General features: G+C 46.5%; 3 protein-coding genes across 5 annotated transcripts; 1 reads left to right on the top strand and 2 right to left on the bottom strand.

Annotated features, from left to right (window-relative positions):
• Positions 1-3,358: 3,358 nt before the first annotated feature.
• On the bottom strand, positions 3,359-9,607 carry LOC112992676 (vertebrate ancient opsin-like). The gene is made up of 5 exons (XM_026115879.2): positions 9,247-9,607; positions 7,282-7,492; positions 6,679-6,796; positions 4,673-4,912; positions 3,359-3,568 (listed from the first exon to the last, which is right to left on the bottom strand). The coding sequence occupies exons 1-5, from the start codon at positions 9,605-9,607 to the stop codon at positions 3,359-3,361; spliced, it is 1,140 nt and encodes a 379-aa protein (XP_025971664.2).
• A 29,577-nt stretch (positions 9,608-39,184) lies between these two features.
• Positions 39,185-43,119, top strand: NKX6-2 (NK6 homeobox 2). Of its 3 annotated transcripts, XM_064514434.1 has the most exons (4): positions 39,185-40,037; positions 40,236-40,408; positions 40,980-41,267; positions 42,322-43,119. In XM_064514434.1, the coding sequence occupies exons 1-3, from the start codon at positions 39,641-39,643 to the stop codon at positions 41,226-41,228; spliced, it is 819 nt and encodes a 272-aa protein (XP_064370504.1). In that variant the 5' UTR covers positions 39,185-39,640; the 3' UTR covers positions 41,229-41,267; positions 42,322-43,119. The 3 variants fall into 3 exon arrangements, with proteins under 3 accessions (XP_064370504.1, XP_064370505.1, XP_064370503.1); XM_064514435.1 differs by lacking the exon at positions 42,322-43,119 and having other exon boundaries at positions 40,992-41,762; XM_064514433.1 differs by lacking the exon at positions 42,322-43,119 and having other exon boundaries at positions 40,980-41,762.
• Positions 43,120-43,156: 37 nt separating this feature from the next.
• On the bottom strand, positions 43,157-278,479 carry INPP5A (inositol polyphosphate-5-phosphatase A). Its single transcript, XM_064514432.1, is given in 17 exon segments — positions 43,157-44,574; positions 44,577-44,679; positions 44,681-44,743; positions 46,229-46,297; positions 51,060-51,171; positions 66,414-66,487; positions 79,326-79,400; positions 79,728-79,823; positions 114,211-114,295; positions 128,761-128,880; positions 135,539-135,591; positions 146,854-146,957; positions 153,119-153,182; positions 202,483-202,570; positions 204,891-204,991; positions 218,169-218,210; positions 278,242-278,479. Coding segments are annotated over 17 exon segments (1,371 nt in total). The 5' UTR covers positions 278,317-278,479; the 3' UTR covers positions 43,157-44,527.
• Positions 278,480-280,038: the final 1,559 nt, after the last annotated feature.

Below are 280,038 nucleotides of genomic sequence, written 5' to 3'. Positions count from 1 at the left end.
TCACCTGTGACTACCATCCCCGGAAATGTTTTGCATGCAGCAATTTGAAGTGTGACCTGAGACTGTCCCCCTGCAATGCACGATGGCAACGTGCCCTGCGAGCACCCCTGCACTGGCTACGAGTGTACTAAAGGGGTGTAATTTTTTTTTTTTTTTTTTTTTTTAAGTGGAGACACTTTATTTGGCTATCTTTACAAATTGGTATCTGCAGAGTTAACTTAAAGATGCAACCCAATGATGCTTTGGTAAAATAGTCTAGAAGACACCCCCCCCCCCCCTCCAAGTACCTCTCAGAGGCCGTATAATGATGCCTTGGTTACTTTACAAAGCAGGGCTGAGATTAAATGTCTGCTTAAGCCTGAACCTCACCCATCATGCTATCATGATACATGAAGGCAAAAAGAAATTAAATTTCAGGATGTAAAATAGGCTAATACTTATTAAAATTGAATTACTAACACAGTAGAAAAGACCTTCTGAAATGATCACTTCAGGATGAGTGGCTTGGATGGAGGATGATATAGCCAGTTATTAAATGGTGAAACTTATTTTAACTTGATATTTTCTAAGATTTTTCCATGCATTCTTTACATGGTGGTTTTCTTTGATGGTACTTAAATTTTGATGGCTTTATTTTGAAATGCAGTGATGTACTCTACATATCCTTGGATTCTTAGGAGATATAATACTTCTGTTGCTTTTAATTAAATACTAACACTTCTGCCAATTTCTCATGATTTACTGCATCTATTACCATTAACATGTGATTAACCTAGGTCAACACATGCATGAAAGAAAGTCTGAGTCTTAAATGCAAGCATTTTTTGCTTTCAAATCATACCTCACTTTTTCAATAGACTAATAGGCAAGAGTTGTACATTACTAAAAATAATAATCAAACTCCTTATCCTTCCTATCTCACTATTTCCAAAGCATTTGATTTCAAAGAGTATACTTGCATATACATTTATTCACTTTTCTGAGTCAGATCCCACAGGATTAATGGTAAAGAACAGGAATCTGTGAAAGGAAGGATGAGGATCTCAGAATGAGGGTCACAGTTCGGGTTTAAGATGGAGCACTGCAAAAGTTCAAGCTCACTGAGGCCAAATTCATACTGTAAAAGGCAATCACTTCCTTAAATTCTGAGAGATGCATTAAAAAAAGCCTTAGATGATCCCTTGCAGTGAATTCTCAGGTGTGCAGCTCATGATGCTGTTTGTAGCGAAACTTGTCTCTTCAGATACAATCAGAGATTAAATTCAGGCATTTGAATCTGAACAATCCTTCTACTCAGAAAATATGAAAAGGATAAAATTTGGATTGCCTTTGGGTCCAGGATGAGTTAAGAGGGAGAGCACAGTGTATAAAAATTACTTAATACAAATATTATTTTATATATATATATATTTTTAAATGCTATGAGTTATTTTCACTAACCAGCGACCTCCTCCTGCTCCTCTGGGCTTCACAGAGCTGCAGCAAAGCACGGGCACGAAGCCGTGGCGCTGAGTTATTCTGCACATCCTTCACGCAGGATCAGCAGCCCAGGAGGTGTGTGCGTCACGCAGCCGAGTTACCTTTCCCTGCTCCGCTGGCAGAAACGGCTTTCGGCACCGGGCTGCTGCTCCGGCACCAGGCAAGAGCCCAGGCGCAGCAGGCAGCTTGGGGCGCCTTGTCGGGGTAGCACCGCTTCTCAAACTGACTTAATAAAATAAAACAAGAAGAAGAATCTGATATAAGCAAAATGTCTTTATTCTGAGTAAAGGAATTTTAATCTTTTTTGAAGTAAAACCAGACTTGAACACCGGTGGTTGATTCTGCCTCACGTGTCTGTTGCTGAGGCCCGAGCGGTACGTAGCTAGTGCAGATGCTCTCCACCGCCACAGAAACAACCGTTGTTTCTGCCGGCACTGCATTAACTACCTTATCTAGAAATAAGAAATGCTTTAATATGGAAAACCATTAATACAAGCACAGTCAGCCACTCCTTTTCTTCTAGAACGCGTTTGGTTAAGTATAGGACTAAAGCAGGATACAAAATCGATTATGCCAGACCTCAGTAGCATTTCACATGGTCACCAAAGATTGTCTAAGTAGCACTTACTACGCACACAGCCTCGTTTAGTTTTGCGTGTGTCTAAGGGATGTTCAGCTGAAGCTAAGTTTATTGCTGCATGTTGTTGTGTATATTAAGCATGTGCGATGCAATACATATATTAAAGCTGGCAAGTTCTGTTCTTGCTCACTGTTTATGGAAAATGTATTCATGTTGCATGCCCTGCTGCTGATGTCCAAGGTGAAATAACATGATAACGGTTTGTCCCAGGATCAGTATCTCCATTAAAAGTGGTGAGGACAAGACTTAGAAACAGGAATATAAGGACCGAAGGGATAGAGACATAACTGCGTGGAGGAGGAGAGCAGCAACGTGGTGCCATCCGCTGCTGCAAGTCGCCTGCTGGGCCTGGGTGTTGCTTATGCTGAGGCAGAGGCACGTGCCGGCTCAGAAGTGAGAGAAAAGCAAAAATGAGTACAGAGGGAAGCACAGACATCCAGCAGGCTCCAACATAATCTGTATTCTCTAGCTAGGCATTTCAGAAATTATCTTTGCTGAGAAACAGGAATAACAGTGATCTCCTGGAGCTACATGATCTCAAGAACATGACAGCTCTGTGCAGAGCAAGCACGTACGGGGAAAAGCCTCTGTCCTGCGACGCTCAGCTTCACAGCCCTGAGCGGTACTGCGGGCCCTTTCTCCAGCGTCCCTGCACAGTTGTACTGTGCTATTCTGTACAACCTTTTCTTCTAAAATTGAGTTAATTTACACCAAAGGTCGTGGCGAGCACAGAAGATTTCCTTGACAAAGAGGGAATGCAGAGGGAGGGTATGAATGGGTTTTGATAGGGCTTATTTTAGTAAAATAATGCTTGGGAGTCTGGGTGGCTTGTCCAAGGTGCTGGAGATTTTAATGCCCCAGATGAGATTCGCATCAAGGACAGATGTGCAGAAGCATCCAGGCTTCCTCTTCTTTTCTAATAAAAAAAAGCAAACCAAGAAGCACTCAGGCCCATCCCTCCCTGAACCTCCATGCGGCTGAACTTGGATCAGCTGTGTGCTGAACGCTATTTATTTGCCACTAGGGCATCGAAGCCACAGGCCGCTTTGTGCTCTTGTCCAAGTGGCTAAGGAGCAGTCAGGGTGCAGGACTCGCCCGTGCTCTGACCACGGTACGCGCCAGCACGGCGACGCGGGCTCCTCCGGCGTCACTTCCAGGCGCTAGCGGGCTGGGACTGGGAAAAGGACGACAGTGGGCAGGACTCATGCGGTAGCACTGCGTTAGCGATCATATCCCCCTCTACACGGGACAGATCTTGCTTTCTGAAGCTGTATTCCTGTATTCGTCTCCAGCTTTCCTGCTGGAAGCGGCGGTGCCCGCTGCCGCGGCGGACGTCCCGCTGCCCCGCTTGTCCCGGGCCAGCGCTGCCCGCTCCGAAGGGGGGATCGCGCCGGGCTCTGCCGCCGCTGGGCTGCTGCAGCCGAACATCTGGATCAGACACTTCCTGAACTGGGAAGTGGGGACGAAGGAGATCAGTCAAAACACACGGGGAATTTTATAACGTCCCTGCGAGGCAGCCTGTGAAACCCTCCTGGAAATTCCCACGAGTCAGTTGGGAACATGCAGGAATAGCCCCATAAAACGGGTGGCCTGCACCACCACCATGAGGAGCTCCCAAACTGAGGAATAATAATGCTCTAAAAAGACCCAGGCTACTGGAAAGCCTTACTCAAAAGCCAAAAAAAAAAAAAAAAAAAAGGTTTTCCTCTTATGCTTATCACTAGCCACACCTAACAATTGCAGGACAGAATTGGCTTTCAGGTTAGCTGCTTATTTCTCCAGATTCATAACTTGCCTTCATACGCTAACACCCAAATATTCAAAAGTGGTTTATTTCTATCTTGTTCGTATCCAGGAGCAGGCTGAGACCGACACGCACCCGCCCTGCGCGGGGAGGCCGGGGCACGGCCCATGGGACGTGAGGTCAACGGCTGCTCTCTCTGCAAGACCGAATGAGTAAGTGTATTCATTGCTCTTCGTTCAGCATTTTTCCTCTTTCCATTTACACCCCTACGCTCTGCTTGATGCTGCCGCTCCTAGTAGCTGCATTTATCAGTCCCAGAGACGCGCAACGTCTCAACCCTCCCTGCGCACGCGACGGCCAATGCAGCATTTCCCTGACAACTCCAAACTACGGACACCTTCCTCCCCGCCTCAACACCCATCTACTGCCGACGCCTGCCTAAATAACTCTAGAAATGTAACGGGACAGTCTGGAAAATGGCGTTTTCATGCAGAAACCAGAAGAGATGTTCAGTAAGGGCTGATTTTCCTTGCTAATATCTGAACATAATGATTATTAGGATTCATATTTTAATAGTGCTCAGCAGCTTATGCTGCATCCCAGTAAGTAGCTATATGGTGATTTTTCAACTCTACATGCTGTGTATTGCAAGGCTACTTAACTATCGCGTAGTTAAGGTAGATAGATAATAATAATACTAGGCAGATAGAAATAATTAATTAAATCACAAGATAATAGAAATAGCTAATTAAATCGCAAGACAAATAGCAACATGAGCGTTAAAGACACATTTTGAGAGTGTGCAGTACCTGCTTGTTCATAAAGACGTAAATAATCGGATTATAAACCGTGGCTGTTTTGGAGAAGAAGGCCGGAACGGCCGCCAGCCGAGGGTCCAGCTCGACGGAGGGGCACGCGGCGACCAGGACGGAGAAGGCGGCGTACGGCGCCCAGCAGACGAGGAACGCGACGACCATCACCACCACCATCCTCGTCACCTGCCTCTCGGGCTTCCGGGCGGCTCCCAGCCCGCCGCGCGCGTCCGGCCCCTGGAAGGAAAAGGCAGAAGGGTCCCGCAGACCAGCAGCGGGGCGGTTCAGCAGAGCCGCACCGCCGTTCGCAGCAGCTACGGGCAGCTGGTGAATAAAAACGTTGTGTCTGAAAATGGAGAGGGATGGTTAAACCAGCAGTTAGTGATCCCGCACTGATTTCTATAGTTAGAGCTGAAGGCATTCCCCTTGCCCTGCACTCAGATAAGCTAACCTATTTATTACTTAATGATGGATAGAGGCATCCCCCCCCGGGGGGGAGGGTCAGAAGCCGCCTCTTTACCTGCATAGAAAGTTGTGCATCTTTTTTTTTTTTTTTTAATTAACAGATTGTTTGGCTGAATTTGCTCTTTAACATGAAGGGTTTTGTTGGTTTAACTATCAAAACGAAACAAATCACTGAACATCTGAAATGGTAGTGCCTGAAATGAATAAATACCTCATAATCCACTTACAGTAATATGGTTCTCTCATTAAATGTGCTTTGTGACTCCAAACTAAACCTTGAGGTTGAAAAAAATCTCGTAATAAACTCAGAATTCTGAAATAATGAGGATGGGAAATATGATCACGTCTGTGATAGAAGTGTGTGTGTGGGGGGGTGTCTCTGCAGGCAGCTATAGAAACCAATGGCAATGAAAATACCATTTTAAGAAGTAACAACAATAATAATAATGAACTGTGGTAGTACCCACAAGTTCTTAGGCATCAGCGAAGGCTTTTAGATGCTGAGCAAACGCAAAACTTCCCCTGCCAGAAAGGGAGCAGCTGTGGAAACCTCACCCGCCGTTTTGCTGCTTTATCTGAAGGGATGTTGGTGAGCAGGGCGCGTTAAGGGGCTGCTCGCAGGAGTGTGACCCGGCGCGCGTGGGACCAGAGACGCAGCCACCCACGCTACCAGGAGCTTTGATGTCTACCCAGGAGCAAAGACAGGCACGAAAAGGCTGATTGAAGTTCAGACGCCCGTGACAGGGCAGCCCGGGTCCCTGGGCGCGTGTTCAGCCTGGGAGTGCGAAACAGGATGCTTTTAAAACACCAGAAAATTGAAGCAATTTACTGGATTTATTACTGAAGCACTATGGCAATGCAGCACTGCAGCAAATAGAAATAACAATATTGTCCCAAATTAGTATAACAATTAGCTTATTAACCTGCTAAAAGTAGAGGATGTTCTCCTGTTCTAGTGCCATTTTCTTTTTTGCTTTTTGCAGATTCTGTTTTGTAGCAGGCCAGCATAATTATTAAATTCAAAAGCATTTCTTAAGTCTTTTGAATGGTCCTGAAGAAGCTAGTATTTTATCCACTGGACACCATTATGTTATTTGCAGGTGCTACCTTTTATTCTGCACGTAAGCATCACACAGCATTAGCCAGCCGTCCTAAAATTTACGAATGCCGTGATTTTAAGCTAGGTTAAATCTTAAGCAGCATCACTGAGCTGAACTACAGTTGTGAATAGACTAATACTGGCTCATTCAGTTTCTTTATTTGTGACACGGCCGTGTTCTTTCATTTCTTTGATGTTTGGCTAACAAGATGCACTGATAAATGGTCCAAACGGCAGAGTTTGAAAGATCATTCCTAACCGTATCACGAATTTCTGTGTGTGAGAATGATTACTTGACGAGGCAGAACAACTGGGTGCATTTGCTGCCTGGAAACATCAACTGCTTATGCCCGATCTCTCTAGAAAATAAAGCATGACCATTCCAAGCGCTTGCATACGTATGTCTTTTCAAAATTTATTAACAAATGCTTCTTCTTACCTTTCTTAGCTTCTGCATCAATTTTCCATAGGATACCAAAATCACCAGTAACGGCACTATAAAACAGGTGGTGAAGAATGTAATAATGTAGGTATGATCAGTATAAGCTCGAGAGTACCTGAATAAAACACAGAATACATTTTATACGTATTATTCATATGCGTTCTTATGGTTTCCTTGAAAGATTCATTTTGCTCTTCAAAGATATCACTAGTATTTTTTGTCAGCTGCTTTTAAACAACACAGGTGAGGGCTGACAGGCACCTGGCCAAAGCAAGGCCAACTCTGGGGTCAGAACAGGTTGCTCAGGATTTATCTGGTCTTATGAAAACCTGCTTCTTTGTCTTTGTTAAATTCCGACTAAAACACAGGGTGTGGGACAGTTATTTTCATTAGTGATGGAAGCTGCTCCTCTTATTATGACATTCTTTTCTTTAAACCTGCTCTTTTCTTGACAAATTTTCTTCAGCTCTGTTTCAACTTTCTCTACGTCTGTCCTTGCAGAAGTGTTTCATCTTTAAGCGCTGTCTTTAAACCCCTGCCCCGAGAATTTCTGAGTCGCCAATTTTATTCCTCTACCATTTGCTGCACGAACGGCCTTACCAGTTGGGCTCGCAAGTGGTCCCGATCTTGCTGGTGGTGTAGCTGCTCCAGCCCACGGTCGGCGGCACGGTCCAGGCCAAGGAGAAGCTCCACACGAAGGCGATGCCGAGGGCCGCGTGCTTCCCCCCGAGGCGCGCGTTGCCCCGCGGGCGGCAGATGACGACGTACCGCTCGAAGGCCAGGAGGGCGAGGGACCACAGGGCGACGATGCCTGCAGCGGAGGAAGCACGGCCAGCGGGAAAAGTCAGGCAGGTTTGCTGAAGAGCAAACTCCGTCCTGCACCAGGAGCCTTTTCCATCAGCCTAAGCTGTGACAGCATGTACGATTCATGTGCACTTCTTTCAACATTTTAAGAGCACAGACTTTCCGTACTTGCCTTGTTTGACACTCTACAGTACAGTAACTACAAAAGCAAGTAGCTAAGGGACCATTTAACTGATGATGACTTCTGCTTTCACTCAGTTCTACTCTGAGAAGCTGCAAATCATGCGTAGCTTGCAAATTATTAAATTAAGACATGTCTTGAAGATGCTAGCTGTGCAAGAAATGTTGTATTTCAAGCTCTGACCTACTGACAGCTGCCCACAACCTCAAGTTGCAAGTTTATTAGTCAGGTACTACCTAGCTGGTCACCAAAATGCTCGGAGAGCCTGATCTTTTCCATGGGACAGGCCCCACACGCAGGCACAAACCGATTAAGTGGCTTTGCCCCTCGCAGGTATCTCCTCTAGAGATGTAGCTAAACCAGGTGTAGCTAAACCAGCCTGAGAGCAGTGGTGGGACTGCTTTCCAGGCTAAGGATCAAGCTCAGAAATTCATTAAGATTGCTCCTAAAATCCCTCTAATGCCACGAGCTCCTGATCTAGGCATTTAGGGACGAGCTTTTGAAGGAGGAGCGGAAAGGGCAGTGCCCATATCTCCCGGCACAAGTGCACAGCTGAAACTGAAACTGCATTTATATGCCAATGACTCTGCCCTTTTTTTTGTCATCTCACACAAGATCTTTCTGGGGGGGAAGGGTAAGATCTGATGAATTAGTGTTCACAAAGTACTTCTGAGAATAAAAGTTTTACAGATGTGTTAAACAATACCATAGCAAGCACATGGGTGGTCACGAGATGGAGAGTGACTTCACCAATAAAGTTCTGAGGGGAAAAAATTAAACCTCCATCATTTAAGAAATGAATCCTCTGATGATCCATTAACAATATTCTGAAGTACTTAATAATTACCATCTTCACCACGATGCTTTGGAAACAGCACCAAGAAGCCCTGTGGGAGGCAGGAACAAATTTCTAGCTCGGAGCAAGTCACACTCATCTCCCATTGGGTCTAGGGAGGTGTATGAGCACAGGAGACTCTCTGGTGAAGACTATCTGTTCTTGAGCAGTCTTAACACGCCTCGTGCAGTCAGGAATTAAAGCCCAGAGACAGGATCGCGAGAGCCGCGGGTGTAAAGGGTTACCGCTACGGCTGCGTCCTCACCGCCACCGGCACGAGGTAACGTAAGGCGTTTGGCTGCCCTAACACTTTCCACGGTTTAAGAGCAGTCACTCGCTCTTTTGCTCTGTCTCACATTTCTACATATACGCCCACGCTGATACATAAACCTTGAAAGGAGTTACACATAGCGAAATTTTTTCTGACATTGTTTTGCCGCAAAAAAACTGTTAAAGGTATTCTGTTAGCAAGCTTTTCCTCATTATATTAAACACATGCAGTGACCAGCCTACACATAGGAAGCCACTGATGTATGACAGCAATAACAGTTTATGTTATCCGTATAACATGTTATAATGTTATCCAATACATGTTATGTGTAAACTCGGTACTGTGGGAGCTGCAGGGTCGCTGGTAGAATAATTTGCCTTTTGGGTCCAAGCACATACGTGATCTTGAAGGAAACTTCTCTAAGGCATCAGCTGCGGGAAGAGAACATGCAGGGACAAACAGAGCCAAACTTACCGAAGAAGGTGACAGCAAACCCTTCCAGCACGCAAGCCCAGCGCCCCATATAGAAGTAGCCTCTTAGGTTGGCCAAGAAGCTGATGGTGCCGCCGGTCAGGGAGACCAGGAGGTCGGCCACGGACAAGTTGACTATCACGTAGTTGAGGGGTTGTCTCAGCGTCTTGAACTTGGAGGTGACCAGGATGACGGCCAGGTTCTCGGCCAGCGACAGGGACGTCACCACCAGCATCACCGCCGCCAGCAGCCTGAAGTGCCAGGGCGGGACGGAGGCCAGGGGGTGGCGGAAGGGGTCCCAGGGGGCCGGGGCGGAGGGACCGGGCGGCCCCGACTCGTTCGCAGGCGCTGGGGATGCATCCATTTCTTCCTCTCGCGCTAGAGAAGGTGGTATCGTGTAATACTGGAGGTTACAAATAACGTTCAGGATTAAAAGGAGAAATTTGCTGATTGCAGTAGGAGCGTGAACAAACTCTCCATGCTTCTGCTTTGCGGTGACATCCCAGGAAACGGAGAGCTGATCAGAGGCAAGTTCAGTGCCGGCAGCGAAGGCGGGAGGAGGTGAGCGGCAGCTCCGAGGGACCGCAGCCTCCTGCCATCCTCCGGCTCCGCTGAGACCGGGTCTGCTGCAGCGAAACCCAGCTCGGTGGGCAGCAGGTTCCTCCTCCTGCGGCAGCTCAAACATCCCTCAGATGCCCCCGGTCTGCATGGAGAATCGAGGCGTTTGCTCAGATCCCGCCCCGTGAGACGGAGCGGTCCGGTCCGCGTGCGGGCGGCGAGGGGGGGTCATCTCTCCCGGGCTGCCCCAGGTCGCTGCGTGCAGGGAGACCCCGGAGCAGCGCGGCAGCGGCGAACGCGCAGCGAGACCCCGGTGTGAACCCCCTCCACGTCTGAGCCGCACCGACTTACAGCCCCAAAAAGACACTACCCGTTAAATCAGCTTTCAGTGTTACGCAGTGGAGCTTCAGTTAGTTTCTGTCGCAGACAGTACAGATGATATCCCTGACAAAGGCATAATAATTATTATAACCACACCTTTAATACTCAAAACTCAAAGATGCACCACTATCTTAAAATGGTAAATGCACAAAAAGAAACAAATCACTGCATTGTGACAACAAACAGCATGTAGATATGTGATTTGCTATTAATTTTCCTGTTTCTGAGAAAAACAACTGGCTCTGTCTGAACTCTTCAGTAATCACAAGCACATGGGGTTACCCCTGCTCGCTTGCCAAGCTAAGGCACCCCGTCATCTCTGCGCCCCGAAGAGACGCTCCCTGCGACGGGTATCGCAGTGCTCCCGTCTACGGGGTGGCCAGCGCTGCCCCACCGAGCACACGGGGCCCCCCGCGAACGCGGGAATCCTTTAGAGGTGCCTCCACCGAGGTAAATCTTGGGGATTTCAATTATTGATCAGAGCCCTGGAGTATTAGGCAAAGTCAAAAAAAAGCAAACCAGTTTCCAGCTTGCACGGTCTGTGTCTGTGTCCTGCAAAACACGAATGAACAACAGGGGCGAGCGAGAACGAGAGCGAGCGGCACTGCCTGGGTTTGTATTTGCTCTGGTCTGTGCAGGAGGCACCTCGTTAGCGTGGGTTAAAATCCTGTTGTAGACACGAATAGAATTAAAAGGCGTTCTGGATATACACATGGGAGAATTTCAGAATATTTCTAATGCAAAAAAGTTAACTCCTACTTATCATAACCAAAATAATGATGATATTTTAAAACTGTTTGTTAGTATATATGCAACTGAAATGGAAGAGAAAGCTTAAGCAGGTCAAATTCAGTAATAAAGCCATAAAATTATACTTTAACAGGAATATTAAAAAAAGAAGTCAGGCATCATAAATAAAAGAAAGACGGTATCACAGCAACGTTCAACTGCCAGCAGCAGATCTCTGTAAGGTGCGATTCCGCGTAGCTCCGTTGCCTGTAGACGACAGCAGAAGAGCCACACCACACGTTTGAGATCAATTTTGAAAACTGTGTCATTTGAAATGATGCATGATTTAAACTCTCCCGAGTGTCAGAATGAAACCGGAGCTCTGGTCTCGAGTTCCTCGGTCCTTCACTCGCTGCCCATCCCTCAGGCCGAGCGGCGCAGGGTCCCCGAGGTACCGCGTGGCGCAGGTCTCCGTGTGCGGTGGGGAGGCGGCATCCACGCTCCTCTGCGGGGCAAATCCACCGACTGTGCGCTGACACCTCTTCAAAGACTGGAAAAACTTGTTTCCCGTTATTTTGTTGCTGTTTTGTGCTTTCTCGTTGTTCAACTTGTTTGTATGAGTAATGACTTCTGTTTGCAGCTTAAATACCTTCTCTGTCTTCATTTTGTGCTTCCTCTATGTTTAAAATCCTTTAACACTCTCATATTGTCTTGGTTACCTGTTTTCTTGCCTCGTTTTGCTTCTTCAGCAGGCCAATTTTATGACTGAAAGTGATTCTCTGTGTCGTGCTCCTGTTACAAGTTATAGCAATTACACTACTTACAGCACAGAGGGCTGCTCATCTCCGCATTTGCTACTGTTCTTGCACTGCAGGCTATTTTTTTGTCCAAGCAATACATTATTTTTTGCAATTTTGTTGCAAGACATTTTGAAATCAATGCAAGTTCGATGTAGGAAGACAAAGCCTTGCCTTGTGACCGGGGAGAGAAGAGGAGCAGCTCGGGCTCCAGCACCTCCGTTTAGAGCAACGGCTGCTGCCCAGCATTGCAACACAAGACCTAGGTAGCAACCTGGATGTCGTGATGTCAGCTATCTTCTATTTGATCAACGCATTAACGCACAAATTCCTCCTCCTGGACTTCCGCACACAGAGCTTGTTGATGAACTCGGAGCACAGGCAAGCCGAGGAGTTCGTCGTGCCCCGTTCCCCTGAGCCGTGGCTGCTCCGCTGCGCGGCCAGAGCTCCGGACCGCTATGGAGCAGGGCCTCGGCCGCAGGCTGAGGAGGCACCGCACCGCCAGCGGGGCCAGGACGTGCGGCGGCAGCGCTTGCTCAGCACGTCTGCGGTAACGCCAGCTGCGAGACGAGATGGGGACGACGAGAACCGCGGCGAGATCAGAGCGGTGCCCGGAATCGCCTGTGGCAGCCGGCGAACTAGTCCCGCCTTCACCAGTGCCACGAGGCAGGGACGGGAGAGAGCTGCCAAGTCACTGGTGCTGCGGCTGCTGTCCTGGAATTACCTCACCCGGATGCCCCAGGGCACGCGAAAGCCTCCCACGATCCCCCTTCCCAGCAGCAGCGGCCTTCGCTCCTGAACGCGGCTGCGGAGGATCCGCTTAGTCCCCAGGAAGGATCTGGTTTAGTCGAGTGTCAGTCAGAACAGGCGGAGGGGCCTGCAATAGTACAGGCAGACTTTTGCCTGTTCTCACAACTGGTGCTACCTGGTCTTGTCCTGACCTGCGCCGGTATCGGACTCCTGACGTCCAGGTGGGCAGGACGACTGGACCAAAACATCATACAGCTCCCAAACACAACACTGCGCAGGGTTAATGCCGCGACCTTGCAATGGCAGGGAATTAAATCAGAATTAAACATAGGGTCTGGAGGTCTTCTGACCTGATTTTCCATCATCTTACAGACACGTGGAATAAGCATTTGCACTTTTTTTCCTGAAATAGCTTCCTTAAACTTTGAGCAGGTAAAAATAACTGCTCAGCTCAAATCATTGTTTGCCTGTCCCAGGGGCAAAGTGTTTCTGGGGGTTTAATAGAGCATTAAAAATGATTATATACAAGTCCATGTCTTAGGCAAATTTGGAAATACTGGATAGCAGTATTTTAAAGTTATTGCCAGAGGATTTGTAATTTAAATTTGTCTGAAAAAAACAAACAGGACAGCGATCTTCTGCAGTGTGTTGAATTTTTGCTGATGCCTAAAAGCTGCTCTAAATCGCCCCTTGACCACAAGTACCTGCAAATTGGTGGGCTTGAGCAGTATAGAGCTGGTATGACATTACAGAAGATTTTCTTTGCTCAAGGGATTGTATAGCTGTCATTATAATGTAGATTTATAGTGGTTTTGAATAGCTAGACCAGGAACCAAAAGATTGAGCCATGAAGATTCGAATAAATGGAAAGGTCCTCAAAATGGTAATATCTACTCAAAAACCTGCTTATCATAGTATCTTATTAAAGAAGATTTAAATCCTTCCATCTGAGATCTTCATAAAGTAAGAGCTCTAGGGAAATGGAATTTAAAAAATACCATTTAACACACAGGGCCACTTTCTGACAAATAGACTATATACACATATCACCTGTCCCTGGCTTTTTGCCCCTTTTTCCTGAACAAATATGATACCAAACTCAGCAAGAACAAAACACGACCTATAGGCTTCTACTATTTATGGAAAATTGCTATTGCATTTCTTTGAGGACAGCATTAGATTTTAGCCACTACACCAGGTCGTTACCACGCAGAAGGAATCAAAGTAACAGAAATGTTGTAAATTACTTCAACAGAAGAAATCATAGCATAGGAACGCTTGTCTGTAGTATATGTAGGATATCTATGTATGTGTATATTTAGTATATAGACCATATATATGATGAGAGGACTGAGTTGCTACTCACGTGCAGTACCATACAATTACAAAGACATTGTAAAGTACTTCCATACAACACAATTTCTAAAATTCTGGATGACCATGGGAAGACAGTTTGTCTAAATAAACAGTCTGAACATCCAAGAGCCAATGCAAAAGTCATCATCAATAAAGTGACTTTCATTTTTTTTTCCAATTAATCAGGTTGTGCCACCAAAACACTTGTTTCTAGGTGATCACTTTGCTTATTTTGTGCTTGTGTCTGTGCAGAGACTCCAAATGTCAGCAACTTTTTTTTTTAAAACTGATTTCCTCTTGCCTTTCTTCTTCAGCTGCATTTTAATTTTCTCACAACCGCTGAAAGACAGCACTTACACATTGGAAATCCTCTCAGAAAACACAAAACTATAATAATAGAAACATTTTGGCCTGCTCTTGGTCTTTTGAGTGACAGACAGGAATTATTTTGTTCTCCTGCTTATTAAAAGAACTTAAGTGGAGGTTTTGTTTGTAAAAGGATAAGAAATGTGTACAAAAGAGGTGTTCTTCACTGAACAAGGTATCAGCATAGTTACAGGAATTTTAATAACCAGCAATATATAACAAAGCTGGTAGCTAAACAAAACATTCTATTAACTATGAATAAGGATATAACTCAAATAAATTGCATATTGAGCATCAGGAAAGGAAATCATTTGTGAGCAAGCACTCAGGCTATATTTACTTAAGGCATTAACAATAACTTGCAGCTTGGGGCCTCCTCCGAGCAGGTAAGGCTGTTTAATTTACGATAGCACGACGCTTTGCAAAGCACGGTTAAGCCCAGGACCTCGGGCACCGTATAAAAGCAGTGGAGGCTTGGGGGGAGCGGAGCCCAACGGAGACCCTCCCCAGCAAGTCTCCTGCCCATCCCTGGGGCGGCAGCACTGGGGTCCTCCTGCGCCCGGGGAGCTGGAGCTGGTGCCACACTGGACAACTCACCCAAGAGCAACCGGAGCAAGACTCTGCAAAACTAACTAAATAAAACATGTCTCTTACAATCATCACAACCTTTATGCAACATGCAACTTTAAATTTAAACTGATTTTTATAACAAAGTCTAGTTTTTAATCACGCTTCGACTTCAAACAGCAGCAAGTCGCCAGGTGAGTTCTGCTCTCCTTGCAGCGGACAGCCAGCGCTTTCCCCAGTCTACGGCTGCAGAATCCCGGTAAAGACAAGACATTCATTTCATTTTGTTACTGCTTGTGCAAAGAAAACAATAGAAGATACGTGGTTTTAAATTCATTTTCATGAAGATTAACGTGAGCGCTACAGTCAGTTCTGCGTTACGCAGAGACCTGCCCGGCACGTCCCTGCGGGCTCAGAAACGTTCAGCTCACAAGTTCACTGGTCAGTCAGGTGTGCAATAGAAAAATATGCAAAAATCTCAGAAACAAACCAATAACTAAGTATCTTCCATTCACTCACTCAAGTTTAAATATTGAAAAGACCCAGTTATGGCCGAGTCCCTGTGAACTTCAGTCTGCTCCATTTGCCAAACTAGACAGAGCCACACGGAGCCCAGACAGAAACCAACCGTCTCACACGGCCGTGGAGGGGAGGAACCTGAAAAAGAAGGCTCAGAGCATCGGGGACATCCGTGGTTACACTGTGCACCAGGCCAGACCACCAGGAAGCTGGTCTGTTTTTAATTCATTTCAAACTAGGAGCATGCCATGATATTTGACTCCAGGTCCAAATATCCCTGAAAGCTGAAGTTCCTTGGAAGAGAGACTGGCTCAAATTCATCTCTGCTGCCCATATTAACAGCTACTTCCAAATAAAATTGGAACAGGATGAAGTCTTGGATCCAGGATGCCAAGTACACTTGGCTGCAGCTCAGAAATTCTGAGCTTGTGCTAAGCATGTGACTTATTTGGTGGCAGTTATTTTAATCATTATTTTTCTAAGTCTCAGAACCTGAATCATAAGCGTATGCTGCCCTAAAAATTGGATCTGAACAGGGGACAGTCTTGTGCAAGTGTCATGCACGGTTATAAGTAATGGTTGCAAGTCCCAAGGCCCAGGACCCGGGTGTGGGAACAACGGGCTGGGACAGCCCAGCGCTCCGTGCTCCTCGGGGGCCGAAGGCTACGAGCACGAGGACCTCACCCGCGAGCCTGCTGCCAGGCGCAGAGACCGGAGCCACCGTGCAGCTGTGAATAACTGCACCGAGTTCAGGGCACTGGTTTCTTCCCCGCAGCAGTCAGAGCTGCTCCTGGAGACGGCTGGAAGAAAGGGACGCGAGTCCCGAGTGAGCGGAGACCTGGTGCAGCCCTGCGCTGTGCCGCAGCTCCCTTGGGGAGCCTGACGTCCTGCTTGGAAGTGTGGTACCGAAGCGAGGGAAACATGCTGGTTATTTACGCACCTGTGTCCTAAAAATCTAGACTTACTCTGAAGCAATACGCGCATCACCGGCTTATGTATTTGGTTATGTCCATTTCTTTAGCTGGATGTTCACGACTGGCTTTGGATGAGAAGCAGTGGCCACCTCTTGCTTTCTAATCAAAACCTAAGTTTGAGCACTTATGCCTGTTAGTGAATTCCAGACGCAGGTCTGAGCCTCAGGACTTCAGACAGTCTCCTGCTGCTCGGGCAGTTTTTCAAAGCAGTTCTCCCCTGGAGAGAAAGGAGGAGACACAGGGGAGGGGAGGGAAAAAAATAAATAAAATCAAAAAAAATCAGTAAAATCAGCTGTCTGGCCCATGGCATCTCATTAGTGTGGTATAAATCAAACAGAGCATGACTTTCTTTCTACTTGAGATTTATACATACTTGTTTGGGACCAGCTCTGTTATTCTTTGATGGCTAGAGTTCATCATGAGATTGATGGCATTATAAGTGGTAGCATCTACTCCAGAGATTCCTGAGGAAAAAGGAAAAATGTTAAATTCCCATCTTCCCTTTGACCACACATCACATCAATGTATTGATCATGGAGCATCTTCGGTTGGGGAAGTCTTACTGGATTTACCTGCAGGAATAAAAGGTTCCTCACATTTCTCTGGGTTTCTCCTTTAATATAAACATAACGCCCATTCTTAGTTTGCTGGAAATACCCGTTTTGCTCAGGTACCTCTGCGAGACATAGCCCACTTCCCGGGGAGATTCTCAGTAACTGAATGTATTTTGGAGAAAGCTACGAGGAAGAGAAAGTCCTAATAGCTCTGGTGTGGTGAACATACAGACTGTTCCGCATCTGGGTGTGCAACAGCTCAGTACTGCTATTTACAATGCTCATTGATATCCTGACCCAGCTCAAACAGGCAAATCGTGGTTGTCCCCTGCTAAAGGCATCTCCATGTTCAACGAGAAAGCGTGTTTCACAGACCTGAAGCTAACATCATGTTATTTCATTCAACACAAGTCATTTTTATCAAATCCTTTTATAACCAAGGTTTTGTCCAGTCAGACAGGTAATAAAATCATAGCACTAAACCAGTAATGAGTTTCTGCTATGTTCTCCTCCATACAAACTGGAAATAAGAGCTTTTTTCCCCCACAAAGCAGAAGAGTGAGTAGGAGAAAATTCTGACAGTTGATCAGAGAATCGTATAACTCAAGTTCAAAGCAAAGAGGAAAATTAAGTCCTGATTTGACAACTGAATGGTAACGGAAGGTGCTGATTATATTATAGGAACTATGTCCCTGGTATAACGACATTGCTTCCTAAAACACAATGAAAATGAAAGGTTTTAATGTTTAATCAAACAGTTTTGATTCTGTAGCATAAAGCCACCCTTGTCCCAGTTTGCTAATTTTTCCTTTGGTTGTGATTAGTGATCCGATCCATTCCCAGACACTATCTGCAGAAACGTGCGGATCTCCGGAAACATTCGCCACTTCAGTGGCAAAGGAGGAACTTGATGTCTGTTTTGATAGCACGTTACGTTCAGCACGCTATATTTATGAATTTGCTGCCAGTGAAAGACCTTTTATTTTGCCATTTGTTACTCATTTTTCTTATCTAACTTGACACACACGGCTAACACTGTGCTATCAGTTGCAGAAACAGTCTAGCGCTTTTGGAAGCAGGAACAATCCAGCCCAGCTATCTCGAGATGGAAATGTAAACCTGGTTTGTGCATAACGTACTTATTGCACACTGTAGTGAGCTGCACAGTGCGTATTCAGACTCTCTCTATGGCTTATAGAATTAAGTATTAATCACCACTCAATAAACAAGTAAAAAACGCTAAAAAGTTAACTAGCCCAAATGGAAACTGAGTGCTTTGGAAAATTTTGGCCCAAGGACTGCTAGCACCAAACAGCTGTTGTGTGTCCTATATAAAGTGAGATGGTATCTCCATGCGTTTCTTTGTGAAAGGGTGTCACACTACAGAGCAGCATCACTAACGTCAGTCTTTGAAAGAATGACAAGGAGTGACACGACTTTAGCCGTGAGAAGGGAAGTGCCCCAGGCCGGGGAGAAGTCTCCTGGTGAACGTGCACTGCCCAGTCGCCTGCGTTATTCCCCTGATACGCCGATTCTGCATCTCTCCCAGTTCTTCTGCACTAGAACAGTGAATAAGCTTTAGGTAGAGATGTCCACTGTAATGGCATATTTATAGATGGTCAGAGCTGTTCCTTATCACAGGCGACTACTGCAGAGGCTATAACCAAGGAAAAAAGAGAATAGGTTCAGCAGCCTGGCAGAGTCTCAGACTATGTTCTTGCCGAACAAGTGCCAGGGAAAGCAGGTCACCAGCCCCACGTCTTTGCATCACGTGGACCTGGCAGCAGCACCACCTCCCTCCTCCGCGCTGCGGCACGAGTGGGCGCTGGAGCCATTCGGGTGCTCGAGCACCATCAGAATTCCTGCAACTTCTTCTGGCCAGCTGGAAGGAAACACCCCAGAAACATCCCAGAAACATGCAACAGCCAGAGAGGGTCCACTGGGAACAGCTGGACCGTCCCAGTCTGTACGACATGCACTAGCCCAGAGCAATAACACCTCCCAGATATTAACTCCTTCACATTGAAGCTTGTAACTGTGCTCCTAACAAGTCCTTTGTGAAGCCTGAATGCAAGAAAATTGATGAGCTCCACAGACAGTTTGCGCATAAAAGTTTTAGTGAGGCTCAGTATCTGCTAGTTTAAATGCTCATCGTAACACCATGCTGTAAACACTCCAGTTCATTTTACGCCTTTTTTAAATTGACTTTTAGATTGATCACTTAAAGGAATTTACTGCTTGAGCATACACTGCAGAACTTCCCTATAGGCAAGACACAAAGCTACGGGAATTTCTGGTCAAAACTAATCAGAGGACACAGTAAGGCTGGGACCCACCTGCAAGGCAGGAGGGTTGCCTGGTGCTTCCCGGGCTCGACCCCTCTCCGAGGACCAGCCTGGCACAGCATCTCCTGCAGCCCCTCTGGGGCAGCGGTCCGAAGCTGGGCCACGCTGACCCAACTGCATTTAATCAGACTACAGAGCTGCACCCCAAGGTCTAATGAGACTTGTTGGATGCATAGGAAGTGTGCCACATCTAAAATATTGTCCTTTGTAATAAAGATTTTTCGCTTACTCTACCTGATTATGCATTTCTAGATATCCTTAGGCATGAGCCAATCACTTGATTTAACCACTAGCTGAGGGTTTTGTGTATTTATGGCAAGGCATTAAAGTGAAGCCTTACAGCATTTGAACGAAGGACTTCGGCAGGTATCAAAACCTATCAAAAATACAGTCACTTAATATAGTAGAGCTACAAAAGTGTTTTCTTCCTAAGTAACAGTCACTTTTAGCTCTAACTATCCAATAAGACATGTTGAAAGTCTCGTCCCCCCAAACCATTGCTAACTCCCACCACAGTGACACCGGCGCTTTTACAAGGTCGTCCTGACGCAGCCTGCGCAGCACGCCTCGTTACCGTGAAAGCAGCATTTTCTTCAGAGAAACAGGCAAACACAGCGGCTACAATACAGTGAATCAGCACAGGTCTTAGGGTGGAAAGAACAGGGAAAAAAACAGGATGCTCCCTCAAAAAGAGGCCGTACTGGTTAACTGCTGGTAGCTGATAAGCAATCATTCCTTTTCTGAAGATATCAGGACATTACGGCTCAAGTCGCAGGGACACGAGAGGAGTCACCACCCTTTTGTCACAGTCTCCTTCCCCTCTCCAATTAACAGAGGCACCAGGGAGAAGAACTGCCGTTGAAACGAGCTGCTTGCAAAGCATCCAGATTTGTGCAAATCTCCTTACCAGGGTTTCCAGCACCCAGACGGCTTCCGCGAAGCCGGCAGACCCGGCCGGGGCCGATGCTCCCTCCGGCTGCCAGGGCGGCTCAAGAGCATCCCAGGAGCTGAAGTGGCACCGCCACTCGGGAGAAGCAGATGCGGGTGGTGTAAGTCACATCAGCGATCTCTGCTGCCGCTATGGTGCATTTAAACTATGCTCAGCACGAAGGAACGAGAAGGTAATCAACTGACATTAACCTCCTGCAGCATGCAACACACTGTGGATCAGTCAAGTGTTGTATTTAGACTTAAAGCCATTTATTACTACACGGTATCATTTTCTGATCCAGTTCAACTAGATGTTTCTACTCAGTCTTTTCAAAAATACATATTTTAATAGGGCCATATTCCCTTGTAAAAGCCATCTCACATTATTTTCTTTTGGAAGATGCTGAGCATAAACACCCTTTTAGGCACTGAAAAGGTTTATGAGTGCCACAGACCGGGTCCTACCCTGCAAGCAGACCCCCGCACTGGCACTGCACGGTAACGAAAGCAATCCCTGTCCCCAGAATCACTCGCATAAGGAATCCACCGGGACCTGCCCTTTCCAGCAGGTGTTTACAGCTCCCTGAAACTTGCTGTAAATCTTCCCTTCTGGATGAGAACGCACCGGTCTGATCCTGCAAACGCTCAGGCAAGCGCTTATACTGATTATAGCGAATAGGCCCCAAATTCAGTGCGACTAGTGCAAGCTGCGCACGTGAACAAGGGGATGCAGGTTGGCTGCGCACAATATGCGGGTTTTATCTCCTGGTTAATGAGTCATGTGAAACTCCGATTTACCTCTCAAAGAAGTCCCTCCCTCCTGCATGCTTTCAGTAAAAAAAAGGATAACTACTGTGAAGTAAAGGAACACCATGAGCAGCCGCCGGCTTTCAATATACAATTCAAGTTTAGAAACTGCTTCCATGTGCCAGTATTTGCAAAACCGAGGATGACAGACAAAACGAGTAAAACCTCAGGCTTGGACTCCGCGGGGCAGCAGGACAGGGCACGTCCGAGGTCTCCCTGGAGATGCTCCCTGCTTTCCGCTCTTGGCAGCTGCAGCAGGAGTTGGACCCCGGGAGCTCTTTAAAGGCCGTGTCCATCCCCAAGCATAGCCCCCGCAGCGTTAGGAAAACATTCTTCTTTTCATACCGCATGAAGTAGTTGGGAGCTTCTTGAGGTATTTAAGATAGGATTATGGCAGGGGGAAGCCAGCCATGTGAAAAGAAATGTTCTGCTTGCCCGGTTTTATCTGATTATCTTTGCAATAGGACGTGGTGGTATGCGTTCTGCTGCAGTCAGATCTCGCAAGCCAGACAGCAAAGCTGCACAAGTGTCTCTTGTCCTGTTCTTGAATCCTGTACCTTTTTTCAGTTTTAAGTAGAAAGGCACCGAACAGCACTGACAGTTTTTAGTTCTAAGAAATTACCATCTCGCACATGCGCCTCCAGAAACATCCCGGTAGGCTAAACCTATTAATGCAAAACCAGCGAGGCCAGTCTCATGCCTCCCACTGCGTGACGATTTCAGAAGTCAAAGTATAACCACACGTGCCACTGAACTTTAAGGGAAATAAAGACTTGGATTTGCAAGAGTGAAAACAAAGCTTATTAATTTTGGAAAGGAAGGGTACACAAGAGAAGCTGCTTGTGATCTTCACTGCTGACTTAAAAAAAGAAACTTCTCATAACACCAATTATGTCAGTTGTATCATTGTAACTATTCTCTCTAAAAATATCCTCTTAGTGGGAGATGATTTTATGGGAAAATGCCAAAGGGGCTGTCAGGCACCTCAGGTCTGTGTGCGTGAACGCAGATGCTGCTGAGCACTGGGGCATCTCTTGACACCAGCGCTGTCTTTAGCTCTACTTTAGCTCTACTTCAGGTATTCTGTGCTTATTCTTCCCTGCACAAGATCTTCATGATTCACTCTAAACGCTGGAAAGAAGTGAGGATATTATTAAAGTAGTCCACACTCGCAAGCCATTTCTGATCACACCTCCCGACAAGGTTGTGGCTGCCAGCACTGGGCTTTTATAGAGCACTTCATTGCATATAGTGAATTTAAAATTTCACATTTTTAACAATCAAAGTAGATAAATTTCCTCAGATGAGGATTAAAGACTTGGTATGAGTCAGTATTTCTGACTTGACCTAGACAAGACTGTTCTGAAAAAGGAACAAGGAAAACATTCCCTTAACCTTACCCCCTCAAATATATATATATATATCTAAGTGCATTCAGATAGTTGGCTGATACTATATTTTCCAAGTTAGAGTAAAAACCAAAAGAAAGTCTACTATTGTTACTATCATTAGTTTTTATTATGTGAGGGGCTCAAAATGGTATACGTTATATTTTAGCAAACTTTAGCTGAGTTCTGTTGCTAACCTCTAACCCCAGAATGCATTATCATTTTTAGCTCTTAACTTTTTGGAAGTAATTCTGTGCAAGTTAACTGAAGACTGAAAATTGTTCTGAAAGTTTATTAAACATCAACAGAAAAGAAGTCAAACATTTTGCTTCATGTCAACAGCTGGATTTACCTTTTTCCAGAATCATTCCTGTATACTCCAGGTAGCCAGTGAAAAGACTCACTGAGATAAGTGAAATCTCTCACTGAGATTTTGCTGAGATTAAGTCCTGTATCATTATGCTGGCAGAATTTGTAAATTCATTGCTTTAACACCTCATCAGACCTCTGCAATTAAATTGATGGGATTTAACAGAATAAGAACTGAAGCATTACTGAAAGTTAACTGTAAAACTAAAAGCTAAGCCATGTAGGATCAGGTCAGGGTTAATATGTGGTTCTGCTCTAAGCAGCAATATTGGAGATCATTATGGGTATTCTAGAGTCTACATAGAACATTTCTATTCCTTCCTGCCAGCTCTGCAAAAAATCAATCCGAAAAGCAAAAAAATCAAGGTGGTTTTTCTGTTTCCCCTGTGCTGTCATCAGCAAAGGTTCGGTCGCAATCTCTCTCTCAGACAGCTGCAAAGCGTCACTGGCTTGGCGAGGTTCCCCCAGTTAGGGCAGACACGAGCCCTGCGCTGCAGCCGAACGCGTGCTTCGGGGCTCGGCGAAGCCTCGGCAGCACGTCCCGAGCAAAGCGTCGCCTTTGAGATGCACCGGCAGGAACAAACGCCAGCCAGCGCATCGCCTCTTCTATGGCAAAACTGCGGCAGAGACAGAAAGAGAAAAGCTTGTTTGAGTATCAGGGTCGGGATGAACTCTAGGATCAGCTCTACTGAGAAACAGCCACTCCTCACGCTGAAAGCGCACCAGCGCTTACAAACCCTCTTTAACACTGTGAATGCGCTATTGAGGTAACTAACGAGAATGTGTTTGAGCATAGCAGCAATCCAGAAATAAAATAATTACTAAATTCAGCTCTACCAACTTCTGGAATTTTATCCCAAGCCTTGCAGTTTCGCTATGGTTCTTAGCAAGTGAGACCCAGCAGAAGAACAACATTTCTCGCCCTGGTGATTACAGAGAGAAACATGGGCTTTTTGGATTTTTTTTTTAATACAAAAACTAACTTTGCCCAAATTTGGTCAGCTTCCCTTGGAAACAGCTCAAGGCAGACATCCTATAGCTAAAGAAACTATACATGCAAGTATGATAAGCGTCATTAAGTTCTAAAGCTTCTTGCTGAAAGAGTTATAACACTGTTTATACACACACAAATATATCTTCCTTAAAGTCAGAGTGGCATTGCTTTAGTAGTAACAGTTAAATAAACAAAAAGAAAAAAAGAAAGGCGGCGAGAGACACCTGGCATGACTCTACCATTCTGAGCAATTAAGCAATTGAAGTTAGGCACTTATAACAGCAAGAACAGAGCAACTTTAAACGTTGGCTGCTAGTTTCTATCAATAATACTATGATATTAGTTTTATTATTATATACATAAAATAGCTCCATATAGATGGAGTCATGAAAATAGACTGCAGTCACACAGAGGAATGGGACTTATCCCTATATCTTGATCATTTTATTATTTGAAGTCACTGACCTATGCAGTGTATTACATTTAAGCTGAACCACCTATTTCCAAAGAATTAGTAAATCACGATTTATTTTCCCATCTTCCATCTAGCTTATAATTGCCCGTGACTGGAGTTTTGTGATGGCATAGCATCTTTTATGTACTCTTCTCCATCTGAACTAGGTTTTGGCTAATAAATCTTGTTTTTGCAGTTGCACTGGAACAGAAAGAGCATTTATTAGTGGAAACTTGGGGGAAGAGCATGAGGTGCTCTGATACAATTTTAAGAGAAAACCATAGCCTGCATTGCTGAGTTCAGGGCACTGTATAAACCAGTCTCATACGTATGTGGAGCTGGGTGAAAAGACATCACTTCTCAGTTCAATGACTTTTTCCAGCATAAACACACCTCCCCAGACGTATGTGCCCATGGGCACCGGGTTGGTTAGGGTTAATTTCTTAAAACAACGGGATTTACTGCAACCCTAAAGCAGCTCCAGTCTCCCGCAGCCCACGGGGAGGAAGGCTTAGACTGACCCAAGCCCCGCTAAGCTTGCGCCAGAGCCGGGTCCTGGTGGGTCGGGGCTCCAGCCAGCAGGGACAGACCAGGACGGAGGGACCGAACCCCCGAGCAGTTCCTCGTGTCCCGGAGCGGGAGCGCTGCAAGGGAGCCTCAGAATCCGTGCAGAGAGCCTGCAGACAAGCTTGGGCTATTTCTAAGTAGAAACATGTCGCCCGTGACACGCTGTGCGTGAAGAGCCGTCCATCGTACCTCTGCTAGTGCAGGGCCGGGGAAGAAGAGTACAGCATACGCGCGGTGAGAGCCAAGACTAGGCTTTTCTGCAAGAACGCAGGGTGAACTAAGAGAATCTGCCTTAGTGAGAGGCTGTGCACGAAGGTACTGCCCTTATCCAGTGACTCTCCCATCAGAGGTGAGGCGCTGGGGCACGAGACCCAAGTGTGAGCACAGACTCGTGTCGCCCAGAGCAGCCAGGGGACGCGACCGCGACCCGGCGCGCACCGAGCTCCTCAGCTCGTGGGAGGAATCACCGCACTGCGCAGGCTGACGCACACCCAGCAAGCGCATTTCACTCGTGATTTAGCGCTAACGGGGTTCGGGGACTTCTAGCCTGGGCCCGGGTGCCCGGCAGGCGCGCGGGCAGCCCCTCTCCTGCCTTACGCTGGGGACACGCACGCTCACCGAGGCATTTCACTCCCCGCGCTAATCACGCTAATTAGGCATGTGGTAAGCAGGGAGGCTGACTGCAACCTTCCACTTCGTAATAGTCTCAGAATAATTTAGGAGATTATCTTACATATTCAGAGCAGTATATTCCTTTATTGAAAAGAACATCTAAAAATAGATTCTCTTTCTAAATGCATTAAGTTTTTTTGCCTCCTCCTTATTAATTAGGAGGACAAATCAGACATCTGTTACCTTTTCTACTGAAGCAGCCCTTCCTAAGTGTTTTGGGGGAGGAAAAAAGGGAAAAACAACAAAAACAGTTGTTCACAACTTCTCCTTTGGGAAGGTCCTTCAGAACCACGCTTTGCATGGCCTCTTGTAGCTACTGCTTCTTAGTCTTAACCCCTGCTCTTTTTTGTTTGTCAGCACTTTGTTCTTTCCAAACTCAAGCTCATATGGAGTTTTTCTATACCATCAACTATTAAAGAGATTTATGTTCTGTCTAAGCAGTTGCAAGTCACATTTAATACCTGCAGCTCAGCTGATCCAGGCTTAACTGAATGTTATACTATCCAGCATCATTTTAGTATTAGTAACGCCAGTCTTTCATCTTTACAGAACACAAAATCAGGAAGGGGGCAGGGAATTGTCCTCCCCCCCGCCCAAAAAACCCCACTGAATACATAAACTGGAAGCAGTGATTTGAAGCAACAGTAGAGAAGCAACAGTAGAGAAGAAAGGATTACTGTCATCATTTGTTTGGCAAATTGGATGTCAAATAAGCAAAAACTAATGTCAGTAAGGAAAAATGAGGTACTGGTCATTTGGCATGATAGAGGATAAAAAGAGCACATTAGATTGTGCCCAAGCAAAGCCAAACCTTCTGGTTTACATACGGAGAACACGTTAAAAAAGTTGTGATATTATCAGAATGGAAAACAAGACAAGTGTTTAATATCACATATGGAAAAACGTGCTAGGGATAAAGTTGCATTAACAGTTACTTCATTCAATAAATACTTGCTGTGGAACATGGAGCATTCGCTCCCCAAAAAGCTCTTTTGGACCTGAGAAATAAGACTTCAGGATACAAGACCCTTATGTTTCTGCATCTCCACCCTCCTATTTCCTGTTCTCAGCTGCTGTTCTTGAGTTTTGTGAGCAGGTTTGGGTCTCATTCATATGAGGGAAGATGTCTCTCTACAAATGTCTGCTTAAGCAAGGCTGAGGTTGTATTTTCTGTAAGCGTGGAAGAAATCTCTGGCTATCGTCTTGCTGTTATAAAGACCTAAACCTCAACTCTGCCCTGTTTGTGATCATCTTCCCATGCGACTTACTGCCAAGTGCATCCTGGGCTTATACCTTATTTCTGTACTTCATGCCATAAAGGATAAGGTAATGTGATTTCCAGCAACACCGAGGCAAGTTCCTCAAATAAAGCCACTGAACTACTAGCTAAGCCTATAGAAAGCAAGTTCTCCCTTGTGAGCTCCATCCCAGGTCCCCAGCATAAAATGCACAACTTCTCCCATGTCAGAGGTGCTCAGAACACCCTCATTCAGCTTTGCCTCAGCCTCGTGGCATTTTAAGTTCCCCAGGGGCCAGTATTTCGGGTGAGAAATGGGGGGTGTCAGGCAACCGCACCCCAGGCCGGGCATCCCTGCCCAGCGGCATATTTATCTTGTGACGCCGCGTCCACGGGACTTGCAGAGCAGGAGCTCCTTCCCTCCCGCCCCACGGCACGCGTTGCACAGCATACCAAGCGTCTCTCACTCCTGCAAAAACAAAGCTCCTGCTTGGATTTCAGGAACGTAATATACACTTCATGCTGACGACCTTAACCTGAGGAAAGGGCGCGTTGGCCTGGTCCCCATCGATGGGGGAAGCCCCGCGGCAGCTGGGCAACACGAACCCCCAGCCCGTGCTGGACTCGGCCCAGGAGGAACAGCGGTCTCCTCCTCCAGCCCTCCCGCCCCGAGCAGAGCTTCACGCTGAGATGCCAGTCTAAAAACCTCCATGAGAGCCAATGCGTTTCTTCATGTAAATACGGGGTCTGCACACAGCAAGAGGAGAAAAGAAAGGAAGGAAAGCAAGCTGGTCCAACCCAACACCAGGGACCTGGCCCCACTCACCACGAAGCTTAAGGACAGGTATCTCCCCACCTCACTCAAATGAGAAAGGGAAGTTCTCTCTTTTCCTAACGCTCCGAGACTCCGTCTTTAGTCAGTCGTCTTTGCCACGAGTTTCTCCTCTAAATTGTCACGGGCCAATCTTCCAAGTTCTGGGGGAACTCCTGCCAGAGGGGTTCCTGGGGCTATAGCCCCTGTTTGATCAAGTTGGGAGTTGCTAAATTAACAAGGACTGACTAAAGATATGATTTTTCATAGTTGAAGTTTTGCTTTACCAGTAACTATTTTTTAAGAATCCTATAATAAAAATGTGTGTGCTTGGATTTCCATGCTCCTATATTTTATTTGTCAATAAAAGTCTTAATTTATGAATATAGCGGTGTCTCACTGGGAGAATGGACCTCAGTGAGAGACCTCAAATGTGCCATCACCATTTGACCCAATTTCCCCAGATTGGTTTCATTTCTGCACTCTTAAGTGTACATGTGGCTCTTAGTCACATACAAAAGCCCCACACAATTTAACCTCATCTTACCATTTTAGCGAGGTACTTCTATTCAAACATAAAACTTTAAACATATGAACCAGTGGAACTAGTTATATGAAGTATTCTAGTATTTTTCCAATTCACAGCCTGCAGAGACTCATGAGGACTAGCCAGTAGGCTAACGACTCTTTGCAGAGTTTTAAAAAACTGGATACCACCTTGCTTGACTCAGTTGTATGCTTCCTTCCCTCCAAAAGGAGCGACGTCCCCTCTAGCCTCCTTCGCACGTAAGTGGCAGTTTGACAATAAGGTGCCTTGACCCTGGGATGGGATTAAAAACACCGCCACAAGAAGATCCCCCCTCACCCACTTTCCTGACCTTCTTGGAAGTCACTGCCATTTTGTCACAGGGGTTTTACCAAACATTTCTATTTTGCCCTTTACAAAACCTGTCATACAGTGACTGACCGTGCAACAGAGTCTGCAAGGCGGTTCACTGGAAGAGCTTGGATTTAATAAATGATAACTATTTGTGATATATCTGTATCTATTCTTGTCCCTAATATAAGGCTTACATCATGACCTTTAAAGATAGTTCTGTTTACACATGCAGCTTTCTAACTTGTTTAATTCCTTTCTTGTTCATTTTTCTTTACTACAGGATAATTCCTGAACATGAGTCACTGATACATTTCTAAAAACTACTTCATCTGACATGATTTTTTTTATTTTTCATTAGTGCATCCAAGAAATCCTATTATGGAAAACAAGCTGAACTCATTCATTCTGGCCTCAAACACCAGAGAAACAGGAGTGCTCTTGCCAAGCCCATTAGGGTACACAAGTTAAAATAATTAGAGTCATTCTAGTTGGCTTTTATTCATAAGAGACTAAGCCATCCCTAGAACTGTTCCTAGTTATCCATCCCTGGAACTGTTCCTAGTTATAGTCCTGGGTCACTAAAACAATCACGAAAATAAAAAATAAAAAAAAAAAAAAAATCAGTGATTGCCAGTGTCATGGGATTATGTTAACAGCTTTTCGCTGTCCCTAAAAGAATATAACTGCGTGTTCATTTCAGTGCAAGTCAAAGTAGCAGTGTTCAACAAGTTAGAGCTGCTACACACTAAATCTTAAAAATCTAAATACACAAAAATCAAACCAGAATTTTATACCGTGGAGTCACATGCATGCTTTGGAGACGCACTGTATGGCCTTTTTCCTCATAACACATGTGTGGAAACCTACTGCATTCGTTCAGAAACGGACCGTTTCGAGCTGTGCTGGCGGGACCACACTTGCTTTTGCACCAAGCCAGAAGCGCCGTGCCGGCACGCGGTGCGGGTTTCACCGCGCCTGGAGCTGCACGGGCAGAACGAGGCCTCTGCTGCGGCAGACACCCCGGGGGGATGAGGAACAGCGGATCTGCTTCGGGAGAAAGCAGGTGCACGTTAAAGAGAACTCAAAGCTGCAAAAGCCTAGTCTTGGCGCTTGTTTAACCCGACCCCTCCAGAACTGGGTTTGCTGATCCAGCTGCCAGTCCCCAGCTTTACTCTGTCCTTCCAGAAGCAAAGCCAGCGTGACCATCCGTATTTCCGCATTTCCCATTTGTGGCGGGGATCGGGTTTACGAAACCCAGCCAGCGGGCGGGCTGGGCCAGGAGGGGAGAGCTGCTGCGGGACCCAAGGCGCAGGAAGGGCGAGGATGCAAAGTCCCTCCCGGCCGTCCCCACCGCACGCGCGGCCGCACCAGCGTCCAGCCCTCTCCACGCTGCTCAGGCCCCCCGTGCCCACGGCGCAGGCAGGGTAGCGACGTCCAGAGATGATGGAGAGGCGAGGACCACCATCTGCACTTCAGTTTATCGAGAGCCGTCCCACACTGAGGGAAGTGCTGCTTGGACCGGTGTCCCGGGACTGGCCAGCAAAATGCGGCTGGTCTCCAGCGACTTGTTTCCCACTCCCGACTTTTGCTGGATTGAGAGAAAGCAGCCAGAGGAAGGAGGAAAGCTGCCGCCGAAACAGGCTGGCCGCACCGCTGCAGGAAGCAGCATGGGGGGGGGGGGTGCATGCACTGGGGCGGGGGTACAGCCTTATTTAGGGGCGATGGCTCCATTTGGGCAGCGGCTTGGTTCTCCCACGCGTCTGGGGGACTCTGACCACATCCTCCCCTGTATTCCCCCCTTTCATCGTATCTCGGAGCTCCCCAGCAAGACCAGCAGGCCCCAGGAGGCCCTTTCCAGCGGGCATCGACGGGAGACCCGCACACGGTGCTGCGGGAAGGAGGGGAGGCACCAGCCAGCTCGCGGCTGCTCCAGCAGCAAGCCCACCTCCTCCGACGGGAACACGTCCCGCGGGTCTCCTCATCTGAGGGACACACGCGGCATCCCCTCCCATGCACCGGGGACGGGGGAACAACGGCACTCGGATCAAGAGGCCGAAGAGGAGCTGAGAAAGAAGAACAGGGCAGAAGGAAAAGGGACAGCGGCAAAGGCAGCTGTGGGAGGCAGGAGGAACCTGCGCGGCTGGGACAGAACAGGCCAGGAACAGCCGCCCTGCGAGGTGGCTTTTTACCGCTCCCTTTCCTCACCTCATGCGTCACCGGTGCCTTTGCAGCACCCTGCACTTCCCTGGGCGCAGGCCAGACCGCGCAAGCGTGAGCTGCTGCAGCGCTGCCAGGGGCACCGCACGGACTGCCACACTAGTGATGTATCACTTAAAACACTAGCATAGCGTTTAGAACTAGTGTCCCTGCAGCAAGCACAAGGAAAACACCAGCAACAGGAGGGAAGGATGACCTTGTTTCCGTAACTCCTACCTATGAAAACATCTCTTCTGAAGTTATTTTTTCGTTCTGGCAGCACACTTACTCAAGGTTAATATTTGGTAGCCCATACGAGGTAGAAAGTGGGGACCATTACAAACCCTGCTTTTGCATTTCTTTAAACTGCAGTGGAATAGCATTGCAGTGCCCTCAGGCGGTGCAAACTCAGTTCTGCCCTGTCTTTTCTGGAAAAGAGACAGCTCTGTAAGTAATACTAACTTTAGCAAGTCAGATGAGTGTGGAAGAAATGCACATTGCACAGGAAGACAGAGCACAATGCAAGTAACTGCTTACAACACTCTTGAGTGTTTTGCTAACTCCCAGTTTTTAAAAATTATTCTTTGTTCATGTTTTAAGTGTCTATAAAAAACTGACCAACATCCCAAAAATTGACATATGAAATAGTGGCATCACTGATACTGTGGGAACAGAGATTGCTAGAAGGAAAAAGAACCAGAGAAGTTAAAACCAGAAGGGAGAAAAGGTAATGAATTCTGTAAGAGTTTTTCAAAACAAAAGCCAAGAGATATGTTTAAAGAAAAAAACAGATAGTGTATCATTTCTTAAATAAGTTCACCTGTAACACAGCTTACTATTAAGGAGAAATGCATAAATAAAACAGTAGGTAATAAATTCACCATATATCCTGAAACTTCCTGAACTTGTGCTGTCATTTGTACCTGAGCCGTCCAAAGGCTGTCACTGCTAAAAATATATTCTTGGTGTTCAGTCCCTGGTGGCGAATGGCATTCCCACCTCTACAGAGTGAATTTAGTCTGAAGTAATCAGTTTTCTGAAGTAGTAGATGAAAATGCAGTGTAATTTTTTTGTTAAAAAAATCAGAAAGCGCCCAAAATATATAGCCACATAAAATGAATTTCATTTACCTGCTTTACTTCTTATCCAGGGAAATTCCAATATCATGTATCATAACTACACTGTTGCTGTATGCCCAACATGTAGCACTGTTATGTCTTCTTTAAGTAGAAGAGAGGAAGATCAGTGTATCCTCAGGAGAATCCTCCATAATTAGCTGTAATTAAAAGGTCCTGCCAAAGATTCTGCAATATTATAATCACTTATGCTACTGAGATGCTCTTAAAGCAATGGACTGGCTGCTTACAGGTTTCGATCACATCGTTGACCACACGCACAGAAGATGATGGGAATCACATCACTGGTGATGGTTTCCGCAGAGAACACCATCGCAGCTTGGCTCCAAGGTGGAGCAACATCACGGTTGTGGCGGCACTCGACCTGACCGCTCCTCTGCACTTGCAGCCCCTTCGGAGGGGCTCCACTGCCTGGTCCTCTCCAAGCCAGCTCAGATGCTTCTGCCCCCAGACTGGCTCCTAACACCCCCCTCTGCTCGTGGGAGGGATTTTAGTAGTTGCATCGACTTTAAAGAGAAAGTCATGCCGTTGCCCTGGTCAAGTCACGTTTCGCTTGCTCATTGAACCCGTGTAGATGCTGAGCACGTCTCAAACAGCAGAGCACCCGTCCACAGCGCTTCAGCGACCGGCGAGGAGCGTTCCCCCCGGCGAGGGAGCCAGAACCGAGCACAGCAGCGCGGGGAAGGAGACACCAGAAGCGCTGCTGAGGGGCAGGGTGAATATTCAAAGCAGGGCAGCTCCAGCTGGGGCGTTTCAGCAGCAGTTCGCGTTACATGGCCTTCATGCACACACAAGCAGCTGGAGCTGACACAGATGCCCTTAAAACCTAGGGCACACTTGTGGGGTTCGGCAGGACCGCAAAGAGATGTTGCAGTCAGAAAATTGCTTCCTCTGACTTCTATGTACGTGTTCCTATTTGCAGGAAACTTACACCAAGATTACAAAAAAGACATAAGGCAACAACTGGAAGAGGAGGCATTTCTCTGCTGATGTCTTCCAAGGCGAGGGTGGAAGCGTGCGGTGGCTCTGTGCCAAAGCCAAGCTCATTCCCTGCAGAGGGTCAGGGCAGGGAGCGGAGAACACCAGAGCCTTCCCCCCCCAGCCCAGAGTCATTCCTGCACTGCCCCAAAACCCAGACGGGACAACGAGAGCTTGAACCCAGCCAGTCCGCCGGCTCCTGGGGAAACGACGCCGCTTCCTTTCACGGGAATTTGGGCAACTCTCCCGCTACCCTGAAGTTATTCCATTAAAGGAGACGCCGCGCTCACCCTTCGGTGCCCCCAGGACGTCGGATGGTGGCCAGGAGACCCACGGCTGCGTTTTCAGCAGCCATCTCTACAAACCATGGCCGGAGGGAGGGGAGGAGGAGGAGAGGAGGAAGAAACCCACCAGAGTAAGGTCTCACCCAAGGGGTCCTTCCCCCCCCCTTCAGGAATCGCTGTTAAACCAACCTCACTTGGACATTCAGGAAGAGTTTTACTAACAAAACACCTTTCTGTGGCTTAGTGGGAATCGATAGTGCTTACAAGCACACTGTTTATTTATTGGCAATTTACCCCGGCTTCTCCCGTGCAGCCCATCACGAGGAAGGCAATCTCTTTGCAGCACTAACGACCTGCAGGAAAGTATATACATCTGCTTAATACAAACAAGGGCAAACGATTTCCCAGTCTTGGTGAGACAAGATAGAGCTCACAGGGGCTTATCCCACTTAAAAAGAGTAACTCGGAGCCTTCTTGCATTAGCAGGATAAGCTATTAGGATGGGGACGAGTAGAAAAAAAACACCGGAGGGATGAGTGAAGGTTGTGGGGGTGGGTGGACACCCAGGTGTGCCTTGACAGGCAAATGCTCTTCATACGGGCAGTAACCCAAGCCACTGGCAGAAGAAAAACAGGGAAGACGGTTTGCAGCCAGAAACATCACCCCCGGCGTGGGAACGGCACCAGCGAGCTGCAGGGGCAACTCGGCCAGCCGCAACCACAGCCACAGCCACAGCCACAGCCAGCTCCGACGCGGCCCCAGCACCCCGGGGAGGGCAGGGCAGCTGGTCGTGCTGCCAACACGCCCGTTTGCTCCAAAAAAGACGCTGAGCCAAGAAAAACCTGCCCACCTCGGGGTCAAGGACGCCTCTTGAGAGGCAAAGGACAGAGCAAAGCGAGTGCCGATAACTGCATGTCTTCCTCTTTCACAAGTTCCACACTAAATTCAAATTAGGTTTAATAAGAAGTATTTCCCAGAGCTTCGAAATCTTTGTGTTTAAAATCCAGAGCAGAAAGATGAATTCACACAGGAGTATTGAAAACTTCCTGATGACACCTCCAATATCACACTCCAGTTTTCACTAGACACAGAAATAAGTTCTCCTGAAGGGCTTTACCTATGGAGCTCCCCTCAGTAGTTCTTCAAAATGAGATTAAAGCCTTAAAAAGGGAGCACATACCGCATTCAGTGTACAGAAAGCTGGCACTTCAGACTATCTGATAATGGAAGTGTTTTGTACTTCACACGGCTGCTGGTTCAAACGGCAGCTGGACATCCACAGTCCGGCGAAGGCAGAAGGCAGGAACGTGCACCAAGCCTCCTGCCCTTTCCGGGGAGCACCAAAACGCAGCCTCGCTTACGGGGTCGATGAGTGAAGTTACCTGGCTTCCTAGGACAGCATGGGCTGGGAGCAGAAAAGCTGGACCCAACGTTTAGGCCAAAACACACCTATAGATGCTTAAAGGCACTGTCATGCTAGACAGGTCTATATTGAGCTTTTTTTTAATCTTTAACTCCAGAGAGCTGGCTAAGCTCCCTACAGCCCAGCTCCTGCTCCCCGCACCGACGCGCGGGACCCACCGCAGCAGCGAGCTCCCCGCCGGCCTCACCGCCCCGCGGTCCAGCACGACCAGCCGGGGCCGCAGCACCAGGGCTGGTCCGCGGGGAGGGACGTGCTGGGAGCCGGGGGGGCCACGACGGAGGCAACCTCCGCACCGAGGGGCACGGACCCAGGGCACCCCACGGGCAGGGCGGTCACAGCAATCAGCGGGTGAAGGCGAGTTCCTAAGTCAGGTCTGAGGCCAACCTAGGACACCCAAATAACTCAGGAACAGGGCTGGGATTGGGGGCAGCCCCAGCATAGCTCAGGCTGGGAGTGAAGGCCCAGGGCTGGGCTTAAATAGGGCTCCTGGGCCCCGGGCTCGGGAGCGTGGCAGGTCCCAGGTGCGGCTGCTCAGGGCCATTAGGGCCTTCGGTGCACCTGGCCGCATCGCAGAAACAGCAGCAACACACCTGCGGTGCGGAGAGTGCCTTCCAGGTCTGCAGCGGTTTAGAAGGGTGGTAATAAAAAATATAAACCTTTATTTCAAAATGCTTTTTCGGTTTTATGGCGCAGGACAGAGGCTGAGGTCTGTGGAGGGGGATCTGCATCCCCCAGCTGCCGCCAGTTCCAAACTGTGCTTCTTGATGCACCCTAATTCCCTCTCAGATACCACTGACCAAGGACCCAAGGCTACACGGTTTCCAGCTAGGACTTCCGAGCTTGAGCTTCTCTGAGGATCCCTGGATTTTGGCTCTGCGACTCTATAGCGATCGTTGTTGAGCAGCAGACGATGCAGGATTTAGGAGAAGCGTTTCTTCCAGCCTTACAAACAGCCTCAGAACAAGCTGACGTCTAGTCTGCAAGTGTTCAGCAGTCTTTGTTTTTATAACCTCGTAACACACTACTCTAGTTTAAGGACATAATTAGGGGCACGGTGCTAGGAGGCTATAAACACAAGCACAGACTGCCGCAGAGCTGTTAAGGGAAGGAGACGCTCAGCGCCGCGGGCAGGGACCCGCGCGGCCGCCGCAGACCCTCCAGCGAGGACCCGCCGCCGCCGCCGCTTTTCTCTCCAGGCCCTTTGGGAGCAAATGCATTTTTCTACCCAGCCATGGAAAGTTGCTTTATTTCTTAAACATGTTTTGCCTGTGCAAACAGGGTGACTCAGCAGGCGCAGACGAGAGCAAACATCCTCCTCTCCTCCGCAAACCTTGTCCCCCCCGTAATGGCCAACTACAATACCCATAAATTTACCCTCGGCTGGCGTTTTGCTATGTGTCCCTGCTCCCCGCGGCACACAGGGACCCGCTGACCGCGAGCGTGTCTGCGTTGGGCATTTTGGGGTTTTTTTCCTCTGCCTCCACGGCCGCCCTCGCCTGCAGTCCCGGGTGGACGGAGGAGCAGCGTCCCGCCGACCAGGACGCGACCAGCGCGGAAGTTTTGCTCTCTGCGATCAGAAGCCGATGGGCAACATTTCTGCACTCGCTGTCCTAAACGGCAGAGCCTGAATCCCCGGCCGCGACACGGACGCGCTGCTTGCTGCTTTGCCCTCGGCACAGCGCGATGCTGCTGCTTACCACGCTGCACGGCCATGCCTCGCGTTTTGCGTTTTTGTGTTTCCTCACGTTTCTGCCACGCCGCTCCCAAGGTCATCCAGCTCTTTGTGCGCTTTCCTCGCGAGCTGCTGATGACTTTCAGCTCCGCCATCAGCATAGTCCCACTGCTTGTGCCAAGGGCCATAATGAAAAATATTAAATGCAGCCAGTCCCAGATCACACGTCACCCTGCGAAGACGCCTCGACAGAGAGCACCCACCCCAAAACGGCTTTGTTTTCTAGTGATCGCGTCACCAGATGCCCCGGCTGCGAAGCGGGGGGGTCGCGTGCGGCCGTGCCATGCTGGGGCAGCACCCACGCCGTGCGGGGCAGCAGGGCAGCAGGGCCCACGGCAGCGTCCTGCTCCGCCACGGCTGCTCCAGCAGCTCCAGCGGAATTCCCACCATGTGAGGGAGGGAGCGCACGCGTTTCCCCCCCCGCCCCAGGTCCAAAATGCAGGTTATTCGTCTTTGCTTGCAGCCCGTGTCCTCGCAGACCTTCTCAGCTGCACGGAGGCTGCAGTGTGCACCTACGACAAGAAGCGTTAACCAAGCGTTAACCAAACGTTAGCTCGAACGCAGTTCGTCCCGCTGTAGCACTTAACGCTGGATGATGCAAAACAGCACTGCAGCCTGCGCACGGCCGGATGCATCGGCGTCGCAGGAGTCCGGCGTTGCTTCAGCAGCATCTCGTCGGGAAGGTCACTCACGTCAGGGGCAAAGCGCTCGTTAATTTTAATAGGTGGAAATTAATCACCTGCCCGATACGGAAACACATCGAAATGTAATGATAAAATGCTGCCGGTATGGTCAGGAGCAGCCCGGCAGAAATGTTAGTGATTCGCCCCCAAACCGGGCGGGGACAGCGCCGCGGCACCTGCCCGAGCCCCCCCCCGTCCACCCGCCGGAGACCGCGGCTCGCCCCGACGGCGGCCCGAACCGCCCCGCCGCGGCCGCCAGGGGGCGCCGCCGCCACACCGCGGCCCGACGGGGCGGCGGGGCCGGGGCGGGAGGGGGGAGCGGCGGGGCCGGGGTGGGAGGGGGGAGCGGCGGCGGGGGGGGGGCCCGGCGCTGGCGGGGCCCGGACGGGGCGGGCGGCCTCTGCCCTGCGCGGCCAGGAGCGCGTCCTCCGCGTTACCGCTCGCCGCTGCCGAAATCACCCCCCGGGACGAATAAGCAGACGCGCCGGTACCGGAGCTCCGCCGGGGGGGGGGGGGGGGGGGGGGGGGGCTCGGCCGGCTGGTGGCTCCGGCCCGGGGCGACGGGTCGCGAACCGAGACAGGTCCCTGCTGCCGCCTGTGGCACCCGGCGGCCAGAGGACACCAAACGCCGCAAAAGCAGCTTCGCCACGGCACGGCGTCTTCGGAGATTTATGTATATAAAATATATATATATATATATGTAATTGCTTTATATATGTATATGTAGTTATTTTATATATATATATGTGCAGTTATTTTATATATATATATGTAGTTATTTTATATATATATGTAGCTATTTTATATATATGTGTAGTTATTTTTTATATATATATGTAGTTATTTTATACATATATATGTAGTTATTATACATATATATAGTTATTATATATATAAAACATATTATATTTGTGGGATTTTTAAATATATATATAAATATACATTATACATATATTATACATATATATATATATGCGTATATTCCTGGCTGGAAAACTGGGCTATTAGACCGCAGGAAAGCCAATAAACCGGACAACCGTGCCCTGACTGAGTGACAAGTGTCGCCGCGGACAGGTACCAGTCACCGGGCGGCCTCCAGGCGCTGCTGCCGCGCGACCGTCCCGTCCGCGCTGCCGGGCACCGCTCTCCCCGCAGCCGCCGGACGAGGCCCCGCGCCCCCGGCCCTGTCCTGCCCTGTCCTGCCGGCGGCACCGGGCTGCCCTGGCCGCGGTGCCCGGGCTCTGCCCGACGGCTCGGGGCGGCGTTTGGCCGCTGCTGCGCCGCGGGATGACGGGGCTCCGTCGGGACACCGCGAAACCCCCCCCGCTGCCTGCTCTGCTCGTGTCCTTTCTGTATTGTGTTTATGGTCACAGTACGGGGAGGGGAAAAAAAAAAACCCCCAATAAAATCGTTTTTTCAAGCCTTCTTTAGGGCATCGTCGTTTTTAATCGCGTGTTTACGCGTTAAACGGTGTCCGGGGCTGGGCACCAGGCAGAGGGATTTGCATCATTTCTAGCTTCAGCGGCCGCAAATAAAGATGAGCAATCGAGCCCAGCAATTTAGTTCCCAAACTCAAAGTTTCGAATTAAACGAAACCATTTTCACCTACTAAAGGTTCTGACACGAATATACATAAACGTAGCCAAAGGACCGCGCGGTTTTGTAACAATTATTATTACAGGACGGAGTCCGTGAGCGTTTGCTTTGCAAACACCGGGAAAGGCTTTGGTTCCGCGCTTGCTGCAGTGGATGTTTTCCTCGGTCCGGGGCACACGCGGGAGTGGCGGCCGCACGGCGAAGGGCGCCTGCGGTTCCCGGCGCCGCTTTCTGCAGCAGCCGCAAATCCGGATCCTTATTTTCGCGGCGAGCGAGCGCATTTTCGACGGAGACGAAAACCCGCGGCGATTCCGCTCGTGCAGACGCGCTTCGCCTTGCAGCGACGTCGGAGCCACCTTCCCCTCGGAGGCGGCGGTTTCGCCCAGCCGTCGGTGCCGGGAGGCTGCGCCGATGGAAACCGGACGACACGGCTCGAGCGGAGCCGCCTCGGGAGCTTCCGCTGCTTTCCGCGGCCGCGTACCGAAGACCCGGGTCGCCGGCGCCGGCAGCGATTAGCACGCGGGTCAACGCGGACCGCATTAACCATTAACCAGAAGCCGGGCGCCGAGCAGCCGCCGCCGGCCGCGAGCACCCGCGGCGCCGGGAGCCCGGGAGGAGCCGGCATGGAGGGCGGTGCCGGGAGGGAGGGCGGTGCCGGGAGCCCGGGAGGAGCCGGGAGGGAGGGAGGTGCCGGGAGCCCCGCGCGGCCGCGCAGCGGGAGGGGCGGGGCGGGGCGGGGCGGGGCGGGGCGGGGCGGGGCTGGAGGGGGCGGCGCGCGGGGGCCCCGTCGGCGGCGCGCGGCCACGTGCGGCCCCGCGCGCTCCCACCGGCCCCGCCGTGACGTGTCGGGGTGGGGGCGCCCGGCGGCCGCCGATTGGGCGGCGGCGGCGGCGCGGGGAGGCGGCCGCCCAATGGGCGCGGCGCTGGCAGGTGCCCGCGCGGTTATCTGCGCCCCGGGGCGCGGCGCGCACGGTCCCACGGTCCCGCGGTCCCGCCGCCGCCCCGGGCCGCGCAGCGCCGCCGCCGCCGCCGCCCCGCCGCGGGCGCGTGAGCACCGGGCGCGGAGCCCGAGCCGGAGCCGGAGCCCGCCGGGAGGTTCGGCCGGCGGAGCCGCGTTTCCCCGGACGCCCCTCGCCCGCCGCTTCCTGCGCTGCGTCGCCGGTGCCGCGCCCGTCGCGGGGGCGGGCGGAGCGGCGGGGCGCTGCCCCGCTGGAGCGGGCGCCGCCGCCGCCGCCGCCCCGGAGCTGGCAGCGGGAGCGAGCGCGCCGGCCCGCGGCTGCCGCCCCGCGCGGGGGCCGGAGCGGCGGCGCTGCGCTGGAGCGGGGCCCGCGCCGCGGTGACGGCGGCTGCTAGCGGCGGGGCCGATGGACGGTACCCGGCAGAGCGCGTTCGTGCTGGGCAGCGCGCCGCTGGCCGCGCTGCACAACATGGCCGAGATGAAGACCTCGCTCTTCCCCTACGCGCTGCAGAACCCGCCCGGCTTCAAGGCGCCGGCGCTGGGCGGCCTCAACGCGCAGCTGCCCCTGGGGACGCCGCACGGCATCAGCGACATCCTGGGGCGGCCCGTGGGCCCCGCCGGCGGCCTGCTGGGCGGGCTGCCGCGCCTCGGCGGGCTGGCGGCCTCCGCCGGCGTCTACTTCGGCCCCGCCGCCGTGTCCCGCTACCCGAAGCCGCTGGCGGAGCTGCCGGGGCGGCCGCCCATCTTCTGGCCGGGGGTGGTGCAGGGCTCGGCCTGGCGGGACCCGCGGCTCGCCTGTCCCGGTAAGTGCGGCCGCGGCGGCGGGGCGAGGGAGCGCGGCCGCGGGGCTCCGGGGCGGCGCCCGACGGGGCGGCCCGACGGCAGGGCAGGGCGAGCCGAGCCGAACCGGGCCGGTGCCGCCGCGGCGGTGCCCCGAGCAGAGCGCAGCGCGACCCGCGGAGCAGCCGCCGCTGACGGGGCCGCGTCTCCTCCGCTTGCAGCTCAGGCGGGCATGGTGCTGGACAAGGACGGCAAGAAGAAGCACTCGCGGCCGACCTTCTCCGGGCAGCAGATTTTTGCTCTGGAGAAAACCTTTGAGCAGACGAAATACCTGGCGGGGCCGGAGCGAGCGCGCCTCGCCTACTCCCTGGGCATGACCGAGAGCCAGGTGAAGGTAGGTCCCCGCCGGGCCGGGCGCTGCCGAGGCGACGGTCCCCGGCAGCCGCTGAAACCCGCGCGAGCGCGGAAGGGACTTTTTTTTAGGTCCATTGCAATTTAAACGAGGGCTTTTGGACGTTGCATAGCTCGCAGGCTGCTTGGTGCTTAACCGGTTTTGTCCTTAGAGCTCTTTCTGCTGCAAGGGGTTAGAGAAGCGCAGCGGCCTCCCCCGGGGCCCGGCGGGCAGGGCGGTTTGCAGCGGGGCCGCGCCCGGTAGCCGCCACCGCTCCGCTCGGTGCAGCCGCGGCGACTTGTTACAGTTACCTCGGCAGCCGGGACCGGGCGCACGGGCCCCTCGTTTCGTTTTCCGCCGGTCGTTGCTCCGCGCAGCTGCGGCGGGCGCCGCGGTCGGAACCGACCCCGCTTCCCCGCAGGGGCCGGTGCCGGTGCCGGGCTCGACGGCGCGGCCGCGGCTCCCGCTTCCCGGCGGCGCGGGGCTGCGCGGGGCGGCGCGGGGCGGAGCGGAGCGGCGGGCGCTGAGCGTGTCGGTGCCGGCGCGGCGCGGCCGGTGCCGGTGCCGGTGCCAGGTCTGGTTCCAGAACAGACGGACCAAGTGGCGCAAGCGGCACGCGGCGGAGATGGCCTCGGCCAAGAAGAAGCACGACTCGGAGACGGAGAAGCTGAAGGAGAGCTCGGACAACGAGGAGGACGACGAGTACAACAAGCCCCTGGACCCCAACTCGGACGACGAGAAGATCACGAGGCTCCTGAAAAAGCACAAATCCGCCAACCTGGCGCTCGTCAGCCCCTGCAGCACCAGCTCGGAGCCCTTGTGAGGCCCGGGGGCCGCGGCGGCGTCTTGTACAGCCCGAGATGTATGTGAAATGTATATATTTTTTACAGAATAAGTTATGAAATTATTTTCCTTCTCATCGATGTAAATTTCGGAGGAATCTTTCCGACTTTTTGGGTTTCGTTTCGTGTCCTTTCAAGGCTCGCCCTCCTTTCTTTTAGCCCCCCTGCCGATTCCCTGCCCCTAACGATCAGATTTTGTCACCGTTTTTTTGTATGGATCGCCAAACGCCAGCTCAGCCACTTTGTATATAGGAAATCTCAGATTTTGTGATGTATATTTCTAGTGTAAAACGGCTGTTTTCTTTCACCCCCCCCCCCCCGCCCCGACTCAGTGTTTTGGCGGTTTGGTTTCTCCTGCCTCTGGCTTTTATGCTTAATAATATCAAAAAAAGAACCAAAAAAAAGCGCAAGAGAAAAATGGACACTTGATTTTAAATTGGATTAATTAAAATACTGTTGTTTCCACGCCGGTTGGAAAGACTTTGTATAAATCAATAAATTATTTAACAAGCTGCTGCTTTAGCGCATTCCCCCCCCCCCCCCCGTGTTGTTCTGCGGGGCGGCGGGGGGCGCCGGGCGGGGACCCCCCCCCGGGGCGGCGGCACCGTCGGGGCTCGGGGTCGCCGCGCGTGGGAGCCGCCGGCGGCAACACGGGGCTGGACGGGGCTGCTTTAACCTGCCGCGTGCGGGGCCGGGGCGGGGGGACACGGCTGTACCGCGGGGACGAGCGTCCGGGCTGGCGGTGCGGAGCTGCGGGCACCGCGACGGGGCCCCGGGAACGGAGCAGCCGTCGAAGCCGCGACCGCTCCCCGGGCAGCTTCGGCCCCCGAGACGCGGCTGCGGCGCAGCGAGGCCCCCAAATCGCCCCCGCATCCCGCAGCCGTCGGGGCCGCCCCCCCCCCCCCCCCCGGGGCGCCCAGGTGCCGCCGCTCGACGCCGCGATGGACCGCGCGCAGCCCCGGGCCGTTCTGCCGGGCGGCTCCTTCCTCGGGGGGCGGCGGGGGGGGCCGCGAATTCCGCCCGCGGGAGGCAGCGGGCTGGCGGGACCTCACTCGGGCCGCTCCGTGTTCGCAGGCGAAGTAAATCACGCCCAGGAATTAATCTTCGCCCCGGCTTTGAGCGCAGCGAGACGGGACGCCGGGGCCGCGGCGCAGACCCGGGGCCGGTTTCGCGGCTGCCGGGGGGCGAACGGCAGATGAAACCCCCCGCGCTTGAAAGCCGGATTCCTCCCACCTGCTGCTCGCCGTGGTTTTGGAAATTCAATGTGCCCCGAGGCCCTCGGAGATCCGTCCTGTGCGGCCGGTCTCTCTTTGCAGAGCTGCCGGCCGAGCCCCGACGGCGGCCGGACCCCCCCGCCGCGCCGCGACCCGCCCCCGCGCCCGGGCGCCGCTTTTCCCAACACGCCGAAGCGGCTTTTTACGCATTTCTGCGGGTTGAATCTGAGGCTCTTTCGGCTCAACGACTTACCCGGCGGGTCGCCCGCGGTGCTACGCGCTCCCGCCGCTGCATCGGGGCAATTCACGGCCTCGCAGTTTATAGCTCTGCTGCGTTTACCCACAAACGAGGCCTCGGCCCGGGTTTAAAAAAAGGCAGTAGCTTCTCTGCAAGCGGGGACGATGGCGGAGGAGCTGACGGTGGCGTTTATGGCGCTGCTGGGGACCGGCAGCCCGCGAGCGGCTGTGCCAGCCCACGACCGCCGGTGCATGGACACTCGGGGACTCGGGCACAGGCCCGGTCCCGCTCTGCCCTGTGCGCGGGGACGAGCGCTCACGGCCGCGTTCTGCTATCCCGGCTTTCGTGCAAAAAAATCATCCTGTTAACTGGCAGGGGATTATTTATTATTAATTATATTATTATTAATTTCCCCGTAGTCCCCAAAGCCCGAACGAAAGGCACAGACACAGGCGCGTTCACCACGATCAGTTTTATTGCTTGAGAACCAGAGTACTCGTTTCTAAAGGCCTTCGAAGTTACCAGGAGCCGAGTTCGCTTAAGTAGAGTTACGGCGTGGTTATAACGTCGTGGTTATAAGGGTTATAACCGCCGACGCCCTTCGGACAGCGGTGCCGAACGCGGACCCGGACCCAGGCACCGCCGAGAAACGTCCCGCGAGCGGACGCCGGACCCTCCGCGGCGGCAGTGATTCCCACCCCGACCAAGCATCCACCTAATGCCATCGCACAGTCCGTGCACTCTGTAGTGTTCTAAATTAAATCAATAAAACATACATTTGTGTTTCATCAACAGACTCGCTAATCGCCTTTTAATGTTGTATTTAGTGGCGGGAGAAAAATGTCCGTAACGAGATTGTACTGCGGGTTGCGCTGAGCTGCTGACGGGGAAAAGCTACAGAGCTCCGTCTCCTTTAACGCTGCACAAACACAGCCGGTGCCCAGCGCGGATGCTGCCCGGAGCAGACTCGTATTTTCTTCTCCCATGTTGTTATTGTTTTAATATAGAATACTTGGCACCATAAAACAGTAACAAAAGACAGACAAAAACAGTTTACAAAATCCTTGAAAGTTACACCCAAACCTATCTAAGAGCTTCACATTCAAACCTTAATATTACATAGAAAGAAGGGATTATAGGAGTAACAAAGTGAAACCGCTAATATATGTGCTATATAGGAGGCTATATATATATATCTGTATCCGGAATGGCACTGCTATATATTATTTTTAATATATAAATGTTGGTTGCTGATGTACGCTGAACTAAACCGGCTAAGACCCCGACACTAACTGCGGATATGGCACTCTCAAGCATTCGTATTGGAAAGTATATTTAGCGTAAGTTTTGGTCAGGTTTATAAATTATTTATATATCTGTGTATATATACACATACATACATATATATACACACACATATATATGTATGTATAGAAAGCAGCTGCTGTGTGATTCAAAAACCATGTAACATGGCAGTATAGTAAATAACATGAGAAAAAAAATCTATAAAAATGAAAAACAAAATACTAAAACTAAAACACAAACCATAAGCCTTGGTCAACAAAGAAAATACCATTTAAAACCATCGATATCTCTATCTATACAGTCCAATGTACAAAACCCCAAAGTGGTAAAGATATATAATGTTCGGCATGACACCTTTAAAAGTTTATAATATGCTGAAGTAGCTTTTCCACATCGACAAACACTTATTAAAAGTTGAAAGTCGTGAAATCTAAAATACATAACATCTCTGCCGTCTATTTAGAGTTTTGGCAACAGAATCGTGACATATATATAAAAAATAATTCCACGTTTCTACTTGATGTCACATGAACATACAAGACAGTGAGGTATGTGAGGCTTTTCTCAGAGTCCAGATGCTGAAGCATAGTGTAGGACCAGCAGTCTAAAAATGCGGCACTCGGGGCTGGGTTTACCAACACGGCTGTTGCGGCGATGCGTCTCGACGCTGCGGATTCCTCCCCTCCCTGCTACAGCGCGGTGTCACGGAAAAGCTTCTCGCTCCGCAGGCATCTTCTTCCTGTCGCAGAATTGGCATTTTTTAAAAGGGAAAAATAAACACAGGGGAAACGATGTAGAAAACGCAAGCGGAAAGGAAAGAAGATGATATTTACCACCACATCACTGCACGACACAACACTTGTGCACATTTGCAATAGGTTTACCTGCCCCAGCGGCTATTCGAAAGGACAGGAACACGGGCTGCAGCGATCGGGGAAAAACACACGTTACACACTGGAAATACAAGCGCTTCTCACAGTCAGCAATAAACAGAACAAAAATTTATCTATAACTGCAGACAGAACCAGGCAACGGTGTGCGCTTCGGGGATTAACCTAATTGCAAAATCCGGGAGCGAAGCACGGCAGCTCCGCGCGGCTCCGCGGCTTTGCACTGAGACCCAGGGGAAAACCTGCCGCCGATCCTGCGGGAAGGGGACGGCTTCCCGCCGGCTCCCGGCCCTTCCGCCGGCGCACGGGAGAGGCCGAGCTACAGCGGCCTCCTTACGCGCCGGGGACAAAAGCAGCCAAAACGGCCCTTTCCGACCTGCCCGTCAGTCAGCCCCCGACCCGCCGGACGGGGTTTTGCCGCCCAAGTTGGCACTTTCTCTGCTTGCTGCATTTTAAATCTGAATTGGATGATTCTGGGCCAAATATCTTAAGTGCGTCCTTCCTTAGAAAAATCATACTGTGTCTCGCAAGAACGCTGACTGTGAAGGTAAATACAGGCATATATGTGCTAATTTTGATTTATGCGTATATACGCATATATACATGTATTTAAATACACATTATCCCTCACTGAACTGTCATTCAAGAGCCTCCGCACTGGCTCTGGGATGGACACAACCCAACTGCTGTGCAGTTGGCGACTTTCTGCAAGTTTCTGGTCGAGTTTTTGTATAGGTACAATCGTAAAATTTTACAGATGCTGCCAGATGCCACCTCCTGCTCCTTCGCTGGGTTTTTCAAAGAAAGCAAATACTCAGTTTTGCTTAATTTCTAACTTAGACTTCAGTCCGATACCTTCAGCATAGGAGACCATTTGTAAAACTCACGTCTTTTTCTTCACTATTTATATAATTCAGTATTCTTTTTCTCACCTGCCACTTAAATATGGAACTGGCAATGTATCGCTTTCCTAATAGTTAGATAGGCACCAAATTGATTTAAATTAAATTTTGGAAGCAATTTTGATAACCCAATGAAAGTCCCTGCGTTTCCTGGGAATACAATCGTAAGGGCACGCACAGTTGTTCCTATTCATTTCGGTTTGTATCGTTTCTCCCTGCTAGCACACGTCAGCCTGTTCTTTACCTGGTATCATACAATATCTAGTCTAACACATTTTACTGATTTCAGCAGAATTCAACAGTTTCAAACATTTTCAAAGCTGTAAATTAAAACTAGGAATAGTTCACCTAAATAAAAAATTAGCAGAAACTAGTGCATACATTCTCCTTCCTAAGCAAATTTAGTAAATATATAACATTTATTTTAATTACCTTGTGATCCCCCATGCAGACATTTGGCCCAATGTGGTCATATATTACTATCTTCTCATCATTTTCTGACTAATTAAAAGAAAAAAAAAAGAGGAGACTAGTCAGAGTTCAAGTATTCTCCAGGTTACAGAAACAGAAAGAAATACAGAAATATTTTATGCAAATAGCTGGAAATGTCTTCTAAATGGGGGCATATTAAGACCTTTGCCTGGCCTCTCCAGGGGAAAACCACACAGAACGAATTTTTACGTCCAATACTGCTTTCGATAATTTGTGCTATTTGTTCACGTAAAATAGCTCATGAAATCGCTGCAGCTACCACTTGCTTCTGGGACCTTAACAACTTCTAGTGACCAGCGTTTGGACAGATTCATCGGCTATGGTTGCATTCAAAGCCTCTGTAGCGATCGGCTTTGGCACAATCCTTTCTTAAGAACAACACAGAATTTTTACCAAATTACATGGGATGCGTGTTGTTCTTTGAATAAAACACACTCTGCGTTGCCTCATAAGATTATTTTATTTCCTCATATAGGTTATGTTAAATGTTCAGGGATACGAATGAATTATTCACAGTTCGTGGCTACAATCCTTTATCATTCCTGTGAGAGGCATTCCTTCATCCGAAAAGAGCATTAAGGATTTTAAGAAAATCAGCATCAAATGAAAGATGACATTCCTCCAGCCTCCAATATGAATTGCTTTCATTTTGTTCCACGCTGAACTTTATCCTCAAAACACTGACTTCTTTAGCATTTGTAGCTTAATGAATAATAAAAGGTACTCATCTTTCTGACATTTGCAATAAATACGTGATTTTTGCAGTCTGTTTTGTTTCGCTAGCACAACACTCCAGGAATAAACACAAACACTTTGACACACAAGGCAGTTTCTTATTATGCTAAACAATTCCTATAGGCTAATTAAATCGGGAATCTGCACACTGCCAGGTCTCTAACACAATCATAGCTGTGCTTCAAACTAGTTTGCAACACTAATTTATTTTGTAGGAAACAGTCGAGACTTTCTCATCTGTAATCAGTCAGGTTTGACTGGGCAATAACTTTATATAAACAGCAGCATTTAGGACTATAAAGTTAAAACTGAATTATCTTTAATGCAGTAAGGAAGCTTAAGGTCAGATTTACTTTATAGCACGGTTGTCTGCCAAAAATATAAAAACATAACCTTCTGCATCGTATGCATGAGCACTTTCCAATATTTCAAGATCATAATGCCACGAGCTTTGGAAGTGGGGATACATTCATCAAAAGCGACTTGATAATTTACAAAGGCAGCATAAAATTGTGGATTTTCAACTGCATAATCTTTAGACAGATAAACAAATTACAGCGGGGCACAAGCAGAAACAATATACACTTGGCTGAGCATTCATTACTTCATGCTATCAGGCGTCAACGCGGCTCCCTAGCAGTGGGCAACCTTTGGTGTTTTAGGGCTCAGGAAGCATAAAATAACATGATGGTGAGGTAACCGACCATGGCATGATAGATGATGTTGCATGAAAGCTGTTTACAGCCCCATGTCTGTACAATCTGTAATGCCTAGTGTGTAGCTCAACGCGCTGTGCAGCGCGGCAATTTGTGCGTACCGCCCTTTCTTTACGCGGGATTAAAAATGCAGACTTACTGCATTTTTTCTTTGAAATAAAATACAGACTTCCTAAGACAGAAAAATAAATTATTCAGCTGCCCGTAAAAAGGATGGATACAGCAAAATAATTACATGCATAACAGTTTTCAATAGCTAGTTACACCAGAAATGCTTTCAAAAATTGATAGGCATTTAAACTTTAAGGATTTGTTATACTGTAATCAGTTAATTAAGATGTGCTTCTGGTTTCTTACCAATTTCTTTCAAAGGTTCAAAGCACAAACCTCTGTAACAGAATAAGTTTTCGAAGGCAAGGCAAATACGGCTTACTGTATAAGAATCACAAAAACTAGTGAGGTCATTTTGCCCTTTCCTCCATCAGTTCGGCATTTTTTTCTGCTGAATATTTTTGTTCAGTTTTATGGGCCAGAATCTCAGTTTATTTTCAAGCTGGATAACAGGACCTAACTCCTTCATCGGGATAAACGCGCTGAGTTAAACAACCGTGCCAATTTGGCCTCATTTGCATCTGCAATTTTGCATGCACGGTTCTGGAGATGTCCCAAACGGCAGGGGCGAAATTATAGGCAATTTTTAAACGTAAGCTCTGACTGATCCAAGCGCCTGGGCTTCCCTTCCGTGGAGACTAAGAATTGGGCTAACTGACCTCAGAGTTAGAAATTTCTTTAATGCGCTACCTTTGTTTTGCTTTGTTTAATTTTCTCCCATTATATCCAAGTTATACCCCCTTAGATAATCTGAAAGAATTCCTTTCCCTCTGCACTGTTTACACTTTTCAAGCCTTTGTGTACACTTCTATCTCCTTATTCATAGCTGCTAAAAAAAATCTTCCCCCATTGGTCACTCTGCCCCTGGTTTCAATCCTTTGTTCCTCAGGAATTCCTCGGGTGCCAAGGACTATCTGTGATATTTTGGGCAGAGTCTCGCTTTTGCTTGTGCTATTTCTGCTACGCGAGATCAAATAACATTGATTTTGACGTTACTGTTCTCGCTAAGGGGCTGTATTCCTCTTGGCTTCGCCACGTTTTTTCATTAAACGGCACAATACACGCATTGTTTGGCCGTGTTACACAACCTAATTGTTGTATATTAATCAGCATAATGTTTCCTTTACCTTCCCCTCACAACGATTAAAAAACCAAACAAAATGGCAGTCATTTAATTAAAAAGCCACTGCACAAACACAAGGCCCTCCGAGCCACTGCAGACCTCCGGCAGCACAGGGAGCCCTGGGCAGAGAGCTCCCGAGCACCCTCCGCGCCTGGGGCCTCACCAAGGGCACCTCTGCTTTACTCCCAAAGACGCAGAACCTCCAGACTATCCTATATAATATATATATTTTATATATATATAATATATATACATATTTTGGACCAGAAGTGCTTGAAATGCTGTTCCAAGGTTGCACCTCGAGAGGTCAACAAGCAGCCTGCACCACAGTTCAGAGGTGATTTTCCTCCTTCTGTCTTCACAGACTTCCCCGAACACAACCAAGGTTCAAACTTTGTGTCCTAAGGGGCCAGCTCGTCCCACCCAAAATTTTGGCCGAAACGTCAAGATACCATGCAGACACTGATTATGCATTAAAATGTGGGAGGAAGTACGTTGGACTGAAACTTGAGTAGCTATGGAAAAAATGTTCTCAGCCTTTCAGCGAGTCACATACTGCAAAGCAAACAGTCTAATCATGAGATAAATAACCCTGATGAGAGAGAGAGAAAGAGAAAAGGTTACAAACTCCGGGAAAACAAGTTTCAAGGGTTTTGTTATGTTAAACAGACAAAAAAAAATGCCACGAAAGCTGTAGAATACGGATTTATTTGCAAAGGTTACTATTTGCTGCAATTCGCCCACGTTAAATGGTATTAGTTATATAGGAAAATCCAGATAGACACAGGTCAGAGGCACTTGGGGCAATTTTGGAGAAGAACACAGTTCTTGGGATCGGGGAGGCTGTTGTGTGCGAGACTGTCACACAACCTGGCGAGGAAGATGATAACCTCGGTGCGACAGTGTCGAAAAGTCACCGCACGTTCATTCCCGCTGGGCGCTCACGGCCACGGCCCGCGCAGCAGGGACAACCGAGCGTGGAGCAGGAGGGCATGGGCGAGACCTCGCGTCACACACTGACCGCCTGACACGTTCCTGGTCCTCTAGGGACAACTGGCAGCCGGTGCAAATGGGACAGGTCTCCAGCTGCCACCGCTACGCAGAAGCGGTGCAAGTCAGTCTGTGTAACTGGTTCATCCCTCCCGTGTTTCTAAGGAGAGCAGAAGAAGTTGAGGAGGAGGAGAGAGGAAAAGAAAACTGGAAGGCTCTTGAACTGTATTTACGTCGTTTCAGCTTGGATACAGCACTGCCAAGCTAACCTTACCTGCAGGCACTAAGATCCCAAGAGGAACCACATGTTCCAAAAGGGTTGCAAAATACCTAAAAGCTGTAATGGAATGTCAAAATTCGGGCTCTGAACTGATGCGCCAGAGTTAGGAGCCTGCTGCAGAGAGACTCCCTGTTCAGCCGCTGGTGGGAGACAGGTCACTGCGGAGGAGATTTGGCCCATCCAGGACCTAAAGCATCCTCGGGAAAGGCACAGCTCTTGCCACCAAAACCGGAGGGAACCCAAATCCGCCATGCTCCCAAGTCGGGTGCCTGGCGCTGCTGCTTCCCAGGCTCGGCTCCCGGCAGCACCGCGGCCCAGCCCGCGCCCAGCGCAGCGGCTTGCGTCTGCCTCTGCGCTCGACCCTTGGTCACAGCAGTGCCATTACCTGCCTCACTGCACAGGGAACCGGACTGGGGACTGAGGCTGGCTATAAGCAACCGTTTTATTTATTTAGTTAGTGCTGTTCTCCCAGTCCTGTTCACGCACATCTCAGCGCAGCAGCGACGAGCGCAGAGGCAGCGCAGGAGCCTCCAAGAGCAGCCGGCATCGGCAGCGCAAACGCCAAACGAAGTGTTTGTGAATCCCTGTGCTCAGGTGACTTCCAGAGGGTTAACTGGGACAAAGTCACGCTCTCGGAGGGAAAGCACCGCAGACACAACCTCTGCTACCGCTGCGGCATGCTGTCTCCAGCCTGGCTGCTGCCTGCTACGGCCAACTGAAAATCCAGGGACAAGCAGGGCGGTATCAGCCCTACCTACCTTTGCCGAAGATAAAAGCGGCACCGGGGAAGCGGAGAGGTTGCAGGGCTGCACTTACTTTTAGGATCAGCTCCTTGGCGGAGTGTGACATTAAAATCCTGTCGCACCACGCTGGACATCTGGTGTTCATGTACTGCTTTCCCTGGCTGGAGTCCTCGCTGTACGGGTAGCTGCGAACGGATCGGAAACACGTTCGTTAGCAACTCTCTGCAAAGCAGCCCAAACGCCCCTCGCTCAAATGACAACACGAATTTAAAGACTGAATTAGCAAAAAGCAGCTCTTTTAAGTACCTCTTTCATACCTCCTTCCCTTTCTCTTCTTCTCCCTTCTGTCTCGTGAACTCTTCTATCCCTATTTCTCTTATCTACAATCCTACTTCAAAATAACATGTTAAGACACCTACATGTTTCAAAACTCACCTCCTGCCTCACATTTTTGGGTGCATAAGTGTGCAAAGACAACAAATATTTATATATATGGAAATACGAAAACCAGTTCAACACAACTCAAGCGCACAGCAGGTTGCTGGATAAGACTACGGCAAATGCCCAGGTGGAAGATGAAGTGGGAAAGCTGGGTAACAACCGCTCTTCTCCCGGGATTTCTTTGAGATGCCCTCCTCAGAGCACCAGGATCTCTGCAGCTGCACACAAAACCGACCTGCGCGGGGTGTCCGCGGCTGACAGCAAGCAAGGCCCGACAAGAAGACAGGTTTTTTCCAAGGGAAGCGATGGCCACGGATTTCATCGGAGCCAAGGAATTAGCAAGGTGGGTTGAGGAAAATGAGGTGGAGGAAGCAAAACCAGTGATGGTGAATACATACGAGTCTACGGCTTCATACGAGATTACATTAACAGGAGGTGTTTTGTAAAGACATTTGGAAGGAAAGGTGATAAAATGGAAGTGATGTTCTGGAGTCGTTATAAACGTGCTATGGGATCTCCAGGGCCTTCTAACTTCACTTTAAAATGCCACAGAAAGCGTTTTACTGCAACCTGCGGAACAGCCTGAAATCAGGGAAGTGTGGCTGTCGCAGGGAACATACCTGCGCGGGACCCAGGCCAGGGCATTCCAGACGGATGCCTTTTTATTCAGACCTTCTTGCCACTTCAACTGGACAGACCCTCCAATGTGGTGACCGCCGAGGATGCTCTAAGGCCACTGTTTTCCCAGACCGTTTCCAAAGCGGAATGGGTAGGCGGCCAGAGAGCAGTCTTGGAGGAATCCAGGGGGGCTGCGAAAGGCTCAATGTCCTGAATATCGGGCCTAAATTCATTATGAATATGGCCTTGATAAGTGCATTTAAACTCCTCTGGACAAAGCACGAGGTTGGTACATACTCTATATATGGATGTATGATAGGTGTGCGTGTGTGTGTGTATTTAAACTAAGGACATTTGCATTTTATTCTGCTCATTGCTGAATTCACACAGGAAAGACTGAGTTTGTTTTCAAGATACGTGTGTTAAAATAAGATTTCTGGGATTGTAACAAAAGGGCTTTCATGCCTGAAGAGAAACTTATTTACCACCCTACTCGGTGTGATATTCTGCAACAGAGATGTATAGCTTTCGACCAAATGGGTTTACAAGCTACACTGCCATTAGAAAGATTAGCCGTGGCGCACAGCCAAGAAAAGCGCGCTGGCACAAACCAGCGATCTCAGTACCTTTTCCACCTCATCAAACCTAACAAGACTCATTTTCAAAACATATTATGAGAATTCAATTTGCTGCTTCACTGACATACAGAAGTACAGCTTATTTCTGACTGTCCGCGAGACGTTTTGATGGTGTAACACGACTGGCAGCAGGAGCTCTTTGTCTGCAATTTAAGGGTTGACTTTTTCTGGTAACCTCTTCCTTTAGTTGCTCGAGGACCCCGTATAACAGAGGCTACTTTTGATGACGGAAGCCATCAGAATCGATCCCATTTCACCTAATCCCTCCTTTGCAGCATCAGCTGCACGGCTCTCAAAGTGCGACGCTCTGTATCTGGACCGATGCGTTACGGCTACGTTAGAGCATTTATCCAAGAGGCTATATTCTGTGAAACGGTATTTATCAATTTGCGTTATCGATCCTAATGTTTTCACGGGGCGAGAACTTCTGCTAATTTTTCAAGGTCTTTAGTGCTGATCACCCAGCCAAGAAGCTACTGTAGCTTACACAAACCTTTGACAAATCAGCTTTCTAATGGCTGAGATAGAGAGGAAAATAGATGTTGCAAAAGTTAGCCAGACATAACGATCAGCAGTTAGTAATTTAATACACTGGTAGTGGGCCAGACCCTCATTTTTGCCCCCGGCATCCCTCCCTCGGGCGAGGAGACCCTAACGCGTCCCCCCTGCCCATCGCCGCGCCGCTGCCTCCCGCCAGTCCCGCTCCGTGCGCGATGCCGAGACGGATGCAACGGAAAACGTCTGCTAAGTGGACGGGGGGGAGGTTCTTGCTCTCCGTCCTTCCTCCCCGGCAGGGCCACGGGCACGTTGGAGGAGCAGACCGCAGCCCAGCGCGACTCCCGGATGGCCAGGACGCTCTCCGCCTCCCACCAGGCTTGAGGCACAGCTTGGCTCCCAAACGGCGCGGCAAATCTTTCAGGCTTCATTACATGCCGCTGATCTCCAATAGATTTTTGCAAATAAAAGCCCTATGAGAAGCTTCTGGAGTAAGGCCGTCACTGAAGCAATCTGCATGAAACACATCACTGAACGCATACTATTTCGGACGAAAATTTTCCAAGCACCGCGTTCCAGCACCGTCTCCGCCAGCCCGTTCCGCTCCGTGGGCAGCAGCGGCACCACGGCAGCCCGACTGCGCCCCGAGCGGCCCCTTCCTGCGAATGCCGAAGCTTCGCCCTCGTCTGGGGCGTTTTTAAGGGTTTTCTCCCATACGGACACCCCGGACGCTACAAACACAGGTCTCCTGGAAGAGCACAGCTGGCACGTCTGGGCCCACGGCCGCCAAGGCTGCGGGAATATCCAACAGGAAAACTAACAGTAGTGCAGATATTTCATAAAAAACCATATAATATAAAGTCACAACACTGGTTTTACTTCTTCCAGCATGACAACAGCCCAGATAGCACAGGCTGAAGATGGTATTCAAGAAACTGGAAGATATCTCCACGGACTCCAGTGGGATTACGAAGACTGAGCGTGCTAATACACGCTTCTGCCGGACTCTCAACTTCTCCTCCTCTCTGGAGCGGCTTCACAATTTACCTCCTCCTTCCCTCTCATTCAAGCCCACTTCTCACCTGCTTCTTTGAAACAAAGCATAAATATAGTTTGTTTTAAAGGATAATCTAAATTTAAATTTGTGCACACACAGAAAGCAGAGCTATTCTTTTAAAACATCTCTCCCAAAAGGCAATAAATACGGGGTTGTCTCATACCAAGTGCATTAATACAGCTCTGCTTTCCTGACGTCTCCAGCCCCTTTTAACAGACTCGTTCCAGCAAGGAAGGAACTCACAGGTCTTAATTCAAAGCTCAGTTATTAATATTAGTTAAGAGATTTTCCGTTTGCTTAATGATCCATGAATTGTACAAACAACTGCAGATTTGCTAAAAATAATTTTATGGATTCGACACCAAACACTCTAAGAAATCCAGCATTAACGTCCCAAGGGGAAGCATCACGCCGCCATCGTGGACCGTCAGAGCGGTGGCTGTGGCAGAGGAGGAGGGAGCACCAGCTCTCCCAGCCCTGCAGCTGGAGAGGGAAGAACAGCTCTTCCTCCCGGCAGCCTTCTGCCTCAGTCACCATCTATCCTCTGCAATGCACGGAAAGCAGCGATCTAAAGAAAGAATAGCTGGTATTCATATAGTCACAAAATGGGACGTAACAGGTTACAGCCTCTAGGCACCACTGAAGTATAAATGATAAATAGATATAATGCTAACACATATATGTGTGCTACAGATAAGCTAAGGCTGCACCCAGAACCTTAATTCAAGCAGTTCCTAACCTGAATACTCAGTGTGGCTGCTGACTTTTTATTTTGCATGTGCTATACTAAATACATAAAAATACAGTCCAAGAAATCAGAAACTGGAGGAACTGTTAACTAACTTTGTTAACAAGGAGCAGGCTTTTGCGTGAACACCGGTATTGCAGTTAATAAGGGCGAGAGCTACTTGGCGACTGCTTGGGGAAAACGAGGCACGAGGAGCGCTGGTACCGTCACTTCACTGCTGTTGGCAGGCGTTGCCAGACCCGCCAGGACACCTTCGCAAAAACACTCGCCGCAGGGGGAAAGGTCTTCCGACGTCGCCGACCATCCTGCCGACTGCGCCTCAGCTCCAAACACGAGCCGACGATGCAGCGCGCACCAACATCTCCTTAACCGGCATTTCCAGGCAGGAAAAACGCCCCCAATGACCCCTTCTCTCGTGCAGGGAAGGACAGAAGTGCTGCCGAGAGGGTCTTGTGCGGTTTTGCACAGAGCGAACATGGAAATCATGGATTTTGGTGTTGCTTCCCGGGTTCTGCCTTCCGTGGTGGAGACGTTTCTAGCAGGGTTGGACAAAGCGCGACAACACCCACCAGAAACAGGAGGGGAAAAATTAAACTGTGCTGCAATGCTTTACCTTTCGTACAATAAAAGCCATTCTGAAAAATGTGCATATTACGTCTAGATTCACAGGCAGGGGCTTAGGCAAATTTCATCATGTTTCAGGGACTTGAGAATACCTCCTGTCCCAAGACCACGCACCGCCCTCGTCTACTCCTCCGCCTGCTGCCGTTCTCACCTATCAGCTGCCCCCCGTTTTCCCTCACTGAATTGTTTGTAAAATAAAATATTTGAGATGGGATGGAACTACAGAGCACCAGGTACTATTTCAATATTTTGAAAGAAAATGTTGGACTGATCTGCACCCAACTGACACGTTTTTTAGATTGCCTAAGATGCTTTTGCAAGGAGAAAGGACGGCGAACCTTGGCTGCTCGCTCGAGCTTTGCTGCTTTGAAAGCTGCAAGGACAAAGATACAGATGAAAGTATTTTGATATTTTTAATTGACGAGGTCCCGGCTCGGCGTTAACGTGAGTTGGTCCATCAGCGTGACCTCAGTCACATGTCCTTCGGCCAAAGTATGACTTCTGAGAAGCAGCGTACACCAGGGCGGGGTTTTGTCAGCTTTCAGGTCATTAGCTCCTTCCTCCAAACGGATTTACCATTTTCTATTTCCCTGCACCTAAAAGGGAGGTTTGGGTCCCGCAGCTCTCCTCCCAACAAATGACCCGCGCGATTTATCTCCGTGTGCTCCTCTCGGGCAGCAGGTAGTCGCAGCTCAGCCTCAGGACGCGCTGCTGTTCATGTGCATCTCGCTTAAGCCGGATCAGGAGGGCAAACACAGCCCTGCAAACACGGCCCCAACGCACAACGTGTCAAGCAGCTGCGACCTGCAAACGCTGCACTAACACCATGGTGACGGCACCGGGAGCGGGGCTGGAGGGGACCACGGTGAGGGGACCACGGCGAGGGGTCACCCGGCAGCCCAGCGCAGAGGGCAGGGAGGGCAAACTGGGCTCGAGCGTGACTCCGGGCAGAACACAAAGCACGAGGGCTGGCGACAGGACGCTCCTCTTCCAAGTCTTTTTACGGAGTCACGTCGGGCGTATTGCTTTTTGGCTTAACAACCTTGTTTGTGCAGTCACTGTAATACACGCCTGCAGTAGGCTTCAGGGTTAACACTTGTGTATCCTCCGTGGCTACCTCTGTGGACTTTTTCCAGCAGAAAAGAAACAAATCCAGCGCTCCTTTTTTTCCAGTGAGTAATAACCGGCCGCTTTTTTCCACCTATCGCGTTCCCCGCAGAGGAAATCCCCCTTATCGGCTGAGGCCTATCCCGCCGCTCGCCCGGGGCGACAACAGGAACCTGAGTAAGTCCCCGCACCATTAATGCCGGCCTTATCAGCACCCCTTTGTACGGCGTCGGGCCTGCGGGGAGCGAGAGCCGGCCCGGCCAGCAAAAACGGGTTATTCAGCGATGCCAAAGCCTCGGCAAACGGGCAGCGAGCGGCGTGCCCCACTGCTTTAATAACAATAGTGTTGTACTGCGCTAATGTATGTAATGCCGCTGCTATTACAAGCGGGTAAACGATGATTAACGTCGGCCCGTTGGGAACGACCCAACGCCGGCTCGTTTCAGCGAAAGCTGCTGTTGCTGCGCGCGGCTTCGACAGAGCTCAAGGTCCCTTCTGGGAACGCGCCCGACTCAGGGCAGGTTACTTCTGGCTGTAATTTCACAAATTAATTTGGAAGAAAGAAATTACTGCGAAGCTGAGCCGGCAGGTGGGAAAGGACTCTGGTTCCACACGGGGCCTTTCAGCAGCATCTCCAGACCCTACTTAGCAGGACACACCTGCGGTAGCAAGAACACCATCAAGGGTATTCCTGCTCAGCACCAGAAATCACCGCCCTCGGAGAGCTTTAGCTTTAGCTCGTGGCGTGGTCTGTAGTCCTCGCCTTGCACATGCACTGGTTTAATCCGAGAAGGAGAACGGGGCCAGGAGGGTTTCCGCCCCGCGCGGACGCCGGCGGAGCCCCGGGGCTGCAGCTCCCGCGGGAGCTCCTTCCCCCGGCGCCGAGCCATCCTCCGACGACCGCAGATAACGCACTGATAACCAGAAAGTGCCCTGCAGTGCAGGGATGAAGCACTTCTATCTGGCTGAAAACGCACAAATCCATCTTAATTTTGGGGGGAAAACAATGTGTTGTAATGGTAATTGATAAAACAAGGATAAAAAACCTCTGGGTGATACTTAATCTGCTTGGGTGCATGAATCCCCCCCGGGGACAAGAGGCCCCACGAGCACCGCCGAGGCGATGCTTCAGGTCTGGGGAAAGGGGTGCGTCACGGCAGCAGGTGAATCCTGCCTGCTTCGTGGGTGCCGTCTTACCAGTGCTGGTAGTAGATGACTTCCGCACCCCCAAAACATGGGGGTGATTTGGTGGGGACGCTGACGAGCAAGAGCAGCCCACCAAGAGATTAAACCATCATCTCGTCTTCCAGTTTCACGCAAACGGGCAACTTTTGAAATACATACAGTGGCACCGACGGGGTTTAGTACAAAAGGCAAAACTCTTTTTCTTTGAATGCCTCTGCGGAAGGGAAAGAATAAATGCGAGTATTTAAAGACGACCTTGCTTCATGCAGAACAGACTAGTTCACTCTCTGTAGCGCAAGTTACACCAGAAAAATATATGTATCGTTGTGCAACCTATTCGAATAAAAAAAGGTCATGGGACAAACACAAGGGTAGCGAATAAATAAAGATTATAGGCTAAACATGATTCTGCGGGCATAAAGGAGCAGGGGTGGAGAGAGGTCCAAGGGAGGGACACTCTTCCAGGAGCAAACGAGATCCAACCCGTCTCTCTCGGTGAGAGGTGTCAAAGCTGAGGCGTTATCGGCGCAGGGGGTCTGCTCGAGGGGAAAATCACACAGAGGATATCTAAGGCGCAAACATATGTCTAACCAGTAAATTACATGACAGCCTAATGCAACCACAAACAAGGACAGGTCACTTTAAGAGAATGATTAATGCAGGCGATTGCTGTGCATGCAGACTTATCTCAAAGCAAACCTTGTAGCTGGGTGTGAACCCTTGCTCAAGTCAGCTCCTATCTCTGCTGCGCTGCAGCTACAAGAATAATTATAATAATTGATGGAGAGCAGCGATAAAGCTAACAATTGCCCACCTGTACGTCGGCTGACCGCAATGTCGTTGCTTCTGTTTTCACAGCTAGCCCCCGCGCAGCGACTGCGGACGCACCGGCTCCTTCCCGGCCGCGCGGAGCTCGCGGCTTGCTCGCGCCGGCTGCTCGGACGGAGCCCACGCGCGAAGATTCAGCGTCGCGCTCCGTCTCCAGGGGCCGAGGCTGCTACGGGCCACGTTAGATTACGAAGGGTAACGAGAGGAAAACATGAATATTCACTAAATTAGGTAAAAGGGCTCAAAATATAGGAGAAATGGGTGATTTCTGAAAAATGCTAGGAGGACTCTTTACTTTCCACGTAAGGACAGCGAGCTTGTAACGCGCCCCACGACTGCTGTGAGCCCCTTCCCTGCTTGCCTTCGCTTTCGGGAGCTCCAGGAGGACTCCCAGGACGCGGGTCCCCACTCCTAATTTCTCTTTTTTGCATTTGCTTCCTGCGAAATAACCCGGAGGAACCGCCCCGAGAGCAACCCGGCTGCCTCCGCTTGCAGGCGCGCGGCTGCCCGAGGGGACACCATCGCCCACGCCTGCGCCACGGCTGCTCGTCCCCGCGCCCAGAACGGGTAACCCAGAGCAGACAGGCTACACGGCTACGAAAACCCCCTGCAACAGCTCGACGGGGTGCTCTTCTCCCAAAATCGGGTCCTCAACCAGGAGGTTTAAACACTTTACTCCTCTTTTTAAGACCTCTTATGTCAAGTTTCAACCCACAATAAATTCTAATGGCTTGTTATAAACTTGCGAACCCCTGGAAAATAGCCTTTTTCGGTATAAAATGGAAACCCAGCCGGTCCTTCTCCCCGAGGACCAGGCGCTTTGCCGCCTGCTCGCTTGCGTCCCGCCGCGCGTCCCGTCCCGTCCCGTCCCGTCCCCGCGCCGCCGCCCTCCCGCGCTCCCGGGTCCCGGCACGCCTGGCTGACTGCAGGGCCGCTGCTCGCAGGGCAAAGCCAAATTCATCACGGTGCGCGGCGGGCAGGCCTGTCGCCCGGCCCTGACGGGTGCGGCTTGAGCAGAGCGGTGCGAATTTAGGGCTTGCGCTGCGCTCCCCGAACGAGCCGCGAGAGCATCGCTCCTCCGCCGCCCGAGCTGCATCCCCAGCTGCCACGGCTTTCGAAACGGAGTATGAAGATTTCAGACAAAACTTGCACATAAGCCAGTTCATCTAAAGAGAAAAGTATAGGCATTTCCTTTAAAAAAAAACCTTTAGTATAAAAATATATGCCTAGGTAACTGTCACTGCTCCTCCTGAAGTTAAGGAGTAGGGATGGAGAAATTAATTGTAGAAGATGCAGACGTACTAATATCTCATACAATTAACACATACAAAAATGTCCTTTCCATTATGGCTATTACAACAGAAGACTCATTTCAATTTTTAATGAAAACTGAGAATATGCTAGAATCCGATTTGGTAGTTCCTTAGTTTGTAACTCTAAGTGCTTTGGCACTTCTGAGGACACCTGAACTACTAAATACTTTCTAGAACAGTAATACAGTTTACCCTAATTTTCATAACCGGAAACTTGAATTTAAAATTAAATTCTGAATTTAAAATTAAATTCAATATATATTGAATATATTATATTGAATATATTATATTGAATATACTTCCATAGTCATACCTGAAAAAAAGTACTATTAAAGATAAACACTTCTGGCCACTCTCTTTATACGGAAGACTGTTCAAGGGAAGAGGCTGGAGGAGATCTCGAAGAGGAGATGCGCGCAGGGCGTGCACACGTGCTGGTGCCGCTGCGGTGAACGCGAACGGGGACAAACTCGGTTCCTTGCTGGAGGTTCCCAGGGAAAGTGCTGGTCACCACTAACGGCACCCCAAAGCTCCTCTCTTGCAAAGATGCTCTCCTTCACGGGGTGCCCTTCACCATAATACGGGCACCACGGAAACGGACTGTTTTCTGGCTTCCTATTATTTTAACTGGGATGTTATTCATTTGTTTTTTTTTAAAAAAAGGAAGTTTTTGCTCAAGGCGAAGCCTTCTCCTGAAGCTCGGGGCCGGTCCTGGATGGACGCAGGCGGGGAAGGCTGCCGTCTGCGGTGGCCACTGACTTCAAAGCAGCAAAGCTCTCAACTCCCGGCCAGCTATCGTAGTGCATCAATATGATCTCGAGATGATATCCAGAGAATAAACAGTTTATGCTTATAAAAAATGAATTTATAAGTAACTCAGTCTGTTGCAACTCCAAGGGATGTGACCTTTCCCATCCATCTCAAGAGCACATTGACTCCCAAGCACAACGCTAGCTTTTTGAGGGAAAAAATTCTCAGCCAGGAATGAAACTGTAGGACTCCATGTGCAAATCAGGCTATTAATTACATGCACAAATGATGAAGCAAATGAAAGACAAAAGAAAGTTGTCCTAACTGGCCTTTTATTTTTTGAGAGATGTGGAATCCCTATTAAGTGTATTCAACGACATTTTAACTGAGAAACTCTGCCCTCGATCCCTGGCCAGCATCTCGTGATGCAAGACCATAGCACTATGGATATGGACAGCAATCCATAGGCTGAATCGATGGGCCGTAATTAAAATACCATGTACTCTCTCATGGTTTGCATCTTCTATTAAAATAAGAGGCTAGTACAACTTTGCCTTAGCAGGGTAAAACTTTGGTCTTTGGTTTGAATGTATGAAATGAAGTTAAAAAAAAAAGCCCATCTAACATTGATAAAATTGTATTTATATGTATTGTATGAAAAAAGAACATAGTATAAATTGGTTATTAATTATAACAGCTTATAACTTAGATTTGCCCAAACATACTGAAGCTCAGGCAATTAATGCTTGCATTAAGAAATGCTGTGTAAGCAAACTATCATTGGATTTGAAGAGAAAGGCAAAATGCAAAGAGAATAATAAAAGTGGAATTTTGGTCTAACAAGTTTTTCCTCAACTTCGCAAAGCCGAGGCTTTTATATTTAAGTATTGGCTGCTGTAAAAGTTCACCCGAATTCACTAACAGATCTGAAACACTTCTTTAAGGCTATCATTACAATCTCTTACAACTTCCTTTTAAAGTCAAACGCTCACTTATTAAGCCCATAAGCCTGACACAAAAAGTGACTTTAGACCTTTCTCGGTCTCTCCCTCAGTGAAAAAGGCTTTGTTTGTTAAATCTGCAGCACAGACCGGGGTACCAGCCGCTCTGCAGCGAAGAGCACCGACGTGCGCAAAGAAGTAGCTCCTAAATGCGCAGGGCCGATCCTATTCTCTCTCCTTTAGCCAGAAATACAAAATCGAGTATGACTGGATACATGACAAATATTGCTTACATTAATCTTATGTTTACAAAAAGTACAGCAAAGTGGCCAAGCCATGATAAACTACAGATTTCTTTTCCAGGGGAGAAGGAAAAACAAGAGGAAAATGGAGAAAAAAATGCCAGTAAATTAAATCAAAACAGGCCACATTTTTCATTTCTTTCTTGGTTAAGTGAAAAGGCTCTAAGTAAAAAAAAAAACAAAAAAAGCAAAAAACCTTACATTAAAAACATTGCTTTTTGCCTATTTAAAAAATCTGCTTTTACAGTTAATAGCACATTGTCGCCACTACTGCAAGAGAAACAAAAATAAATCACACTATTTCTTCCAGGAAAATCAGGGCGCTTAGTTTCACAGACAGAAGCAGGACATTTTGACCTGCAGTAAGTCCAACAATTAGTTAATCACTGCTCTTTAGGCAAAGCTTCCCCCGGCTCAGCGACTGCGAAGGACTCCGGCACTGGCAGTAGAGTCCCTCGTCAACGGAGTCGGAATAAAATTAGGGTGGATGGGTGAAAAAACCCACCTGTTTTGCTCTTGTCTATGCATGTGTTTAGGTTGTTTGCTGTACATCTTCTGTTTTTATCGATATTCTCAATGCTCTGCTTGAATTCTAAGAAATTCTGCGTTACACGAAGCCAGCGTCAGCATCTCTTCCCCGCCACGGAGGAGGTGCCAGCTCTCAGTGCATAAACATTTTTGCCTCCTCAGTCATGTTAGAGGTAAATTTCTTACTGTTTTTAGTTTTCAGCAGGCAAAGGAGCGTGCTCGTCCCTTCCGAGCTGCCCTGCGATGGGAATTGGAAGGAGCCGCAGGGCCGGGGCTCGGTGGCCCTCGGAGGCGGAGAGGGCACCAGCGCTGCACAGCGGTTTGGGGCAGAAAGTGAGGAATATCGTTATATCCAACTAAAGTAACAGCGCAGTTTAGGGAGCTGGGCTCTAATTACCCAGACTTTGGCCAAAACATCTATCTGGACCTCTTCATTCTTGCAACGGTGCTATGGGATCCTCCATGGCAAGAAGTGGTCAGGAGCTGGGTTTTTCACCCGATTTCAGACAAGAGGTCCGAGAACAACGCGACGGCCGACGACGGCAGGGACGGGCCCGGCAGCGGGGAGCTGTGCCGAGACGCCCGCCCGAGCTGGCCCCGCGCGCGGCAGGGGCCTCCCGCCACCCCGGGCTCCGAGCCCGGGACCAGCCTGGCTCTGGGACCGCAGCGGGACCTGAGCCCACCGCAACGGGACCGCACATCAGAAGGCGCCGGGGGCTTGGCCACCCGGACTCGGATCTTGCAAACCAGAGGAAACTGCCGCTAACGAAACACTTTACCTCCAGTATTGGTGGTGTGTAGGAAACAAAACAAGGACATGAGCCCAACCTGGCTTTGGTTTTGCAAGGAAACAAAAACAAGCAATAAAACCAACAGTGAAGGACGTGGCAGCAGACAAGCTGCCACCAGTTATGAGGCTGGTGACTGCTCTCCTGGGGGACAGTCCTAGGGCTCTAAAGAGCAGTTTCCTGCAATGCCACCAAAGCCGGCGTGCATGCGGGCAGGGAGCGGAGGGAAGGCAAAGCTCACGTTACAGGAGATTTCGTTCATTTGTTTCATTACATCAAGAAGACAACGTCAACATCTGGGTTACATCCATGGCCTGAACTATCACAGGGATTTTGGGGACGCAACGTCTTCACCTGGTCTCGCAGTTCTTACCACGGGTCCATCTCCAGCGTAGCACTTTATTTCCTACTTTTCTTCCAGGTGATAATAGACTCCGGCAGTAGATGCAGTAGCTTAAAATGTTAATGGGTTCAAAATACACCACTTGGATGTTAATGCTCCGTGTCAGGGATACCAGGACAGCAGAGAGTACAAACGCAGGTGACTGATATTTTAATTCAGCTCCTCTCGCTCCTGTTAATTTGGTCCATTCCCCCGAAGCACACATTAACTTCAGCTGCTGTTTTAATAGCAGCGTCGGCGGCTCTCAGTTACGGCTCTGACAAGCTCTCTTATTTACTCCCAATTTAACTTCTAATTCTTTTGTCTAACATCTTCCACTTTCCCCCAGGGCTTCTTTAGTTCCTCATCCAGTCTCACATCAAGCCACCTCCAAGCTCCCTTTTGGCCACACGGGAAACGGCGCATCGCAGCCTGCCAGCGACGCCTATGTGCTTCGGCTTCTGACGTCTGAAACAGCAAAGTAAGGTCCCCTACGCACACAACACTTCTTTTTTTTGTCCCCAGAGCAAACCCCTTATGATCTGTGATCATAATTTTCATCAGCCTTTCCCCCAACAGTCTAGATTAAAGAAAACCACCCTGAAGCTCTCCAGAAACGCCATCGGGGCACGTATGCACGGCGGCCACCACCCAGGCTGGTACCTGCACATCACCCCCCGATGTCCATCGGAGGAGCTAACGGGAGGTGACGGCAGCAGTTTATCGCCCTCTTCGTGGATCAGTGTCAGACTGAAACACGGCAAACCTCCTTCCCAGTCACCCGCTTCAACCAGGGGAGCTGAGACCCTTCCTTGTCCTGCTCCAGGGGAAGGTCCTGTGCCCATCTCGCTCTTCCCATAGCTTTTCACTGCTCTCCCCCGGCCCTTAGTAGCTGCAAGGAAAGTCCTGGGTTGTGTCCATTCTACGGCAAACTGCAAGAAACTTGGCCACTAAAATAATAACAGAAACCTCCACGGGGATTTGCACGCCTTTGTGACTTGGCCAAAAGCTCTCACTATTTCACAGATAGGGCAAAAGTACAAACTTAGACCCGACGACTACTCACGCTAAATTTCAAATCCTTGCTCTAGAGCAAAGAATCTGCAAACATCCACGGAACAACGGATTTTTCTGCATTATTCTGGATGCAAGGTTTGCTGGGACTCGTACTTTGTTTGCAAACTGAAGCGCTGTTCTGGATGATTTTTTCTAAGAATTTTCATTCTTAAGCAGAAAATCTAAGCCCATATGGTTAAGGCTGGCAAAGCTATAAATAAGCTAAAAAACAGGACAAGAAGTGGCAAAAACAAGCACAAAGTGACAGAGAGATTTAAGAGGTGTTCCCAGTCTTGCCCACGCTATTTACACCCAAAATGTGCCACGCTATTTGCTTTGGGAAGCCGAGACCTTCGTCTGGGACCTGCTACAACTGGAGTCTGAGCCGCACATTCACTTACCTGTCCTGAGAACATGCTTGTGTTTTATCACACATCATTACAGAAACTCATTTTAGATGGACAGTTTTCACTGAAAATTAAGGGAATTAATGTTTACTTTAGAAGAAGCACTAAACTTGGCGAAATCCAATGGCAGAGTCTCTCTGGCAAAAAAATTCACATCCATTTCCCCTCACTCACCTCCTTTCCCCCCGACCAGGTATGCAACTAATGAAATACACTCAAAGAAGTACACGCTGCTGGTCCTCTGTTATCATGCTCAATCAATAAGAACAATTTAGAGCAGCGGTAGCCTCTCCGTGCGTACTCCCTTCGTCCCGAGGGAGCAATATAATCAGCACCGCAGCTGGCGGGTGAGACATAATGAGATTACGATAACAAAAAGGCAAGCTTTCCAAATTTTTTCCCGGTGTATGCCAAAACATCATACTTTTCTTTCTGTTCCTAAAGGACAAAATACCACGATTCAAGAATACTGTATCCGATTTAACAGATATCCATATATATGCATCTATGTAGAGAGATATATATATAACATACATAAAAAGCAGTCTCTTACCTATGGCTTCTTGTAACTTTACATTAGCTTTCTTTGTGAACACAGTATTCCTTTCCCTCAAAGCAACTGTGAGATGTGACTTCTCCCTTCTTGGAAGGTGGACATATGTATTTAAAAATCTGTCAAATTTTCCTTAGATTTCCCCTGGACAGACTACCATCTACAAACTCTTGGTTTTGTTGGGTAATGGTATCTGTCTATTCATGGCTAAAATTCACGTAAGGGGATATGTCAGATTAAAATCATATACGTGCATTAAAAAAGGCAAATTATCCTAACAGTCTTACTAGCTTTAGGTTTACTAGGCTTACTAGGTTTACTAATGCCAAAAAAAAGCAGAACCTACATTCTGGTCCCCTTTCTTGATATTTCTCTTGGATCCACCTCGAGCAATGGCACTAGACTCCCCAATTCCACCTCTTCAAGCCTTGTTCTAGTGAGTGTCACCTGCTCGGCAGTTTTCAACAGCTCGAGGCCAAGACTGTCTTTGTGGTCGCAATAAAGCATTTTAACAGGGTTTAGTGCATAGACGTAACTATACATCTCTTAGTGAGGTCACGATCATTCCTGCAACACGCATGCGAACACCCAGATTTCGCCTACAGTGCTAGTAAGGATTATGCTTTAGCGAGATAGTTAAATAAACAGCTTTTACATGAATCTTACCTGGGAGGAAACGAGATGTCCAGTTCATACAATCTGTCTTTAAAGACCGACAGCTCTCTGTCAAATTCTAAAAGCTATAAAAAACAGAAATAAATGCATTCACTCTTTAATGTTGAACTGAAGCATTTTAAAAATATTAAATTATTAAAAACAAAATAAACAAAGACTTTGATTGCATAGCTTGAGGCGTATCCTTCATTCAAGGATTTTTAGAGCATAGTGCAAAACACAATACTATTCTGATAAATAAGCAGCTCATTAAGAAGAGCGTTGCAATCATTCCTTTTCACCCCACTGAAACAGGTAACACGGGCTCTTCACATCAGTGACCTATATGTACACTTACTATTTCAAGATGGCTAAATTTTTTCAAATTTTATTAGCAATCTCTTCAGAGATAAAGCAGAAGTACAGCAAATTGATACGCTAATCAGCCCACAAAAAAGTCAGCAGAAGTATCGTATTACTTCGTATTATCTTCAGCCCAGATAAGGAGGTACAATAAACACAGGGATGTGCAAATCATTCTTCCTGAGCAAAGACAAGCAGTATTTTCGCACACCTACTCGGGGTGGTGCACGTCAGATAGCAGAAAAGGAGATAGGTGACGATAGGCGAAACGTGCTCACGGGCAGCGCCAAGACACAGCACTGCAAGCAGACACCGAGCAGAGATGTTCGCAGGTCTACATTAATGTCCTGTATAAATATTAGTCCTTGCCACGTTTGTTTTCCCCTAGACCTCCGCAGAGAGGACAAATATCAGTAGCTTTTTGTTCATAACCAAAACCCGTTGAGGACAAGTCCGTGGCAACGGCCCGCATTAAACCAAGGACCGTCCTGACGGACACGATCGACCCCGTTTCAGAACGGCGGTGGGTTCGGGTCCGACGCCCAAGCGAGTCGGCGAGCAGAGGGAAGCTCGTAACCCGCACGGCTGCCGGCCGCCCTCCCCAGTGCCGCTGTCTATCCGCGGCAGCGCGGCCCCGAACGGGTCCCCGCCGCGGCAGCGCGTTCACCCGCCGCTCATCAATCACGTCCCGCCGCACAGCTGTGCCGACACCGCCGCGCGGACGGCAGAGCTGCCCAGAGCGACGAGATCGTGTCCCTCTCCCCCCTCCGCCCCCTCATCAATCACTCCTGAAACGTGCAATTAGCAGCTGCTCGTACACATTAATTAGCTGTGTGAAAAGCAGCTACCTGAACCACCTGCACTGCCGATCAGCCGCCTCTCCGCGGCCCGCCCGGGCTCGCGGCCGGCCTCGCTCCGCGCAACGCGCAGGCGGGTGCGACCCCCCGGCAGCCCTCCCTGCCCCGGGGCACCTCGCGCCAAACGCTGCGCTGGAGACGACTTCGCAGCACAAGCAGTCGCAGACACTCTGCACGTGTCTTCACACCTGAGCAGATCTTCACATGTTTAATACAAGACTTTTGCAGAAGTATCTATAAATATCTGTGCGGAAACTTAAGGTATTTATCCAATAATATGGTGCTCAATGCTAAAAAGAAATGTGGGGTCAGTTCAGCCATTATTCTTGTATAAGTAATCTTCGTGATACACACTTCACGAAAAGATGATCCATTACACTTACGTTTTCCAGCTGTGACTCTACATTTAAGCGTGCACAGACAGATGTGCAGACTTCATACGTACATACGAACTGGCTATGAAAACGAATGTCACCACCCTTTTCCAAGTACCTCCACCATTAAAGGTGCTAGCTGCTCACCATGGACCTAGCAGAGGACAGAGGTCTACCATCCCAATAAATTTTTTCTTTGAAATAGATATCTTTTAATAAAACTCCTGTTTTTCTACTACCGAGCAGAAAGATCACTCCAGGCAAGTGGAGGATCAGAAAAAGAGGGTTATTTCTGACCGGGCGACTGCGAGGACGGGGCAGAACAATGCTGCACAGAACACAATGGCGTGAGCGGCTCACGCCAAGCCCGGGGCGGGAGATGCTCAATAGCCGCGTTGTCCCCTCGCGCTGCCTCGGCGCTCCGGACCGCGCTCCCTCCAGCCCTGCTCGCTAGGAAGTCTGCAAACTGAAGGCAGGCTGCGGTGTAGAGGACTAAGCGCTCCGACGCGCAGGTTGCCGTCTCCGCTGTCGCTCAGTGAAGGTTTCTGGCGTTTTTATCTGAGCTGATGGCTCAGCTGTGTCCCCTGCTGTGCAGAGGAGCTGCTGGCGCTGGTGACGGAGGTGGCAGAGAGCGCGAACGAGGCTGGGACCCCCACGTCCTCCCAGGCAGAGGGGGATCCTCCAGCCTGTGATGGAAAGGCTAAAAACTCACGACAACTCAATTGCATCCGAAAGCCCAACTAGGTGCCTGAAAGAAATATTTAGGAAACGCTAATTGCAGCTGAAGAAAACTCATGCTCATGTGAAAAAGAGTGAAATATGTTGACTTGAGCAGATTATTTGCAGAGATTTTAATTTCTTGCTATGCTTCTACTATATGAAACATTTTCTTTCCTCAATATGAAGCGACAGAGAAAATTCGTATTTGCCTTCTTGTTGCAGTATCTGTAGCCTTCTGCTCAAAGGTGCCCCAAAACTACGCAACGCAAGCAGGTGTCTCGCGCGCTGTTATGCACAGAACTGATGACTTCTTCATGCGTTTCGCCCGTGCAGTGGGAACCTATCTAGAGCTTTTCTTTATCTACCTGATACCGTTGCAGACAGAGGGATGATGAGGGTGAGGAATGATGAAGTTCTGAATTGTATGTTGAGAAAACGCCAGTCAACTTTTCAGTAGAAAATCTGTTTTAACTATTGCCTTTTCAGTGTTAGTTTTTTTTTTTTTTTTTTTTTTAAATAAAAGTCCTCATTCAAGCCTGTTATCTCAAAATGCAAACTTATTAGTGAAAAGCTGAGGAGTTCACTGGGCCTTGTCATAACCCACTGCGGATGCTGCTGTCCCTCGACCCAAGTCAGCAGGAGCCGGGGTGGGACATGGGCAGGTACCACTGCATTTCATCCTCTCTATTTGCTTTATGGCAGCTACAGGGCTGTCTGGATTTCCTTGGCACTGGAGCTAATTAATAAAAATTAATATAGATCCATTCAATGCCAAGGACTACAGGGTAACGTCTTTATTTTTAAAGGACATACCATTGTTTTTTAATAGGAAAACTTAAATATATTCTATTCATGCCAATTTTCAGGACAAACCTCTCAGTTATTTACATATTTAGATTAAACAGCATCGTGAATAACATCATTGCTGTAACAGTAATCATGAATGCGTCTGCTCACTCTAAATGATGTGGAAATGACAAAGAAATTCATTTCAAAGCCTAAAAATCAATACATTGTTCCATTTAATTTACTCATTATATGATCACCCTCAAGAACCAAACCCTTAAGGTGTGACACGATGCACCGGGCTAATTTCAGCAACTGCACAGAGATTTTAAAATACTGTAGCTGGCAGTTAATTCAAGAACTCTGTGTCACAGGCAGTTCAGAGGAGGGTTTCCTTTTCCAAACTCAGTTTCACCAGTGCATTTATAGGTAAACGACAACAAGGATGAGGTAGGGGCTATGTTTTATCTGGTGAAGCTTCTCTGAGTTGCTGGTATCATGCCAAGATATTTGGCCTACAGCGTCCAGCGACCAGCCCAACAGGAACGCTTGACCAGCACCTTCCAGAGGAAAACGCCAGCCATAAATACGAGTAACGTATCTACACCGACACAGTGCGCAGCGAGCCATAGGGGCAACGTGCCAAACGCATGGCTACAAAAGCATGCGCTGCGCGTCCACGGATGTGCGATTAGTATTGAAAACAAGTTAAATTAATTGATGGGAAGGTACGTATTTCCATTGAGCAACCTTCTAGAGCCAGACGTTTCCAACAGTTTGCACGCCAAGCTCCTGTGGCCTGAGCAGGAATTTGCTGGTTATCACTGAAGTTCTTTGCCCGGAGCTAAGGAATGACGGCGTTGGCACGGAGGGATGTCCCAGGGTCGCTGCGTGGGTCAGCTGCAGTGCCCACCATCTCCCGGGGCGCTTCTTCAAACCGGTGTTGCTCCAGCTGCCCGCAAAAGCTGCAGAAAAGGGGTTTTTCTCTTCCTTTTTCTTTTCAGCCCAAACTATCACGGAACATCTATTCACACAAAAAGGTGAAGGTAAAAGGAATACGTGATTCCAGCGTGCAGCGCCCGTATGCCACTGAGCAAGAGGAATGGGAGCAGGACCGGAGCGATGGTTTCGGTACCGAGCAGAGCTTTCCCACGGGGACTGCAGGGAGGTCTCAGCCCCGGGGCCGGGCAGCGGCTGCAGACCGCGGTCCCTAGAGCTGCTGGGGCTGCACAGGGTAGGCAGCGTGCGTCGTGGCCAAAGGCAGCACTTCACCGGAATACCGAATTTGGCCGCTATTTAGCTTGACAGTAATCAAAGGACTATAGCACAGTTTGGACAGCTGCAGAAATCAAGGCAATTTTGCTCGCCTCGGTTTAAAGCAGAGGCACGCTGGGAAGGTCACTGTCCATCAGCGCGCTGCAACGAGCCGCCTCGGCTAAAATCACAGAGGTATGAACCCTCTAAAACAGGGCAACTTAATCCAGTCACTGGAGTAGAACAACGGCAATTACTCATCAAGACCTACAGACCAAAGTCGGAGCACTGTCAGAGCAGGAGGTGACATTAGCAGCATTCATCAAACCCATCTGCAGGACCCACCAGAGAATTCACAGCTGCGAAAGGGAAATGAAGTTTCGGACCAAAAAAGGAGATGAGCACACAGAAATGACCTTAGAGAATTAAAGTATGTGGGCACTGGTCAGCGTGGCCTCCTTTGCCAGTCTTGTACAGCACACGGTTTTTTCAAAAGACTTTGGAAATACAGTAATTTTATCCAGCTTTCTGGTCAAAGAAAAAATATTCAGGAACTGATTCAGCAGTCTACTGCCTTCAAAAAAGGTCTGTGGAAATGCTGCTCCCTCCCACTTCTCCACCAAAATGTCACACACAACTCTGCTCCGACCTTACTTTAAAGCTACTGTTTTTTCTAGCTAAGATTTTGTAAAATTATCCATTACCATGTACATCTGAACCTTTATTTTCTTTCCCTCACAGAGCCATTCTTTAGAATCAACAGTTTCACAGGAAAAAGCAAACATTATTAAATACAAATTTACCATTTACACTACTTTTGTAATTATTATTTTTCTGCATATTTCTGAGAATTCACCCTGAATGATGGTGTTGTCAAATCATCAATCTCCATGTAAACGTAGATACATGGCACTGCACCAAAAACAGCATTCTTAGCACTAAAAGGGTTAAACACAGGCAGTTTAAGATCGCTGGCACTGAAGACTTCATGTACCTGCACTAATCCAGAAAATCCCTGGCTCAACGGGAAGCTTCCCCAGGAAAACACTGTGGTGGTGTTTTTTTTTTTTTGGCGAATATGCCTATCCCTCTTGGGAGACACTCCAGCAGTTTAAGGGCATGAACATTTTCAGATAAGCAATCTATCTTTGTTTCCCACAAAACTGCCCTGGAAAATGCAGTTAAAAATAATATTTCTGTTTGAGAAATATGCAGGCTGCTTAAAATATAAAGAATATCTAGAATATACAGTCTATAAAGAATATATAGTCTATAAAGAACAGCAGTTTCTTGTACAGCCTATTGATTATAGCGCAGTTAGGAGAGACTACGCCTGGCCCTGTCTCACTACCGTTCCCTTTCGTGACTCCTTGGCTGCCTTCTCCCATCCCGCCCTCCTGGCGCCGGCTGGGCCAGGAGACCCGCGCCCGTGCCGAGGAGGACGCATGCCCGCGGTGCTTCCCCGGGGCCTTCGTGATGCGCCAGGCGCAGTAACGCTAAAGGATACCGACTTTGCAAGGGGGGATGTGTCCATGGCTTGGTAAGGCACGGTTTTGGTGAGCATCCAGCACGCTACGGGGGAACGTGCTTCGGATGCACCGCTGGGACCTGAACTCAGAAACACCCCTCGGTTTTGACTATCTCTAAACCGGTCAAGTGTCTTCTCCAATAGTGGCCGATGGACAGACTCCTGCACGCCGTGAACCAAGCGCTGAAAGGCACGAGGAACGATATATATATGGTGCGGCCAGAGCTGGAGCGTTTCTAAAGGTTCCTGCGATGCAAAACTCCTCTTTCTGACGGATGCTCGGTGCCTCGTGATGGCTGCTGGCCTTGTGATACACCCCAAAATCGTATAAAACGGTGAGTTCAAACTTCTCCAACGTACACATCCCTGCGTTCTCGGATCTTCTCATTATTTTAAACGATTTCCCCCAGAATCTTGTAGTTTAATTAGTACTCAATAAGGAAACTAAAGGTGAGTACAGGTAAAGGACGTGCTGGTTAGGTAAAAGTAGGGGATCAGGCGGGAGCACATCACCGCTCGCGGCCCCCGCCGAGGCACCACGGCTCCCGTCGCAGAGGGCTTCCCGGCCAGCACCGCTTTGCGGTGACTTCACCAGCCGGGCAGAGTCTCAACGCGCCTCCGCTGTTTCCCGATGGCAAAACCACACGTATATCCCGGACTCTGCCCGGACAGATCCCCGAGCCTGCACCGACTGCAGAAATCGGGCGCTGCAAAACTGCACCGAGGCACAACCGCCTTTCCAAAGCGTTTACAAGAACAGACGCTCTAACACTACTGTGATTCTTCTAAAAGGAATTATAACACATCGTGTTACATATATGCATTACAAACTGCGCACAACAGCCGATAATGAGCTCATTCAAAATGGCTGGAAAGGCTGAGTGGATGCTAACTTCAAAAATAAAAGATTTTAATTAGGAACATCCCACTTGTAAATGTGACAGATTTACTGGATTAGTTTATGAAGCTTTAGATGTCCGTCACTACGAAGCACAACATGAGTTTGTACCATTGGGAAATTAATATTGTAGGATGTATTGTACTGTCAAATTGTCAGTCCGTGGGCTGCAATTTGACAAAAGTGTAGAAATATGAATAACACATTTTTAACATTACTTGTACAGTGATAAAACCAGACCTTTCTTGAAGAAAAACGATGATCCGTATTTCTTACTTGGGCAAGGTTCTCCTTGCGGACTGCAAAACTTCCCCTGAGCGAGGCCCATGGGGCAGATTTGGGGACAAAGGAGATTTTTAGCAAATCGGTGGGACCCCAGTGGCACCTGAACACCGGGTGGTCGTCCCCAGGTGGGGATCCGGGGGGCACGGTCCCCCCCCAAGCACAGGCAGGTATCTGGAAGGCCATCCAACAACTCCATATGTAACGTAAAACACACGAACAGCCCTAAGACAGAGGATGAGAACCGAGTTCTCCACTCTCATCTCTAGCCTTTTTTTTTTTTTTTTTGGTATGAAAGTGCTTAAGTCTTAGTCTTAGAAAGAGCCTTAAGTGCTGTGCTCCGTGTTAAATTCACTGTTTGCTGGTCTGCACGTCACCCGCACGCACGCAGGTGTCCGCGTGGGGCTGTGAGCGGGGCCGGAGGATGCAGCAGCATCAGGCTGATGCGGGGCGCTGGGCGGAAAACCGGGCTCCCTCCGTCTTTATTCGGGTTGCCGCGGACCTCAGGCGAGGCATGCGAGGAAGCCTGGGCAGGACCCTCTTGTATGTTCAGAGATTAACTGCAAGGGACGGCAGCGAGCTCCATGGTCTCCTGAGGACCAGGAGGGAGGTGCAAGCGCAGCCTCTCCGCACGCCGCCTTGCACGCCGTAAAGGTTAAAGACGGGGTCCCCTGGCCGCGGCGTGTTAGCAGATCACACCGGCTACGGGCTCGACTGCAGAGTGCAAACACAGACGAGGAATTCCTCTTTGGACTATACTTAAACAAGGACAAATGGCGAAAAAGATAAATACAGCATAGTCCCGAATGAGACTCAGAACTTAAATTAGCTGTGTAGGACAGGGGTAAAACGGTCATGAAATAGTGCTTGTAACTTTGTGATGGGGCAAAGGCAGCACAAGACAATAATTAACCTACGTGGAACACAGCTGGCAGCAACTGCTAACCCAGCACATCTGGACTGACTTCTGATTGCAAGCCGGCCTTACGTCTCTGTTTGCCAGCGAGAAGAATTTATTGATAGTATTTCCTATCTCTGCCATTACTCATTTTGCAGTCTACCCAGTGTCGTACCAGCTCACTAAAGCAAACACAACTCCAAGCACAGGAACACTGCTCTGGGTAAAGGAGGAGAGCACCAAGCCGTTTTCCTACCTGTACTTTATGGAAATCAGCTCGCTGAGATGACCACCTTAAATTAAAGAGGCAATTTCTGGGTGCCTAGGATTTCCTCGTGCCCAGCCCGAGGTAACGATGATCCCAAGCAATCAATTCCCTTCCTCTATCTTAATTTGCCCTTATACATCATATTCGGGATTCTGTCTGGACAGGGGCTGGGTGGCTCAGTGGATAAACCTCTGCCTTTTCACCCCTGGGATCACGGTTCAAGTCAAACCCTGATGAAATGCACTTGATCGTCCTAATCTAGTTCTTAGTGGACAGTATTCCCATTATCTCTAAAAGGGTCAGAGCCAAGGCCGTCGGGAAGAGTGCATTGTGCTATATCTTGTCTGTTGATTAATACATTTTCAGTGATGCCGGATCCTTAACCTCCACGAGCGCACGCATTCGCACAAAAAGCTTAATAAAGGTCCCTCATGAATTAAGCCCTTCTCCTCAATCCCCACATCCGCTCAGGATTGCCTGGGAATATTAAAATAAATAAATAATCGGGAATACATTACTGATCATTTAAACATACATTTACCTGAACTGGTTTTAATAACAGCTCTAAGTTAATTAGCATAATAACAGATTACTTTAAATCATTACTTCGCATAGGGAGAACAAGACCTTTATAACTCAGTCCATTTTTATAGCACGTTCTAATTTTTCTTCTCATATCACATTAGTCAAAGCTAAACGGATGCCCAGGATAAAGGGAATCAAGCCTTGAAGACTTATAAAATCTGAAACAGAAATTGAATAAACTGCTGGAGGAATTTACTGTTTGCTCTTTGCAATAGGAGGATTACTGAAAGGTATCTGACAACTGAAAGCAACATGAAGCTCATTGCTTTCTTGCTTTTATTACTCTTTTACATAAAAAAAAGGAGAGCAAGAACATGGAACCACTTTCATCTCATGGTGAGTACAGGCTGGAGACCATTGGGCTTTCCTGCATAATTACCGTGAATTTGCTTTAAAATTACCGCTGAAAAGGACAGTTCCTCTGAGCTACGTGGCCAGCTGGGCAGGGCTGCCAGCCGCGGTGTCCCCGCTCCTGCCGCGGCACGGGAGCGGGACGCCGGCACCGTGCAAGAGCAGGAGGACGGGCAGCGTCCACGCGCCGGCGGGGAGACCGGGGTGAGGACAGCCAAAAAACCAGTCCCAGCTTCCACAAACACCAACGGACATTAAGATTTTAGTGAAAATGACGTCAGGCCTAACTCTTAAGATAACCACTAACTGATGGCTTTTCCTGGACGGTAATGGTCGAACTCTGGAGGACAACGCGTCAGCTTCCATGTGGACCGATCCATCAATACGGTTCCTGTGATAGGAACGCATGAGCCATTTCTCGTTTCTGACCGTGGTTAAAGATTATAACATGATTCTCAATGATTTAACCATTCTCCTGCAGTTGTTACAGCTTTTTTACATTCTTACTATATATTTGACTATCGAAAAAATAGCGTTTAACTCGTGGTTCTTTTGTAGAAATCAATAACATGATTACAATTTTTTTTATTAAATAACCATCTCCGACTTTTGATTGAATATTTTGAAATTAAAGGGAACTCCAATATAGAAGATATTTTGAAACAAATAGTTACAGCCTGATTTATCATAAACTATTAAAGAAATTGAGGGAGAAAAAAAAAGGAAGAACGTGGTGCTCCCACCAGCACCCGCAGCGGTTCCAAGCTTTTCTGCTTCAAAAGCAACAACTTAAACTGGACTCGGTGCAACCCTATATGCTATATAACCCCATACGCTGCACCTCCTCCTGCCCCACCTTTCTTACCCCCTTTCTGTAACATCCTTCCCCAAACCCTCTAGGCACCGCAGTGCTATTGCACTTAACGGAGTTGCACCCTGCTTCATCTGACGCAGCACAACCTCGACGCACAATCCACAATATATGTATTAAATATTAAGGTAGTTTTACACTACTGTTAGAGCTTGAAAACAGAGCTTCTCTTTTCCTGCCGCTACACACATGAATAAAGCTGTTCTTTTTTTGAAATAAAAGAATGGCCATTGCACCTTGAGGGAAAAAAAATACAGATAATTGCTGAAGTTGGGAAAAAAATGAGACTTGACAGAATACCGCATGCATTTCAAAACGAATTTCTGTTGAACTGATAGTTTGTATCTATGTCATATTTTTCATAAAAGATATCCATTTCTATACGTATCTTAAGATTCTTTTTGTTGATTACAATGTAAAAAAGGAGGAATAACTGTGCATGGACAATGATAAAGTAGCCTGTTGATAATAAATATTTGTCAGGTCTTGTCACATCTGTACACATTCCAGCGTTACTGAAGAGACACCACACTGATAAAAAAAAAAAAAAACCCTCAGAAAAATCAATGGATTTTGAGCTAAAGCAGTTGCTAAACACACAGAAAACATCTTTATCCAACAGCCATAGTGCTGCGGAAATTCCCAAGCCTTGCATTGGTACAGCTAAGGAAAATTTAATCTTCCCAAATACTCATCAGGGCACTCCATCCTGCAGACCTGACAGCCCCACTTATAATTAATTATACAATTTCGATGGGAATATCGACTAAACAAAGCTATAAATCATAGAAAAAGTCAATAGGCATGGACACATTCAATCATGTCCCGACCAATGATTACTACTCTTAAAATACAATAATTATTTTCAGGAGCCAGCTTGAATTAAATTTCTGTCAGGCCGGTACAAGACCGGTGGTTGATGAAGGATGCGATGGATTTTTTGGGTTGAATTCGGCACAGAGACATTCATCCTTCTAGATAGGTAGTTTGTTTTTAGTGATCATGGTGCTGCGTGTTTAACTAGACCATGAAGATTAGATTATCTCCAATGGCTCATTATATCGTTTATCTTTTTCTTCCATGTTTGATCTGGAAGATTTCCTGCTTCTTGGTGCATGAATGAAACCACTGATCATTTTGAAACAGCAGGTGCTTAAGTGCGATTCCGCCCGTGCCCGCGCACGGCATTTCCACGGACGCAAAGTCAACCGCAGTCGCCCAAAACACCGCTGGGATGGGGCGAACGGCAGCAACCAGAGCGACTTTGCTCAGCTTCAAAAATGCGCCAAAATAGAAATCAAAACGACAAACATTTGTTTTAAAAAACGCCCCCAAAGGGTAAATTCACCTGCAGAAGCTGGAATTGGGATTAGTGTTATCACTTGGTATTAAAGGTCCCCAAAACCGAAAAAACATCAGTGAAAAGACAATTGTTATAGGCAATTGTTAATTGTTGTAGATTTTTTTCACTTTGTAAATTAAAAAAGAAATACACTTATCTCAGAGAAGCTATGTTTTTAGGATACACTGCCTGTATGGGTATTCCTCGTGGTGAGGACACATGCCACGCGTGGACGACCCGACCCGCGTGAGCAGGGACAGCCGTCGCAACGGATGGCAGAGACATGGGCAAATACTTAATGGGGGAAGGTATCTCTGCTTTCCTCACGCGATTGACTCATCAAGGTCTTCCAACTTGGAGGAATGAGAGAGAGTCTCGGACTCCCCATGGGATCAACCTCAACTCATGAAGAGCGAGGGCAAGCGAGAGGGCATTGGGTGTCCTCCTGGCCGGGGCATCCTTGCAGCAGCCCCCGAACGGCCCAACTTGACCAACGGCTGGAAGATACTGCAAAACCGCGAGCGGGGATCAACCCCGGGGCAAAGGGACCCTACGAGAGGTGGGAAGCTGCATTTCGCCTTCTCTCCCTCGGGGTGTTGGGACGGAGATGAAACCCAGGTGCCCCCAGGGCGGGATGGACGGAGGAGCGGGATCTCGGACCAGCCCGCCCAAACTGCTCCAGACAGAGGGTCTCTGCAGAACGCGGTTTTCCGGAGGGTTGTTTGCCCACCAACTACGTAGCCCAGAACGGGAACAGAGCAGAGGTGCCGGCCAGCGAAACCCGCATCACGGCTCCCGCATCCAGAACGCACGTTCCCGATTTTCACCTGTTTGCTTCTTTATTTTAGACGCTTAACACTTTTCCTTCGGTTACGTAATTCCTAGGAACTTCAGACGAAACAGAGAAAACCACAGGCAGCGGTATAAAGATTTTCCAAAATGAAGCGGCTAAATTTTGAAATGAAATCACGTTAGAGTAGGCAGACAGCCATTCCCTACAGCAAAACCGCAATCCTAGCTACAAATCAAAACGTCAGTGTTTCCTATCTGCTTTCTCTTCTTACGAAACCCTATATTGTTGCCCAAACAGCACCAGTCTGCTGCAGGGTTTGGGCTCACTATTCCTTTCTCTCGTGCTTTTCTATTACTCTTTGCACACTCAGAAGATGCAGATATTTTGAGAGCAGTTTTTCAATAAGGGCTTTTCCTAAGTTACTGCGTTGCACGACCAAGAGCGAGAAAGCAAACAGGGCGCTTGAAGAAACGCAGGCTAGAGGACAGAGAAGAAGGGTGAATTGGGGAGAATATTTCATTTACGTTTTTTTTCTTTGAAAAAGAAGGTAAACAAAAAGATGCCAGACTTAAGAAGCTGTGCACAAAATAACCGGGTGAGTGAGGGGAAGGGTTGGAGGTTATCATGTCAGATGAATTAACTCTTCTCATTCTGTCTACAGAAGGACTGATAAGGATAAAGGGCTGACAGAGAAATGCAATTTGTATGTCACTTCCCATCTTATCGCTTCGGTAGCGTTTAGGCACGAACTTACCGCAGTGCCGTTGTTATCTCTAAAAACATCTTGATTAAAATAGTCGAAGAGCTTCTTTTCTAGCTGTAGCATAACCTAAAAAAAATAAAGAAGAAAGGTCAGCCAAGCTCCCGACTGGGACACCCGACCCACGGCTGCTGCAAGGGGCCCTTCCAGACATGCGACCCTTTACAACTACACGTTTCTGGATGCCTAAAGCCCCGTCAGTTTGCCCGTTTCGTTGACTGGCAATCAGTTAAAAAGATCCAATTAAGTGAGCATTAGGTGTGACAACCTATATCCCTTCCCTCCCTCCAAATTATCAGTTTTAAACAACTGTATTCCCGCTCTGCAGAAAAGAAAGTGAACATTCAACAAAGTTGCTGTTTGCACACGGTTTACAGAGGGCATTAAGTTATTTACCTTTCGGTCATTATCAGATTCACGAAATATTAGCTTGACTACTTCATTGGTGTCAGCTGCCCGGATGGTCTGCATGGTGGCCTTCGCACATAGCGTCTGATAAAAACACGGAGGGAGAAAGCGAAATTAGTTTATACGACAGACGGGGCCACGTTTTATTGGACCTTATCGGTCTGTGCATCTGCAAGGCCTGATCCCGCGCCCGTAGGAAGCATGACTTGCTGTAGACCAAAATGCAAAACGTTGCTAATTTAACTGATTTCTGCTCCTGACAAATCTAAGACCATAAACTGAATTACTGCTTGGAGAGAAACAGACAATATTAAGAAGGTATCAAGTGAATAAGGCAAATACTCACTTAACTCATTACCGCACACACAGTCTCTTTCGGATTTTATAATCCAACAACAGGTTTCGAAGCTCATTCTTAACAGCAAAACTACCCATGCAACCGCCCTTTTAAGTAAGGGACAACCTCACATCTTTAGATATTTTGAGCGTTGGGTGTCTAAAATGTATTATATATTATCACTTTATTGGGCTCAGAGATACGAATTTCAGAGGCAGTGTCCGGCCTTGATTCATTTGCCCAGTTTTGCCAGTTGTGGCCCAATTTTAACGATGAAGAAAGCTGACCTGGGGAGTGGCACAGGGCTGGTGACTGGTGAGGGGCTTGCTCTGCTGCACTGCGACACACGGAAACCTTGAACATTCAGCAAAGCAGGTGAGTATTCGTGCAACCTCAAAAACAGACTTTAGATTCACTGAACCGGTACTTCTGGCGTAACTTTAAGTATGTTAAGCACCAGACAACAGATTTTTGTTTTGTATACTATTTACTTAAAAAAATAAATATGCTCTGTGGTAATAGGGAATTTCATAACCCACTACATGTTTCTGTCTTTCCCGAATACAGATACGTCTATGGGGATTTATTTCAGGAGCGCAGTGGCTGTCAGACCCAACGCTACGAAGCTGCAGCTTTACTCCTCTGCTCTCCATCCCTCCCCTTTCTGAAGTTATTGTGAAGGAGACGCCAAACACGTACTCAAAAGGAAAAAAAAGCTGCTTGCAAATATTCTAGATCTCGGGGGGGTTATCAGAGCGCAAACAACCCCTCCAAGGGCTTTTTTCCCATTTGACAGAAAAACATTTAAGAACGGTCCTCGACGAAGGGCCCTGCGTGCCGCCACAGCACACGCGGGAAGCAGCAGCGCGGCAATTCCACCTTTAAAGAGCAATAACTTGGGTGTGATGCAGGAAAGATAAAACATGGTTTGAGTTTTTTCCCTTTAATTCCATGCACTGAGCAGGCGCCGGTTCCTCATCTTGCCAAATTATGTTGTCTCAAGTGTTTCCTCCCCAAATAAGCAGCGGCACGTCTATGGGTTGCAAACATCTAGTGCTGAGCTTTATCAGCAAGAACTCGGCAAAACGGTGGTGCAAACAGGCTATACGAGAAATCGCAGTTTCCACCTGGGGAAAGGAAACCTTCGGGACCGTTATTCAGGCCCGCTCGCCTCCGAGCGCCGCGGCGGATCAGAACGAGCCGGACAAACCAAAGCGGAAAACCCGCCGCTCCCTAAAGCCGCTCTCTAAAGCCCTGACAAACGGCTCCATCTTTCACTCATTTAAACTTCCCAACGAGGGTCAATGCGGTCCCCAGCATCCAAATGCTAATGCGCTTAAGTGCGCTTAAGCGGCTTTCCAGAGTGAATGGGCCAGAGAAGGGCTCGAAAAGACACGGCAGAGCTACTGTCACTGTCAAAAAGTCATTGTAGCCACCCCGGAGTGGGGGCGATTCAAGAAATTCATGATTTCTGCCTGCTAAAGGCATCTGCTTGAGAACACTGTTTCTCTGAGCTGCTTTATCTCTCCACTCCAGGCCCGCTCCAAAGGGGGAAAAACCCCATCGGCTCCTGAGAAAGGACCCACATACCTTACCGCTTTCGGATTTCACACGCACAGAAAGTCACCTTATCCACAGACAAAAAGCGACCGGGCAAAGGTTCCTTTCTTATACAAGCCGCCGCGCTGCTTTTCTCCCCCGCCTTTCAGCGCCGCCGAGTCGCGGTCACCCAAGCAGAAAACCGCCGGGAACTTGTGCCTTTTGAGGCAAGCCTGCTCATGAAGGGATTTGTTGTTGCCGGTAAAGAAAACCGGAATGCTATGAAAACGCACGGGTTCTTTTCTGGTGCTCCGTCAAAGGTGCCTTTTACAAAGCTAGAGATACCAGAGATCCAGATACCCAAACCCTCCGCCACCGTCATCTTTCGCTTTTATCCTCCTTCTTTTGCAAACGGGTTTTGCGCGGAGCTTGCAGGAGAGCCGTGCTCAGCGCCGGGAGGGCAGCGGTGCTCAGTGCTTCCCAGAGTCTTTCACAGTAATTTATCTGCACTGGATTGCCAAAAACAGCAGCAACTCGTCCGATAACCACCTCGGAGCTTAATAAAAATCTAGCATTGTGCAAAGTCAGGAGCGGAAGTTTTTGATCCTACTTACCTACAATAAAGCACAAAAACCTCATAGCATACCTGCAAACGCACCGGTGCTGCGAACCGCGCTATTGCTCCTTCTCGGCAGGGCTCTGCTGGAAGCACGGTTGGTTTCCCCCCGACTCTGCCCTCCTGCTTCCCCAGCACCCTCCAGAAACCCGGGCTCAGCTCCTCACGCGCGAGCCGAGGCACCGCACGCCTGCAACTACCGCAACAAATTTTTTTGGAGAAAAAAGCTGCATCCGAGCATGCACAGATTCAGACTTCCCTACTGCCTCTGCCTACCCAATCTAAAAACGTGCATTATTTTCCCCAATGATTTGAATGATCTCATCACTTTTCACTACTTGGAATTTCCTACCAACATAAGCGTAGAATACATCCCTTCCTCCTTCATAGCGAGAAAAGTTTTAGCAATAGTTGCAATTGCAATTTTCACTAAGCCGCACAGATTAAAACTGAAGTGTTTCCTGTTAAAATCAGCCAGGAGAGACGTGCGGAGGCTGAACGCTAAGAGGCACCAACTGAAACCGTAAGGCCTTGAACACACGAGCCACCAAATAAAATAAATTTAAGATAATCCAGTTACGCATTCTGGGGATTCTGGCAGGATGAAAAAGACACGTACCATCCAGTTGTGAAAGTGAGATATTTCTTCTGAACTGCTGCTCAAAACCCCAAGTTAATCTGACACTAAATCAGAAAAAAACAAATGCTTTTTTGTTATTATCTGGATGCAAATTGTATTTGAAACAACCAGAGAAGTAAAAGATTTGCCACTTTGGGAATAACAGGAGCATTTGTCCTGTTCAGGCTGCTCCTCATCTCCAAGGTATCGATATGATTTCCCAGATATTGGGGATACACTAACAGTAAATTCAATAATTCCTGTCATGCAAGAGAAATCAAATTCACAAGTCTGAGAAAACCAGAGTAAAATACAACTTTCTGAGTCAATGAAATATATGCATTTAGCTACAGGACAATTAAAATTTCTAGTGTTTTTTAAAATACTTCTGTATTGCCATTAAAATGGAGACTTGTTCTAGCTAACTTTACACAGCTGTTGCAAACAGGGCAAGAACAGAGCTAAACTCCCCAATGCAAGGCAATAAAAACCCATCTGAGAGCACAAACCTTTTTTTAATCTAAGAAAAGTATCAATATATGAAATGACCGTTTTACTATTCGACTACTCTCTGCAGAGCAAGTTCAAGAGAAGCAGGGGCACCGCGTGGGCTGGGTGGGCTGCAGGGTGAAGGCTCCTGCACCCCTCTCCTCTTCCCTCTCAGCACACCATTTATGTAATATTCATGGCATGCATCTTTCGATGGCAAATCAATGCAAACCACACTATATTGCTGCTTGTATTCATTTTTTCCTCCATAGGCAGTTTGCAGCGGCAGCTGTTGCATCACCTGCGAAAGCCTGGTCCAGAAGCTGCTCAAGACCTACAGAAGTACTCTGGCACCAGAGAGCAAAGGGATATTTCAGGTTTAAAGTATGTCTTTGGGAAGCATCTGTGACAAAAAAGCTCAACACCAAGCCCCTAACTTTATACTCCCAAAGATTTCCGGTGCCAGTAAACTAAGTGATCCCTTTTGGTCAAAACTTGCATTTCTCTGGGCTCATCTTCCAATTAGCAGCTAATTAGTTCATTATTAAATGCATTTTATTGTCCAAAAACTCAGATCATACATGAGAATGTGATCGAGATACTACAGTAGGCAGTGCAAAACCATTTCCATTTTTCTTCAGGCGCTGCACTAAATAAACTAGGAGACCACAGTTTAACGGCAGAGTCCGTCCCGCTGCACGCTCTCCTGCCATTGCCAGCTCCAGTTACAAACCTCCGAAGCTAAAGTTTGACGTTCTTGATTTTTGGCTGTGCAACTCCTAAATACTGTTTTCTTCTTCAGGTGGTTCAGTCAGATATTACCTTGTACGTGATGGTTTAATTGTAATGTTTCCATCAGCATCCACTATCCCACAGTGGAATCCTGATTATTACTTTCTCACCTACACAGATCCAAAGAAAAAGAATAAGGGAGAATAGCTTCTTACGCTCCTAGATTTTTCCCAGTGGAGTCTTCCCCCACTCCAGTTCTTCAAACTGGGAATGAAGCTTTTGTTAGACGCTTTGTGGTGCTCTGTCCTAAGCAGCTTTGCAAATATAACAATCCCTCATTTTGGAACTGTTTTTACAATACTAATGTTAAATGAACATGTTTTTCTTAAGGTTTGCACTACAATTCATTTGTTTTTTTTTTTTTTCCCCCCAGTCAGGTATCTCTCTTTCTAAGAATTTAAAAATCAGGAAAGAACTCCCTTTTCCATCACAAATACTCCCCTGCATGGTGATTAGCTTCTGGTTTTCTCCAACTCCTTCTTCTGGTCAGATTCGACATCTTTTTGCCTTCTCTTGTCTCATTTCCCTGACCGTGACTGCAAGCCTGAGTTCAGCTAATCACCTGCTGGCATCAGGAGCACAGGTCCTCTGCAAGCTAAGGTGAAGCTTTTCCCCCTCCTCTATTTAAGCTCTCAGCTTAAATTGACTCATTGACATGGACAACTAGTTTCAAGCAAGACTTTGATCAGATATGGAACTTTCTGCTGCAAAAACCTCTCCCCTCCCTTGTCACTTAGCACCATCACCTGATGTCAAGCAGGGTCCTGGGGGCAGTTCTCAGAGACGACGACGTGCTTTTCCTTCATCACGGGGGCTGGAACAACCCCGCTGTCCCTACGGAAATCTTTTTTATCTATATGTCCTTGCCCCATAATCTGCGAACCTCCTGGGAGTTCTTCAGTAATTCCTCTATTACTTTTCTTCCATTAGTTTTTCCTGCCTTGGTCAGGCAGGAATACCAGCTTCAAATCTTCTCTGGGAAGCACTCACTCTTTTCTGCTCCAGCTGACTCAGTAGAGGACCGGAGGCATTTTCTCTTAAACGGGATGTGAGGAAGCATAGGATGTGTGATGTAAACTGGTTTCTGCAGAGAAATGCGAAATCCCCCGTTTCCCTGAATTCAGGAGGAATGAAATAAGAGGCAGCTTCTTTCCTCATAGCTAAGCTGCCTTTATCCAACCTTCAGACTGAGAACTCTCCATTTCTTTTCATTTTAACAGCAAACCAGCCTGTGAGGCCCATCTGCTCCCGCGTGCCTTGCAATCGCCTTTGTTTTGAGCGGAGACATTTGCCTCCGTTTGGGCTGCGGGTGCTGCTGTTTCTGCTGCTTCCACGCTGACGGTTCCTTGCAACCGTAAGCACTGACACGTGGGAGCGATAGCAAGAAAAACCTTAAGCCAACACCTAACAAAGTTCCCCGGTGCTTCCCGACGCGCTTTCGGAAAACCCGGTGGCTGCAGGGCTCCAGACACCTGCAGACCGCCGGCTTTGCTCCTCCCCGCCGCGCGGGACCGAGGGGCGCGCGGTAGACTTACGTAAGCAGGTATCGTATATGCAATGTATGATGTACGCACTGGTTCAACAGCCTTTTCATGATTGATTTTTCTTATATCTATCCTCAGAAATGAAAGCTGGAACTGAATTTTGAAACCTGAAGTGTTGGGTGATTCCAAAATCAAACCACAAATCTGCCTAGAATGTATATATTTATATGTCCTTCTGAGTTAATGCCACCACCCAGCAAACTCAACAGGAAAAGACATGTCCAGGTTGCTGTACCCCGTTTTCTGACCCAAGCAAGTTTTCCAAATGGGAAGTGAAACTGAGTTAATAGTTGGAACCAACGATTTTGCAAAGGACTTCCCTGATCTTGCAGGACAGAACCACTGCTCTTCTAACTTGAGCCTTAAATGCCTCATTTTCAAGACATGAACCGTAAGACTATCACTTTTCCACTCTGTGGCATCAGCAACATCTAACTAATCCTGTTTCTTCAATTTCCACTATGTCACCGTTTCTGGCACTGGAGATGACGTCGTATCTGCGCACCTGACAATTTAGTGCAAGTCTCTGCCGTATCTGCCCTCGCTTCATTAAGAAAGGAAAACCTTCTGCAGGCGTGACCACAGCCAACGTCCCTTGATAGACGGATAATGAAAGAGTTGGCAACATCCACACTGTGGCACAATTCTCAAAATCACCAAGAAAGGAAAACTTGGGAGCTGACCAACGATGTTTGACAAAAGAACACTTTGTCCACACACCTCCTGGGAGATGTCCACTCCTAAAACCTTATTTAAAAAGCACACATGGAGACTAAGGTACGCTTTTAGACAAAATTGATGTAAAAATCGCTATCAAATAATATTCAACTGTTCTTCCCACAAACATGCCTTCATTTTAATGTGGTTAACAGTGATATAATAATTTCTTGTTAAAGAATAAAATAACTGCCATAAACAATTCTGTTACTTTTTCTGATGCTGAGAGGCCTGTTGAGAAGGTTTTCTGCTCTGCCTACACCATTATATCTAAATTGCATGATTTATAACAAGCATCTTAAAAATCATTTCTGCAAAAAATCGTATGATGAAGAATGTCACGTGAAGGAGAGCTTGTGTACGAGGACCACAGTGACCAGCTCCCCTTACAGCATGCATGGATTTGTCTTGGGCGTATCTTAAGTGCAGCTATTCAATGTGATAAGTGACTATTACTCTTCTGTTAACTGGGGATGAACCCAAAGATGTGAGAAAGATGAGAACCAGGTATCCATGAACTAAACATGACCATGTTAAGATATACATGAATAGTGAAGTTAGAGCAGGCACATGGGGAAATCTCTTATAGATACATTGGTAAATTTATGTTACCATCTGTACATCAGCTCTGTTCATTTACTTAACTTTTTGGTTCATTTCTAATACAATTGACAGAGTTTAAAGATGTCTGTGTGTCTACCTGTGTCTTTCATGTTGCTACTCAAAAGGAGTTCTTAATCCAGCCACAAATTTCTACAACCACTATCCCACAGTATTTTTAATCTTACAAATTTACGGCAACTTCAGATGCCAAGTAACATCTCAAAGGTGAAGCTAATTCCACTTCAGATGCCAAGTAACATCTTAAAAGTGAAGCTAATTCCACTGACATACGAACAACAAGGTATGACATTTTTCCAAACCCACTGGCATCAGCAGGAACACTTCAAGGTAAGTGAAGAACCATTACCAGCAGAAAATATATTTCATGAATAGCTTTGGATATGTGTTCTGATCATCAAAGACAGTCTTATTTTTCACATTGCAGGAGCTTTGGAATTTATGCCCACCTGTATTACTTGTCATGGTGGTATTTGCATTAACATAGGTATTCTGCATACTCTAAATAGTTTTTTCTCTCAACTGTAGTTGACATTTTATTTTGTTTTTCCCCAGAAGACAAAATTTTATCGTGCTTGCCACTAACACGTTCTTCTGAAGCTTTCCTCACTCGTTAAAAATACACAGATTTCAGGGGATTGGTGTGCAGGGAGTAAGTGAAACCATCTACTACTGCACGCTTGATTTTGAAGCAAGCTGCTGCAAGACTGAAACACTTCCAAGACAATTTTGTGAACTTCAGAGCTTTGGGAACTCTGGTTTTGCAAAGTATCTTTCATTGCCCTCACTTCCAGGAGATCTAAAGGGAAAACAGGATTTCCTTCCAGCTGAAGAAGAAGTGCTGTACAGCGGTATGGTGAGACAAGGCTTGACCGACCAGGGGATGCCTTGCTGACGCAGCATGAGGACAATTTCCTTAAATCTTCTTTCCCCGTTCCTCTGTTTGCCCAGCCTCCCCGACTCGATTATGTGCGCTCTGCCACATCTCCTGCACTTCCCACCGTGCCACACCACTTGCTCCTCCATTCACTTTCGAAATGCAGTATGAATCCAGCAGCCTACGAGCTCAAATAACGCTTTTGTAGCCAGTCATGTTCACGTGGTCCAGAGGAAGGTGACACGGGGCTGACGATCCCTGCTGGAATTCTCCTGCTCCCCAGTAACTGCTGCCACGTGGCCCCAAGCAGCATGCGACTTCGTGAGGTTTGCGAGGCTCTCCCTCATACGAGGCAAGATGTCAGGACGTGTGTGGTGCGTACACCACGCGAACAAAAAGACGGACATCCCCCAAAACACCCGTGGGGTAAAATAACCATGGTGGAGAGCAGAAGCAGGGTGGCACGTCCTCCTTGTTGCGTCTCTTCGCTGCTTCCACGTGGCTTTGTCTCCTCTTCTGCGCGTTGCTGATGGTCTAAGAAGGATGGGTTTGGGCGCTGCACCAACACCGGTGACTCCCTCCCCCGAACGGGTCCAGCGCTGGCCAACCACAACCACCAGCACGGCCGGACCCGCTGCGGAGGCACGGCTGGTCGGAGGCAGAGGAGGGTCCGGAGGAAGGGCGACGTCGCGCCGCCGGCGGGGGACGCGCAGGACTCGGCCCAACCAGGACCGCGGATCCCGGCTCGCGCAACGCCTCCGGGCTCGGCAGAGCCCCGATCCATCCCGAGGGGACGGACGTGGGGCCCCCACCCGGGAAGCGCTACTCTGCAGAATCCCTGAAACGCAGAGAAAACAGCTTTGCACCGAAGCAAACGAGGACTCCGACATGGTGAGGAACACACGGGGCTCCCAGCTGCAGGGCGAGAGGGGATAACGCACGCTCAGCAGCGCTCCTGCAGCCTAACTTGGTAATTTTAGAGCTAGCAGCTGTGGCCGGGTCAGCGAAGCGCTGTCCTTCCCGCCGCACCCTCAAGCGCCGTTCAATTCCCTCCTCCCTCGACGGCACGCCAAGGGGCTGCACATCTCGGCGGCACCTCTCGCCGCGGCTGGCGATGGGTTTCCGCGCCGCCGTCTCTGTCCGCGGCCGCGCGCCGCTTTGGCCCCTCCGCCTCCCCGTCCTCCGCGGGCCCGAGGACAAATGGCCGCCGCGGGCCCTTTCAGAGGCAGCGCAGCGCGCAGGGAATCGCCGCTGAGCAGAAACACAAGGAACAGGCGCATAAAAATTCATTGCTTTGCCCTCGCGACCTCCCGCCGCCGGGCTTGGCAAGCCCCGTCTCCGAAAGCAGCACCGAGGGAGGACGGAGCGGGCCGGCTGAGCAAAACTGCGGACAAAACCCGAAGCCGGGCGCCGGAGAAGGCCACCAGATGCTTCATTGTGCGGCGGCGGCGCGGCCATCGCCACATGGCACCTCGCCGCAGCGAGCGGCGGCGGCTTTGTCCCTGTCACCGCCCTGACTGCAGCACAAAGAGGCGCAAAGCCAGATTTAATCCCGACTTTTTAGCCAGCAGATTAAAACCAATCGCGCCAGATGTCCGCAAGACTGTTTAACATACAGAAAGCTTTTTCATGCTCTGCAAGAAGAGTGAAAGCTGTAATAACTTCTTCTTTATTTCCTCCAGAGAGGCCTTTTCCACTCACTCTTCGCCAGAAAAAAGGGAGATGTTGTAATGGATTTTAAGATGTGCTATTAATTTTTACTCCAGCCTTCGCTCTTTTCCCTTTTGAGACAAAGCCAGAATAAATTCTTTTACCCATCTAAAATCGGACAGGTACGCCAAAAAAACTGCTGGCCAAGAAATCCTGTGATTTCGAAGATGGGAAAGGGGAGTCAGCAGCAGAAAAAAGCATGTCTTGAAGTGAGTGTTCACACCAGAAGTCAAAATTCCTCCCCAAAATACTTAATGCAGGGTGAAATATTGAAGTGTGCTTTTCAGCATACCCATGGAGCAGAACGATGCTCCCGGGCACCGGGACGGTGCTGGCGTCACCTTCTGCACGTGCCGGCCCCGGGATGCGCGGGCGATGCCTCCCCCCCGCACGCGGGCACGCACCGGGTTGCAGCCTGGGATACCCGTGCGGCTCCTCCAGCAACTCATCACGCCCAGCAAACCCTCCCGGGGACGACGGCCCGGTCCGGCAGCGCCAGGCGGGACGTCCCGCCGGCACTGGGAGCCGTGCACACCCGGCGGGCTCCATCCCCGCTTTTGTACTTACAATTTCACCTCTAAAAAATTATGCAAAGCATAAAAATCCAGCAAATTGCTGTACTTTTAAAACAGCTTTAGTAATTTTTTTCTGCTGTATTACAGACGTGCAAAGGATCTGCATATCAATGTTCCCCTCTGAATTTTCATAGCCAAAAATCTTGCTTAATTCAACGAAAATTAAATCGTACATTTAGTTTCTCTCGTATTAAATTGCAAATCATTTCTGCATGTAAGAAAAATAATTGACCTAATCTTTGAAAAGAAGCTTTAGAGAAAAATACATTCCAGTATATCCCAGAAGTTCCAGTATTAGATTCATTTGTATCACGTACGTCATTTGCTAACGTGGAAAATTTATGGCAGTAAGATAATGCCTTCCTTCATGTCCCTTACCTATCAGCTGGCTGTGGAAAAAAATACAACTTACATATCTTGCCTTCTTGTTACGCACTTAGACAAAATCCTCATTATGAGGTCTTAAAATAAGAGCAACCATCTCACTGAATCACTGATACAAAACAGTACTATTAAAAGCATTTTTTGCATTTTACTTCCAGTGAATACCTAAACTACTGTGAACACTAAATTACTATGAAAACAGTTAAGGTCCTAGGATATAGGAACCTACTAAGACATTGCCTCAGTTATACTGATACTACATAAGGACAGAGAGAACTTTTCCCTGGCTTTTTAGTACTTTCTGAGAAATAAGTGTAGCTTCTTACTACTATGTTAAAGCACAGTTGTGAGAGAACGCCCTATTAAATAAGCTCTAAATCAGACGTATTTGTAACCGCAGATGCTCTTCCCTCTTGCCACTAATGAATTAATTCTAAATCCTTTTAAAGCAGGGTGCCACTCTTAGGATTCACATGACACAAAAGGATAAGTGTGTTTTTGCTAATTGTATCATCAGCATTGTAAACCATAACCACAGTTACAAGCGTGGTGTCTTGCTCCCTTCCCTGAAAATATATTCCATTAAGCTAATTAAGCGGCACTGTTCCTCTTTTCCCTTTCCTATTACCACCCTCCTTATCGTACGCCTTGGCGGTCCGGTACCGCGCTGGTAGTTCAGGATAGTCAGACACCTTTCACTGATGCGTGGGTTTTCCCTGCTGTATTAGGATGACTGAAGGGCCTAACGCACTCGCGTTAAATCTTCTGCATTTAATTCTCACGCTGAAAAGATGCAGGCAGGCACCACAATGAAGACGACGGCATTTTCCTTCTCAGGGAGCCCAACTGGAGACTCTCAAGCTACCCAAGAGGAAAAAGTCAACTAAGCATAAATCCGCCCAAGAGATTTCTTCCAGTTAAAACCTCGTTTCGTCACTCTTTTTCCCACTTCGGAATTTGCACGCTTTAAAAATCGTAACTGTGTTCCCTATTTCTAAATTTCTTCCAGCGACAGTCTTGTGGGTGGGCTTCGAGATACATTTTACCAATTTTTCATGCCCATCCCTCTAAATGTGACCCTGCTCCCGCGCTTTTATCTCTCTGACAACTTCACACAGGAAAACATGCAGCCCCTCTGATAGCATGAAATCGGAAACAATGGCCCCGGGAGACAAAAGGGAGGGAGGCAGCATCCCGGCCAGGTCCTGCCTGACTTCGGGCACAAACAGATGTTCGTAGGACCTGATTCCTGAGCAAGCTGAAAGGAAGAGCTTGTAAAAGAAATGGACCTGAAAAACAATGTATTGAGGAGTTTTCAATAAAGGCAAAGGGAAAGCAATATGGCTTTCGATGATAAATCTCGGCGAAGAAAACCACACTGGCACCGGGAATTTCAATGGTGCATTTTTCTTCCTTCAATGAACTCTGCAGCTCATTTGGAAACCTGCAAATTACTCAAATCTCCATTTAGTTTACAAACTCCCATAAGCACGACAAGGGTACGATATATATACTTGTAGCTTCTTGTAACTAATAACCGCAGCTTATGGGAACACTCAGCGAAGGCCTGAAGTATGAGCTAATACTATTATTTTAAAAGCTGCTTAAAGCTTGACAAAAAAGAATACGCTGAAAGAATCCCGATCGGAAAAAATCTTAGACTAGCTGTTGGAACAAATTACGTTCAATCTCCTCTTTTCATGTGCGCTATTTCAGCCTCAGAAAGCGCCAAGGAAAGAATCCACGAAGCGCTATCGTGAATCGGACCCGGGCGCTGCTTCACAAAAGCCAATACGCACCATTTACAAACGAAACAAAGTGCAGAATCACTTCTCCCACTGAAGTTTCTGCCTTTGTGATTAAAACTCTCTTCCTCTTTCTTGAAGAGCCTGCCATCCAAAAGGGCTTGTGCCATGCTCCAATGCACAAAATACATGTATTCATTACAGGAAAAAAAACCCTGGAAAATTTGGCACAAAGGAGGGTGCATAGCTTAAGTCCTGTTTAGGATAGCCCTCACTTGAACTCTGCACATTTGCATAAATTTTTACCTACTGATTGTCTCCATCAAAAATACAGTGGATAACTAAAATAAATGTTTCACCAGCTATTTGTGGTCAGATACAGATTTAACTTGCAATTACTAGCATCAATAAGGCCTACGTGGTAAAGAAATAAAGTAGTGGTGCCTTCACCAGCATGAAAATTTGTAAAAATAATTTTAGGGAGAAGCAGATCTGCCACAGACGATACCTAAGTCTGCTTCTCAAGTTTAAAGAAATTAGCACTCACGACTCAGGCCAAAAGCGACCACGCATTCACCTAGTCTAATCCTACGTATCACTGACCATTATGTTTTGCCAATTTTCTCCTGAACTGAAGCAAATGGCACCTCTTTGACTAAAACAAATCTTCCAAAAGCCATCGACTCCTGGTAAGATACGGGGCACCCACCAGCTCCTCCGCAGGCTCTTTCGAGAAAGGCACCTTCGATTAATCACTCTCATGGCTAATATCTCATGCATGATTTTTCATCTGAAACTGTCTGTTAGCAGCTTCTAAACATTATTTAGACGTGAAAGAAATGGGACCAACGCTAGAAATGTAGTAAAACGCGGAGATCACACTCTTTTAACTATTAACTCCTGGGAAAACCTCTCCGAATTACCAGCCAGGGCTCTTCAAGTTAAATTTAACAGAGCTCTGATGAAGCCGGGTCCTGCAGCCCTGATGGCACTGTGAAAGCAACTCCTCCTTGGCAGGAGCAGGGCCCCCTTCTCTCCTCCCGTGCCACGTAATGCTTTTTAAAATACAGGGAATGAGGATGTTTGATGGACTTCAACGTACCAGCTCCGCATCCACATGAAAACCAACTTCATAATTAGTGTTACTTCTTTTGAATACCTAGAGACGCATCAATAACATATGCCACGGCAGAGCCGTGGGAGCTCGGGTCGAGCTGTTTGCCTTCAGTGACTCCTAACGTCCTCACTGCTGCCGACTCCTCAACGCTCCCACGCACGTAAACATCGCCAAATGCAAAGTTAAACAACGCTACCCTGCCAGCGAACTTGTTCTGCAGTATGAGGACTTGGTATCTTAACCCAAAGCTCAGATTATGGACGAAGATATCGAATGCTTTTGGCCTAGAACTAATTCTTGAAGAAACCTACCAGAATCATCATGATTCAGAGACCATTCCCCAGTAAAAGCTGCTCTTTGGGGCCTGGCCGCTTATCCAATCTTTTATTGCATCTAACATGTGCAGAGACCTGTTTTCTTTTAAAAGAACAGAATTTCAGATGGTATTGTGTTGAATGGTTAAGCACAGCACCAATATTTTACATACATGCACTTACCATTTTCAGCTAAGGTGCTATCTCATTGCAAACTGCCTTGGTCGGGCGTATTTACTGACTGCATTAGATCTTTTACTGCTTTTATCACTAGCAACTTTTCCATTCATTTGTCTGAAATGAATGTCAAGCCAATGAGCTTATGGCTAATGAGTGCGTCCCTCATCTCTTCCCCCTTAACCACAGGCACAATTCCACCCCTCTTTCAGCATTCGGCAGTGTCCCGGTATCCCGATTTATTCTAAATCCGCGTTAGCCAGGCAGACAAGCATTGCACTAGACTGTTTGCTAAAATGGACAATTAAAATCACCCAGTCCTACTTGTTAAAATCCTCCTGGGTTATGAACATACTAGGGTATGCTTCATAATCTTCATGTGATGACCCTATTCTACTGCTTCAAGTGTAGAGCAGAAATGCACATAATACCCTTTCGCTATTTCCGAATCATCATTTTCAGCTTTCTCATATATATGCAATAACAGGCATAATTTTTTGTCCTACTTCCTAAATGGAGAGCTGGTTAGACACAGTAAAATACCGATCTGTTGTAAATCTCCAGAAGGAGCGAGCAATGAGCACAGAGTGCCGCGGTCGCAGCCACGGCGCAGGCAGACGGCGCGCAGGGGACAGAGCCTTTCTCCTTTTCAAAACCATACAGAAAGGTGTCAACTGAAAGAGCTTTTTAGCACATTCAAAGAAAATGTTAACTTTGAGTTTTCTGCTAACAGAGCTCTGAAACATTTCACTTGGGTCCAATACTGACATTTGCATGAAACTTGGCACCTGTTAAAACTGCACACATGAAATACAGAAATGACAAATAACTCCTGCTGGCTTATTCAACGCCATTTACAAGTGAAGTAATACCTGAAAGTGTTATATTTGATATGCCTTTGACACCTAGCGAAAAGAAATTCTCCTTTTTGTACAGAAAATACTTAAATTCATTATGTAGACTTTTCGACTATCCTAAAATATTTCAGAGTGAGAAAATCAAAATGGACCAGGTTATAGGTGGTTTTTAAAAGACGTTTTTCCTTGATTAATGTTAATAGTTTGGTATTACTTGTTCTATGCAGTACTGAACTACCTGTAACAATTTGATTTCAGAACCATATCAGTTAAGAAAGCGGCATGGCCTGCATTAACGACACCACGTTCTTCTGCACGAGAGACACCCTTTGACTTCTTGGAGCTACACTCGCTGTGCAGGAAATTCACCTCCTGGCATGAAGGGATTTTAAAATTACCATTACAAAACCACACTAACGTAGCACACAGAGTTGCTCGGCTTAAATACTGTAACATTACAGGTTTCAGCATAACTTTTATTTTAGTTTTGGGGGAACTACCAAAGGCAGGAACAAAGTTGATGGTGCCAGTCCATGTGCACCCTCCTCTGTCTCCCCAGCGCACACTCATGGCTGAAAAAACATCTGCACCAGTTAATGTTTGAAAATCTGTATAGAAACTGTACAGAATTCATTGGAAAAAGCCTTTCGTTTCAACGGTGACAGGTTTTCAACCAGAAGCGCTGACAGCAAGGGGTGAACTCAGGCTACCTGCTGCAGCACACGCGGCGTGCAATACCCGACAGCTGTCTGAGGCGTCTGTAGAGCCCAGCTACTACAGAATTACAGCCTTAGTTTTGTCTATCCCTGCTTTTATTGTTTTTCATTGTTTCTTAGAGTTACTCTGCTGTCAATATTTGAAGAAGAGAATCCTGTGTTGGTATTGATTTCCTAAAGACTTTGAATCACTGTCTTCATAATGCATATATTTCCAGGCAAGCGCATGCAAAAGGTGGAGGTGAAGCTGCTTATTGAATTAAATCAATACAAAACACCAGACTGGCAATTATGATCTGGAATTCATTTTATATAATGTAAAACACATGGTAAACAGAAAAGAAAAACAAATTTCCACTCCACTTTGGCGGTCTGTAACTCAAACGTCTTGTATACTCCGGACCTTTCGCTTGCTTAAGTTCAGTTGTCGTCCCCCTCAGGCATGTACTACGTAGCTGACTTTATGCTAAAGCTAATAAAGATAGGGATGTATACTGCTGCTTGCTAGGATACACGCACGGCTCGCGCCGGAGAGCGGAGAACGAAGAGCTGCGGCAGCTGCAGCATCCGGAGAGGTTCCTCCAAGGGGAGCTCAGCGGCAGTGCCGCCGGCAGGTCCTGAACGGAAGGGAACACGCTGCGGCAAGGCAGAAATAATTCACACGAAAGCCCAACTCCGTCTAGCTTAAGTCTGTGCTTCTGCAAGCTCAATGACAGCACTACGCAGTCACACTGTATTCAGCCGAAAATATATCAAGAACTATAAATATGTTTTTATTTTCAGGGAAACGTTAGAGCTGTATCAATAAAAGTAATCTAGAAATAGCATCATACAAACACAAAGCGATTTCCATAAAGACCCAATCCAGTTATGCATTTCTTGCCTGCCGCTCTGGAACCAAGACGATCTCAGTGCCACGCTAAAGGCTTGCTGGGAGGATGACAGGAGTTTAACGCAACTAGCAGCCAATCTATACCAGAATTTTAATAAGAGAAAGCCTTTTAGAGAGGCTGGAGAATAAACTAACACGTTTTGCTGTCTGAGGGCTATGCCCTAGCGTCACGGCACGGTACGCGGTTTGGGTGTAGCAGAGAGCTTGACGGCGGACGATGGAAATCACCATATAGCTGCTGAGCAGCATCACTCTGTGCCTACGCGGCAGGGATGAAGACCGTGGGCTCCGTCTGCCTTCGTGCAGCGGTAGGTACCTGCTAACGTTTATTCACCCCGCCGGCCCCTGGCATTGCACAAGCGTGCATTCGGACAGCCAGCAGCGGAGAAGCGGTCCTCCCTCTAACTAACGGTGTGCAAAAAAAATCCAAGCAAACACCAAATGCAGAAGTCAGAAGAAAGATCCTAATTGTCTCTCCAGACATGTCCCCTCAGGTAATTCACTCTGTGCTTCCAGAGGAAGACACCAGAAAGGAGCACGGAAATTTTCAAGGATTTTATTGGCATACTCCTTACTCACTAAAGGAAAAAAAAACCCTATTATATGATTGTTGAGAATAACATCAGACTGTATAGGTCAAAAATTGACTGACATCACTCTGGACAAGCATTATTGAGACACACAAAGAAGCTGTTGTGCCTTTAAGCTTATGGTACATTGCAATGCACTAAATGAAAAGCCACTATTATGAGGAGATGTTTATGTCAGTATCTGAAACAAATCTTCTTTTTACTAGAATAATAGTGTCTTAAATTGTTAACTGTTGATCAGATAAACAACATGTGATAAAGATCCTATAATCTCTTTTCATAAAATTCATTTTAACCCATTAATGGCTTTACATATTAAATTATTACACAGCTCAATATTATCGAGCCACATGAAAGTTTATAACAGTTCTAAATCATATCCTATCAGAGCTCTTACGGAGGCAGTAATGCAAAGATCGGGATTAGATTTTAAACAACACAGAGATCGGAGACTAAAATTTTCACAAGGGATAACGTGTCAGTCGCTACCAGGAACTCGAGTCCCCCCCGTTCCCATTCTTCACCAAGAAAGCCTATTTGTAGGGCTTTGTGTGAGAAGGAACTGATTTGATTTCTGTGGTCAGACTGCAGATTTAAGAGATGTTTTATGCCGTACAGAATATAGAGAACCCCTCTGGCACTGCATGGCCAAGGCGAAGGCGATGCTGTTGAAGAGATGCAGCACGCACAACGTGTTTTCTTGGGGTCCTTCCAACGTGAGGCAGGATGAGCGCGAAGCAGGAGGAAGGTCCCACCACCACTCCACCCCTTCCACCCTTCCAGCAGAGAGCTGAAACAAGGGGCCTTTGCACATGGGGAACATCTGAAATAACGCTACCCGTGTCCTCTCCTAAGCCTCAGAGGGAATGGGTTTGAAACAAAGCAATCTACTACAGCCTGACTACCTTTAAGTGAAAAGACGACGCCGGCTACGTTTACGAAGTTGGTACAACACGATCACACAGTGTACTCAACACCTTTATCTCGACCTTTAACCACTTCACAGCAAAGACCTCATTAAGAACCAAATTCAGGAAAACCCATATTCTCCTCTGCAAGGGACAATTCGATAACTTGCTGATAAGTAAATATGTAACTGTGGAAATACGTAATTTAAAATGTGTATTTTGTAATTCTTATCTACGCCTGAGTGGGGTAGAATCAAACAGGACTAATCTCAAACTGGATTTATAGAGTGATAAATACATATTCAAAAACAAAAATGCATTAAAAAAAGGAGAGACAGATGGCACAGACAGGCGGGGAAACGAGGGCTACAAAGTCTACTGAGGCTTGTGGGAGTTTCTCTGCTGAGTTAGTGGAATTTGGTTCAATCACCTAGTACAGCTGAAAAATTCAGCCTGGGAAGAGACTTTGTTCTGATATGCACTTTTTTTAACCCAAACCAGAGGATTTCTTTGACTACAGACTGCATATTTTATTTACTCTTTTGTCAAGCTTAAGTGCTTTTCTATTAAACGTTACTAATATCTGCTTTTATTTAAAGTAACTTGACCTGGATCTTGAAAAGCAAGAATGCAGAAAGTAATGTTTGTGACAAGTTCAGAAGCGAACCTGCTGAGATGCTCCACCCCAGTATCACAGCAGATAACAGTAGTGTCTTTTTGCTATACGCTGTACCATCTAGGCCTGATGGGGTCCTAGAGGGCATCAGTCACTGCTGAAGTAGCAGTGCCCATCTACCTAGTAGTGGAGCCAATAAATACCTTTTTGACCGTAAAGCTCTGGAGGAAAGCTCTTCCTCGCCACCAGGAAAGCCGAACATTAGGTATGAATTTCTGGCTGAGCTGAGCAAAGCTGAACGGCTTTCCGGACCCGGCGCGGGCACAAAGCCGCGTCAAGGCGCGATGACGGATGCTGAGCGATGCTGTGTCTCGCCGCTCCCGCAGGTCCGCTCGTCCCAGGGGGAGATGCTGCACTAGCCCGACCTCCAGAAAAGCAGACGTGCCAGCTATCTTCAACTCAAAGCTCTTCTACCGCTGCTACATAAAAAAATGGGCCATACAAAATGGTATAAAGATTTTTATCTGCCGCTGCACGACAGTTTAGACAAGGCGTCCTTAACTGCAACGGAAACTGGACTGGTCAAGATCAGAGTTACACACCGAGTGATTTAAGATACCAGGAAACTGATGTCTGTATGGAAAGGTATTTGCTGCATGCCTCATACAAATGGCCTAGCATTAATAAGCTTTATATATGTGGAACACTGCAATTTGTCCATTCTCCATAAGCACCACTCCATTTATCACTATTCAGCGGTAAAGAAGTGCCATGGTAAACTTATGTGTTCCCACTATACAATTAATACTGCTTTTTTCCCCTAACGCTAATGGTATGTCCAAATCTAAATACAATTCAGTTTTTGTTTCACAAGTGATTGAACTTTTTTCCCCTGTGTACTTTTCTCCCACTTTTGAGAATGGCTATTTTCACATACAAATTGGTGCTAAATGTGTTTTTAAAATGTTTTTACATAGCTGCACAAGCGTCCAGAGATTCTGCGCATTCAGTTCATCAACTGTGACTGTATTTCTGACCACAACGCGAGGACAAAATATGCCACTGTGAAGAGAGCTCCTGTGGACAGGACAGTTAGATATCATCCTGTTCCTCGATTTTCAGTCAGATATCCAATTCTTCTTTCCATACTCAGTTTTACTTTCTTTTCAATGTGCAAGAAAGGATCATCCTATGTTAGAGGCTACAATTTTGAACAATCTCCTTCCGGGCTTCCATTTATGGGAAGGGAATTGTGTGTATGAGCACTTTTGAGGCACTGCTGCATATGCCCACAGTGCAAGTTGGAATTTTTTTTTATACCATAAGTGGGTGCAGTCCAAATACTAGTACATAATTATCCATAGATGTTAATATTTTGTACCATGGTAACAACCAGCAATAAACCCAAGTTTACAAAGAATATATTCTTCCAGGTACACCTGACTTCTCTGAAATTACATATTTTTGGTTAAAGAAGAAAATGTTTGATGGCATCTCTCCGGATGATATTTTGCCTCAGCTGCGAGAATGGAGTTTCATACTAGATTTAAGCAATGAAATAGTTTCATGGGAGGTTTTAGTTAAATATTTGTTGCAGAGTCTGGCTATGCATTACGATTCTCCATTTAATTACTCAAATTACACCTGCTTTTATAAGAATACTAACTTCAGAGTGGGGGTATAATCAATGTTTTTATAGTTATACGTACGTTTTCCTAGCTCCAGTCCCCGCAATACGAGGAGCACTCTGGCCTTCGCTGAGAGCAGCCACCGGCTGCTAACGCGCCTGAAGCCAAGCTTACAACGAGTACTTCCCGTGTTCCCACTCAAACACTCCGCCTGTCACAGACGTGAGGCCTCGGGCACTGCCGAAAGGTTTGGCAGACCAATCTCAGGATTTATTTCTTAATTAGCAAGTCATCGAGCAGAAACCCACTTGCAGCCCTCCTAGACAAGCACGTTGCACCGGGAGAGCTTGCAATGAATACCTGGGCTCCGGCGTTGGCATCTCGCTAACGATAAGCTGTTGTCAAGACAGTTTTTCTGCATGTATTTGAATGAAGTCAAGTTCTCGGGCTGCCCAAGTGGCCGACCCGAGCTAAGCCGCGAGGAACCCCTCTGCAGGCCGCAGGCCGCTGGGTCGGGAGCACCGCTGCTCGCGCGAGCAGGCATCTGCAAGGCCAGGGCGAAACAGGCACCGTCCCCAGGACCTTCCTTTGCCCCGCTCCGCCTCTCCCTGGGATTCAGCACACATCCATGAACTCGGAGCCGTGCAGAAGCGCAACCCGTCCCGAGGAGCTCCCACTCCCCCAGAACGGACCTGGACGGGTCTCTGGTGGCATCGGGCCACCAGCGAGAAAGGAGGCCCGTCCAACCCGGGCTGCCAGCTAGGGGATGGATGGCAGGTGCGGCACCGGCCGTCCCATCCCATCCCGTCCCGTCCCGTCCCGTCCCATCCCATCCCGCGAGGCGACAGGCACTGCCGGTACCGCCGTGGCCCCGGGGCCAGCTGAGGCTCCCAGCTGCCGGCCGCGGCGCCCCGCTTCCCCACGGCGTTATTAATTAGTTTAACGACGCTCAGCCCTATTAGAAAGCGGGAGATAATTGCATTTAATTTGTGTACGTTTTAATTACGGCCCACGCAGTGCCAAATTTGATCAACGTACCATCTTTTCTGTTTGTATTAATTTGCGCCGAGGCGGGAGGAGCTGCTGAGCCCTTCGGGGAACTTCGGCTTCTGCACAGCGTCAGCCCTCTCGTCGCGCTGCCGCGCGAGACCTCTGCCTGCCCACAGCAGTGCCATCCGCTCCGTGGGCGCAAATTAAAAGTGGGTTTACGACCACATGCTGCTACCCCGGAGCGGCAGCCGGGAACAGTCCGCCGCAGCCCTCCCCTCCTCCGCGGGGCGAGCGCGAACAATCGCATCCTCTAATTTACTACTGCAACGAGGACATGGCTCATTGGCCCCTCGTTGTTTTGAAGATGGATTTAATTAACCTCCAATGAATCTTGCCAGTAAGCGTGGCAGCATCAGTGCGGAGCCGGAGATGTCAAAACACCGGCGGCAGGGACGGGCAGTCCGTGCTTCCCGAGCCGGCTCTGCTGCGAGGGCTTGGGGCTGCAACGCACTGAGCTCGCGCACTGCTGCCTTGCCTCTGGGAACCTGGGCCGGGCTTGACTCAGACTGCCGAGAAAAACAGAGGTAATTGAATAATTCCTAATAGCCACATATATCTTTAATGCAGAAGCCGTTTACGATCGCTGGAAAATAAATAATTGCAATTAACTGCACTGTTAAGTAAATATACAGTCCCTCGGGGAAGCAATCTGCATGCTTTTATAAGTCTGGCTACAATATGAAACTCATCACAACGTCTAAGAGAGTAATTTATAATGAACATTTAGCAGGTGCCTCAGATGGGTTGCTGCAATTTACCTTCATTAATAAAACTGTCCCTATTAGACCTGAAGTTTTATGCATTTTAATTTAATAAACCTTTATTACATTTTCATTTTACACATTGTTTCCAACATGTCCTAGAGTCAGTTTAGCTTGTAATGAAATTTTAAATCCTTATGAGACAAAGTTATTTACAACGACCTACTTGAGAAGACAAAACCCGTCCAGCATCTCAAGCACGTTTCTGGCTGGAATGAAAACACGGTCTAAAGCTGTAAGTTATTAGGAAAAACCTACTCCATGAAATGCAGGCTTATCATAAGAATAAAGCGATGCCGTTTCTCTTTTGTAAGGATGGCTTAGTACCACTTAGCGGAAGGGAGAGGGTAACCCGGCCGCAGCGCAAACTGCCAGCCACGGCGGAGCAAAGACCACATGGACCGAGGAGCACGGGAAAGAAAGGAACACTTCATTTCGTGCGGCTAGAAGAGCACATGCCGAGAATGAATGATGAGGGCTCTTCCGCACAGCTCGCAGCACTTTATTAGCAGCTCCTCTTACCTATTTAAAGATTTAATAGGACATAACCAAGTCTGGAGGGTCCTGGTTGAGCCAAGATTTAGTCCAGCTTTCCCTAATTTGCTGCTTTTGCAGGAAGGGCTCTGCCCTGGCAGCATTTGCATACTTACGCCTCCACATTTCGCCCTGCTGTAAAAGCTACGGGGCCAGTCTGCCTGTTCTCATTTACCACAATTAACCGCTCTGCAATGTAGCAACCAGCCAAAAGGCACCTGCCTCGCTTCAGAAGTACACGAGAGGGATTTTTCTGCATGTGAGCCAGATTTTGAGCAATTTAAGGGTATAACTGCAATGTCTTCTTGAGTGTGAAATGACACTTTTGTTGATCTTTAAAAAGATGCATAAATCAAACAGTTTCAGCTCTTGCAGAAGAGGAGAGACGAAACAAAAGATTAGACTTAAAACATGGCTATAGCCTAGAGTAGGCAGAAATAGGTTTCTCAGCTATTGCCAATTTTCAATGTATCGGTTTTCACCCTCCCAACCATATTCAACAGTTCATCACTCTGGAGCAATAAAGTTGAGATCAGCATCAAAAGCTGCACAAAAAGCCTGAAAATGAGTATTTATTGCTATGCACATATTCATTATCTACTCTGCCATCACACAACGGACTAAGAAATCTGTACAGGAGGTGAGTTTCACACAACAGATTCTGCAGATATAGGGAGAATAAAAGCATGTAATTATATGCACAAACACCAAAGACTGGTACATAGGTGTTATGTAACGCTTCATAATCTAAGCTATCAATAATTTTACATCACCAGTCTTTGACGACCTTCCCTCTCATACTTCATCATTTAGAAGAAAACACAATGTTCCATGCACTTTATTTTACTGTTTTAACATCTAATTTTAGTATTTGTGAAATAAGAACAGGAGGAAAGAAGAGAAGAGACATCTCTGTTCTCCAGATCCCAGCCAGCAAATGGAGAAATGTGCTGGAAATGGGGAACGGGGCACAGAACTGCTGGAGAGATGGAGAAAAAGGGAACAAGCAAGCTAGAAATCAGGTTGTGAGAACACGGCCCTGGGGAGATCTCAGAGGGAAACAGGGGTGTCTAGAGAGGGTGGAGTATAAGAAGACCAAGGACAAGGGAGGGGGTGCAGGCAGGAGAGCAGAAATATCTGCATGTAGGGATGATATCTAGACTAACCTCCGCAGGACCCTAGCTCTACAGGAGATGATGAAGGACCTACGTAAACTCTTTAGAACTACCAAGTACAAGAGGCGAGTGCCTCTTAAAAATTCAGGCTCCAAATCCCCTAACTATTCCCCTTGTTAGATACAAAGAAAAGAATTTTTATGGTTTCCCTGAGGAATTTATGGAGAAAATGGAGTCAAAGCAAACATGATGAATCACAAGGAGTTTTCGATCTCTCTCTTGACTATATTTTAAATTTATAGCGCTATGGGGATCTCCGATGCAAATATTATACTGATTGGACAAAGAACTCCAATTGCTGATTGTCACCAGAACCTGGGTTTCCTTCTCGCTAATGTAGCCTGGGGTAAGAACATGCTTTTTCTCAGCTAGTTTACGAAGCAAGTTTATAACTCTAACTAGTATATAAAAAAATTATAAAGTCAGTCAAGGAAAAACTAAAACTGCAGGGACTGAAAATCGTACGCCACAGGACTCCACACGTGCCAGTACTTAGTATCTGCTACCTTTACACAATTCTAAGAGATAACCTGTAAATATGATATGACCCAACTCAAATGTGAACAAGGGAAAGGATCCTTTTGCATGCATGTAAGTGACTGGTAGTTTCACGGGAGCAGCCACTGCCCTGATGCTCCATTTCAGCACAGACCCTGTATCCCAAAACCATTATTTTTCCCCAGGGACAGAAAAAAGATACCAATACAGGACCGGGACACAAACTGATGGTTGAGGGCTGACATAGGGGATCCTTAACCAGGCAGCCGACCCAACACACAGACTATGTCTGCAGGCTCCTGCACTTACCAGCTGTGAGCGTCTGACCCAATTGCTGGAAAAACTCACCGTGAAGGTGGTTGGAAAAAACACTGGAACAGGTTGCCCAGAGAAGTTGTGGAGTCTGCACCCTTGGAGATATTCAAAATATGACCGGACACGGTCCTGGGCAGCCTGCTCCAGCTGCCCTGCTTGAGCAGGGCTTGGACCAGAGCATCTCCAGAGGTCCTGCCGGCCTTGACCCTTCTGTGGTCTGCGCAGATTCCTTCCTTCTTCAACTACCTCAGCCCCCGTGGTTTCTCAAGACCGTGATGCGTTGACATGCTTGGATGTCCCATTAGCCCTCCTTCTTAAAACACACTTCTGCTCTCTGTTTTGAGACTGCCCATTCCATATTTGAGCCAATACTCTTGCAAATTCAGCACCAAATCACTACGTGGTTATTCACTTTCTCACTCTGCGCCATGTACAGTTGGGAGAAAGCAGATTTAAAGCAGGAAAAAGAAACACTTCTAACTTTTTGCATACTGCAAAGCCAAGGATTTCTCAGGTAAGAGGGCTTCTTCACGCCTGTAGTTCTGTTACTCACACCTAGCACCGGATAACTGTGATGCCAATTGCGTATTTAAGACTTTTTGTTTCACCAGTGAAAAAAAGATCCAGCTGAAAAGTTTTGAGCAGTCTCAGCTGTTCACGTAAAACAGATGTGCGGTTAATACAAGGGGTGATGCCCTGCTATTTTAAGAAAAGATTTGGGATTAGATCTGTTTGAAGATCCGAAACAGCAAGTAAGGCCTGTACCAGCACTGGCAGTCAGGTAGGTAGCTATTCAGAAGAGTGGGACCAACTTAGTGACTTCCAACCCTAATTCAAGGCCCATGAACTTGAAGAGCACATGTCCTAAGCAAGGCTTCCAACACAGATTCTCTTACATCTCTGCAAATGCTTTCCATTTCCCCAGTTACAGATCTGGAATATCAGTTACTTTGAAAATACTGTGGCCAAGCAATAATCTGCATGTGATCTTTGTGATCAGCTGATGCTATATTTCATGTTTCCTTTAGAAGTGTTTCTGTATAATTTAAGTATGTTACTATGCTGAAATGGTTTTAGAGAACACAACTAGCATAATCTCCACGTTAAGCATGTATTTTCCAACTGAAACCACATTTTCTGCTATACTAAATGATATCTGTGGTCTCAAAACCCAAAAGTGCCAGATTATTTGAAATCATTAAAATAGATCATGTTTGTAAGGAAATAAACATTAAAATTGTAGCTATGGAAATTATAAAATGCTTAAACACTAAGGATCATCATGTGGATTTGCTAAAGGAAACTTTCTTAATTTTTGTTTGAATTTATTAAATGGCTGAAGATAATATACAATCAAGAGTCATTGCTGGGTGAAACAGGACACATACAAGTTTGTTTTCTGAAAATATTCTGAAAATAAATTGTATTAAAGAGAACAACACTCCAAAGATACAGAAAATGATCTAACGATACTTCAGTGCTTCAGAAGTCATTTCACGCTGTCCAGAACTGCTGCCACCCTGCAGATGACTGACCTGTTCTGCACTGAGCAGGACCTGCAAGAGGAACCGAGCAGGACCTACAAGAGCTTATCACTAGACTTTGAAGTCAATGGACGCACCTGAGATCCTGAATGTGTATTTATAGACACCTGCATGTCACCACCGCCTAAAAAGATGAAGATATATACTATGGGTTTAGATAGGAAAGGAAAAACGTGCACGTGTGTGACTGTAACTGGATATTGTATATGCTTATTTCTTTATGCTATGTCAATGTTTTAATACAATTAAACATCACTAATTTCTACTAAATGCCCCCCTCTTAAAGCAAAAAAATTCAGGAGCATTTAAAAAGGAATGACTACTTTGCTTGGAACAGTAAGAAGAACGTGCAAATCCTACAGGTGCTTTTCCTGATATATTCAGAGCATCTTCTGCCAATAACACTTAGTTAAAAAAATACACATATAACATATATATATATATTTATATATACAAACACACATATATATTTAAATTTGATGAGACAGCCAGACAGTAAGTGCCGAAACCAATACTGCAAGAAGACAGCAAGAGCCTCATGCCTCCAGGTGACCTGTCCCTGTCCTGGGGAGAACGCCTTGAGGACGAGAAGGCAACCAAGTCCCACATCCACTCCTGGCCTGACTGTCTCCGTGAGAGTCGGAGTGACAACAATCAGCACTGATTGGCTCATTAGCCATTAATTGTTTTGATGACAACTAATAACGGGTCATTTGTTGGCTGGGGTTTGCAAAGGTCCTGGTTTTTGCACAAAAAAGACGACTCTGTAATGAACAAGTGCAATTTAAGATATTTCTTCTGATTGGAGTAAGATCTAATCAGTTACTTAGAAGTGAAAAGCTGATAATCATTTGTTTGTTCGAGATGGAGAGGTGTCTCAGAGGAGGAGGCCCACGCCTCGCAGCTGGACGCACCGCAGCAGACGCCGGTGGTGCTCCACGGCCTCCTGAAGCTCCGCTGGCACAAGGACACTTGATAAAGAGATAGGATGCCACGATTGTCTGAAACAGTCTTTTCCAAAAGGAAAGCTGTATGGTGCCAAGACTGTACGATCAAATGAAAATTATGTGATTTGTTATAGTATTAGCAATATGGTATGAGTTAAAAAGTCATGCTCGAATGAAGTCTTTTCTGTTTTACTAGATAATACGACGTCAAGCGGTCAGAGGTGGCAGAGAGGCACGATGCCAGCGAACGATGGAGTTAGACGTGCAACTTCTTTATGAGTAATTATTACCTTTTAAAAAAGCATTTAATCAGCCATTTCAGTTTTACAGCTTACCAAACGACCACTTGGCAGAAGTCTAGCGAGGAAATATTTTGGTTGGACGCAACCCACTAAGCAGGCTTACAAGCATGAACTCTTAGTTTTAAGGTGAGGACTTGGCTTCTTATTCTGCAGAAAGAGCTTGAAAGATTTTGTAGGCCAGAATGCCTGGAATTCCCAACCAGCTTTTACGTTGCTATCTTGGTAAATTTCATGTGTGATATAAACACACTCTATCCCTCTCCATCTTACTAGGTTACCATCACTCCTGCCACCCCTGACTATCACCCCTAACATAATGTCTTTTACTGAGGGAAAAGTGAAAACCATGTTATTTCTGGAAACAAGCGGTGGTTATGGTTCACCTTGAGGAAAGGTATTTGTGATTAATGTGATGTTCTCCTAAAGACCTAGGCTTGCATACCGAACTTGAGCTGTAATTCTTGGAACTGGGAAGCCCACAATTATCCTTCTTTTCTTCTTGGAAATACGAGGAACTTTTAGAGACTTCTGAATTAGAAATCTCAGCCAGAAACAGGTTTTAATTCCGAAACGGTCAAAATAAACACAGTTTATTAAGTCAGACTGTGCTGTTGTAAACTCGACAAATAGGATTAGAAAAGTTTATCGATAAGAATCTCAGTGGATAGCTAATTTAAAAAAAAATATGAATCTCAAAGATTAATGCAGACTGTTGCTGTGGCCGGCTGACTGTTCAAACAGACAGAAACAGCCTTCCTAGGCGCAGACCCACCTACCGCGTGCGCGGTACCGCACAGGGAACAGGATGGTGCAAACGAAGCTGCGCCGGTGAACTGGCTCCCCGACTCCGACGGGGCAGGAGGAGGAATATTCTCCTGCTGACCACGGACGAAGCCGCGAGCTGAGACGCTCCTGCTGCTGCGGGAAACGGCCAGATCCTGCCCCGTGCGACACCCGCGTGTTGGACACGGCCAGGGCCCCCCACCAGCCCTCCCGCAGGTCCACACGAGCGCGGGGGCAAGGACGGACTTATGGGAACAGTTCCGCTTCCCTGTTTCTTTTGGGAAGTGTTTTGGGAACTTACAGAAAATACTAGATGCTAAGTAGTTATTTCAATTAACGAGCCCTGCGTGGTCTCCAACACCGCAGCGCAGTGACTTCATTCCTTTAATTTCTCACATCAGACAAAAAGAAGCCATTCTCCTCAGCGCTTTGCAATGAAATCCTTCATTTAAACTAGTTCCTTTCTTACCCTTAATAGGCTTTAGAGATTTTACTATCCTAGTTTTATTACTAAGCTGATGGCCAACTATTGTGTATTTTGAGGAACAAAATGTTAACCCATAACCATTTCTAAATTTCTAGCAAAATCTTCAACTTCAATCCACAATATACCTCGTAGCTGCTGCAGATCTCTTTGAAGTCAAACCTCATCAAATCTCTTCCTAATTCAATTTTAGAAGATAATTTCCCCGAAAAACTGCCGTTATTACATATTTATTGACACGCTACTACAAATTTGAAACATATTTCTGATAACCTTAAAGATCACGATGACCTATCTGTATCATCTTTAAAAAATACGGAGAGCAGAACTTCTGGAAAAATTACAGCAGAACCATCATCACCTACTTACAAGAAACATCACAAATTCATGTTTCTATTAAATGCTGCGACAATACATGTATTAGAATCACTGCAGACAAAATGAGACAAATGAGAACTCACAGTCAAACTGATGTAAAAGGTTAATAAAATTTTATATACGTTGTAAACATATCCACGACATGCTGGGAAGAGAAGTGCTGGAAGACACCTGGAAGCAGTGGGCGCATCATGAGAATGCTGGATCTCCCCCAAACCAGTTAGCAAAACTTAAAAAAAACAAAAACAAAAAACCCATCAAGTAAATCTTAGAACTTAAACAGAAATAAAGTACTATAATTAGTGACCTTTGCAAATGTAAGATTAACTGAATTTAGGTGACCATCAGAAAAGAACTAAGATCTTAGAGCATATCTTAAAATGATCAAAACTTGGGGAAATGTAACTCTCCCTTTTGTACCTCTTGCCTTACTAAATACGTATCCCACTGTACAAAGCTTATTTCTGGAAACGCTTTTAGCATGAAGGATGATGAACTGAAGATGTTCAGCACTAAATGAGTGCAATGACAAGAAGACACACCAGAACTACAGCGGAGCTTCAAAAAGGCGGTGCTTCCTAGCAGGGTGGATGGCCAAAAAAAGACTTGTTGGATGTTTTAAACGCACAAAGTCAGCAGCATCTATCAGCTCCATCCGCCCTCGTGCAGGGGATTTTCACCACTCCGCTCTGCAGGACCATGAGGAAGGGCAGGACCAGGCCCCCAGATGTGACCACCAGAAAACACCAGGAACTCATTCAGCGTATTTATCAGGAAGATTCACCTACACCGCCTCAGCACAAGCGCTGATGGTTAAAAATCTGCCCTTGCTTTAGCTCAGAAGGCGTACTGCTCCGGATGGCCCAGGGTTAAAGAAGTCCCTGAGCGGCGAGGCAGGTGTTTGCAAGCTAAATACAACCAGCAGTCCCCGTTTCTCGCCATCCCGCTCCCCGCCCGCTCCGAGATTCCTGGGAAACCTATCGGAAACCCTGGGACTCGTTAAAACCACGCGTTGACGGGAAGGAGGACGGTCGGGGCGCCCGGCCTGGAGCAGGACTCGAGCACCTGGACGCAGCCTGCGCCGCTGGGGCAAACACAGCTGGGACAGCGTGATTAAAGCAGTAACGAGCTGAGGGCTCACCTTCATTATCTCAGCGGTGACAGAGTAGACAGCAATTAACAGGAGCCGGTGGATCTAGCAATTGATTAGGTGCGCGGGTAGCACAACGAGGCGGTGTTTATCCTTCAGCCTGCCAATGCAGCGAGGCAGAGCGGGGATCCAGGGCTTTGGTCAAGCAACAAGCTTTTGAGGCTGATCATCACAGCAATACTGACCCTTTATAATTAAACACCAGGTAGCACCTACACTTCATTATAGCTCTTTTCAGGGAAAGGGTAATGGGAAGGTTTAATCCAAGGAGCGCGGTGGCACAAAGCAGGCTTTATGGGGTCTCCTCGCAGCCAAAGTCCTGAGCCAACACTTGGACCCCATCTGCATCCACTGCTGCCTGACGACAGCACCAATTAAAGACGCAGCACCGTGCACCCGTCGCTCAGCTGCGGCTGTGCGGAGGACCTTGAGCGGCAGCGCGCTCCTGGGCACCTCGTGCACGGGGGGACACCTTGTCCTCCTTGTCCCCCCGCGTGGGTGAAAAGCACCGGGACATCACGTATGCCTACAAACACCCCGGACTTCAGAAATACAACCAGCTTCTGCGGTTTCCAAAATACCTAGACTAAAGTGGACGCCTATCGTCAGCCCGTTTCAGGACAAAGACTTCTTTAAAATGCTTTAGATGCTTGAGCTGTAGGCACTTCTCTGGACATCCTAATGCCAAGCTACAGATTATGCTCAAGCCATAATTCAGATCTACCATAAAACAATTTTACCTCTTCAGTATTTGCTACGCTTGCTGTGCCACCGACACCCCAGTTCTTTCCTGCCAGTTTACACCTCTGGACAAGACACCTGTTAATGCACATACGGATCCCAGAATCACCAGAAGCCTTTACCTGCTTTATTGATCTCCCCTGGATTACTCCAACAACAGCAAAGCAGATTTTCCTAGCACGGAAATCAATATGACTTTAGATTAAGGTTCCCATAAAATGTTTAATAAATTATATATTAATGATCTATTGTCTATTAATTATGAATTAATAAGGGCAACTTTTTTGGCGTTTGATTTAGCATATGGCACTTCAGTGTCTGGATTCAACATCTGAAACCACTCTCAGCTTCTCTCTTTCAGTGGCTTGATTGAAAAATCCTTTATAAATATACTTCAGTCTTTGTGTTTGGTTGGGAACGTCTACATTTCCACAACACACCTATTGCTTGTAGCACCTTACGGCATCCAGGTGTTCAGCACTTTTTGGCCCCAAAAGAGAATTCAAAAGGTCAACAGGAAAACCAGAGATAAATTTAGTAATATATACAAGGATGACAGCTCAATGGATTAACCCCTAAATTTCTAGCAGTTAAGATCCTGCCAGACGGTCAAATGAACGTTCAGTATCAGCCAGCAGCTTGCGTAGTCACGCGTTCAAAATGCCAGAAGGGACGAGGATATATTTTGGAGTGTAAGGTCCACCCAAGAGCACAGACTAACCCTTTGATTTGGTCTGAGCATTAGGTAAGCAACCAACTTTGGTCATTTTTGACTCCTGTTCTGCCAGTGCCGGCAGTGCCTGTCCTTGGTCAAGTCACTTCACTCCCCATCGACTTTGCAAAATGGCACAGATGGGAAGTACCAGGTATAAAACAGTTTATAAAGTGATTTGGGATTGAATCTTCTCAGACGAAAAGCAGAAAACACAATCAAACCATTAGGTCCGGTCTCGAATAATTTCTATTAGAGTTGGTAAGGAACACCACCCTCCCAAATTTTACTTTAGAAAATGATCTATCTCCTAACAGCCTAGACCTCATTCCTAAAACAGAGTGCTATATACTTGCTACTGATTCATTTATGAATGTCCAGGTGTTGAGACGCTGCTGGAGACATACTGACTGTACTGTCACCTCTGTGCAGTGAACTGCATGGGACAACCATTTCTTACATCTTTTGGACCTTCTGACATACTAGTGTATAAAACGTATCAAAGGCAAAAGACCATAAAACATGCTGAATAGGACTTTGACTGCACATACGTAAATTCCAAGTGAAAATTTCTAGACTAACTTGAATTACACTTAATTAATGTTGTAATTGGTTTCTCATTACTGGACCACGCAGCTGGGTCAAGTTCTGGTTAATGTGGTATGCTGTTTGTCAAATAAAGCAACAGGGAAGAATATGTATTATTCCAGTGCTTCTTCCACTCGCGCATACACGTGCCTCCTCCAGGAAGAATGGGAAAATGAGTTTGATTCATCTTCAAATCACAGCTTTTACCTAACCTTGTAAGCTCACATGTAACAACATGACCTGATGCTGGCAAAGCACTCGTAAGATGAAAAGTACTGTCGGTACCAGAATCACCTGCACTGTTACTACCTGCTGTGCAATCCACACAGTGTGCATCGTTTACGGTTAATGAGGTTGTTTCATTAGGAGCTAATCGCTTTGAAACTTATCGACATAAATGTAGCAATCTTAATTAAAGTAATCAGTAATAAAGGCAGCATTCCCTGCAGATTCAGCCCTGCAAACTGTCAGGCAGTTAGAAAGTTCAGAAAAAACTTACAGTGCTCTGCGTCAATACCGGGTGGAAAAGATAATGCTGCGGGCGCGTGACTGAGACGTTCTCGGACAGAAGCAGTCTCCGTAATACTACTGCAACACCAGTGAATAAAAAACCAAGCATAATATTTCAAAAGCAAGTAATCTATAAGCGCGGACGGTACTATGGTAACAGCAGTGTAGCAGAGCAGGATTTAGTCCTTAACAGACACAGCATGAAGCAGCGCATTCTGCTCAGTGACTTCACTTTCACTTCAGTCATGCTTCAGGTTTGTCAGTTATATGATCGCAATGAATAAAGGATTCTGGGAAGGGAGTTACCAGCTACCTACCCTGTGCCACCATGCCAAACCCCTATTTTCCAACACACGAAGGACCGACCATCCCGCAGCAACGAGCACTGCACCGCGTCTATACGGGGGGAACCCAGCCTTGGACACGCTGGCCGCTCGATTTACGAAATAAAAGCTTTGGGTCTGGAGGACACACGTCCTCAAGGACACCAAAAAGACACTACAGCATCTCCGAGAATTAAAGCGGGAAAATGGAGAGATTAAATTGGTTTTCAACCCTGGATATTATTTCTGACCCCACGTTACCTGGAGCAGAGCTTTAGCAGTAAAGTCAAGGTAATCTCGACTCCTGATGAAAAGGGTTTGCTGTATCCTCTTAGGCTTTACACAAATCTCCCAGCCACCCTTCCACACCGAGATGCTGCAGTCGCAACGGCCTGCGCAAATCCCTGTTGTTTATATTCTAAAGTATGGAAAACTATCACAGAAATGTAGGAAATTTTCCATTTTTTCACTGGTTACAAACACAACCCAACACACAGCTTTTGAATACAAGATCGTGAGACCCTCTGTGAGCTATGAGCAAACGATGAAAGTCACAAGCAAGGAAGACAGCGCGGTACCCTGCGCTGAAGCTCGGAGAGGTTTCAGACGAGGAACCTAAGCCACCGCTGAAGGGAGAGACTCCTCCGCGTGTCCTGAAGGCCCTGGGTCTCCTCACGCCCCACCGCTCCCACCCGACCGCTCCCAGACCTACGCGCATTTTCCCTTCCCGTCAGCAGGACAGGAGCAGGCAGCACTCACTCTGCGGTGCGCGGGATATCACATTACGCACTACCGATCAGGAAAAACGCCCCGTTTCAGCTGCGGGGAGCAGGCACACGCAGACAAATTGCCACGTCTGAGAGAGGCAGGGAGACTCCTTCCCCGGGGGAATCACTGCGTCGCAAATGAACATCCAACAGGCAGTAAACTAGTCCTTAGTGCAGAAAAACCATAACCATTTCTGTCTTTCCTCACAAAAATGATCTGCTTTTTCACAACGAAGGCGCAAGTGTCAACACTGTCATCAGGCAACTAATTTTGGGGGTGGACGGAGACAGTGAGCTGCGAGTGCCTCCCCCCTCGTCCGTGCGAGGTTTCTTGACGGCTTCAGCAGATTCCCAGCGCAGCGGTCTGTACCTACCTGCCAGAGGCTCCTGTCGACGGTATCCTGAGCCAAGCTGGATGTCAATATTAAGATTAGTTTGTTAAGTCACTTCTAACTTCTCCACAGGAAACATATTTGAGAAATAAAAACTGTCTGGCAGGGTCTGGAACCGAAGAAGGGGACTGTCCTACCTCCACTACTGCTTTGGCATCCAGTCTGAAGTTGAAATCTCCAAAGACAAAATACGAAACTTTCTCAAACCGCTGATCTATGATTCTGGAAAAAAAGAAAAACCAACAAGATTGTCATTCAGCTTTGCATAGACGCAAACAGGCACATGCACACATCTCTTACGTCACTGTAGAGAAAACGTCAACTGACATATATTCCCCAAAACATTTTATTTCCAAGCACAATCTCTGAAATAACTGTGGAACAACCAAAAGTACCAGTTTATTCTGGAACCACCTTCTCAATGCATTAACCGTGCGTTTGGGCTGTGCTTCCCTGCGCAGGCGATTCCGTCTCCAGCCCCAGTAAAACACTGCATTTACCTTCCCCCGGCTGGCAGAAAGAGCAATTTGGAGGAGGGCAAATTAGCAGCAGTTCAGCCCAAACGACACTGAACCAGCCTGTGGACACGACAGAAATCCTGAGGGGAATTTGGAGGTACCCCACACCTTTGAAAAGTTAAGTGTATACCTATGTGCTTTGGGTTGGGCAACCAAGAATCAAGGACCCCAGTTCAGAGCACATCCACCTCCAGTTCTGTGTTGAGTGAGTTCATCTATACGCAAGACTCTGATCGTAGCTTTACCAACGCTCATTAGTACTCTGAAGAGTAAAGCCATAGGAAAAGGGATGTGTTAGTGGTAAACACTGTTCATATTGAGGACTGATACCATCTATGAGGCTCTTCTGGGGTAAAGTACGGCTCTCTGAAAGACAACCTCTTTCCTGGTGAAATCAGATGTTTGGTGAGACCGAGGGCATCCCAGACACAGAGTGGAGACTGACGCTTTTCTCCAGCCTTTGCTCAGTACTAAAGAGGGAGGTGAAGCAGCACTGTTTATCTTGCAAATTTTGCATTATTAAAAATTGTTATTATATTATTAGTCTATCTATCATTAACAACAATTAGTTGGTGCTCCCAACAATGTGCAATTTTACATGCTTCCAGAGCTCTTGGCATTTGGAAATCCACCGAGATAACCCTTAATTTCTAAACAGGAATCACTACAATTAATTAATTAATTAATGAGTAGCTGATGAGGGTACAAAATAACTGAAATGTGACTGTTATAGCTGGAAAGCTAATACACAGAACATTCACAAAAAATGGATAGTATACTAAGTGCACAATATATAAGAAATAAGGGACAACTGCAAGGCAACACATTGTGTGCCTTCTAGGAACATACAAATATTTAAGCTTATGATACCCCAAATCCCAGCTAGGCCAGGGGCAGGGGCTCGTACAGACAGGTGAAGGATTATAGAGCAATGCACAGTTAGGCAGGTCTTCTGGAACAATATTGCCCAGCTAGCAGGCATTCATTTTAAATGGCTTTAAAAGTTTTAATACATTACATCCATTCAGACATTTCAAAGCTATAAAGAAAGGAAGAACTCTGGATTTACAGTGAGGTGGTACTACTCCTCTTAAAAAAATCTCCTCACATTTTCAGTCCACAGTAATCATTACATAAGGAATATTATTCTATTGAAAAATTAATGTGCATTGGACCTACAGCAGTGATCGTCTGAAGCAAATTCTCTTGCAAAGAGTTATCCTTTTCTGGTAGGAAAATCTCCAAATCCTACACTCAGCTGACAAATTATTGTTAATAAATACTGTCTGCTGTCAGCTACTACTGAGCACCCAGAAAACCTGCCACTCTTGACCTGTACGTAACGCTAGTTTGATTAGTGCCCTCATGGCACTTTAAAGGAAAATGAGAACTTAAAAGTTAAACCATTTACATTACCACAATTTGCTAACGCTGTAATTGCAAAATCTGATACACAACTTGCACACAAGAAAAATTCATTTTGCTTTGCCAACTTTAATGATTCATATCCTAGTTTTGGCTTCACTCAGTGCCATTTACTGCTGACAAAAACCGAGAGCTATTGCAGGAATGACATCAAGGTCTAGCGGAGGCCTCTTAAAACAAATTGATATTATGAGGATGATATCTGTGATTGTATTATGCAAAGATGGATTTTTCAAATAAACAGACTGTTCCAAAAATAGCCAGTTAAAATGTCTCTTAACTAAATTAACTTGAAAAAACTCAAACAGTTACTGATGAACAAAACACTTGATTAGTTCTGCTTCTGATCAATTAATTAGAAATCAGTCATTTCATAGTCTTGCACATTACCTGATTTAAACACGATTTGCATACGAATCAATGCCAGCTTTAAAATTGATAATTTTAACCAGTTGCTTCCCTTGTAGTTTCTTTTATTGTGCATTTTAGAAAGAGAGTCTCGTGATAGATTGAAGTAAAACAGCATAAACGCTACTTCTCACGAATGATGCTTTAAGCAGCTTCTGACATATCTCCTTTTCACAGGCAGAGAAATTTATATATACAGTAAAACTACCAAAGCCGATACAGCAAGCGATCCACGTGGAACTGCCCTTATTAAATAATCCAGGAGGCCTCACAATAAAATACACTTTAAATGGGTCAACCCTATATATATATGTATGTATATATAAATATGTGTGTGTAACCTACTGTCCTGGCCTTTATTTACAATAAAGGTGTTAGGGATGGAGCAGAACTGAAAAAAATGTTCTTTTCCTCTTGTTTCTGCCTTTTAAGCCACAAATATGTAAAGCTGACCAAGTGAACAAGTAAATGCAGAAGTGGGAAGACTTTTATTTATTTATTTTTTTAACAAGGAGGGCTTGCAAACGAAGCAGGAGGGCTTTACAATCTGCTTTATTTTACTTGCTATTTGCCGTTACACCTATACCCTTCCTTTAACCATGAATCACATAATCCTTTAAAAACGTTGCCATGAATCAGCCAATGGAGTGATAAATCTGAATCATAAAAAAGAAAGCAGCCAACCCATGTCACCGACATTAATTTAATGTTTTTAGTGGGAGGACCGAGTGCTATTTCTTGCAACTTGTATGTGCTGTCCATCAGGTTATCCAGAAAGGCTTCAACGTGCTCTAAGGGTCTCTTCCTTCCTGCACAGCTTTTTTAAATAGCTAGCGACAAAACAGGTGACTCTCAAGTAAAAATTTCATCACTGTAAAGACGACTACAAATATTTCACTTCTGGAATTTTATATGAAAGACCAAACGAAAGACCATCAGCGTCCTGTGCTGTTTGCTGTGACCTACACGGGGCCGTCACTAGACTATATGCAACAAGAGCACAGTCAGTGTTTGGACGTAAAGGGTAGAGAAAACCTTCCCAGCAGATCGCAGCCACTGCCTTCCAGACGGGATCTTTCCTTTGCAGGGGCTGGAAGAGCACTTTTACTGCTGTAATCCCTCGTTCCTGCCCCAGAAGGTATCAGTCAGGAGGAAGGAGTTTATTTGCGGTTAGAACCCACCAAAAACGTATCTTTTACTTCTGTGCCTTTTGGAAACGAAAATAAATTCAGTATGGCAAATAGGGACCACTGAGGCTGCATTTCCCGATGGCCCCGTTAAGTTCAACGCGCCCGAGCCCCACTGCCACAGACGACAATATTTCCTTCCATTAGTTCCAAAAACGCAGAGCTCCTAATTGCACAAGCAGCCCTTAATAACGGGATTAGGTGCCGCAAAGAATGGAGGAACTGAGAGGTTCTCCACAGCTCAAACACGCTTTCTTAATTATTTTACCAGTTTCAACCAATTCTGCATTTTTAACTGATGACTACGCTGAAAATCTTTTGGACTACCGGGATTGTTCTTTGCTGCTTTCCATTCCCTGCTGTATTCTGTCAGGAGATAAAAGGACTGCAAACAGTTTTAAAAATAGGGTTTATAGCTTTTTAAATAAAACTGTTTATTATAGTGTCATACTATTCCACTTTTACATTTCTACTTTTTTTCACTTTTGTCTAATCTCTAATGAGAAATTCTCTAATCATTTCAGTCGGTGCTTTAAAAAATAGAAATAACTATCATTTATGGCATGACGGTAGAACAGTAAAACATTCAAGGAAAAGTAACTTTTAAGTGAAGTTTACAGTCAGCTAAAGTCGGTCATATATTTAAACGTTTTAGTGAGTCAGACCCTCGGTTCACACTGTTTTTGTGAACATTTCATTGGTAAGGATTCAAACTAATATTAAATTACCGTAGCAGTGTCTTTCTTACATAACAAACAGGTTTAATTAGTCTTTTGGTCTAATAACGGCAGGTCACCTCGCACTGGGTGCGAGCAGCTGCGTGACAAAGGCAGAAGGAAGGGGAGCATCTACACCGGGAACGCGTCCCGCCCATCGCGTTGGTAGGACTTCTGGGAAACCTCCTACAGCCGAGCGGATCTGAGCACCGCGGCCCCAAAGACCTTGGACAAACCCTGCCCGTGATCCCGGGGCCATCAGGGGAATCGAGAGGAACCCGTGAAACCCTCCGCGGCACGAGGACGCGCGGCTTGGCCCGCTCGTGACCACAGCGTCGCCCAGCTCGGAGCAGCGGTGGGAAGGGCCCACGGGACGGGCAAACCCAGGGAGAAATCAAACTAATTCCACGGGAAAAGCAGACTCAGCGTCTGGTCTTGCAACCCAGGAAAGGTCAAATTACTTATACGTAAAGACAAACCTCTAAGTGTGGATGGTATCAGCTAAGAGGACTTTCAAAGCAGCTTCAGTGGTCTGGACACCATACCCATATTAAGACTAAAAGAAATAGGAGGCAGCAGTCCCTCTTCTCCCCCAAACTCCTGGAAATCTCAGTCTCGTTACTGATTTTGGTCCATGCATGGAGCACCGAAAGGAGAACCTTATTCAGATCTTAATGTGAGCAATTCAGCATCACTGAAATCAGCGGAGTCCTTTCGTAATTCCCTTTCGCCACTTAAAGTACTCATTGCACCTCATTACGGTCAACGACACTTCTCCCCCTCGCGTACCGCCTCGGAAAGGGAAGGGGACGGGGAAGCAGCTGAGTATCAGCAATCCGGTGGCGGAGGGAAGCAGACGAGCATGATTCAGTGTGACAAGAGGCACAGCGATTCGGCTCAACCATTTCCCAGGCACTTTGTAAGGAGGATCAGCAGCATTATTCTTTTAATAGCCATGTCTAATGCAATAACCGGCCGGGTTTTGTCCCAAACCAAGGTATCAGCACCAGGTCAGAAGGTAACATTCTGTTTACACGATTATTTCCTAAAGCACTTATCTTCCCTTCGGTGTGAAAGTTGACTTTTCTGTTTGTAAGGGGGCCTAAAGAATTGAGGGAATGGGAAAAATTAGCTACACTGAGCTGGAGCTGAATGGGCTGAAGTGGGAGGTCTGAGAAAGGCCGCGGCGGCGCTCAGCGGGACGCCGTCTTAGCCGCGTCACCGCAGTTCATTCAGGCCAACCGTACCAGTGTCACCGCCGTTCCCACACAAAGACAAAGTTCTTCACACAGTCTATAAACACGCTTCCCCGGCCAATTCATCCCAACCTGACACCGCCGAGAAGAGCGACTTGGGGTTTTTTTTTAAAAAAACACAACGATAATATAACAAAACGAAATGCTTGCGGCCCCGCCGAGCAGGGTGGATGGAGGGGAAGGAGGGACACTGCCACGTTGCCGGGGAAGAAACAATCCAAAGGTCAAACCATATTTTATTCAGCGAGCACATTTTATAACTGCACATGCTTAAGCTAAATGCTAAGTAATATGAGTGCTTCCCTATCACTTGTGCCAATTTGGGGTGAGCAATTTGCACAATCTCTATTTTTGTGCATCATCCATGCAAAGGAATTAAAAGCACAAAAGCTGCTTTTGCACCGAAAATGTGACAGCGCCTAACGCAAGGAGTCTGAAAATCCGACATAACCACGTGGAGAAGACATGACAGCTCGGTCTAGGCGCGACCATCATTTCCCCGTTAATCTCGTTAACCTAAGCGGAGCTTCACACCCTACACAGAGCAGCTTCACAGTTCAAGCCTGCGTTCTGCAAAGGGCACGTTCAACCCGTATTCTGCACGAGAGAGGATCCTACCCCGAAGAGCGACGCTTGCAAAGGCAGGAGGTGCCTTGGCCTTGGCCATCCTGCCGGCGGAGGTGAAGAGTGCGCGAGAGCAGCGGGTGGACTGCGGATAACTGGGAACGCGACACGCGCTTGCTCCTCTTCCGGAGAGCCACGACGCCTGGAGTAATAACAACTCCTGCAGTGACTTCTGGTGGAAGGTCAAGGAACAACTACGGCGAAACCCGTCTCCTACAACCGCAGCCACGTGAAGACACTGAAGATCAAGACACTAAAAACGTCAAGTTTTGGCTTAGAAGCAGTAGACACAGGATTGCTGTGCAGCCTCTTGGATTTCTGTCATTCCCGCCCTCACGACCGCCTAGTCTTAGCCAAAAAGATCATCTCGGACACCTAAAACTTCAGGACAGCTCAGTGGGACCCACAGTAAATAACCTCAAGCTCTCCACCAGCGGTTACAGATGGCTTCCAACGACGGCACATTGCCACCTCTTCGGAGTAGTCCTCCCCTTCTGCAGAAGGGCCAGAGCTTGGCTGTGCAGGATTTTCCATTCTCTCGTATACGTGTAGAGACAGATTTCAGAAAAAAGCATTAATTTTGAAGAAAAGCTACCTGGTGCCACTCTAAGTGTGCCTAAAAAGACATGATGCAAGTGCTTTCACCGGCATGCCTAAAGCGTTGTAACACTGTCATTAAAAAGATAGAATTTATCATATTTTTGTGTCCTGTTCCTTCTGACATAATAGCTAAAACCTATTAATAACACCAAAACATCTCGAAAGGTCAAGCGGTGCACAGCAAGATGAAGGGAATTGTCAAGACGCTCAGGCAATCATCTTAGCACTGCAGACACTCGCCAGGGCTGTTTAACTAATATGTAATGCTCGCTTTTAATTTCAATATAGTGCCATTTGGGCAAAAATGTTGTATTTTTTAATTAATTATAATGTCAGCAGCTATTAAGATTAAAAGAAAGACCACATCAATAATAAATACTTAATCCAAAGAAAGGATTACAAGAAGAGCAATAAAAATCAATTTTTAGAGCTGGAAAACTGTGACTTTTTCCTCACCTGACTGGTGTTTTCATTATATTGACAAAACCATGATCTTACCCGACACTGACATTCGCCTAATGAAATAGCAGCCATGTATAATGATGTAAGTACTTGTCAATTTTGCTACAGGAGAATACAATACGATTGCACTGGCGTTACGTTACAAAGAAATTTTCTTGCTCTTCATCCGATGTAAAAGAAAACAAGAAGAAACTGGGGAAATTGCATACCTTTTTGAATCTTTCTTTATTCTATCATGGAAGATTAAAATTCTTCCACATAATTTCTGAAACCCCTCAATGCCGGTAACACCCGGGCATCAGTGGACAGCGGGTAACGACCACGTCTCAGTCTGCATGAAGACCGAGACGCAGCAATCCTCGCTTGCCTTTCTGCAAAGGTGGGATGTGGTGGGGCAAAACAAAAGCCCGGGACCACTTAGCGTTAGAAATGCAAATAGCAAGCCACAAAATGAGGGGGATGCACTGCAGTGGGACGCTGGTCCATTAACCCGTTAAAGCCGGGAGAAGGATTTCTTGTGGCAGTTCTAGACACGCTCCAAACAGGGACACTGTAGGGCCTCAACAGTTCGGCAATGGGAGCAGGGGCAGAGCGATTAGGAAATCTGGGGCAGCAAAGCAGATGTGCACCAGAAGCCTCCCCGCCTCAAACCACCTGCAGCAGTACGTGGCAAAGGGGACACCAGCAAGTGACAGGGTGCTAGCCATGCCACCCCACCGTGCCCTGCTAGAACGGGCTCGCCTGAGGGACCAGACTTTGAATAAAACACAAAAAAAAGCCACTTTCAGAAAAAGGTAATGCAAATTATTAGAGACACAGAAAGGCTTCGCCGACAGACGGTTCAAGAAGATGAGCTGCTTGGCATTAAGAAAAGCCAACCAACAGCAAGTTTTACATACTACTTGTTAGCGTGCGCATTTATCCCTTTGAAAAGGGGACCAGAGTGGACTATTTAGCTAAGAGAGGAAACAAAGGGCGAAAAGACAGAAATGTTTGAAATGCTAAAGAGAAGAAGAAAAAAGCTCTCCTTCAAAAGAGCACACCAATTAAAATATTAAAGCTGCCAATATTATGTTTGGACAAAGAAAGTGCTGGTGGCCTCGCGTGGACAGTGTGACAACATTTCTTTGCAGCAGTGAGAAACTCGGTCATCTCGGCTGCATCTTAAACCATACCCTGAGCCTGGAGGAAATATAAAGAAGTTTTCCAAAAGGTGAAGTAGTCACAGCTAGTTACCCATCCGTCCATGAAGACCTTCTGCAAAGTCCATCTACGACTGCTTTACCACCTATACAGACACACAGACACGTGGGCAAAAATGCTGCAACTTGCACTATTTATCTGTTGGGTAGAGTGGGTGTCTTTGCAGGACACAGAATACAAGACTAAAAGACAAAACCGCTCTCCTATAGGGACACTATCTGCCTTTGGGAGCAAAAACACTGAAAGATGGTCATTCACTTAGTGCCCATAGACTCAAATGGAAGCAGAATGGAGCTCTTGCAACCATTTCTCCATTTTATAACTATCAGCTCATAGCATCGTTTTACAGCAAGCATTAAGTGGCTTGTAAATAAAATCACAATAGCAATTTATTTTCATTTCTCTGCAAATGAATAAAAATTGGATCAACAGCCCATATGGATTCTTTTTAATTGAATCATAGCTATCTTGGAAGATTATATGGCTATACAGTATAACATTTCAAAAGACACAAACCACAATGAATGCTGATGTGAGTGTCACCTTTAGCTGGACACTAATGACTGTTGTTTATCTAGCCCCTAAATCTCTAAGGGACAAATTACAGTAAAAAGAGAAACATAACTCAATGTGAGTGTGGGGCACTCTGCCACATTCTTACATGAAGGCATTTCCAGAGCAAAATCAAGTGGGCAACAAGTTATTTGCAGCCATTATTTTAGATTTTTTTTTTTTTTTTTAAGAGCCCTTCCCCCTTTTCTTCAATTGTCTGTGTTTAATTACACAAATTCCCTTGGGAGCGCTATCTTTTACCGCTGCATCCAATCTAGCCTGTAGTTACAACCTCAGTTAAATTCGATTAGAAAAACACCGCATAGCCAACGTAGGCGGCTCCAGGAGCACTGATTATTGGAAAATGGATAAAAACGAGTAAAATCATTCCACAGGACGAGGAAGACGCCCAGGGTCCCACCAAGAGCGGCCCCAGGCCACGAGCAGACCTCGGGAGTCCCCGTGCTGTGATCCGCGTGTACGATCGCGAGCCGGCCTTTGGGGGAAAAAAGGGCAAAACCTCTCTGGAAAACCTTGCAGCTTCTCTTTTTACCATCTCTTCTGAAAAAGCCACGATTCTGCTCACATCAGTCAGGCAACGTGAGGAGTAATTTCGTGTATCCACACTATCGAAGTGGCATTTATTTTTTTTTAAAGCAACTGAAAGTTGTTAAAGTTCTGGATTTTCGATTGCCTCTTCCCCAATTAGATATTTGCTTGCGAGCCCGCTTGTGTTTGTAGAGATTTGTCTTTGAATCGAGAGCAAATTTATTTATAACACAAATAATAAATGCTGCAAAGGATTGCCATAATAGTCCTTCTATTAATCTAAATGCCAGAACCTGCTCAGTTATTAATAGAGGGGAAAAAAAAAGCCTGAAACACTGAAAATAACAGAATGAGGGCCAAATCACTGACTAGGGCCATCAGCGATAGCCATCATTCATTATACAATTACATTTATTGTCCTTAAAATTATAAACATGCATGTTTTCCATTACAATATACAGAATTACAAAATTATTATTCTGCTGGAGATATCAACTAAATTAAATGAAAAATATGTTTGTTTCAAGGGGAATGACATAGGAGTTAAATTTTTCAGAACAGTGTCCAACTTGCAAAAGCCTGAGCCGGGAGCAAGGAAAAGGCGTCTTCGACTTCATCTGACAGCTTGAAAGTAACAAGATAATTTTGCTGGATTTACTCTTTAAAGAGCATATTATACAAACACACTAATTTTGAGAGCACTTAACCTTAGTTTAAGGGGGGGGGCATGACTGAATATTAATGAGCTGAGCCGCAGGGCGTTCCATGAAAAGCTGCCTTTTTGAATGCGATCTAGAGTTTCAAACCTTTGTGAGAAGACGTTTGGACAGGAGGTTTGTTTGCCCTGGGAGTGCATGCTGTTCGAACACGTACAAATTTCATTAAACGCTCAAAGATGCATGATTGCAGGCAGAGTTTTCACTTATGTTAAAATTAGCATTGCCAAAAATGTATTAAAAAAAACCCAAACAAACAGGAAAAAAAAGTGGGCTACTCCTAGAATTTTTCTCAAACGACCCAGATCTTTAGAGCGAAGTTTTTCTTTGCCTAGAAACTAAGTGGCTTTTCTTTTGCTCATTCAGCTGCTAGTTCTGGGAAAAGCCCAAAGAGAAACATTTAGATTGGAGGGGTCTTTGAGAAGAGGTGACAGTTGACTGATGAGCATCCATAAAATGACAAAGAATAGTTGTGTGGAGCCGGTGCATCACATCGCCTCTCCCTGGGAAACTAATTGCTCTGAATTGTTAATAGTAACATTATTTTTCTGGCAATCATTTCTTTTGAATACCCAAAATGAGCATGAAACAGCTCCTTTGACCGGACATAAAAGTTAAATGTCCCAATGTTGATCAAATTAACTTCAGCTATGTGACAATGGACTATATTTGTGAGAAAATAATGAAGGGTACAAAGGGGAGCTTTATGCCAAGATTTCACAGTTGTAATGTAAAAATGTTTCTGTTGAACTAGGCCAGGGAACGTTTCAATAGGAAAACAGAAGAGCACTGTCACTTTCTTTAAAGAAAGGAAAAAAAGGAAAAAAAAAACAACGTTCATTTTACGGATCTGAAGGCTCTAGATAATTTCAGGAAGCTGCAGCAGTTGGCACACCAAGAACCACGGTATCGGGCTAATATCTGGCATGCCGGCTCTTAGCAGACGCTCTTCTAACACTTTTACAGGCCCCAATCCCGTAGTCCTTACCCAAACCCTGGCCAGGGCATTAAATTCAGGAGACACTTCTCCCCAGCAAGGGCCTGAAGTACAGGGCTGATGTGCCAGTATGACACTAATTAATAAGACATATGCACAAGCACTAATTACAGCAGAGTAACGGCATCTCCTGTCTTAATGCCATACATGACTTGAACCCTGCAACTTTAGAAATTGCAAAGATGCAGGTGCTGTCCGAAAGGGGCCTGGGAGAAATTTTTTCCCCACAAAATATAAAGCAGATCTTCTTACTCTGATTTATTAAACAAGTTCAGTTTTGACTTTATTTGCGTCTATCTGGAATAATGTAGATGGCGCCTAGGAATTTAGTTTGGATTCACATTAGTGTTGAACACTGTTATTACCTACACCACTTTTATATGTATGCATTTGATATGCATTTGTAAATATACAAACAAGCATTTGCTTAAAGCCAGCGTAATTCCAACTCTCGCAGTCTTCAAAGGGTCTGCATAACACCACGTTTCCTTCACGGTTGCTGAAGGGCAAATGTTAAAAGCAACCCGGCTCCGCACATACCCCCGTCTGTCTTGAAAAGCATCCGCTTGACTGTATTCTTCATTCTTGCATTTTATTACAGCTAAATCACTTCGTGATGCCATTATAAGAATAAACCTTTGCACTCCCCAAGTATCTCTGATTGTTAATACTATCACCTAGAAAAAACTTTTAAAGGTAACTTTAAATCATTATTCACTTGACTTTTTTTCCCTTTCTTTTCTTTTTTTAACACTCCCCCAACCCCTTTCCCAGTAATTTAGGGAATTTGAGCAGCTTCATGCCTGTGTGTTAAAACCTTGGAATACAATAATTTTGGCAAGCCGACTTCTCTGATGAATGTAATAGTTACATTTACTACTTTGAGCTTTACTTGTAAACGCTCTATTATTCTGTATTTCAGGCTCCCGCGATGGCTTGTACCCTGCGTGAAAAGGCTGCGCCTAATCCATGTTTACGAAGATGCGGAGGGAACAGAACTGCGCTTTCACTTACTCCCGCAGCGACCTAAATCGACTGTGAGAAGGGGTTTCTGCCTCGTTCGTGGAGGTTGAGCTCATTAAACTGTTTTCCTTCTCGGCATTGTTCGCGCGGTCTGAACTGCATTGCTGTTAAATGCTCTTTAGCAGTTTAAAGGCTTTAAAGGAAAAGACTTATCAGTCTCTGTTTTTAACAGCACTAAATCTGCATTATTAGTTCATGCAGATAAGGGGATTTAAAAGCTCAGCTTGAAACCTCTCTCTCCTGTATTTATATGACACTGCATAGTTCCAGTAGCTCAGCTGGAAACGTAGATCTACGAAGCCTTAAAGGGAGATTAAAGCCAAGAAAAGAAGTGCTTTCCCCCCCGGCTGCTCTCACTTTCCCTTTCCCTGCTGTCTGCAGGCGACGGCGCACAATGGTCAAAGATGGTTCCCAAAAGCCGCTGAATGGGGACACTGTTGGTGGCAGCGTCCATTCAAAGCCGGCTCCAGCGCATTGTCCTCCCCGACCAGCCGACCAGAATAGAGTGTGCTGGTGGCTGCCAAAAGGTTAGCGGTGCCGCAGAAAGGGGCTTCCCATTATTCACTGCTCCCGCACAACCCCGCTTTGTGCCCGGCAGCCCGTCGCCGCGCCGCGGAGGTCCGGATCTGCGGCTGGCTGCTCCCTCCGAATGAGCCGTCCGCGTGAATGCGGGCCCGCGGCTCGGCGCGCCACCTCGGACGGAAGGGTCCCCTTTCTGAGGACAGGGCAGTCGCGGCGGTTTTTGGCGGTGTCACGTTTTAATGATATACCGTCGTGACACCTCTGACCCGCAGCTGACACCGACACTACAGTCTGATTACCTTACCCTTGCCAGGGCATCGTGGGAGGTCCAAAGCCAAAATGAGCTAATGAAGCACACTGCATGCTGTAAACAAGTACGCAATAAATAATGCAGAAGGCTTACGCAGGTTCGCCAAAATCCCCTCATGCAAAGCGTAAGGAAAGGAGAGGAGACCGACGGAGCAAAGTAAAAATAAAGCACAAACAGAGCCTTCCCGCGCTGCGGGATGTGACAAAACACACAAATCTGCCTACAACTACACTGAGAGCTGGTCCGGACCTCACCACAGCTCTGCGCACCGAGCAAGGGAACGTTTATAAGCCGTTGCATCCCACCCGTTTACAAAGCTTCCAAATGCCACAGTGTTCTCTGGTGCTCCGAATAGCTTTTAGAAGGGAAATGAGAGAAAAAATACTGGATTTTTGCTCTTCGTCCACGTACCATTCCCCAAAGTTGTTTTTTTTTTTTTTTTTTTTTTTTTTTAAAAAGCCTATTTTGGAGAAATTCCTTCTCAGCCCTCTGCTGGGGTGCACGAGAAAGGCACTTATTAATACACAGTGGGAAAAGCAGCATCTTTTGCTGAAATACCTGCCTGTCTTACCAATGCATATATGCCCAGGCAAAAATCATTTTTCCTTGCTCCAGGAAAAGCTGTCTTTTTTCTGACTTTGTAAGTGCTAATTAGGAGAGCCGTAAATTGTTGGTATTTGGGGGAGCGCTGAATACAGCATCCTTCGCATTGTGCCACCCATCAGATGAATCAGCTCCGTAACGCCGTTATAGACCGTGATGTTATTAATAACAGCGATGACTGCATACAAATGCTGTGCCGTGGCTTTAAAAAGATTAGCTGCCTAGTGCACTCAGCTAGTATCGAGATTAAAACACCACGGGTTTGATGTTTGGGGCTGGAGCTCATGACTTATGAGGGGAGCTGAAAGAGCTGGATTTATTCAGTCTGCAGCCAAGACGGCCACGGGAGGATTTTACTGCTGCCTTTGTCTAACGGGTGGTTACGGAAAAGACGGAGCCAGGCTTGCAGCAGTGCACGCCGAAAGGTGAGGGGCAACGGACACAAGCTGCACGCAGGGAAATTCCAACTGCATTTTAGGAGGAAAAACCTCACGAAGAGGGTGGTCAAACATGGGCATGGGCTGCCCGTTGCAAACTCTGTTCTTGGAGCCATCCCCGCTCGGCTGGACGTGGCCTCGAGCAACTGAGCCGACGTTGAAGTCGGCCTGCGCGGAGCAGGGGATGGACAAGAGACCTCCAGAGGTCCCTCCCAACCCCAATTACTCTATTATTCTATAATTGAAAACATACTGGAATTGCAGCTTTTTGACTCCATGCAGATTCAAAAGACGTTAGCTAACGCATTTTTAAACATACACCTGCTTTCTACTCATCAAGTTTTGACGACTTCAGAGAGATTCTCCGTCTCATTAATTTATCTCAAAGGAGCAAGTGTCATTCACCAATCTGCAATCAGCACCATCCAGGAAACTCTAATGAAAACTATGTTGTGCATGACCATTTTCAGATCACAGAGTAAAAATCTCCACATTTTTGAGTGTGCCTCTTGAAACATCTGTTATAAACTGCTTAGGAACACAGAAGAATGAGAGAGGCTAATAAAGGCTAATACATACCTATCAAGTACATAGCCAAGAGCCTTATGCCGTATTCCTGAGTAAACCGATGGGCTTGTTTCCCAAGCAATTAAATTGGAAGCATCATGGAAAAGATGAATGTTTACCAAGTCAAAGGCACTATGACAAAAAAGGAAAAAAAATAAAATGACTCAGGATAAAAGAAAAGAACATTTTTTGCATTTAGCAAAGCATTCAACATGACAACACTTGATACATTCTCTCTTATGTTACCTTTATATTTACCCACATAGACTGTGCAAATTAAGCTATCATCATCAGAAAATTATCAGAGTACCATCAAATTCATGCTAATGGAGCCACAGACAGGGATGCACCTAGGCTTTTGCTTAAAAATATCCATTATATGAAAACGAAAGGCTTTTCGCCAGTTATAGTTCATAGAAATCAAGCAGTACCCTCTCACTAAAATGTTTAAAGCCAACAAAACTGAACGTGTAAAAAACCAGCTTTTTTTTTGTTCTTGTTGTAGGGTTGTGCTGCCATTCAGGGGGACCTCGAGAGGCTGCAGAGATGGGCAGAGAGGACACACGTGTGGTCCTGGGCCGCCTGGTCCAGCTGACCCTGGCAGAGCAGGGGGCTGGGACCAGACCATCTCCAGGTCCTGCCAGCCTCAGCCATTCTGCAATCAATTCTAATTTCATGAGCAAATATAAGGAGTGAGCTGAAATTCATATTTTAAGTTTATAAGCTGTAGCTAACTATCTAGCAGAACTGTGGTTTTGTAATAAAGAAAACGAAAAGCCGTTGAGAGCAGAATTGTTCTGACATTGGAGGCTAAATCACAGCACTGCAACTCCTGTGTGGAGGATGCCAAGATCACGGTGGCCAATCCGTACACTACTTCCAGTTGGGAAGACGACACAAAGATTTTTGAAAAGAAGGATATTGCTTCCATGAAAAGTTTACGGATTTTGGTTTGCATGGATGGAAAAGAGAAATGGGGATATTCTGGAAGTTCATTCTTAATCGGAATGAAGCCACTATGAAAACACTGGAATCCTCTGTAAAATAGAAACACCTTCCCTTGCCCCCTGCTTTCCATGACTTTCTATGGTCACTGTCTGTCCATCCATTTCCTTATCCATCTGTCGTGACAGCTATTCATAACTACATTACATTCAGTATCAGAGTGTAAGTTCTTTGAGAAAGGGACTGGAATTTGGTACGAGACAGCACAGCACTTAGCTGATCTTGGTCAGTACAGTATTTTTAACAATAATAATACTGCTGGCCTTACCTGTACGGAACTATACTCTACACGACATCCTTGTAACTTAAATCACCTCTTATATTCCCACTTGCACTGTGACAGAAAATCTTCACATAGGAGGAATTTGCTGTTGCAATGATGCCCACCTGTGTTAATCACACACTAGTGTCACCTCCAGCGAGCCAGGAGACACTTGGAAGGCGAGCTGTCTCTCTGAGCTCTGGTTTACCACTGCTCACACATAGGACACATCTTAACTGCGGTAATTAAGCTAACAGAAGGCTATCCAGCTGTTAATCTGGCATTTTATACCTGCTCTGCTTGCAGCCCTTTGCTTCCTAGAGGTCCAGCCTGCGTTCTTAGAAGCTACATCTTCTCCCTGTTCTGCTATTAAGCTCTTCTGGTGATGGGACATGGTGAGTCAGAACGAAACCAGAAAACTTGGAATACACTTTCCCTACAGACACAAAACAAAAACCACCAGCAAAAAGACACCCACCCACCCGTGCGTGCGGGAACTCCTGCATCCTGCGCTGAGATGGAAGGAAGGTGCTTCCTACCAGCTTCAAAACCCCTCTGGGGGTGGTATCGACCATGGCACGCTTTGGAAAGGAGGTGCCTGCAGCAGTGCAAAGTAGCATGCCTCATCAACTCCTACATGCGCAATACTGTTCTGCGCTGCAGAACAGCTGCTGAACTTATTTTGAGGGTTAGTCTCTCAAAAAATATATTTTTGGTAGGTCCCTGGAACATTGATGGTAATTAAACCGCATGATATTTCCCAATCGAGATACTTTCAAAACTTTAAACTCTGGAAAACGATAAACAAATACAAGTTACATACCAGAATAAAGATAGGTCCATCCTAGAGGATTCCTTTGTTAGGAGAAACTAGGCTTTTTAAAACACTTTACTCTCATACTTAGAAAAAATGCAGGGAAATTTGGTTGTGGCTGATCAAAGGTAGCTAGCACTTAGTGATAAAAAAGTTATGGGAAGAGTAAAGGCAAAATGAGACTGTGACAGCTCTAAGGAAAGCCCATGCCTTCCTGACATTTTAGGGCAGTCTGGGGTTTATCACGGCAGAGCTGCTCTGTGCTCTCGGACCAGGTCCTCAGGGCTGCTCCTGTCCTCGGCGGCTTTGGACGAGGGACCTCCGCCAGCCGCCCTGCACGGACACGAGACTTCTTCGTCTTGCTCTCTGAGGCCCCCTTAAACAACGCTGATGCCACAGCATCGCTGTTAGTTAGGCTCTGCTTTTCCAGGAGCTGTGTTCTGCGGATATACCAGCTTTCAGCAGCTCACGCCGCCAGCGTAAGCGCGGAAGCACGCGGATGAATCCTGCAGAGAGCTCCCAACCCAACCGCCCTTTACCTGCGGACAAGCTGAACGCAGAGGTACCGCCACAGAAAGCAGTGAAAGACACGCTCTCCTTTTTCTGCTTCGGCTTCTTCACGGCTGACGAACACCTTCTGGGCTCACCCCAGCGTCCTCTGCGGATTTCAGGCCTCTTCCTTCCACAAATATCCACCGAATCTCCTCGGTGTCCTCCCTCCCCCTCGGCCTTACTGCTAGCGAAAGTCCTATTTATCCAGTCTTCGGGCCCCGCTGCGAGGTCAACCACAGCTCAGCCCCACCGCACAACTGAGCTACCTCGCCTAGGATTTCTGGTTTGAAAAACACTTTTCTCCGCTACGGTAGCGGAAGTATTTTGCATTTGAACAAACTGCCTAACTATGCTGACTTTGCACTGCTAGCCCCACGCACAAACACTTCCCCCACGAGAGCTCAGCACGGGTGTGAAGGACAACAGGAGTTTGCGGTCTGTCACAAAAAACGGGGGAATAGATTTTGTCAGATACCAATATCAGGCAAAAATCACAAGCTGTGCACAGGAAGATTCCCCAAATCATGACAGAGTGAGGGAACGGACTTGGATGCAGCAAATAAGGGCAGCCAAAAACAACGAACGTATGATGAAGATACGTGGGTCACCAAGCAGCTAGCATGAAGGCCTCTTCCAAAAAAATATATATTCCAAAAATATATATTCAAAAAAAAAAATTTGGCTAAAGGCAATAGCATAAATGCACTCACAGTAATGATAAAGTAGCCCTACTAACTATTAAGACATTAGATACTAAGTATTAAGGTATATAATTAGTACACAACTGCAAAACATAATTTGGAGATGATGGCTTGAGATTTCCATTCCTGTCTGCCTGAAGGATGGACAGAAAGAATTCCTGAAGAACTGATAACGCGGGACTGGGAGACCTCATGTCACAATGTCACTCATGTCTCAGTGTAGGTATCTATAATCCACTCCTATGTGCTTAAAAACTGCCTGTTTTTAAAACTTGCTAATGAAGGACCTTCCATTTAAAATCTTATCTGTCCTTAAATTAAAACTTTCATCATTTCATCTGTTGTCCTGCAAATAAAAATGATCTCCTTCCGCCATGTGCTCAGGGGAGATGGAGCGCAACTCGTCAGCACCCGTTTCCCAAACTCCCTCGATATATCTGAAACTGCTGTCGGGTCCCAGCGGTGGCAAGCCCAGTCCTTTCAGCTGGGATTCAAATATTGCTGTCGTTCCTGATTCTCCTTGTCCTTTCTCCAACTTGTCTTGCACAGCACTCAAAACAGGAGAGAGCAATCTATCAAAGGTCTCGCCAGCCCCGAATGGAATAATTACCATGCCTCCCCCTTCATGTCCTTCACATGATGGATCTATTAACGCATCTTGGTAAGATAATAATGAACCATATTCAATTTCGGCTCCCGTGATTCATTTCTGCAGTGTGGGTAATGAGTCAGTTGCTCCCAATGTTGTATCCGTGCTTTTGAGATCTCCTTTGGAAGCACAACACTTGGCACTTCCCTGAGTTTCACCTTGCGATCCGACTTTCTCTAAAGCATCAAAACATTGCTGATTCTGATCTCTGACATACCTGCACATGTTCCCAGACTGGGACCATATCTATGTTCTGCAAGTGTATTCTCTACTCTGTCATCTACAGCAAATATAATCTATGCGTGTATATTGTACTTAGTTATCTCTTCAGGGCACTACCTTGCACCTATTAACACAAGAACTATGGGAATAAAAATAAATAAAAAAATCATTATATTCAAAATAGTAAAAAAAGATATGCAATTCTCTTTAGTTTTTCTTAAAATGAAATTTCAGAGTGCCCCAGGAGGGTAAAAAGAGGACAATCCTCTGAAATCCTGTTAGCTCATTTCTTTCTTGTTTTTGGGAAGCCCTCTGTTTTTGGCATGGGACACATCCTACAACAGTGTTTTCCTAGGCAGGGAAAAGGTTAGTAGCTCCCTTACAGGATTTACACAGAAGTGTTAACAACAGCTCTCCTGGATATATTTTTACTGAAGTATTAGCACGTAGAAACGTACAGATCAGGAGCCATCACTACAAAAACTGCCAGAATTGCGTTCACTGCAAATAAAACTGAAAAACCCACTTTGGGATATAAATCCTACATAAGTCATTGTCAAAACTACTGGGTTTAAATGACCTATTTCTTTTTACATATATATATATATAAATATATATACATATATATATACACACACACATATATAAAAACACACACATAAATATGTATATGTACATAGGATTAAACACTTACCGTATCATGAGCAGACACATTATGCACTTTGATCTAACTAGGTGCATTTTCCACACCCTTGTATTTTCTGTAAGAACTCGCTCTCATTGTCTAGAAATTGTTCACAGTAACTCGACTCCTCAACCCTTCTGAGAAGCATCTGAGACACTGCTGGACCATCCGGATCATAGTCATGCACCATTCCCGGTACAAAACCACCACCACAGGCTCCTCTCTACAGACCAGGAGATGCCGTGAGCCTCCTCACTTTTCTCGGCATACCCTCACGAAACGTCAGCACGATGTATTAACTGATGAGAACATCTAGCTGCAGACTGCTCCTTCCAGGAACCACCCCTTCTAATGCCCACCTGCAAGAACACATCTCCTCTAGATCTATCCTTGAAAAATACTTTTTTTCCTTGGAAGGGCATAAAATCAAATCCAAATTATTTTTTTCTGCAAATAGGAAAACCAAGAGGATAGGAGAGCTCTCATGATATGAGAGGGCAGATTAGCAACTAATTTTTGGTGCTCAGTACCCACTTCTGCAGACCTGTCCTGCTGGAATGACATGCCACGTCATACGGATCTGGAAAGGCTAACAAGAATCTAAATTAACCTACAGCTGCCTGCCTGACTTCAAAATGAAGCCTGTAAAAGGAGAAAACCTGCTGCTCGTTTATTAGTCACAAAATTCTTTGCTTAATAGAATAAATGTGCTTATGCAAACGAGCAAGAACGCTGTACTGCACTCAAAAGGGAGCCTGTGTGAACAACTATCAGACTTCAACATCAAAGTCTTGACTTGTGAAATGACCACAGGAAGAATGGAAAAATGTTGGATATTTACACCCATTTATGTGACTACAATACGAATAAGCAGCACGTATCAAAACCATGACTAAAGGGGAAAAACGGTCCCAAGGGGGACGAGGGGCACCTGCAACGTGTGCAGCAGCGAAGAAACACCCGCACTAGCAGGGGGATGCGGAGCATAAGCGGGGGCCTTGCAATGTGAATAAAGCTTAAAAGCTACAGGGCAGCAGGGCGTGGGACTCCAACGGCATAAGTCAGGGGATCAGTTTGTATGGCAAGGGGTTTTTCCTACTTAATTGCCATCTCTTTGCATGAAGACAAGGAATATGTTCAAGCTCTCTCAAGTACAGGGATCTGCACAGTCAGCTGCTCCCCCCAACATATACTACTACTACTGCTATTAAAGACAGAATTTTCAAACACAAGATAGTAAATAGCTTTAGTCCTGAAATGCATCTCTTTCTTCTCAAAACTGGCTGGCACTGTTTCTTCCAGGGAAGTCATTTAATACATAACACCACAAAGATCTTCAACTTCTATATTCATTTGGTTGCCTGCTCCCCTCGCCCCCCACCTCTTTATCCCTAGTTTGTCTTTTGGGTAATCCAAAGAGTGTAAAATCTTGGCTTGGCCGGGCCTTAACAGCCAGCTGAATGAGTTTATAGAGAAGGGTATCTGTCCTCACAAATCCCACAGGTCAGGGCTGGATCCGCTCCGGCACAGATCACTGGCGGGGGCGAGGGGCTGCAGACCCCCGGCTGGACCAGGTGAGACGGGGAGGAGGAGTGGGGGAAGCCTTCGGCTCCACGCTGTGCCTCCACGCCTGGCACCAAACGCTTTTGTCCATGCTTGATCGTGTGGTCGCGTCGGACCGGAATTATCCCACGCTAACGGCACGTAGATGCAAATACCAGCACTGCATTTGCCATGTGTCGTCACAACTTTCAGAGCATTGTGTGTGCTTAATAAAGCCAAGCATCTGCTTCAGAACCAATCCGTTCCTTATGCATGTGAATGCTTTACTTGAAATAGTTGTAAGCAAAAAGACACGTAATATAGATATAACCAGAAATAACTTAAAGATGCAACGTACCAATCAGTAATACACCATCTTGTTCGAATGAAACCTTTCCTGGACCACTTGCACTGAAAAACAGGCAAATAATAATCAATCATTTTAAGTAAAGGATTAATTGGAAGTAAAATATACTTACACACAGCAGAAAATAAAAACAAACTTCATACATACAATGTAACTAATAAGCACTACATACTGGCTGAAGAGGCTTGAAAACATACATAATCTCTCAGAAATCCTGGAATTATTTATATTTTTGGTACTGGAGTGCAATTATAAACTTAAGTGAAAAATTAATAAAAGCCTCTCTGCTCAAGGTTTCTAGTAGTTTTTAGATGAAAGATAACCAGTTAGGAAAGCTCAACAACTACATTCATGCTTGCCCTAAAACAATGAATTCTTACCGGCTATGCATAAATATCTTTGCTTCTTTGTAATTTTACCTAAACTGTAAGATGTCATCAAAGATTTACACCAAAGTAAAATGAATGAGATGTGCTAGAAAGCTATTTCTTCTGCAGAGCCAACCCACCCAATATTTCTATAAAAGTTAACGGGAATTTAACTAATGGTAAAACATTACATTTATCAAAACTGCAGTGTCCACGAGAAAGCCACAAATCAGCTCTTGCCAAGGTATGGTACGTCCGACACAGCACAGATTTTTTCAGTGCCACTCCTAAACCGTCGCCATAAATTACAACCTCCCACAAAAAGACATGATTTTGCATCCTATTTATTCACCGTTACAATGAATGTGGGGCTAAGCTAATGTTCTCTGATAATGAATATTGCACCAGACAGGCCTAAATAATGATGTCAATGATTTTGTGGCAAAAGACTGCAACCACTTATTACAAATAAAGTATCAGTCATAGCACGGCATCCTTCACCATCACCGTCACCGCTCTCCAAGCCTCTCCCACGGCACCGTGCACAGCCTTTAGAGGAGACTTGCCCCAAGCACTTTTTGTCTGCCCCTTTCCCACCAGGAACCTCTTTGCATTCAAAATATGTTTATGAAGACTTTAACATGTTTATTTTACTGAGTAAATTGGTTTTGTTCTTGAATGTGAAGCCTACTTGCTTATACTCTTTTTTTTTCTCTTTTATACACAACCAGAAAAACGGGTGAAGACACATACGGCGTTACCCATAAGTGATGGGCTTTTTCATTGATTACATTTAAATTCAGAACTCATAATTTCCTAGGAGAAAAAACTTACTTACATGCTACAAAATTAAGTAAAAAACTGTCTACAAAATTTGCCAGTGTATCTTTATGTACATTTATGTACTGCAAGTTTTGTGGAATGCTGCTCAAGACTGGTCTACCAAAGCTTGTTTCCAGCATTTGTTACCATGGGTGGTAATTCTGGAACGACCTTTCTGCAACTCGTGGGACCTGCCTCCGCAGAGCGCGAGATCCGGATTTTACGACGTGAGCTGCTCATCTCCTGCCCCACGCCTATCAGCTCCGCATTGCTACGGCAATAGGCAACATGAGGAGTTCCTCTCAGCCCAAGAGCAGTGACTAACACAGCGCTTTATCCAGCAAATTGAAATTCATATTTGGTAATATGAATGGACACAATCAATGACTTTCTTCTGTTCTCCGTTCTTGATTTATGTCTCTCCTTACAGTTAGCTTTCAATATGCGTGCAGGACATTTGCAAGAGGGAACTTTTGGTTTTCTCTTACTGCTGTCAAGGTCCTACGGTCAACTCGCCCTGCACTGGGATCTCTGGCTCGACACTTTTTTATTCTGCGTTATTCTGAAGCATCTAGTTGTGTTGTTGAATACTCTTGATGGCCCAAGAGGAAGGCCAAAGTAAACAGAATGCATTACTATTTCTGACGTTAATTAATAATGAATTCAAGAAAAAAAATTGGGGGTTGGTTTTTAAAAAATATTTATTTTCTGAGACGCCTTATGCGTCAAACATCCTTATGATTGTGTTCAAGTGTTCCAAGAGTATTTTGGTACGGAGAGCACATTCAACCTACCCAGCACCCTTCAGAAGTTCCACAGACACCCATCTCGGTCTGTTTTCAACGTGCTACCTCAAATGCTACCTGCAAAGATTTCAATGACCTCAATAACATTAACAAAACAAATGTTTAGCCAAATGTAAGGATTTCCTACAGACGAAAAGAGAAAAACTTTCTGTACACAAAAGGATTATACAGAGTAAATGGACTTTGCTTCTGAGCACATGTAAAGCTCGCACCCCACCCTATGCACATTGATCTGGTGATTCCTGGCCGCTGACTACATCAACGGAGACGGGATTGAAATAGGTATTTTTTTTGACGAGACCAGGTGCGAGAACCTCTGACTGCAAAAATCTCCTATCTATGCTTTCATTAAAAAGTTCTTTCCCTGAATGACCTCTCCCTTTGGATAGAAAAGCTGCCATGGCAGAACTTCAAGAGAAGTTTCCTTCTGCTCTCTTTAGAGACTTTAGTTGGGGTGCTGCCTTAGGCGTATTTATTTGTGAGTATCAGACAATGATGAAGGTATAACTGAAGTATTGTGGCAAAGAAAGAGAAAACCGTGCATATCTTACATGCTGGCCAGAAAGAAAAGTGATATGTCTTGGGACCCAGATCTTTGGAATTACTGCAGGCAAGCAAGTTACCTGTTTATATAATTTTCCTCAAATCAGGCAGTGCTCAAGGAGAGGAGCAAACCACATTGCCTGAGAGGACAATAAGGATTTCTCATTCTGAACTGAAAACAGTGGATAAAGACAACGAGCTAGGACCCACAACTGGTAACCAACCACCTTTCATCTTTGGAACCTGGAAATATAACATGAATAAACACCTTGGGGTCCAGCCTCCATGGGCACCCGCTGTCAGCCTGAAGAAAGGCACCTATTTCTTGTCTCAACTGTTCCTTCTCCGAAAGGCAAAGGGACTGGAAGTGAATGGAAGTGAGATTTTTAATGACTGTCTGGACCAAGCAGCGGGCAGTAGTATCAGGCCAGAAATACTCACTAAATGCACAGTATTGTTATGCAGATGGTTCCTTCAGTTCTTGGCAACGATATCAAGCTTGATGCCTGAAAGATGCACTACGCTGATGAACTGTGGATTCAGGGACAAAAGACTGGATACTCGCCCTCCTTTCTCGTCTCTGACGACCGAGAGTGATTTCTGACATTAGACTAATATCTAAAGAATGGTGACTTGCACAACCATGTCACAGCTGCAGGGAGGACAACAGATCCAAGAGATATTGGCAGTTTTTGTGTGTCTTATCTGTTTGACAATATGCAAAGCATCACCTATTCTGTTGCTGAAATCTATGGTATCTTCAGAATATATTTGGACATTATCAGGAATCCCTAAAGCCTGAAGCAACAACAACTTCTTCAAACCTACCACAGGCACAGTGGACATAATGACCTGTCCATCACAGCAGGTAACGCACTACAGACAGCTGAATGTCCTTATCAGGCTCTGGATTTCCTCAGGGACGTTTAGAGGTATTAACATCTATTGTTTGCTGATGTTTACAGGTGCCTACACACCTTTTAAGAATTTGGGCTTTCTAAAGCAAGGAAACTTGTCTAGGTCTAAAAAAGTTGCATTTAGGGAGGAAATCCTAGCAGTTCACTATTCTCTGAAAGCCAGCTGATGACTACATTCAGCAGTGAATTCATTTCTCTTTATGCATATTATTTTTGGCTTAGGAGAGCCCAATTTTTAATTTTTCTTAAACTGCAGCTCTACTGAGAAAGAACACCCTGTCCTGGCTGTGAATAAATATCCACTTCATTTTTGTTTTCAACACTTTAAAATAACATCTTCTGCGGTTTTGGAAGTCACTCTGGCTAATCAGGGAATGGTAGGCTGGAGGGATAATATGCCCAGTCCTTCTTACAGTGCAGCTTTCATGGCTGAACTACAAATCCCATAATCCAATAAGGTCTCCTCTATTCACACTTCCTGTGATAATTGTGACAATATTGTTACAACTTAAGATCTGGCAAAATGTCAACATTCTATCTAAAACAAAACACTGAAAAAAGCCAAATGCTAAAAGCATTCAAAGTTGGCTTAAATCTAATCTCAATTAAAAAATGGGCGCTGTCATTCCTTTCTTAAAAATGATTGTATTAAGCTTTTCATTTCTGAAGAGTAATACATAGAATTTAAAATCAAACAGTCCAAGCCTATGATGTGGCTCAAGATAACGTCTCCAATCAAGCTGTTATTTTCCATTTGCTGTTCTCCTCTTTGGCAACACAACAGGCATTTCAAAAGATGCAAAATAAAAATGGGGCCAACCTGACGCAGTCACTCAGAGCCACATCCAGTCAGGTTTTGGGTATCTCCAGGGATGGCAACTCCACAGCCCGTCTGGGCCCCTCTCCCAGTGTTTACCCTCATAGTGCTGCCTCATATTTAGCCAGATTTTCCCTTGCTGCAACCTGTAGCTGTTGCCTTGTCCTCTTGCCGTGCACCACCGGGAAGGGTCTCCATCTCCTCTCCAGCCCCTGGGTGCCATCAAATGCAAAGCTGCTGAGAGCTCGCTCCGTCCCACTGTCCAGGTGGTTAACCACGATGCTGAATAGTACTGGTCCCAGTAAAGACCCCTCAGAAACACCACTAGCAACCAGGTGCCAAGCTGGACTTTGTACCACTGACCACCACCCTCTAAACATGGTGGTCAACCAACTTTCCAGCCATCTTACAGTCCGCTTACCCAGTACACACCTCACCAACCTGGCTACAAGGATACTATGGGAGACTAAGTCGATGGCCCTGCTAGAGTCAGTGTAAACATCACAGCACTTTCCTTGCCCACACAACCGGTCATCCAGGAGGATTTGCGCCATCGCCTCCACAAAACTAAGAGGTTGGCCATCTGGGACTCTACATTTTGCCATGAGATACATCTTTGTCCAGCCCTTGGGAACCTCCTCTCCTCAAAGATGAAGGAGAGAGGCTTCATGATGACACGAGCCAGCTCCCTCAGCTCTTTCGGAGGCATCCTGCCTACTCCCACGGATTTGTGCATGTCCAATTAGCTTAAGCGGACCTTTGCTTGACCCTCCTTTACTGTGGGCCATGCACCTCGCTCCCAGTCATTGCCTCTAGGTTCAGGGCCCGGGAGGCTGGAGGCCAGACCTCACTAGTGAAGGCCAGAACAAGGAAGGCGCTGAGCACCTTGGCTTTGTCCGTGTCCCCTCTCACTAGGTCCCTGCCCCACTGAGCCCTTTTTGGTGACCTCAACCTCCCCGACCCGGGCGTCCTTGTCCATGGCTGACGGGTGCAGCAGAGCATCTCCCTGATCACCTGCGTCAAGAAAGTGTCCTCCACACCCTCCAGAAGTCTTGCAGGTGGCTTATCCTCAGTTGTGCTGCCTTTTCAAGAGGGAACGGGGTGGCTGACGTCCCCCGCGAGTTCCAGCACCCTTGGTCCTGAGGCTCTGTCCAGCTGTCTGGGGAAGGCTTCACCTGCTTGGGAGCAGGCAGTCTGCAGCAGACACCCACCACGACGTCTCCCGCGCCGGCCTGTCCTCCTGTCCTCACCCACACGGCTCGCCGCCCCTTCCCGGGCGAAGCTGCATGCAGCCAGCTCAACCGCAGCTCTGCAGACACGACGATGCTCCGAGTCTCCCAGCGCCTCATCCCTCGCGGCAGGTTTGCTGGGACAGGGAACTCTCGCTGGTGGGGATAACCAAAACATAGGAGACCAGGAGTCCTCTTGTCAGTCCTCATCTGCTCCTCGAGCAGGCCATCCCGCAGGCCCGCGCTCCGATGCCTTTCCTGACCCCCGTAACGAGTGCGCCTAGCCCTTGGCTCTGCTGCCTTACCCCGAATCTTCACTGATACCAACCAAGGGACACTCGCAACCTAGTTTATATTTCACGGCAAGGTCAAATACAGGAATTTCTAAGAGTACTTTAGAGCTTCCTCATGCATACACCGAGAATATTGGTTTTCAGGACACTAGTATATATTAGATCCTATTTTGCCAAATTTTCTCTTTCATAAGTATGAAATTCTCATGCCTCTCTATTAGAAGTCCTTACAAAAAAAAAATCACAATTTGAAAACTTGCAGTTACATTGCACCAGCCTTTTCTTTGTGAATAGAGTCCCTCGGGAGATCGTGTTGACCTTTTAAAGCCCCCTAGAAACACCACCTACATAAATAACCCCTGCTACATCGGGTAAAAGGACCTCCAGACAACATTAACATGAAGAGAGAGGTTATAGAGGGCTAATGTCAAAAAGCACTGTGAGCAATAAGTAATGCACACAAACCATGATTGATAATGACTCGCACAGAGCCTTAATTCATCTTTTCTCCATCATTTTACCGAGAGGAACCATATCAAATTAAATAGTGACCCAGTACGGGTTTATTCAACCATACAAAGCAGGGGCACGAAGGAAAGACATATCGAAGTGGCAATGACTGCAGTGTAATTGCAGCTTCTTAAAGGAACACCATAGTTCAAAGAGGAAGATGGGAAAACTTGTGTATGAAGCAACCGAATAACGAACAGCAAGAACAAATGATGCGCTAAGTGATCTTCAGTAGTAATAGTCCTGCATCACTGCAATGAAAAAAACTTCCTCTCTAAGACTTGTGTAGGAACTTGCGTTTCATGTTCTCACATTCTGCTTCATGTTTTACTAGCCAGGCAGCAGAGCACATATTATGACAGCTTTCCATAAAAAACATGTAGAATATACTTCCTACCCAAAATGACTTCCTTTCTTTCCTTAGATCAGTTTGCAGAATTAAAGGATTTATGCTACTGTGCTTTATGAAACCGTAAGAGTATAGCTAGCCCTTCAAAATAACTAGTTTTCCTGTATTTCAGAACACGACATAGTATAGGCAACACTCCAGCCTAATTCAGTCTTTGAACGTATCAAATATATCCCCAGCACTATTCAGTCACATTTTTACTGATATAGATTTTAAAAAGTCGTTACATAAATTTAAGTCTCTGCAAATGAAAATATCTATGGCACTTATTAAAAATGCATAGTGAGAGCTTAAGAATATGAAGTTAATCTAGTAGCAAAGTCTATTACATAGTGTAATACCAATAATTTAATCGATCATTTGATTTTTGACAAACTGCTTTCATTATCCTTTATTTACCAGAAAACAGAGCATAAATAATTTAGTAAGAATATATCTATTGGAAAACTACCTTTAAGTATCTGTGCATGATGTAAGAGAATATAAATATGAGAAACGTGACAAAACCGACACACTTGCTGCAATGATTTCCTCACACAAAACGGTGCAAGGTTCAAATCACTACTGCTGTCAGCTTCCTTATATACACAGCAGCAGTGAAGCGACCAATGGGCAGAAATATTTAACTCATTTGTTAAAAGTTATTTTAGAAAACAGAAGCATAGTAACGAATGCAGCTTTTGAAAGATCAAGTCAGGTATTTATTTGCCGGGAAGTTCTAAGTTAAGGCCTCGAGTTGGCAGAAGGCCCGTGGAACCAAGGTACCAGGTCGCGTTTGGTGACCACGTTTCGGTCACCTTGGCAGAAGGTTTGAGGGTCCCTTTTTCGTGTGTTCGACAACCGGGAAGGGGTTGGGGGATACAGGGAATGCAGGAGCAGGGATGCGGACTCAGAGAGGCCTGACCCCACCAGCAGCGGAAGTGTCAGGCTCTAGGTCTAGGTCTTTGCCGAAATAGCTGAAAATAATATGCCTTTGAAAGCACAACACCGGCTATGAGCCTGTTCTCACACTTCATATCCAAAGTCAGATACACAATATTTCTTCTGTTTTACAAGGCATCTTCCCTCTTCCTCACATATGTCACTAAACTCTCCAAAGAGCTTTTAAAACTGTAAGAATTCCTTTCTTTGGAATAGCAGAATTTAGGGTTGATGGGAATATGAACGATGGACCTAAGTTTGAGACCCTAGACCAAAATATGATAGTAATTCTGTAGCACATTCTCAGAACATTTTAGGTGAAATGAAACAGGTCATTAAAATTATTTTATAAAATGGTCATTATAGATAGTAAGAACAGTAAGACCTACACCAGTGAGGTTACAGCAGTACGGTGATGCTGTGACAGCGTCCTACACAGGATCACCAAGACCGTGCGTTATCTATACAGCATAACTGCATTATTACTAGAGCACGGGATTTAAAGTAGCTTGCACAAGCAACACTGGAAGATGGAAATCTGATGGGTTTGGCCTAATCAAAAGACAGTATCTCAAGTAAAAGCCAGGAGAACAGGGAGGAGGTTTAGTTCATGCTGGAGATCTGACTCTTGGTACCAAATCTACGTTTAATAAAGCAAGGACACCTATGCCTATATATGATTAAATGACTTTCATTTTTTTGTGTCATTTGTATGTGTCCTGCCCACCTGTAAATATTCATAGCTTGAAAACAAATATTTCCTTTAACTTCAATGAATAATCCCTTATTTAACAGTAAGAGTGCAAGAGTTAGTAGGATTTGGACCTAATACAGCCCAGGAGATGAATCACTGTTTAACAGCCTACATATAAAAATGGGGTCCTTCAGTCTAGATGTATACTGCTGTTGAATAAGATGCTGTTCATATTTTGGGTTGCTGATGTATTTTAACATTCCTAAATACTATACTATATCGCTTTATGGAAAGATGAAAATTTTGAAAACAGAATTTACGGAACTATTGCCTGGGAAGAAGGAAAGAGAAAATTGTTTCTTATTTCAGATTTCAAAGCAGCAATCTTGATTTTGACTTCAGCAGATATTTACCAGCTGATCCACCATCTGTGAACCAGCATAAAAACAGGCAGAGACGACACAGATCATTTGTGATCTCTATGAGAGGTATCTAAAGTTTAGAATCGGAAAAAAAATTCCAACTTCCTGTCCCAGAAAGGGGATACCACATCTTTCACCTCACAATATTAAGTCTCTTCTGAGATCCTCTGTTAATAGGATTCCTTTAGCCAGCAGATGGATTGTGAATACAGGCAGTTTCATCTACTAAAAGACAACATAAATCATCATTGAGAAAGGAGAGACCGCAGTAAGGTTATCACCATACAGCCTTCTCCATGAAAGGTTTGCATTAAAGCATTAGTGAAATTAATTCATCTTTCATAAGAGCTTTGAGCAGTATCTGTGATCTATGATAACAACCAATTTCTCACTATGGGAAAAAAAAATTACTCAGGCCTGATAGACTACACAAATCTGCTTTTTTTAAATGGCCTAACATTATCTGGAGTGTTGCTCCCAGAGGCATCGTTTGAGTCCTACGCCTAGCCAAGAGGACCCATAAATCAAGGCAGAAAGTTTTGTTAGTTTTATATGCAGTGGGCTGTAATTATTTTGAATTGCATTATGCCTCAATCATTGTAATTACTTTTAGATCATCCTTAAGCGGCAGTAATAAAAAGAAAAGAAATCAGTCTTAAACCATTTCTCACACAAAAAACACTCTCCATGTAACATGCGAAGTCTGGCTAAAACACACAAATGCAGGTGAATTTAATGTTTGGGCCAATACGTGGCTCGTGCATCCTGTGTCAACTAAAATTCTCAAAATTCTCATTATTTTGTGGTCTTTTACTTAAATTGTTACCACCAACATTTGGCTAGGAAGGAAACAGGTTGGTAGCTGGAATTAATTTTAGCTTTTAAAACAGATATGCTTTCATTAGAACCAAAACTATGCCACTGCTGGTTTTTTTGGTTGGCCTTGAGAGACTCCTTGGTCTTCAGTCGTACAATGAAAAACAGCAGAGTGTAAAAATTATCACAATTGTTTTCTAATTTTTCAAATCACAAGAAAAACCCCACAGAAGCGTGGCGTGTGCCAGGCCGCAGTCCGAAGGAGCAGGGCAACGCACAGCGATGGGAGCAATGCGAGGCAGCAGCTCCTCGGAGGTACCGAGCTGCTCCAGAGGTCCGGGACCGACTCGGTCCCGCTCCCAGGGCGGTGCCTGAGGGCACACGCTGCGGACGCGATCGCTCCAGGAACGAAGCCGGGCACAACGACCAATCTGCAATTTGGCCCATCGCCGCTGAGCTCGGTAACGGCACTCGCGCTGCTGATCGGGGCTCTCGGCGTTGCCATCGCATCACCCCACAGCGCTGCTCATCTCCTACTTACGCTGCCAATCACCCATCCTGCTACCGCTTCTTGCGGAGGGAGGAGAAAAATACGCATCAGAGCAACTACATAAAGCTCCTTTCACAACAAGGTAACGCTAAACTCCAAAAAAGTATTTAAGATGCTTATTCACAGGAGGTAAAAGCTAGAAAAATCATGTCCAAGGCAGTTTCCTTCCCAGCTGGGAGATACAGAACATTAAGAAGAGTAATTTAGTCTCAAAGTCAAGAAAAGAAAGAAAAGGATAACCTACACCCCATCAGCCCTTAGCTACTTACACAATACTGCTCCGGGCACAAATGCACTACTTTTATATCTCTGAGTGTGAACATTTACATCAATTCTAAATTACTTTTTGGAATTTCTTTAGTTCTAATATTAGTAGTAACGTGCAGGCTTGATCCACAAATGTCCTAAGAATTCAACAAACTTATTCACTCGATTTGTGCTGAATGCTAATCATTAAACACTCACCCATGTTCCAGATATTACAAAACTTAAAAATGAGCAAATTAAAGTCAACATCAAAGACAGAATTACAGGCAAAGACTGCACGTGCATGTGCAATTGCACTTGCAGGCGCAGCAGAATAACACCCCGTCTGCTCAGCTCGTGCTTCTGGCTCCGACGGGACCATTGCCCACCGCCAGCTGCAGCCGTGCAGCCTTCCCCAGCGCTTTAGGGAACGACGAAGAGGGAGGACAGGGCCAGGGTTGGAAGAAAACATCTGCATGCTTGAAAGCCACGTGTATTCTTGCACCAGTAAGAAACCGTCTTTCCCCTGCGTACTTGCAGTAGTGTCTAACCGTACCGAACAGAAACCAGCACCACAGCAACCCCGGCAGCAGAGCGGCTGCAGCTGAACACGAATGGTCACAGCCCGTCATGGAGCGAGTCTCCCTGAAACGGACTTGTGATCGGCATTGTATGCTATTTCTTTGATTTTAAACGTTCAAACGAGTCTTTCCATCCCTGTCTCCATCCTTCACAAGGATTTCCGATTACACAAAGAGCTCCACTTGAAGTTGGTAGATCTATGCAATGACTTAAAATATATGTTATAAGAAACTGACACACACAAAAAAAGCAAGACTTGATTCTGACCTAATTTACACTACTGAGAGTAGCTACTAAAATAAATCAGAGCAAGCTGCAATGAAACCTAATATTTGGGAATGCCCCACCGGAGTGTACATACCTCAGGGAAATAATCCTGCGGAAACTTCTCTTTTTCCAGCATGGGCGTGCTTTCTAAAGTGTCTGAGTAGATTTCTTTCCCAGTAACCTTCTTATACTTCTTAGCTAGAAAGAGATACAAAACATGCTTAACATATAAACCTTTACCATTATAAGCAGCTTTTAGCAGTCACTGGAAAAACAGTGGCATCTGCAAAATAAGTAGTGTTTTATATAGATATGCAAGCGGTGAACTGTTTTCTGGGGGAAAAACAGAGAGCACTGAAACGTGTATAAACATGACTCTTTATACCAGATATTCTCACGCTATACAGTTAGGGGAAATACTATTTTTGCTGTTCAGAGCACCCTAAAGCATAGGAGCTCTAATTACGAGCCAGGTCTCTATACGCCCTTGCGCGCAAACATCCTGACGTGGTTCCAGGAGATGCCTGACCTGGTCCCTACCTAGCATCCAGCAATTTACACTGGATAATTAACAGGAAAACTAATCAACTCGAAACATATAAAGGAAAAAAATATGTTACTTATGAACAATGATTATCTGTATGTGTTACCTAGCATCTCTCTTTTCAGATTTCAGGACTACCTACCTAAACATCATCTGATGCACATCTGTAACACACCAGTAATCACATCTTTCACACATCTAACAAGCACACAGTCATCAAAACCATCTCAGTTTTTTGCCTTTTGCTTTATATCAGCAGCACTGACAATCACCACCCACTTGGGGTTGGGCCGCACGTGTGTCTTCTGCTGGGAGGGCTGTCTCAGGTGGGGGGCTGGTGTTTTCACTCTGGAATTGACCCAGTAACGCTGGTGGAATTCCTAACAAAATACAAACTGTGCGAAAGCTGACGATATGCTGAGCAGCCTAGTCCATTTGTGGAACTGATCTAAACTAGACTCACCTGAGGGGGGAAAAAAAAAAAGCAAAAAAAAAAGCCCTGCCAGAGTAAGCTGTGTTTCCACCCGGGAGAGTCTGATGACACGGGAATAACGGTGCAGCTATTGCAGAAAGCATTTTAGAAACGGACACCAATGTCAGGCTCTGCTGAGGGATGTGCAATTGCCCAATATCACCTTTTCAAACTCTCAGGAAAACCTAAGCAAACTTTTGGGGCTCAGAGGTCAACAAATCTCTAAGGTTAATGGCATTAAAGGGAGCTAACATTTTATTAAGTACAGACACCTCATCTTCACAGAAAGGTGGGAAAGACTCATCCGCAAACACAGGACGGTCGAGGCCGGCAGGGACCTCTGGAGATGCTCTGGTCCCAGCCCTGCCCAAGCAGGGCAGCTGGAGCAGGTTGCCCAGGACCGTGTCCAGTTGGCGTTGAGTATCTCCAAGGATGGAGACTGCACAACCTCTCTGGGCAACCTGTTCCAGTGTGCAACCACCCTCACAGTAAAGAAGTGTTTTCTTACGTTTAAGTGGAATTCCCTGCATTTCAACGTGTGCCCATTGCCTCTTGTCCTGCCACTGGACACCACCGAGAAGAGTCTGGCTCCGTCTTCTTCGCACCCCCCGACCAGGTATTTATACACGGTGGTGAGAGCCTCCCCCCGAGCCTCCCTGCCTTGAGACTAAGCAGTCCCGGCTCACTCCTCCTCTCCTCCGGTGACAGATGCTCCAATACTTTAATCGCTTTAATGGCCCTTCGCTGGACTTGCTCCAGTATGTCCCTGTCTTTCTTGCACAATTACTGCAATTCTTTTCTGTGCTCCAAATCCAACCAGCTGCAGGCTAGAGATAACTGCAACTCCCCCATCGCTGTCTTCTCAAACGCCTCTCCAAAAAGGTGGGAGCTGGACAGCCTTTTTTTGAGAAAACTGAGTCTGTTTTTGACTAACAATGGCCTCTGCAAGACAAGGTGATATCCTCGAGTTACCCACTGAAGTCGTTCAAATATTAGGATGCCCCAAGACAAAAATAGAAATGTGGAAAAAAATAGTTCTCATATGAAGAGAGAATGAATGTTTTGCTTCAGAGACGTGGGAGTAAGAGGGAATACGTCACATGGAAACAAAATACTGAGTGCTCTAGAACAGGAAAATTGGAAATTTCTCTCTGTTATGTCCCAGTACAGGAATGGGGATGGTCACCGAAATTAAAAAGCAGCAATGTGAAACATGATAAAAAGGGGATGGGTTTTTTTTTTTTTTGCCTAACATATTATCGGGCTGGATGACTTACTGTCCCAGAATGCCAGACTTGAGCAAGAATCTGAGAAAGACTACATGTTCTTAACTACTTAAATACCCAGAATTACAACAGAAATCACACACACCTAAACAGAGCCTTCCAAAGGACAACTGTTAAGCTTCAAGGTCTGACCCAGACACACTCCTAAGATACATACCTGCCTGTCAAAGGATTTCCTTATCTTCTGCTGAATCTCTGCCATATTCACTAAGAGTCACTGGACGAGATGGACCAGGGGAATCACACTGATGCAACACAGCAAGTTCTACGTACATGGATGGAAGCAACTTTTAACTCCGCCTACATCCCTGCTACCTACATGCCAGCCTTCATCAATCAGTAAAGCCGGTAACATAAATCACAAGTATCAGCTGGGAGTTCCTTAATCAGTTAAGTGAGTGACAATGATTAAAAAAATAAAAAAACTGATCTGCAGGAAAAAATAGGTCTTATTTGTTCCTTATTTCCTCCCAAAATGTTCTGTGAGTACACGCAGCTCAGTCAACTCTAAATAATCTCATTTGCTTAGGCGCTTGTGAGCCCTTAGAGTAAAAACAGTCTTATTTCTGAATGGCTTCCACTGACATTAGGCCATCCACTTCACTTTCCCTGATCAGGTTTTTCAAACCAAGAAAGTTTAAACTCTTGCTCTGGAGATATGCAGAAGATGAGCTGGACTCATTGCATCCAAATCCTGTATCCGCTGTTCTTGGGCCATGCAGCCCCCTTTTCCAGATTATTTGTGGCTGCCAGCACATGAGGTTGATGTGTGAATTTAAAGGCAGAAAGGATGCTGTGCTTGTAAAAGAGATTTAGGGGTAAAGCACACCACTCCGAAAAGTCTTTAAGGAACAGTTACATTAAAGACAGAAAAAAGCACAGACTTTTCAGCTTTAATCTGAAAGAACCATCTATGGCTCTAGATGGACCATGAACAAGTGGTTCTGTTTCTTGATCCACTTCGTTCTCAGCCTCCCCCCAACTAGGGCAAGGTACAGGCATCTCCGAAGGTGAGAACCTGACCAAATTCACCACACTTGTCTTACGTAGGCAGCAGGGCAGCTATCTGACGGCTACAATTAAGCTGGAACTAACAAACTGGACTGAGTTTTGATTAGCCATATATCAGAGAAAAACTCCAGAAACACTACTGTCGAGAGCCCCGACCCGTCCAGTCCTACTGGGTGTCTGCTGAAACTCCAAGTAATACAAAACTTGTCAGTTTAAGCTGTCTAGATAAAGCATCATCTATAATCAGAGGAAACATTCACTGTAATGTAGCAATATATTTTCAGGAAAAAAACCTAAGCATCACGCTTCACGTGCCAATCACTTTGAGATCTGGCTCCCACAGGAAGACTAAACAAATATCCTGATAAACAAACGTGGCATCGCTCTAAGTAGATCACGGATGGATGTGCCTCCTTCAGCAAGTTTGACAGCGTCAGCATAAAGATCCCGATGTCATTCAAAATGCAGAAAACGTTTGGCAGAACAGTGAGGACGGAAGGCTTTTGCTGGGAGAACCTAAAGAAAAGGTAGCACCTGGCAGAAAGGACGCATTTTGCTATCAACTTATTGAACATCAGTGCTAAGTGTGACCTAGTAGTAATTTATTTACATGACTGCTGAGAAGCACATGCGGCAGAAAAGGAGCATGCCTTCTCATGTACCTCCAAGAGAAAATACTTCTAAGCTATTTCTGATTTCACCCCAGAGAAAACAAGATTCCTTCTGTAAATCAAAGTTGTGACACTGCTCCGAGGATGGGAGGCAGACTGAAACCAGCCTAACACCTCAGCAAACCCCTCTGTTGGACGATGGCTCTTTAGGACATACGACTTTTTACTAGTTTAAGTTATAAGCTGACTTTTGGGCCTATGTCCACTGTAAAAATAGTCCAACACCTTCTATGCTGAAGAAAATAAGGCATGAGGCTCCGGCAGACCATTGTTCTCATTTTAAAACTCAATATCTCTGCCTGAAAACTGAAAACCAGAGACAATCTTTTTCTCCAAAGACTGTACTCAGTCACATCCAACTATGTAGTGAATTTTGAAAGAACACAGTGATGTTACAAGAATACCGAATTGTATATAAACATCTATTTTTTGCATGCTTTTGAGCAGAACTAAGATTTCATAATGACTTTTGTGCAGAGAACACGTGTATCCATTCGGATCTGTCCTGTTTTAAGTGGTTAATGTGCTGTGAAGACGTCAATAGCCACGACAGAAGAGATGGGTTTTACATCTCACCTGAAAGATGGGAGCCGTCAGGGTGGTACTTTCACAACCATCGCATTGGGACACTGATTCTGCCCTACTTTAAGAGAAGAGCAGGTGACTTACAGCACTGATCCAGTTCAGCACCTGCCAGTCCCGGATTTTTCTTAGTTTTTCCTTCTAAGAGATGAGTGGGCCAAGCACATCTTTATGAAACTCAGCTGGTTCACAGCTTCGTGTGGCTTTGCTAGAAGACAACTTAAAGGCTTTGCTGAGCAAAATGAAGCACTGGATATTTACGGTGTGTTTTTTCTGGAACAAGTATCTGTTTACCTCTTTTGCACTGATTAATTTCCCCTTGTTTTTTTTCCTTCCATTTTCTTACTTTTTTAATACTTGCATTACTTGCATTTTTCTTTAAAGCTGCCAGTCAAGCATGAATAAACCCAGAACGCTCCTCTCCTCCTGACACGGCTTGCTCTGTCGGGTGCCCCTGAGTCGGACACCTTTGATCCATGACCAGCGGGAGGGAGCTTTGGGTGGAACTCGGAGCGGAAGCAGTAGACCTCCAGCACCGGTGCAATGAAACTGCCGGCTCGTGAATCGTGAATACAGCTCAAGTATTGCTGATGCACAAAGCCATTCATAGGGCAAAATGAATAAACAGTTGTGAATGCTGTCACTGCAGCTGTAAAAGTAACAATTTACAGTTAACAATAAAGAACATCTATTATTGCTTAGTGTCTATTAAACTGCTCTAATCTGAGAGAAAGACTAGATATGCAGGTTGACTTGTCATTAAGTCTCTGCATCACTACCGAGTTTTCCAGTCCTCGATCTCAGCGATAAAACATGCTGTGAACTGCCTGCGATATCTAAAATTATCCTTCAGCATCAAAACCAATGATGACAAAAGGACTTACGTTGGCTCCATCTTGAATTATAATATACACAGAACTAGTGTTCAAATAATTCATGGAAGGAAGACCCTCTACCCTCAATTACATGAGCAGAGACAATCTGTCTCTACTGAGAACAAAAATAATGAATCTATACAATGAAGACAATTAGTTCACTCCATAGTTATCACCATTTCTAGTGTCTCAAATTAATGGGATGCTAGATGTAGTATTACCGTGATTCAGCTCAGTAAGCTAAATGAAGCTCACAGGATTTTTGTATTACATGTACAGACAGTTCTCAACTGAAATAACATAAATTTTATATAATCTTTTCTATACGTACCTTCAGGAAGCATTCAATGATTGTCTATGATATTTCTAATATTTAATGCACCTAGCCGAGCATCACTTTAAACTTCTGAGATTTAGCAAGACTTCCAACCTGACAGATCAATGCTGGTTAAAAACAAAGACACCTTCCTACTGACCTGCTCTGCTCCAAAGTAATTTGAGCCATAAATCTACCTCAGCTGTTTTGCAAAACTATCACCACTGCTGGACACTTAAGGTCTTGGTTCTGTAACTGATCCACGCTGACAAACCTTGTGGACACCCAGAGTTCTCCTGAAATCATCGGGGATCTGTATGGATCCAAAGGTCCATCTGCATGCCTATGATTAATGCACCGGTTTTCAACCTGTGGCCGGTTCATTGACTTCTTCTAAGAGGTGTACAGAAGGTAAGAACAGTAAAGCCCATCATCGATGGACTTGCATGCGTCACACAAAAGTTTGCATACGCTGGAAAATCTGTTGGGCACCACTATGAGAAAAGATGACTGAAAGCCAGGATTGACATATAATGCCTGGAAATGCCTTCAAAATATCACTTTTTAAAAAAGAGTTAATGACATTTAATTCTTTTGCTTACCTTTAAAATCAAATTGGTAGATGTTTTTCAAGGATTCGTGAAGAAAGTAAAAACTTCCTAGAGCCTGTCGAAAACAACAATAAAATAACAAATTATAAAAATATCTACTTTACCTTATTACAAACAAGAAAAATCACGCTTTCCAACCAAAAAACAGAAGAAATTACATACTAATAAATAAAAATATCGATTTTCGTGTTTTAGTAAATCTGTAAGAATTATACATTTCCTTCGTTGTTTTTTTAAAGTTTCATAAGCAGTTATAACGAAGATCGTTAAAAGGCTACTAAACATGGTAAGGGTACAATTACCAGGGGCACTTTAGAAATTCCAAAAAGATTGCTGTAATTAGTAATTCAGTAGTTTAGTAACTCAGACAAGCACGCTTCTCAATACCGCAAGCATTCCCATAATTGTTTTCCGCGGCAGGCTCGGGAATGACTTCAGCAGCTTTGAAAAACGGCTGTGCCAGCTGCAGAGTGGACATAACACTTAAAATCTGACAGGAGTCTTGGGAATATTTGTGCACGCTTGCTCAGCCTTCCCTGTTAACAAACGCCTTGACAAAAGGTGCGAGAGCAGAGCAGCGCGGCACGTCCGTCTCTGCCAGCCACGTCCTGGAGAGCAGCCGCCCTACGGCCTTGCCTTCAGCGGGACAACGACGCAGGCAAGAGCACCGAGCTGGAGGACACGCAAACATCTGGCGAGGCTCAGATGTTGGGATATACGTCAAGCTTTTTGACTGATGTGTTTCTAAGTATATGCAGAAGCAGTTTAGCGCCTACAAAATTACACGGATCATTTCAGTTACTACTGAAAATCAAGTATTAAGGGTGATTTTACGTATCCATACTTTGGATTTAGAAAGGTTATATAATCATAGCTCTTTCTGCAAACGTAGTCTGGAGCACTTATTTTCCTTATTTGTGTTCAAAGCATCAACCCAATCCAACTACGGAATCCTGTGACAGTTTTAATGGTTAGTCCCTGACTGAGTAAAGCACCTAAATACACAAGTAACCTCTACTGCATCCAGAAAAGCAGATAAACTCCCACCTCAGCAAATCGATTTTGAAAGCATACCAAAGTCCACTCATATCCAGCAAAATTTGAGCACCCGGTTCCTAACTTTCTTGGTTTCTGAACACTTCTGGATATCAACCCTTGGTCCACTATTAAGGAAAACACCTTTTTCAGGACAGCGCTTAAGCACATCCCTTACTTCATGGGCACAACAAGCACTTGGGTCCCAGCGCGGACAGGAGCTCAGATGCCATCTGTGTTCAGACTGACCACGACACGGGCTGTGCTGTTAAGTGGAAAACAGCAGCCAGCCTTCGGTGGGTTTTGGGGCCCCTCTCTCCACCGCTGAGGTCCCGTGAGACATGAAGACAGCCATGCCGACCACAGCTTCCCACGTGCCATCACCACGCATGTCCCATCTTCTGGGCACCGAGCTGAAGAGCCCAAGGCCACCGCCTTGGCCACCGTGTTGGAAAGGGCTGGCCACCCCTGACCTAGCCCGGCACCCAGATGGGACCCGGCACGTCCCTGACCCGTGTTTTTTGGCCAGACTGTTTCTCAGGGACGCGTGCAAGGCAGCAGAGAAAGACAACCCCATCAGCACCAAACAGAGCACCGATCCTCCACCAGAACACTTTCCAGGGCTTGAAAATTGCCAGTTTAGGTCATGCCTGATAAACACTATTGTAGCTTGCAGTGGAAGACCTCTGCTGAGGAGGCTTCCACAACCTCCCCGGGGAGCCTGACCCGAGCTGTTGCATCCCGAAACATGAAGTTTCTCTTAACACAGCCAATCCCTCTGCTTTCCTACCACCGCCTTTCCCTCTTCACAGGCTTTTGGGGAACCACTGACCACCGTTCCTTCTCCAGCAGACCTCCTTGGAAAAGGCTCACCTGGGACACTCAGACCGGGAAAGACCCTGACCCTGTTTCCGTCAAAGGAAGCTTGGCCAAGGTTTCACCTGGAACGACCGTGAGCCTCCTCCTTGTTTTTACTTTTTCACACTTACGCAAAGTACTGTTTTCTTCCAGTTAATGAGTGGAAGATTACACATTAGAAAAGAGTAAAGGAAAATGATGTGGCATAAACAGATTGCATGGTGGAAGGTAAAAAATACGCAAATACTGAATGAGAACTTGATGAGCCTTTAAATACGTCTAACGCACTCAACAGCAGCAAAAGGAAGGGGTGGAAAAAAGCAGCCTGCCACGACGCAGTCGTATTGACAGGTATAGCAGAGCCAACGCACTAAACAAAAAGGATGATTTAGTTTCATTTTGTCTTTTTACCCCTATAACGAGAGAGACCCTCCCGGCCGAGCAGCGCTTCGGCTCGGCGAGCGCTGCATTATTTATGAGACGCTGCACATCTAGAGATTAAACATTTGCTGATTTGTCAAAAGCGCGAACACGAGGTCCTGCCCATCTCCTTGACATATTAGTCCATCCAACGGAAAACACTGTCACGCATTTAATTGATGAGTACACTTCCTTGTGACCCAGGTGCCTTGCTTGAGGCTTTTCGTTCGCTTTTTTTTAATACGGAGGAGGCGAATAAGAAAATGCAGGAGAGACTCTTGCAGAGGACTCAAGGTTAACTATCCCGCAACAAGGACGCGCTGTCAGAAAAAAAAATTATTCTGGTACAAAATAAGAACACTGACACCTGCTATTTAATTTCTAGCTGAATATAATATCATTAGCAATTAATAAAATGCTGCTATCTCAACCTAAACTCAACCTTAAACGTTATCTCACTAAGTTACAGTGAGATTGGTCAAAAATAGGGGCTCTGGATCTTGACGTTAGAAGGGGCCCAACCGCAGTGTCCTGATTCACGAGCAACCGCGCTGCCGGGACCATGGCTGGTTTCACGTACAGCAATACCACGCAGACGAGTAGGGATCTCCCAATATGCTCTGTATCACTGAATTTTATCTTAGGAATAAGCATCTTACATTCTCAACTTTAATGCATTTTATATGCATGCAGTCCTTGGGAACACTTACGAAGTACAGTATGGTTGGAAGGATGCTGCAGTTGAGCTATTACCTGCTTTTATTTATTTAGAGCGCTGACCTTAAATAAAAGCTTATAGCATATCAAATTTAAGCCATTTGAATCTGATATATATTACAAAAAGGCAAAATATATCGATAGTTAGATGAGCTCTCAGCTATAAAATCTAGTAAAATGTGATTATTTCATTTCACCAGCAGCTATCATCAGCTTAATAGAGTAATCTAAAGTTGTGTTTTCTAGACTTGAATCACTCTTTGCTCTATCTGAACTCTCCACAGCTGGTCCATATCTTTCTTCAACATGCAAGCGAAAATCTGGCATATATAAAGATGGCACTGTGTCATACAATATTGTGCTTTAAGCACTCAATATAAGGATATGGTTTTATTTCAGCTCTCAAGATGGCTTTCACAATAAAAATTCAGCCTGAGAAACTACCTGGAAAACATCCCAAACGCCTGAATTCTCACAAAGTTAAAAGTAAATGAAAATGGGATCTCAGAATGGGAAATACTGGGCCAGTAACATGTGGCCAGCTCAGGCTGCCGTACTTAAATACCACATTTAAGGGAGCTTTTTTTTCCTTCATAACCCAGAGTCGCAGAATCACGAAGGCTGGAAGGGACCTCTGGGATTCCAGGTCCAACCCTGGCCAAAGCAGGGCTGACAACTCGTCTGCTGGCCTTGCCCAGATGAGCTCAAAAACCTTCAAGGTTGGAGGTTTCCCCAGTTTTTGGAGCCTCTGCTCTACTGTTTGGCCACCCAAAAGCTGAACTTCTCCTTTTATCTAACTGGAGTTTCCCTTGCCACAGCTGAGATGGAAGTGTAAGGCTAATTAAACAAATATTCGGAAATAAGTGATCTGTCCCAATCGGACATTAATAATTTCAAAGACAGGTGAAAACTGAGATCTAATGACAGGAATCCTTAAGCTTTTAGAGCTATAAGCTAACGACTAACCAGGAAGAGCCAAGATGCTCCAAAACATCCGTTCCATTTAGATGCTATAACTATTAAAAAGAGCCCGTTGCTTGTGCTCAGGCTACAACTTTACTTCTGAGCCTCCTGATTTGCTAAAATGCTTCACTTTTTACAGCCCTAACTTCATTTTTCAAACTAATTTTGAAGAATTCTATAGCGCAAGTTGGGTTTGATAGTCTACATTTGTAGTGTTGAATGTCAACCAATTGTGCACACCAAGAATCCCTGATAGGGATTAATTAACACGGCACAGCCTCAGGAACTGATACTACCGCCGTTAAAGATAGGCTTTGGCTGTGTAATTCTAAGCACACCATTCAGAGGAGGAAAACTCTAATGGAATGGAAATTACGGCTATCACTATCTTCCGCCTTGTTACCGACTTAATCACGTTTATGTACATAAATGGTAACCTGTAAAAATGATGGAGTGCAGATATGATCCACTGCCGTAACACAATGAAACATAAATAAAAAGACTTTCTTCCAGGGCCCAATGCCTAGATCCTTTTCTTGAGGAGATTGCATTAATTCAAATTAATTCTCGCGAAATGAGAGGGTGTGTTGACAATAAAGTTAAACAGTATTAATCTGAATGCTCTATTTTTTTATATATTTAATATTCTTTGCAGAAAAAAGTACTAGTGCATACAGCAGCACTGGCGTATACAGGATCTAAGTAATTTCATAGAGAAACACGAATAATAAAAGGCCCCAAACAGTTCAACTTTTAAAAACTCCACAGATAAAGCAGGAAATCCATTCTTCGTTCCCTTTTAGGGATTATCTGAATTGGCTGCTCTTGCAGTTAGCACAGGCTCGTGCAACCTGTAAGCGGGTACGTTTAATAAGATGCCACCTAAGAAATGGTGTTATGCTTTGCTATCTTATTTTTCCAGTTTCGGCTATGCCTGTACTGGGCTGGGCAGAATTTGGCTATCCCAGTAGTCCTCACGCACAGGACCAGCCATGAAAACCGCGTTTTGGTAACGCAGTTGGGCAGGACGAGCGAATGGACGGCTCTCAGCTAGGTTCAGGTCAGACAGATCCGAGCTCGTTAGGCCAATCCACCAAGCTAACCCTTGGGTCTGCAACGACACCAAAACCGCCTCGTATTCAATAGTACCAAGTTTCCCAAAGCTGAGGAAGACCACCAGAGCTGCGGGTGGTCATGGAGACATGGGGCAGCTCTCCGGATGGACCAGCCCAGCGGCTTTTGGCCCCACCAGCAGAGCTGGGAGCTGGTGGCATGGTGGGAAGGGTCCGGCACATCACCCAGCGCCTGCTGTAGACACGTGCACGGCTCGGCACGATGCCCTGCGGCCGAGGGGCAGCAAGGACGGGGTCCCACCAGGACAGGGCTCCCTCTGCTCTTGCCTGCCAAGGAGCAGGAATTCCCTGCCAAAAGGCTCATCCGGATGGACCGCCCGTGATGGCAGCACAAACGCGCCGGTCCTGTTGCATTACACATTTGGCAGCATTAAAAGCACCGTTCCTCTGATTCTATGGAAATCTCACCACAAAAACCCAAAGCTTTAAACAGCGGTAATTCTTTTAACAGCCAATTGGCATAGGTGCTTTTTTTAAAATACACGTCATTTCAACTGTGGAAATTTAACGTATAAAGGAAATACTCTGAATAAAAGTTTAATTACTGTACAGAGTAAACATTTACTGCATTACCTCACTAAATGTGATAAAGCTAATATATAAAGATTGCTTTAGATAAATTTAAAACAAATTGCCAATGATGACATAGAAACTGTAATTCATGTAGTCATAAAATCCATAATTAGCTTTAATGAATATTTAAAGTCAAAGTTCAACCCAACTTTTTCAATGTTTAACCTACTATATCAATATAGTTCAAGGAATTCATTTATCATCGAACATGACAACGTCTGAATATTAATTAGCGTGGGGCACCGCTGACAGGAAGTCCTTATCTCCTACCAGTCCTCTTGACTAGAGCCTATGTCAACAGTATGTCTGTCACGTCTGATATTATTGATTACCTGCCTGTTTTGCTAACAACAATTAAAAAAATATTTTACATATTTATAAACCCGAACGTCAAGAGCGCAAATTAATTTCCCATTAGTAAAGCGGAGTCTATTAGCTGCCACGTTGCAGCCAGCGGAAAGGGGGCGAATGAGCGATTGCAGCAGCTCCCGGCAGGAAGACGACGATGGTACGTAAAAGCCCTCTTATCGGGCAGGGTACAGGGACACCTTGGCTGGGTTCATCTGTGCAGCAGTGAAGTTCAGGAGACTTCACCGGGGAAATTACAGGGCAGGAACCTCTGGAGCACGTGGAGGTCCCGCCCATGCGGTGGAACGGGACAACAGGTCAACATCTATTCAGTCTGACAGCAACATGAATGGCTCTGAAACCCTCCAAGCTACAGGCTACCTCGAGTTTTCATGACTTCCCTGCTCTTTGTTTGCCCTAACGACTTAGTTTTGATATAATTTTAACTTCCCAAGAAATAAAGGCAAGACATGATGCAAGAGCAGGTCGGTTCGAGCTGGACTAGACGATCTCCAAAGGTCCCTTCCAACCTCAACCATTCTGCGATCCTGTTCTAATACATCTGAACAGAGACCTACAAAGTAACTACAAATAACGAGCGATATTGAAGTGTATGCTTGTCAACTGTGTCCATAGTCTACTCGATCCAGTAAACCTAAATTAACACTAAATGCCTATTATTCATTCAAGGTGAAAAAAACCAGACTGGTTACACAGATCAACTCCTTATAAAATCATCTATCATTTTTTATTTGCAAACAAATTAGGTGTCCAGCAATTTATCATTTCCTGAATTAGACTTATCAGCTAAAGTACATACAATTAAAGCGCTATTGAGCTCCCCGCGGAGCAGGCCTTGTCTACCCGACACGCAGACAACTGGAACCCAAACGGACCAAGCCGTTTCAAACAATTACGTAGTGCTTTCACGACTTCGTATCTCAAACACGCCTATCAGCTTAATTTCAACAGTATTTGAATAATTGCACCTTTAAAAAAGTGCAGAAGTGAGTGGCCTCCAGATACTCCATGACGAACTAAGAAACTGCTCTTGACATGCTTCAAACACCGGGAGCAGACGGGCTGCACGGCGAGGTGATTCTCCAAGGGGAAAAGGCAGTTAAGAGCAGGAACCCCTTATTTGGTCCCTGCTACCACAGAAAGTCACAGTTTGGGGGCTGTCATCTCCTGCTATGAGACCTCCCAAGCTGGGCAACATGCTTCCTAGCTCCTACGAGGCTCAGCCACTACCTAAAGGTAGTTCAGATACTTCCTGAGGAGTCACATGATTCATTCTGAATATATATCTATAATTTCATAACTCTTAAAAAAATTCTCTTTGCAACGGTGAAAACTTGGTCTAGACTGCATTAATAATATATGCTTACACATGCGACTACTCTCATTAAAACAAATAACACTATTCACCTGAGAAAAGTAAAACCACTGGCTGGATTGGTATTAAAGATTCTCCTATGCCATAAAATCAAAATCAGTGTTACTTATCACAATATGAACTTTATGTTGTAAAGAGGTAACTTGTAATATCACCTTGTTTGCATAAATGCTAGTATCTTAACATTTTCTCCAGCAACCACTTCCCAGCTAAGTCAATAGGGGCAAGAACAGTACAGACCCCTGATATCGGGAGTTTGCAAGTACGGCTGGTAGGGAGGGAAAAAAAAGAAAAAATAAGAAAAAAAGGGTATGTAGCACCAGCCCTGCCTCAAACCAAATCGTTTCCTTAAGATAAATGAATTAGACCTGTACCTGCAAAGATGCTTGTGCATGTCTAGGTTAATTTCCATATTGGTTTTGACCATTTATTTCATGGATCTGCCTGTTTTTCAGACCGATGCTCTCAGCCGCACTGCCGCAGCCGAGCAGCGCGGTGATGCTCCCGAGTGCTTCGCAACCTCGACCCCTCCACGCTTCCCTCGTCCGGGAGCACCGGCACCGGCAGCGTCACGTCCAGCCGTCCTCGGCCAGCTTAATGCCGTGACCTTCCCCGCTGAGCCACAGCTCACTGGGTACACTCTGGACATCTGACCCTGCTCCCTCTTTTCTCTTCCTCCTTATTTCTTTGGAGCAGTCTTTTTGAACTGTGAAACCAGCAATAGCTGAGCCATCAAAAAGAACGGTCACTAAATTCTCCATTAAAAAATGTGAATCACTCAAAAATCGATTCTGAGTTCTGTTTATATAACAGTCAAATGAAAATGCAGTAAATTCAGTAAACAATCACTGATCTATGGGTTTTCATATATAGTTTCATAGCTTGTGCAATTTATTCCTGGACTTATTACCAAGATTTAGATATTTTGCAAGTAACTGGCCTATCTTTACAAGTTTCTAAAAAGGCTGTGGCCTGCCTACATTGCACAATAGTTATAAAAATTCCAAAATATTTAAATCCAAATTAACTTAGATGCTTAATCAAGAGACCATCATAAAAAAAAAGCTGTTTGCAAACCCAATCTTTATGGATACCTCAGAAAAGTCTCTCTGCTAGCAGCAAGCATCAACAGCACATTTTCAGGAAAAAAATTAAGTCCCGTAAGCTCTCATTTTCCTGTTCTGGAAACTAACAAAATGAACGATCTTCTGCTAACATGATCCACCTCTATTTCCATCGCTTTATATTTTTTTTACTGTATCAAAATAGGAAGTGAAAGCTCATATTCAATTTTAGAAGTCTCTTTGGGGCTAGATTACTTAACAAGAATAGAACAAATTAACAGAAAATCTGAAGTATGTAAAAAAACCTCTGATAAGTAAATAAATAATCCACATGTAATCTACTGCACTGCCAAGAGTATTTAATGCCACTTTTGATACTAACATCTTGCGCAGAGAGATTTAACGTTTTAATTAAAAATCAATTCAACAAAACCACCACAGAGAGGTGGTTCTCCTTAAAACGCGGCTCACTGACCGGCCGAGGAATCAGCAGAAGAGGGCAAGTTTCACGCGTTAAGAGCACGCACGCTGGACGCGCGCCTGCGCTCGGGGCAGCACCTTCGCCGGGTCACTGGTCGCACCGGTTTCGCATTCCTGCCGGAGCAGGGCTCGGCAGGGGACTCAGGGCCAGGTCCGCGCCCGGCCCTGCAACGTCCGAACGGCCAGACTGGGAAAAGCGCAGGCGAGCGCCTGGCCAAGGCCCGCGCGACCAGCGCTGCCGGGGCTGCCGAGCCGGAGCGGAGCAGACTGCGCTGCTCCGAACACGCAACGGCGCGCCGGCAGCAGAGAGAGAGAAAATCCAGCTCCCAGCTGTAAACATTGCAAACAGACGCACACAAATAAATACTATTTATTTAACGGTGATTTCAGTGTCAAACCTCATGCAGAGCCAAAAAGATTCCCAAGCAGTTACGAGGCCTGGCTAAACCGAGCTCCAAAACGGTACAAAGAGCCTGAAGAGCAGATTTATCCAACGATTCATGAACTTAGAAAAACTGAGCTTGATTCTTAGATTGCAGAACAGAACACAAAAGTGCAGAATTTATTATTTTTTAGGAAGCAAACTATATTCCATGTTCTACTCTATATTCATTTTTTGTAATCATTTTAGGATTGTAACCAACAGTAAACTGGCCAAAGCAGCACTTCACCTCTTGCAGAAGGTTATTCCTTATTCCAGCACACTCCAGCCCTGCCCCGCACCAACCACCAGCGCAACACGGCCGGGGAAGGCAGAAGCAATCTTGGGATGCAGCGGGTGAGACGCTGCCATATAGTCAGCAAAGCATTAATGCAACCGTGCGACGCAACGATGATGCATCATCCGGGATCGTACGAACGAGGATGATCTTCCACGTGAAAAAAGGCCATGGGGATGAGAGACTGAGGTCCTATGTAGGAAGAGACTAAGGGAGCTTCACGGCGCATCCAGCAAGACAAGGGCAAAGCTGCAAAAAAACTGCAGACGAGGAGGAGCCACCGGAGAAGGAAAGGAACCATTTAAGTGACACTAACACAGGGGCAAAACAGATCTAAACTGAACAGAAATTAATTTAGACTATTTAAAGGTGTCTGATAACCCTGAGGAGCCTGAGGATGTGGAATATCCTCCCAGGAGCATCCCCTGACCCGACAGGGGAGAAGGGGGATGCAGCGAGGGCAAAAATCGTAACTGGGTTTAAAATGAAACGCGATAGATTTGTATGTGGGAGTGATATGATCCTGGCCACAAACCCACGGCCGTTTCTTGCAGCCTTTTTGTGCACACAGGTCAGTGGTGGTTCGCTATCGGGCAAAGCCTGCACCTACTCTGCAGGCCAGTAAATCAGCTGTGCGCAGGAGAGGCGAGCTCGGCGCAAATTTAAGGGAGACGAGCGTTTTTCCAGGCCCGGAGGCAGAAGGAGAGATGCTCTGCATTAACCCCAAGCTGCCTGTGCACCTGGCTAGGTGGTTCATCCGTGCTGCACTTCCATAACCGGTGACCGGTCCCTCCTATCTGCGCTGCACGAGATGCCATCTCTGCTTCGGTGCTCCTGCTGCCCGGGTGGCTCCTCACCAGCTGGGAGAGACTGCTGCAGACACCCTTCTTTCAAACAGGAGAAAAACACCATAAAATGCTGTACGAGCTTCATCTTGCAGGAAGCTGGCAAGCTGCATGACTCCCACCACATTCACTTGACTCTAAATAATTGTAGTCCAAAAAACTTAAATCGATTTAGTATTTCATAGGTATCTTTTTACCTAATATACTCAGGATGGCAAATTCAATTTGATGAGGTGGCATTAATGCCCATTTCATGTAGCATTATGTAGGTCATCTCCAAATGGGAAGAGTGCCATGTGGTAAAAGGTTGTATTTAGCATGTCACAGTCACCGGAGGTTGTTTGTATCCCAAAGAACCTTTGTAACTGCCTCAAAATAAGAGATGATTGATTTACAAAGTACCAAATTTCAAATTTCATATTCTAGGACTAAACATCAAATAATTGGACAAAGCTGTCCCCCTGTCTGACCCGCCACAATCAAGCCCCTTTCAAGGTTGACTGCCTGCATAAGAAATATGTGCATAATTTCATTTTGTCTCCTGTCCAACATCCAATGTTAGAAGTTAATTAAATTGCTTGTCCATTGTATTCATCCACTTACAAAGTTAATGATATTCTGTTCCTGAATTAAAGAGAATTTTATAAAGCCGGCACTGTGGAAGCTGGCAGGCCGTACACCGAGGAGCTGAACTCTGTCAGGGCTCCTGATTGCAGCTCTCCTAATTAGGAAACAAAATGAATGTTTCTGCGTCTGCCAATGCAGAGGACGAGTCACGCCAACGGGGAGGCTAAAAGCTCCGCACAATAGCAACTTCATAATATCTCATGTTTGACTATAATAAATTCCGCAGGATTAATAAACCTGTTAAATTTTTAAATTACCATAACAAAGATGAGCTACGGCGTAACAAGACAGCCTTAAAAAAGGGACACAGGTTTGAGGGAGAGAACAGCCTCCGCAAGGGCACCAACCTCGAGGACACTGAAATCACCGGATTCTCGTTCCTTCGCGAGACGAGGAGGGAAGTCGTAACGCTACGGCAATCCACCGGAGCCGGCTAAGAAGCCAGGATTAATAACTGAGACTACACCGGTTTTGCGGTTCTGGCCTGGGTACAAAGATCTGGTATCCGTGCAGCCGTCTTTCTACGCAACCTTGCACTCGGAAGCGTGAGGCAGCTGCAAATCAATTCCTGTAATGGCAAACATCTGAAATCCAGAAAAGCAGCTGGTAACAGCCCTGAAGCTGTCATACGATTAAAAAGCTAGAATTCGGCATAAAGCCTACACGCCCGGTGAGATGAAGATACCGTGCGGTCCAGAGGGAACTATCAGAACGGTGCCCGGTGCACAAGCCCTGTTCTAAGATTTTCTTTCCATAGCCAGTGAGAAGCAAGCCTCGATGCTTGTACCCCCGGAGCTATGGTCTGTCTTGAATCAGCACCCGTGTTTCTAGCTGGTGCCCCCAGAGCAGGTCCGTGCTGCAGCTGGGAGCAGCACCCCGGCACGCGTGGACTCGCCACGGCCCCTTTCGGTCGGTCCAGCCCGGGCACCGAGGCAGCCGCGCACCGGTGGCAGGAGCTCCAGCCCAGTCCCTGCCAGCGGGAGCAGGGTCTCGGTGCCGTTCTCAGGAGACTACCCCGTGCTGAGGTCCAGACCGCGCGGCTGGCAGCCCCTTGCAGCCCTCTGGCCACCTCAGCTGTTATGGAGCGCTTTCGCAGCCAGACTCCAGCGGAGCTCATCACCCGGCCACCGCCTCTGCGAGCCGCCCTCATCGCCATCAAAACGTCACCTACGTTATACACCATCACCTGGAAACGAAAGCTGCGCTATCGTGGCTGGTATTCAACGCAATCGCGTCGGAAACTCAGGAAAATGCGAGTGCCAGGCATCGCAACCGTGCGCCAGAAATTCGGGGTCCCCGTGACGCAGAGCGCGATGGCAACGGCACCCGCCCCTGCGCCGAGCGCCGTGCTCTTACTGCAACGCTGCTCTTAACACCCTTCAGAAGCCCCACTGCCAAGACTTCACTGTAAGGTGCAGGAAAGGCTGGAAATCCATGAAAACACCATCAAAAAAGTATGTTTTTCAGTGCTTTTTTGCATCATCATACATATATATGGAACAGCAAACACAGTGAATCACCCACGTGTTCGAAAAAGAATCTCCAATGACTTTTACCTGACTTAATACAACACATTTTACCTTAAAAAAAAAAAAGAAGAGAAGAAAAAATCTCTCCCCCACCTTTTCTTTAGCTTTTATCCAACTCTGTTAATACCGAGTTGGCACTATAAATTAAAAGCGCTCCCTCACTGGCGTTCTGAGCAGAACAACCCGATTCGGTACGACGACTCTTCACCATCTCAGTCCTTACAGCGCAGTTGAAGCGTGAGACAAAGCAGCTTATTCCAAGTTTTCAAATCATTATTGGGAATCTAGATTTCCTGCCCAACAGACTCCATTCCACTGAAACCAAGGACAGCAGTATGATTTATGTGATTAGGTACCGTATGCCCGTGTACCCTTTGTACCAGTTGCTGTATTGATACCATAATGGTTTAATGATATCAAGCAAAGCAGCAAGAATATATTGATATAAATTTATTCAGTTGAAGTGCATTAAATTACGGAAACTTTAGGAGAATCCTAAAACAACATGATGTATGCAAACTAAATTAAGGGCATAACTGAAAATATACATCCAGCATATTTGATTTATTGAACATATGAAAACTGCAGATTACTGAAAATAAAATTGTTTTCCTGGAATTATTTACCAAATAGTATGTAAAAATATCAGAATGCCTGCTGCCACTCTTGCATTTCTTCATGCATATTTAGGAGCAATACTTTGCGATAATTTATTTTAAAAAATGCTCAGCATTTCCTTCAAGCAGTCTTATTTCCAAAATAAGGCTGCATTTACCTATTCAAAAGGTATCTATCTTTTGCAAATTGAAACTCATTAAATAGTATTGACATTTCAATAAGGATATAAAGATGTAAAGCTTTTAATTATGAAATAAACTAAATTATACTCTTCTAATCTAAATACTCAGTAAAGTCTCTTGATAATTAAATCATGTGGAAATCCTGCATTGTTATTAAAATCTCTTCAAAAAGTGCATGTAAGTTTGAGTATGCGCATATATAATACGTATTATTTATATTCCTCCCTTTCAGAACTTTTCAATTTCAATTAAAACTCTGTAATTTTTATTGGGAACCACATTACATGCATGATAGATATAAGTTAATTAAAGCACAATCAATTCCAAGAGATGGCCAACAATGAACCTAAACAGTTTACAAATTGCCTACTGTCATTCATCTGGAGCACTCAGTGTCTGTGGACAATTACTGAAAAGCTTTAATCGATTTTTAAAATTTCAATAATGTGGTACATTTTGTATGCTATAACTACTCTGCTTAGACTAAGGTTTTTCAGAATTAAAGTAGCTGCTGGGAGCCCCAGGACGAACTCCCGGCACGGCGCGGCGCACAGGTTGGAGGTTCAAATGCAGCGTAACGCTCCTTGCATTTGCTCCTGAGCTACAGATCATCCTTGACCGTCCCTTTATGGGGAACGAATTTCATGAACCGGTCTGTAGAATGGGCGCAAGTTTAATGATTTTGGCACATAACCCCCGATGCTTGGTTTTGGCCGTCCTTTCAGGCCGTGCGACCAGAGCCATCCTTCTCGGATCAAGGCTGGTCTGATCTGATTCAAGCCACCAGTCAAAGGTGGAAGACGAATGCACTGAGTCATCCTTAAAAGCATTATTCTATTATCACGACCATTTCTGAACAACAACATGAAGATATGTAGCAAACGACACACAAAAACCAGCAACTGCTGGGCTTGTCTGAATAAAGACAAAATCATTACTTCTTAAATTATATAGCCCCAAATAGCCATCTCTGCATCTCAAATTGTACAAATACCTGCATTTATGTAGTACACTGCTTGCAGGTAATCATCTTTCCAAAGGAGCTTTTTCCTGGTTAATTGCAATTCAGAAAATATTTAGCACATTTACATGAAATTCATTATTGACAGAATTGCGTTCAGTGCAGGTTCCATCGCTCTGACGTCAGACAAGAACATTTTTCTTTCTAAATTCTGGTAAGCCACAGAGGAAACTGAGTTACCCAAGAAAAAACTAGACACCGGCACCCTCTGGGTAGTTGGTAACACGGACAGCAAACAGCAAAACCACGCAGTTTTGGGAGAAACTTAACTATAACAAAAAGGTCAGAAATAGAGTTGCCAAATCTTATTTTGCTGGGATCTGTAATTCATCAGTCCTATCGACACCTCGGATGAACATCCAACTGCTCAACCGGCTCAAAGGAATTCATGGCATTGTGCTAGAAACAACATCGCAATTACGCTCAAAGCTGTACTATACTTTTTTCCTACAAAGGCAGCACTTGAATGCCCATACCTGACTTTTTCTGTAAAATAAAATAAAAACAAAACCAGGACAAAAACACCAGATGAAAGTCTCTACAGGACAAACCATGGAAAGTCAGATCAGACCAATGACAAAAGTAACCTGAAGGGTTTCCACTGCCCTGTTCACATCCTACTTTTAGCCTTGCTGCCGTCATCAACACGCGACCATCACTTTCTAACTTCGAGTATGTGGTATATTTAAGCAGGATATTTAGGCATTTCAAGAAAAGCATAGCATCATAAGACATTTTGTGAAGTTGCTCCACTAGAACAGAAAGAAGAGTGTAGAAACAAAGCTCACGGCTCCGTGACATGCTTTTTGATCTTACAAAGTTTGCTTAAACGTAGTATGAGAGATTAGAGCTAAAAGCCTCCAAACCGGCAGCTGAGGCCCAACTTTACTGTAATTTTCACTGGAATTAATTTAAGGTGTGTGCATGACCAGTACGATGTGAACGCTTTCCAAGGAAACTGCTGTTAGGATGCCGTGGCACGTAGTGGGCAGACCACGGACGAGGAGACGGCCTCAACAACAACTCAAAAGACCAAGGCACCTATTCAGCTGATCCAGAATCACAGCAAGGCTCAAGAGTCGTGCTTTGCTGTTGCAGTATTGTAAACTGTATTTTTACAACTGAATTTGAGAACAGAACAGGAACATACTTTCCCGCAGAAAACAGCAACACATGAATGGAAGACCCTAGAAAACTCAAAAACCACATTCTTTCAAAGAAAGGAAAAATATCCAAGAGTGAGTTTAACTGTCAGTCACCTATAGGTGAATGTTTTTTTCTGTGGACTCTCATACCTGAATCCAAGGGGAGCCATCACCTGAAAGGAGTGCTGTAGTAAAAGTGAGAAAGAGAACCTCTATTGATAAAATAACTTGGATTTTTTCTTAAACTGAGAAGATAAAAATAGTCTGTATAAATCAAACAAGTTGTCTATTTATGTCAGTTTTATGATGGACATTAATCTTAGTTTCTAGACAGAACTGCTGTCTGATGTAACCAGGCTTATTGACTTAATGGGAAGAAATTTATATTAGTCTAGGAAGCTGTGATGAATGCAGTCTTAAAGTTCAATGATTGAAACACTTTAGTAACCTCAAACATTGACCCAAGTAGGCAGAAACTTAAATCTTAATCCTGGAACAGAGGTTTATGCTCCATTCATATTTTGCTGCTAAGAAATTTTGAAGTATTTTATTTTACATGTGTATTCTCTCTATATAGTGTATATAGTTTTCACATAGAGAGATGTCTGTAAGGAAAGATCCAAAGTACGTGCCTTTAATCATAATGTGTATTGCCTCCCAGAACTAAAGTTTAAAAATGTTACTAAAAGATTCTGAAGCAAATCTGAAGCAAATTTTTTTTTCTATCTTTAAATTTCTCTGAAGTTAAAAATTAAAAAAAGAACATGCTGAAACTTGTATTGTTGGTCATGAAATCCTGTTCTGCCTTCTTAAATGCTGGCACGGGCAGCAGACTACTGCAAAACGTGTCACCAAGTGAAGATCTGGGACTAGCAGTTGAAAGCACTGCCCAGTCTGTGCTTTGCACTTCACACAACCGAAGCTCTCCATGCATAAGGGGTCCTTTTCCTGCTTCTCTTTCCCTTATTCTGCCTTCATATCCCTTAAGTTCTCTTACCTCAGTCTATTTTACAGATGGAATTTCCCTTCTGTCTGGAAACAACAACAGGAATAGCTTGCAATACGCTCTTCAGGCAATGAAGCTATGTTTAATGACGCTCAGGACAAATCCGTGCAAAAAACCCACCTCCCTTAGTGCTAGTGACCCAGCCAAGGTGCAGACATCCCATCTGCAAGTCTTCTACCCTTTTGGAAGGAATATATTTTTTGTATGTTCTATTATTCCTAGGCCATTTTGGCTAGAGAGGATTTATTTCAAGTTTCACCATTCTCTGAAATCCCTTTTTTCAGGATATCGAGGTCTGTAAGAAGCAATTCCTGGACAGAGACCTAACTACTTTGCTCTGTACTACCACCTGGGAATCTCTTATTTACTGCCTTCGGAACACCTTATTTTTGATGTAGTTTTATCTCACACTGGCTTGAACGAAGCCCAGAGGCTGACGGTCCTCCAGCCCAAGCGAGGGGACGCGGGCAGGACAGGCGTTGCTTGTCCAGAGCGGCAGCACGCAGCTTTCCCGAGAAGTCAGTTCACCGTGCTGGGGAGAGTCAGGCTTGACACAGCACCGACCTGTTACCACCAGCTACAAACACTCGAGTGCAGACATTGAAAAATGTGTATTTAACCGTGAAGTCACACACAATGTGAGAAAAGATCCATGAAGAAAACACAGACGCTGCCCAATACGGAGGGGAAACTTTTACTGCAGCTGATGGTGAGAAGGATGCTAAAAGAGCGATAACGTATGAGTATCAGAGGAAACCTAAGAAAGATTCCTACGATTAAAGGAATGTTTATGACCACGAAAGGGGGTAATTGCACAGACCTCTTGCTCCATGCTGCACAAGGCCGAAGAGCTCTAAATTCAGTGGACTTTTTCCAAGACGCGACACACTGAAATGCTAATTCTTAATACTTCCAAAGAAAATTTGAGCAGAACCGCAGCGGTCGGCACTGGAAGACGCGCTGCTGCAGGAGGTGTCCGTCTGCGCTCCTGCTCGGACGGCTCGGGCTCACCGGCACGGGGCTGCGTGTTATCCGGAGCCTGACCTGTACTTCGCGAGGCAGCGGTCCCTCTTCTGCTCCTGTTCCGACTCTTCTGGACCACTTAGGGAAGCAGATTCAACAGGCAAACTTTACTCCTAAATACGTTAAAAATGTACATGCTCAACGACACGGAATATTCTTTTAAATAAAATCAGCAGGTAATTTAATTGCAACAAAAGCAGTTTAGCTTCTGGCATGTCACTGATGCAGTGCTGCTGCCAGCTGACAGATTGCAAGCTTGGGATTATTAAACATCACAACAAAACTAAAACCCTTTAATCCTAACCGCGCTGTGACAGCTATGCTTTGCTTATTTTTTGAAACAAACTGGATTACACAAAAGACCGTAATTAGAACAAACCCTTAACGTCTTATGACTTAAACTCAAAACTGGGGATTCCTGACATGCATACCTTCTTACATATGGAAAACAAAATACCTGGAAGACTTTTACCCATGCGAATACCAGATGCTTGATTTGTCAGAGGAGCTGTAGTTAGACAAGTTAAGCTTAAGAGATAGCTAATTAGTGAATTAGCTTAAAAAGCACATGCAAACAGCAAAAAGTCCATTCTGTAACATTAGGAGGATTCAAAAAATGGAGGTATGCTGAAATTCACCTAAGGCTGCACAACGCATCGGACACCAATTTACACGGGGCCGCAGCGAAGTTTGTGCATGGAAACAAGAACGTCGCAAGTCGGGAGACGACCCGGCGTAATCCGATTGTGCCGGGGTCGAGACAACGTATTAATCAAGCGGACAAAACAATCCCATTAACCAAATCCAGAAGGTACAGTGCTGCAATCCATCTCCTGCTGCGCTGCAAATGATAAACCAGCATCGGGAAGGGTCACGCTAATTGCACGTTTCCAGTCCAACGAGCCAGCTCCGTGCGTCGCCTCGGCCGGACCAACCGGGCGCTGCTGCCGTTTGAGCACGTTTCGGAGCCGGCCGCCCCCCCGGCACCTCCCGCCGCGGAACGGCCAAATTGCACCCTTGCACTGGAAAGAGCCCGATCCACCCGTCTTCCTCCGTTGCTTGGAGGCTCTCGGTGGAGACGGGCACACAGGTGTGCTCAGAGCCAACACGGACAGCGTGAGCGGGAAAAGAAGAGGGAGGGAAGGGAATTACTCCATATTTTCACAGAAAACGAGGACCGCTTTAGCCACTGAAAAATGAAAATAGAACTCGCTATGTAAAAAAGCCCAGCAAGCATTTGCCTTTCTAAAAGTCTTAATTGAAAGCCATAATATTTATAAATAAAGACTGACAGACCTACGTTAGCAGCCAAAAAGGACAACAAAACAATCACAGAAAACAAGGATGTGCATAAAATTGGAATTAAAAACCCCCAACTCTAAACCCTCCCCACACAGAAACAACCAGAACATCTTTTCTGATGAAATATGTTAAAAATCTCAAACATTTCTTTAGCTTTGGCTTTCTTTAAAAAATAAATATACCAACATCATTGTTATGTATTTCAGAATCCCAAATCCATGCCTTTTTGTATCTACCAATAGATGATATTTTTCCTCCAAATATTTTCCTTTTTTAAACGCCAGCAACTATAAGCAGTTAGAATATTCAATCTCTCATGTTGAATCACCTTCATCACTTTTACGGGACAGTCTCCTCCTTATGCAAGAGGAACGACATCGCAGGAGAGTTATGCTAATAAATCCAGACTTCCATGGATTTCCTCGGGAATTTACGTATTTACCACGGGAACAGAACATAATACTCCAAAGTCAACGGATTGGTGTCTGGCCCTATATGCTCTTAAATGAGAAAACGCCAGTTTGGGGGGAAGGAGATGCTCTATTTTAAATTGTAATAACTGGCATTATTCTCCCTCATCTAATATATCCTATTTTGTCACACTACTGCTTAGTTTTCCCTGAAAAACTAAAATGTAAGGGATATAGGAAAAAACTAGCCTGCTAGTCCAAGAAAGCAAAAAATATCTACTTGCTACATCTGAAACCACAACACGGATTTTGTATCATTTAACATCCATACTTTATTTCAACATTTTTAACAGTAAATTCTAAAGCTACTTCTTTCCTTACGACATTTCAAACAATCAGACAAATCGAACACACTGATATCAAAATTTTAAATTATTCCATGTATTTCTTGAAGTTTTCAAGTATACTGAATATAAGATACCGTATAATTATTAGATACCGTATAATCTTCCACATGCGCTTGCGTCAACTCGCTTTAAATTAACTTTAATTCGGGTTTACCAAAGGAGAAAATCAGACTGTAACTAAATGAGGTCAAGGACGCTGGAAGACCTCATTTAATCCCTCAGTACCTGGATCTCTTTATGAAGTCCATACGCTCACGATGAGCAGCGCAAATGGGTGCCAGGGCGTACGGGAGAGCGAACGGCTCCGCTTAGCATCGCGCGCAAGTAAGAAACAATAACTAATATTTGCAAAAAGTTGCACCTGAAATATTTCCCTCAGCCTTATGTTAAATGTACTTAGCAAAAAGGTCAGAGCTCCTGAATTTGCTAGATAAATAAATGTTGGTGAGGTGGATGAATCACTGGAGAATTGGTGCATGGCAGCGAATGAATAACCTGCAAATGCTTCCCAAACCCCATTATTTCCCTTTTTCCAGTAGGCCAAAGATTCATGTCCCTGCATGCCGCCAGTTCATTACGGAGAAATATCATTCCTCTTCTGGCACTCTCCGGCCGGCCTCTCAGCCCCACGAGGACCCTTTAATGTTTAATTCCCCATCATCTGCTCCACTGAACAGCTTAATCTCTGCTTGTATGATCAATACTATATCAGTGTAAATTAAAATGACAATTTTAAAGTAATTAAGCCTGTTAATGCTCGATTCAAATGTCATTATTTGCACAAGGGATTGAGGAGAAATTACATCGTGTCCAGGGTGACAGGGAAATGTTTGAGCCTTCTCAATCCTGTTGCCGCCGCGCCACTGGAGGCTTTAGCAAAGCAGATTAACTTCCAGCTCCCACGGCCAGGATGCCTATCCAATTTCGAGGAGGATAACGCAATTTGATAAATTTAATTCCAGCTACAAACTCAATTATTGTGATAATGGATGAAAACTGGGAGGAGACACTAAACAAGACCCACATAAAAAATACACTTAACTCCAGAATGAGATACAACAGTAATTGTTTTATTTGATTTGCTCTATCCCTTTTGAAAACCCTTTAAATAATTGTGATTGCTGGAAGAATAGCCAGCATTTATTAAATAGCATCAGCCCCGAGATCAAAGCGGCTGCAGTTTAAAGGATTTCGGTCACAATGGAAATGTTTGCTATCCTCTGCTTGTACAGCCACATTTATTAGACAAGTAAAATTACATCATTACAGGATTGGATCTCATAAATAGATCTATAAAACTCAACCGCGCTCGGATGAAACCTCGGCCCGTCCTACGCGCTGGCCTTTCTGGGCCCGCCGTGACAGCCCGCAGTCATTCATTACGGCGGAGGAAGATTTTAATAATAGAAAACCTTAAACTTTACGAGACAGCTACAGGATCCGGTTTGTATTTCAAACCTGACTGGCTGAATTATCTTTATTGGAGCTCATCTCCAGCACTCGGGGTGCAGGAAAACAAGGCAATCCAGGCAGGATAGCGAAGGAACTACCGGTATTTGGTATTTTGGAGCGCATATCAAGAGCGAAACACCAAATGTCACGGATTTAATCCAACAATCGAATGACAGTGAAAAACCTGCTCTTGCAAAGGAGCAGCAAATTCCTGCTGCACCGGCACCGGCAGCCCAAAGCGGAGCCCGATCGCGTTCCCGTCAAGGGGGTCCATCAGCATCCCTACCACCCAATACTGTTTTCATAAATTCAGCTTATCTGACCGTTCGCATTTCCTGAAGTTCTCTGAAATAATGATATTGAATTTTTATTAGTGCACATGAAACATTTTTGGCATGCACTTCTTTGAATAATAAATGATATACATTAAAGTGCCTTACAGGTCTAATAACTTGCATGAGATCTGTGTAGGCCTGTCTTATTAACTTTTAGCTTAAATTACAGCAGGATTCATCAATCAGTGCTTCTAAAAAGCAGTCTGCAGATTGCCACAGACTCTGAAGAAAAACATACCTCGGAACAATTAAAATATCTATTGCGTCTCAGGTATTTCATCATGAAATCTATCAAACCACACGTCTGCCGAGATGAATTGCCAAAAGATGAAATGTAAAAGGGTAACCACAGCCCGTTCGCAACAAGGAAGAAAATTAAAAGAAAGTATAAATAGAACTAAACAACTAAACCTTTAAAATAAAAAATTAAACTTTAAATAAAAGTATTACTTAATTTTAGCCCAAACAGAATTTGGAGTGAAGATTAAGGAAAGTCTTGTACAGGAGGCTTGATGCTTCCTTGCCAGCTCCTTAAACACCAGAAATGACAGTAAGACAAAGGGCAAATCGCATCCTAACTTCCCTCCGACGTTAATTAAAAATCGTGTTCTCCTGAAAACATTGCAACAGATTCAAAACTCAGGGAATCACGTTCAGCAGCGGGGGACTGTACTCAAAAAGCTATTTTTATTTTTAAATTTGGAAACGTACAAAATGTTACTATGAGTTAATAACATTTAGCTCTTTAATTATGAAAACTTTAAATTATAAAGCAGTTTGAGACGCTGAATCAAAATACAGCGGAACATTACCATCTTCACAAAATGAACACAAAGTGCCTCAGATCAGTGAAGCCACTACTGCTTTGAGATCTCCCTGTATTTTCACACAATGCTTTATTCCTACATTTTCCACTTCAGTTTTAGTGACAGGCACAAAAAGCTAACTATATCATAGTGTACAATAAGGATATATATGTTAGAGATTACTTTTCCCAAGAAACATTAAAGAGGTTAAGAAATTGAAATTGATTAGTTTTTTTTTTATTATTTAATTGGGAAATACGAAGTGACCCTGTTCTTACAGCGCCTCAGTTATCGCTGTTGAGTTTTACACATAGTCAGTGTATACTAACATATTAAAACATAATGAAATATATTAGTATACACTAACATATTAAAATATTTCCACCTGTTAAGCAGTGCCAAAAAAGAGTTTAGAAATAAGTGCTGACTAGATAATACTACGTATATTCTAGAATTAATTGAATTAATAGCATATATAATGAAAAAAACTAACGTAATAGTTGAATACGATTGATTTAAAATAGATTTTTTCTCAAATTTTCCGGCATTCATAGAAAAAGAGAGGGAACTGCCCCCTTTCCGAAGGGCACGGACGGCAGCAGCTCCCTCGCCGGACCCGTCGCCCACGAGACCCTTCCTCGCTGGCTGCCAGAGAAAAAACTACCTATCGCCAAACTCAAATTAGCGCCTGCGCAGATTATTAGAACACTTTCCTTCGCACATAATCTAAAACCTTCGCACACTTAATTACAGCTTTTCTGTCCTGTATTATTAACTGGGCACGTTAACGGACACCAGACCATATGGAACAACAAATTAATTGTTTCCCCACGCACAATAGCTCTATTTATCACACGCGCGTTGACCTGCATTTGCTTAACAGAGCTTATTAATTACCAATGATCCCGGTGCTTCAACATTAAAGAAAGCACCAGCACAATTTACTGCAACAGATCCATGCAGAATTGTCAAATGTGTCTGTACTGTCGAAGGCAGGTAAGTGTTCATTCTGCTTTTAAAATTTCATTTGATAAAGGTTTTTAGAGATAACACTGGTTAGTAGGGAAAAAATGACATTTTTGAATGCTGATTTATATTTAGTTTATTCTGATGATGTTCTGCTTGAAAACGGCTTCTCTTTTTATATTAAGACTAGTATCAGATAATATTTTTTCTAATAAGCTTTTATCAGCCTTATGGAAGGATATGCAGAAACGTAAAGTGCATTAATAGACCATTAACCTTGTCCCATCTTCATACCCAACTTTGCGTATTTGCAAATACGCACGAATTCCCCGTGGTTTTGACAAAAGATAACGTGACAAATCCTCTGAGCACAACTGTCGAGGGTTTGCGGACCGGAGCAGAGGGCTCAGGGGCATCAGGGGAAGCTTCCCTACAAGCCGGCCAGCTCCAGCGGGAGCAGCGAGGACCCTGCCCCAGAAAGGATGCTGAACGAACAGAACAAATCTAAATTCCCAATCAGCCGTTATGCCTTTTTTTTGCTTTCTTATGTTCACTGCTTCAGTGGTTTTCTGTCAAAAAATGCTAACAAGCCTTTAAGCTCTTTAAGCACTTAACAATTTTTCAGTGTGCTCACCAACAGATTTCTTACGGAATATTTGTTTCCCACGTGCAGGGTTATGACACAGCACTCGATCATATTTGTCTTCTCCCTTGATATACGGTGCAACCACAACACAGCTTGGTCAAACCTTTGCCAACATGCCAGTTGCATATTTTTTCACTCTTTAAGAAAGTCGAGTGACAAGTGATTGAATTAAAAAAGAATTCTGGCCCAAACTGATTTTAATTTAAAAGAACAAACTGAGTACAACTAGTTATAGTAGTTAAACTGCTATGGACTTTTTTTTTTTTTATACAACATCATAACCAGTAGAAGTTTGCAGAGGATAATGGGAGGTGATCAAGGTAACGACATACCTTTATAGCACCTGCTGATGTTCTTCCAATACAACCTTTCCAAACCAAAGAACTGGTAGTATCATGTGTTAAGATGATCTGAATTGATGAAATACAAAAATTCTCTTTTCCCCCAATGAAATACAAGATTTTTGAAATTAAAGAGGAAAATCCAAATACATAGCGGAACTCCTGACTCTTGAGTTTTCAGAATAGAATAAACCATGGAAAAAGATGGAAACAGACCATGGGAAACCTACCCGGCGACCAAGGCCGGACCAACTGCATGCAAGTCATTCCTAATAGGTGCTCGTGTAACCTATTCATGGAAACTGCCAATGTGAAATTTAAATGTCTTTTTCTTTTATTTTTGTTTGTTTGTTTCGAGAGTATATGGGGAAAAGCTTATTCCCTTCCCATTTTATCTACTTTACATACCTGAAAAATGTTACCCGTATATTAGCCATAGCCAGCATTCCCAGTCTTCCTTCACAGCTTATATTTTCTAGACCTCCAATAAACCTTGCTGCTCTTCTCCAAACTTCCCAGACCAAATTTTGGGCAACAGTGATGCTGCTTTCAGAAAGAGACGGCACCATTTAGACGCAAGCTTCTCCCAGGGCAGGTTTCAGCAGGGCTACTCATCTAAGGAAGACACCGGCCAAAAGCCTTAGGCGTTCTGGCACGCTACGTTTGTGCTTGCTTTTGAGGCAGGCAGAAGCGAGTTAGCAGATGAAACAATGACCCACAGCAGCCAATGGCTAAGCATAAGAAATGCAGGCAAATCCTACTCCTGTTAAGAACATATCTATCATAAAATCATGCGATTCTACTGCAGTTCTCAGATCATAAGCCATGCACAGTCTGCTCTACAAAATAACGGAGAAAAAACAAACAATTTTCCAAGAGGAGAACACAAATGAGCTGGTTTTGCATCATCCCCATACCAGGGAAGATTTTGCACCTTCCTCAAACTTGACTTTAGTGTTTGAGTGAGGGAACGTGTGTGCTGAAAGGGACATCAAAATCCCGACAAGGTCCTGGTCTTCCCCCAGGCTTGATGGCCCCCGAGCTTTGGTAAGCAGCTATTCTGCAGCATCGCTGACTCCTCCTGAAGAGCGGGGCATGATGAACTCTTCCGAGAGGTCAGAAAATACCTAATACTGCTTTTTCCACTTAGAAACACTTTCAAAATTGGAAAGAAGTCTTACATCACTACTGTGGTAGACTCAGCCATCAAATACGCGCTCAGAATAATGACCTTGAAGTTACGAAGAAGGAAGAAGATATGGTTAAGACCATTATCAGTTCCTCCTTGTTCATCTCTAAGATGTTTGCCAAAGGAGCAAATTGAAGATATTTGCTAAAGGACCTGTGATTTTACTATTTTGACTTTTTTTGCTCTTACATTCCAACAGAACTGCTTCCTTTCCTTCCCCACCCCCGATTATTAAAGTAGCCTGTTTAGGAACAAACTATAAGATTATCAGCTGCCCAGCAGTCAAAAGTTTCCCAGGTGGCCCTGAAAATAAAGCCAGAATCTTTGCTATTTAGCACACATCAATATGAGAAAGCCAAGTTTAAAACCTGCATTTACAAGACATTAGTAAAAATGTGCTTTTTTTTCTTTTTAAGTCACAACTGGTCTGAAAGCACAGGAACCATGCTGCAGGTGGAACGTGCCGCACCGGATTTTACACAATGGTTTTTCCAAGATAACTACCAGTGAGCTGGTAACGGCCAGCAATCTGTGTCTGCACGAGAGTTCAGAATACGTCCTCTTTTCAGCCCCTGCTGCTCCCGTTTCCTTGGATTTTCACGCCTCTAACGCCCGGCAGAGGAGATCCGCAAGCGCTGGGCCAGGAACGGAGCAGAGGGGTCAGCGAGGAGGAGGACAGCGACCGCGCGCATCTCTCAGCGGTCACCGGCGTGACCAGCCCCAGGTCTCCTTCCGCAGCCTCCTCCCCGCGCTTCCCGGGGGGCCCAAGGCAAGGCCGGTTCCCGGCCCACCATGGGGATTGAGATCCCGGGAAGTCTCCTGGCAGTGGAGCCGGGAGAGCATCTCCGAGCACCGCGCGGAGCGCCCGGCCACGTTCCTCGTCTCTGAGGCCTTGTTGGAGATTTGGTCCAGGTGAACCGAGGACCCTCCTCACCCCGCGGGACCGTCGCTTCCCGGGACAGCCGTGCTCCGGGCGCTGCCGCCTCGCCGGGAAAACCCACGGGAGCCGCGGACTGACGTTTCCCAGGGACTGACCCACACACTCGAGGCTCGCTTCTAAAAAATAGTCTAGAAGGATTATATCACATATGCTCTGACAGACAAAAAAATCCCTTTTTTCAGTCTAGCATACTTTTAATTATGATGCTATTACAAAAGAAAAAAGTCTATCCAAAACCCAAAACATATAAAAATTTTCATATGTCAGTATTCACTGAACAGATGGCGATACAGATATATAGATTTATGTACATGCATTACAACCCCGTGAGTTAAGTAGCATATTTGTTGTGTCAAAAGCCAGATGAACAGCTAGACAAACAGATCCTCAATCAAAAAAACTAGTATGAACCGCAGGAGTTTTAATCACACTCCTGACTTTGACAGCATTTGACAGGAAAATACCTGCTGGTTACTTCCGAGGAGCCTCCGGGTGTTAACGAGACATAAGCAAAGAAAAGCAAAAACCGACGGATGGGACGCAGCTACCCAGAAACCAGACGACGACCAAAACGCTACCAACTCCATAAAGTAATTTACGGAGCTCTAATTTCCTCCTTTTAATTGATTATGTCTCCGGGCATTAAACACAAACAAACTGGCGAGTTTAACTATATGTGAAGCATCAGGCAGCGCTTTGCAGATCTAGCAAGAGCTCTGAAGACGCAGACTCGCACGCACGGGAATTTGCAGGAGTGAGCAGGGACTTGCTGAAGACCAGCACGCGTGGAGTACAGGAACGACCTAACTGCTTAAGGGGCTTTTCAACGCGCTTTTCAACATGGACCAAGCTTCTCTTTTTGTATTCACGGAAGAAGCTCCTCTCATTCCGCTCAGGACTCTTCCTCGTCCACCACCTCTAATAGCAGAGCAGGCACAGTGCCATCTTATAACCACGTTAAAAAGCAGCTTTGGAACTGCCAGAGAATAGTAATATCAGTATTTCTGTTCCTGAAGAACATCCTGCTATCCAAAAACAAACCAACTAGCTCAAAAAGGTATTTTTCTTTTATTAAGGTGCAAGTCGCCCTGCTTTAGTGTTTCCCCGATCAGAAGCACCCAGGCTACCACAACGCACGGCTCCGCAAGGCCAGCACGGGAGCAGGGGGAGAGGTAAAGAGCTCCCTACGTTACCGCGTGCCTATGGCTGCTCGGATGCAAAATGAACTTAAGCCAATGAAGCAAAAACGATGCACTTAATGCTCATGCTCCGCGATGCATTTGTACGGGGCTTTGTTGTTGTTGTTGTTACAGTGCTTCTATTCATCCTTATGCTTTAGCGGTTCAGCTGCAATTCATCAGCCCGCGGCGGAAAATACCTGGCACCTACTTAAAATGCATGGAGCTAGCAATAAAATTAACCTTGTGGCAATTGTTTTCCCACATGTTTGATAGACCAATGTCAGCTCATCTGTTAGAGGGAAATAAAAAAGTCAAGCCTAAATGTACAAAAAATTATGATGGAAGCCTTAAATAAAGCAAGGGTAATGCAAGTTTATTGAGTCAAAAATCAATCAATCAATGAGCGAGTGGATTAGGAGCACCTCATAAGCCCCAAAGAAATAATTTGCCCAAACACTGGGATTTAACGGTAGAGGACCAAATTCCAACACTTTTAGGAAGTAAGTAATGAAAAATCAATTCAAAAGGAAAAACAGATCAAGAACCCTGGATTCTGACACGCCGACACATTTATTGCTGAATACCATTTCTCGGCTGACCCGAAAACTTCGGAAGGTGTTTATTTACTTTCAACACCTTCCAGAGATCAATATTTTTAATTTGGACCCGAGTTATTATTTTTCACATCACAGCATCGGGGAGCGGAGTAAAGTGGCTCATATTTTAGCGCTAAAAAGATCGATATGACAGCTTCACCTTCAGCGCGGCCCCCGCCGCCGCCGGGCGCACGTCACGCCGGCCCGCCGGGGCCGCGGCGCGGGAGCAGGTCATCGCCCGGCCCCGGAGCCAGACAGCCCGTGATTTAGCGGATCGCGAAGGGCCTGGTGCCCTTAGAAAACCAATCTTGCTGCTCTCACTTTATCAGGCCTGTCTTCTGCCCAGCATCAGGCGAGGGGGAGGGGGAGGAGGGAGGCAGAGGAAGGAGGGATGGAGCGGAGCAGAAAGACAATCGGTTTCATAAAGCGGATTACGTCCCTCATCGTAAACGCATCCATTCGTTTTTACCTCCCTCGAACCAGGCAACATCCGTAATCGATAATTAATTTTCCATAAATTGCAAAATATTGTTCTGGAGGCCGAAGGGGGACGAGCCCGCGGGGGAGGACCTCCCGCGGCGGGAGGCATCGCTCCCGGCTCCATCGATCCGATCGCTGCCGTTGGGCTGATGGAGGCAGGCGGGGAGAATTACGGACCCAGGCAGTGGATCGCCGCCCTGACAGCTCTTCCGCTGCGGTGCTTTACCCATGTGCTGCCTCCGGGAGCCAGAGAGCGGGATGTGCCGCGTCCTGCACCGCCAACGTCGCCCTGGCCAGAATTTGGCTCCCTCTTCCACGTCATTACGTGGGCACCTTCTGCACGTCTCAGAGCCTCGTAGCTCCCTTCCTCCACATCCCTCCAGGACAAGACGACCAAGGTGCTGCACAAATACCAGCGTATCAGCACAAAGAAAGGAGCGGTATTTTTAAATATGCAGAGGATTATTAACTGTAAGCTTTATGGCAAAAAAGTTGGCGACATGGAGATCGGGGCCTGGACGTGCAGGTGACAAAGCTCTGCTCCGCAGGCGGGGTGCGAAAGCCCTGAGCTCACCCGTGCACGGGAGCACGCCTGCTGCTTTGGGTTACGCTACGCTATAGCCACGGACCAAGTACTGTCATCATCAAGGAGCTGCCATCCAAAAACAGTGACAAGTTGCATGTATTGGAGCAAAAACATTAACATCCATCCCCAGGAAGTCAGTGCAGGAAGATAAAATTTTTTATTTGCCAGTTAGCACACTATTGGGTTCCTCAAAAGGATAACTCCTAACTCATGGTAGATACCAAAATGGGAAAGCGTCTCCAAGTTAGAAGCATTCTCTGGAACGTCTCACACCTTCTTCTTGATGTGTCCTAGACACCCAAAAGATACAGAGATAAGGAGGAAATAGGAATCTGCGTGGATGCTCTGCTCAAAGTAACACAATCTTTTTGTATTACATTTAATAGCTCATACTTCTTAAAAAAATGCTTTCATGAAGTCCTGTGCTTGGAAGAGTAACAAATGATAGTCATCCTCCTGGGGTATGCTCCAGAATACTAACTGAACAGTAAATGCAGGACTATTTCTCCAAATTATGTAGCAGAGCTAAAGGTCATATTAAAAGAGCAACATTATGTAATGACATTTACTGAGAGCCAAGTAGCTCCTGGCTTAGTGACAGAGGCACTGCAAAGTCAGGATAAGGAGACTACCTCAGCCTTACGGGGCTGCGCACAGCGATCAAGCACGCGGTCTTACCGATACGCCCATTTGGTACGACGATGGTCAGATGCCTGCCTTCAAACTCAAGGCCTGGAAGGATAAAAGTGGAGAATTGCAGCTGGCTAGTAAATGGTTCAAGTGCATCGATGGTTATCTGTGCTTTTGAGATGCTGTTTAGAAAGAGTGTTTCTGTGATTTCACTGAAAAGCACCCTACTTTCCAAATAAATTTTTAACTTAGTACAATGCTCTTGGTTTGTTGATCTCTGCCAACCAGAAACCAAAGCATCAATTACAAAAAACTCTGGATCCAGGTCAAAGAATGAGATTTGCAACTCCTACGTTAGCATTAGGGGGTCACAGAACTTGCACTTTAAGACACGGTCAAGACTAACCATAGCATCCCAGCTCTCTCCTGGACCACCTGGAAAGTCTGGCAAAAGGGCTAAAGAGGAAAAGCACACAAATTGAAACCTCCCAGCTGGGAGAAGGCTAGGACCAAGGATAGGTGCTGGGCGCCACTGGAAAACGTGAATCACTGGGTATGATTTGAAGATGCAGACCTTGGATAGCACCTCTTCCAATTTTTCCGCTAATGCATTAGCATCATTACTCCTAACAATAAGTGATGATCGTTGATAGATACATTCTTCCTGCTCAGCCAGCATAAAGATATACCATTTTACCTGCCTGTCACTAAGATGCCACTGTAAAATGAAAATGTCTCAACACCCACTGCAACCTCTGTAAAAGTTTTAGGAGCACTCTGCAAGCGATACCATGCTACCTCACGTCAGCTACTTGCAATTAAGGGGAAAGGACAACTTGGAGCGGAAAAAAAACCCAAAAAACAAAAAAACCCAAAAACATTTGTAAATAGACCTCTAACCCCCTAGAAGTCATAAGGAACTCTACTCAAGTGACACTGTGGATCTGGAGTCAACCTGGCTTGGGATTTATTCAGAGTCATGGTTTGACCCTATCAGTAAGGCTATCTGCATACAAAAACACTACTCTTTGCAGATACTGAAATGCAATAGCCAACTTTTCACATTCTTAGCTTGCCTACAAAACTGAAGGGACCAGATTTACTCCACACTGAAATGGTGTGTAGTCCTGAGACATAGTCTAGAGTCTTCTGTACTTCCTGGGGTCAGGCAGCGCACAGTCTTGGTCCTGCCAGATGTTCAAGTCTACTGCAGCTTCCTGAGACTACTGGACAACCTACAGCCAACCAGGAATAAAACTCTAAAATCTTTTCTAGACATCCAATTAACATGATATTCAACCAAAGCTGGGTGATGAGAAGCCAACAAATGCTCCTGAAAATACAAGGAAATGGAAGTTTCTCTGACTCAGAGAGCCCCGAGCAGAAAATAAACAAGGGAAATACTTATCCAACGAAAGAACTGTTGCCTAGTTCTGACCTAATGGGCATCACAGGCACACTATACAGTGTCCTGATTGAGTAACTGTTCTGAAGGTTGCTTTTTAAAGTTGCCATTTCTCCTGTTTTCACTCTTTTCTTTCTTTCTTTTTTTAAAAAAAGTCTTGAATATTTAGAATATATTTTATTTATTCCATGAGAGCAAGTACCCAATATTAAATATAGCTACATTTCCTCTGGCAAACCTCAAAGCATCTCATCTGATGTAACTAAGTATTCTGTTAAGTACAGTTGCTTGTGATAACACCTCATATCTCTTTATGAAATAAACTGCAATTGCATGGCAGTTTATTTGGAGTCCACAAAAAATGCAATTCTCTGCAAAACAGGTCTGTGGCAGAGAGCATCTTCTAGCATACACCCAGGCTCCTGCTGCCATGGATGAAGATCCCACGTTTGCATGTACATATGCATAACTAAGATATTTTACGAGAAACAGAGGGGGGAAAAAAGGATATTAGAGAGTTTTAAATAACTAATTACAGGTAGTAAAACTGAGAGCAGAGGCAATGATCACCACCATTTTATCGCCAATGGAACAAGGCAAAGGGCTCGAGTGAGGTGCTGAAGGTCTGGGAAGCAAGGGGTGCTGGAGCCCTGGGACCACCCGGTCCCCACGGACAGGGGGTCGCCCAGCACCTCACAGCTGCCCCTGCTCGTGGTGGGACGCTGCTCTGCTGCAGCCCCAGCTCTGGCTGCACGAGCACGGAGCGGGGAGATGACCTACAACAGCAACCACAGGGGAAATCAAGCTCTTGCTTGCTTCTGTCCTAGGAAAGCAGTTCTCATTCTCGACCATAAAACCAGTCACTGACAGGTCAAAACTGTAACAGCGATCTCTTGAAGGTTTCCAAAACCCACACGCTGAAATCAACTGCATCCCTATGAAGGCTGCCTCTCCTCCAAACAGATGCTTCAAGACTTCTCCCTTAGCTGCTGGTATCGCCCTGCTCGAGGACGCCCGGAGCAGCATCGCTCCACGGAGCTCAGCACTAAGCAGAGTCTTTCCCAAGTCTGGTACTGCTTTCTGAAGACCCCCAAAGTCAACCTTCATCTGCCGTAAAGGGACCTACGAACAATGTATTGGTACTTATAAACCAATAATAAACTGCTTTATGTCAACATTTTCAAAGGGCTCTACTTTTTTTTGCACGGATTTTTCTCACTCTTCCAAGCCCGTTGAAGCTACATTTTTTTGTCCCTCAGAAAATTGTTTCCAGACAACTGTACAAGAAGAATCTTTGTCTACTTAGAGCAATTACAACTTGGCAGCCCAGCAAATGGATTCACCATGCACTAGCTCTCCTGCTCTTGGTCCTGTTGAGGAAAATAATGGACCCAGAAGTATCTTTTTCATCCCTTCTTGCCCCTGCACCTTCGAAGCACTTGACGCACTCAGCGTTCTCCCACTGTTATCGGAGATAACCAGAGGTCCCCCCAGAAGGGGATTCAGCTCTCCGGTGTCTTCCTTGTTCCGCGGGCCACCGCGCGTCCAGGGCCAGCGAACATCTTGGGCAAACGCCTGCAGTAAGTGCAGCAGACAGAGATCTAATCACACGGACAGCGCGGGAGCACGGGTTTCCGCGCTCAAAGGCTCTGCGCCGTGTTTTCGTGGGAAGCGAGCGCAGGGTAGCGTGCCCACCCTGAACTCGCTTCCACTTACTGATAAGCAATGCTAATCGCAGATTTCAGGCCCTTAGCACTTCAGAAATACTTCAGTTTTGCAGTAGTCAACTGGAAATATGGTAAAGACACCTAAAATACAGGCACCTAACACTCCCCCCTCTACCCCTAAAAATCTTTATTTCTATATGATAGTAATGTTTCTCCTCTGTATTTGGAGAAAGTGTTATTTTTCAATTACAAAAGCATTTTTACATTATAAGAGATACCCTATTAGATAACCAGAATACCATAACACTTTGTAAATGTTAGTTGGGCGTTTTATTTTCACCATGCCTTAACCACCCGCCCGAAACCCCACCAGTGGACTACCCGTTTCCACGTACCACATTAACCAAGGGATCAGGGCGCAGCTTTCTTGGGGAAGGGGACTGTCAGAAGACGACGCTCCTATAATCCGATAGCGCTCGTATCCGTGCACATGTATCTCAGCGGGGGATTTGGGTGTACTGACACCATCCAGCATCAAAACAAAACCAAGAAAACCCTGCCAGGGCGTGCTTGAGAAAGAAAAGGCGAGGATGCACAGAGGCATCTTTTCTCCCTTGTAAACGACATTTATCTCTATCAGGATCCAAAGCTGGGGCAGTTGGTTTCTTCCGTGAAAGCAACTGGTTTCCACGTTCCCACCAGCTAATCAGGTATTAGGGTGCTTTAAAATATCCAACATGAGACCAACAGATTTTTTTTTAAACTTTAAGAGAAAATGCATGTAAGATAAGATTACAAGTAATGGTGATATTTAAATGTAGGATTTATAACTGCGGTTGCTTTCCCAATTAAATGAACAGAACCAATACAGGAATATCCCATCTTTTTCAGAGACCTTTTCAGAAATGCAAGATATTCTAAATTGTGGCCCTTCGAGCCTGAGATTAATAAGACATTTTTATAACTAGCCATAAGTTCTTGAACAAAAAAAATTTACATTAAATTTAGCATTTACTTGGTCTTCTCCCACCCTCAAATCCATGTTTCCTGATCATGAGTACTTTGTTTCTGACATTAGCAACACGCAGTCATTTTACATTAACCCTCCATTCAGTTTTTTTCCTTACACATTTTCTTCCTGTGCTCTAAATCCTCTAACTGCCCCAATAAAAATGGTCAAACTTCTAACTATGAACTTTTAACACTAAGGGCACCCAAATTCGTGCCCCCACTCTGCCTGCTCCAAAGTTGACACTTGCAGCAAAATATAGAGCTTGGCTTATCACCAGCGTGCACAAACAGCCATACATCTTCTCATTTTCAAAAATAAGTTAAAGACGAGGCTTAATACTGTACATCACAGATTTACACTTTCCATCACCTTTCTATTGCCACAAGTTCCCTCTTGGATATTTTGATGCACTTCCTTCTTAGCAACCCAAATATAAAGTTTTGCTCTTTCACTGCCCTTGTTACTTGGAAGAAGCTGAAACCATCTCTCTGGTTTCTCAAATCCTGCCATAGGTCCACATTTTCTGGCTAGCAATCTTATTTCTATTCTTATCCTCCTTTCCTATCCGATCCCTATTTCTTCGCCTCTCTGTTGCACTCCAGACCTAGAGCCTGAAAATCGTGTTTACAAAATACCCTGATGAATCTTAAACGTCCTAAAATCACAGTACAGTGGCTGAACAGAAGTTGATGATGCCTAGCCAAATTTCTTTCTGTACGGGAGAGAAATCGCCAAAGCTCGAATATCGTGACACAGCCTCCGCCAGTCCAAGGAGCCCTGTGTAAACGCATCGGATGCCCCATGCTTGTCAGATCTGATCTCTGCAACCCTTCTTTCCTTCCCACCAAAGTTATCACCCATATAACCTAAGCACTTGAACTATTTTTCTTAATATACAATGGTTACAAATATGCTTGCAAAAGTTTGCAATGACTGGCACAAAGAAATAATGCCTTCATTTTTTATGATCTCCATTAATCAACAAAAGTTGTGCCCAAGAAGCACTTCAGGGGGTCCCAATTGCTACTTATAGCACAAGTTTTTCTACGCTTATTATGAAGCAGGTCTAGGAGCGCTATCTTCCCGCTTAAAGAAAGGAAAACAACGGATGTTTCATAGCCCTCATACGATGACTTCTACCAAAGTGGCTGGGGAACCTTCTTAAAACGATATGATATTGCTTCTCCATGAATCCTAAGATAAGAAACAACCAGTTCGACTACTGAGGACTGCAAGAACGAAAAGGTTTATCAGTTGCAAATGGACTTCCAAATGCTCTAGACAAACCTACTCTGACCAACAGCCAAGGGCATTGAGCCCCTAGCACCAGCTCTTCCCGGCCAGGAGGAGAATCCCGCACCAGAAGTCCTCGTCTGCAAAGCACCGGTGTTCTGGGGACAACACCGGGCAGCTCCACAATGACCCTCAGTGGCATTTCAGTTCATTCAGAACTCAGATTTTGTAATATTTCCCCCTGTGAAATCTTTGTGCATCTGAAAAAGGAGGATAAAACAAGGCCAAGAGAAAACACCCTCCTTCACCCTTCAACACTGCATAAAAAAGGGGACTGATAACAACAGATCCTTTCCCAACTGGGAATTCCACCATTCACCTCTGGAGAACTGGTATTTAACCAATTTATTTGAAAAATGAAAGGAATTTGAGATATAAATCATCTCTGCTATACATTTATGTCAATAAGTTACCACAAAATTAGCAATCCGTGCTCAGGACAGACTTGGGACAACAAGGATGTTGCAGATACAGTGAGCCACTTCGAGAACGGCAATGTTTGAAACTGTTCAGACAAAAGCAGCAGGGTCTTCGCCAAACTTCACGAGCAAAAATCACTAAGTTTGTCAAAATGAATAAAACCCACATTTCCATCTTCTTCCTCTTCGGTTTTATGCGCTTTGCATGTCAGACAAATTATCAGGAAAATACTCCTTGTGTGACATTTCATTGCTTAATGCTTTACCGGTGCAGTAAAACAAGACAACTGCTGAAATTATAGGAAAATAAATTTGTAATTTCTTCCTCATTTAGCCATTTTTGAAGCTCGTGTATAGGAAAGTCATTAATGTTATGTCCTCCTATTGATGTTCCAAGCCTTTCAAGGGATAATGTTTTTTCTATACTCCTCCATGTGGCCAGTTAAATTAGACACATTATTTCTGTGCTGTTAGAGAACACTGATCAATAGACACTTGGAAAGCCCTCTAAAACTAAGTGGAAACACTTCCTCAGTGTCAAAGGGTTCTAGTTTGGGTCCGTACGCTGCAAACGCTACGACATTTAACAGAGTAGTAAGTATGTCTTGGTGGCACTTTAGTGCTAGCATCAAATTTGCAGGAAGTTAGTTTTTCTTTAAAAACACAGTACGACGCTTGGCTTGAACTTACCATCATCATCAGGATGGGTTCATGGAAGGAGATGTGGTTATCACCGTCAACGCCAGGCTTCCTTTACTGTCTTTTCTCACACGTGGAATTACTCCGCTGCCTGAACCTATTCGGCCTCCGGCTGCAGAGCGCGCGTTTCTGCCCAGCTGGACTTTGCCGAGACTTGTGCGGTTTTATCAAGGTTTTCATCTTTTTTCCCCTAGAAATTGGGCTGCTTTGCCTCTTTTCAGATCAATAGTAATATTCTGAGATGACGATTAATCATCTCAAGTAGTATATCAAAAAGCATAATATAACAAAAAGCTTTTTCTTCCACCCATTTGTTTTTAATTGCAGAATGATTAGATGCATGTCTAAGTGTTTTTTGAAATGTAAAACCTGTTAAGAGGCAAGCTACGCAGTGAAACCAGGCTGCCACATGATATTAGTAAAAGGGGAGCGAACAGATTCATGTATTGCTTTCTTTTCGGCTATGAATACTTCATTATAACATTATTTCAAACACTAATAAACCCATTAGTTTATATCAGTAAATAGCATACCCATTATTTTTCTAGAAAGCCATGCTACTCTTATTTAAGAATTCATTCAATGCCTCAGGCAAACACATTAGCAAGTTCCTTAAACAGCATTTCATTATTTCCCAAGCAATTATTTTCACATCTTCCAATCTAACATCTTTTCCTGAAACCCAAAGCTGTTCCAAATCAAACATTTCATTCACAAAAACAAAATTCCTCACATGCATTACCTGAAAGGAGCTGTTAATAAAATCGTTGCTATGCTAGAGCTATTTATGAGCGGTGCTGCCCTTAACCCTGCTGCGTACAGGCACCGAGATATCTGTTTGCTAAACACTCTAATATTGAAATTTATGCTACAGAAAGACAAAAATCAAAACCTAGCAAATACACCAGAAATCCTGCCAAACTTCTAAAGGAGAGCCACGTGGGACTGTGTAAGACTTTGGAAAAAAGTCAAATTAAAACATCATTTGTGCCCGATCGTCAGTGCATTTCAGAGGAAAAGATGATTTTTTTACTACTATTCTTGCTGCTCCCTGAAACGTTCAGCGTTTTCCTTGGCTCTCCATGAACCTTTATGCAAAGGTCCTCGAAGGCCCTGAAGGCAGCAAACCCTTGGTTTGCTCCGTGGGAGCGGAGCGATGGGAGCGCGAGGGCTGTCCAGGGCCGGTCTTCCCGGGCTGGGTCCTCCGGTGCCTCCGGCTCGGCAGCACGAGCATCCATCCATCCATGGACAAGCGGCGGCCGTGATTGGGGACGTCAGGGTAGCGGCTGTGCAACGGCGTCACGGTCCTGGGAAACGGCCCAGCTAAGATATTTTATAGCGCTGAAGTGTCTACCCACATATGTTCGCCAGATGTGCAGAAGGCAGCTGTGCACTAAAACACTCAGGGCGAACAGCTGCCCACAAATCCCCAGCGTGAGGAGCTATTAGTCCTTGGCCACGGGCTACACGTGGAGGAGCTGCTCACCAAGGAGCGCTCCGCTTCCATTCCCACCTCTCGGGAAACCTCCTCCTCCCTCACCGCTGGCTGGGGAGATCCTGCGGGTTCAACTTTCCTGCGTCCTTAACGCCGATCACGGACCCAGAACTAGCAGAGTGCCATCATTTATGGTCGCAATTCTGCTCTCCAGCACCACGGCCACCCCACACGCTCGTGTCCACTCGTGGTGGACAGGGCACCGTCAGGAAGGTGCCACTACGTGAGTCTCCCACTCACGAGCTCGGGGAGGTGGGATGGACCCGGCAACCCCCAGCGCTGCCCACCGCGTGTCTTCACCAGCAGAGCCTGTGCTCTGCAGAGCCTCTTCTTGGCTCCTCCGGCGAGGAGGCTTCTTCCCTTCACCCCAAGGAGATCTGCCATGCTCTCAGGCTTCAAAGAAACTTTACTACAAGTAAAAACAACCCCCCTCCCCAAACCCCAGCTCCCCTGCAATGCTAGACTTCCATCGTATTCACAATAAACGAAAATCCCTACTAGCCATCCTTTCTCCTCAAAGCTCAAATTTGCATCATTTCCATGCAACAGATTGATATATCAGTTTAACTGGATTATATTCACTCTTCAAGATACAGGATTGAAAGAGAATAATTCTAGATGTTACGTACTGTAATAAAAGGAAAGAGTCAAGTAAAAGTTGAGAATCGTCATATAAAGAGTAGGGAGCAACTACTGCGCTGCAAAGGACTTGGAGCGAAAGCCTCAGCAGCATCTCCACAGCATCACTGAGCTGTCCAGAGTCGAGTCGTCAAATAAATGCAGCGATCGAGAACGTTTCCTGGTTTGACATATGCATTGAGCCAATCAGTAACTTTTTGTAAGTCTCTGGACAAGTTATTTTAAAAACACGCAGTAATTAAATATTCAACAGGCAGATGCAAACAAAAATGATACACGTTCCTACACTGAAACGAAACCTATTTTCCTTGATCGCTCACTCTCCAGGCACCAGCCCGTAAGCGAAGACGGGACTCTCCAGCCAATAACACCTTCTCCACTGCCACACCTGGGTTTCTCCGCATTTAAGGGTTTTTCTGTGCTGCAGACCTAGGATCCCGCAGACTCCCAGCTCAACTAAGCAATTCTTCCAAAAAACTGCTTCTGTTTTCAGTGTGTTACTAAACACTGCATTAATTGCCGAACATCTGGAATGAAGTGCTGCCTAGCATCTGAGGCAACTTTTCATCACCGGCTGCCGCAACTAAATACAGATTTCTCTAGGAGACTTCTATCGCTGCTCTCTGTCAGTCAGGCTTTCCTGATGCAACTCCCAGGAAGGCAGTTTTAGAGCAGCCCCTACACCCATGCGCTGGACAGCTAATTTCAAGTGACCAACTTTCGAGAAAACTTAACCAAAACGCCCGTACTGATGAATGCAGAGTTCAGTGGCACCCATCAGTCACACGCCTCGAACGCACCTGCCCACGGAAGCGATAACCACAGCATGGAAAACAATTAGAGAAGCTCCAACTTTTCTAAAGCTTAGAAATTGTTGATTTTCCCTTGTTCTCAGGGAACCTTATGTTCCCTTGTTACTATGGTCTGTAATTTAATGTCAAAGACTGCAGCTATTTTTGGATGTATGGCTTTCTATGAAAAGTTTAATTATTATTTACAAATAACCCCACTTTCTTTCCAAAACATGTACAGTCTATTGCCTAAAGAACTGCAGTATGAAACTCTGAATCTAAAATCCACAGCCCACAGAAAATATAAATCTATATGAATTATAAATCCATAGCTGATACAAACGACAGCACAATGATTCTACATATAAAAGAGCTGCTATGCATGTACATTAACTAATTTTCCCGGCACTCACATTTGTAAGCAACAAAAACTGACCAAAGACCGTGTTAGTGGGCTACTAATCTGCAAACTCTGTTTTGTAATTATTCCTCCTCCAAGCATACAGATGTGTCAGAAAATAGGAGAGAAAGATAAACCATGAAATTCCTCACAACGAGAGCAGCAAGAATAGACACCTTATTGATTTGTTTAAAAAAAAAATGCACAGAAAAATAGATGGCCAGCGCGGAGGAAGGCGGCACAGAGGCGATGCCTTGCAGGCTCCATTTCCACCCAGAGCGGATTGGGAGTGAGGACCCGAGCGCTGTTCTAGTTCCCAGAGAAATTAGGAGGGGGATTTCATTTCAGGTTGCTGTAAATACAGGTCCGTGTTGCTAAAGTGGCAATACTCACACAACAGGTTTTTTTTCCATGATTTTGTCAGAAGCAGTGGGATTAACTTCTGCATTCACCAATGCGTTTTTGACCTCATTTTTCAATTAACAAAAAATAAAGGCTAATGAAAAGGTGACACTTTGGGAGTTTTTTGAAACCTCTGTCAAACAACTGCGTATTTTCATCAAGACCGCTCAGGAAAGCGGGGACTCCAGCAGAGAAAGATACTGCGTTATAATGAACAGGACGCAGAAAAGGACTGCTAGAAAACCTGCGGAAACGCAATCAAATATCCATCCCCACGTGCTCCTGGAAGGGCAGCAAGCAGATCTAATCGCTGAAGGACACTGCCACCACGAGGTCTCACGTGGTTTTGCACCACTTAAACTTCCATATAAATACCATTCAAATCTTTATTTTTCCATTTCACTTTTCCTACCGTGTCTAACCATCCACCTATGCGTGTCCACAGAGTCGAGCTCATGCATCACCAGCCTGTGGGTCCTGCTTAAAACCAGCTGAAAACTGTAAATTAGTTAGTTTTTGGACATCAAACAAGAGTACAAAATTGAGTATTTCATTTTACACTGGTTTTCAGAGGCTCACGGTGAGGACACTTGCCTCTCACTTCAAGGCAGGGCCTTCCCAGCCGTCTTCTGGTAGCCTCCAAGCATTGCGCACACTTCTACGTGCTTGAGCACCAAGAAACAAAGACATAATAAAATTTAAAAGCTTTGCTACCTGTTTAAAAAAAAATACACTAATTCATCTCTTAGAAAGTCAGTAGAGAGAAACATTTGCTTAGAAGTGATGCATTCAGCCTGGCGATGAGGTAGTATTTGGTAGCTTTCATATACGCTTATTAGAAAGGAGTTTATGGGTTTTCAGAGCAGGATTTTTCTCTCTGAGGACTCACTGAACAACCAACCCTTCACAACAGGTTACTGCTCTGATTTTGCTGCACACCTGCAGGTGCAATAAAGCCAGCGCTGAACAGGAAAAGCAAAAGCAATGTCAGAAAAGCCACTAACACCGTGACTAAATGCAACAGGGTAATCCAGGTGGTGTCAAACACAGCAGTCCAGATACAACTTTGACACCTTTTGGGTTGCAAACGAGAAGCCACCTGAGCACCAGCTGACCCTTTTTTGCGGAGACTGTGCACATATGCAGCGAGAAAGCAGAGCATGCCACCAAAAATCCCTTGGCTAACATCAGCGACATCGATGGCATCCAGATAAAAACCTCAAACCCAAGCTACAGATGGAAGAGAGGAACTGGTGGGAGAGGAACACCATCAGGCGCAGGGAACGGAGGCAGACAGCAGCCCCGCCGTCACAAGCCTCAACCGAGCAGAGATTTATGCGACTGCCTAATCTTGGGTCAGCTTTCATCTTCAACGCTCAATAGCAAAGGTGGAAAACTGGCGTCATTCCAGATGGTTTTCTGGAGGCACCTCATAGGAATTAATTTGAGCGTCGAGTGTGAACAGCTGGCTGACACCGCGCATCCTCCGCGGCTCCCTGGACGCCTCCGGAGGTACCACCTCTCCTCGGGAAACCCTGCTCCTGCACGTCCTTCACGGCACAGCATCCCTGCTAGGCACCACTTCGGCTTTCTTCTCGCCTTGCTGCACGCGGTGGAAACCCAGCAACACGGCACACGCCTACCCTGCGTACGTACTGCTTTCAAGAAGTCTGAAATTGCCAATGCTTAAGAAGGCATGGGGTTGAGGAGCACCAAGGAGGCCCCGAGATGGTGAGATCTTTGCAACGGTACACAGGGAAGCGGATCCTGCTCCTGTAGTCTCTTGAAATCCTGGCATTGGCCTTACAGAGCACTGCGGAGTCCCATAAACTACCCCACAACAATAAACCCAGTAGAGGAAAACAAAGCCTGTAAGATCTAACCACACCAAGATTTGCATTCAGTACCCGAGAGGTTTTATTTCATCACAATACCATGGTTTGAGACCGGACAGAAATGGAGTCTTATTCCACTTGTTTGTATGTTGCCTTCAAACATATCATTCTAAAAATGAAATACAAATTAAAAAAAAAATCCCTTAAAGGGAGAAGGGGAGAAAAGGAGAATGTGTGCAGAGGCTGGGGTAATAAGCAAAAGAAAATTCAAGCCCAGACTACAGTAGAAAGCAAGTATGGCTAGAAAACACACTGCCAAAGCTCCCACTCAGCAGAAGGGCTGCTTCTATAGGCTGCAAACTGAAGGTTACTCTTGGCGCGATGGATGCACCAGGATCCCTTCCCATAGTTTTCCCATAACCAAGGAAACTGCATGATGCTTAATCAAAACTCCTGAGAAGGACAAACTTTTTAATTGCTTAAAAGTGCATTTACAACACGGTCGTGAAGCAACAATACTGTTACGAGAGCTTTCTCAATAAACGCGTCTGCTTGCAAATATGTTAAGCGGTGCGATGGGTGTTAATGCAAACTAGAGCATCAGCTCCACCTCCTGGCGAAAATCTGCATTTCCGCCAAAAAATAACAATTTCAAAACTTGTTCATGGCAGTGTGGCCTGAGAACTAATCAGGCATGTGAATTCCCTCTACGTTCAATTCAATTATGTCCCTCTTCCTAAATCATCTTATTTAACAAAACTCTAAACTGCCACAGCTAATAAGCTCAGACGAATCAGCGTAAACCATTCATTTCTGGGAACAGGCCGATATTTTGCAAGACCCATTAATAACTATGACAGGATTTATGTACAAGATAAATTCAATTCAATTTCCTTTTTCAATTAATGGCCAATTATTCGAACTCGGCTCAACCAAAAATATTACTCAAATATCATTAATCTAACAAAAATTAACTTTACTATTCCCTAAGTAATGAGGACATAATTTTAAAGGTAAAATGACGTACTTTATTTAATAAATTGTTGTCTTTATTTTCAGGATGGTCACTCGCCATTGGGACCCTCCCCATCTCAGGTTACTGAAGAGGACAACCACTAGATCAAAGCCCAGCTAGACCCAACACAAGGACGCCCAACGCTTTAGCCCAATTTAGGAGCCATTTTACATCTAAAAGACTACTGCTGTGGAGCGTAAACACAATCAGAACACTGAAATGCACATATTCATTTACCCAAAAACCTCCGTTACTGCAGCATTTCACCTTTCCAGCGTGCCTACGCGGGATCTGTGCCGCGTTGAAGATGCCACCTGCGACATCCGCAGGGTTCCCGGAGACCTGCGTTATGGGAGACCCGTGCGCGTGCCCGATGGATGGGATTCCCCGGCTTCCCCAGGAGAGGCAAGGATCTCGGTCCCAGCAACCCCGGGGCAGGGGACCAGACCCACTCAGGAGCCCAAACCAGCCGGGCTACCCGTGAGACCCCATCCAAGGCCCTCAGAAAGCATTCAACGCAGTTTTCTTCCACTTCAATTAGAACAAAAAAGAAAGCCATCTCCATTAATAATCTACCTTTGGCCATTTCCTGGGTGGTTATTCAAGGGAAGTTTCATTTCAGTAATTATCCTAATAAAACGTGAACGTTGGAAGAAGGCCACCATGCGAGAGCAGGATCTTTTTTCCTTTCAATTTATTCACAATAGCTGTGCTCAACTATTTTTCCTATTTACAGGATCGTTGTTCAATCACTTCTTCCTAATGTCAGAAACTCTAGTTTCCAAAAATATTTTTATTTTTTAAATCGAAAGAAAATCTGCTATGTAATGAACAAATCACAGTGCAATACACCCTTACTAGGAGGAGCAAGCCAGAAGTTCAGCCTATCCAGTGCATAACCCTACAGTATTTTTTTCATTGTAAGGTTATCTATTTTTTCGAAGGGGTGGGAAGGAGGTGACAAGCAGTCATGTAATAGAGGATTATGTTTGTTTGTTTTTTTAATAAATCTATACTGAGAAGCAAAGCATCTGTCTATCTTGTGTGCAGATGCTTCCAAAAATCAGCTAAGATTGCAACAGCCACATATGACTCTTAACACATTCCCTACAAACGCAAGCTTGTGACCACCCTGCTCTCAGGGGTCTGGTTTGGGGGGGACGGGAGAGTCCTAGGGATCTGACTTACTGTGCTAAAGACTTTCTCAAACTGCTGAAACTTGGTGTTCGACAGAGAAAGTATGTTTTGAGCTTTGCAGGGGTTTCCTCCGCCTCCTTTAACGATGAAAAAATTAATGCATATGCTTAGTGTAAAGCCTTAACTGAATACTCCATAAAACAAGAAACATAGTGCACCAAGCAAAGCCAGCCTCAACCCAATTACAATAAAAAGTTTGTCATTGATCACATCCAGATGTTTTTAATATAAAAATAATTATGGATTTCCTGAAAATATGTTGAAATCAAGACATGATGTGTACATCATAGAGAAGGAACAGTCATTGCTATTCAGCTCCTGTATGTATGCTCTTATTCCAGAACACAAGCATCTTATTCAGAATTAATTTGATCTATTTGAGAAGCATCCGCAGGTGAACAGTTCATCAAACCCAGCTGTTTTTGAGTAAATCTGTATGGAGAGGCATCAAGACTTACAATTTTGCCCTTACATGAAGTATACTGAGTACAATAAAATTACCAGAGAATGTAAACGCTAAGAAGAAGCTGGGAAAACCAATACAAACGTAATGACTTGCTGTACCAATAGCGAAGTCCATTGGTTATACTTACAAATAAATAAAGTGATTGTATTGAATTTCTCACCTTCCTAGACATTTAGCTATTTCAGTCTTCTTATACCGTCTTCTCTCTTCACTTAGCACATATTCTCTAACAGAAACCAAGATCTACGTCCTTGGCTGCATTTTATAAGGCAAGAAAAGCATCATGACCTTATCTGAGAGATTCACATTAGCAAGCTATTTCGATATCTGAACATTTCTGGCTAACACATGAGTCAGCTTTGTCCACATCAGTTAGCTACCAGTATTTCCAGTCATAACGGGAATACCACCAGAGCCGCCGCTTTAGTTAATCTGAAGCTTCTGGGAAAGCATCTTTACGCTTGCAGGGGTGGTCGCCCATGAACCTCATCCATAACCGTGGGAGCTCTTAACTCCGACGCTACCACCTTCCCAGAGCCGGCGTGCATCAGCTCTGACGCAGCACCCCTCTGCCAGGAGATTAGTCTTCAGATCATTTTTAAGTTTAATAAAGCTGCGTCTTTGAGGTGTGACGTGACTTACTCCATCCGCACGCGTGTGCGTGCCTCCCCGCGCTCCCCGCTGCTCTGCAAAGCTCAGCCCTGAAGCCTTCGGTCAAAACTCGCCGCCAGAACCAGACTCCCACTCCCGGCCTTCCCATCAGGGACCGAGCATCCCGCTGCAGCTGGAGGGACCTGGCGGGAGCTGCAGAAGGGCTGCTGGCACTTCACAGACCCGTTCAGGCTCTCAGCCACTCTTCAGCCCCACAGAACATACTAAACAACATATAAGAAAGTCTGAGTTGAGCAAATTCCAACATACAGCTTAATCCTCTCATCTGGCAGAAAACCACCAAAGAACAGAACCACAGTTTTCAGCCTCATCATGACCCCCCAAAATAACCTGTTTTACTACATTCGGTGTGCGTGACCATAAATGACAAAATGCCTGGTACTCAACCGCTTGTGTCTGTGATGAACTATTTTGCTTCTTACCATACAGTGAATTATTAGTCTTTAAAATCAAATCACTCCCCAAGAGACGCTTTGATAACGCATTCCTTTTTATTTCACAGCCCTCGTGCAAAACACGCTTCCCCTGCACTGCGAGGGAGAGGCTGCACGCTGGAGGGACGGATTATGGAAAATGTTTTCTCAGATCTCATTGTCAGTCCTAGCACAGCCAAGCTGTGTAACTACGGGCAGCAAAGTCAGATTCGGCCTTGCAGGAACCAAGCCAAGGAAAGCTCCACAGGAGAAATGCTGCCAAAACTGCTAGAAAAGGGGATATTAGAGCAGCAGGGGCAAAGGTTAACCAAACTGCTGCTACTTGAGCTTTTACATTTCTAAAGAAAATAGCATTTTACAACAATGTGTGTGATAAATGCTTATATTTCAAATATAGAGAAGTAATAATGTAATAATTATAGGGATAACATCCACTGCCAAATCCATGCCTTAGAAGGGATGGAAAAACACACAGAAGTTGAAGGACTTTGCAATGAAATAGAATTAATGAGGAAACAGGGAGATGCATAACATCATGCAAGTATTTCCAAACCACACTGAAGATAAGAATAAAACTTTACCCTAAATGGACACAACACAGTGGTGAAATCCCCATTCAAACAGTTATCCACTGCATAAAATATATGCATTCAGAGGCTGAAGAGAGCAGCTGAAGTACTGCCAGCTCAAGTCACATTTGTGAAAAGTCATTTATATGAATCTTAGATTCAACACAGCAGCCTTAAGAACTATGTATGAGACCCATCAGCGTTAAGTGCCAATAAGCAGATTAAGTCAAAAGATTAAGCAGCTTAATATGAAGGTGCATCTCACTCACCCTCTTTTCTAGGTTTTCTGGCTCTGATTCCAAGGCACTACTGCTACAGATAAATAAAATAACTTAAAAAATACATAAAATATTCCTCTAGCACAAAGTATTTTCCTCTGATGATGGTATTATAAAACATAATTAAATAACCTCTCACCATCCTTTGTTTTCTCCCTTTTTCACACCCGTGATGCAGCTCTTGAAAGTTCTTAGGATTGGGAGGAAAGACACAGAATGATGTTTCTGGCTTTTAACAATTTTGACCCAAGAACTGGATACCAGAACGCATGCTGCTCTCACTACAGCTGAACATGGAGACAAAAAATTACCACCTTATTTGTATTCCTTCTCCACTAGTTACTCTTCCAAGGCCCACTTTACCCTTCGAGCTGCAGCACTGCTAGGCGAGTCTTCTTCCCGTTTGTCCAATACAACCTCTAAACCTAGAGCACCATCATGCTCTTTTTCTTTACTGACTGATTATGTTGACAGAATTTTTTCTTCCAGGAAGCCCTGCTTCAGTAAACACAGGATGAGAAGAAAAAGACATGCAAGGTAATATTAATGATAGGAAAGGAGGAATTAAAAAGTCTTTGCTGAATACTGCAAGAAAATATAGTACCTAGAGTATTATGCTAATAGTTGAGACAAGAAACCACCTTATTTCTTGAGCTACACACTTGCTAAAATACAGCTCTTTAGAGGCACAAATGGCACATGCTCCATTTCTAAGACTGCTTTGAACCAGTCTCTCAGAAACTGGACCATGGGACCCATCCCTTCTCCACACTGGCACGATCTCTGCGTAGCCTTTAATGGTCTCGAGGTGTGAAATCTGCAGGTACCCCACAGGTAAAACCAGCGGTTCAGAAATCTCCTCCAACAGTTGTACTTGGGCTTTCAAAGTAGAGATACCACTTGACTTCTACTTTCTAGATAATTAACTGCTTTCTGTTTTGTTATTTCATGCAGTATAAATGTAATTTTATCAGTTTCCAAATGCAGAGCCACAATATTGAATATTTATCCTTTTTCATGATCACTGAATTTTAGCTTTCGGCTGTCTAGTAAACCGACATCCAGTCAGCTACGGTTTTGCCTCACTTTCTACTGTTGAAGTTTTTCTTTCCGACCGATTAAACTAATAATTTTCCACTGTTTTGGAAAACTGGCTCCTTCAAAGAGCTAAGTGGACCCGGCTCGGCCTGGGCCTGCCCTCCGAACACCACACCATCAGGTCTCGCTCACGGGTCCCTCGGCCAAACGCAAAGGAGGAGCTCAATGAGCTCTTTTTATCATGACTGTTTTATTTTTATCTAATGTAATGACACTGAAAATAAGCATATCCCATGCTGGGTAAAACAACTTCGGTACTCTAAAGGGTCATGACTGTTTTTAAAAGTTATAAATGACATTTTGTCATAGGCTGCATTAGTCTCCTAGAATGCATTTCCCAAATTCGAATCGCTGCCGACTATCCCTTTTCTGAGAGTCACAGAAGCGTCTCGGTCGGAAGGACCTCCGGAGACCGCCTGCTCCAGCCCCGTGCTGAGGACGGGGCCGCGGGTCATCCAGGGCCCCGACAGCTCTTCTCACCTCCCAGGCTGGCGGATGCAGATCCACCACGGACCTGCAACGGGACCTCTGCGGGGTCCCCGTCAGCCAGCGGTTTCACGCAGATGCATTTCCAAGTTGCAACTAAAACATCCATTTCTTCCTACCTACCGAGCTTCCAAAACACCTTCAACACACAGTCTTAAGACCCCTGTCACGAGATTTGTCCCACTAAGCTTCAGTAATGCCAGGAATATAAATTTTCCCCTCTTTGATGAGGGAAAGAAAACTCTGACAACCCTCCTCTGCTTCCATGTTACTAAAGCTCCTAGAAAAAGTCTATTAAAAAAATGTTGTCCAGGTTCTCATTCACCTAAATTACATGTTACCATATTGGGATTTCTGTGGGGTTTTTTTTGTCTGTTTTTGTTTTTTTAAGCCTTGCATGCCTGTTGTGCTTTCTGGCCTACGTCCCCGCTGCTGTTGGTTCGGCGGCAGCTCGCGCGGCCAAACCACGGGAGGCCATCGGGGAGCCTGGTGCAGTCGCTCCGCACAGCTAAAACCGTCACCGCCCAGCTGGCGGTACAGAGCAGGCCAGGCCTAACCGTGCAAGACGGGACGACGCACGCTTCCAGCTCCGTCTCAGAGGTGACGCCGCGTACACGCTTCATTTTTACATTTACCAAAATATCGCTCACACGTTTGTGCACTGACTCTTCTCTCAATCCCCCAAACAAGCAGTTCTGCGAATCAGTTTTAAAAATTCCTAACAAAAATCCTGCACGCTTGCCAGTCTCTGTCCACGGTTAATTGCGCTCCACAACCGGCACCACCTCAGAGCATCAGACAGTAAAACGTTTTCTTGAACCGAAGGTAATTCTGATCCAAGAAGGTTAATTGCTAGAGCAGATAACTTTTAGACAATCATTTGAAACAACAGAAAAGACTTTTTGTGAATTCTGACACATTACTCATTTTTAAATGGATGCACTTGTGAGATCAGCATGTGTGTGTCACGCAAAGTAAATACCCTCAGTGAAGACGCGCTCCTCGCCCTGATGGGGAGAGCTCACATCCTCAGGCCAGGCAGGAAAACACCAAACAGTTCAATGGAGGAAAACAACTGTATGTCAAGTTAATCCCACGGAGTAAAGCAATTTACCGTAAAATGTTCCTGTGATTTATAGTTCTCATCCAGGTAAACTCGAGCTCTGTTGTAGTCTTTCATTGCATCACTTGATAGCAGTTCTCTAGAAGACAAAAGAGATTGAAAATATAAAGGCATATGCAAACACACTGTATGGCTTTAGCATCATTCTCTGCATTGAAGTGGCCTTCAGTGTAATGCAAAGGAAGTACAGGCCTTCGTTTCGTTTTCCAAAGATTTCCTGCCATTCTTCCCCAAAAGGTTTGCCGAGACCTCAGAAGCAGCGCAGCACGTGGTCACGGCTGGTTTTGTGTTACAGCCATCTGCCTACAAGCTTTGGAGTTGCAAACATCAACTACACTTCACACGTGAATCACGATCTTTCTAAGCGCCATTCGGATGAAGCTGTGAAGGACTCATGACTCCGAGGATCTCAAAACCTGTTAAAATTGGGTGATTCACTGCAAAAGGCCCTATGGTCTCAACTTCAGAACTTCACTTTATGGAATATGTTAAAGCAACAGGTTTACTCGCTTCATGGAAAAGTGGAAACAGCTTTTTGACTTCAGCACCGCAGTCAAACTCTTGCGAGTTTGACGCGAGACCCTGGCACCGCCGTCTGAAAGACGGGCACCTTTCTGCAGGCCCCGGAGCCGAAGGGGTGGTATTTTCCCCTCGTTAGCCATGGTTACACGTGCTCTTACCGAGGACAGCCCCAGCGCCGCTGGCGAGCAGGGACGGGCCCTGGAGACGGGGCAGAACGTCTCTGCCCTTCCCTCCGCCTTGCAAAAGCGGATGCGACGGCAGCCCTTGGGAGCGACGCCGCGTCCCCACGCTGCACGGCGCAGCGACAGCGGCCTTTCCAAGCCACGTATTTCATTTCGCAGGCACAGAACTGACCAGATGGCCTTTGCGCAAAGCGCACAGCGAGCACACGGGAAGCGCGGTACGTGCTCCATCTATTCGTTCCTAAAGCTGACGGTCCGACGCGGCGCGGCCGAGCCCCGGCGCGCAGCACGGCAGAGGGCAGTGTCGGCCCGCCGTCGGAGCGGGCCCCGCAACGGCAGCGTTGTGCAGGATTAACGACAAAACCTCATCAAAGCGTTCTGGATGTGCACCCCAGGAGTCTCAGGTTTTACTAGGGAACGAAGTAAAGAACACTGTTGCTGCAGATTACCTTTCCCTGGATAAAATGAACAGATGCTAATTATTGAGATCAGATGTTCCCCTGGGAGATGCTCCCATATTTCACGTGAACAGATCCTCCACTGCACTGGGTACCAAAAAGAGTAAAATGGGACAAATGGAGCTATTTAAGTTACTTAGGGAACCAGGGGACTTAATCAATGTGGCAACAGGGCAGAGAGGTGAGAACCGTCCCGGTGGCCACGTCCAGCCAGCGGTCACCGCTGGGAATCGTCTCCTTAAACACGACTATACTCCAGGGCTGACAGCACGAAATGCCGCTGCCTGGCCCCCCAGCTGACAACTATACCCGTCATCTGCATTCCCATAGTAAAGTACCTCCGAAGGAGCCCTCAGCTATGATTCTTTATACCAATATCTGAGTAAGGATTTTAAATTTGGTGACTTAATTTTATGATCTTTATCTTAAAACTGCAGCTTATCCAAAAAGTCTTTTCAAAGAAAGTTTTTTCATTCTCATGGAAATTCCTAATGGAGACGCAGCATCAGCAATTGCTGGAAACCAACCAATTGACACCTTTTGCCTTGAGATTTTTCCTCAGTCTGCACAACGTAACAGAATTAACTTTTATTTCTTAGTTTTATCTCTTACTTCTTGAAACTCTGTGAATTAGATGTGCTGAGGATTGTGACAGGGTAAAACGACACTGTCTAACTGCTCAAGCTGAAACTCTTACCTTTCCACCCTGAATTACAGACAACGTGCAATTTTTGTAAACAATCAGTTGTGCTTCCAATTTGTCTTGCTTTACACTTCTACCTTGTCAACCTCTGTTCAACTCGGACCAGCTTCCCGGTGTTACCAGCTATTAAAAAAATGACCATTATTAAAAGGTACTCGGATGTACCTACCACAGCTACTGCTAGAAGCACGGCAGCACGTCACCTAAGATAAGAGCTTGAATGCACTACCCAAAGATAAAGCTGTTTAATAGCTACACATAATAAACTTCGTGTCAGAGATGATATCAGAGGGAAATATATATTCCATACCTTGCAGTGTTAAGGCTTTTTAATGGCCAGAGGAGACTTATAGTTACTTATCCCAATTTCTTAAATAATACAAAACATAAACATTGGCCTAGTAACATCCTCCTGCAAGGTCATACGACGTGGGGAAGCTGAAGAAAATTTCAAATCTTTCTTACTTCACACGTATAACATCTTCCCCCTAGGATTACATAACAGCAGCATAGAGCAACTTCCCGGTTACTTACTTAACGAACTTGTCCACGTGAGACATGGAAGCTTCATAGTTTTTTCCTCCAAATTCCTGACAGTGTAAAGCCATGAAGTGGGGCTTGTGTGCATGTACAACCTGAAACACACAGACACACGAGAATTAACGACGCTGCGTGTCCACAGCCATTAACGCGCACCATAAATGAAGCGAAGCCAGATGTGCTCTCTAAAAACAGGACTAGCAGCTATTATCTGAAAAGCAACTGGTAGAACGGTAATAACAAATACGGGGACCATCATTTGTTAGGGGATGTGAAAGACTCATAATGCACAATAATTTTCTCAAATAGCCTTAGCTAGACTTTCCTTTCTAAAATTTGATTGTGTTTGTAGCTCAGTCTGAAGAGGATGCAGACCATAAGCAGAACCAAAATGTCTGTTTACCGAGAGTTGGAAAGATTCAAAAACCTGAATCTGTAATTTCTTTTGACTTTTACAAAATGTCTTCATTTATCTCAGGACAGAATACCAATTAGCAATTACATTTGATATTTTTATTTGTGGAATTTTTGTTTAAATATATATATACACGCACGCTATAGCATATACACATGCATCTAATACAGAAAATACATACAGGAGACAAATTTAAACTATCACACTGCACAAAAGTAGCATTTAGAATATTTATCTTAGCTATCAGACAGCCAGAACCACAACACAACGAACACACTGAAGCAGCAGCGAGTCCAGCGGCACTCGAGGCCCCGGGGCACGTAGAGGCCTCGCGGCCCGCACAACCCCCAGCCAAGCGCGGCCCGTTCCAATGAGCCGCTTTGACCAAAATAACCCGTTATCTGCTCCCCGTGGCGGGGGGACCTGGGGCTTCCACCAGCTCCTGCCCTCTCCTGGGCCGGCACCCGGCAGGGACCACGTCAACCTCCTGGACATGGAAGAGGCCCCATCCTTGCACCGGTGGAGCGGCACAGGAATGCAAAATCCCGTAAAGGCTGCCAACTTCAGCACAGCACCATGAAGAATAATGCAAAAACATCAGGAATAGCTTTCCTTTCCTACTCATTCTTGTCTGATGGTCCCCTGCAAGGAATAGACGCAATAAGCCTGTGCACTGATGCTTTTAATTACGTAAATTAACAATGACTAACGTTACTGTAAGAAGGTCTTTTAAAATGTTTCTTTAACCACATCATTTGATCTGATGGCAGGAAACAAAATTCTTTATTCCTGCCCGTGCAAAATAATCTCACTAGGAATCAAGCCCAAACGCAATGAATTAAATAGCAGCAAAACGTGGAACACAGCTGATGTTCAAACTCTACCCTACTCCTACCTCCGCCTTCCCACTACTCCGATACAAGGGATTAGCAGGAGTAGGGTGTCATTAAAAGGGATGGTTAATCACCTCCAAGACCTAGGGGCACCGCTGTGACAGCCGGCAGGTGACACCACCCACCTCTGCTCAGGGAGGTCGTTAGACGTGCAGCGTCCAACGACACCGGTGGGTTCGTCTATAGGAGACCTTATCAGCGACAGACAGCGCGTTGCATCTGAGCAATGCCATCGATACAGCGATTCCGACCCGACTCTGAATCACCCGTAACGGGTCGCTCATGACCCCCAAAGCCCGGGGGAGCAAAACCACCCTGGAAATCCAGCACGCTACGGCGTTTCTAATCTAAGCTAAAATCCAACTTGCAAAAAGATGACGACAGCCGCTGGCGCCCGAGCGATTTTGGAGAAGTCACCTCCTCCTCCATATCCCAGTCTCCCCAGAGCAAACACCGACCTCGGCACGATCTGCCTGGGGACGCTCCCGAGGTGCACTGCTGACAAGGGCTGTGCAGGACGTATAGGTGACTATCACATAGCGGGAGAAGCAGATGCTTCCTCCCACGTACACATATGCGGATCTCTGTGCACTTCACTTAGACACGAGCTGTCATTAATCTAAAGCAATCCTGCTTTAGAAGCCTTCTATCCACAAGGATTAAGGGCCAACCAAAGCAGGACCCAACAGAAAGTTCAAAACTGAAAAATAAGTGGACTACACAAGAGACAGCTAAAAAAAAACCCAGAATCCAAGAAATTGTACCTAACTTGGCACATGCACATACTTCCCTTTGATATCAACACCCTACAGCGAGGGAAGAGGAGCCCTCCACCTTGTTCAGCCCAAACGATTCTCGTTACGTGGTAGTATCTATACGAAGGATGCCACAAGATCCTGTAACTTAAGAAAAAGAATCTATTCTGTCTGAACATTACCGTAACTGTGAATGGTTTAATGCATACCAGCTTGTTCTGCCAACTGACAAACAAAACAAAACTTTGCTGAGAAGCTGCTTCTTTACGCATCTTGCCCTACTCCAAACACAGCAGTGCAACAGGATGTGTCTTTTGAAGTGGTTTTGAACATACCCCTTCCTTGCTACAACCACCAGCGTTTTGCAGAAAGCAGCTTTGATTTCCAGAAATCTGAATATCCACTTCAAATTTCAGTAAGAACTGCTAAATAGAAACTACAGAACTGAGCTAGTCTACGGAAACCAAAATCCAAGCTGAAGCCTCTGTATTTCCAAGTTCGGCAGGGTTCAGCCCTCCTGAACTGCAGGTGATGGAGATGGGTACCACCAAGCTTCCCCGGCTCCACGCGCGGTGGTCGTGGAGCTGCAGCAGCGCAGCGTGCAGGCACGGGCCTCCTGCAAACTAGGAGCACGCGTGTCCGTGTCGGAGCTCCTTTCTTCCTGAAGAAAAGGCCCTTTTTTGAATTCACCAGCTTCATCCACGGGGCAGAAAGCCAGCCATGCTTTGCAGCAAGACGAGTCCAAAATCATGCAAGTCGGGAGCGCGGGGTTCTGCCCAAGCACACGCTGCCTGCTGAGACTGACACTTCTGCTATGTTATTTTCTTGCAATGTGATAAGTCAAATTTACACTCCTTATTAAAAAAAGTACAGCATGCTGCGGAAGACCAGGTGTTTACACGCTCAGTAGAAAGCGTGACATCCAACAGCCCGCGAGAGGTGCTGCCGCATGTGACCACCCGCCGGCAGCCCAACGGCGCAGAAGCCACCAACAGCCGAGCAATATCAATATAATCCACCTTACGAAGTCTGACGGGCTGGTTTTCCTTAGTATTTTGAAGGTAAATATTAACCAGATACAGCCTGCAAAGCGAAACCTCATGACAGGCTTCATATGGGATCTCCAAGCAACACGCAGTCCTGGCTGCACGTGCTTGATTGCTCCAGATCGGCTCTGGCTTGCAAATACTGATCTTATCTATCTGGATAGCTCTGTGAAATTACCATAATTAGAAAACAATTGTAACTATTTAATTTTGTAAAGCAAACATATTCGAGTCTTAATGTTTCAAAGGAACACATCTAGCAACTGCCTATCGCAAAGAAAGTGAAAATTTACTGGTATGTCATTTTATTCGTTTTAACTGCTGCAGTCGTTTGCTTCATTAAAACCTCTTCTTACATAGCTGATAAAATTAATAAACTGGTAAGATAAAAGCCAAACTGCTTCAGACGGGTTCTAGGAAAAAGCAACCTCGCATATATTAAACATGAGTAATAGGGAGCCTTGATGGTGGAATCCTCCACGAAGACAAACACTGGAGGAATTGCTGTAATGTAGCAAAATAGAAAATACTGAAGTCTGGCAATTATCAGCCTATAAACTGAGATACAGGACACATTTTTCAGTTCGTATTCAGATCCTTGCGAGCTTAAAATCACAGCACATTTAAAAAAAAAAATATATATATATATATGCTATTTTGATAAGGAAACGGCACTGGCTGAGTAGCCCTAAAATGTCTTAGTGGAATTCCTTGCAGGTTAAACCACAAAAACACAGCCGAATATTAGTTACATCCTCTTGTATAATAAATATCCTTCAACTAAGGGCAAATTGGCTCTGCTTCATTACCTTTTATTACTTTTCTGCTGTAATGGAAGAACAAACAGTACATAAGAATGAATAATGAATACTTTAGAGTTGAAAATTCATAGCTGCCAGAGGTTAAAGACTATGCACATGATCATATAACCACAGTATTTGCATCTACAGTAGCACAAAGTTTTAAAAAGATGGGCATTAGTTTGAATTTCCAGATATGCAAAAATAGTGTAGAAGAAGTCGCTTCATTTTTGGAGTACGTGTAATTGAGCAAGATGCTTCATCACTGTTAAGTATAAATATAAATCTGGTGAAAGATATTGTGAGCTACTTTTTCTATTTCTAATGCAATAAAAAAAATCCAGCTTCTAGCTCTTGTTAAGTGATAGTAGAGACTCTGAAGATGACCATAAATAATTACGGGGGCATACTGGAATTCCCTGCTCGTGGGACAGGCTCTTCTTCGATCAACGTGAAACATCTAACGCTACATCACAAAGGAACATTATTAAAACTGAAAAACGTTCCACAGTAGATAGACTTCTACCTTGACCCGCCTGGACCACGACCTACCCCTGAGTAATGCGGCTCCTTACCACTCTATGCCCTCATAGCACATCTGAATACTCACAGGTGAGCATCAGTACTGGGGTATTATCATACCGCAGTGGTGGCCATACGGGGAGAGTCATTATCAAGCAATTACAACTTCAATTTTAATTTAATACTGTGCAGTAAATTAAGAATGGGGGGAAAAATTGACACTAATTAGCATAGATGTGCAACAGTACAGGTAACTTCATTTACTGGCATTTTGAATTCTTTGCTTTTAATGATACTTCAGTGTCATTTTTAAGTAATTCCTTAAGGTTTTTTTGATTTTTTTTTTAGCCTTACAAAAGCAGTACAGGCACAGAATGTCATCAGGTGGGTAAGAAATTTTATATCCTCCCCTGAAGCCTCCGTCACTTGAGTAAATGCAGTGACAAGTTGCCTAGACCGTTGCTTTCTCCGTGGTCGGCGCCTGGGGGGAACGGGACGCTCTCGAGACGTTTGCAAATCCGCACCGGCAACGGTGAGCTGCAATACTCCTCTTGCCCCGGCTCCCACCGCACCTCGGTCCTTTCCTCCAGGCTGCCCCAGCTCCCGGGTGCCGCCGCCTTGGCCGGTCCCCCGGTCCCTGGAGGACACCGCAGGCCAGGTCTCCTCTCCCCCTCCTGGAAATAAGCTAGGAGTCCACGGGAACACAAGAAAACCAAAACAGGGGCTTTTGGTCCGGCCTGACCCTCCCGGCCAGGCAACGAGAGCTCACGCGACCCGTCTCGCCGGGAACGGCAGCTCCCTCCCGTCTCCTCCAACGCTCGGCACGAGGCACGTGCAGAAGCTTTCACCTTAAGCAGGGAGCGTTTTTACAACGTTTGTGTGACAGAAACCAACGAGAACGGTTGAGTAACTGAAAAAAATTCTTCCAAATACAAAGTGCATTTTTGCATCAACGCATACTACAGAAAAAGGAACCAATACCTAAGTGTCAGACAGAGGAATTAACATACTTGGAGCCCACACTCCAAAACATGGAATCCCTGGATAATCTTTCCTAATCTTTCCTGTTCTCCTGGCCCCCGTTCCCAGGCAACACGCCGTTTCCAGATCAGACAGTATCTACCGCATCTGAAGCCGTGACTCAAGCCTGCGTGGCTCAGTCCAACTTGTTCTGTACAGGCAAATTTTAAGAGGAAGGAGGGAGCTGAGTTTTGAAAAACACTGCTTTTTGTGCGCTCCCCCGGCCTCGCTGAGCTCATTCACGTGCATGAATTTCCAGAAAAGCCAGGCTCTCGGTCGGGGATGGATAAGGGCGTCTCGTGCACACGACCGCGCTGCGGGCAGCGTGCCAAGTCCCAGCTCGCCGCGGCGGAGCAGCCGGGCCCGTCTCGGAGCACGGTCTGCACAGGATGCCGCGAGTTTCCATGATGTCAGAGCCGGGCTGGCTGCCGGCCCGCGTGGCACCGGGGACAGCCGTTCCTCCCCGGCCAGCCGGCGGGGCCGCGCTTCTGCTCCGGCGGAAACCGCCGAACCACGCGCGGCTTCGGCGAAGCTTGAACTTGGAGAAATGCACCAAAATCCAGGGACGCAGAAGCGGTACAGCTGAGAATCACCTTCACCTGCTTTCAGGCTATGGTTTCGATAAAACAAAACAATCAGAGAAGTTGTTCCTGCCTGAAAAAGGCACTAGATCGAGACTCACAGGGGTTGTTGGGTTCTGCTGCAAAACGTTTCGGGGATCATCCCTTGCAGCTGAACAAACAGGATTAAATCCGCTATAATAGTTAAAGAACAAACTTTCTGGAGGCTGCTTTTTCTTCTTCTTCTCAGCAAGGTTAGCACACGCGCTGCGCTAACCAGCACAGTACGGAAACTTCCGTACAGTATCACCAAGATGGTTTTAAGGTGAGCTTTTTACTTCTCTGTGACCACAAATAAAGGACACTCAAACATATTAAGTGACATGGCCACTCACAGGCTGCATTAGGAAAAAATCCGTCTCTGCACTTCCATTTCAACGGACTGCCACATATGTCACAAGAAAGACTGTACTAGAATTAGTAAAGATTTTCAGGGCTCGAGCCCTTAGCGTCCTCCCACCCCAAACACTAAGCTCAAGGATGCACACGGATGGGGAAGGAGGGAAAAACCATCAAAAGGCCCTTCTCCGGCCCGCGCTTGCAAACGCAGCTTCTCAGCTTTCTTCTGAAGCGTCTTGCATCCTGCTGTTTGCTTGGGTTTCTTCCTGTGAGCTGCCATTCCGGCTGAACTGCCATTAAGCTGGATATCGGACACTTCACACAAACAGGGCAATAATCCAGCTTGCGTATTCCGTGAATACAGGATCATTTGCACAACACGTACTTCAAACCATCCAATTTCTCGTCAAGCAGTGAACTCCCTCCTCCGACACACCCTGCTTCAGACCAGCGCTGTCACCATCTCTCTGTCCGCTTTCCTCCGAAAACCCTTTTCCCTCCCCGCTCCAAGCTCCCCGCTCTTCTCGCACCCGTTCTCCTCCCCAAACTGCACGTTCCTGTATTTCTTGCACTCTGCGTTGCTTCTCACAAACAAGCAGAGCGGGAATCGTAAGATTTAGCTGGATATGGGCAGTTGGATGTAGCTGGATGAGTCTGCAGCATCCTCGGACACGAGGATCTGACTGGGGAGGAGGAATTAGGGCAGACGGTGCAAATCGTCGTGTTCCGGGCAAGAGCTCTCGGGGAATCCATCAGGAGCAGGAACGCGCGTTTTGTCACGGAGGGAAATTTTTGCTGAGAAGACGAGAGTCCAAGCCAAAACACTTACGATCCAGGCAACCCCCCACTGCTCGCAGGTAAGCAATGAGGCATCACAGCTAGCAGGACCTCACCGCATTACGCCTCCTTATAAGAGGGTTTTTCTCCCTTAACTGCAATTTCTGACTGTAGAGTGCGATGCACAATGTACTAGTTTTACCTTTTTCTGAGGTACCTTGATTTCCTCCCCTAAATACGATGCCTAGTAGGCTGGGTATCGTTTCCTGGGTAGGGTAGGGCGAAAATAATGTCAATTTTACAAGCAATAATGGTGTTATATATCAATTTCTATGTAATGGGTAAGTTGCTGCAATGTCCATTTCTAAGATGGATGAGATTTATCACAAACATAGGCATATACTCTATATGCATGGCTAAAAAAAATTAAATCACTTTTCCACACCATTCACAAGCCTTATCTGTACCAGCTATACTTCTCAGAATAAGTTAATAGCTATAAGGTCATTAAGGTAAAATGTCACCAATATGTGCATTGATAGACTACGATCACGGACTTCTAATATAATTAGAAATCTAATTTTCAACAAAATTAGGCTATCTCAGAGAAGATTGTGCTTCCTTTTTTAACACCAATTCCACCCTCCACAAATTGAAAGTTGTTCTGTATCACCCTTTCTCATGGCAAGATTCAAAGCAAAGTAGTTGACCTGTTTCTGTGTTTCAAAGTCACAGATGATACCCAAGACTTCACTGTGAAATAACAGTCCGTGCCTTCTCAAGCACAAGCATGTCTCCGTTCATGCAAAAATGTTCAAGACTAATTAGCTGCTATCAGCAACTGAAACGGACTTAGAATAAAGTTTAGGAAACTAAACTAAAGTTTAGCAACGGTGGCAGCCCCAGCTAGACGGGGTCTGCGGCAGCAGCACCACGCACAGAAGACGGTAAATCTCCGTAACGTCTGTGGCTCTAATGGCTATTTAATCATTTCCAGAATATTGATGGCTTCCTTAAGCAAAGGAGAAAGAGGCTGCAATAATGAGCAAAAACACAGAAATAATTCAATCTGTTTTGGAAGTTCAACAAGCTTAGGGGGAAAACAAACAAACAGAAAACAAACCCACAAATCAGAGCGTGCTCTAAACAGCAGGCAAACCATAACCGCAGCACCGTCCCGTCCAACTTCGGCTTAACGAGAAAATTTAAAAGCGACTTCTGGGACGGCAGACAGCTAATTTAGTGCTCTTTCACTCCTCCTAATCAAAAAAGAAAGCACAGTTTGTACCTTAAGTTTGTACTTTAGAGGTAAAACAGAGCCACAGAAGTCACTACGTGGCTTTTGTCGACCTCATTAAAGTATTTTCCTGTTCTTCACCAAAAAGGGGTGGGGGGTGTTTAACATACAGAGGGTCCCTGAACTTCCAAGGCTACAGCAGTCTTAAATTAAACCATCAAGGAATTGCCAGGTTCTAGGTTACTGCTTTTACATGTTCCCCTGCAACACAGGGAAAGAAATTGCTCATCGTTGAATCACTTGAATTAGTAGCAGCTGGAGGCAGCTGGTCCACCCAGGACACGGGGCACCGGTGGCATTTGGTCATCACATCATTTTGGTTCAGATTTCAGACGACATGACAGTCCTCCAGCTCCCGGAGAGGGACCACACGGAGCCTGGCTCTCTCCACCCAGGACGTATCTTTATCCGTCCTTCGTACCTGTAATCGCCTCACACCATCGCTTGAATCGCTGCTTTCAGGAGGGACAAAACCCACCGTCAAGCACGGGAGCCTCGCTGGGCTGCGGGACGCCCCTCGGCTCTGCTCAGAGCCTCCCACGCAGGCAGGCAGACCCTCTTCTGAAGGTTCAAGCTCAAATATATTGCAAATTATGTACTTAGTGAAGGCACAGGTTTAGAGATAGGTGACGGAAAGCACAAGCGATGCAACTACAGACATCGCCCAGCAAGAGGAAGACTTGGGAATAGACATGCGATAGAAACCGTCTCCAGCTAACAGCCAACTTTCTTCAGGGAGTTTACTTTCAAAGCACTACAGATCAAGAGATCAAGGAGAAATAGTCCTGGCTTTCTTATTCACATTTACATTAAAAAAAAAATAGCTATTTAGTGAAGTCAAGAGGCAAAAGGATGCAAAATTTAATAATAATCAGAGAAGAAAAAAACCTCTGCTGGTCCCATTCTCATATTATCACATTTCAAGAGAGCAAGTTTCTGAAGGTCAGCTTCTTGAGGTGAATTAAATACAATCCCCAAATTTTAAAGGCCATGAACATTTCTGGCCTCGCAGAAGAAAACCTGAAAACGTGTTCTGGAATCCTAAGAATTCACAAATCGCACATGCAAATCCTCTCTGCTCCTTCTGAGGAGCATCAGTACTTGAAAGTAGATGCTCTGAAAAAACTGCACAATCAAAAACCACCTTCTTAAGGCAATTCATACAACATCAGGGGTAGACGGCTTGGGGAGGTTAAAATTCACATTTGAGTTGCCAACACGTAAGCACATGTATTCTTCCTGTACCACGTTTGGGAAGGGTACGGAGCAGGAGGAGAAAGGGAAGAACATGGGAAGACAGCTGGTTTTTTTTTTTAATAGTTAAAATACTCTAACTTTGAGGTTAGTATTGCATCCAAGGAAGAGGAGGAGTGTAGGGAAGAATTCTGACTCATTTAGAGAATGTATTTGATGATCCTGTGTTTTAACTAAATAAAGTACTTTGATCAGTTTGTGAAGCATAAACAGACGCCGATAAATGCATTTCTCAGAAGCCTGTTTCTCGTTCTTCAAAGATTTCATTACTAGAGCACTATCAGAAAAGCTGGCTTTCTTTTTCTACTAACTTTTTTTTTTTTTTTTTTTTTTTTTGCAAAAGCTTATTGAGTTGGGTTTGAAACCTTCTTATTTATCTACCTGTAATGAGAATACTACACCTATGGCTTATTTCCCAAGGGAAGGTGTTATGGAGTCACAAAGTGAATGTCACGTATTCAGCAAAGGAATCAAGTGGAGAAAGCAGAGCAGCGAGCAGGAAAAGCTTCACTATAAATGCAGAGACGGGAGAAAACAGCAAGCCAGCTTTGACATTGAGGCCGTTCTGGTCCCCAAGGGAGCCGGCTCCAACACACGTGCGCTGCCAGCTCCGCTTCTGAACGACGCACGTGGGAAAGGCTCTGCCGCTGCCTTTGGCACGACAAAACCTCATACTTAAAATATCCAGAATTGAGTTGAACTATTCCTTCATTTTGTTCTGTTTTTCCTCGGGGGAAAACAAAAATCTTTGTGATAGGAAATAGGTGGAAAATTATCCAGCGTTTGATAGCTGTATCAGTTTTAAAAGACAAAAATCACAGGCAATCCAAAATGAAGACTTTAGTTTTACAAGACTTCAGATGGATGAATCCAAGGAAAATGGATCAGACGAAATAACATTCTCTGCTGCATCGAGACTACTGTCAACACAAGCAATACTGCAGTACGCTGTAGGAGGGCTGCTATATTTGTCACTAAAAACCCAAGTGAAAGTTTATTTACAACGTTTTTTCTTTTAGCATTTCTCAGAGAAAAAGTGCAATTTAAAAATGTTACTAGATCTTTCACATTTTTCATGTTAGTAATTTAAGGTATCTGCAGAATAAGGGCAGAAGTTTAAAAATTTCAACATGCGATAGATGAATGTTCTTTTAGTTCTCCAGATGCTATCAGTTTGGGAAACGCATATTGCAAATAACCGCTGATAACACATATAAATTGAATGTTTGTATTAATCTATCACACCTATTAAAATCCCCTATTTTAATTTGTTGGAACTTAAAAACAAGCCACAAAATGCTACTATAGTTAGATGTTATTTGGCATCGATTCAAAGATAAAGACAAACTGACCAACTTCTACCAGTATTTAAGAAAACCAGCACTAGTATTTCCATTTGGGGGTTTAATTTCTAGAAAAACATTAAACTCGGACTGATAGCTGCCCTTCCTTTTTTCGTACAGATTATTTTCACTGTTTACAGAAGGACTTCACTGTCGGGAGTTACGCAAACTGTATTGACACAACTCTATATGCAAATTGAATTCCTCAGAAGAATGGAAAAAATTGCGGTCTGTGGTTTATCTGGGTTTCGTGTTTATAAAGAAGTGTTAGAAGTCTTATTACAAGTCATTTTCCAGCACTTCTCATGAATTCAAACTTACAGCGTTGCAACCCAACATGTCGGACCCAAACACGAAAGTTAAGCTGGACATTTGCTGGGCTGCTACATAGCCCGGTACCGGGGCCAAGCTCTCCCAAGCACCGCACCGGCCTGCTAGCTGCTCCTCTAAAGAGCATGTTATGAAGTTTTATCCCACTTCCTGCTGCATTTGCAAACGCAGCGTGCGCCGTGACCTCGCTATGTGCACGGGAGAAATGCAGAAGGGCGGGAGGCCAGCGAACCGCCCCGTTCCTTGGAACGGGCAACGCTGCTGCGGCCGAGCGGGCTCAGACCCGCTTCGTCGGGGACTGCAGGGACCTGGACCCGACCCATCGCATCCATCCGCCACCGAGTCCTCTCCACCCTACTCCGAACCTTGCAAACACAAATATTCACTGACCAAAGACAGACCAAGCCCAGACCCACGTCGGTGGTTTCTGCTCTGGGCTACTAGCAGCTTGTTCCCCCCACCCGGCCCTTTTCTTGTTTTTCACAAAATATTTTGAAAGGTTTCTGCAGTGCTCTGGTGCAGAATGGGAAAGTTATGCAAGTCTTTATCATCTTTGCGATAGGGAAGAAATATTTCTCACCCCACTTTAGCAACAAGTGAGCATGGATGGAAAACGGTTGATAGCTATGCAGAGATATGTAGTGTGATACTGTAAAATATACAGTCAGTGAACTAAAAAAATATGGATTATACCTATTTAAATGTAGTTTACATTTTCATCACAGGAAGAGTCTTTTCTGAAAATCTGGACAGGTTTTTAATTAGAATTAGCTGAGAAAACCTGTGCATTTGGAATATCACCTACATATAGCAGTAATCTACCCAGATGAAAGAAGAAAATAAACAAAGAAATTAATCTTTTCTGAGGCTGACGGATGCTTTGGAATACATGGGTACTCCATTTCAGATTTTTGCAAATCAATTAAACTTGCCAGAAAAAGCTAACCGCACTATTTTACAATATCGCAATAAAAGTTGCACATTGCACTAGTAACTTGTACATCTAAATAGAGGACATTTTCAAGTAAAAAAGAAAACCCAAAATAATCTAATAAAATATTGATAACCCAAATATGCTGTAGTTTCATATTAAAACTGATACGGGAGAATATTGTTCCTTTGAACAATTCTTACGGAATTTCAAAATCTGTCCGTTCCGGGTGACGAGACACACGTTAGCAACGTGAAGCGGCACGAACGCACACCAGGTGCAAAGGACGACACCTTTACGCTGCATCAGTGCTCACGTTTTATTGCTCATTTGCGTATTGCTACATGACAACTTCTCTGCAGGTTTCTTCATGGACTCAAAAAGTTAAACAAATCTGTACTGCAACAGCATGTGTTAGAGTGGCTTTTATGCTATAAGTAAATAATTTGAAGTTTACAAAACATTTTATAATAGGGGTTCAGTTTCTATATTTTTATATTGCCCAAAAAACAAAAACTTTCAAAGAAGGTATGCAACAGATCAGTCCTGCTGCCACCCAACATCAAAACTGTTAGGTTTCACTGTCAACATAAGTGTAAACCAGACCTTGTAACACATTTTTAAAAAAATTACTCAACTATATTTCTTTCTTGAAGGAGACTTAAAAGACGACTTCATGTCAAGCTAGTATCATTTTTATGAAATGTCAAAACTTTTTCTGGTAGAGGATTGTAAATGAGAACAAATAATGTTTATACACGCAACTTCTATAATCTTCAGTTAGAAACCCAGAAAGATGCATATTTTTTAGGACTGACTTTGACTATAAAATAGTTTATGGCTCCAACTTGACAAAACAGAACATCTTTGCATAGAAATATTGCATTATTAACTAAGCTACGGAACTTCATAAAAAAAGTTTTACCTTACCTGATAAAATTCCCGAAGCCAATTCTTCTGTAAGTTTTCTGGCTGAAAAATAAAATAAAAAAAAATTTAGAACAAAGTATTTTTAATATTTTGAAACTTTGTTTTTATTGGTATATTCAAGTGCTTTTTTATCTACATTTAAAGAAAAATGAGGTGTTAGCATGCTCCTCGCAGAGCTCCCGTGGCCAGACCTCTCCTTTTGGGTTCGAGTCCCCACTTCTCAAACTGTCCCCAAGCAGGTCCATTTTGTACGTGACTTCACTACATTTGTGCACTGAGTCACAAACAAGTCAACAGACTAAAAATGTGAAATATGCACTTTTTCAAAGTACACATTCACTACCTGGGTATCAAAAGCTTTACAAGAACTGCTGACACCCAGCTTTCAAAATTTGAGAACGCAGCTTCAAACTACGCAGTTGGACTTGTAATGAACTGGCTTAAAGAGACTGCCGTGCTTTTGGGGGTATCTGAAGCACGTTAGAACGAACTCCTGCCAAACAAACTTGGAGAAGTGTTCCGAGATTGCTACAAAAGTTCTGAAAACTGAAGTAGTAAAAATACGATGAGAAGCACAAAGTTCTGCCTCTTCCGAACATCCAGCACCCTAGACACGGTTGTGGAGACGGCTAACAGATCTCTGCACAGCACACGCACAGCCAGACCTCGGCCTTCAACCCCAACGCTTCCTGCTAATTTTCGCATCAAATCCCCAACATTTGGGAACAAAACCCAGATCAGACCCTCTGCTATAGGAACAGCAAGAAGGTCCCGTGTCTGCGGTAGGCAGCAAACACGCTGAACTGGAAGCCAGAAGATGCCTCGACATCCTCAATGGTTACGACACCAGCAGGTCACAGGCCAACGCAGACACAAAACTCCTGTTCTGCTCTATTTTCCCATCAATTGCGTTTTCGAGTAGTTAAAGACGATGTTAAACTCATTCATTTATATGGATGAAGATGTATATAAATTGTTGAATGAAGATTCACTCATAGGTGGCTAAAAAGAACTGTGAGCAGTCACAAAATAAGCTTTTATATATTTTTATTTATTTATTTTTAAGTTGAGGGGCTTTTCAGCCACTGATCATTACCTAATTTTTGTTAATCCCTCATTCTTGATGATTCTGAATTTCAGACACTATGGGTGAAGGTGGTGAAAATTTCCCTTCTTATGAATAGTTACTTTTTCCTCATGATGAGCTTTCTCAGTATTTCCTATCAAAGTTAAAAAAAGGAAAGAAGAAAAAAAAAGGGGGGGGAAAAAGGAACCCCCCCCCCACCAGGTATGGTAAGAAGGGGTTTTTGCCCCTTCAGAAAATGTGATGTTAGCAAAAGCTGTGAGGATTCCCGGAGCAGAAACTCCAGCAAATCCCACATCTTGCCCGCTGCTATTTTGCTGCCAGACCAGCTCCGTCCTCGGGAGCGCTGAGGACCGCGGGATCCCGCACAGCCCCGGCGCGAGGCCACGTCGGATGGGCTCCCTCTTGGCCCGAGTTCAGGCACGTTTTACATTAATCACTACATCCCACCCAAGCCCTTCCCCGCGGCTGAGCAAAGCCACCCGGAGCAAGGACGGGGAAGCTACAGACACACAGGAACTGCAGACAACCGAGCAAGCAATGGAATATTCCCCCCCAAAATGCCGCCACCTTCTTCTGCTTACACTGCAACTTCACTCTTCTCTGCTCATTTTGAATTTAGTAAGACAGCCCACCATGCAACAATAAATACGAATCAGTGGATAAATTATTAATAGTTATTGCTGCTTAAAACAACAAACAAACCTAATATTAGCTGCTGTGATTTCAAGCCAACTTCTATCCGAAAGCTGTGAAGACCGAGCAACTGAAGATGAGCAGGTCACGGTGCTGCAGGACAGATCCGAGCCAGGGCCACGCTTGTTTTGTATATGATTTGTATAGGATCTAACCAAAAGGTCAGATGCCAACCATCTAGAAAGCAAAATCTTGGGGCCTGCAATATCCCCAATTACGCGTTTCTGGTAGTTACGACAAGTAGAGGAGCAAGCCCGGTGTTATAGCGCAAGCAGCACCAGCCATGCTGTGTCTTTGCTTTCAAAACAGCAAGTATGGCCTTATTGACTAGGTAATAGGTGATTTAATGGTGTTAGAAGACCTGTAACTTTTCTCTTTAGTTTATTTATGCCATCTCCAAGCAGTCCTGGGGGACCTCTTAAGTATTAAATTCAATCCAAAATTAACAAAAATCACTCAAATGCAGAAACCCAGCAAGAAAAACCAAATCCAGTTTCAGCCAATAGTCACAGGAAGAGACCAACGTGCAGGTCACACGAGACCCCACAACACAAACGTGAATTTGTGCTAAATGTACACCAAAGCGCAAGACTCCTTGCCAAGAACCTCATCTACTTCCAGTCTTTCCATCTGAAGTATAACTAAGCTTTTTTATTTAGCATGTTTTGAAATCCTCAGTTGAATTAGTATGCAAATCTCTAAACACGAGTGGCAAGCACTATTCACATGTTCATTTATATTAGCTACGGCTTTGTAAGTGAGGAAAAACTGCTACCAAACAGAAATATTTAATGCAAGCTATTCACATCAAAGGCATCTCCGAGGAGAAACTAAAGCACAGCATGGCTTTTGTTTTTAAATGCAACCAAAGTGCTAAAAACTCCCCCATCTCCTCCATGACTAAAGGCAAATCTTGCAAGACTAAGCATCGAAACCACCGCATGCATCAGCGGGAGGCTGACGAGGATGCTCGCAACTGCTGCCCATGTGCCAGGAGCTTGTTTTTGAGACATCGAGCAAATACTGCGAAGTTGGCTAGACTGAGCCCCAAGCAGCGCAGGCAACGCGCCGGGGAAGCCGCCCTCGGCTGCGGGGGATCCTCAGTGCAAGGTGACTCGGAGCTCACTCGGTTCTTCTGATATTTTCTGTGTGTCGGGGACACAAAAACAAAATCCCCCAAACCCAAGACACGTAAACCCCAGAAGCGCAGTGCCCAGAAGACTGTGTGTGACCGGCGCTGCAGCAGCAGGGGAGGGTCCCTGCAGTCTCCAGTCATCCCACCACCCCGGGAAGCACGAGGAAGAGCTCAAGTTCACCCCCGGGAAAGCAGGAGGAGTTTCCTGGGCCTCGTTTTCCATGCTCGCAGCCCCCCTGATGCTCTGGGACACACATTCGCACCCAGTGCCTTTCCGTAGCTTCATTTCCTTGGTGTTTGCCAAGTTTTCCAGCAGCGAGATACCACCAAAGTGCCATTTAATGCAAATTCATGTTGAAGCAGCAGCAGAAGGGGTTACAGGAGAGGAGGATCACGAGGCCCCGCTTCTCATCACCAACCTCCGCCGCGGCTCTCGGCAGCTTACTGAGCGTCACTTAACCTTTCTGCGCATCACGGCTCAGCGGGATCAGTCACGGCACAAAGCCGGAGAAGCATCTGCTTGCTCAGCCTTTGGTAGCCTGCATGCTACAGGACGGGTAATGCTATTTACTTATCTTTACTCCAGCTGAGATGTTTGGATGAGAGATATTACAAGTGGAGAGTATTAAGTCAGCCCGTATCACCGACTGGAATATACAGGAATATATTTTATACATAAGCCAGGAGTCGACCCCAAGCGACACTTAAAATAAAAGCTGCTATAAAACTCTCCTATTGCTGCATTTAGCTACTATGGTTTCTGCTAAATCGTGTATTTGTGAAAAGCAGGGGAATGGTACAAAGCTTTTCTTTAACCCTGACAACCACCATCTTTAAGCCCTGCAAGGCACCGGCGGGTATGCTTGTGAAGTTACGGTATGGGTCCGCCACAGAGAGCTTCAGCTCAGGAAACTAGGCCATGGCATGAAGTCCCTTCGCTTGCACGGCCGTCTAGTAAACTCGCACCCGGCTCCTTGTTAACAAAAAAGGACCCAAAGAAACAAAAAACCCAAACCAAATCAAAGCAAGAAACAAAACAAAACGCACCCACCCACCGAACACCCTCAAAACCCAGGCAGCTGAGACGATCATCATTTAGGAGAGGCTCTTCTAACCCTGCCAACACAAACCCAACACCCCTCTTCTTTTTAAGTTTGCGTTTGGTTTCTGTTTTTCGTTTTCAGGTCACCTTCTCTCTGGTTCTACAGTCTATTTATTTTCGTATGCCAGCACCAACACGGAGGACGGTGAGCAGCACCGGGGCGTTGGCGGGGCACCGGCGTGCACCTCTGAGGCGCTGGGGCCCGCGGGGCTGATGGGACGGGGACCCACGCGGGGCTCCCCGAGCTGCTCCGCCCCGCACGGAAAAACGGAGGTCGCGCACAACTTTCCAACGACGGAAAACGTAACGCGACTCGTCTCGCGCGCCGTGCCCTAAGGGCAGCCCTCTCCGACCTCCCGCGGGAGCCGGCTGCTGACCGCGACCGAGGGGCTCCTGGGAACCCTGGGAGCCATGTGCCAGGCATCTCTACGCTTACTGGTGGTCCCAAAACCGGTGTTTTGGGACCAACACCTTCATGGCACAACGCATCGTTCGGACAGGGAAGAGAAAAGATGAGCTTGGGACACCAAGGAGAGAGATGCGTCATTTCACAGCTTCGCTTGCCTGCATCCCTCTAAACAACAGAACGAAGTCACAGGAGAGCGGGCATTTATAAAAATAACTTCAAAACCAGATCAGCTAAAAGCAGACGAATCACTAAAAAGCTGTAGGACATCTCCCCCAATTTCCTCCTCACTTTTTCTCATCTGAGCACCACAATAAAAATATAAAGTATAAACTGCAAAGTTAGAAGTATTCACTAGAAACGACAAATATTTAGATGACTCCATGTCGGGCAACTCCCTGGAGCTCCAGCTCTCCCGCCCCAGGGTCACGTTCTTGCTCCCCAAGGCGGGGACGTGCGTTTTTAGGTGTCCCCGGAGCAGGGGCTCGCTGCAGCACCGTCCCCCCGGGACGGCAGCAGGAAGACGACGTGTCACGCAGGGGCGGAAAGCCGAACGCCAGCCCACGGGGGGCCCGGCTTTAAACCGCGTTTAATTCCGTAAAAAGCTGAAAATTGTTTCATGGCGGGTAAGAAGAGACGGGTCGATAATTCATAGCTCACAACCTAAGTTTTTCGAAACAGATGACCACGGGTGGCAAAAGCCCAATGAGGAAATATTAACAGGTGCAGAATAAAGCTTTCCAGCCTGCAAATTAACTCCTTTCCGAGCTCCCGAGGAAAACAAGGAGGCCTGAAGGGGAGGCAACGGGAACACGCAAACCAGCAGCGGGAGGAACAGCACCGGGACATGGTGCTAAAATCCTTCAGCATCTCGTCTCCTGAAGTTACCTACTAATTAGGCAATTAGGCCTGATAACTAGGATTCCCTTATTAAAAAAAGGGGGATTTTTTGATGATTTTAATCTTTGCTGTTGTGATTCACTCTCTGTCCTCTGCTCACCTGGCTCGTCCTCGTGCTCCCGTCTCCACTCTGCGTTAACCATCACTGCAGCGCGGCTGGACCGGCTCCCCGTCTTCTTCCCCGTCTGCCGCAAGCACCGTGCAGTCCCGTAAACGGCCGAACCCTTCTGCTACGGTCTCTCTGCCTCACCACACCTTTTCTTTTTGCTTTTAACACTCTTAAGGTAAAACGCCATAATCTACTTCTCCACCTCAAGCCTCTCCCCAGTCACCTCTGTAAACCACGTAACATCGCACTTTAAAGATCAGGTGGAAAGATAATTTATCTCTAGTCTTTCATCTTCCTCTTATTTTTCTATCCAAAAATAGATAGATTATAACTCATGTCTTCCAGACTCTGGCCTTCTTCCCATCCTTTCTCTTCATATTCTGCCCTTCATTAAATTATATTATTCTTCTTGTAATATAACTAAAATTAATCTTTTCCTTGTTCTCTTCAATGCTAAACTCCTTTTCCAGTCGCTGATGAACCGATTTCTCATCGCTCGCTAATCTGAACTTGCTTCATTGGCCTCCTCGTTTCTCAGGTTTTCCAAGAGGGCTGCTGAGGTCCTCTCCTCCCGGCCCCCACCCGAGCCCCCCCGACAGCCCTGCCGCGTGCCCCCGGCGGCTCGAATTACACCGGGAGACGGGAGAACTCTTTGGAAAAGGATGCTTAAAGTTTTCTCCAGGCAGGAGAAGGCAAGCCCTGGAGCAGACAGCCTGGGAGCTTTTACGAGCTGAGCAGATGCACGCAGACCACCCCTCAAACGCGCGCCGAAGCTTTCAAACTCTGCCTTTCCTTTGCGCTGTGCTAGTACAGCCGGTACCTCAAAGACTTGAATCACCCTGTTTTCACCCTGCAGCTTCATCCGACTGCACACATCTCCACCGAACACAGCCAGAAATAGAAACCCTGCCCCAAACACAAGGGCGACTTTTCGGACTCCAGAATCATGTGGAATCTATGCTAAAATAACAGGACATATGTACCGTGCGTCACAGCTCCCTTCAATTAAAAACCATTTTGACCTTTTCCTGGAATTCAGAATCCCACTGAAAAGGTCTCTTTTTATGCGAGTTTCTATTTTTAAGTCCATTTATGTCATCCTGGTTACTGCACTGGTCAGGCTTGCGAGGAAGAGCGGCGAGCTTGCACACATGGGTGCCACATGAGCTGCTCCTCTCCTGCAAACAAGCGGCTTTTCAAGACGAGCATACAAGTCGTCTCTCTTCTCCCCAGTGTTTCCATTTCATACAAAATTATACCCCACAGCCAAAAGAAAGCTTTACAAATCCGTTGCAAAAATATATTCAGACAGGGAAGAGGTCTTCTTTTTAAAAAGGAAAAGAATAAATATATCTAGGCAGGGTAAAAAGTCCTGTATTAAAAAAAAAAAAAAAAAGACACAGAGAGAGACAGAGAGAGAATGAACTAAATGAAACCAAATTAACAGCCTAGAAAATTTCTTTTGAGTTTCATTCAGCAGGAAATGGAAGAAAGCAGATGAATTATAGAAAGCAGATTCTATTTTGTGACATTCATTTTTAGCTAAGAATAGGCTTTTCTTTAAAAAAAAAAAAAGTTAAAATAAAAGTTTGACTCACTTTGTGCAAACTCACCAAGCTTCAAAATGAATGCAGGGGAGAATTGGCTGGGTGGACTTCACACAATGAGTTGAACAGAAGGTACAAACACACCAAATTCCTCAATGACTTCTTAAATATTCCTAAGAGCCCTAAGCAGACTAAGGGATTCCCTAAAACATTGAGCTTGAAAAAATTTCTTAGCATTAGACAGCAATAAAATTGGCCCTACTAAAATCCTACTAAGGATGCAGTGATAGTACCATAGACTTTATTCTCTACTCTGCAATCTGTACCCCATTCAAAGAAAAAAAAAAATGAAATAGAGACTATTTTTTCCTGCATTTGCTACATATTTTTAAACCTATTTAACAAAACAAAAAAACGACCCTTTAATCAAGCTTTGTTTCATCAGAGTTAACAGGTTTACTCAGAAACTGGTTTCAAGTCCATCGATGTGATCATTACAGTTATTTTGCTAGAAGTGTTTAGATTAAGACTTTTGGTGTACTGTAGCATCTTTAAAAGTCTGCTGGCAACCCCTTGACATTTATATCCAAAGATCTACTTGATTTAAATACCAGGCTTACCTTTAAGTGACCTTGCAAGGGCTCTCACTGACCTACTCTAAATATCAAACTACACAGATGATGTTAAGGAAAATATTACTAATTTGCTGTGGATTATCATGGCATTTTGTACCAACTCTACATTAACAGCTGACAAGCAGGAAGATGATAACACATAACGGAGTGTTATGTGCAAGTCTTTGGCGTACCAGATTCCAAAGTCAATGGAGACAAACCAATGTGGATCAAACAAGGGGGGAAAAAATTACTCCTAAATCTCAGGGCAATTTCTAAAGAAAAGTGCAGATTCTGCAACATGTGAACTTTTATTTGAACACTGTGTTTTTACCACTTATGTTTGCACAGACAGCTTCCAAGTGCAGAGCGTTACTCAGCTCGGTGCCTTGGAAAGCTCACGGCTTTCACAAGCAGCAGCAGCAGCACAGTCTCCTGCTGCTGTCACCCCCTTGGACAGTGACAGTCGGAGTTCAAGACACACATGCATGGGAGAATGTAACTACTAGACCAATTAATGCAGGTGGAAAATGGGCTTTTGGACACACGAGTTCCCCTGTACCATTTAGGGCAGTTTTACCCCTCTTAGAGGAGCAGTGGCTTGTTGGATGCTGCATCAACAGAAATAAAGAGAGAAGATGCAACCTAAAACACAGGATAAAACGGGATCCACAACCGGATAGGAAGAGCGGAGGACAGGAAGGAAACGTCACCCACCCTTCCTCTTCTACGGAGGCTGGATTGCGTTGCAAGGGTTGAACAGCCTGCAGAAGGAGAAAGGTGCCATGCAAGAGGCAAATACCGCGAAGAGACCGCCTGGGGCTGCCTTGTGCCTGCGGAAGGGCCGAAGCCTCTGCAGCCAAGGGTTTCCCCCCCTTACAGGGGATGGTGGCAGAGGCCAAAGCACAGAGATGCCTTGTTGGGACGGACAGACTGACAGGCGGCTCTGGACCGGTGCCTGGTGGCACAGGGCGATGCTCACACCGGACCCACCGCTCCACGTGCGTGCCTTCACGGACAGCGGGATAACCGATGGGCACACCGACCTCCTAAAGACGCACTGCAGTATCTTTTTTTTAAAAAAAAAAAAAAGTGCAATAAATCCCTATTTTGTTTACTTTCTTCTCTGCTGACCTTCTTTCCTGCGAGTCGTTCTAAATCAAGACACAATACATGGTGAGAATACAAAAAGACCCAAGTAGTTAGGGCTTCCTGTGGAATAATGCAGAAAACATGCTGCTTACGACCTCCAAAATGAGAAGCGCTGCAGAAAAACAGATGAAGTCGATCTCTGGGAATCTGAGACAGATAAACGGGCTGCTGCCCAAAAAGCTGCGCATCCGCTAACACACATCCCGAGCCGAAACAGCAGGAAAACCTATAAAGCCTGCACTTCCAGGGAAAAGCCAACAGAAGCTGGAAGAAAAATACATGGAAGCTACCATCTGAGAAGCCCATGCGTTTTCAAATAATTGACACTGTCTACAAAAACACATTTTATACACAAAAAAAAAATCAGTACCTGTTAAAAGACTGGAAAGTGCATATATCTGCTCTGCAACCGACCCAGAGCTTCCCCAGCCGGGGAAGAGGTATCATAAGCCACACAGAACTCTTCCAAAAACACAGAAAATTCAACCTAAAACAAGCACAGCAAAGAGTAACCTGCTAAAGAACACATGAACTATTTTGACTGCATCTTAGGGAAATGTCAGGAATGAACTAAATGAACTGAAAGCGATAAAGCAGTTAACAAGCGCCCACCTCTTAAGAGGTCCTTACCTCCAGTGCAGACTCTCGTTCCCACCTACCACGGCTGACACCAAGATCAGAGTCTGCCGGACCTCCAACACCGCGAGAGAGGGGAAGGGGAAACAGCCTCCTCTCCACGGCCCCCAGACATAGCGGTGGCACGTGCTGGTCCGGACAAGATCTTGCACACCTCGAGGACCTCACTGATCCTGAAACCCATCTAACGTACTACGACCAAAAAAACCCCAAACGAAAGCCCTTAAAACTAGGGCTGGGAGCGGACACCTCGCAAGCAGCAGCTGAACCAGGTCCATCAGCAGCTTCTACTGATGAAGCCAAAAAAAGTGCTCTGGAGGAACCCGGTGAGGTGCAGGAAGCAAGGAGCCCCGTGACACCTACCAGAGCCCAGAAGTAGAGCAGCATGAACAGCAGGCAAGAGACAGGTAATAAAAAATGCAAAGAGCCTCTGCTACAGGAAACAGGGGACCAACAAATTTTACTAAGGTTAAAAAAAAAAAATCTTTAGGATTTTTGGGGGGAAGTTGTGAGGGAATCTTCTATGAAGAACGGATTATGACTGAAAGTAAAGAAAATAAATGTTTTAATGGAGCGAGCCTGAAGATTTTAAAAGGACTCAGAATAGTCATTACAGTCCTGTGCACTGCAACTAAGCACCCCGTTCTGCTGGCACACAGAGGAAAGGGTCCCGGACTACTGCATTTCTGTAAAATGCCAGGAAACCCCTGCCCAGAGCCTCGGGCAACGCGTGATGAGCGCAGCAGGCCACGGCAGCAACGGCCAGGTGATCCACCGGAGCAAGGAGGAGACGGCTGCCTGCAGACCCTCGGCGACGGCAGCCGACTGCTAGCACAACCCACCCGCGGGCACCCTGCGAAACGTTCGCCAGGCTCTGGTGGAAGCACTTAAATGACTCATTACTTTACTTTTTACTAGGCAAGATCTTTCGCTAGCAGCAGCCTTCCTCAAGTTTGTTTTATTTGGGGGGAATTACCATGTGTTCAAACGCGATGACTGGTGCCCTTGCGCTTCAGAAGGGGAATGGGAGGTGACTAAGCTACGACGATTTGGTCACTGTCCTAAGCACGCCTGAGGAGGATAAAGCATGCTTAAAAACTCTGCTGATTCAGAAAAACGCATCTTTTCACCCTGTTGCACATGAATCTCACACTAAGTCGCACGTCCACTTGATACAGTCGTGCCTTATGCTTCAACTCATCCCCCTGCCCCTCTTCGGGTCCTCGTCGGAGCTACGCGCGGGCAAACGCAAGGAACCCAAGACGGGCGTTGGAGAAGGTGGCTGAAGGGCCGGCACAGCCTGCCGCGCGTCCCGGGAGAGGACGACGGGGCAGCACCAGGAGGGGAAAACAACTCCGTGCAGGAAGAACGGCACGGCGAGAAGATGGAAGCGCCCAAATACGCCGTGCTTCCAGCGGGACTGGGAACGTCCTCTCCTGCCCCTACGCGCAGCTCTACCTCGGGCTCGGAGCTGGAGTACCCAGACGGCATAAGGGAACAAGACGTCCCGCCAAGGACACTGCTCACAGAAAAAAAATGCAAACCACTCATTACCAATGACAAAGAGAGTTGACGTGTCAAACTTTGCTCCCACTGAGGTCACTGATTCAAAGTTTTCGTTTAATAAAGAATGATTCAAAACCAGTGACTAAGCACGAGCTATCAGCGTACGAACAATTAAATCCCAAGGTAAAGTTCATGAATCACATACGATCACAAGTCTGCAATGCAGCATTTATAACTCAAGAAAGAAGGACAAAACTGCAATCAAAGTATATTGCAGCAATGCAGCACTGGTGAAAATATCAAATATTGCATACAGCAGAACATCAGTATTTACTCTGTAGTAAGTTCAGCCACCAGCTCCCGTTCCATCCATGCTCTTTAAATAAATAAAGATTAGGGCACTCCCCCCACCCATGATTTTGTATATGCTGTTATTTAGCAATGCTCCAACTCAGCTGCCCTCTTCAGAAGACGTCTGTCCATCTCTGCTGGACCCAGCACAGCCACCGTGCCTACGCTGAAGGACGTGCTCGGGTGCTTTGAGCCGGACTGCCACCGCCCACGCTCCAGCCACACCTGGACCCCTCCCACACGCGGGATTTGGGATAAAGCATGAGAACGGCACACAGCTCCCGAGCCACGCGTTCTAGCAGCGCCGTGTCTGGAAAAGCCACTTCCTACGAAAAAGCGCTTCAAGCTCTCAGTGCAAGTGCTGAGCCTCCTCCCCGCGCAGGGCTGGGGATTTGCAAAGCCGATGCTTTCCAACAGGCTTTCCGCAGCTAATTAAGGGCTGTGCCTGCCAAGCCCTGAAATACATATGTTCCTGCACACTGAGACGATGCAAGCGAAAATGTGCAGCTCTATTCGCAAATATCAAACGTTCCCGGCGGGACGGGGCAGGGGCGATACCGACCCCCTTCATCATCCCAGCCCCGGGTCACAAACACGAGATAAGGAAAAGCAAACGTTTCCCCTTTTCTTTCATAACGCTAACACTATTCATATACACGTATGAACGGAAGCCTAGTGAAGCAGCAGACTTAGGAAAGGTGTATATACTATAAATGCATATAACATATATACTCGCACATATATGCCTGTGTGTTTATATATGCCTATCCCAAAGTATTAATACCTGTCCCAAGTCTACTGCTGTATCAGTTATCACTGTCAGAGAACTGAGGAAAGATCTCACAGCACTAACGAAGTTCAGCTACAGCACGTTTAACTCCATATACACTCTTTAGCTGCCGGTGACTTGACTTTACTGAACTATTTTCTTAAGCATTAAATTACACTAAGATGAAGCAAAAAGCTTTTTAGCCTCCCAGAATTCTTTATATGGAAAAGAACATAGCATATCTCATGGCAACAAGACTGGATTTATGCTGGTCTAACATACCCGGATATATCCTTAGTTTTAAAATAGCTTAACTTTTTTTTTTTTTTTTTTTTTTTAAAGGTACATAAGAACAATGTTTATCTTCTGCCATACAGATAAGTACGTATGCAGAACATACACACTAATGCTAAACACCCTGTACGCATACTTTCCTTGAGAATATATTGCAAGAAAAGATAAAAAAAACAGACCACAGCCCTGAAGTTCTGATCTTATTCCACAATCCATGTGTTAGGAAAATCCAGCCAAATGTAAGCTGTAGTATGATAATTATCCACGTGTTTTTCCCACAACTCTATTTAACTGGTTTATAAATAACTGCGAACATTTGAATTCGAAAGTCATGAATCTTAACCATATCCTCACCCTAATGAATTCCCAGTATGTTTCAAATTTAACTTCTATTACCAGCTTCTTATTGAAGGACTAAAGGCTCTTGAATATTGGAATAACCGATGTGCTAGAAGCGTTAACGACAGTCAATCCACTACCCCGCATTTCTAACACCACACATGCTATAACTGCTATCAAAGAACAGGGATCGGTAAATAAAATTGATCTGTTCTTGCATGTGGATAGATAAAACGGAGCTCCAGCAGCATCCCCAACCACCACCATGGTGCATCTTGCGTGTTTTTTGAACAGGCCTGTAAAAACTCCCCTGAGGTTGAATATGGGGATAATTAATTATTACTCACAACTGTTTTTGAAATGTACACAATACAAAACATTTGGTTTTAGGATACAGTTTTATAAGTTAAATTCAAAAGACAGATCTACAACATAATCAAGTGTCCATCTTTCCAAATCCCACAAGAAAAATTGAACTTTGAAAAGTGGGGAGGGGGAAAAAAAGAAAAAGCAAAAAAAAGAATTTGCTTATCAGTAACTGCTCTTTGAGGGTTTCTTCCCTTAGAGCCTCGCTGTGCAGTTGGTGCTTTCTGGTTGAGCGGCAGAACCTGTTAGCGAGCAGCGTTGGCTTGACTCGTGCCGCCAAACCACAGTGGAAGATGGGCACGGCACGAGAAGTTATAGATGCACTAGAAATCTGTAAATTTTTTTCCAATAGATGAATAAAGAAAAGCCTCTGTTACTCACTGTCAAGAGCTGAATAAGGAATTTGGCTCTCCCAAGCCAAGCACAGCGAGAGGCACTGCGAGCTGTATACTGAGCCCGTAGCTGATGCTGCTATCATCTAATTTGCATTTGCACATGTCCAAGTTACAAGGGGACACAGGTAAGAATGCGCTAGAGTTTTAGTTGCAGGGTTCCTAACGGAACAGGAGCAGAGAAGACAACATTAGGGCCAAAGAGCAAGCTTCTTCCTGAAGACAAGATTTTATAACGGCTTGGAAATGCCCCGAGCATCTCATCGGGCCTGATGGCCGTCCGACGACACGCCTCTTGGCAGAGGTTCTGCGCCGGCACCTTGACACGGGGCACGTCGGACATCCCAGGAGCCTTCTAAAGCACGGAGCGAGGGCACTGCGGAAGGCACCGCGGGCGGCTGGTTCAGCACGTCCTGCCGCACGTGCCGCCTCGGGACGCCTGCCCGGGCCGGCCGGTCAAGGAGCGCTGCCGAGCGGCACGCTGGTGTAAAACAGCGCCTAAACCCCTTAAGACCTTAAACACCGTTCTTAAGCTTCACCTCCAGCTGCAAAATAAGAGCTGTGATAGTAAAATATGGGTCTTTTCCACAAAGCATGTCTCTCTCTCAGATGGTACCAGGCACTTCCAAAACAGTCTTATCGCGCTTATCAGGAAATTGGAAGTCAGCAATCTGAGACCGTTCAAACTCATTCTTACCCCAACCTAAAAACCAAAGCCCAGTAACCTGCAGGTGATGCTAGGAAAGACCTGGGGGAGGCAAGAAGAAAACCACAAGCTAGTGGGATCCCTTCACTTTATCTCGATTCCAGCTGCAGCCAGATCATCTGAACTAATAGAATCATATATATGTACACACACAGTTTCCTGGGCAAATAGCATGGTTCTTACTGAGTCTCATCTGACCCCGAGGAAGAAATAAAGTCAATGGTGTTCTGTTTCATACTAGAAAGTTGGGAGAAGGGATTTTTTTTTCCTTTGAATAATGCAAAAATAAGATCTCAGACACCTGTGGTGTTGCATAAAAACTCTGCAAGTGAACTGGTTAAATATAGCTTTTGAAGAAATACCTTACATCACACAAATGGAAGAAAGGCTTGCAAATTCAAAAACTGGCTTCAGCTATAAACCCTGATGCGCAGCTACCATCTCCAGTATAGAAACGATTAAACAGACGCATGTCTCCTTTCACCATTTGACTACCATTACTGTGGACGGCAAGGTAAATGAGACGGAAGTTCCAGCAGAAGCACACGTAGTTCTCGGTGTTGGCATTTTGAGTAAACTGACACGTAAGCAGGTAAGAGCAATGTTATAATCACCCTCTGGAAGGCAGAGATAGAGTATGAAAAAGGGTTACAGTATTAAGGAATCTGCTGACCCAAGTCTAAATGCAGACATGAATAACCCCAGTGTCTGATAAAGACTAGGGCATGTCATCATGTTCATGTAACTCCTACTTTTCCATTAACAAGAGTTTTGGGGTTTTTTTTGTTTTTAATTAAAGAATAGCTTTATGCACATTTTGGCTACTTTGATTCAATTAAGAGGTCAGAATTTGCTCTGTGAAAAAAACCACAGTATTCTGCAAACAGTCACTTTTGCAGACAGAAACCTTCACGAGCCAAAGCTCAGAAGACATACGAGCAGAGGTAGAGCACCGCATGTCAGCTACTCAAGGCAATCAACGCTCTTTCCGCAAGGAGAGATGTGCATTTACAAGGTAAATGTGTTTTGCTTTGGCACCGCTCTGGCGGGGAGGAAAGTCCGAGGCCTTCCCAGCCCTGCGACAGGACCCGTTCCAAGACTAACGCCTCACCAGCGCGTAAGCCGTCAGAGATGCGGCTCCGGCGCGGCCTGTTAAATCCAAACGCAGATCTTTCCTGCCAAACATCATGGCCTGAAGAGTGGCTGTCAGTTCACTGCCAAGGGAAGCACGGGAGATGCCAAAACGCAGTTCATCGCACTAGCAGAGAAATATATGGTGATGTAGCACAAGCATTTGACAGCAGAGCAGACTACGTGAAAGCTGGTTACCTCCTATTTTTAGGAATAAAGCACCGAGGGAGATACTTGGAAACTAACTTCAGTTTGAGTTAGAGAATTTTTTTTTGACGTTTTTACTGCTGTGCATGTTTCTACACTACATGTGTCTTTGCTCAACGGTCCTATAACCCAAATAGGTTAAGTTTTACTCAGAATCATCACACGGAAATGCCAAAACTGTTTTGGTTTTGCTTGGAGGGAATGTGACTGCAGAACCCACGGCATCAAACACCTTTCACGTCATCGCCCCATTTAACAGCCCCAAACGCTAGGCACCAAGTGATGTTAATCCACATGGATAAAGGCCCCCATTTCATCACGAACTGAAAGCAGACCTGATCGTGATCATCCCTTTGCCAAAATTACTGGAGCTGCATTTTTGGCACCACCGAGACAGAAGATCCCACATATCGTTAGATATACATCTTACATATCGTAAGAAGATCGTACAACGCGCACTCGACAAGGAGCGATGCGTTACCTGGGCACTAAGCTCCTTCGAGCAGCAGATACCAAAAACTCAGCGTGGTCTCGTTCACCGCTCAGTTTAAGTGGGAGGACCCCAGACGTCTGCCACGGACGGCGTGAAGCTGGAGCAGCCTCTTCTACTGCCAGTTCTCTTTAAGCAAAACCAAAGGTTTTTGGTTTTGCTTTAAATAGGAAGGACAGGAAAAAGACGTCAACAAGGGAAGCATCGACGGCCCTGTATTTATTCTAACCGACAGCTCTGTGCACTAAGGAAGAAGGGAGAGGAGCTGAATCCTCTCCTGTCACATCCTCAGCATCCTCCAGAAGCAAAAGAAAAGGACTAGCAGCCCCAGAGGAAACTATTTGCTGTTAAAAAACAAAACAAACACACACCACACAAACACCTTTACGCAGCACCAGTCATAAGGGTGAAAATGCAACACCATGTGAAGGAAGTGGTGAAGGAAAAGCGTATTTACTATTGCTTCTTCTAAAGAAGATGATTCACCCACCAAGCAGGGAAGTATGCTCTGAGCCTTCAGAGCCCCAGCGGCTGAGGGCTCCTTGGGCTGATCAGGCTGAAGTCCGAAGCCTTCCTTCCTCTCCTTCTCCAAAGCAAGGATACAACCCCACTCAAATGGCAGTAAGTTGTGGGAGAGCCTTGCCACCCTCCCTCCAACTGCAGCGTCCCTCATGGCCACAGCAGGGCAAGCCAAAGCCCTCCCTCCCTCTTTTTTTTTAGTATACTAATATTAGTATGCCATATTAGTATACTGTCCTCAGCATCCTACACCTTCTCCCCCCCCCCCCCCCCCCTTCTTGGCTGAGCTGCCCTTTCCTCAGCAGCCTGAAAAATTCATTGCCGCTGTCTGACCAGACATCCAAAGGTGCACGGTTAAAGCCAAGTTCCAAGTGTTGTTCTCAGCATCTCGTGCAGCAGTGAGAAACTCATGCAGAGATGCATGACATGCAGTCATCCAGGATATTTCATAGGTTAAAAAATGTGTAATGTTCATTTTAATCAACTACAAAACACAAACATGATTAACTGTAAATACAACCTACATTTTGCTCCAAATGTTACTTACTTTACCTCCCACGTTTCTAAAGATTTAGTATATTACTAATCGCAGAATCGCCTCCTTTTTATATGCAAAGCCACTAACACTTCCTTACACACACAAGAGCATGGTATAAACCACCACATCTCGGCTCGCCGCCGAGACAGAAAGTTCATTTCAAGAGTATTTCATCAAAATGGGCTGTCATGCTTCAGACCCGACCAGTCAAAGGGGAGAGAAGGTAAGAAATGGGAAAAAGATTTGGTAGTGCTACTAAGAAGAGATCCCTAAATAAATAAAGCTTTTAAGACTCAACAACATGAAGACAATTCCATGCTCTTGAACTTGTCTTCTTAGTTTAATGGAATTTTTAATGTCAGGACAGGGGAGGTTTGAGCGATGAGGTTCATGTGTTACAACTGCACGTAATACGCAGTTGCTGCAAGAAGAAAAATTTATTTGAGGAGGAAAAATACACAAATGACACTTATAAAAATGAAGCATAGCAGGAGAAAATAAATCTTGAAAGCTATCACCAACCAACAAGACATAATTTAGATAACAGAGTGCTAAAACAAAAACAGTTTTGCTCAATTTTACTACCATTACTTCATGCAATTTCTAAGAAGTCAAATCAGCAGAAGGTAAGTGGAAGTAACAACCTTGGTATTCCTCTCTTAAGTCTCCATGAGAGACCATCGGATGTCTCTGAGATGGGAAACTGTCTCCTATGACAATATACACTGACAGGGACAAACTGATGCCCCTTCACGAAGTGCTTTAGCTAGTCAGACTCAGCTTAAGCAGAGGCAAACACCAAAACAAAATACATAAATTCTTTTCTATTGCTTTTAAAACAGGCGCACACTTACACTCATCATAGATATTCATTTGAAAACCTAAGTATCGATTAGTATGGAAATAGTAAATTTAGTTGCCTAAAGTTACATTTTCTCCCATACTTTTTGTGTGTATATAAATCCTGGGGACTATTTAGGCCCCACATATGAGAAAAGAGCCTCTCCTATATAGATCCATCAACAGGATTAAGGCCCCAGGCTTCCACCTACAATGACTAATGAATAATACCTGAAAATCCATATAGTCATGGCTTTTGCTGGCTTCAGACAGCATTTACTTTTAACCAGTGTGCCAGGACACCAGTCCTCGCGTTACAAAGATGAAGAGCACGCAAGCAAAACCCACAGCCAGAAAACCCCATGCTCCCAAAGGAGCAGTGCACTACGCACCACGAAAGGAAGTTTTAGTGGCTTCTATAGGAGAAGTAAATGAGGAATAAGCACATGAAATAAATCGGAGCTGACAGCATGTTTTGGTCCTGTGCAATGCTCTGTTAATCCATACGAGGTTGTTACAGTGGCAAAAAGGCAGCACTTAGGATAATTTGGGAATCTACATAAGTAAGTGAAGCGAGACAAACTCGGCAGAGTTCATAATTACATCTTACAGGGACATTTGTACTGCACAAGAACATGGCAAGCAGTGCCACACCCTTCTTCTGCCCTCAAAAACATGCAGCACTTTATCCCAATATATAGGTATTATGTTAAGGGGCAACTACAAGCGAGGTTTTGAACTCTGAACTCACACAGGTAATTGGATATTTACGGAGAGCTTTTCATCCAAAACAGCCTTGTTCTTAGGGAGAGGCAGAAGGGAAGTTTACTACTGTCACAGGACTGATCCCTTTTTTTCCTTCTTCCTTTACGAATTTCAACTGCCTCGAAAGCTAGATCAGGAAAAAAAAAGCCACCATTTGTTTTAAACAAGTAAATACTGTGACACTTCGCAGTCTCCAAAAACAAACAGGAAAGGGGCCACAGCGATAACTGAACAGGCTTCTAAGGCAGCCGCGTTCCCTGCACCTCCCGCGATCCGCAGTTTAATAGGCACAAAGATCATCTACTCCCCATCACTGCCAGAGATCTGCTGCCCTCGCTTCGAAACTTCGCTTGATCCATTTATTGCGCCAACCAGCCTCAGAAGGGCGTTGCAATGGGAACGAGCACCGAGAACCTCCTACACCAGCGCAGGAGAGGACCGCGGAAGGGCCGAGGCCGGCAGGACCTCTGGGGATGCTCTGGTCCCAGCCCTGCTCGAGCAGGGCAGCTGGAGCAGGTTGTGCTCCCGGGACCACGTCCCGGTGGGTTTGAACGTCTCCAAGGGTGGAGGCTGCACAGCCTCCCTGGGCAGCGTGTCTCGGTGTTTGACCACCCTCGCAGTAAAACGCACCACGCACAGCTTTTCCTCTTGTTTAAGCAGAATTTCCTGTATTTCAGCGTGTGCCCACTGCCTCTTGTCCTGCCACTGGACACCACTGCGAAGCGTCTGGCTCCATCTCGTTCACTTCCATAGAAAAGATAAGGGAACGCTCACAAAAATACAAGTTTTCCTTTTTGACGGAAATTTATCCGTTTGTTTTCAAGGAGAGAAAAATGACAACCCACGTTCCCTCTCAGCTACACAGATACGAAGGACGATATCCTTCAGTTTCCATGTCACAATAATTTAAAGACCATTGGGGACTTTACCTTAATAAAGACAAAGGACTTTAAAAAGTCCTTAAAAAAGAAAAAAAAAAAGTCTTCTCCTGCCACACCAGGCCAACACCGAATGCTTGGGACAGCGTTTGCCAAAAGAAGCTACCGCCCATCAAAGAGATGCCTTTGAAGATGCAGAGCACCACGTAACCCAGCCCTGCTCGTCCAGGAACGCTGCTGCCGCGTGTTCTTGTGGGAACCGAAACAACGCAAATACTCTTCATTTGAGAAGGTTCAAATGTAGTGAAATACAGCGTGGCAGTGTGGTACTCTGCTTTTATTTTAAAAAATATATATAATTTCAGTTCACTGAGGCAGACAAAGCATTAACCAGGAAAGCAAGAACGCTTTGTTTAGAAATACATTATTGGAACATCCCATTTTTCGAACACACCCATTTTTCAAACACACAAACGCGATCTGTTTGCTTCTCGGGAAGCTTTAAAGGAACCACAACCCAAACCCCACCTAAAGCTAAACACAGCGAAAGCAGCAGCCGCACCGCCGTCCTGGCGAGCAAATAAGCAAGAATACCAGTTTTATGGACCCTGCAATGAAGCATCTTAAGCTCACGCTTTCAGCCTGAGCGCGAGAAGAGCTCTGCAAGAGGCGTGCACGCTCTGGGACTTGCAGGGCAAGCGAAACGCCGCGAAAACAAACAGCGGGGTGTTTGCACGGCGTGCTTCACACAGCGCTCAGCAGCATCGCCGGGCGCCCGCAGCCGCTTTCCACCGCTCGCCTTCGGCCGAGGAACGCCGCCCTCCACCCACACGCCGTGCACGTCGGCCCCGCGTCCGCGACACGTCAGCCCCGCTCCTCCCGCGCCGGGACCGCTCATCCCGCACGCTCGAGCACCGCGGGGACTCCGCCGGTCCTTCTCGGCTCCTTCCACCTCCCTCTCCTACGCAGCCACCCATGAACTGCTCTCCCGCGGTTTTGCAGAAATTTAAGACTTCAGTCCTGCCACAAAATCTGGCTGAAAAGGGCCAAGACATTCAAAAGGCAGCAGGGAGAAAAGCAAAGGGACAGCATGCTCCTGCGTGCCTCTTTCCCCGAGGAAACCAAGCCAAGGAGACAGTCGCCCCTTCTTGTTGCTGGAAGAAGTCATGGCCATCGCCTTGACCACGATGGCTGCGAGCACCTCTCTCATCCTGCTGTTTATAAGGGAAAAAAAATAACTGCTGGACCTTTTTTCCCCACTCTGCTCCCTTCCAACCCGGCAGCCGCAGGGGCTCCTCGGGGGTGTCACCGCCCCGGTGGCTGGGGACACTCGCCAGCCGGCCACCTCCAGCCAGCCGGGAAGCGCCGGGCCGGCCACGACAGCATGCAAAACTTCCCCGGTCCCTACGGCCCAAGCAAATCAGCCCGTATACGTAACGAGACGTTTCTCACTTAGCCCAAATGGGGGATGCACAACCTAAGCGTGCTCCCGAATCTGTAAAACAGAGCCATGAACTTCTCATTCCTTGGCAAAACAGCACAACCCCTCCGTTTTCACCCCCTTGCTCCGACGCTGGAATTAGCCTGACATTTCAGTAATTCTGTCCTGAAAGGCAGTCTATTTTTAGAGCCGTAAGGGAGGGGGAAACAGCTCTTATTCAGAAAGTTGTAGCATACGCCGCGGTATCGCCGAGCAGATCTGCCTCTCTCAAAGCCGGGCCTGTTTCCCACCGACTTTCTGCATTACAAAACCCCATTTTTCTTCCTCAGCGGCGGGTCTGCAGCGCCGGCGGCGTCAGGCCGTGCTTCCCTTCCGGGGAAGCCTCGGGGCACGGGCTCGATCTCGCCAGCCACCAGCAAACCCGCTGCCACGTTCACGCACACGCGGGGAAGCAACTACCAACCTTCATCATCTTCTTATTTATTTAATGCAGTTTTATTTAGCACAAGCAGACCATCAGCAGAGGATCAAAGCCCCAGCCCCATCCTCAAAAGAGACTACCTAAATCAAGCCGCAGCAAACATGTAAAAACTATACAGGAGATGGTTACGGGGGGGAAAAGAAATTTAATGTTAGTATGAACTATCCAGGTTTTTCATTTAGCATTTTTGCCTTTATGTTCAAAGTAAGAGTCCGCTCTCATGTGTGCGAGTTTCCACAGGAAATCCTGCCCTTCGTTCACTCTTATCCCTACAGAGAACCATTTCCTTTTATTTGAGAGGCAACTGTGTTTAGCCCTGTGCCACAGTGAATGCGTTTTAACACTAAATATAGGCTCTTCAGGAAGGAAACATCAGGCAGACAAGAGAAGCAAGGAACGCCAGCACGCACTGCGTCAGACGGTGCTGCGAGCCGAAGAAGCACAGCCAGTATGAGATGCTGTGTTAACAAAAAGAAACTGCGGATAAATGAACAATAGACTACACTCTCTAAAAAATACATATGTACATTATATATAAAAACTTTTCTCTCTAGTCTGAGAAAGTCAGTGGATACTTAATAAGATATTTAAAAATAAATGGATCAAAAAGTTACCTTATTCACATTATTACTTTAGTCTGTAACTCTTCATGTTAATGGATAGCACACACTTGTTATTTTATTTTTTTTTAAATAAACATACTGACTTGGACTATTTCTGTCTCCAAATATGAAATCTTAACTATTAACTGGCATGAGCTGCACAGACGCATGGTCGTTACTGTTGTAGAACTCCTCTACAGTTACTTCACGTACACACATAAGTCACGTTTATTTTACGGAGAAACTTCAGGTATCACCCAAACCATCAGAACGTGTTTCACGCGACAGCCCCCACGCACCCCCCCACCTCACCTCACCTCCCCAACCCCACGCACGGACGCACAACGCCAGCCAGAAGAACTGCTGCCCCTCGCACGGCCACGGCCCCTACTGCACCGCTCACCCAGGAGCCGGCCATCCCGGCAGGATCACGGGCTCCCGAGCTGGCTGGGATCACGGGGGCCCAGGTGGCACCATGGGCCTCCATCCCACCCAGGGCCTAGGCGGGATCACAGGCTCCAGGCGGGCCCAGCAGGATCACGGGGCCCCGGGAAGCTCCAGCAGGATCACAAGGCCCCAGGTGGGACCACAGGCCCCAGGCGGCCCTGGCGGGATCACGGGGCCCCGGGAAGCTCCGGCAGCATCACAGGGCCCCAGGTGGGATCACAGGCAGGACCACCGACCCCAGGTGGGATCACAGGCTCCAGGTGGCCCTGGTGGGATCACGGGGCCCCGGGAAGCTCCGGCAGGGTCACAAGGCCCCAGGTGGGATCACAGGCCCCAGGCGGCCCTGGCGGGACCACGGGGCCCTGGGGAGCTCCAGCAGGATCACAGGGCCCCAGGTGGGATCACGGGCTCTGGGTGCCCTCAGCAGGATCACGGGACCCTGGGGAGCTCCAGCAGGGTCACAAGGCCCCAGGTGGGACCACAGGCCCCAGGTGGCCCTGGTGGGATCACGGGGCCCTGGGAAGCTCCAGCAGGGTCACAAGGCCCCAGGTGGGATCACAGGCTCCAGGCAGGCCCAGCAGGATCATGGGGCCCCGGGAAGCTCCAGCAGGATCACAGGGCCCCAGGTGGGATCACAGGCCCCAGGTGGCTCTGGCGGGATCACGGGGCCCTGGGAAGCTCCAGCAGGGTCACAAGGCCCCAGGCGGGATCACAGGCAGGACCGCTGACCCCGGGTGGGATCACAGGCTCCGGGTGGCCCCGGCAGGATCACAGGCTCCGGGTGGCCCCGGCAGGATCACAGGCTCCGTCATCCCACCACACATGGTGAAGTGAGACACTTTTACCAAACAGGGCATCTGCAGACCAGCATATGAGAAAACACTGCTAGAACAAATGCCTTTCCACGCAGAGGAATACCTCCGCAGTCCTACCACCGCGCTCACCTGCTCCCACCCCGAGGCTCTCGGCTCTACTCCTTTATTCCAAAACCAGCTCTTTCCTTTCTGTCTTTACGCACAATTATTTTTCCTTTTTTAATACTAAAATGGCAGCATGTCAATCCCACTTCCATTTGTCTTTAAATCATGGAAACACTTCAGAAACCGTTACACTAAATTAGAATTTAGCAGGATACAGCACCTTCCATAAATACCTAACTTTTTCCCACTGTATTGCTATGGATACAGCGGACAAGATTATTACAGCGACCACCTGGGGGAGCATCAATGCTTTCATCACGCTCAGGAGAAGCTCAATACCACCTGAATAGAGTCCTCATTTATCATAATATTACCTATTCGAAGACAGTCATCATGATGACTATGCACTTGCAGGCATGGACAGATTAATTGAGTTATTTTCAAACAAATATGACTAGTGGGCAGTGGTATAAGAGGTATTAAATATCTACAGTGCTAGTAAAAACCAATGGCTGGAAAGGGGCTACTGAAAGACAAACTACCAAAAGACAAGTTGATATTCAGAGAGAAGATACTGTGAAAGCAGACTGCATTTATTCTATTGCACTTCATAGCTTTCCATCATAACTTCTTTCAGAGTTTCCCCTTCTTTTCACAAGCAGCTGTTTGCTTGAAAGCAACAAAAATACTGACAGGTATTGGGAAAGGGGTCAGCTAATGTCACATCATTTTTGCAATTTTTAATATAACTCAACAAAACAATACACATGTAGATTCAACAGAACCATTTCTGTTTCAATAGCTGAGCTCACGTTTTTGTTTTGCAGCAGTAGGGCCCAAATTACCTCTTTCTGCACATCTTTACCAAGTGACAAGGAAGGATCACGTTAGTCAGCCACCAAATTATATGGGAGTTATTTCACATTTTTACAGCACATCTGCTAAGCTGAACTGACTACCTTCAGAGTAGTAATTCATCCAAGGAACTATGGCTGCTAGCATTAAACACGCACAACGTGGTACTGGGAAACCGTTTACAGGCATTTATTGGTGTCAGGTATTGACAGGCAGTGGTGTCAGCTCCTAAAACCCTATCGATCGTCTCGCAATGCTCGGTCTTTGCTTTGGAGTTTTTTTTTGTTGCTGTTTTTTTCTAAACTCCAAAAGCTGAGTACCTCCGCCATTATTCTGATTAAAAAAAAAAAAAAAAAAAAAAAAAGTAATTTCTCACTCTGATGGATATAGAAAGAAACTTGGAAACATGAAACAGGCACTCTCTAAAGTACAACAGACAGAAAGCAAATTAAGAAGCCCCCAAGATCTCACAATTTTGCGTGCCAGTTACTGGTTGCATCAGACTTTTTTTAAGCTGTTCGCAATTGGCAATATGGTCAAATGCCAAACACCCCAAATTCCCAAAACAAGAATCAGATTTTTCTTTCTTTTCAAATTAAAAAAAGTTATATATATCCAGGACAGAATGAGACTTCTTAATTACTGTTTTCTAAAATAACTGTATTTGCAGTTTCTTACTAATTTAACTCACAGTTTTCAGCGAGTTTAATGGCAAAAATGGTAAATGATGCTGGCTTCTCTTTTTGAGAAAGTAGCTCTGATAATCACATCTCTTAACTACCAAAAGAAACACTGATATTATAGAGGACTGGTGAAAAACAACTTCATAACGATGTTGCATTAAATGGAGCACAGGATGCTTCAGGCTATTTTTGGGGACAGTGATGGTAAGTTCTTGCCAACGGTATCTCGGGTTCCTCCCTGCTCCGAGCTCTCTCCCCCATCGCCCTCACCACCACTAAAGACCAAGGCTGCCTTCTGCATCCCACCGCACGGGGTTGCGGCTCCGCAGACCTTAGCAAAGACATGCCGAAAACCAGGAAGGCTCACCGCCACCCCGGCAAGCTCCACTTGCTTCCAGCTCAGTGTCCACGCGAGTCTAGACAACCACGGCAGGGCCCCAACAACAAGGGCCACAGCTACCAAAGCAAAGGTGAGCAAGTTTTGCCACCCAAATTACTACTCCAGGCAGCTTTCCTTCAGCTTCTGTGATCTACTTCCCATCCAGCTCTACTCCTCCAGCCGCCTTTACTCCGACTTTGTCCCAAGGCAGTTTCTCATGTCACATTGCCCAGCTAGATTAAATTCTTGGCAACTTCACCTGCCATTTTGATCCTCAGCCAGATGTTCCATCTGGCAACACATCATCTTAGCTCACCTTCTTCATGTGAAATTTTGAATTACAGTTGTTATTAAGAGGGCCAGCTATGGACCAACACCCCAGCATGCTGGGCACTATACAGGCACCTGAGAAAGAGACAGCCTGTGCCCCAAAGAAATTTTTATTTATTTATTTATATATATGTGTGTGTATATATATATGTGTGTGTGTGTGTGTATATATATAGAGTGTGTGTATATATATATAGATAAATAAAAATATAAATGTGTGTGCGTATATAACGTTAAACACATCCAATTGGGGAATACAGCGAGATGAGCAGGCTAGAAGTCAGCATGAAAGACTGTTGTTTCAGTATATGAGCTGTTCAGGCACTGTCAATGTTTACAGTTCCCCTAAAAGGTTTTAATGAAGCTTCATTGATTTCTACAGGGAGGTTCCCCAAGCATAAGAGGCATCATGGGACAGCGCTAAGAGATGTTTCCTGGCAAGTCTAGTGAATAAGCAATCAAGACTGGGACCTGTGGCCAAAAAAGCAGAAGTCAGCCTTCCACTACTATTTGACAAACAAATTTCTTTAGGATGGTGACAGAAAGCAAGCGAGCAGAATAAGCAAGTAGCTTATTCTTAAAAGAAGAGAGAATGTGAAGTCAGTAAAGAGACACAAAACAAGGGGTTGAAATTATCCAAGTGACAGACCAGGAAAGTTATCTCTGAAAATGCATTTTCAATAGATGATATACAAGACAAATGTGCATTTATTATGGGTAGAGAAAAGCATTTTACAGTCATCAGGATGTAAGACAACAACCTGAACAAAAGCTAGGCAACAGGAACGACCATTAGCCTAGGAAGACTGAATGTGAAGCATTAGCAAGGTTACGACAGAGCCCGAAATTCAAGGATCTGGAAAAACACCCTCTACATTAGTGTATGTAAAGCTACTGGGGTGGCTCCACAAAAGGTTCGCCAGCCCATGGGAGAAGATGCTATTGGTAGAAAGCCTCATAGGAAAATAAAAATGTCTGGGATTAGCAAGTTACAAGATAATATACAAGAACAGAAAAATACATGCAATAGAATTTAAAGTGTTTTCCAAGTTGTAAAAGCCCATATTCTAGGCCTCTAGACTTACTGCAGTATTTCTTCAGTATAGTTCGTTGCCAGATTCGCAATGTGAAGGAACGGGCTGCAGCATCAGCTACAAGATTCAACGTTATGAAAGTCCAGCCCCAATTCTGTGATTTCTTGCCTACCTTTGTAGAAGTTTCCAGCCTCTGAAGACCTTCCTGCCAGGTCTAAGTACTCCAAACAAAAGGCACGCTCCAGCCCACCTCCCAGGAGCACAGCTCCGGGCCCAGCCCCAGCCCCAGCCCCGGCATACGGGGGGATGCTGGCAGACCAACCTCTCGCACGTTACTGCCCTGCTCACGCCGCAGCGTGATCCACCACGGGAAGAGGCTGCCCGGAGAGGCTGCGGGGTCTCCATCCCTGGAGACACTCGGCACCTGATGGGGCACAGTCCCGGGAGCAGGCCTTGCCGGAGCAGGGGTGGGACCAGACCATCTCCAGAGGTCCCTGCCGGCCTTGCCTCTTCTGCGGTCCTGCAACAAGCTCACCTGTACTCACACCCAGAGAGGCTTTGGTTTTCCCAGGAAGCTGCTGACTTGCCTCAGCAGAAACGTCTTTAAAACCACCTTTTTGTTCACCCAACAGGCCATAGCGCACGGCAATAAGCAACAGGGTTATTACAGACACGTTTCCCCCTTGCTGAACCGTAAGCTTTCCTCCAAGTTTTGTTAGGATCCTTTCGCTTCAATTCCTGCCATTTCTGCAGGGGAAGAGGCACACGGCTGCTACGCGGTCTCTGCTGCTAGAGACTCGGCCTCCCGCCACCGCACTTCCTTCTCTGCCCCAAAGACGAATATGAACGTCAGAAGTCATGATTTTTGAAAGGGACGACTTTGAGAGGACAGGCTGCAGATAACCCTGCCTTCTGCTCTGGCCTGCCATAACCCGTGCTCAGATTTCAACGCTGCTCCAGAAACACACCGGAGATCCATAATTCGCTAATTCTGACGGCAGCTTTCCTGACAAAGACGCACGTCATGGGCCCTTCGCCCCACCGTCGCTGCTGGGACACGGGGTGGCAGCTACACGGGCAGCTCCGACTCCAGAGCTGCTCATCCGCGAGGTACAAGACACACATGGAGTATTTCAACCCTCGACAGCATAACCTACGTATAAAGTAGAACTGTTAGCTCCCACCATTTTTCAAGTATTCGCGAGTATGAAAATAAATTTAAAAAAATTGTAAAAGTTATCTCAAAATGTTTCCTGGTAAGAAACATTTCTACAAGTCAGCAAGAAGTACGCGCAAGAACTATACTTCCAGTGCCTAAAGAAGAGATTTTTCTAATATACAGCCAAGAAACACTGCAGCTATTTATCAGATCGAGATATTTTGCTTCTTGATGACACCACGGACTTTTTAATCCCGAAGTTGGCTGGTGAGGTCAGCAAGACACTTTCCAACAAGGGGAAGTTTACTGAACAACTGCGAAAAAACCCACACGAGAATGAAAATGCCATCTGTCAGGACGGAGCTAAAGAAAAACAAGAAATGAATACCAGATGTAAGACGCATTCTTAGAAGGCAGAGGAGCCACCTATCCCTCGACGCGCTGGCTGAGCGATAAGCGCTGGAGAAACGGAGCTGCCTCCTCCAGCCCCGGGAGAGGAGGGGGAACACGACGCCCGGGGCGACGGGCCGGGTCCCGCGCTCGCTCCCGCTTCGCACCTCGGTCCTGCCTCCCCCCAGGACTGCGCACGGCGGTGGTCCGCCAGCAAGCTACCTCTTTTTTTTTTTCCAGCTCATTACACAATACTTAGTTTTCTACACCCTTTTTAAGAATTACACCTAAAACAGGCAGGAATAGAGAATTTCCCATTTAAAAGTTGCACGGCTCGAGCAACATTTTTGCTTACTGTAACACATTTTTCACTCGAATAAGAGACAAGACTGCAGTAAGAGACCTGATGTTATGTGCATTTTTTTCAGCATTATTGAACTCTTCCTGACCTACAGTAAAAATACAGTTTGGCATAGTGGAGTAGAATAAACATGTGCTTGACAATTAAACAAAATGCAATCAAGTACTACAAGCACAGTATGTACTCGGGCTCCTGCTCATCCTCAGTATTAAAAAAAATAAATCCTTCCCGAGTAAGAGGGCACTTTCACTGTCAGTTGAATTCTGATGTTGAAAAGAGAGACAGTCTTCCACTCTTTAAGAAGGTATCCAGCTTAAATTTTTTTCCATCTCAAAAAATACTGTAATTGCAAAAACGCCTGATCAGCTATGGAAACCAGGAAAATAGCTGGCTTTGTGCATGATCAAGTTTCACCGTTCTGTTACCGGTCATTTGTACCTCCTGTCTTCACCGCTCAAGTGATGACACACTCGGGCCCTACCTTTGGGAAGCCCGTGTTTGGGGTCCTCCTCAGGCACGGAGGCACGCGGATGCCAGTTCCCAAAACGCAACCAAGGACGCTGGGGTGTTTGCCAGGAGCCGGCTGCGGAGCGGGGGAGCCCGGGGCTCCCGGGAGAGGCAGCTGAGCTCCCGGATTCATGGAGCGCTCCAGAACCCCTCTGCAGGGGCTTGCAGAGCCGGACGCTAACGTGCAGGGCGGATCGGCTGTGGGATGCTCAAGAAAAGGGCAGCTTTGTAAAGCAAGAGCAAAGCAGGAAAAAAGGCAAGAAAACCTTCTGATCACCATGAAAAGTTCTTTTAAAGAAGCCATCAAAAGCATGACTTAAATATATTTATTTCTAGCTGGAAGCAATCATTCTCCTCAGCCCTAAATGTCGTTTTCCCATCCCTGGAGATGGGAAGACATCCTTCATGTGCTGCCTCTGGAGGGAAAGCACCCAGGGCACATTCCTTCCCACTTCGGGAGAGGGTGGGGATCGCTTCTGGTCCGAGGAAAGGACCCCACCCCGACCACAGCAGCGACAGGCAATCCCACCCTCCCAACATAAACTAACGCTAAAACATACAAAATGTTTCTGGAAATTGGCTTTTGTAGACGCATTTAATGAAGTGATAGGCTTGACTCGTTATTAAACCCCAAACCAGCACTATCACGAGATACGAGCAGAAACCTCACGACAGCCAGCCAGCAATAACACGATTACAGCCAAGATTCATTCTGTCTTTGTGGCTCCAGAAATTCAAAGCCACTATGGAAAATGTTGTATATTTAAACCCAACTATTAAGAGATATCCTGTTCGCAGTGAGGTAACACCTCTATTTTTCCCTGTCACGAGGAAGTGCACTTCACCTAGTATCAACATTTCTGCACTGTACTGGAATTGCTCTTTTCCTGTTTAGGAAAACAGGCTTCAAACTCCAGCTACACTCTGAAAAAAAGTAAAAATTACTTTTATTGACTTTTTTCCCTACTGTTTCTTTCATATTTCATAACATCCCAAATGCAGAATAGGTCACACCGGGGAAAAACAGCTCGAGTCCTCTCTGACCACTCCAGAAAGATTAAATTGAAAGCAGGTATCACGGTTGGAGGATGCACTTAGGACAGTCGCAAATACGAAGACGTGCTTAAAGGACGGCTGTTAATATTTAAGTGTTTCTCTTGGATAGTAATACAACTTCATGCTGTGATACGGGAACCGTTGTAAAACGGTCTTTATGCTGGAGATTGAGGACTGAGACGCAAGACCTGAGGCTTCCAGGAGAGACTACAGAAATTAAGCACTCGAAACATCTGCCACGTCCCTGGCACAGCTGCAGGGGTTGAGCCAGAAAACCAACCCATGCACGGGGGCAGGATCCACATCTGCAGGGAGCTCGCGTCGAGAGGACCGGCAACCCGTACGGGGGCAGAAACAACGACCGCATCTCCAGAAACGTTCCCACCGAGCAGAACATGGACGTCGCTGCCGACCGCGCCGCGGAGGCAGGGACACGCGCTCCTCCTGTCTAGCTCCCTGCTTAGCAAGGGCAACCCGGATTTCTTTTCCGGAGGGAAAAAGTTTGTGCAAGTTAGCACGAACAATTCAAAGTGACATATCCATCAGGAAGGAACAGTTGGAAGGCTGACATTTAAAATAAAAAACAATGTTATGCTATAATGTCAGATATTTTAAACTTACTCCACTGAATCTTGCACAACAAGAGACCCAAAGTCAATTTTTCCAACAACCCCACTAGAATCGAGCGCTTTTGAAACACCTTCGTTCACCTGTCTCTTTCTCTCTGTCGAGAAATAAAAAGTCTCTGCCTCCAAAAAATGCCAGATTAAGGAGCAAAACGTTACGACTTCAGCTTTTGCTCCCATTTCATACCCCACCAATGCAAACGTCAGGAGGAACCTCCCTGGGAGCACCAACGGCTCTGCGACGAGGACCTTCGGGCGGTGCAGAGCCACGCAGGCTCCTTCGAGCGGACACTGCTGGGCAGGTCGCTCACCCACGCCTGTCCCAAAGCCGGGCCACCCGAGAAGGACCACCCTTTCCCGGGGTCATCCAAGCACAGCTCTGTCATTAGGAGGCACCCAGGACCAAAGCTGGAAAGTGGTGCAAGGGAAGACATCACTCCACCACTGAAAAGCCCTCAGATGGCGTTTCCAGCCAAGTCAGTCTACACTGGCAGGGAAAATTAGGCATCGAGATGATGTAAAGCAACCCCCCACCCCACCCCGGTCAGAACAAAGCATCCTCAAAGACATCATAACAGTTATTTATTAAATACTAGTTAGAACATGCACACTATTTCTTGCAACAGCAAATCCTACTCACTGAGAAAAGTGGCAGTATCAGACCTCTCTATATTGACACTTATTGCTGTGCAATGCTCTTCAACGCAGACAGACCGTTCTTCACCTTGCAGCACCTTGCAACGCACAAATGCAATAAATACATAAAACTCTTTTCCTCTGGAGTGCGCAAAGAGCCAAATGCTACAGCAAATAATTCACAAACGTATTAACCTAGCTCACACAACGAGGACATCTCCACTCTTGAAACGGATTTCACTCTTCAGAGCAAGTTCAGCACTGAAAACTTGATCCCTCACCGGTTCAGGTAATTCTGCGAGAGGGCAGGAGCTGACGTTTTATAAATACACTCACAGCACAAAACCCCCGTGCAGCGTGGGAACCGGTCACGTGCCAGCTCCCTGGGGACCGCCGCGCGTTTTCTCCTCTCCGCGGGGAAAAGCCACCCCGGGTGCCGCTTCGGTAAGCGGAGGGTGCAGCCCCGTGCAGCCTGCAAAGACCAGCAGAAGCTTCACTGTGCGACCTGGACCTTCAGCCGTAACTTTAGATCCTAAGCAAAGAGCTGGAATTCCCCCAAAGCAGGCCCTATGTTTCATTTCCACGGTATTCTTACCTGTAAGGCCAAGTTTAAAGGATGGCACTACAATGAGCCAGTATTTAAAAAATAAAACACAAAAGACCCAAACACTGAACAAATGAAAATTCTCTTTTTTGCCCCCACTCTGTTCTTACAGACCTTTTGCATGCTTAAGCGTCCCCGTTTCCCCCCCCAGCCCCTTTTTTCTTTAAAGGCAGCTGGGGAGTTGATGAAACTCAAGAGACTTGCGTATATATTAACTAACCAAACTCCTACTTAGTGTTTGGTATATGCAGGCTACTGCACACCTGCCTGACATCTATTCCCAACTAGAAATAATGAGTTATCGAGGTTTTGGGATACTGGGTTAGCTATATCAATCCTTGTCCTTCGTCTCCAAGACCACCACATTAACACCAAAGCAGAAATCTAAAGTTTTGCCACGGAATTTTGGAGAAAACCCAGTTTCCCTTATATTGACTTTTCCAGGGTCCAGGAGGTCACTATTCGCCCCGCTCAGCTGGTCCAAGTGTCTTTGCATGACAAGCACGTAACGGAGAGGCTTGCACTAGCGCTTGGGAGCAGCACGTCTGCTCGAGGAGCAGGGTGACACATCTGGAACACATCTGCTCCCCTTTCCAGCTGTCACCTGCCTGTCACAGATCCCTAAAAAGATACCCCCAAATCTATGAACCATGCTAAATCCCCAGAATCTCTGCCCCGATCCTCCAATTTCCAGTCTTCAATTAATATTATATTAAAAAAAAAATTTTATATAATAATTTTATATTATTTTTATTAAATATAATGACCATTTCATAGTATATACTAAGTGAAAAAGATGATAAAGCAAGAAAAGCAGCATGATAACTAGAAGTTATAACTTCAAAAACTAAACTACGAATAGTTTCTGACAAATATGATTTTAATATACACACCTACTGTTTAACATTGAAACATTTTTTGATAAATTTTTAAAGATTGTTTCCTATTTCATGAGGATTGGGTTTTAGGTATTATTCTTTAAAGGACACAAACCACAATACAGCTAGATTTTACCCGATTTACAAACCTAAATACAGATATCATTGCATAATACATGCAAAAATACTGCAGGTGAGAGGTAGATGTATAACATTTAACCAAGCTTTCCAAATTTGATCTAGATAGATCTATTTTCCCTGACTGTGTTTTTAACATAGGAAAAGTGATCTTAAGATAAAGCTTCAGGTTTCTATTTACTCAAAATTAACACTGCTAGTTTTTAAATGCAAAATGAAAATGCAAATCCGATCAAGCTTTGCCTTATTCTTGTTACACTTTTCTGTATCTACTTCAGTAATTATTCAGTATTAAATATTGGAATTTTACAGGGACAAAGATCGTTCATGATAAATCACTCCTGCATGCACTTTAAACCTAACTACATGATGCAATATGAAACTGTATCTCTGATGCAGAATTTTATACTTATGGCATTCAAAAAGATATCTCTGTATTAAAGGGACACTAAACAAGAAGATGAAGCCAAAACAAAACCATAACAAGAGGTATTAAGTGGTCAACATCATGCATTGTAATTGCACACAACTGCATGAAACATTTCATTTGGTTGCATAGTTTTCTGATTAGAGGCAACAGAAATATTCTCACATATAGAAAATCTTATTACATGGTTTCAACAAGAAAATATTTAGGTAGTAATGTCTACAAAATCATTGAAGAAACAGCTAACAAGCAGAAACAGCAACGCGGGGCGCGTCGGTGCCGGCACGCCGGCGGGAACCCTCGCGCACCACAACAAGCACATGGAAACAAGGAACACCGAATGTAAACAGAAAGTGCCGTTTCCAGGCCTCCTTCCCCGTCCGCAAGTCAGATCCGCTATCGAACAAATTCGTACCAGCGATCAGGAACCTGAACTCAAACTGGGAACAAGCTCCGCAGCTTTGACCCACGCTTCTCCCAGTTTGGGACCTGAAGCAAGAATTAATCCATCATCAATTGCTCCCACCGCGTCCGAGAAGAGCGGTCCATGGGGCCGCAAAGCCCAGCTCTTCCACCAGCTCCTTAAGGCCACGTAAGCGACGTGGACAGCTTAGGCTACCCGGGGGAATCCTTGGTGCCCGTCCCAGGAGGCGAGAGCAAAGCCACGAAGCAAGCCCGAAGCACGAGCATCGCCTCGGGCCCCACCAGAAGAGGACGGGCACGGGCATGGCATCGCACCACGGGGCGCCCGGCCACGCAGCGGCTTCGCAGCCAGAAGGCAGTTCGGGACGGCCGCGGGCTCGAAGCCAGCTCCCCGTTCGGGCTCCCACCACGCCACGTCCCTCCCGGCAGGCTCCATGCCAACCCGCGCGTACGGGAGTCGCTCGGCTTCGCCCTGCGGTGCTCGGCCAAGGCGGACCGAGGCGCAGCAGATGAGCTCCCTTCCTCAACCGTGGCCGAGTTTCGGCAAGGGACCAGTCTGTGCGACCACAAGATGCTCCTGGATCCGGCAGGAGAAGCGACCAGGGCAGGCGGAGAGGAGCTGCAGGGCACCCGTCCACCCCTCCGGCAACAAAAGGATGCTCATCCGCCTCGCGGCACAAGAGCGGCATTAAACACCCAGCACAATCCACATAACACATGTATTCCTAGAAATTAAAGCGTGGAAACAATGCACGGTGGTTTCCCCTTATCATCCTGTTAATGTTTAACTGGAAGTTTCATCTCTGTTCTCGGGGATTTTTTTTAAATACGTTGCTGTATTTGCCGTGCTGCTCACGTGACGTTGACAAAACAGTATTAACGGATCGGCCTAGGTTTTACAAGCTGAGTTCTGTAATACCATCCAGCTATGATTTTTAAGTGATATCTTATAGCTACAACATGAAGGGAGGAACGAACATAAGCACCTTCTCGAAACCTAGGCGCAGGCAGACCTGTAACGCAGATATATAATTCATGAATACTTAGCTAAAAACTGCTGGAAACAGTCCTCAAGGGAGCGATGTGCTTTGATCCAACCCCAACTCCAAGCATAGCCTGCAAACTCAGCCGCACAACGGGAACGACGCGCCGATCCGCACGCTCCGGCGAGGAGGCGAAGGGCTCGGGGTGCAGCCCCGGCCGACGCTCGCGGCTGCGCTTCCAGCCTTCTTCCACACCCTTGGGAAGGTTAATGGTGGCAGCAACGAGTGCAAGTGAACATCATCATTGCAAGCTCTAGGGTGGAGACTTCAAAGACCTTTACAAATGAATGCAAGCTAGTAGGGCTGAAATTTAATTAAATCCATCTTATTTCCAGTTATCCATCATACAAGGTTGGGATTTTATGTGGTTAAGTACGAGCAGAAGGCGGCTAAGACCATTATTCCATGTTGGGGCAAGGTAAAATTTGAATTTTTAAAGATATTTCATTTTTATTTTAAATAAATTGAGTTTCCCAATAAACTTGGATAACTAAGATTTTTTTTGAACACCAGGTTACCTCATTCACATTTCCAATACAAGCAGAGACAAAACCACTTCACTTGGTATCCTCAAAACCCAAAGTCAAGGTTTTACTTGAAACACCCTCCAATTCCAGCAGAAGTAGCCCTGGAAGCAGTTCTGCGCTTACAGAAAGCGGGATATTGTTCGATGCAAAAGCCTGCTATTTAGAACTCCTCGGTGGAGCTATTAAATAGAACAGCCATTAACCGAAAGGACTTGTGAGGAAGAAAACCACCACTGTTCGTACACTGACCAAACCCTGGGCACACTGCGAGCACGTCAGCCCATACTTAGCAGTGCTGCACTAAGCAGGCACAGCTGCGTGTTCTCAAGTTAGGGAAACGTGTCATTTATGGGTTTTGCCTCACTTTAAGAAGGCTCTCACATACGAAAATATATTCCTTCCTATCAGTTTTCTGCACATTTTAAACATATATGTTAAGAAAGTTTACCTATATTACGTATTTTCCTCCATCTCATTCCACTTCCATATTGCATACTTAAGCTATTGCAAATACATTTCCAGTAACAAGCAAAACTAAGCAAACATTTCTGTAAAACTCTTTCCTAAAATACAGGTGCTTTTGAAGTGTTTTACCTACACCATGCAACACACATTATTTTCCACAGAGAAACAAAGCAACCGATGAGGAACTTAAAATAGCACCCAACATTAGGGCAGAGCAGGCAGTGAACTTGCAAGCTAGGCTTTGAGCTGCTCCTCTGAGATCTGCCGTTACAAAGCAAAGGACTTCATCAGACAGGCCAAATTCCTCCATACTTCATCCAGAAGAAAGAGAAACACAAGCTATGCAAGATCCCCAGATTTATCTCCTGCTCCCCTTTAAAGACTATTGATCCCCCCACAATTTTCCATCACTTACTTCGGATCTCATGAAATACTTAAAGTCAGTTTTCTGAAGTCCCCAAGCAGACTCACTCCCGGGACACGAGGTGGGTCACAGTCACATCCCTGCACAAAGAGGCTCCTCTCGGTTGTGCCTCCTGTGCACCTTCATCTACAGCCCGGTCCGCAGTGGCTCCACCTTCATCATGTCCTTACTCAGACCAGGTGTGTTTTTGAGGTCTCCCAGCTGCCCCCACTCAGCACATTTTGGCTTGCAGCAGCTGTGGGGCAGCAGCAGGTCCTCCCTGCAAGTCCTCCCCAGTCTGCCCAGCAGCTCCCTCCCACTGCATCCCGGAGGGAATTCCCAGGGAACTGGGAATGACTTATCCCTCTGCACCAGGGATCCTGCTCTGGATGTCAAACCTCTCCCTAACGCTGTAGTCTTTTGGGCAGCCCAACCCTACGTGTCGTAGAACGGCCGTGCCCACGGCTTGCGTTTCGGACAGCACAACACGACCTGGCAGGACGCCTCAGCCAGAAGTCATCATCTCAACTTTCAGCGATGAAGAAGGAAAAGGTAAGACTGTGATCCGACGTGAGACCGCCGAAAGCACCGTGTGTTGAATTACAGCCACACACGTTGCTTTTGGTAGAATACCCCATCGCAGCGACACAAACCAATAACATAGGAGCAATTTTCTTCACGGTATTTTCTTGGCAAATAACGCATCATGTTTTCAAAGTGCCTAAATAACTTACGAATTTAGCACCTGTTGCGTCTCATTTTCCTTCCTAACGTACAAATATGAGCGCTCACCCGTATCCCTCACCATCCTGCCCCAAAGCACACTCAGTGAGGATGGTTTTTATTTATTTTTTGTTTGCACTGTTCATGAAACGTCCGTCAGTATGAAAACAGTCTTGGGACGTTGAGCAGAGAAGCAGAAGTATTCCACGTGCAAACAACGTCTAGAGTTTCTCTTTAATAAGGACACCAGCAACAACAAGACCTATAACAAGGTAAATCCTTGACCTTCCTTTGGCCAAGTCAAACACCTTTTACAAACTCCCAGCGTTAACACGGATGCATCTTTTCACGCCAAGTCACGCGGGGGACGAGGAAGAGGGACAGGACGCGTCTGGGTTTTGGAGCTTGGGGTCAGCAATGCCACAGAAGCCGAGGGCTCTGCATCAACCCTAAATAAATCAGTGGTGGTCTGCCTGCTTTACACACCGAGTTGCAGGCACTTAATTAAATCGGTTTACAACACAATTTAGCTAAAATTGGGGAGATACACTGAAATCAATTAGAGCCTGGCTTGCACCGATTTAGTTTGCATGGATTCCTCCAGGGACGCCGTTAAACGGGCGAACGCGTTTTTCCAGGGAACAGAGGCACTTCCACAAGGTTTCCACCTGCGTACCTAAACTGGATCTGCAGCATCCCATTTGGCCCCGTCTTGCACGTGTCCCAATCAGCTGCAACTGGTTTCCCTCCTAGGGAAAACGTTTCTGTGGTGGTATTCCGGAGAAAATTGGAAAAAACAGGTCCTCAACAGTGCATCAAATCGACACACAAACACATCTTGAGGAACTCCACGGGGAAAAGAGAAAAATAACAGCTAGACATTTCTAAACTGTGGGAACGCTTGCTTAAAGTGCTGCATATCAAATATTTTTAAGTAGCATAAAATAATATGATTCTGAGGTTCTTCCCAGAAAATGCAATGTATGAAAGAGCATGCAAACTTCACAGAAATAGTCTTCTACTTCACATGAAAGCTCTAAAACAATAATAATCGTAACAGAAGATCAGTACTCCATGTTCTGAATTAACCTGTCTGGGCACTACCCGGTCGCACCAAAGCCAGGCACCGTCCGCGTCCACCACAGCTGCCTTCAGCGATGGAGACGGACCCCGCGGAGCTCCGACTGCCCCCTCCTCTGCTGCACCGTGCCGCTAGCCCCGTGAGACGCCCACGGCCACCGCGCAGCAGACGGAGGCTGTCCCGGACAAGGCCGGCATGGAGACCTCATGCAAAAGTGGCCGTCGCTACCCAAATTGCAGCCGGCGGTGGCAGGTCCCAGCCGAACGCGAAGGCCAGGTCCTCCTGGGAGGTCCAGCTTTCTGCTCCAGGCACTTCAGTGCCAGAGCTGCGTCTCGCTGCCTTGCTTTCACACGCCCTGTTCAGACATGATTTACTTCCTTAGTAAATGTTGTGGCTCTCCCTCAGTGAACTTTGCTAAAAGAGCAAAAGAAAAGCAGAAAACAGGTGACAGATCTGGACTTATGACCATATTCAGCATCTGAGCTTAAGGTTTAAAGCCTCTTTTCATCTACTGCATTAACAGGAGAGAACCATTTTTGTGATGTCAACATCCAGCCTGCAGTTTATGCTTAAATGGTTGCTGACGCTCCTATTTATAAACTTTAGCTCTACAACAGCTAAAAACAGCAAAAAGTTTGACATCTTAAGAACGAATATACTTGAAGAGAACTGGCCAAAGGGAACTAACCACTCTAGCCAAAATATGAAATTTCAGTGTCATCTTTTGACTTCTTATCTTTGCACAGTGCCAGGGAATGGATTTAAATTTGATTTCCAGATTATCGGCTCTTGCACTCAGTTTCTTAACTACAGCAGTGTAAAACTGAACCCTAAAAAGTCAGAAGCATGCTCCCTAAAAGAAAGGGGACAAGGGAAAAGCGCAGGTCTCGGCAGCCTCCGCCGAAGCCAGCAGCAGCAGGACCACGCGGGGGGCAGAGCCGCAGCCGGGACCAGCCACCGTTTGGGATCTAACGGCCTGAAAAGCGAGACAGAAAATGTTTTTGTTTATTCAGGAAAAGGGACGGGAAGGTACTGGCCCATTTGCAAACCACCGTACTCAAATCACCTGCAGATAACCCACGGAAAGATTTCCAGTGACACTGTTTTGGCTCCTCCACCCTTCCAGCTGCTATAACTCAGCCAGGAAAGCTAAAAATACCCGACTTTCTAAAAATTACTTTGCCATGTAAGGAATAGCTGCAGTTACCACAGAGATGTTATAAAATTACCATGGAGAGGAAAGTCGGTCTCTGTAATTGCGCCTGGGTGGAGAGGGTCCTCGGAATAATCTTCCTCCTAAGATGGGATCTGTTCCGTGAAAACCAGGGAATCTGTGCAGCTAGTGCCTGCATCGACGCGGCTTTAAGCGGGATCTGCAAGGATCGGACGTGAAGCTTGGAGAGCAATTCCCACTCACAGGAGGACGTGGCTGTGGGGCAGGAGGAGCAGGGACTTCACCGCGCAGGAGGAGCGAGTCCTGCTCTGCGGCGCGGTATCTGCGGCAGATACCTTTTTTCTCATCGCTTACTCTTGTTCCCTCTTTTTTACAACCGCAAACGCACACAGAAAGCATTGCATTAGAGAGCGCTTCATTACACGGATTTCAGTACAGTGCAAGTGCAGTAATACTTGATCTTGCTTTTAAGCAATAATCCAGGGAGGCAGGTCAGATACGCGGGATCCGTTCCACTTCCCATCTTACTGCTAAACACAGGAATTCTCCAAAGCCAGCAGCGCCGCTGCTATAACAAATGCTCCGGACGATGCTAACGAATGCTAACGATAACGATACGTCCCTCACAAAGCAGGGCTGACCTGCAGCTTTGCAATCTTGCAATGTTCAAGTGGAAAATTTCACTTGCGAGCGTTTGAAAATTACAGTGCCGCTGCTCGAGTGATGCGTGAACAGCAGGAAAATGCTAAGAGAAAGGACTTTACGGCATAAAAACGAAGACATTCACAATACGAGGATATCTAGAGAAATGGAGAAAAAACTCATTGTGCAGAAGACTCGCAAAAAACACGCAAGATGAAGAGATGCCCCAGGCGACTTCTGCAGAAGGCTTGCTATTCCAGCGCCCGGTAAAGGAGAGCAAATACTGCATCAGAAGTGGGCAGCAGAATGGTTTTAAAACACCAAACCATCACTTTAGTGGTTTCAGACCAATGAACTCCCACCCAAAACCTACCTCAGCGTTTATCAAAGTACGGGCAGGTTAACGAGCTACGTTTTCACCGCACGGACTGAAGACCCAAGCAGGCCGCTCATCTCCAAAGTGCAGCGACGCCCCGACTCCAAGCGCTCACGTAGAGAAGGAAAAGCACCATCCCCATTTACGGGACCTGTTTTAGAGTTTATTGCAGTTAAAAGACTCACTGACTTCAAAAGACTTTTAATCCGTCCTGTTTTAAACAAGCAATCAGCAACAGCGGTGGCAATCAATTAATCCTCGGCGTAAAAAGCTCGGTATGCATTCCCTCCTCTAGAGGAAGAAGGCAAAAAATACAGTCAAACATAATTTAATGAATTCCTGACAGCCTACAGATAATGTGGCCGGATACTCGATGCACGTAGCAAAGAGCAGGGTTTTTTCTCTTGCATTTAAAAAGTCGGTGTTAGCAAGACTGGAAAGCAGCACCGACATTTCACAGCCAGCTTCACGCCTGCTTGTGTGGTCACGGAAACACGCGCATTCGGCCTGGGAAGAACATTTAACAACGTATTTATACTGGACACAGTCATGAGTACTCTTTCTTTGCCTAACTTCCAATTGGTTTACATGATATCCAAAAAAACAGTGTCACTTATCCTGAAAAGTAAAACTCAAGGTTGACTTAAACTGAGCACCCGGAATCATGCATTAAAAGGCATACTTAATGGAGAACTTCAAATTCATTTATTACTGGCTTTCACGTAAGCGTACTTAGGGCACAGGATGCCCCGTGAAGGTTAAGAGGCGTCCGGATTCCTGCAGTCTCGGTAAAAACCCAGCAGGCCAGTTCTGGTCAGATTCTGATTCTTCTTCAGTAATTTAAACTCCATTTCTGGCATTTCTCATTCCTCTCACCAGATACAAAGTTCAAAAGGGGCCACAGCATCACAGCCGGGCTGTGATAAATTTCACCCACGTGCCCACATATTGGCTGAAGTATTAATAAATTAAATATTTCTATTCTCAGCAGATTAAACCGTTGAGAAGAAACAGATGCTAGAGAGCTGGAAGCACCGTCCCTGCCCAGGGCTCTTGCAACGGCTGGAAATTAATTAGGTGAGATAAGAATTGTGATGATCAGCTAAAGCGATCCACGTGCTTTGCTGCCGATAAAGGGGAAAAACGCTGCAGAGCTTTGTGAATCTGCTGCCAAATCTGAGAATCAGTTTAACCCCCAAACTTGTGAATGAAACATGCTGGCCAGGCATCTAAGAAACAGGAGTATCCGGAGCACTGTCCGGTAGGAAATGCCCATTCCTCTCTTCTCCTCCCTTCGTCAGCAAGAAGGAAAGCTTCCCAAGAGCCGGTATCGTCTTCACGCGTAAGCGTTTATACAGAGCAATCAAATTATTGCCCATTGGCCTCTCCAGAGGCTTGGGGATAATCCTGGTCCCAACGCCTCCGTAGTCCCCGGTATTTACCACCGCGGAAAGCTGCATCCTAGGATGAACCCGGACCACGTTCTGCCAGACCAAGACTTACGATAAAGAGAGAAAGAGCCTAGTCCAGCCCAGAAATCAGAGCCCGAGCACAGAGGCAAGTCCAAACTCCGATCGCTCCATCGCTGAGGAGTTTCGACCAACCTTGCTGGAAGCTTTACGGGGCCTCGGCACATTTTGAGTACTGAGCAGTCTAAATACTTAGAAGCCTGACTTCCAGCTCCTGTTCTCTTCAAATCTTGGCTTCTTTGTCTAAAACCTACCTATCTAGCTAGGTGTTAGGTATCCAGTCAGACAAGTTTTGTCAATATTTACTTTTAAGTAAAAGGAAAAGCATTAATTTACAGATTAAGGCTGTGCTTCATATTTGGAAAGAAACTGAGGAGAGGACAAGGTGGGAAGGAAGGCTGGAAGAGCAAAAGCATCCAGGTAATTCCAGATTGGTAGGAGGCAGAAAGAGACTTGAGCTAAATGAAGTTGTTTCCTACCCAAAAACTGCATCACTCTGAGGAGGTCTCATAAACATGCAACACTACACCTAAACTGGAGCTGGATTTACAGAATTTCACTGAAGGTTTAATCTCTGCTGATATGCAGCACGCCTCACCGAGAGCTGCTGCTGAAACCATGCTCCAAAGCGATGGACTTCTCAAAATTTCAGTAGTCACTTTAGCACAAAAGGATCTTTGTGGAAGGTATAAAAAAAAAAAAATCCAAATTTCAATGTAAATCGGGAGCCAAGCAAAATGAAATGCTACCCTCTGTGCCAACTTCACAAAATTAAAATAAAATGAAATAACATGCTCATAGAAGGAATGGAGAAGTAATAAAGACTAATCTCCAGGGCAGATGTATACTGTTTTAACTCAAAATTAACTCCCAGACTAAATGAAAAATGACAGGTTTCCCTTGAGCAGGAAAGGCTAGAGGGGCAAAATCCTGGAAGTAAGCAAAATACAGGGATTTTCTTTACGAGGAGTGGCAGGGGATGCCTGCGAGCTGAAGTCCACTCTCCCGCGGTCCTTCGCTCCCTCCGTCGCCTGCACGGGAGGAGGAAGGCAGGACAGGACGGCCACCTCGAGTACTTCGTTATACCGTGCAAGATGTCACCTGCACTGACGACAGCTTCATTACCGTGCACTAGATCCGGGGAACATAAAGCTCCATTGCAAGTGTTCATAACGACTGCAACCTGCCACTTAAAATCCAGCTTACTCGTTTGCCTTCTGCATCTCTGCTTTACCTATAAAAAGCAGATTCTTCTTTTACCTGGATGCCATTTATATATGAGAAATATACAGATAAAAATGTATGTATTTTTGTTATATATATATATATATATATACACACACACATAAAGAAAAACATATGTATTTTTATTTTTATATATATATAAATATAGCTATCTATGCACAATACTTGATGAAGACAAGCAAAATACAATAAAAAATATTGCACTATCACTGTAAAACTTGGTGCATCGGTTTTTAGAAGTTGTCCAAAAAGTTGGTTCAAGAAATAAAAAAATCCACTAATACATGCAGGCAGCCATTGACCGTGAAGTCATAAAATCTTTGCTCCAGAGCAATTGAAAATCCGTGTTATCTGCAACAACACAATAAAGTGTATCTGAATGCACTACAACCCCGGGTCAAGGCTGGAATAATAATCTAACCCCAGCACGGGAACGAGCCGGCTCGTCTGCGAGTTGGTCATTGCTCCGCACCTCGCTGCGGACGGAGAGGCTCACGTGAAGCGCGGGAAAGCGACGGCTGCGTTTTAAGAGCACATGGCAAGTCCTTTACACCAGTAACGGCAAGGCCTTTATACCAGTAACTGCACTGGGACTATCTTCACAGACCACTCTTCAAGTAACTAATGCACTTTAAGAAGAAAAAGTCTCATTTCTGGGAGCGTCTGAAAAGGGTGCTTTAATTCCCAGCCACTACAGGTCCTCTCAAAACCTTAAAGGATTTGCTAAGCATAATTGTTAGTACTTTGCATGTCTGCTTTGATTATGTTTGACATAGTTTCCATATGGAAAGTTACACTAAATTTCATCGGGAGCTTTACTTTGTTTAAAATATCAATCCATCTAATGGGATAAATATTTGCAGATATAGGAAAATATCACCTTTGTAGGTTACCCTTACACCGAAGGGTGAAAGAATTCACACGCGACTCCGCTCAAACGCTTCCTCCTTCCTTCCTGAGCAACGAACTGCTCATTCTCCAGCCCGATTCTGAACTGCTTCTCTTCGAAGAAAGCTATTTTTGGTCCACTGTTTACATCTGTGGCGAATCCCGTTTGCTCCACTCACAGCGAAAGCTTCGAGGGGTCGCTGAAATTACTCACGCAAGTAAAGCGCTGGGCTTGCAGCATCTCTCATCAAAACAAACAAATAAAAGCATCTCGGACACCAATCTTGGACGTAACGGCCTCATGTTAGTCGCCCAAGCTACAAAAAATACACCCTGCCCTCCTCCTCTTCCAGTTTCACCTGGCAGAGCGTTACCATCGTTCCTGCGGTATCGAAGGATTACGGGAGAAATGGAAGCGACCATGCCAAGATCAAAGCCTACAGCCATCACTTCCGATCATTTTAATGAGGAAACCTCGTTACCAGTCCACGCCTAATATGCTACAGGCGATCAAGCCATAAAGCTTCCCAGTTTGAAGAAGACCCAACCCTAGACCTAGACCCAGACCCAGACCTACTTTGAGAATAGCTGCTGCTACAAGAATAACTGCCTACTCTGATTTCTAAAAGAGCAACTTTCATTTAAAAGATAAAAAGCTCAGGGTGTGCAATGGCGAGCGGCGCTTGTCACGGCCAGGGAGTTGAGTGGGTTTTCCCAAAGGAAGATGGAGAGGGAGATTTCGGAGACCATTTGGTGAAGAAAAGCAAAGAAGCCCAGGTAGAACAGAAACACCACAAAGTTTCCTCTTTTTTTTTTTTTTTTTAAGGTGAAAGCTGCTGCTGCCGTTGTTTATGAAAAACCTGCAGTAAATGAATAAAACCCAGTGGGAAACGCCCGGGAAAGCCGGCAGCCCCATGAAACGAAGCGGGCGTTTTGGCTCTTCCACCTTCACGTCCAAGGACAGCAGCATACTGGATCTCCTCTTCAGACCATGCCTATCATTAAACAACGCGTCTTAGTGGGACCTGGGCAGAAAATGGGGGAGGTGGGATGGGAAGAGGGTCCCACAACCGTGGTGGCTACCCACAGCGAGCTGATGCTCCTCCGGACCACGGGCACTTGGGTGCTGACGCGGCTGCCCACGTGAGCAACCTCTCCGAAGCTGCACAAATCCAATAAGCACAAGCCCAGGACACCGTAACGACGAACCGAACGGTGCAACGGGCCCTCCGCAACCACAAAAAGCCTCCCGTACTCCAGGCACTCGATGCCTGCAGCTCCGCGCGCGCAGCACGCGCGTTCGGCGGCGGCACGGGAAATTAGGAGGAGCTCCGTTAATGATACATCGGTTGGCATCTGCTTTGCATTTTTCCACAGTAAACAGCTTGCTGTGCCCCAGCTCGTGTGTCAGCCAGAGAGTTTTCGGAAGATCTTGCAATCACGCTGTTTTGTCACGCTGAGACTGTTCCTTCCCAGCAGGCGCGACCATTTACCGTGCGTTTGTACTGCAAATCGTGCTTGTCAGCGGGCTCCCCAGGTGCTAGGAACTTGAATTACCCGTAATGCGCTCAGCTCAGCTCAGCTTCCCATACCCAAATGGGTAACAGATCTCACAAGACATCTCAGAAATATTTAAGCGAGGCAGGTTCAGACAAGGCAGCTTCGACGTTCACCGTCTTTGGGCCAAGCAGCAAGAGCAGGAGGAGAAGGGGGCAAGGAGGGAAGGCAGAAGGAAGCACGGCTCCCGGAGAGCCCATCACCGCCCCGTCTGGTCACGCTTTTGGGCCCAGCCCCGGGACGAGGGCTGAGGAGCTCATGGCTCCCCGGGAGCACCCGCACCAAAGGCAGCTCATCGCCTGCTCCGGCCGCATCTTCCCGAAGCTCGCTGCCAGCACGTCCTGCCCCCTCGGAAATGGTTTAGAAACCAGACAACCAAACCACGTTTCCAAACTCCGGCGATAAGTCAGAAACACCAACGTCTGGTGCCACCAGAGCAGGTGCCCAGAGCTGCCAGCTTGCCTTCTACTGCCAAAAACTCGATAGAGGCTAAAATTAGGTTTAAATGCACAGAGAAGCTCTAGTTTTAAGACCGTTTCTGCACATCTGTCTGGACATCTGTAATGTGTCACCTGCTACACAGAAACGCTAACAGAAAAGGTTTCAATCCAGAGAAAGTTTTGCGAACTGAAAGAGTGGCCCACAACACTTCATCGAAACAGTGCTTCGACGGGGCTTTAAGCAGTGCAGCCTCCCCAGCTGATTTTTTATGACTTTCCCTAGCATGGTTTAATGCTTTTTTGGAAAGCAAATTCGCCTGAAGATCACTCGGTCTGTTGATCAGAGGGAAGATGTTAAAGACTCAAGAAAGTCTTCTTTCTCTGCCGTAAAAATACACTCCTAAGCAAACATTCATTGTAAGCAAGGAAAAAAAATGAAAAATGAATATATGCAACAGTCTAATATGCCATCTATATACATGTCAAGTTTCAGAAACATCCTTGGAAATTCCCACACTATTTCATTCTTTCTCCCCCCACCTTCTTTTTTTTTTTTTTTTTTTGAGGGAAACATCTTCAGCAGTTTTCCTGCTTCTTTAGATACCTGCTTAATGAGCACAATCAGCTACTTCCATTCTCTTAATGCTTTCAATTTCACAGATCTAATTAGGAGGTTTCAGAGAAGGTTTAGTGAGGACAAAACAAGAACTTCAGTTCTGCTGAGAACTCGGAATAAAGTCTTCATTAAACTAAAATTCACACTCTAAAACATTCCCCTGCACCTTCCAGAAACTGGGAAGTGGCCGGAGGAATTTCCCTCAGAACTTCAAAATAAAGTTTCCTCCAGGCTGAAATAATGCAAGGAAACGCCAGTATCCACGCATTTCAAGCGAACGTAGTTATAAGGCTATCCAACCTAAATTTTGATCTGCAACAAAAGGAGCAAAGTAAAACAGTTAAGTGTTCCAAGTATTTGCAGCGTCTCCAGCAAAGCTAGCTTTTCATCAGCATTAAAGGAAATTCCTCACAGCTTTATTTGTACGTTTAGAACAAAAAACAGTAACAAAATTCCCTCCAAGAATGAGACAATAAAACGTTCACTTTTAAAATAGAAAAATCCTCCTTCATTTTTTCATCCGTCCTGCCGCCCTCCAGCACCAAATAAAAGATTCCTTCTAGCAGAGATTTCACACGGCTGCAAAAAATGCTTTTTATTTACTCGTTGTGGACCAAGAAGGAAAAGCACCGTGAGCTTTTTCCGACGGACGCTTGGGGAATATCCCCTCCTGGGAAACCCCTGCAAACGCCTACGTCACGCCTGGACCTGGAGCCGATCTGCTTGCTCCCGCGGCCCGCTCCGTGACCCGGATTTCACAGAATTCAGGTGTTCAAGTCACATCCCCTCAAGGGCAACAGCCTACAGCGGAGTGCTACGCTACCGGCTGCGAAGAGGAGGAGGAGGAGGAGGAGCCGTCCTCACCCCGAGGAGCCTTCCGTCATCTCCTGCCAGCACCGCTCCGCTCTTCCTCCCGCCGCGATTTCTACCAGCTCTTGCTGTGCCTGGGAATCTGCAGCCGCTCGCGCTCCCTCGAGTCACCTCGAGCCTCTCCTGGCACCTCCTCTCCACCCGCCTGGGGAAGCCGGATCCGGTTCCGCTGCCGAAAACCCTCCAGTACACACGGCATCGCGGTCTGCGGACTTGGACGAGCACGACCGGCTGCTGAGCTGCAGTCAGAGCTGCTGCTGCTGTAAAGACGCAGTTACTGTCAGCTTTACCTCTTTCTTTGCATGCTGCTGCAGCATGGCTCTCTTGCACAGGCAGCTTTCTGCAAGTCGGATCTTCCTGCATTAATTAACACAGCACCAGAACACTTTCACCCCAGGAGTGAAGTGCTAATGCTGCGGCTGGCGCTACGCAACCTTTCGTGATAAGGAAAACTCCACTCTCCACCAAAAACCAGCGTTTTAAAACCTCAGTGCAGAAAGCACCAAGGCCGCAGCCCCGAGCACCTCCGTGGTGGCACCCAGGCGCCTCTGAGCCGACGGCCAGAAACCAGCGCTCTGCCTCCCCGTCCTCCCCCTCTCCCCTCCGCCTCCTTTCTCGGGAACGCAGGCCGGCCGCCCTTCCTGCCAGCCCTGCACAGCCGCCTCGAGGTGCGGCGCAGGGAAGAGCTCCCTAAAGAGAAGCGAGGAGCAGCACAGAGCCCTGGGACACGGCTGCAGATCAGGCGGCATCGCCCAGCCAAGGCGGTCAAAGCTGAGGCCAGGCGCGGAGCTCTTCCCAGAGGACGGAACTGCCTGAACCTGTCCTGCTCCTGGAGGAAACGTCAGGCAACGCTGCTCGTCTGCACGCGCCCGACAAGCCCGGTCCTGCCGGCTGCTGCAGGCGAGCTTAACCCCCAACGAGTCCGGCAGCTCAGCACAGCAAGCGCTAACCAGACAACCCAGGAACACATCACTGCTGAGAGGTGATATCCAGACGCTTAAAAATCTGGCAGGAGCTTTAGTCTACGTGCTCTGGCTACGCCGCAGGTATTAGCGTAAACACAAACGGCAACCATCCCGCTTTACCTTCTCAGATGCCTGGGAAAGGGAAAAAAAAAGTAGAGTAAGAACAGTCATTTTTTGATGCTTTCTGTGCTACGACACCATTTTTTCCAAATCCTCAGCCCAGCTTTTCTTTGGAGTGATAAACAGTGGTATTAGGAGTACGTTAGTAGATAAAACGGAAAGGCATCGGCGAAGCAGCCCTTCTGCTGGGGCACCGTTCCTCACCATGCACCTTTGCTGTCGCTGCTTTTGGGGCAAATACCCAAATCCACGAGCTGCCAGTGAACCCTGCCGCTTCGCCGCTCTTGCCATCGCAGTGGGTCTGCGATTCACCACCTCCCGGTCTACGGTAACGAGGAACAGCACGTCTGCTCGCCGCTGAGACGTAAACAGGAAAGCAAACGCGAAGCACCCAGAAGAGAAAGCCCGACGCGGGGACCCCACTTCCAGCACGCCAACCAAGTCAACGAGGGGCCTCCAGAAGCAGCCGTGCACGAGGTGGCAAACGGCGCAGAGCAGGACGGCGCGCTGGACGCCTGCCCGCTCCCAACGCGGAGCTCCTCCGACAGCCGGCCGCGGGCAGGGCCTCCCCAGCGCTCCTCCAGCTGTGCTGCACATCTGCAAGCGCGGAGCAGGCCGAAGCGGACGGGCCTCCGCGGCGACGCGGGGTCTGCGCATGGCAAAGGGGGAAATAATAATAAAAGTAACCTACCAATTCCCTGCAGGAGTATTTTGGAGGTCGAGGAGCAGGGAGAAGGAAAAGCATTGATCATAAGGAAAACTTCACGAAGCGGCTGACCCTGTTTCTCGTGCCATACTTATGTTTACATCATTGCAAGCTAAATGAACACTCCGCGTCTAAATTTAGATTTTTATTCACATATTTCATCTGAGCCTTAACAACAAGCATAAATATGTAAAGATTTTTTTCAGTTACCATGGCTTGCCAATTGTGTGGGTGGAATGCAATGTAGCTTAAATAATTTGCTAAGAAACCATAAGAGACTCAGCTGCATCGTTACCCAGTAGCCACTGAAACTCGAAGTACATGTCTGAAAACGTATAGTAAGTATATTCACTAGTATTAATTTTGATAAGATGAAGTCATGTTCTCTCCTGAAATCTGATACTCTCCCACCGTTCCCACAGCAATAAACAGATTTCACGTCCACAGGGAAAGAGCACCAGGCAGCTGAGTCTCCTTAGGAAACAACGAAGTGTCCTAGAAGGCAGCAGACAAGCTAGAGCAGAAGGATGTCCTCGGATCCCAGGAGAACTCGGGGAAATAAAAATGTAAGTACCGACACTGTTCTCCCAGCGTGGCAACGAATTTTCTCGTGAAATCACTGGAATCAGTGACCAGTTTCCTTCCCCGAGGAGGGAGATGATGCTTCAGCAGCTTCCAGACCTTCCGAGCAGGACAGGGAGGTATCGGGGCCCTGAGGCACGACAGAAGAGGAGGCCGTGGAGGAAAAGGGACTGAGGAACCGAGAATCCCATGCAGCCATAAGAGAACAGCAGATGAAACGGGAATGAGGATCTGTCACAAAAATATGAACTGAGAGGTAAACAGCCACCTTCTGCAAGCACTGGAAAGCAATGGGGAACGGCATCAGCAAAGAAGAACAAACAAAAAGGAAAAATTTAATCGGCCTGGCTGCAGCAAAAGCGACGACCGAAAGAACGAGCGAAGCAGAAGTGAAACCAAATCAGACGTCCTCAGACGAACAGCCCTTAAGTAAATGTGATCGCGGCTGAGGACGCAGCACAGCAAGCGTGCTTCACGGATCATCGATGCACGGGTCTGGGGAAGAGCAGTCGTCCGAGGACCAAGCCTGCACTTAACCAGTATGAGCTTCTGGGGCCGAGCACGGCCATTCGAACGCGATCTGCAATTCCATCTCGCTGGGTCGCAGGGAACCACCATTCACATCAAATCGGCTTTCCTACCTGCCGGTTGTTCTGAGGCAATAAAAACGGGTATTACAAATAATAATACCGTTAGGCCACAAACGCACATTTAGGAGAGCCGTCAAGCTTTGCAGCTGCTCCGTAATGCCGTATCACTTGTATTGCTGTGCACACAACCTAAGGCAAACCTTTTCTCTGTTTGACAGGGCCTTCCATTACGTGGCACCGCGGATACGCACACGCAAGCGAGAATTAATACGGCAAAAGTGCCTTCCCTTAAGCAACGCGAGCAAGCAGACCTTGCCCCGAAATGCCACCCACTGCACCGAGGAGACCCCCTCGCCTTGCTTAGGGAGCCCACCTTCGCCGACCCGGACGTGCAGGGTTTAACCTGTCTTCTGTACGATCACTGCAGCGCTGCGAGGGCATCGATAGCCTACGAGAACCACCGGACCTACCAGCTCCCCTCCCACTTTATCCCGCCTTGTATTAACGATCTTTGTTGAGAATTTTAAGTAGAAGGTGCAAATGCATCATAAATCACAAATGATTTAATATTTAGGAAGGACAGCTGAAGGGAAAAGGCATTGCTGTCTTTTTTCCTAAAAATTGCCATCCCGCAAGACAAATGAGAATCGGTTTGGTGGTCTTGCAAACCGCCCAGCCTGGGTGAGGTCCGACCTTCCAGCGCAGAAAACCAGCGGTGCCAGCCTGCAGAAACAGCCTTGCTGTAGGTGCTCAGCAGACGATCTCTGGGTCACGCCCAGCCCTCCCAAGTGAGGGGCTTCGTCACCAGTCTCGGTTCACCCCGTTCCTCGCGAGTTCCTACGTCTGGCAATATCTGGAAGCTTAAAAAAAGTCCCCCCGTTTTTCTTCCCCCGATAAAGAAAAAGAACGCGACAGCACTTCCAGACGGACGCTGTTACTCCCAATGACCGGTTTTTAAAAACATTGCGAATAACGCGGTTATGGACACAAACAGCTAAGTTTTCACGAAATGGACTCCCGTTGGAGAAAACTGCCGTACCATCCATCGGCAGTTTCCTTCCCAAGGCGACTGCCAATTCAGTCCTACTAAAAGCTGAATATTGTCCCTAGATGAGTACGAACTCCAAAGTAATTAAAACACAGATCAATGTAACTCGTGCACACAGCATCCCCCCAAGTCATTTCTGAACTATTTCTTTTCATCTGTTTGGTTGACATGTAAATAAACATTGCCAAAAAAAAAAAAAAGAGCTCAGTATACATTTCTGCGATGTTCCTATGGGAAAATAGTTCTGTTTTTCCCGTCGGGATTGATAAAGCCTCTAAAATTAGAGAATTCGCCACAGCAGAGATGCAAGCAGCTTGAAAACAAGTTCCTGCAGGATGGCTTAAGGGATGCGAAAGGCAGAATTTGGGATTGCCTCCTGCTCGGAGAGCCCGTCGGCTGCTCGGTGCTCCCCGGACGCGGCGCGGCACGGGCACGCCGCAGCATCCCGCTCACCCCTCCCTACGCCCCGCTAAAACACGCCGAATCCGCACTTCTCTGCCTGCTTCCATTTACCCTCCCAGTCCTCAGGGCTTCTTCCTTTAAAGGCCGTTCCAAGAGCCGGCCGTGCCATTCCCCCGGGCTTGCATAAGCCGCAGAGACCTGCCAGCGAGCAGCAGCTAATTAATCCTCCGCTCACCCGGGACTCGCGCAGCACCCAGGCGTGGCGCACGCCCCTGCACCCAGCGCCGACGTCGGCATCGGGCGCTTCCCCGCTCTCCCCCAGCAAGCGGGAAAGAGAGGACGATCCCTCTGCGTCACCGATCCCGGTGCCACTCGCATGCTTTATTCATACGGCCCTGGGAGATTTGCACTGCTTCGGTGTGCAAACCACCACTTCAGCATCTTTCAGTGCCGGCTCTCTGCAGACGCTGGACAAACGCAGCCTCCTCCGAGTGACTACGACCAACAGCCAGCAGCAGACGCGCTTCGGGAGCGGCAGGTAACTCCGGACCCTCCCAAAAGCCCGTTCCTGCGGGACCGCTCGGGTTTCCTGCATCTCAGCCGAGTATTCCGCGTTTTGTGTTGCAGAGACGGAAACAGGCAAACGACCGCCCAGCCGCTTTCTACGTGCTTTGTTCAACCTGATGCTCTGCTCGCGTTCACCAGCGTATTTTCCAGCTGCCGCCAGCGGATATTTGTGTCAGCGGGCATGAGGTCTTCAAGGCTGGACGAGGTGCTGGCTCCGGGGGAGAGGCCCGCTCTCCTGCTGAAGCGCTCGAGCGAGAGCTCCGGTGGCAGGAGGAGGAGGAGGAGGAGGAGGAGGAGGAGGAGGAGGCGGCCCTCCTCTCCAGCAGCTCCACGCACGCAACCGAGAAACGTGCAAAGAAACGGGTGCGAGGGAGCGAGATCTCCCCGCCAGGGCTTTATTTCAAGGAAGTCATTCATTTCCTTAAATGCATCTCCATCGCAAAGCTGGAGCTCACGGGAACCTCTGTCGCTCGCGCTCCGTGTCAGCACCACGTCCCACTTTCACACGACAGCTGGGGACAGGGGGGCTTTTAAATTCCACGTTATCATGTCGCTGCTCTTTCTCGGTCGTGTTTTTCCCCGTCCCCAGTGCAGCTCCACACCGTGTTAAAGCCTCGCCTTACCAGAGTTCCCGACTGAGAACTGTTCAGAAAAGAGGCTGAAACGAAACCAAGGAAAATAAAGTACACTGGGGAGGTGGGAAAGCGGAGCGTTGAAAAACGCATATTTGGCAAGGACCGTAGCAGGGAAAACTCTTCGTTTGTTTATGAAAAGATATAAGGGAAGACCAGAAAACATTTTACTGCAAGATAAAAATACTAAAGACAAACTGAAACGCGAATGAAAATCCTCCCAAGCACGGCCTCGAATCTGCAGCTGCGTCTCACCCGACGCAAAGACAGGTCTTAACACCCAGTTACTGACCCGACTTAACAGCCACGCTGCCTACGAGCTACCTGAACGGGCACTTAACCTACCTACACCCCAAGCGAAAACTGTCAGTACTGCGCTGATTTTTTATTCTTTTCTTAGCTTTTACTCTCTTTCACTGCCACGGGACATCACCTTCTAGAGCTGGCTGACTCACGACAGCAAGCGCTTAACTACTGGAAGACATCAATGAAAAAAGTCTTAATGATATCTGATTTCAAAATACGACATAAAAGGAAGGATCGCTTTTGTTTGCTCTCAATAAATGCTTTAATAACTTTTCCTATAAAATATTGTAAGTGGCAAAATACTAAATTGCATTAGTGCTGAATAAATAATCAAAATAGTAACAAAAAGAACACTTTGAGTAATTACCTTATATCATTTGAGAAAAGGCATCAAAACCAAAACGTTTTACTTTCAATACTCGCTCTTCCCCGTGTGATGACTGTTGTGCTTGGTCCGACCTACCCACGATATAAAGTGTTTCCCTGGAACTTCAGCCGGAAAGAGACTCCCTGCAGCCTGGGTAACATAACCTAAAAAGGATGCTAAACCCTTCTGCGACAGGCCGTTCGCGCAGCGACCACAGGCAGAAAGTCCCGTTTCCCCATGACCCTTTCCTGCTCCCCACCGAGGGAATGAAGAGGGCGTGCAGGAAAAATGCACCGACGTAGACGTGCTGTGGTAACTTCCACACGCTGAGAAGATCGGCTTGCAGCCGGCTGACCCGCGTGCCTGGGTCTTTTCTTTTCCAGGTTGAAGGAAGCGCCTGGGGCAGAGAGGAGGCCGGTCCTTGGGCAGGCGGAGGGCAGGGAGCCGGCAGCTTTCACCGCGCATCCCCAGAGCCGCCGCTCCATCTCCCAAGTCCTTTCACTAATTTAGCTTCCTCTTTCCCCATCGACGCTGCAGAGCCACGTGCCAGTCAACCCCGTCGGCACAGAGGCAGGACATTTTGATTTTAAAGTTGTGGGATCAGCTCTTCCGCAGCTCGCTGCGCTGAACCTGGTGTAACGACACGCAGAGGCCGAAAACGAAGTTCTCCCTGAAAACGCAAGGGCTGGGTAACAGCAGCAGAGCTAAGCTCACGCTCTTCTGGCTCCGTCCTCCCCGCTCCCGGTGCCCGCGCCGCCCCGGGGACCTGCGTCGAAGGGTCAGATCCCTCCGCACACGTATCGGACCCTGGCCGCGGCGGCAGGGCTCCTGCCCGAAGAGGCGGTGAGCAACGCAGTCACTAATCCAGTCTGCCTTCTCCACAGGCTTGGAAACATCCTCGCTCTAAATAATAAATGAGGAATAAGGTGAGAGCTTTCAAGAAGAAACAACTGCATGCAGGACAAGAAAGGGGGAAAAGCATTCGAGGTAAAAAGAAGAGATTAATTTGCAAGGATTTGGGAGATATAAACCCCATGATGAAATAAATAGCAGGAGAGAGAAAAAGAGAGAAAGCGAATAAGAAGGGCAGATCAGCCTTCTGGAAAAAATCACAAAATCCAAGGATTTGACTGGTTCTGCATGCAGAACTCCCTCTGAATTCAAATTATGTGCAGAGAAAATTCACGATGAGGACTTTGAAACAGCAACAAATCCCTTAAAGTTTGACCTTAGTGACAGTACGAGTGCAAACTAACTAAAAAACATTCCTACTAAGGTTATCTGCTATTCCTGTATAATTTCACATTAAAATATTTTGGAAGTTAGAGCCTCCTAAACCGTCGCCCTGAGAATATTGACAATTTGTGAAAATCCAGAAAGTTCCAAAACGCCAAATCCGCTCCACCTGCTATACAACCCCATTAACAGAAAACTTTAATTATATAATGCACTTTATTGGTACTACTTCTCCATGTAAACATCTGCTATTGCTGCTAATGATAACAGTCAATCATGATGAGAAGAGAGATGGCCTACAAGATAATCTTCGGAGCTTCCTGCCTAAGGGAGGCTAAAGGCTGTACCACCTCTTAATTAAAGCTGTTTTGCTCAGAGGGTCGTGAAAATGCAAAAGTCTGCACAAGTTTCTTTTTGAGCATGCAACTCCAGCTTGGAGGAAACAAAACAAAAAAAGACAAAAACCCCCCAAAACAAAGAAATTGTGTATTGCCTGCATTATGATAGTTCCCATCTCCTTCAGCAGATTGGAGAAGTGCTTTTGGACCCCCGTGTTTAGGGATGCACACCAGCACGCCTCTGCTTTATTGCACCGCGGCTCAGTGCCTCGATCCTCACGGATACCGAGAGCGGGATCTGCTCCGCGCGTCCGCTCGCTCCCGGCTGCAGCGGGAAGCACCGGCGCTGCGGGAGGGATGCACGGCCGGTGCGGGAGGGGCGGCCGATTCCCAAACTCCCCCGGAGCATCCGCACAGGAGCACGCAAGGAGGAGGGATCCCGTCCGACCCAAAACGCTTGTTTTTGGCAGCGGACTAAGGAGATGCACGCAAGCAGCAGCGACAGCCCCGCAGACCGACGCCGCCTCATCAGGCCACAGCTCAGCTGCATCCCCAAGCCAACATCTGCATCCTCCAGGTAACATCTGCAAACGGCTCCGCTCGGGATGCAGCGGATCCCCCCCGCTGCACGCATGCGTGTGTTTGTAGGTGTATATATATAAAAAAAGGACACAGGCACTGCAAAGGACAACAAAGCAGTCTGCTCTTCCCCATCAGCATGTTTGGGCAGCTCAAGATACTTTAGATAGGGCCAAATTCTGCCCTACCTCAAAACTCTGCCTCCTGCAAAGGGGCTTTGGAACTGAGTAAAAGAGACTCTCTCTCTCAAAAAAACAACCCCAAAACAAGCAAACCATAAGCACTAAGACAGCAGAAAATACATGGAAAATACTGATTTAAGACTCTTGCAGAAAACTTAGGAAACTGAAGACGGAGACAATGTTTCAGAAACTACCAGTGGTGCAAAAAAGTTTAATCACAGAGAAGACACCAAAATAACTAGGAAATAGAAAACAAAGGGTGCAGGAATACACATACAGAAATACGAGATTTCTTTTTAGGGTTCCACTAACAAAAAGCACTGGAAAATGCTTTTTGTTGGCCTGCTAAGTTATCAGTCACGAGCATGTATTCCTAAAAAGGAAGTTCTCCGTGCGGAGAGCGCGGTTTTACGGCAGCATCACCGAGAGCGAGCCAATAAACACCACCGCTTTTAGGGCAAAGCAGTCCGGGGCCGCAGCGTGCCGGGCGCGTACGGGGAAGCACGACAGCAGCCCACGGCCGTAACCAGCCCCACTGAATTGAGCAGAAATAGTCGCCGTGCATTTAAATGTCTCATGCAAACGTTAAAAAAACCCTGCCCAAAAAAAGGTAACTTGCTCTTTTAGCCCAGAAAACATTAAAAAAAGCCTGACAATGAGGATGGAGCAAGTTTCTCAGCAATAAAATACCATATTCTAAGAAACTGCAATGGACTGAACGTTATCTGTTGCTCGCTCTAGTAACCATGATCTGAAGCAAAGAAAAAAGCTTCAAGTTAAGGCACCTTTTCGCCTGCAAGGTGTTAGCCTTGACGGTGGCTTAGAAACATAACTAATCCGTACATCTTCCATTCTACAGCGTTTGAAATACTCCACAAAATTCAAATAATTCTTCACGGAAAAAGACGTTATCGTTATCAGCTGGTATCGGCTAAATTCTCAGACCTCCAGTGTCAGAACGAAACCACGTGGACGGCTTTGGGCTTGCAAAGTTCACATCACATTTGAGAAAAAGCAGACTTCTGCGCTGGGATTACCACCCACTGAAAACAAACAAACAAACAGGCTTTCTAAGTGATTTTGGGAAGTGTTTCTGCTTCCAGTGCACTTCGTAGATGTTCACCCGCAGGGTGAAACCCTCCGGAGCGGAGGCTGTCCCAAGCTCGCACCGGGGTTTCGGGCAGCGAACGTGCTCCAAGGGGCCACGGCCGTGCAGGGACCATCTCCACCTGCGCCCTCCTCACCGGCCGTAGCAGAGGGGGACTTCTGCCCGAGGGGGCGGGCCGAGGCCACCCGGGAACGGGAAAGGCCCCTGCCCCATCGACCTAAATCGAAGCAAATCCCCCCAAAACACAAGCTTTACTACAAGAATACAGAGAAAAGCAAGCACAGCAATGCTGCATACGCCAGAGACTCCAAATATCAGTCTCCTGGGGCCAAACAGCAGCTCCCCGACCTGCTCCCCTCTTTCTACTCATCCAGCCGCACGATCTGCTTGGTTTTCACCTCTCTCCTCATCATCTCACTTTCACTCCGGCCCAATCTGCCCTGAGCACTAAGACCACATCTATTTCCCATCAGGAGAGACCTACGCGCGAGCAGCGGTATCAGGAGAGGCGGAGGTGCTTTCAGAAGCACCCACCCGACTTAGGCTAACGCATTTCCACTGAAATTGGACCAATTTTACTTCCCGACAGAAGCAGAAGTTACGGAACTTATAAAGCCCAGTCTCCCGGGCACGTTTGAAGCCTTTACCCTAAAACCCTAAGCAATATGGATGCGGAAGCCACCTCAGACCGAAGCAGAGGAAGAGGATAACGGGAAAGATGCCTTTTTAAAGGGAGAGCACTGGCATGTTTTTCCCAGTTTCGGCTGTACCCGGCTGAGGATGCAGCACGTAGCAGCAGAACTTGAGAGGCAGCAGCAGGACACGAAGTTCCAGCGGTCGCCATCTGCTCCCGCCCGGCAGAGCCACCGGACCTCGGCCCCCCGCCAGCCCCGGGGTTCACGGCCGCGGCCGCGCGGACAGAGAAATATCCCGAAATGAGGGTTTCTCTGCCGCGTGCAATCCCAAGCCCTACCTCATCCATCTGCCTAGACATCTGGGGGTAGGTTTCACGTGCCCGCCTCTTGCGTTCGTGCCTACGCATCCGCCGTCCTTTCTGCTGCGCTCAGGGGCCCACAACACGCTAGCGCAGAAGCTGCGTAATCCTGCAGCGAAATTCAGAGGTTTTCTGCGCTGACACGCTTCCACTGGAAATAAAACGCTGCGGATCCTGCGCGAGCATCTCCTGGCAGGGCCCCGCCGCGGGCAGCCGGGCCGCTCGCGGTCCGCAGCTCTCCTCCGAGCAGCTCTCCCAAAGCGTGGGTTTCGCTGCGGACCCCACGTGCCTTTTTCTCGAGAGTAATCGACGGCAACGACCCCCGCACGGCCCGTGGGAAAACGAGCTCTGCCAACCCGCACCGGCCCCCCCCACCACTTTTTTGTTTTAAATCCCAAGGGAAAAGAACAACCCATTGCATTGAGGCGTCTAACAGCAACCGAAGCGGCCGGTGCGGCGGGCTGGGAAGCAGCGGGGCACGTCAGCGCGGTCGAAGCCCCGCGTCACCGGAGCGAAGGCAGGCCGCGGAGCGGTGCGACGCATCGCCGGGGAGGCGCGGAATTCCTTCAGCGCCGCTAGAGCCAGCGGAAAAGAAAGGAGATGGGGGGATAAAAAAGAAGAAAAAGGAGGTAGAGGCAGAGAGAGGGAGCCCACGGGTGACCCGAGCTCCCCTTCTGCCGCCGGCAGCAGAATACGGTGACAAAAACCAGGAAACGTTTACGCAGCAGGAGACGTGTTAAACGCGCAAGTACATACGCGTGTGCCGGGCACGGGATGCGTCCGTACTTGTGCAACGCGTGTGTCCGTCTGCCTTCGTACAGCAGGGTAACATCTAAGAAGCACCGCGCTGGTGCTGCAGGGAAGCAGCCGAGCTCCCGAGGGAGGTCCCCGCTCCGCAGGCGCGCAGGAGCCCGGGGAGCCGCCGCCGCTCCCACGGGGACGCGAGGCCAGACGCACGGGCCAGGAAAGGTATTCCCCCGCCACGCGAGAAGCAGCTGCTAGAGAAGCGTCCGTCTTCCTCGGCACGCCTAACGATAAGCCACGAACACGCCTCGCTCTCCCCAGGAATTTCAGCGAATCCGAAATACTGAGAACAGCCGGGAAATCATGTATTGTCACAAACCCCGAAACACTATTTATGGCATGGGAAAATACGGAATTGCTCAATTCTGCCAGCGCTTCGCCGTCGGCTTCAGCAGCGCCGGACCCCGCCTGTGCCACCGCTCGGGCGGTCCCGGCGCCCGGCCGGGTCCCCAAACACCGCTCTTAGGTATTTTCTTGTGAACCTGCACCCGCTTTCTCCTTGCTTAAACGCCAGCGATGCCAAGCCTTGCAATGATCCTATTTGCACTGGGAAAAGCACTGGAAACGTCCCAGCGCAGCCGCTGAGCGGAGAGTCTGGCGTTTTGGCGTCGCGCAGCGCCCGGGGCGCCGCAGCAGCGGGCCCTGCCCAGGCTGCCAGAGGCAGCGCTCCGCGCCGCAATTCGCGTTTTCCCCGCAAAAACGAAAGCGCTCCGGGTTTCCACGGTCCTGGCGAGCTCCGAGATCAGAGCTAAGGCATCACCGAGACCGTGAGATGCCACATGTAAGTCAGGAAAAATGGAAAAAACGGGGAAAAGCCAGGCGCCCGCACCAAGAGCGGCTCCCCACGAGGGTTTCGCGGCACGTCGCGGCGCCGCACCGCGGGGTGCGGGGGGGACAGGCCGGCGCCGAGCCCCGGGACACGGATTTCCCTTTTTTCCCCCTTTTTTCCCCCCCCTTTTTTCCCCCGCTTTTTCCCCCGAACCCGGCGCCCGCTGTCCGGGAGCCCCGCACCTGCGCCGCGCCCCGACGGGCCGGCCGCGCCGGTGGCGCTAGGACCGCGCGGCGCCGCGGAAGCGGCGGAGCGGAGCAGAGCAGAGCAGAGCAGAGCGCGCCCCGTCCCGTCCCGTCCCGTCCCGTCCGCCCCGTCCCGTCCCGTCCCGTCCCGTCCGCGCCACTTACGTCGTCGAAGAGGGACCCGACGTTGGCGGTGACGAGCAGCACGGCGGCGCCGGCCGCGGCCCCCTTGCCCGCCATGGCGGCGGCGGGCGGGCGGAAGCGCGGGGGCGGCGGGGGGCGGCGGCGGGGGCTGGGGGGGGCGCGCGGGGGGCTGCGAGGGCGCCCGGCGCGGGGGGGCCGCGGACATCCGCGCGGGGCGGGGCGGCGCGGGGCGCGGGGCTCAGCGCGGCCCCGGCGCGGCCGTGGGGCGGCGGCGGGGGGGGCGGCGCATGGCGGGCGGGCGCGGGCGGGCGGGGGCGGCTGCGGGCGCCGGGCGCTGCGGCCGCGCTCCGCGCTGCGCCGCCGCCGCTCCGGCTCTGGCGGCTCCGGCGGGCGGGCGAGGCTAGGCGCTGCGCCCGCGACGTCACCGCCCCGCCGCCGCCGCTCTTAAACGGGCAACGCCGCACGCCCCGAGCCGTGGGGCCCACCGCCCCGCGCCGCCCCGACGGGCGTTCCCAGCCCCGACGGGCACCCGCAGCTCCAGCGACCCTTCCCAGCCCCGACGGCCATTCCCGGCCCCGACGGGCACCCGCAGCCCCAGCGACCCTTCCCAGCCCCGACGGCCGTTCCCGGCCCCGACGGGCACCCGCAGCTCCAGCGACCCTTCCCAGCCCCGACGGCCGTTCCCGGCCCCGACGGGCACCCGCAGCCCCAGCGACCCTTCCCAGCCCCGACGGCCGTTCCCGGCCCCGACGGGCACCCGCAGCTCCAGCGACCCTTCCCAGCCCCGACGGCCGTTCCCAGCCCCGACGGGCACCCGCAGCCCCAGCGACCCTTCCCAGCCCCGACGGCCGTTCCCGGCCCCGACAGGCACCTCCAGCCCCGACGACCCTTCCCAGCCCCAACGGGCGCTCCCCGGCACTGCTCCCGGCCCCGACACGGCTCCCTGACCCTGCAGGCCTTTCCCAGCCCCGATGACCCTTCCCAGGCCCAACAGCTGCTCCCAGCCCCAACAGCTGCTCCCCGACGGCTGTTCCCAGCCCCGACAGCTGCTCCCCGACCCTGACGGCTTCTCCCAGCCCCGACGGGCACCTCCAGTCCCATGCCTGGCACTGGCATCAAGCCCGACACCGCTTCCCAACCCTGCCGGCTGCTCCCAGCCCTGACGACCCTTCCCAGCCCCGACAGCCATTCCCAGTCTGGATGGGCGCTCCCTGACCCCAAAGACCCTTCCCTGATCCGACGGCCATTCCCAGCCCCGATGGCCATTCCCAGCCCCGATGGGCACCTCCAGCCTCGACGGATGCTCCCCGACCCCGACAGCCGCTTCCAGCCCCGATGGGCACCCCCAGCCCCGACGGGTGCCCCCAGCCGCGATGGGCACCCCCAGCCCCGACGGGTGCCCCCAGACAGCCCACCCGCGCGGCAGCCCCCGCCGCTCCCGCCCCGTCGCATCCCCGTAACCGCTGCGGATTTGGGAGCCAGGGCCGGTCGCGGCAGCCCAGGTCGCGGTGGCCGGTGGCCCAGCACGTGTCGTGTGCACGCGTGCGTCAGCCTCACGAAGCACGCGAAAACAGACCTAAATCGAAGCAAATCCCCCCAAAACAGCACGCCGCGCTTCCTGCCTGCCCCACGTGCCGGAGTGAATGGTTTAGAAGAGACTCGGATTTTTCAGGGTTTTTTGTGTGTGCGCTGGCTGGAAAGACAACAAAACCCCTAACCAATCTCAGCTTAAACCCCTTAAACCCCAGGTGATGCTTCTGCTGCCGAAAGCTCTTTCCCAGCCCGGGCGATGCTGCTTTCCACCGCCCGAGCGAGGGG

This window comes from Dromaius novaehollandiae, chromosome 6 (genome assembly GCF_036370855.1).
Source record: "Dromaius novaehollandiae isolate bDroNov1 chromosome 6, bDroNov1.hap1, whole genome shotgun sequence".
In the NCBI taxonomy this organism is placed as follows: Eukaryota; Metazoa; Chordata; class Aves; order Casuariiformes; family Dromaiidae; genus Dromaius; species Dromaius novaehollandiae.
The sequence above is the reverse complement of the archived record's forward strand: the minus strand, read 5'-3'. Positions and strand labels throughout refer to the sequence as shown.

Coding starts and splice junctions, on each gene's coding strand:
- LOC112992676 (XM_026115879.2), bottom strand. CDS start 9,607: ATGGATGCATCCCCAGCGCCTGCGAACGAGTCGGGGCCGCCCGGTCCC. Junction 6,797..7,281: donor ACCACTTGCGAGCCCAACTG/GTAAGGCCGTTC, acceptor TGTTTTATTCAG/GTACTCTCGAGCTTATACTG. Junction 4,913..6,678: donor TGATGCAGAAGCTAAGAAAG/GTAAGAAGAAGC, acceptor TTTTCCTTCCAG/GGGCCGGACGCGCGCGGCGG.
- NKX6-2 (XM_064514434.1), top strand. CDS start 39,641: ATGGACGGTACCCGGCAGAGCGCGTTCGTGCTGGGCAGCGCGCCGCTG. Junction 40,038..40,235: donor CCCGCGGCTCGCCTGTCCCG/GTAAGTGCGGCC, acceptor CTCCGCTTGCAG/CTCAGGCGGGCATGGTGCTG. Junction 40,409..40,979: donor TGACCGAGAGCCAGGTGAAG/GTAGGTCCCCGC, acceptor TGCCGGTGCCAG/GTCTGGTTCCAGAACAGACG.